A 288358-nucleotide genomic window follows, 5' to 3' on the forward strand; every position below is an offset into this window, starting at 1 on the left:
AGATCATCATTTGCTACATATGCAGCTAGAGAAATGAGTCCCACCATGTTTTTTTTTGTTGTTGTTGATTTAGTCCCAGGGAGCTCTGGGGGTACCCTAGATACCACTTCACACCAGTCAGAATGGCTGAGATCCAAAATTCAGGTGAAAGCAAATGCTGGCAGGGATGTGGAGAAAGAGGAATACTGCTATATTGCTGATGGGATTGTAAGCTGGTACAACCACACTGAAAATCAGTTTGGTGGAATCTCAGAAAACTGGATATAGTACTTCCAGAGGATCCAGAAATCCCAGTCCTAAGCATATACACAGAAGACGCTCCAACTTGTAATAACACAGATTGATTCCCAGCACATGGGTCACAACCATCGATTCAAAGAGAATCGAGCCCTCTTCTGGACTGCACAGGCAGCAGGCAGACACTTGAGTCACAGGCAACACGGAGGCAAAATAAACAAAAATGTGAACTGAGAAAGCCAAATGAAAAGAAATAAAACAAATTGAGATTAATGTGAACACAACTATTTAGAGCCTAGTAGCAATGATCACATTTACCTAGTATACAACAGAAAATACATTTAAGGAGCTGGTAGAAAAAGCTTGTGGCATGATGAAGTTCTTCCAGAATTTCCATCCCAGTGGTTGAATTTTGTGAAAATGCCTCTTGGGAGCAGAGTAGCAGGCATGTGAAGATAGCTGTTTCCCCGCCCCTCACTTGGGATTGGAGGAGTGGTGTGGCATGGCATAGGCTGAACTCTTGCCACTGAGCCTCTGCAACAGTGCAGGAAGGATAGTGATTGGAGGACGCCTTTTGGGAAGTTTTGAGAATTTCAGACTGGTCCAGGTTAGACACACCTAAGCATGTGGATCTCTGTGCTTTGAGGTGTCTGGGAGTCCCACAGGAGGTGGCAACATGATGGCAAACCTTGAAGGTAACCTATTCTCTCGTTTGAGAGTAGCTGTGTGACCCCTCTCCCTGCCTAGTGTTCCTACTGGTGAGAAAAGGATGTTGACTGGGAGAACTTGATATAACAAGGGCCTATCAAAATGTTGCCTGGTGTTGTGGACCTGTCCAGAGAGGGTGGTGTGGAGCTGTCCAGAGAGTGTCTCGGTCTCTGTCTCTCCTGTCTTCCTCATTCAAGGAGGGGTTTTTAGCCTTTCTGGTGCAGTGCTCCTCTACCCCATCCACCCCTCTGTTTTAGAAGGGAAACTTTAAACATCCTGGTGATTGATGGTTATTGGAATTGGCGACAGCAAAACGGCAGTAATTTCGAGTGAGGTCAAGGGGCTTGCTGAGTTCCCATCTCCAGGATCACATAGCTGGATCCTAGGGATAGCTTTCTAGGAATCTGGGAATTAAAATGCCAGAAGGACATAGCACTCGATTTTTTTTTAGTGGGCAGGGCTGGCTGGGAGGATGTGGTATGGGATTCATTCTAGCAATCTAGGGCTGCTCATATTAAACGCCAGAAAAAATAGAGCATGAATATTTGTTGGATGGGATTCCTTGATTGTTTGTATAAATCACCATTTTAATGTGAGACCCTGATTTAAAGTGTTTCTCGCAGAAAGGTAAAGCCCCTGGACGTTCCCCAAGCTGGACATCCAGAAAGAAGCTCTTTGTTCTCTATAGCCAGGCTGTTGCCTGGCTCCCTGTGCCAAGGACACAGAGTTAAAATTTCACAAAGAAGAGCTATAACTCACTCCCTACTCCTCATGCCTTGTAATTTTACCAAGAACACCCACCAGAGAAGAGATGTAGCCCAACTCCTCCACACTCTCCTCCCAACTCCTCCCAATTCCTAAGCTAGCTGTTAAAAGCCCCTTACTGTTACTGCTCTGGGTCAAACTCCCATACCCTGTGGAGTGAAAGTAGTTCGTCCTCAGATCGATGATAATAAACCTATTGCAGTTTGCATCAGTTGTGGTTTTCTCTCGAGTCATTGGGGTGCTGGCCAGCTCATGCCGGGACTTGAGCTGAGGTCTCCCCAGTTTCTGGGGTCTTTCATGTGTGGGCTCATCTGGGATTTGTGACCTACACCAATTTTCAGAGACCCAACTTGGAGGCAAGATCCTTCTCTTTCTATGTCTATGTCTTTGTCTGCAGCTGTGTTTGAATTCGGTATTCTTGGTCTACAGTCCTCTGAACTCTTAAGAGCAATGAACTCCCTGTCCAGCATGGAGAGCAGGGTTACTGAAAGACGTGTCAGAAGTAACCAGCTGCCACCCTTGGAGATGCCCCAGGAGGTCTGAGGGAGATCCAGGGATGTCTGGAGATCTCCCATCTGGGTGCCAAGTGAGAGTGTGCTCACTTGGCCGTCTGATTGGGTCCTGGTCTCGGTTATTGTAATTTTTTGTGTGTATATCTTGTTTGTTTCCCTGTATGTGACTCTGAAGAAGGGACATGCTAGTAGCACTCTTCTTGGCCCGACTCTCGAGCATTGGACTGAAATTAAGACTAGGGCTCACAATCTGTCTGTAGATATCAGAAAGAGACTTTAGAGAACTTTCTGCTCTATGGAATGGCCAGCTTTTGATGTTGGTTGGCCATCAGAGAGCACTCTTGTTTTGATTGTGATTTCTGCTGTTAAAGATGTTCTTTTGCAGAAGAGACCAGGGTCTCAACCAGATCAAGTGCCCTACATTCTCATCTGGGAAAATTTAGCACAGTACACCATCCCCCCATCCTGGTTGTAGCCTTGGGTTCAGAAGAACAAGCTGGGCTCCTGAGTCCTAGCTCTCCATGACTCAGAGAAAAAAACTAAGATAAAAATGGCACTAGCTGAACTGTAACGCTCGGCTCCTCCTAAGATCTATCCAGAGATAGAAGAACCTCCAAAATGGCATAACACTCCACCCCCATATCCCCAACCAGTCCTCTCCCAGATCCCTCAACAGTGTGCCACCAGAGATGCGACAGAAGGACTCAAAGCCGGTGAGCTCAGAGCCCAGAAGGACCAGACTCAACCACCGCACTGCTTTTACTTACTTATGGACCCCCTCCAGTGGAACCCAAACAACTGCAGCCCCTTCAGTACTGGCCTTTTTCCTCCTCAGATTTCTATAATTGGAAGTAATTCATGTCCCCTTCTCTGAAAACTCCTCCAGCCATACTAATCTAATGGAATCTCTCATGTTCTCTCATCAGCCCAATTGGGATGACTTTCAGCAGTTTTTATAGGTTCTTTTCACCACAGAGGAGAAGGATAGGATTCTGCTAGAGGCAAGAAAGAATGTGCTGGGGGGCCAATGGACTACCGATACAACTTCTTAATGAAATAGATGCATGCTTCCCTCTGACATGCCCTGACTGGGACTGTAACAGGCCTGAAGGTAGGGAGTGATTGACAATTTTCCACCGGGCTCTGGTAGCAGGACTGAGAGGAGCTGGAAGGCGCCCCAATAATTTGGCCAAGGTAATAGAGATCCTACAAGAGGGAAAGGAACCCCCAGCAGTGTTTTTAGAGTGCCTCTTAGAAGCATACAGGCATTACACTCCCTTTGACCCTACATCAGAGGGACAGCAGGTGGCAGTTCCCATGGCTTTCATTGGGAAGTCTGCTTCTGACATTAGGAGAAGGTTACAGTGTCTAGAGGGTCTGCAAGCATTATCTTTGCAAGGTCTGGTTAAGGAGGCAGAGAAAGTATACCATAAGAGAGAGACTGAATGAGTAAAAAGAGAAAGAGAGTAGAGAGAGGCTGAGGCAAGTGAAAGTAGATGATATAGAAGGCAGGAAAAAAATTTAACGAGGATTTTGGCTACATTCTCAGGTGATAAGGAAGTTTATAGAAAAAGTAGAGGAAGTAGGCATGCAGGGTACCTGGGCAACACAGGGCCAAGAAGAACTCAAAACTCCGGAGAAACTTCATGACCATCTCTAGATAAGGACCAATGTGCATACTGTAAAGAAAAGGGACACTGGACAAGAGACTGCCCCAAGAAAAAGACAGACACCAGACCGCCCAAGGTCCTTACCCTAGAGGATGATGACTAGGGGAGACACAGCTCAGACCCCCTCCCTGAGCCTAGGGTAACCCTAACTGTGGAGGGGACCCCCACAGATTTCGTTGTTGATACTGTAGCAGAGTTTTCAGTCCTGAAAGAGCCACTAGGGAAATTGAGGAACAAGAAAACCTTAGTAATCGGTGCTACTAGTCAGAATCCATATTCTTGGACCACTGATAGGAAAGTTGATCTAGGAAGAAGCCAAATAACTCATTCCTTCCTTGTCATTCCTGAATGCCCCACCCCAATGTTGGGGAGAAACTTACTATCAAAATTAAAAGACCAAATAAGCTTCTCTTTGGAAGGAACATCAATCTCTTGGCAAGCCCCTATCTATAATTTTGGATTTAAAATTAGAAGAAGGATATAGATTACATACATGTGCATCAAGCCCCATTGAGAATAGTACTAGAAGGAACTTGGTTAGGGTGATATCCTCAAGCCTGGGCAGAGACTGGGGGTATGGGAGAGACAAAGAGGGTACTCCCCATCGATGTGAATCTGAAAACTGGTGGGACTCCTATTAGGGTATATCAATACCCCATGAACAAAGAGACCTGAGAGGACATCAGACCTCACATTCAAAGGCTCTTAGAACTAGGTGTTTTGGTCTCTTGTCAGTCTCCCTGGAATACTCTGTTGCTACCAGTTAAAATGCGAGGCACTAATGATAGTCGGCTAGTACAAGACTTAAGAGAAATAAACCAAAGAATTCATGATATTCATCCTACTGTCCCTAACCCCTACAATCTACTCAGTTCTCTCCCCCATGAGAGACAATGGTATATGGTACTGGACTTGAAGTTTGCATTCTTCAGCCTAAAACTACATCCATGAGCCAGGTAATCTTTGCTTTCGAGTGAAGAGACCCAGATTCGGGCCAGGCTGGACAAATAACTTGGACACGTTTGCCTCAAGGATTCAAGAACTATTCTACTCTCTTTGATGAGTCCCTCCCCCGGGACTTGGTGCTGTTCAGGTCAGAAAAAACCCAGATTTCTCTCCTTCAGTATGTTGATGACCTGCTTCTTGCTGCCACCACTGAGTAAGAGGGTAGACTGGGAACTGAGAAATTACTGGCAGACTTGAGCAAGTTGGGATACAAGGCATCCGCTAAGAAAGCCCAGCTTTGCCAGACAGAGGTAACCTATTTGGATTATACTCTCAGGGGAGGGAAAAGGTGGCTGCCAAAAGCTCGGAAAAAGACTGTGACTCAAATCCCTACCCCAACAACCTCGAAGCAGGTGAGGGAATTTCTGGGCATGGCTGGGTTTTGTAGGCTCTGGATCCCAAACTTTGCCACCCAGGCAGACCAACTCTACCCCCTTACTAAAGAGGCTGGGACTTTTTCATGGGCCCCCATACACCAGGAGGCCTTTAAAGAGATTAAAAAGGCCTTGCTTATTGCACCTGCCCTAGCCCTGCTGGACCTGACCAAGCCTTTCACTCTCTATGTATACAAAAGAGCAGGAATAGTGAGAGGGCTTCTGACCCAAGCTCTGGGGCCATAGAAATGACCAGTGGCCTACTTGTCAAAAAATTAGACCCAGTGGCCAGTGGATGGCCATCTTGCTTAAAGCTATTGCTGCTGTGGCACTACTTCTCAAAAATGCTGGCAAACCTAATCTAGTTCAAAGAACTATAGTAGTAGCCCCCCATGGCTTAGAAGGCATCCTTAGACAACCGCCTGATTGCTGGATGACTAATGCTCCCATGACCCATTATCAGAGCCTCTTACTGACTGAGAGAGTACAGTTTTCATCCCCTGCTATCCTGAATCTAGCCATCTTGCTGCCAGAAGCCCATGACTCCCTACCAGTGTATGGACATCCTGGCAGAAGAAACTGGAACTAGGAAAGACTTCACTGACCATCCATGGCCAGGCTGCCCCAACTGGGACAGGGATGGTAGCAGCTTTTTAGTTAAAGGTAAGCGAAAAGTGGGGGCAGCAGTGGTCAATGGAAAACAAACCATCTGGGCCAGCAGCTTGCCTGAAGGGAAGACAGCCCGGAGAGTAGAGCTAATCCCACTCACCCAAGCCTTGCAGCTGGCCGAAGGGAAGAACATCAATATCTACACAGACAGCAGGTATCCTTTGCCACCACTCACATACATGGGGCGATCTATAGGCAAAGGGGGCTACTCATATCTACCGGGAAAGATATTAAAAATAAAGAAGAAATATTGACCCTATTAGAAGCCATATACTTCCAAAAAACTGTCCATCATACATTGCCCCAGTCACCAGAAAGGCCTTGATGCCATTGCAAAGGGAAATCAGATGTCTGACCTGGCTGCCAAACCAGTGGCCCAAGGAACTATGATCCTCATAACAGATAAAGAAAAATAATAATAATAAAGAACTTAAGGACCATTATGAACTCAAAGAAGCAGGCATTGACTACACTCCAGATGATCAGGAACTAATAGACAAAATACCTGAGATATGTAGGTATACTCCACAGGGAGTGGCTAAGACTGAAGATGGTCACTTGGCCCTGCCCACCGAAGAAGGCAACAATATCTACACCAGCTCAAACACTTGGGATCTGAGAAACTCAAAGAAATTGTTAAGAGCTCAAACTACTATGTTATAAGATTGCTTGACATTGCTCAGGAGATTGTTAATAAATGTCAATCCTGTGCCCTCACCAATGCTGGGCACCACAAGAACGACCCCGGAAGGCATCTAAGAGATGATCGGCCAGTGGCATACAGGGAAGTAAATTTTACTGAAGTTAATCCAGCCAACTACGGTAATAAATATATTAGTTTTTATAGACAGTTTTTCAGGGTGGGTCGAAGCCTTCCCCATTAAGAAGGACACCTCTAAAGTCATGGCAAAGAAGATATTAGAAGAAATTTTACCAAGATTTGAACTTCCTAAGGTACTTTCCTCTAACAATGGCCCCTCCTTTGTTGCCCAAGTAAGCCAAGGTTTAGCTAGACAATTGGGGATCTATTAGAAGTTACATTATGCTTATAGACCCCAGTGTTCAGGATAGGTAGAGCAGATGCTTAGAACATTAAAGAAACCTTAACTAAATTGGCTTTAGAAACTGGCAGAAAAGACTGGACAGCTATCCTTCCCTTTGCCTTGTTCTAAGCACTGAACACCCCAGGGAAATTTAAACTTACACCTTTTGAACTCCTCCATGGGAGACCGCCCCTCTTAACAGAAGCAGGGGGAATGTGTGACCCTGATGTTCCTTTTTCCCAACTCCTGCTACCTTGCTTGGAGGCCCTAGAACTGGTCAGAAAAGATACATGGGAATTACAGAAAAAAAGTACAAACCAGGAACCACCAAGGTGCTACATAAATTTCAAATAGGGGACCCTGTCCTGTTCTGGGACCACTGCTCTGGCAACCTTGAACCAACATGAAAAGGACCCTACCTGGTGCTTCTGACAAACCCCGCCAATCCTCCAGCACATGCCCAGGTCCCCCTCGCATCCAATCTATGGCCCACTGGCCTGGTCCTGCTTGCACTCACTGGGAGTGGCACAGGAAACTCCTCCCTCCCTTCTACCACTGGGGAGAGACTCTATAGTCTCATTCCAGGGGCTACTGAGGCTCTCAAAGTTACAAATACAAATAAATGTCAAATAAAGCTGCAACCTCATGTTGGCTTTCTTTGACAGCTGGGCCAGAGGTTTAATTTTCCTACATGTAGAATTAGAACTAGGCACTAGAAGGAGTGAAGAATGTGAGACCACGACTTAAAGCATTTCTCCCTGAAAGGTAAAGCCCCTGGACATTCCCCAAGCTTGTTTTCCCTGATCTCTAAAAATACAGCCAGAAAGAATCTCAATGTACTCTATAGCCAGGCTGTTGCCTGGCTCCCTGTGCCGAGGACACAGAGATAAAATTTCACAAAGAAGAGCTATAACTCACTCCCCACTCCTCATGTCTTGAAATTTTACCAAGGACAACCACCAGAGAAGAGCTGAAACCCAACTCTTCCCATCTACTCCCAACTCCTTCCAATTCCTCAGCTAGCTGTTATTAGCCCACTACTCTTACCGATTGGGCCGAACTCCCATGCCCTGTGCAGGGAAAAGAGTTTGTCCTCAGCTAGCTGATAATAAAGCTTCTTGCAGTTTGCATCAGGTGTGGTTTTCTCTCGAGTCATTGGGGTGCCAGCCAGCTCATCCCAGGACTTGAGCTGAGGTCTCCCCAGTTTTTGGAGTCTTAGAGTCCCATGCCTGGATACAGAATTGAATTGTTCCACAAGTGATAGCTTAATCCTGCTTCCTCTCCCTGCACAATCATTTCTGTCTTTCACTCCTTGAACATTCCCTGGCAATCCACTAAGCAGCACATTGATAGCATTAACAAGGGCCACAAAGAAAAGTGAAAGTGGTTGTGTGTGTGTGTGTGTGTGTGTGTGTGTGTGTGTGTGTGTCTGTGTGTGTCTCTGTGTGTGTGTGTGTGTGTCTGTGTGTGTCTGTGTGTGTGTGTGTGTCTGAGTGTCTGTGTATTCTGTGTGTGTATGTTTCTGTGAATGTGTGCGACTGTGTATTTGGGTGTGTTTGTGTCTGTGTGAGTCTGTCTGTGGGAGTATGAATGTGAATATGGCATAAAGTGTTTAACAAGTTACATAGGCTGCAGGAACAGGAGGGTCTGCACACTGGTGAGAAGGGAGTAAGTGACTGGAAGCACAGAATTAAGAACAGAGTTAGACCAGCAGATGGAAACAGGAAAACACAGGAGTGAAAGAAATGGGGAGAAGTTATAGGGCATGGTAACACATGACTTGAGTCTTAGCAGTGGTGAGGCAGAGGAAAGTACATGGTTGTAAATGTGAGACCAGACTGAGCTATCATACAAAGAGACCCTTTCCACTAAAACAAAAACAATGATTAAAAAAGAAAAGGTATAGAGGATTCAGATTATAGAATACAGAACCAGGACAGGCATGAGAAAACAAGGTCTGGCTAGAGTCTGACAAACAGCAGGAAATCTTCTCTGAAAAGCCATGTGCCTGAAGTAAAATTTTAAATTTTTTAGTTACCATAGTATCATTTTTAAACAATGTCTCACTACAGGTTATCATCCCTTGGGTCATGAAGAATAGGATGCCCCTAATTCAAGACTGGCACAATCTTTCTGGATCAGATGCTGCTCTGGGTATCAAATTCAGTGCTTTGTTCAATCTAGTCAAGCACTCAGAGAACAAATAATCCTCTGACTTTTTTCTTTTCTTCTCTGCCAGAATCTCTTGTGTGTGTGTGTGTGTACATGATGATGAAGATGTGGCTACATCTCTGTGTGCTTCTGTTAGTATGCGAACAGGTGCACATGTGTGTGTAGTTGTGCTGTTAGGTTGGTCTACCTCCATGTAGATGCTCACTGTTACCTCTGACTCTTGTTCATCAGGAATCCTCCTCATGTCTCCTGAGACCAATCTCTCATAGGGATCTGGGGCTTAGCAGTCAGGCCTGGGTAGGTGTCCACTACAACATCCCAGGGATTCTCTGAGCTCTGCCTTCACACATGAGGGATTACTGTTATAAATCATGGCGCTCCACATATTATTTCCATATGTATTACTGTTATTAATCATGGGGCTCCACATATTATTTCCATATATTGTTTCTTTTGGTATGGAGTCAGATGTCATGTGGCATGCTATGGTGCATATATGTGTGGATTAGAGCATAAGGCGCAGGAGTTGGTTCATTCTTTTCACCATGCCATTCCCTTGGATCCAACTTAGGTAGTCCAGAAAGACAGCAACTACAATGATTCACTGAGCCATTACACTGACCCTTGAGTATGTGGTTTCTGCAGGGAATCTAGAGATCTAATTCAGGTCCTAAGGCATCCATGGAAAGAATTTACCCGCTGCAATATGTCTCTTGTGTTTTAAAAGAAAAAAAAGGAAAGGAAAATAATTCCCATTCTGATTTCTAATTCAGCCAGCAAGATATTAAGCTCCGTACACAGAAAATCAAGGAACCAGTTGTTGTGGGGAAAAGCAGTCTTATTTTCAGGTTATATATTTCAAGTAATTAATGCATCGTTCATCGGTACATTTAGAGTTTGGGAGCAAAGAAAACATCCTATTACAATTTTCTGACCTTTCAGTTGAAATTGTGCTGCATTTGTTTATGTGTTTGTGAATTCATTACTTCATTTATTTACCTCTTGTTTTTTTATGTGAAACTTCACAGTGTAGGGGCAGCCTGTCCTGAAACAATACTGTTGTCAAAGACTGCCCTAATATCCAATATTCACTGAGCCTGGATTCCAATGCAATTTCTGCTTTTGCAGTTTTAGACAAGAAATTGTAGATATAATCTGTCAAGTAATGATCATTCATGGATGTGATAATTTCGTTTCTTTGGTTTGGTTTTATCCTGAGTGCGGTAAACCAATCACAAAAGAACTCAAATGATATGTTCTCACTGATAAGTGGATATTAGCCCAGAAACTTAGAATACACAAGATATAAGATACAATTCACGAAACACATGAAACTCAAGAAGAATGAAGACCAATGTGTGGACACTTTGCCCCTTCTTAAAATTGGGAACAAAACACCCATGGAAGGAATTACAGAGACAAAGTTTGGAGCTGAGAAAAAAGGATGTACTATATAGAGACTGCCATATCCAGGGATCCACCCCATAATCAGCATCCAAACGCTGACACCATTGCATACCCTAGCAAGATTTTATTGAAAGGACCCAGATGTAGCTATCACTTGTGAGACTATGCCGGGGCCTAGCAAACACAGAAGTGGATGCTCACAGTCAGCTAATGGATGGATCACAGGGCTCCCAATGGAGGAGCTAGAGAAAGAACACAAGGAGCTAAAGGAATCTGCAACCCTATAGGTGGAACAACATTATGAACTAACCAGTACCCCGGAGCTCTTGACTCTAGCTGCATATGTATCAAAAGATGGCCTAATCGGCCATCACTGGAAAGAGAGGCCCATTGGACACGCAAACTTTGTATGCCCCAGTACAGGGGAACACCAGGGCCAAAAAGGGGGAGTGGGTGGGTAGGGGAGTGGGGGGGTAATGGGGGACTTTTGGGATAGCATTGGAAATATAAATGAGGAAACTTCCTAATTAAAAATATTTTTAAAAAAGAAAGTTTTTCGTTAAAAGCCCACTGGCTGTAGATACACATTATGGTTTAGGATGACAATAATTTCCCCATTCTTTGGCTTTTAACAGTGCTGGCATTTTGCATAGACACAATCCTACCTGGAGTATTTTTCAAAATAGACAAACTGTTTTTAAAAATTTCAATAACAGGCTCATGTAATACACTGGAACATTAAATGGTTGCTGGCTAGGCTGAGTTCTGGGACATAGAGCATGCTTGCAAGAATGAGAATCTGATTTTGATGCCCAGGATAATGGACTGGAAACATAATAATATCCTCCAATATCTGTAGGTGAGCAAATGAAATGAGGCTAGGTCAAGGAGATAAGAGTTATTTGCATGGACTCTTCAGCTACAGCACAAGTTCATGACCAGACAGGAATATATCAGAAATGCAGATAAAACATGTATTTCAAATGTATAATTTCCTTCCAATTTAAATGGGAAGTACATTTAAGTTTAAAAATCCTTTAGGATTTGGTCTTAATTACCATTTCCAATTATAAAACCATAGTCTGCACTCTATACTCCTTTAGGAACCCCTGAGTCATATCCTGATAGAACCTAGTGGGGAAACCCCCACTCAATTCCCGATATTTGGGAAACCAAGCAGGAAGGTCACTTAGACATTGAGTCCTGCTGAGGCAAAATAGTGAGTTCTGGGCCAGCCTGGTTTTTAATGTGAGACAATATTTTACCCAGACACAAAACCTTTGACTTACAGTTTTTCTGCTTGAAGAGTATTCTGGGACCACTGGAGCCTAGCATAAATATCATCAGACAGACTGAAGAGACTCTGCCCAACAACCAAATGGAGCAGATGTAGAGTTCCACAGCCAAATAATAGGCTCTGTGAGTCCTGTAGAGGTGTGGGAGAAAGGATCAGAAGAACAAGTAGTCTCTGGGATATCACTGAATCAACTGATTGGGACTCATGGGAACTCACAGACATCAGAGAGCCTCAATTGGGGTGGGAAGTTCTTCTTTATAATATCTTATGGAGGGTGCCCCTTTCATTTAAAAAGAAAAAAGAACAAAAACATAAAAGAGGAGTGAGTTTCCCAGGAGGACTGTGAATGCTGTGCTTTTTAATGTAAACTTTACTCCTTTCACACTGGTAGGAACCAATGACAGGGAATTTTCACTGCAATTACAATTAGTCATTAAGAACTACTAATACCTATCTCAGAACTTTGTATAGATTTTCTTTTTTTCATAATGTATTTTTCAAGTTTTTATTAGATATTTTCTACATTTACATTTCAAATGCTATCCCAAAAGTTCCCTATACCCTCCCCCTGCCCTTCTCCCATATGCACCCATTCCCACTTCTTGACCTTGGCATTCACCTGTACGGGGGCATCTAAAGTTCACAAGACCAGGGGGACTCTCTTTCTAAAGATAGCTGAATAGGCCATCTTCTGCTACATATGCAGCTAGAGACACAAGCTCTGGGGATACTCGATAATTCATTTTGTTGTTCCACCTATAGTGTTGCAGACGCCTTTAGCTTCTTGGGTATTTTCTCTAGCTCCTCCATTGGGGGCCTTGTGTTCAAACCCATAGCTGACTGTGAGCCTCCACTTCTGTGTTTGCCAGGCATTGGCATAGCCTCATAAGAGACAGGTATATCAGGGTCCTGTCAACAAAATCTTGCTGGCATGTGCAATAGTATCTGTGTTTGGTGACTGATTATGGGATGGATCCTGGGGGGGGGGATAGTCTCTGGATGGTACATCCTTTCGTTTTAGCTCTAAACTTTGTCTCTTTAACTCTTTCCATAGGTATTTTGTTCTAAGGAAGAATGAAGTATCCACACATTGGCCTTCCTTCTTGATTTTCTTGTGTTTGAATTTCTTGCAAATTATATCTTGGGATTCTAAGTCTCTGGGCTAATATCCACTTATCAGTGAGTGCATATCAAGTGACGTCTTTTGTGACTGAGTTACTTCACTCAGGATGATATCCTCCTGATACAACCATTTGCACAAATGTGAATGTAGAGAATATAACCATGATGAACTTTGGTATAGTCATTATTCAGCCTCCACAGTTATCAGCATGCAAATCTCAATGCGTGCCAGTTAATTTCAAATCTTCGTCTTGATTTTCTATTACTAATTTTTTGGGGGGCTTAATTTTTGGCCTTAGGTATCTGACTTAGGGTTGTGCTGCATTCATGTGTTTTAGGGCCATCCCTATTTTGTGTTGATAGTTAACACAATAACATAAATACTGGGTACATTAAAAGACAGATTCATATATTTTGCAAATTGTATTTTGGGTATACTGGCTTCTGGGATAATATCCACTTATCAGTGAGTGCATATCATGTGTGATCTTTTGTGATTGGGTTACCTCACACAGGATGATATCCTCCAGATCCACCCATTTGTCTCAGAATTTCATAAATTCATTGTTTCTTATAGCTGAGTAGTACTCCATTGTGTAAGTACAGGGTCACATTTTCTGTATCCATTCCTCTGTTGAGGGACATCTGGGTTCTTTCCAGCTTCAGGCTGCTATAAATAATGTTGCTATGAACATTGTGGAACAGGTATCCTTATTACAAGTTGGAGCAACTTGTGAATATATGCCTAGGACTGGTATTTCTGGATCCTCCAGTAGTACTGTGTCCAATTTTCTGAGGATCCACCAAACTGATTTTCAGAGCAGTTGTATCAGTTTACAATCCCACCAGCAATGTAGAAATGTTCTTCTTTCTCCACATCCTGGCCAGCATCTTCTGTCATCTGAATTTTGGATCTCAGCCATTCTGACTGGTGTGAGGTGGCATATCAGGGTACCCCCAGAGCTCCCTGGGACTAAATCACCAATCAAAGAAAACACATGGTGGGACTCATGTCTCTAACTGCATATGTACCAGTGGATGACCTAGTTGGCCATCAATTAGAGGGTAAGCCCTAGGTCTTGTAAAGATTCTATGCCCCAGTATAGGGGAATGCCAGGACCAGGAAGCAGAAGTGGGTGGTTTGGGGAGCAGGGGGAGGAGGGTGGGGGTAGTTTATTTTCAGAGAGGAAACTAGGAAAGGGTATAGTATTTGAAATGTAAAAAAAGAAAATATCTAATTTAAAAAAAGACAAGATGTTCAGTTTGGCTCCTCATTAATTAATTAATTCTGGACTTTTGCCATGCTGGATAGTGAATGCAATTGACAGGCAAGTTCTCTGGTTTCACCTATAGCCCCAGGTTTATTCAACCTTCTTCACTTTTTCATTTGTTACAGAAAAATGTGTTGTTTCATTTTGAGTTGGACTCACTACATGGTCCAGATAGCCCTTGAACTTTTAATCCTCCTGCCTGAGTCTCCTGGGTAGTTAATATTGTAGGTTTGTTCCTTCAGGCTGAGAGGTTATGGCATTCAAGCTAGAAGACCTCCAAGACAGCCCGATGAGTGTCTAAAAGGTCATATGAGACCTAAGAAAACAAGATTTTATAGTAGACTTCTTATTCAAGAACAAATTAATCCATATAAGGGGTAGTGTCATGAGAATCTTTTCTTCCCAGGAATTTTTTTATTTATTCATTTTGCATCCAGATCATAGACCCCTTCTCCCAGTACCTCCTCATACGGCCCTCCCCTATCACACCTCCTCTTAGACTCTAAGAAGTGGGAGGCCCCCTTGGGTACCAATCCACCCTCATACATCAAGTTTCTGCAGAACTAGATATGTCTCACTGAGGCCTCTCCATAACCAAGCAATAGAGTCAGGATAAGGCCCCACTCCAATTGTTGGGGAGACTCAATAAGACCAAGCTGCACATCTGCTACATATATGCAGGGGGCCTCAGACCAGCCCATGTATGCTCTTTAGTTGGCCATTCAGTCTCTGGAGGCACCCAAGTGTCCAGATTAGTTGACTCTATTGTTTCTTCTTGTGGAGTCCCTATCCTGTTTGAGTCCCACAGTTCTTCTCTCAACTCTCCCACAAGATTTTCAGAGCTCTTGTTTAATGTTTGGCTTTGGGTCTTTGTATCTGTTTCAGTCAGCTGCTGGGTAGAGACTCTCAGAGGACAGTTATGCTATGCCCCTGCCTACATGCATAACATAGTGTCATTAAAAGTTTCAGGGATTGGTTCTTGTTCATGGGTTGAGTCTCAATTTGGGCTGGTCATTGGTCAGCTATTTCCTTTGTCTCTGATCCATCTTTGTCCCTACAACTTCTAAAGGCAGGACACACTTTGGAGATTTTGGTTTTGATATGTTGTAGTATCTCAGAGAATAAAGCAAGCACAAGGTCTTTTCAATGTGTCTGCTCTGCTTGTGTTATCAGTTTTGTCCTCAGACTTTTCTTTCTCATGACCTCAAGGTAATTACTGCAGCCTGATCCATTACATCTATATGTAGCCACAGCCAGTGAAGAAGAGACCATAGCATCTTGTGAATGCTATTCACAGATCAGAAAAATTGTTTTAGAAAAAAAAAACTTGGCATTTTCATAGTAAATGAAAGTTGAAGGCTATGGTCATATTTCCAACAACACAAAGATTAGGATGTACTCAGATAAATAAGGATTTACTTAGTAGGTAATATAGTGACTAAAACATGTCACAAAAGCAAAACTGGTGGAGCCAAAATTGGGCTTCATGTGATAAAATGAAGGGGTGTTGGTTACAGCACAGGCATTCATCCGTGTCCCCCACATACTGTAATAGTGAAGATAATGCCATTAACTTTTTCTGTAGACAGTCTCAATATCACAAGATAGCCTCTACTTACCAGGAACAGGGTTCTAGGCACAGCTAGTTTATGCAGTGTTTAGGATCAAACCAGGGCTTGATGTTGGCTAGGCATGAACTCTACCAACTAATCTACATGCTCCATCCCCAAAACATTCTTTTTTAACAACAGATTTCACTTTATTTTATTCACTTTGAGTTAGTAATCTACTTCAGTGTTTGGGACATGCCCTGATCTGTGGTTAATGTATTTATTGAGTTTCTGTTATAGAAAACGGATTTTGCCTTTGAAGTGGATAGCAATTACACATAGCTTCTTGGTTAACAGTGGAAGTCTCTGTCCATTTATCAGATTCAGTGCTGGGACTTGATCTAGCTTGAACCTGTGCAGGCCCTGTGCATATTGCCAGTCATTGTGAATTCTTATGTGCTTTAATTCCTGCTGTGTCAGAGAGAGCAGATTTCACTTTTTAAAAGTAAAGTTGGAAAAGCTCAGTGATTGACTTAGCATGCAAAAGGTTTTGTACCCACGAATGAATGAATGGCTTGGGCAAGTAGTTTGTAAAGAAAAAAAGCCATGAAACATTAAAGTAAGGGATAATGTTTCTGAAGCATCTTGTTTTGGAAAAACCACAGTTGCTTTGATTTCAAGATAGTACAGATACTGGCATGCCTAAAGGTTATGGTTTCAAAACCATTACATAATTTGGGTAACTTGCTTACATTCAGCTCTAGTTTTAGGTCAACATAATTAATAGTCTTGCCACTGAAAATAACTGAGAGTGGAGAAAAGGTTTGGTTTGTAGGACAGTGTCAACTGAAGAACAAAGTGATCATAATTTCAGATATATTGCATTTATTGGTGCTAACTTTACATGGTGGGGGGACAGCTTTGTGACACAATAAGACACATATAATATATCTTCAGTCATACAATGCAACCATACCAATAATATAATGAAGGGGTTCTAAGACTCATACCACGTTCAAAAATTTGGTGACAGCACAACATGTCTCACCTTAGGACATAGAAATTCACACTTGTGGATTAAAAGCTTGGAGGAGGTACTTGGCAAATTGGTAAAATCCTTTCACCATTCAACAGCTTTGCAAACTACAGGCACAATGGGAAAGGTAGCTGTGTGCCTGGTTCTCACCCTGTGGCTCAGTACTTGTCAGCATCAGTTATTCCTCTGAGGATTCTGAGAAAATTTAGGACAGATGTTACTCTCTACTTCACACCTACTAAATATGAAAGTCTGATGAATATGGGGTACAATTTGCGTGCTTAAGGAGAGAGAGCTCCTAGTGATTCTGAAATACACTATAGTCTGACTCTGGGACACTCTAGAGCAGTGCTCTTGGACTCTTACTTAGCTCTTGGTAAAGAATGTAAGGCCGGGTGTGGTGGTACACGCCTTTAATCTCAGCACTTGGGAGGCAAAGGCAGGCACATTTCTGAGTTCGAGGGCAGCCTGGTTTACAAAGAGAGTTCCAGGACAGCCAGAGCTATACAAAGAAACCCTGTCTCGAAAAACCAAAAAAAAAAAAAAATGTAGACAGCAGTATTGTATTTAGAATCAATGTGATCTCAGGCAGTATACTGGGTATGGACAACATCATTATATTATATAAATGGCTTTAATGTGTTTAACTAGAGCAGTCTTTGCTGGCATGATGCCACATGTCTGTAATCCCAGAACTCCAGAGGATAAGGAATGAGGATTGCCAAAAGATAAAGGCTAGTTTGGCCTACACAGTGTTTCCAAAACTAGGACTTCATAGTAAGACCTTTAATTAGGAATTGATTGATTGATTGATTGATTGATTGATTGATTGAACAATCTCAACTGTGTTTACAGCATTGTTAGAGTCCAAGGCCTTGAGCATGATAGATCAGTGCTGTACCACATGGCTATACCCCAAGCGCCTCAACTTTATCCATTGGTTCCCAAACTTACAATCCTTCTATCCTGCTTCCTGAGCAGCAGGTTTATAGCCATATACCAACATGCTCAAACTTTATTCTTGAACCTCATATATTCAAGTAATTCATTACTCCAAAGAAAGACACCACAAAAATGCAAGGAAGTACAAGGCAGGCATGTAGCTATCTCAGTCGCACAAAATGTACAATGCTAATATATACTGTATGAGAAAATATTGCAATACCTATATCTAAGGAGATATCTGTGAGAAAGACATACTTGCATATGTCCTTACCACAGCACTGGGGAGGCAGAGACAGTCAGATCTATGTGAATTGGAGGCCAGCCTGGTCCTCAAAGCAAGTTCTAATCCAGCCAAGGTTACACATAGAAAGACCTGTCTCAAAACGCCAAAAATAAAAAAATTGTATTTATGAATTATAAGAAAAATTCACAGATCAATTAAAAAAAATAAAACTAACCTAATTTAAAAAATAAAGATATAGTGGTATGTACTTTCAATACCTGGGCTTAAAGACTGAATCAAAAATGTTGAGAATTCAAGATAAGCCTGGACTGCCTCATGTGATCCCATCTCAAAAAATAACAATGGCTAAATAAAGCTAAATACAATGTCTCAGGGAATGTCCAACATCCAAAGTGACCGGCTTATGTGACTTATGTACTTGGATCAATAATGACATGTCAATATTGTCTCCTTAACCATAACAAATAGATAGCATTAAGACATGTCCTTAATGAAAGAGAATTTCTGTATTGTATGTTATATGCATGAGGACACTACCTGATATGTCTGTTTCACGTGCATTAACGTACCTATAATTGGAAGAGAGAATAACGGATGTTAATGAGGAAGTGAAGAAACTGAATGTAGGCATATATTCTTTGCAACCTACTTGGATTCAACCTATCCTCTAGCCCACCATCCAGCAGAGGTAGTGGAAAATTTATTAGTGCTTCTAAAACCCGGACTCCATAGTAAGACCTTTAATTAATTACTAATTCATTCATTCATTGATTAATTAAATAACTAATTAATTATAAAACAGTCTCACTCGAGCCCCGGGCTTCCTGGCCAGCGGAGTTGCCTGACACCCGCAAGGGCCCACACAGGATTCCCCACGGGACCCTAAGACCTCTGGTTAGTGGAACACAGCGCTGGCCCCAATCCAATCGCGCGGAACCTGAGACTGTGGTACATAGGGAAGCAGACTAACCGGGCCTGTCCCGGGACAAAAGCCCCTTCCGCTCCACTCGAGCCCTGGGCTTCCTTGCCAGCAGAATCGCCTGACACAGGCAAGGGCCCACACAGGATTCCCCACGGGATCCTAAGACCTCTAGTGAGTGGAACACAACTTCTGCCAGGAGTCCGGTTCGAACATCAGATATCTGGGTACCTTCCCTGCACGAAGAGAGCTTTCCTGCAGAGAATACTCTACCAACTGAAACCAAGGAGAGTGCTACCCTCCCAGGTCTGCTTATAGAGGCTAACAGAGTCACCTGAAATACAAGCTCTTAACAGAGACAACTATAACAGCTAGCTTCAGAGATTACCAGATGGCGAAAGGCAAACGTAAGAATCCTACTAACAGAAATCAAGACCACTCACCATCATCAGAATGCAGCACTCCCACCCCACCTAGTCCTGGGCACCCCAACACAACCGAAAATCTAGACCCAGATTTAAAAACATTTTTCATGATGATGATAGAGGACATCAAGAAGGACTTTCATAAGTCACTTAAAGAATTACAGGAGAGCACTGCTAAAGAGTTACAGGCCCTTAAAGAAAAGCAGGAAAACACAGCCAAACAGGTAGAAGTCCTTAAAGAAAAACAGGAAAACACATCCAAACAGGTAATGGAAATGAACAAAACCATACTAGAACTAAAAAGGGAAGTAGACACAGTAAAGAAAACCCAAAGCGAGGCAACGCTGGAGATAGAAACCCTAGGAAAGAGATCTGGAACCATAGATGCGAGCATCAGCAACAGAATACAAGAAATGGAAGAGAGAATCTCAGGTGCAGAAGATTCCATAGAGAACATCGACACAACAGTCAAAGAAAATACAAAATGCAAAAGGATCCTAACTCAAAACATCCAGGAAATCCAGGACACAATGAGAAGACCAAACCTACGGATAATAGGAATTGATGAGAATGAAGATTTTCAACTTAAAGGGCCAACTAATATCTTCAACAAAATAATTGAAGAAAACTTCCCAAACATAAAGAAAGAGATGCCCATGATCATACAAGAAGCCTACAGAACTCCAAATAGACTGGACCAGAAAAGAAATTCCTCCCGACACATAATAATCAGAACAACAAATGCACTAAATAAAGATAGAATATTAAAAGCAGTAAGGGAGAAAGGTCAAGTAACATATAAAGGAAGGCCTATCAGAATTACACCAGACTTTTCACCAGAGACTATGAAAGCCAGAAGAGCCTGGACAGATGTTATACAGACACTAAGAGAACACAAATGACAGCCCAGGCTACTATACCCGGCCAAACTCTCAATTACCATAGATGGAGAAACCAAAGTATTCCACGACAAAACCAAATTCACAAAATATCTTGCCACGAATCCAGCCCTTCAAAGGATAATAATAGAAAAGAAGCAATACAAGGACGGAAATCATGCCCTAGAACAAACAAGAAAGTAATCCCTCAACAAACCAAAAAGAAGACAGCCACAAGAACAGAATGCCAACTCTAACAACAAAAATAAAAGGAAGCAACAATTACTTTTCCTTAATATCTCTTAATATTAATGGACTCAATTCCCCAATAAAAAGACATAGACTAACAGACTGGCTACACAAACAGGACCCAACATTTTGCTGCTTACAGGAAACCCATCTCAGGGAAAAAGACAGACACTACCTCAGAGTGAAAGGCTGGAAAACAATTTTCCAAGCAAATGGTCTGAAGAAACAAGCTGGAGTAGCCATTCTAATACCGGATAAAATCGACTTCCAACCCAAAGTTATCAAAAAAGACAAGGAGGGACACTTCATACTCATCAAAGGAAAAATCCTCCAAGAGGAACTCTCAATTCTGATTATCTACGCTCCAAATTTAAGGGCAGCCACATTCATTAAAGACATTTTAGTAAAGCTCAAAGCACACATTGCACCTCACACAATAATAGTGGGAGACTTCAACACACCACTTTCATCAAGGGACAGATCAGGGAAACAGAAACTAAACAGGGACACAGTGAAACTAACAGAAGTTATGAAACAAATGGACCTAACAGATATCTACAGAACATTTTATCCTAAAACAAAAAGGATATACCTTCTTCTCAGCACCTCACGGGACCTTCTCCAAAATTGACCATATAATTGGTCACGAAACAGGCCTCAACAGATACAAAAATATTGAAATTGTCCCATGTATCCTATCAGACCATCATGGCCTAAGACTGATCTTCAATAACAACATAAATAATGGAAAGCCAATATTCACGTGGAAAGTGAACAACACTCTTCTCAATGATACCTTGGTCAAGGAAGGAATAAAGAAAGAAATTAAAGACTTTTTAGAGTTTAATGAAAATGAAGCCACAACGTACCCAAACCTTTGGGACACAATGAAAGCATTTCTAAGAGGGAAACGCATAGCTCTGAGTGCCTCCAAGAAGAAACGGGAGAGAGCACATACTAGCAGCTTGACAACACATCTAAAAGCTCTAGAAAAAAGGAAGCAAATTCACCCAAGAGTAGTAGAAGGCAGGAAATAATCAAACCCATGGGTGAAATCAACCAAGTGGAAACAAGAAGAACTATTCAAAGAATTAACCAAACGAGGAGTTGGTTCTTTGAGAAAATCAACAAGATAGATAAACCCTTAGCTAGACTTACTAAAGGGCACAGGGACAAAATCCTAATTAACAAAATCAGAAATGAAAAGGGAGACATTACAACAGATCCTGAAGAAATCCAAAACACCATCAGATCCTTCTACAAAAGGTTATACTCAACAAAACTGGAAAACCTGGACAAAATGGACAAATTTCTGGACAGATACCAGGTACCAAAGTTGAGTCAGGATCAAATTGACCATCTAAACAGTCCCATATCCCCTAAAGAAATAGAGGCAGTTATTAATAGTCTCCCAGCCAAAAAAAGCCCAGGACCAGGCGGGTTTAGTGCAGGGTTCTATCAGACCTTCAAAGAAGATCTAATTCCAGTTCTGCACAAACTATTTCACAAAATAGAAGTAGAAGGTACTCTACCCAACTCATTTTATGAAGCCACTATTACTCTGATACCTAAACCACAGAAAGACCCAACAAAGATAGAGAACTTCAGACCAATTTCTCTTATGAATATCGATGCAAAAATCCTCAATAAAATTCTTGCTAACCGAATCCAAGAACATATTAAAGCAATCATCCATCCTGACCAAGTAGGTTTTATTCCAGGAATGCAGGGATGGTTTAATATACGAAAATCCATCAATGTAATCCATTATATAAACAAACTCAAAGACAAAAACCACATGATCATCTCGTTAGATGCAGAAAAAGCATTTGACAAGATTCAACACCCATTCATGATAAAAGTTTTGGAAAGATCAGGAATTCAAGGCCCATACCTAAACATGATAAAAGCAATCTACAGCAAACCAGTAGCCAACATCAAAGTAAATGGAGAGAAGCTGGAAGCAATCCCACTAAAATCAGGGACTAGACAAGGCTGCCCACTTTCTCCCCACCTTTTCAACATAGTACTTGAAGTATTAGCCAGAGCAATTCGACACCAAATGGAGATCAAGGGGATACAAATGGGAAAAGAGGAAGTCAAAATATCACTTTTTGCAGATGATATGATATTATATATAAGTGACCCTAAAAATTCTACCAGAGAACTCCTAAACCTGATAAGCAGGTTCGGTGAAGTAGCTGGATATAAAATAAACTCAAACAAGTCAATGGCCTTTCTCTATACAATGTATAAACAGGCTGAGAAAGAAATTAGGGAAACAACACCCTTCTCAATAGTCACAAATAGTATAAAATATCTTGGCGTAACTCTAACTAAGGAGGTGAAAGATCTGTATGATAAAAACTTCAAATCTCTGAAAAAGAAATTAAAGAAGATCTCAGAAGATGGAAAGATCTCCCATGCTCATGGATTGGCAGGATCAACATTGTAAAAATGGCTATCTTGCCAAAAGCAATCTACAGATTCAATGCAATCCCCATCAAAACTCCAACTCAATTCTTCAACGAATTAGAAGGAGCAATTTGCAAATTCATCTGGAATAACAAAAAACCTAGGATAGTAAAAAGTCTTCTCAAGGATTAAAGAACCTCTGGTGGAATCACCATGCCTGACCTAAAGCTTTACTACAGAGCAATTGTGATAAAAACTGCATGGTACTGGTATAGAAACAGACAAGTAGACCAATGGAATAGAATTGAAGACCCAGAAATGAACCCACACACCTATGGTCACTTGATCTTCGACAAGGGAGCTAAAACCATCCAGTGGAAGAAAGACAGCATTTTCAACAATTGGTGCTGGCACAACTGGTTGTTATCATGTAGAAGAATGTGAATTGATCCATACTTATCTCCTTGTACTAAGGTCAAATCTAAGTGGATCAAAGAACTTCACATAAAACCAGAGACACTGAAACTTATAGAGGAGAAAGTGGGGAAAAGCCTTGAAGATATGGGCACAGGGGAAAAATTCCTGAACAGAACAGCAATGGCATGTGCTGTAAGATCGAGAATTGACAAATGGGACCTAATGAAACTCCAAAGTTTCTGCAAGGCAAAAGACACCGTCAATAAGACAAAGAGACCACCAACAGATTGGGAAAGGATCTTTACCTATCCTAAATCAGATAGGGGGCTAATATCCAACATATATAAAGAACTCAAGAAGGTGGACTTCAGAAAATCGAACAACCCCATTAACAAATGGGGCTCAGAACTGAACAAAGAATTCTCACCTAAGGAATACCGAATGGCAGAGAAGCACCTGAAAAAAATGTTCAACATCCTTAATCATCAGGGAAATGCAAATCAAAACAACCCTGAGATTCCACCTCACACCAGTCAGAATGGCTAAGATCAAAAATTCAGGTGACAGCAGATGCTGGCGTGGATGTGGAGAAAGAGGAACACTCCTCCATTGTTGGTGGGATTGCAGGCTTGTACAACCACTCTGGAAATCAGTCTGGCGGTTCCTCAGAAAATTGGACATAGTACTACCGGAGGATCCAGCAATACCTCTCCTGGGCATTTATCCAGAAGATGCCCCAACTGGTAAGAAGGACACATGCTCCACTATGTTCATAGCAGCCTTATTTATAATAGCCAAAAGCTGGAAAGAACCCAGATGCCCCTCAACAGAGGAATGGATACAGTAAATGTGGTACATCTACACAATGGAGTACTACTCAGCTATTAAAAAGAATGAATTTATGAAATTCCTAGCCAAATGGACGGACCTGGAGGGCATCATCCTGAGTGAGGTAACACATTCACAAAGGAACTCAAACAATATGTACTCACTGATAAGTGGATATTAGCCCCAAACCTAGGATTCCCAAGATATAAGGTACAATTTGCTAAACACATGAAACTCAAGAAGAATGAAGACTGAAGTGTGGACCTTATGCCCCTCCTTAGAATTGGGAACAAAACACCCATGGAAGGAGTTACAGAGACAAAGTTTGGAGCTGAGATGAAAGGATGGACCATGTAGAGACTGCCATATCCAGGGATCCACCCCATAATCAGCATCCAAACGCTGACACCATTGCATACCCTAGCAAGATTTTATTGAAAGGACCCAGATGTAGCTATCACTTGTGAGACTATGCCGGGGCCTAGCAAACACAGAAGTGGATGCTCACAGTCAGCTAATGGATGGATCACAGGGCTCCCAATGGAGGAGCTAGAGAAAGAACCCAAGGAGCTAAAGGAATCTGCAACCCTATAGGTGGAACAACATTATGAACTAACCAGTACCCCGGAGCTCTTGACTCTAGCTGCATATGTATCAAAAGATGGCCTAATCGGCCATCACTGGAAAGAGAGGCCCATTGGACACGCAAACTTTGTATGCCCCAGTACAGGGGAACACCAGGGCCAAAAAGGGGGAGTGGGTGGGTAGGGGAGTGGGGGTGGGTGGGTATGGAGGACTTTTGGTATAGCATTGGAAATGTAAATGAGCTAAATACCTAATAAAAATGGAAAAAAAATAAAACAGTCTCAACTGAATTTACAGCATTGCTAGAGATAGAGCCCAAAAAGTTATTAGTATATTGTGATGGTTTGTATATACTTGGACCAGGAAGTGGCACCACCTAAAGGTTTGGTCTTGTTGGAATAGGTGTGACCTGGTTGGAATGGGTGTGTCACTGTGGGTGTGGGTATAAGATCCTCAGCCTAGTTGCCTGGAAGTCAGTCTTCTACTAGCAGCCTTTGGATGAAGATTTAGAACTCTCAGCTCCTCCTGTGCCATGCCTGCCTGGATACTGCCATGCTCCCACCTTGATGATAATGGACTGAACCTCTGAACGTGTAAGCCAGCCCCAATTAAATGCTGTTTTTATAAGACTTGCCTTGGCCATGGTGTCTGTTCACCGCAGTAAAACCCTAACTAAGACATATATGTTCAGCAGTAGATCTTTATGGGTGCGGTTGCTCTCCCTGAGCAGCAGTTCACTCCCATAGAAAACACAAAATAAGACTTAGCAGCTGCAGACCAGTCCTCTAGGGAGGCAGACACCAGGCACAAACCAGCATCTGCAGGACTGGTCCTTCCGGCAAACAGATACTAGGCTGTACTTCAATCCTGAAGAAACCGTCAGGCTCATCAACACTCCTGAGGCAAGGCCATGGACGTGGCAACTGTCACAGGAACTTCACAAGCAGTTCTTGGGCAAGTTCTTTCAATGTAGGAGTTACCACAAGTTGACCTCAACAAGGCTATGTAAGGCAAATCAATACATGCATGTCTTTAGGGAAGAATAGTAGGGTGGAGCAAACAACAACAATGCTCAGTGCTCGTCTGTCAACTGTCTGCGGGGTCATATTTATACTCCTTTATCCTGGATTCTTTCATGGTTTTGCTATATCAAAACATCCTTTCACCTGTGTCTGCTTCAGGAAAACAGTCTTTAACATGTTTGCTTTAGCAAGACATCCTTTTACCTCTGTGCCCCAGCAAAATATCATTTGACATAACTAACATTCCAAAGAACTAGAAGTTTCCACTTCAACTGAACCATTCAAATTTTGCTGATAGAAATGATAAGGGTTCAGCTGCTTTGAAATTCAGTTTGGGGGCAGGGAGATAGTTCAATGAGTAGTGCTTCTTATGCAAGTATAAGGACCTGAGTTCAATCCCCATCACACATGTTAAGCACTGAGTATGGGAGCAAGTGAATTAAAATCACAGAGACTCAGAAATCTGTGAATAGGAGTTTATAAGAGCATACTCCTGATAGACAAATGTGTACTCTCCACTGATGAATTCATAAACTATAGGATGAGGTTTAGTTATGAAAAGGAATGGGATAGCTGTATACTCTATTACATGGACTGACCTTTGAAACATGCTAAATGAAAGTAGCCAATTTTAAAAGACCAGGTATAATAGGTGTCCAGTTGTACTCAATAGATATATCCACAGAGCCAGAAGGCTCATAGTGCTTGGGAGGCACTGAGCAGAAAGAGAAGAGGTAGAGTGTCTGGTAATTGAAGTAAAGTGGTTTTACTCAGGCCAGGTGAAGAAAATTGCTGCATAAAAATGAAACAGTGCTACCTAACAGTTTGCATGTACCATTGAATTAAAAGCAAATTTTAAAGTGAGTGTCTTAGTCAGGGTTTCTATTCCTGCACAAACATCATGACCAAAAAGCAAGTTGGGGAGGAAAGGGTTTATTCAGCTTACACTTCCATACTGCTGTTCATCACCAAAGGAAGTCAGGACTGGAACTCAAGCATGTCAGGAAGCAGGAGATGATGCAGAAGCCATGGAGGGATATTCTTACTGGCTTGCTTCCACTGGCTTGCTCAACCTGTTTTCTTATAGAACCCAAGACTACAAGCCCAGAGATGGTCCCACCCACAAGGGGCCTTTCCCCCTTGATCACTAATTGAGAAAGTGACATACAGTTGGATCTCATGGAGGCATTTCCTCAACTGAAGCTCCTTTCTCTGTGATAGCTCCAGCTGTGTCAAGTTGACACAAAACTAGCCAGTAGAGTGAGCATAGTGGCACAGACCTACAATCTCAACACTTGGGGGATTATAGCAATAGGATGAAAAAATGAAGGGCAACCATTGCTTCATAGGAAGCTTGAGGCCAGTCTGGTCTACACAAGACCCTATCTGAAAACAAAATAAAACAAAGCAGAACAAAAAGATGAATTTTATTGCATGTAGATTAGACATCAAAAAGATGAGAAAATGCATTACTAGGGAGCTGTCCTAGACGTTGGAGCTGTTTTATTTATCAGTTTGTGAAGCAATGCATAGATAGGATTTCATTTTTTAAAGTGAACCCCCACAAATTCTATGCATTGCTTAATTTTCTGTTGAGAACTGGCATGTGATGCTTCAGTTCTGATGAGTAAATATTTATCTCTTTTGTTCTTTCAGCCATGTATGTTGAGGAGGAAACAGATAAAAGAACATATTAATAAATAAACACCAACCAGTATATAATTTTATACAATAAAACAGAACCTGACTCTTCACTCGAACATTTAAAAATAATCCAGTCAACATTAGAACATGGACCCCACCCCTTGCTGAGGAATCATAGAGAGTTGATGGCTACTGGAGAGGAAGAGTTTTTTTTCTCTAAATATATAATCACTACTAGGTCAACCACAATCCACTGACTGGACGTGGGCAATACAAATTGGACTTAATCAAAAAGTAAAAATAAAGAGATTCTATGAAGTTAGGAGAGTAGGGTATGGGGGTGGGGCTTGGTCAAAGTTGGGGATTGGGCATGAATATGATCAAAATATATAAAAGATATAAAAGGCTTAGAGAATCACTAAAATGTTTTTTTAAAACATCATAAGCCATTTTTCTAGATTACTCAAGACTCTGTAACAACCTGTTTATCTTATTAGCTTACTTCTGTTCAGCAACTTGCCTGTCCAACCTCTATCTATTCTCTGAATCTTTTGCTGTTATAGGTTCTACCAACTATCTACCTCTCCACCAACTGAGTTCCAGGCAGAAGGACATGACTGTCAGTGCAACGATCTCCTACTGTAGGGATCTTACTTAGGATATTATCTCTCAGAAGAGACACTATGACCAATTTTTATAAAGGAAACATTTCATTCAAACTGGCTTACATTTCAGAGGTTTAGTACATTATCATCATAGCAGGAAGCATGGTAGCATGCAGGCAAATATGGTGCTCAGAAGGAGCTGAAAATTCTACATCTGGATCCACAGGTAGCAGAAAGAGACTGTCACACTGGGTCTGTCAAAAGCATCTGAGAAAGATTGAAGGCCCACCCAGCTGTGCCCCATTTTATCCAACAAGACTACACCTAGTCCAACAAAGCCACACCTTCTAATTGTGCCACTGCCTAAAGGCCTGTGGAGGCTATTTTCACTTGAACCACCATAATAGGCTAGTGAAAATTTGAATTCTAATTCTGTGTTTAAATAGCTTGAAAGATCCCACTTTCTTCTGAGAACACCTTCTAAGACTGCCACAATGACTTGTAGTTCCTGGAGGCATTATGAAAACTGTCTTGTCCTTAGAGACCAAAAAAACAAAAAAAAAAAAAAACAAAAACAAAAACAAAACTTAGTGAAATTGAAACTTAAGGGTTTTTTGGAAAGTTGTTTGGATGGTGTTTTGTTGGGGCAAACACATAAAGGAACAACTCATTAAAGTAGAAATGGGTGAAAGGTTAAGGAAGACTTGTGAAGGAACATTTTGCTGAAGCAGATACAGGAAAGAGGATGTTCTGCTAAAGTAAGCACGTGAAAGGACTCATGATGAAGGATTCCTGCTAACAACCTGTATGTATTGGTGTGCCTTACATTTCATAGGTGAGCTGCATTTGACAGGATTCCATAGAAACTAAAGTACCAAAAAACTTCTGGTGGTATGGTGCAGTTTCTTGCCACTTTCATGGACTCTGGCTCATTGGATGCACATACTGAGGCAAGAGCCACGCTAAGACAAGACATGTGCTGAAGCAAGACCTGTGCTGAGCCAAGGCATGTGAAGGACAACTGATGTTTGGAGGGTATAAAAAGGACTCCACAGAGTGACAGAGACAGAGCTTGGCTTGCTGGTATAGCTAGCTGTGCAATGCTTGTGGGTCTCGATTCTTCACTGATCTTGGCTTCCCTGAGAGAGGCACAGCCAAGAACTTCTCCTGGCATCCCTCTGTGTCCCTTCTGCTGACTTGAGCCAAGTCTGAGGCTGGGCTGTCTCTGCTTGGTCACATCACCACTGTGGCTAACCCAACTCTACCAGTCTGAATTGCTTTTGTATCCATGACATGTTTGTGATAGATCAAGCTGCAGCTGCCTCCTAACCTGCAAAATGAACTGCCTGATTTCCAGACAACATAAGTGGGAGTTGCTACAAAGACCCTTTCTAAACAGGTACACCTGCCTTGTATCCTTTCTTTTCCACTACCTCTGGTGGGTGGTGGGCTACAAGGGAAATTAAAGCATGTAGGAACCATCATTTAAAATAACGATTGAAAAACTTAAAGTTACAACTAAAAGATAGCTCAAAAGTTCCACCAACATTTTTGTTTCTGGTTAAGGCTGGCACATGGAGGCTGAGGCTGCAGCTTGCATGATGGTGGGGGTAGAGTGTTTGCCTGGTATATGCTAGACTCTGGGGTAGCAGCAGTAGTTGGTCTGTAACCCAGCAAACTTCTGTTCTTGTTATTTTATGGATGCTTATTATGAAATTTTATTGCTGGATCTGCTCAGCCTTAAACAGCTCGGCTCAGCTCTGGATCTAGCAAGTGGAGCCATAAACAACATAAACTCTGTTTCCTCCTTCTTTATATTTAATGGATTACAGGAGGCCTGATCTCTTTCCAGTGTTTTCTTTGTGATTTCATCCAGTGGCTGTCATGCAGACACAGAGTTCATTTCTTAGACTCTCTGTTTCTCATTCTCCCCGTTCCTTTTCTCTGTCTTCCCAAGATTTATTAATATCATGAACTTAGAACATTATAAAGTTTATAATTTTTCTTAAAAGAAACTTGGTTTTCTGAGATAATATCTTCACTATTTGAATTCACTGTTGGGATAAATTTTAGGCAAAGTAAGCAGCAACTTGTAACCATTCACCCTCTTTTACATTTTTCTTTCATTCCTTCTGGAAACTTCCTGTTAGTCACAGCAGTTCTGGGTTGTTTTTAGCTTAAGCTTTTCCAGCCAGTGTCCAGTTCTATTACTTAAAGTAAGTAAGATCATCTTTGATATCTGACCCTAAGTGAACCCAAAGGTTGTGTACAGTTACTGCTCTTTGTTCAAAGGGCTTTTTGTTTCCAGAAACTCACAGACTTCAACCAGTTTTAGCACAGGGTACATTTTTACAATGTGTTCTACCCTTTGATCATCCTCCTGTGTATGCTTGACAAACACAGAAGTAATATTGGTATGCCTGTGGACATTTCCCCCTTAAATTAATTGTAGGATTTCTCCCCGTTTAAAGGAATCTGATTCATTATTTGGTGAATTCTAGTGTGTTTGGCCCATTGGTGTAATAATAAATCAGAAATAGGAAGCTTGATTCCCCAGACAAAGAAAATATGATAGCTTGTTCATATGCCTGTGGAAAAACACCCAGCATATTTCTCAATAAGCTATATTATATTAAAAGTGAGGATAATATTTTCCATGGGCCCCAGTTATATATATTAAAACAAACCACCTCGCTCTTGGGTTCATTGCATATTACTCAGGAGGGAAGTCAGAGGTACTATGGGATGATGAGTTGACCTTACAAGGTCATTACCCCTTTTCTGAAACCGTGTACGCTTGCATTCTAGAATGGTGGCCATTTTTGGTTTTCCCCTTTTAAAAACTGAATCTTGATTCTGAGAAATTTTCCCTCCCTGCATTCATCTGGTTTATTTCTCCATTTTCATGTTTTTCATTTTGCTTTTGTTTGAGACAAAGTCTCATGTAGTGCAGGCTAGACTCAGTCTGATAGGTATCTAAGTGTGGCCTTGACTGCCTGTCTGATATTGCCACATCCACCTCCCAAGGTCTGTGATTACAGTTTTTGGCCATAATACCATATTTCAGTTTCTCCATCTTTGAGCAAACATGGAGTGTTGGTGTTCCTCAGGGTATAGCATATACACCTTAGCTTATTTCATCAATCCCTATATAATCAAGTGGAAATGACACTTCCATACATCACTATTCTGAACCCAACCCTTGACTGCTATGTATATCTCCTGATACCAATATCCAGGACAACAGAGTGGGTTCAAGATACGTAGCAGCATCCCTAAGTTCCTCATTATCCTTAGGTGATGTACATTCAGGCAAAGGTGCCATACTCTGGTCAGTGGATCAAACAAGGGAAGCAGAAACTCTCCTCAGTGTTGAAGATCTTTTACTGACATGAGTTTACCAGTAAATCTGTCTAATTCATCTGTCATACTTCCATCAAGTCCAGGTATTTATTTCTCTCCTCATCTATTGCTAGGACTCTGGAGCAAGGCAAGAAACAGCACTGCCTCTAGACGATCCTTGCTCAGTCCCATAATCCAGTTGGAACTGAAGGATATTTGTCATTTTTTGCTCATGAAAACTATGCAGTGTTTTCTTATTGCTTTATAAGAAAAAAAGCCTACGTTGGTTGAAACTGAAAACATGACAGGATCTAGAGTCATCCAGGAGACACACCTCTGGGCATATATGTGAGAAAACTTCTAGAAATGTTTAGGTGAACAGAGAAAAGCCACCCCAAATGTGAGAGGCAGGATTCCATGGACTGGAGCCTTCTGCTGAATAAAAAGGAGAATGTGATCTGGGTTCCTGCCTTCATCACTGTTCCCTTAGGAGTTATGGATTCAATGTGACCAGCCACATCATATTGTCAATGTCATAAAAACATCTATCCCAGTTCTGAACCATTCAAATGCTGCAACTACTTGAGGTGTAATTTGCTATTATTCTGAATTATAATGTAAATATCTGTGTTTTCAGGTGATCATAGGTGATCATAGGTGACCCCTGTGAAAGAGTCCTTATACACACTGCCAAAAGGATCGCAACCCAGAGGTTGAGAACCACTGTTCTATACTCTCACACTATAAATCAAAGTAACTCTTCCTTTTCTGAGATATTTTTATTGACTTCTTTATCACAAACGTAAGGAAAGTGACTCACTTCAAGCTAAAACTGTTGTCTGTACCCCTTGGACTTCTATAATTCTAGCTCCGTTCCAGAACCTCCTCTATCAAGAAGGACTTTTTACCATCTCAGGTTCTCTGAGCATGCTACCAAACATCCTTCCATACTGTCTACCTCCACTAATAGTTTAATACTCAACTGATATAATATATGCCTCTAAAATGCAGAAGACAGAGATCAGAGGATAAAAGGCTTACCTAGAATCTAGAATGTGTAAGGTCCTGGGTACCATCACCAGTGCACATCTGGTAGGGGTGAGACTCTATTATAGATATGAACGTAAACTATAAATGAGACTAACTAAACAAGGAAATTCTTTTGTCCATATAAGAGCAATTGTATGAAAAATAAGCCAAATATGTATTGAGGAATATATGCATATACATAAATATGTGTAACAACAATTAATGAATAATAGAGGCCATGGATTTGAAGAAGAGCAAGTAGGCTTATAGGGAAAAATATAAAGGGAGAAAAGGGAAGGAAAAGCTGATGTAATCTTATTATAATCTCAAAAATAAATAAACAAGTTTAAAATCCCTATAAAAGGATATCTTCTTCCTACTAGGAATGCATACGTTATCAATAAAATATTTAAAAATAGGTTTTCAAATGTGTTTTCAATCTCAATCAAGTGGAAATGACACTTTCACACATCGTTATTTTGAACCTAATGCTTTTGCCTGCCATGTTTATCTCCTAGGTATCAATTTCATATAGCAATATGTCTTCTATGCAGATAATGTAATAATAAAATTATGCAGGGGCTGGAAAGATGGAACACGGGTTAATAAAACTTGTTGTTCATGAAGAAGATCCAGATTCAATTACCAGTATCCATATGGTTCACAATCATCTGTAACTCCAGTTCCAGGGGAATCCCAATTCCCTCTTCTTCATGGACAACAGGTACATACATAGTACACAAGCATACATTTGAGAAAAATTCATACATATAAAACAAACCCTTTTAAAAAGAAAGAAAATGATTAGCAGTGGAGATTACCATGTAAGATGTGCCTATTGATGAACACCTGTAGTTTTAACACTTGTGAGGCGGAAAGTATGCAGCCAATGGCAGCCTTGGCTACATAGGGAGGTGGAAGCCAACCTGATACACTTGAGAACTTATCTGCAAAATCCAAGGGGGACTGGAGAGGAAAACAGAGAGATGAAGAGAGAGAGAGAGAGAGAGAGAGAGAGAGAGAGAGAGAGAGAGAGAGAGAGAGAGAGAAGGGTTTAAATTGAGTTGAATGTCTAGTGTCAAAATTATTTTTCTTTTTCTTATATTATTTACATTGTCACTGTGTTTTAAAAGGCTAATTGACTGTGACCTGTCTTGGAATGTGAGTGAGTGTGTGTGTGTGTGTGTGTGTGTGTGTGTGTGTGTTTCTTTTGCTTAACAATACAAAGAAAGAATGTTGCCTGTAGGGAACATTAAAACAATCCCTCAGCCAAGACCAAATTTATCCCTAGATTACTCAGAGTTTAAAATAAATAAATAAGAGGGAAATTGATCTAGGCATGTAACCAGATCCTGTCCGAGGCCTGTCTCCCACTAGAACAGGTGTGCCTTCAATGGCCTTTTATTGCTCATTTTATCTTCCTCTTGTTCTATTGTCCCCTAGAGTCAACCATTGTGACCACTTTTTGGTCTCTATAGCAGCCAGATTCTATTCTCTTTAGTTTTAAAATGATCTCATTTTCCTAATGTCTTCATATCCCTGCTATTGACCGCTTTGCAGTGTATACTCTAGTGGCTAGTAGACTCAGGAGTTCTATTGAGTCTAGTTCCATACACAGGACACTATATGCACTGTTTTTATAAGGCTCCAGAGTTCTTACTTTTTAAAAGCCTTGTTGTCTAATTATTTGGAATGAATGATCCATGACCTCAAAGGAGAGGGGCTGCTTAAGGTTTCTCTAAGCCTGATATACACTCTTCCTAGAGATTCAGCCTTTAGTAATTTAAAACCTATTTGGTGGACTGCAGATAGGGCACAGTTGAAAAATATTTGCCTGGCATGCTCAAGGTCCTGATTTCCATCCTCAGCACTTAAAAGCAAAGACACACCCTATGTTGAACAACTACTATGTTCAAAATATTATAGTATTTGTTGGGTTGGGGTGACACATGCCTTTAAGCCAAGCACTCAGGACACAGATGCAGGTGGATCTCTGTAAGTTTGAAGCCAGCCTAGTATACAGAATGAGTTTCAGGGCAGCCAGGGAAACACAGAAAACCTTGTCTTGAAAACTCAATATATATATCATGAAGACATGGAGATGATTAACATGCAGTGCCTGCCCTTTATATTTGACTCACTATGCAACAGAGGATAATTTTGATCTCTAATCATCCTATTCTACCTCACAACTGCTGAGAATACAAAAATACACCACCATATCCATGATGCAGGGCCAGGAAGGATACCAAGAGGGGAGCACTCTATCAACAGAGTACATCCCCAGCCTTTGTTCTGTCTCTTTTTGATTGACTTTTCATTTTTTTCAAGTTTTTCTTAAACTTGATCTATATCAAACCATATATGATAGTACTACTTTTATACTTCTACTTTTCCCACCTTACAAAATAGACATGTCAACTCATCTCAAAGTTTAATTGAGATTGCAGACCTCCTGGGCAGAAAACAAGGGATCATACGAAATCTGGTGCAGATATATTGAGAAAAATTTATTATGCTAATTATGCTGACTTTTGGTAAGTACAGATAGTTTCTATTGCATTGGATTTAATAAAATAATGATGGAACTAAATTTTCATTTGTTACCTCATATCATATAACTATAAGTTTTATGTTAGTTAATTATATAATCATTGCTCTATAATTTAGGAAATTCTCACTGATATTGTTTAAAATGAATTCCTTTCATTCCCTTCTAGTATTTTATATGAACTGTATTACTTCACACTAAAGTTTACTAAAAATGCAGAGTATGATTTCATTTGAACAATACATGACATGCAGATATATGAGTTCATTTTGTCAATAAAATTCCCTTTTCTTGTTTAAAAATATGTTCCCAAAAGATACTGTCTTTTTAGTAAGAATAAGGTTTTGTAACAGAATCATTGTAGTTGAAATAATTGTATTATGATGGCTACAATGAAAACAGTCAGGTGATAGCCTCAGGGCATAACAGTAATAGGAAATAAACATTTTCACAACATAAGTTTTTACATGCAATTATGGCAAAGACTAGGAGGCAATAAAAAGACTTTCAAAAGTGAGAATACAGAGTGGGGGAAATGGCCACACTGCAGGAGAGTAAAGTCAAAGTGGATGTTGAGTTGAAATTAAGCAAAAATGAGCTGAAGAGGCATGTGAAAGCTGAGAAGAAACTGGAAGAGAAAGGCCAAGTGGAAAGAGCTCAATGAGAAACAGCTAAACAAGACTACTGCTGCTGTCACCACCAACCCCACTGCTGACATTGGTGTGGGTGCTGAGGAGGAGACTCTGGACCCAAATCAATATTACAGGATCCAAAGTCCAGCAGCTGAAGTTCAGTACAGAGGACTCATACCCACCCAAGTACCATGTGGACATCTCATTCACTCGGTTCATTCAAGAATACAGTCACCTGCAGCCTGGGGATCACCTGACTAACAACATAAGTGGCAGGTCACATCCAAGAGAGTGTCTGGGGAAAATTCATCTTCTATGACCTTTGAGGAGAGGAGGTCAAGTTACAAGTCATGGCCAACTCCAGGAATTATAAATCAGAGGAAGAATGTGTGCATCTCAATAAAAACTGCATCAGGGAGATATAATTAGAGTTGAGGGTAATCCAGGGAAAACCAAGAAGGGCAAGTTGAGCACCATCCCCCAGGAGATCACACTTCTGTCCCTCTGCTTGCACATGTGCCTCAGCTTCATTTTGGCCTTCAAAGACAAGGAAATAAGGTCTCTTCAGAGATATTTGGGCTTGATACTGAAGGAGTTTGTGAGATAGAAATTTGTCATCTTTTCTAAAGATCATCACAGATATAAGAAGTCTCTTAGATGAGCTGGGATCCCTGAAATTTGGAACTCCCATGATGAACATCATCCCTGGGAGAGCTTCAGCCGAGCCTTTCATCACCTATCACAATGAGCAGGAAAATGAACTTATGTATGAGAATTGCTCCAGAACTCTACCATAAGATGCTGGCTGTTGGTGCCATTGACAGGGTTTATGAAATTGGGCACCAGTTCTGGAGTGAAGGGATTGATTTGACTCACATTCTGAATTCACCACCTGTGAGTTCTACATGGTCTATGCAGACAATAATGACCTTATGGAAATCACAGAGAAGATGCTGTCAGGGATAGTAGAAAGCATTACCAGCAGTTACAAGATCACCTGCCACCCAGACAGACCAGAAGTGAAAGCCTGTGAAACTTACTTCACTCCACCCTTCGGAAGAATCTGCATGGTAGAAGTGTTTGAGAAAGCCCTAGGTATGAAGCTGCCAGAAACCAGTCTTTTTGAAATGGAAGAAACTTGAAACATTCTTGATATTTCTGTTGCAAAAGCTGTTGAATGCCCCCCACCTAGGACCACAGCCAAGCTCCTTGATAAGCTTGTTGGAACATTCCTCGAAGTGACATGCATCAGTCCTACATTCTTCTGTGATCACCCACAGATTATGAGTCCTTAGGCCAAATGGCACCACTCCAAAGAGGATTTAACTGAGCATTTTGAGCTGTTTGTCCTGAGAAGGATGTATGTGATGCCTACACTAAGCTGAATGATCCCATATGGCAGCAATAACAGTTTGAAGAGCAATCCAAGACCCAGTCTGCTGGTGATGATGATTCCATGTTCATAGATGAAAACTTCTGTGCTGCCCTGGAATATGGGTTGCCCCCAACGGCTGGCTGGGGCATGGGTATGGATCAACTCAACCTGTTTCTCACAGATTCCATCAAAATCAAGGGAGTACTTCTGTTTCCTACCATGAAGCCTAAAGACAAGAAGAAAACTGCAACAGCCACTGATACCCCAGAAAGCACAGAGGCCAGCCCCTCTGTCTAGAAGATACATGCAACTATGGCATCTGAATCTCAGAAGATCTGGTCTGAGGGAGTGATTCCTGAGTGGAACCATCCATCTGGCCCCTGCAGTCCAACCACCACAAGAGAGAAGACCAAAGTGTGGATACTCTGATCCTTCTTAGAAGGGGGGTCAAAATACCCATGGAAGGTGTTACAGAGACAAAGTATGAACCAGAGACTGAAGAAATGACCATCCAGAGACTGCCCCACCTGGGGATCCATACTGTAAACAACCACAAAACCCAGACACTATTGCAGATGCCAAGAGCTTGCTGACAGGAGCCTGATATAGCTGTCTTCTGAGAGGCTCTGCCAGTGTCTGACTAATACAAAAGTGGATGCTCATAGTCATCCATTAGACTGAGCACAGGATCCCCAATGAAGGAGCTAGAGAAAATACCCAAGGAGACGAAGGGGTATTCAGCCCCCTAGGAGAAACAACAATATGAACTAACCAGCAACCCCAGAGCTCCCAGGGACTAAACCACCAATCAAAGAAAATACACGGAGGGACTTGAGTCTCTAGCTGCAAATGTAGAAGAGTGTGGCCTAGTCGGTCATCAATGGGAAGAGAGGCCCTTGGCCCTTGAAGGTTCTATTCCCCAGTAAAGGGAAATACCTGGGCCAGGAAGCAGGAGTGGGTGGGTTGGGGAGCAGGGGGAGGGGGGAGAGGATAGGGGATTTTCGGAGGGGGAACTAGGAAAGGGGATAACATTTGTAATGTAAATAAAGAAAATATCTAATTAAAAAATTGACTAGGCAGTGGGTGCCATCTTGGTTCCGGGAGTCCGCTGAACTTAGGAAATTATTCTGAACAGGTGAGAGGGTGCACCACAGAACCGGACAGCTTCTGGGACTGGCGGAGCCACAGAGCCGCTGAGGCAGCACCCTTTTCCGGCCGCAGACAGCCGGCCACCGTCCCGACCAGAGGACAGGTGTCCACCTGGCTCAGAAGGCCTCAGCCTCAGGAGCTGCGAGCGCCACCTTGGTTCTGGGACTCCGCCGAACTTAGGAAATTAGTCTGCACAGGTGAGAGTCTGCACCACAGAAGCTGACAGCTTCTGGGACCTGCCAAAGCAAAACAGCTTCTGGGAAAGGTCCTGTTTTGGGCCTTCTTCTTTGGCCAGGAGGAGGTCCAAACACAAGATATCTGTGCACCTTCCCTGTAAGAGAGCTTGCCAGCAGAGAGTGCTCTGAGCACGGAAACTCAGAGGAGAGAGTCTGTCTTCCAGGTCTGCTGATAGACAGTAACAATCACCAGAAGAACAATCTCTAAAGAGAGTCGACTATAACAACTAACTCCAGAGATTACCAGATGGCGAAAGGTAAAGGTAGGAATCTTACTAACAGGAACCAAGACCACTCACCATCATCAGAACCCAGCACTCCCACTTCGCCCAGTCCAGGGCACCCCAACACACCCGAAAAGCTAGACCCGGATTTAAAGGAAATCTCATGATGATGGTAGAGGACATCAAGAAGGACTTTATTAACTCACTTAAAGAAGTACAGGAGAACACTGCTAAAGAGTTACAAGTCCTTAAAGAAAAACAGGAAAACACAATCAAACAAGTAGAAGTCCTTACAGAAAAAGAGGAAAAAACATCCAAACAGGTGATGGAAATGAACAAAACCATACTAGACCTAAAAAGGGAAGTAGACACAATAAAGAAAACACAAAGTGAGGCAACACAGGAGATAGAAACCCTAGGAAAGAAATCTGGAACCATAGATTCGAGCATCAGCAACAGAATACAAGAGATGGAAGAGAGAATCTCAGGTGCAGAAGATTCCATAGAGAACATCGTCACAACAATCAAAGAAAATGGAAAATGCAAAAAGATCCTAACTCAAAATATCCAGGAAATCCAGGACACAATGAGAAGACCAAACCTACGGATAATAGGAGTGGATGAGAATGAAGATTTTCAACTCAAAGGACCAGCAAACATCTTCAACAAAATTATTGAAGAAAACTTCCCAAATCTAAAGAAAGAGATGCCCATGAACATACAAGAAGCCTACAGAACTCCAAATAGACTGGACCAGAAAAGAAATTCCTCTCGACACATAATAATCAGAACAATAAATGCACTAAATAAAGACAGAATACTAAAAGCCGTAAGGGAAAAAGGTCAAGTAACATATAAAGGCAAGCCTATCAGAATTACACCAGATTTTTCACCAGAGACTATGAAAGCCAGAAGAGCCTGGAGAGATGTTATACAGACACTAAGAGAACACAAATTCCAGCCCAGGCTACTAGACCCAGCCAAACTCTTAATTACCATAGATGGAGAAACCAAAGTATTCCACGACAAAACAAAATTCACCCATTATCTCTCCATGAATCCAGCCCTTCAAAGGATAATAACAGAAAAAAACCAATACAAGGACGGGAACAACACCCTAGAAAAAAACAAGAAGGTAATCCCTCAACAAACCTAAAAGAAGACATCCACAAGAACAGAATGCCAACTTTAACAACAAAAATAACAGGAAGCAACAACTACTTTTCCTTAATATCTCTTAATATCAATGGTCTCAGCTCCCCAATAAAAAGACATAGACTAACAAACTGGCTACACAAATAAGACCCAATTTTGCTGCTTACAGGAAAGTCATCTCAGAGAAAAAGATAGACACTACCTCAGAATGAAGGGCTGGAAAACAATTTTCCAAGCAAATGGTCTGAAGAAACAAGCTGGAGTAGCCATCCTAATATCTGATAAGATTGACTTCCAACCCAAAGTCATCAAAAAAGACAAGAAGGGGCACTTCATTGTCATCAAAGGTAAAACCCTCCAAGAGGAACTATCAATTCTGAATATCTATGCTCCAAATACAAGGGCAGCCACATTCATTAAAGAAACTTTAGTAAATCTCAAAGCACACATTGCACATCACACAATAATAGTGGGAGACTTCAACGCAGCAGTTTCACCAAGAACAGATCATGGAAACAGAAACTAAATAGGGACACAGTGAAACTAACAGAAATTATGATACAAATGGATCTGACAGATATCTACAGAACATTTTATCCTAAAACAAAAGGATATACCTTCTTCTCAGCACCTCATGGTACCTTCTCCAAAATTGACCACATAATAGGTCACAAAACAGGCCTCAACAGATACAAAAATATTGAAATTGTCCCATGCATCCTATCAGATCACCATGCACTAAGGCTGATCTTCAATAACAAAATAAATAATAGAAAGCCAACTTTCACGTGGAAACTGAACAACACTCTTTTCAATGATACCTTGGTCAAGGAAGGAATAAAGAAAGAAATTAAGGACTTCTTAGAGTTCAATGAAAATGAAGCCACCTCATACCCAAACTTATGGGACACAATGAAAGCATTTCTAGGAGGAAAACTTATAGCTCTGAGTGCCTCCAAAAAGAAACTAGAAAGAGCATACACTAGCAGCTTGACAACACACCTAAAAGCTCTGGAACAAAAGGAAGCAAATTCACCAAAGAGGAGTAGAGGGCAGGAAATATTCAAACTCATGGGCGAAATCAACCAAGTGGAAACAAGAAGAACTATTCAGAGAATCAACCAATCGAGGAGCTGGTTCTTTGAGAAAATCAACAAGATAGACACACCCTTAGCCAGACTCACTAGAGGGCACAGGGAAAGCATTCTAATTAACAAAATCAGAAATGAAAAGGGAGACATAACAACAGATCCTGAAGAAATCCAAAACACCATCAGATCCTTCTACAAAAGGCTATACTCAACAAAACTGGAAAACCTGGATGAAATGGAGAAGTTTCTAGACAGATACCAGGTACCAAAGTTGAATCAAGATGAGGTTGATGATCTAAACAGCCAGATATCCCCCAAAGAAATAGAAGCAGTCATTAATAGTCTCCCAACCAAAAAAAGCCCAGGACCAGATGGGTTTAGTGCAGAGTTCTATCAGACCTTCAAAGAAGATCTAATTCCAGTTCTTCACAAACAATTCCACAAAATATAAACAGAAGGTCCTCTACCCAACTCATTCTATGAAGCCTCAATTACTCTGATACCTAAACCACAAAAAGACCCCACAAAGATAGAGAACTTCAGACCAATATCCCTTATGAATATTGATGCAAAAATCCTCATAAAGTTCTTGCTAACCGAATCCAAGAACACATCAAAACAATCATCCATCCTGACCAAGTAGGTTTCATCCCAGGGATGCAGGGATGGTTCAATATACGGAAATCCATCAACATAATCCAGTATATAAACAAACTCAATGACAAAAACCACATGATAATCTCGTTAGATGCTGAGAAAGCATTTGACAAAATCCAACACCCATTCATGATAAAAGTCTTGGAAAGATCAGGAATTCAAGGCCCATACCTAAACATGATAAAAGCAATCTACAGCAAACCAGTAGCCAGCATCAAAGTAAATGGTGAGAAGCTTGAAGCAATCCCACTAAAATCAGGGACTAGACAAGGCTGTCCACTCTCTCCCTATCTATTCAACATTGTACTTGAAGTCCTAGCCAGAGCAATTAGACAACAAAAGGAGATCAAGGGGATAAAAATTGGAAAGGAAGAAGTGAAAATATCACTTTTTGCAGATGATATGATAGTATGTATACGTAACCCTAAAAATTCCACCAGAGAACTCCTAAGCCTGATAAACAGCTTCAATGAAGTAGCTGGATATAAAATTAACTCAAACAAGTCAATGGCCTTTCTCTACACAAAGGACAAACAGGCTGAGAAAGAAATTAGGGAAACAACAGCCTTCTCAATAGCCACAAATAATATAAAATACCTAGGGGTGACTCTAACTAAGGAAGAGAAAGATCTGTATGACAAGAACTTCATGTCTCTGAAGAAAGAAATTAAAGAAGATCTCAGAAGATGGAAAGATCTCCCATGCTCATGGATCGGCAGGATCAATATAGTAAAAATGGCTATCTTGCCAAAAGCAATCTACAGATTCAATGCAATTCCCATCAAAATTCCAACTCAATTCTTCAACGAATTAGAAAGGGCAATTGGCAGATTCATCTGGAATAACAAAAAACCTAGGATAGCAAAAACTATCCTCAAGGATAAAAGAACCTCTGGTGCAATCACCATGCCCGACCTAAAGATGTACTACAGAGCATTTGTGATAAAAACTGCATGGTTCTGGTATAGCGACAGACAAGTAGACAAATGGAACAGAATTGAAGTCCCAGAGATGAACCCACACAACTATGGTCACTTGATCTTTGACAAGAAAGCTAAAACCATCCAGTGGAAAAAAGACAGCATTTTCAACAAATGGTGCAGACACAAATGGCTGTTATCATGTAGAAGATTGGGAATTGATCCATTACTATCTTCTTGTACTAAGGTCAAATCTAAGTGGATTAAGGAACTCCACATAAAACCAGAGACACTGAAACTTATAGAGGAGAAATTGGGGAAAAGCCTCGAAGATATGGGTACAGGGGGAAAATTCCTGAATAGAACAGCAATGGCTTGTGCTGTAAGATCGAGAATTGACAAATGGGACCTAATGAAACTCCAAAGTTTCTGCAAGGCAAAAGACACCGTCAATAAGACAAAAAGACCACCAACAGATTGGGAAAGGATCTTTACCTATCCCAAATCGGACAGGGGACTAATATCCAATATATATAAAGAACTCAAGAAGGTAGATTCCATAAAATCAAATAACCCCATTAAAAAATGGGGCTCAGAACTGAACAAAGATTTCTCACCTGAGGAATACCGAATGGTAGAGAAGCAACTGAAAAAATGTTCAACATCCTTAATCATCAGGGAAATGCAAATCAAAACAACCCTGAGATTCCACCTCACACCAGTCAATATGGCTAAGATGAAAAATTCAGGTGACAGTAGATGCTGGCGAGGATGTGGAGAAAGAAGAACACTCCTCCATTGTTGGTGGGATTGCAAACTTGTACAACCACTCTGGAAATCAGTCTGGCGGTTCCTCAGAAAATTGGACATAGTACTACCGGAAGATCCAGCAATACCTCCTCTGGGCATATATCCAGAAGATGCCCCAACCGGTAAGAAGGACACATGCTCCACTATGTTCATAGCAGCCTTATTTATAATAGCCAAAAGCTGGAAAGAACCCAAATGCCCCTCAACAGAGGAATGGATACAGAAAATGTGGTACATTTACACAATGGAGTACTACTCAGCTATTAAAAAGAATGAATTTATGAAATTCCTAGCCAAATGGATGGACCTGGAGTTCATCATCCTGAGTGAGGTAACCTAATCACAAAGGAACTCTCACAATATGTACTCACTGATAAGTGGATATTAGCCCACAAACTTAGGATACCCAAGATATAAGATATAACTTGCTAAACACATTAAATTCAAGAGAACGAAGACCAAAGTGTGGACACTTTGCCCCTTCTTGGAATAGGAAACAAAACACCCATGGAAGGAGTTACAGAGACAAAATTTGGAAGTGTGAAAAAGGATGGACCATCTAGTGATTGCCATATCCAGAGATCCATCCCATGATCAGCTTCCAAACGCTGACACCATTGCATACACTAGCAAGATTTTGCTGAAAGGACCCAGATATAGCTGTCTCTTGTGAGACTATGCCAGGGCCTAGCAAACACAGAAGTGGATGCTCACAGTCAGCTATTGAATGGACCACAGGGCCCCCAATGGAGGAATTAGAGAAAGCACCCAAGGAACTAAAGGGAACTGCAACCCTATAGGTGGAACAAAAATATGAACTAAGCAGTACCCCGGAGCTCTTGTCTCTAGATGCATATGTATCAAAAGATGGCCTAGTCGGCCATCACTGCAAAGAGAGGCCCATTGGACTTGCAAACTTTATATGCCCCAGTACAGGGGAATGCCAGGGCCAAAAAGGGAGAGTGGGTGGTTAGGGGAGTGGGGGTGGGTGGGTATGGGGGACGTTTGGTTTAGCATTGGAAATGTAAATGAGCTAAATACCTAATAAAAAATGGAAAAAAAATTGACTAAATAAACCATATGTGATGGGAAACCTCAAAAAAATTTCTTTGTATTCCTTGTTACCAAATAAACCATTCCTCCCTTTTTAAAAAGTATTCCAAAGTTGTTCTTGTGCCTTTTAAATGGATAGCAGGAATTTTACCAGGGTGAAAATTTGTTCTACAAAGTATGTTTTTTAAATATAATGTTGGGGGGGGGGGCTAGCTTGAGAAATGGTTCTGCAGTTAAGAGCATTTGCTGATTTTTTTTTTAATTTTTTTTAGTTTTTATTGGATGTGGTGCATTAGGCTATGCACAGACAGGCTGGTCTCCAGTTGAACTGAGGTCTGAACCCTAAAAGCATGATAATTCATCTACATGACAAGGTAGGCATTCCCTCATGTTCCTGGAACTCCTGCCCCTGCCTAAGTTACTGCCCACCACAGCCCCCACAAGAGAAGCATGGCTAGAAGTCATGTAGTCAATGGCCCAAGCTTCTGACATTCAGGCTAAACTCCTCCCCAATTACCTAGCAAAAGTAAAGACAATAAAATGGGCTGTTCAGCCACTCCTTGCTCTCTTACTCACCTCTCTCTTACTTCTCACTCTCACCCCCTCACTCCTCTGTCCTCTGTCTTCTTCTCTCCTCTCCTCTCCTCTCCTCTCCTCTTCTCTCCTCTCCCCTTCCCCCCTCCCCTCCCCTCCCCTTCCCCCTCCCCTCCCTGTCCCCCCTCCCCTTCACCCCTCCTCTCCTCTCTCCCTCTTATTCCCTTTTCTCTAGCTCTCTCTCTCTCTCTCTCTCTCTCTCTCTCTCTCTCTCTCTCTCTGCATTTCTCTAACAAAACTCTAAAACCATAGAATGTCTCTGCTCATCAAGGCCCACTGCACTTGGAGGATGGGAGGATGGGATAGGCTTTCTCCTTTTTTTTTTTTTTTGAGGCAATATATTTATTAGAAAATTACTTCAGCTGTCTAAAGGACAATTCAGGTTTGGATAGAACCAGCAGCAAAAATCTTTTTTTTTTTTTTTTGAAATATGGATTTGGCAGAGTAGTAAAGTTTCTCTTTGGTGATTGACAATAAAGTCTATTTGCTTGCTTTCTGATTCGTAAATATTGAAAGTGGAAAGCATACTTCTATAGTCATCAAAGCGGCTATAAGTTTAGTTGATGTGAAATTTAGTTAAGAAAATATCTGAGCTCTGAATCATTCCAAAGAACATTTAAATGTATCTACTTTTTCTTCTCTTTAGAACTGGAAGAGGGTTATCCTTACTTTGTGTTCTCTATCTAATCCTCTTTTTTATTAGATAGTTTCTTCATTTACATTTCAAATGCTATCCCGAAATTCCCCTATACCCTCCCTCTGCCCTGTTCCCCTACCCACCCACTCCCACTTCTTGGCCCTGGCATTCCCCTGTACTGGGGCATATAAAGTTTGCAATACCAAGGGGCCTCTTCTCCCAATGATGGCTGACTAGGCCATCTTCTGGTTACATATGCAGCTAGAGATACGAGCTCTGGGGGTACTGGATAGTTCATATTGTTATTCCACCTATAGGGTTACAGACCCCTTCAGCTCCTTGGGTACTTTTTCCTCCCTTGGGGGCTCTGTGTTCCATTCCATAGATGACTGTGAGCATCTACTTCTGTTCTCCTAATGAGCCATTTCTAATCTTCTGATGGAAGGCCTTCCTGTGCTCTAGTCAAGATTCGCTGTGCTCACTCTCATGGGTGTGAGATCCTCTCTTCCCTCATCCCTCTCTCCCATAACCCCGAGGCTTTAGGAAAGTAGCCCAGGGGCTCCTAGGTTGAGCTGCCCCTTGACCACCTCCCGAAAATGGGTCAGAGGCTTGTATGCCCACCAGGGGCTGAGTGGAAATAGTCAGGCAGCCTTCCCACACCTGTCTGTACAGAGCATAGGTGGAACTCTGGCGGAGAGTGGACCTTCCCCCCTTCCTCCTCTTCCCCAGGGCCCCCTTTTTTAGTTCCCACAATTGGATATTTTTTTAACTTACATTTCAAATGTTATACCCTTTCCCTTTCAGACCCCCCCCCATCCCATCCTTCTTCCCCCTATCCTACCTCAATACCCTGGCATTCAGAGAAGACCCAGGTTCCATTGCATTTACACAAGTGGGAACAGCATTGCCATCTTGATCAAGCACCATCTACTAGAGATATGTTTGTAGGGGACTATTATTGTCAGCTCAAAAGTCCAGCAGGCCCCTTCCCTCCTTCATATGAGACATATTGTTTTCTACACAGGTCATATTTGAATGTATTGAAATCCTGTTGGGGTAAATGAACCCCTCTTCAAATTCAGCCCTTATGTTCTCTGATATACCTAGGGTTTCAGACAAATGTGGCTCCTCTGTCAGGTACTCACCACCAGCTCTCTCCATTTCATTGTGGACTTAACCATTAACCCAAAGACAAGCCACTGTTTGCCATGTGTTCACTTACCCACCCATCCACCCACCTACCCATCTATCCACCCACCCATCCACCCACCCACCCACCCATCCATCCATCCATCCATCCATCCATCCAAAAAATATGTACTAAATGCTTTGCATGTGTCTATGGCTGTACTGACCACTTCGCCTACATCAATCAACAAAATAAAGATCTTGGCTCCACAGAATATGTGTTCCAGCATGGAGGAAAGAACAAACATATTAAATCTGTAAATAATATCCTGTCATACATTATGTATTATAACTAAGTAGTGTATCAAATACTATTTTAAAAAAAGCAAGAGTGAAAAGAAAGGTAACACATTAACTTGGACTCACATTGGGCTAAAGATGTAGCTTATCTGGAATCCATAGAGGGGCTGAGAATCAATGTTGATAACATATGCAAAATATGTCCATCATAGCTCTCCAGATGTAGCTCCCCTATAGAGACAGCTCCTACCTACCTTAGCTAAACCTATCTCCTTGAACCTATAAATCCTGTCTTCTTGTTTATCTGTATATAATATTTCTGCCTCCTTGTTCAAATCTATATAATAAACATGTTTTGTTTTGTTTTAAAATAGAACTTATTTTATTAAAGTACTTAATTACAGAAAAGCAACTTGGAATAAAAAACCCACCCAAACCAAAAAAACAAACAAACAACCCAGGCTGTTTTAAAGATAAAAGGGGGTACTGAAGGGAATCAAAGTCCTTATAAGTGCTAGATAGTTGGGGTGAGAATAACAGGGGACTTCAAAACTGCTCAGACTACTGGTGAATAGGTAGAAACTCTAGAAACCTCCCAGATAATTGCACAGCCAATAGTGGGTAAGTGCCAATTCCTTTTAAGAGACTGTGTGAACCCTCACAATTAATTACAGCCAGGGCGGAGTATGGGAATAAGGGGCATCCTCTACATGTCCTCCTCTGTAAGAGAGTGAGGATCATCCTATATTTCTTCCTCTGACTCTCCAGAAGAGGAAGAATCAAGGTAATCCAGGTCAGGTATCAAGGCCTGCCAAAGGGTGTTAGGACTAGGACCCAAGACAGACCTTAATGCAGGTGAGGAGCCTCGATCTTGTGACTTATTTGGGAAAGAATGGGAAGTTGAAACACAGGAGAACTGTGAGGAGCAAGAACTGGCACCTTTATAATACTGCCCAGGGAAGGGATCTAGACTACAAGGAGGGAAAGAGGAAGAGGCTCGCATATGAACTGGGCGCCTTGGAGGAGGAGAGACTGGTTGCTCAGGAGGCTCTCCTTGGAACTGCAGGCCTATTGCAGGAGGACTGGCTCACTCGGATCAGGCTGGACCTGATCTGGAAACTGGACCTCGTGCTTCTGCCTCGGCCTCGGCCTCGGCTAGGGGTGGCACTGCTGCTGCCTCTCTGGGAACTGGACCTTGTGCTTCGGCCTCGGCTCGGGGTGATACGGCTGCTGCCTCTCTGAGAACTGGAGCTCGTGCTTCGGCCTCGGCTCGGGGTGGCATGGCTGCTGCCTCTCTGGGAACTGGACCTTGTGCTTCGGCCTCGGCTCAGGGTGGCATGGCTGCTGCCTCTCTGGGAACTGGACCTTGTGCTTCGGCCTCGGCTCGGGGTGGCATGGCTGCTGCCTCTCTGGGAAGTGGACCTTGTGCTACCACTGTGAGCAACAGGAACCCGTGCAGTGGGCCGAGGATGTAAATTCCAGCTGGCACGCTGGGTTTCAGGGCAAGCTTCAAGGAAGACCACCTCTGCTGCACTGCTTGGATGAGGGACGATTCGGGAGCGGAGAACCAGTCCTTCGGTGCTGCTGCTACCTCTGGGGTCTTCACTGTCATCGCCATCACTGTCATCTTCCTCGTCGTGCGCCCTGGCCTGTGGCCATTCTCGGCCAGGAGGGATGGACCGGTCCCTCCCAGCACGGCTGGACCCGGGGACATGGCTGCGAGGACCAGCGCCGGTGCAAAGGGCTTGGTGGAAAGAGACAAAGCCCAGAGAGGTGGTGGTGGCAGCGGTGGCGGTGGCGCTAATGAGGGTGCTCTCCAGGGCTTCTAGGTTCCCCACAGGACGTTCAAAATGGCGGCTGCTGCTCAGCCCAGAGCTCCCAGAGGACGATGGCTGGGGCTGAGACCGAGTAGGCGCTGCTCGGGCTCCTGGAAGCGGGGGCCCGCCTGCATGCTCTGCCCTTAGGTTTTGGCTGGGCTGCTTCCCCTTGCTACTGCTCTGGGTTTGAGGAGGCGGGGGCCCATTGCGTCCTTTGTTGCCTTTCCCGCCTTGGCCACCTTGGCCCCCTTTCTGGCCTTTCGGGGTCTGGCTGACTCCTCTCTGGCTTCTCGTCATGGGTCTACCATGTCCAAGTTCTATGTCTGGGCCCCTGCTACCCTCAGGGTCGAAAGGCACAGCCAAGTCCTCACCAGCCACAGACTTGACGCCTCCACCTGCCGCCGCCATTTCACCTTCAAGGCTCAGGATACGAGTGACGCCACCTGCCACTGATGGGCCTTTAAGTACTGTGGGGACCGGAAGCAGCGGAAGTGTGACCTGTGAACTCTACACTGTCTCTAGGTGCCTCCAGCTACTTCTCGGGGAACATGTGGCCACTGTGTACTGTGGGGACCGGAAGCACCGGGAAGCGTGACCTTTGGACTTGACAGTGTCTCTAGGTGCCTCCAGCTACTTGGGGGGGGGGGGCAAGGATATGCGGCCACTTTGTACTATGGGGACCGGAAGCACCGGAAGCATGACCTTTGAACTCCACAGTGTCTCTCTAGGTGCCTCCAGCTACTTCTCTGGGGGGTAAATGTGGCCATATAGGCTTCACAGCATCTGATGGATTTGGGAGAAATGGCTTCTCTGTGGCTTTGACAGGGAAATGGCTTCTGGAGACCATATAATAAACGTGTTGCGCTCGCAGGGAACTGTGGTTTCCCAGGTAGAGAGGCAGACTGTTCCATTGCAGCTTTCTGTTGCCGTTTTTTCTTGTCTTCATTCCCTCACTGCCCTGAGCCAGTCCGTCCCTGGAGTCAGCATAAAACATTTGTTTTTGACAATAGTTTTAAGTTCTCAGCTACCATCATTTCCCATAAAGCCCAATGTTCCATATGCAGTCTTCCCCACTCTCCAAATCTGAGACCAGACACTGACAGACCATCGTCACCCAAAACTTTGAATCAAAAATAGGGGTGCTTCTCATTATACATTCTATGGCTTTTGATAAAAGTGTTATGAGATGTAACCACCATTATAAATTCATCTAAAACAATTATACTGTTCTAAAATTCCTCTGAGCTCTACACCTCTCTCTTCCTGAACACTGACAACCATTGTTCTTTGATTCATAGTTGTTTTTTGTTTTGTTTTTTTGAAAAGAGGACATTTTATTTTATTGTGAAACCTATCACCTAAAGGACAAAATGCATTGAAAATCTTAGAGAACTTCAAGATCATCCAGTATGTAACTACATGGCATCCTGGTTCATATAGGTAAATCAATGTGGCAGATTTCTACCACATCTCTAGTTTCCCCTTCTCTGCTATTGTATTTCCTAAACATTAAGGTCTGACGTTTTAGGACATGGGCAACCTTATCTTACTTTCATCTTACAAAGCCAAGAGATTTCAAAACTGCCCTTACTTTTAGGACTATGTGTACAGGGTACACTAAAAATACATGCTTGTCTTTGTACTCAGAAAATTATTCTATAGAGACATAAGAAAGGCTGAATGTACTGCTTGGTGATAGTGTATTAAAGAAGGTGTAAAGGAAAGAGATTCTTTTTTAACTTAATTTTTATTGATTTGTAAGGAGAAAATATACATAATTTCAATTCATCTGAATTTGTTAACATTTAAAAAGATATTTTGAGTAAATAGACTTATATCACATTCTTTTTTCCCTTATGGACCCCAACTCCTCCCAGGGACTGCCCATTCAATACCTGCTATACCTTTCATTTTTTATCATATTCTTTAAAATTTATAAAGTATTAGGACAAGAAAAATGAGTATTATAAAATTTATTTCATATAAAACAATCAATTGAACAGTCTTTTGTACATGCTTGTCTACAATAATACTGAAAATACATATTTTCTCAATATAAATTTTAAATAATGTCAAATATATTAACTGTATGATATTTTAAAATAATACATCACAATTTTTAATGAACATACATAGATAAAGTTTTTTTTTGTTTGTTTTGTTTTGTTTTTAGTAGAGCTTAAAATCTTTGCTCTTATTGTGGTTCAAACCCAAAATAAGAACAATTTTTGGACATTGGAGTTCATTGTAATAGGCTGTACCTGAATGTCCCTCATATCACCAAAGGATTTTACCTCCATAGCAGCTAAGCTAAGAGCTGAGACTTCTGCTGTGCCGGGGAATGAATTGTAGGCATGATTTTGGGATAGATTTTCTGCTATGGTCAAGGCTATTTGACTTTAATGATTTTTGTTATTCTCAGACCACAGAGAATAGGTTACATTCATTTAAGAAATGGCATGTGTATTAAGATGGTCTATGTATGAAGTCATCCATTAACTGTTTCAATGAACAATGTTCTGCTTGGAGAGTGGCACACACGTTAGGTGAGGGTAAGATTCTGCTTCATTGGCTGTGATGATTTTGAAAAGCATTCATTTCAGAATAAGAGTAACTTATAAAGTCCTCTTCTTCAAAATTGATACAATAATTATAAATATCAAGCAAATCATGTCTCACTCTTTGCTTTTCTCTTACAAGCCCCCTTCCAAATTAATTGTCTGTTTCTTTTGGCTGTGTGAATAAGTTTGAAATAAGTAATCTCTTCTGAAAACCATAGTATAGTGGGAAAACCTCAAATAAACAATGCTACTAATAAAGAGGCTGAGATAGGAGAAGCATGATTTCAAGACCATTGTATTAGTCAGGGTTCTCTAGAGTCACAGAACTTATGGATAATTTCTAAATAGTAAAGGAATTTATTGATGACTTACAGTCGGCAGCCCAATTCCCAACAATGGTTCAGTCGCAGCTGTGAATGGAAGTCCAAGGATCTAGCAGTTACTCAGTCTCACGCAGCAAGCAGGCGAAGGAGCAAGAGCAAGAGCTAGACTCCCTTCTTCCAATGTCCTTATATTGTCTCCAGCAAAAGGTGTAGCCCAGATTAAAGGTGTGTTCCACCACACCTTTAATCCCAGATGAAAGGCATAGCCCAGATTAAAGGTGTGTTCCTTAACTCGGAGATTCAATCTTCTGGAATCCATAGCCACTATGGCTCAAGATCTTCAAACCAAGATCCAGATAAGGATCTCCAAGCCTCCAGATAAGGGTCACTGGTGAGCCTTCCAATTCCGGATTGTAGTTCATTCCAAATATTGTCAAGTTGACAACCAGGAATAGCCACTACAATCCACCCCTTGTCAACTTGACACAAATAATATCTCATGTTCACATGAAACAATAACAAGGTTGTAAATACGCCTAACATGATATAACTATCCCTCGTACAATCACAAACGCATTAGTAAATTTACAATGGGCATTCATATTACTTTATAATCCTCGTTTCTGCAACTGGTTACGTGGCCTTAATTGGTATTTATAACTACCTTCCTCTACTACCCATTCTGTATTTCCTTCACCTTCAGCCAGCACCTCAGCAGGTCTTGGCTCTTTTCCTGGAGGATTGACCCATACCTTCATTCCTGATGGGTCTGCGTCCTTTGTCATCCTGCTTGGATTAGGCTGTTGTAGTTTCCCATTGACTTTAATCACAGGACATGGTAGTACTAAGAGACGCCCTAAGGGATCTCCTGCACTCCAGACATAATCTTGCTTACCACCATTGTGAAGAGGTAATCCAATTTCCCCATGGTAATCTGGATCTATCACCCCTCCTAACACTGTTATTCCTTTTTTAGCCTGTTGGTTTAAGGGCATTAGAAACCCAAAATGACCAGGGGGAAGTCTGAGCTTCCAGTTCAATGAAATGTTTGTTGTAGCTCCTGGTAGGAGCACTCCCCTCTCTGGAGCCAAAACTTCTAAGCCAGCAGAACCTAGAGTTATGGGGACAGGAAGCAAAAATTTTCCTAGAGGGTCACTAGGAGTGATAGTAAGTGGAACTATTCCGTTTTCCACCCCTTGATTCCTGGACCCATGAATCCTGGCTATGGGTGAAACTGTACCATATATCGAGCGCTGATTCAAAGCATATACTGCCTTCTGAAGAACTCTGCCCCAGCCTTCCAAGCTGTTACCACCTAATTGGCGCTGTAACTGCATCTTCAAAAGGCCATTCCATCTTTCTATCAGCCCAGCTGCTTCAGGATGATGGGGAATGTGGTAAGACCAGTGAATTCCATGATCGTGAGCCCACTGTCGTACTTCTCTGGCTGTGAAATGAGTTCCTTGGTCAGAAGCAATACTGTGTGGAATACCATGACGATAGATGAGGCATTCTGTCAGTCCGTGAATGGTGGTTTTAGCAGAGGCATTACGTGCAGGAAAGGCAAATCCATAACCAGAATAAGTATCTACTCCAGTAAGAACAAAACGCTGTCCTTTCCACGAAGGAAGTGGTCCAATGTAGTCAACCTGCCACCAGGTTGCTGGCTGGTCACCTCGAGGAATGGTGCCATATCTGGGGCTCAGTGTTGGTTTCTGCTGTTGGCAGATCTGGCAATCAGCAGCAGCTGTAGCCAGGTCAGCCTTGGTGAGTGGAAGCCCATGTTGCTGAGCCCAAGCATAACCTCCATCTCGACCACCATGGCCACTTTGTTCATGTGCCCATTGAGCAATGACAGGGATGGCTGGGGAGAGAGGCTGATTGTCCACAGAACGGGTCATCTTATCCACTTGATTATTGAACTCCTCCTCAGCTGAAGTCACCTTTTGGTGAGCATTTACATGGGACACAAATATCTTCACATCCTTTGCCCATTTGGAGAGATCTATCCACATACTTCTTCCCCAGATGTCTTTCTCACCAATTTTCCAATTGTGATCTTTCCAAGTCCCTGACCATCCAGCCAATCCATTGGCTACAGCCCATGAGTCAGTGTATAATCGTACATCTGGCCATTTCTTCTTGCAAACAAACTGTAATACCATGTGTACTGCCCGAAGTTCTGCCCACTGTGAAGATTTCCCTTCACCTGTGTCTTTCAAGGTTGTCCCAGAAAGGGGTTGTAATGCTGCAGCTGTCCACTTCTGGGTGGTGCCTGCATAACGTGCAGAGCCATCAGTAAACCAGGCTCTAGTCTTCTCCTCTTCGGTCAGTTGATCATAGGGAACACCCCATGAGGCTATAGGTGCATGCTTGGCAGCAGATGGCATTGTAACAGGAGTAGAAACCATAGGCATTTGAGCAACTTCTTCATGTAACTTGCTTGTGCCTTCAGGACCTGCTCTGGCCCGATCACGTATATACCACTTCCATTTGATAATAGACTGCTGCTGTGCACGTCCCACTTTATGACTTGCAGGGTCTGATAGTACCCAGCTCATGATGGGTAGTTCAGGTCGCATAGTGACTTGGTGTCCTATTGTCAGACGTTCAGTTTCCACTAAGGCCCAATAGCAGGCCAAGAGCTGTTTTTCAAAGGGAGAATAGTTGTCTGCAGATGATGGTAGAGCTTTGCTCCAAAATCCCAAAGGCCTTTTCTGTGATTCACCTACAGGGGCCTGCCAGAGGCTCCAAACAGCATCTCTATCAGCCACAGACACCTCAAGTACCATCGGATCTGCTGGGTCATATGGTCCAAGTGGTAGAGCAGCCTGCACAGCAGCCTGGACCTGTTGAAGGGCCTTCTCCTGTTCCAGGCCCCACACAAAGCTAGCAGCTTTCCGAGTCACTTGGTAAATAGGCCTAAGTAACACACCCAAGTGAGGGATGTGTTGTCTCCAGAATCCAAATAGACCCACTAAACGTTGTGCTTCTTTCTTGGTTGTAGGAGGGGCCAGGTGCAATAACTTATCTTTCACCTTAGAAGGAATATCTCTGCATGCCCCACACCACTGGACTCCTAAGAATTTCACTGAGGTAGATGGTCCTTGAATTTTGGTTGGATTTATTTCCCATCCTCTGATACGCATATGTGTTACCAATGAGTCCAAAGTGGTTGCTACTTCCTGCTCACTTGGTCCAATCAGCATAATGTCATCAATATAGTGCACCAATGTGATATTTTGTGGAAGATCCAAACGATCAAGATCCCTTCTAACTAAATTATGACACAGGGCAGGAGAGTTAATATATCCTTGAGGCAAAACTGTGAAGGTATACTGTTGGCCTTGCCAACTGAAAGCAAATTGCTTCTGGTGGTCCTTATGGACAGGTACTGAGAAGAAGGCATTTGCCAGATCAATAGCCGCATACCAGGTGCCAGGAGATGTGTTAATTTGCTCAAGTAAGGAAACTACATCTGGTACAGCAGCTGCAATTGGAGTTACTACCTGATTTAGTTTTCGGTAATCAACTGTCATTCTCCATGATCCATCTGTTTTCTGCACTGGCCAGATAGGAGAGTTAAATGGAGATGTGGTGGGAACCACCACCCCTGCATCTTTCAAGTCCTTGATAGTGGCAGTAATTTCTGCAATTCCTCCAGGAATACGATACTGTTTTTGATTCACTATTTTCTTTGGCAGAGGCAACTCTAAAGGCTTCCATTTGGCCTTTCCAACCATAATAGCCCTCACTCTACAGTTCAGGGAACCAATATGAGAATTCTGCCAATTTCTGAGTATATCTATCCCAATTATACATTCTGGAACTGGGGAAATCACCACAGGATGTGTCCGGGGACCTACTGGACCTACTGTGAGTCGGACATCAGTCAAAACTCCATTAATCACCTGCCCTCCATAAGCCCCTACTTTAACTGGAGGGCCACAATGTTTCTTGGGATCCCCTGCGATCAGTGTCAACTCAGAACCAGTATCCAGCAGACCCCGAAAAGTCTGATTATTTCCTTTTCCCCAGTGTACAGTTACCCTTGTAAAAGGCCGTAGGTCCCTCTGGGGAAGAACTGGAGAAAGGGTAACAGCAAAACCTTTGAGTGTCTTATCAAGATCCTTCCTCAGAGGAACCTGGCCACCCCTTCATTCAAGGGGTTCCGGATCTGCAAACTGTCTCAAGTCTGGAAATTGATTCACTGGCCGAGATTGCTGTTTACCACGATCTAATGTAGCCTTTCTTTCATTTGTTTGAGAATTTTTCTGCTTATACAGATCAAACAAATATGCAGTAGGCTTCCTATGTATTTCATTCCTGGAAACACCATGATTGATTAGCCAGTACCAAAGGTCCAAGCGAGTCATGCCATTATGAATTTCACCTCTCCTGTGCTGACCATTACTGGGTATGTTATTATAAACATTCTTTTGTCTACGCTGTCCATTATAATAACTAGGATCACCTTGTCTCCGGCGATTCAATGCTGCCACCTGGCCCTTGTTACCTCGGGATCCAACTAAACCCAGTGAATTTAATTCATCTAATTGAGCAGAAGCATCTCCAATGCTAAGATCTGGCACAAGGAAAAGGGAAAGAACAAAACCCTTCAAATGTGCTGGTGCCCCTCTCACCAATTTGCGTCTTATAGAGCTGGTGAAAGGCATATCTTCTGGACCTTCCCATTGTGGACAATTATGCTTTACACAATATATCCACTCTAGCATTGCAATTTCCCTAAGTCTTAAAATCCCTTCATCAACACTAAGCCACGGAATATCAGGCATCTCCAAGTCATTTCCAGTAGGCCATCTTTTGATAAACACCTCAGCCAACCATTCAAACAAACTTTTGACACCTTTTTTAACTATGCGAGCTTCCGTATTAAACCTAGAATCTCTACTCAGAGGACCCATGTCAATAAACTCAGCCTGCTCTAGTTTTATGTTCCTTCCACCCTTATCCCACACCCTTAAAATCCATTCCCACACATATTCACCAGGTTTCTGCTTGAATGAATTAGCAAACTCATTAAGCTCCTTAGTAGTGTAGCGAATTTCCTCATGGACTATACTTTCTACCTCCCCTCTAGGAGCCTGTTTTGCTTTGAGTCTGGTTACAGGTCTAGAAGAAACTATTGGTGGGCCGTGAGCAGACTCTGCAAAATTAATTTCCTCATGTGGGGAAGGCATTATTTCAAGAGGTGGGGCTGAGGGTACTACTTCCTCAGGTGGGGCAAACCCTTGAGAATCTGAGGATTCAAAATTCTCAGCTTCAACATGGTCTTCCCACACATCCCCGTCCCATGTTGTAGGATCCCATTCTTTGCCAATTAGAGCCCTTACTTTAACTGTCGACACACTCTGAGGCTGAGACTTGAATTTTCTCTGTAGTTCAGCCAACCTTACAATGAGAGTTTCTGTTTGATTTTCTGCAACTTGAGCTCTATTGCTACAAGAGAGAAGATTCTCCTCAAGGACACACTTAGCAACTTTTAGATCGTTTACTTGTGTCTGGAGCCTTTCGATTTTATCACACAACTCCTTCCTTTCATTCATCATTTTTTCCACAGATACTAAGAGCAGCCAGCCAGTAAAATCATTTTTCGATTTTTTCCCCATCTTGTAGAAAGCTTTGTGCACTGAATCACCTAATTCATTAAGAAAATCAAGGGCATTAGCTTCTTTAAGTTCGGAATATAGTTTCAACCATGGGTCTTCAAAATTCTCTGAGCTCCCAGGAGGGAGAGAATCTGGAGAGGTTTCAATATTTGAAAGTGCTGGTGGATCAACAAGCCAATTCCAGTATTTTAAAAGATTCATCCTTGTACTTCTGTTACTCTAGAACCACTCCTGGTACCAACTTCTGTATTAGTCAGGGTTCTCTAGAGTCACAGAACTTATGGATAATTTCTAAATAGTAAAGGAATTTATTGATGACTTACAGTCGGCAGCCCAATTCCCAACAATGGTTCAGTCGCAGCTGTGAATGGAAGTCCAAGGATCTAGCAGTTACTCAGTCTCACGCAGCAAGCAGGCGAAGGAGCAAGAGCAAGAGCTAGACTCCCTTCTTCCAATGTCCTTATATTGTCTCCAGCAAAAGGTGTAGCCCAGATTAAAGGTGTGTTCCACCACACCTTTAATCCCAGATGAAAGGCATAGCCCAGATTAAAGGTGTGTTCCTTAACTCGGAGATTCAATCTTCTGGAATCCATAGCCACTATGGCTCAAGATCTTCAAACCAAGATCCAGATAAGGATCTCCAAGCCTCCAGATAAGGGTCACTGGTGAGCCTTCCAATTCCGGATTGTAGTTCATTCCAAATATTGTCAAGTTGACAACCAGGAATAGCCACTACAACCATTATGTAGCACACAGCAAGATACTGTCACTTACAAACAAGCAGAAATTGTATATGGATTGTACAGTATTGGACCTATTTCTCCATTTACCAAATTAGAGAAACCACTGGGTGATATCCAACTAATTTCTAATTCCACATATTTTTGAATTTCAATTGATTAGGATATGTTGGTAATATTAATTTTCATATTAAGAGATATTAAGGAAAAGTGATTGTTACTTCCTATTATTTTTGTTGTTAGAGGTGGCACTATGTCTGTGTGAGTTTGTTGAAAGATTATTTTCTTACTTATTCTAGGGTGTACATTCACTCCTTGTGTTGGTGTTTTCCATCTATTATCCTTTGTAGGGCTGGAGTTGTGGAAAGATATTGTGTAAATTTGGTTTTGTCATGGAATATCTTGTTTTCTTCTTCTATGAAATTTAAGAGTTTTTCTGGGTATAGTAGTCTGGGCTGGTACTTGTGGTCTCTTAGGGTCTATATGACATCTGCCCAGGATCTTCTGGCTTTCATAGTCTCTGGTGAGAAGTCTGGTGCTGGTGTAATTCTGATAGGTCTGCCTTTATATGTTACTTGACCTTTTTCCCTTACTGCTTTTAAAATTCTTTTGTTGTTTAGTGCATTTGGTGTTTTGATTATAATGTAACGGCAGGAATTTCTTTTCTGGTCCAGTCTATTTGGAATTCTGTAAACTTCTTGTATGTACATGGGCATCTCTTTCTTTAGGTTAGGGAAGTTTTCTTCTATAATTTTGTGGAAGATATTTACGGGCCCTTTAAGTTGGAATCTTTGCTGTCTTGTATACCTATTATACTTAGCTTTTGTCTTCTCGTTGTATCATGGATTTCCTGGATGTTTTGTGTTAGGAGCCTTTTGCTTTTTGCGTTTTCTTTGACTGTTGTGTCAATGGTTTCTGTGGTATCTTCTGCACCTGTGATTCTTTCTTCTATCTTTTGTATTCTGTTGATGATGCTTGTATCTATGACTCCTGATCTCTTTCCTAGGTTTTCTAACTCCAACATTGTCTCCCTTTGTGATTTCTTTATTGTTTCTCGTTCTGTTTTTACATCCTGGATTGTTTTGGTCATTTCCTTCACCTGTTTGATTGTATTTTACTGTAACTCTTTAAAGGATTTTTGTGATTCCTCTTTAAGGGATTCTAGCTGTTTACCTGTATTCTCTTGTATTTCTTTAAGGGAGTTATTTATGTCCTTCTTAAAGTCCTCTATCATCATCATGAGAAGTGATTTTAGATTTGAATCTTGCTTTTCCGGTGTATTGGGGTATCCAGGACTTGCTATGGTGGAAGAATTGGGTTCTGATTATGGCAAGTAATCTTGTTTTCTGTTGCTTATGGTTTTACTATTGCCTGCCACCATCTGGTTATCTCTAGTGCTACCTCCCCTGGCTATGTCTGAGTCGAGCCTATCCTTCCTGTGATCCTGGTTGTGTAAGAACTCCTCATAGTCAAGCTGTTTCTGGGATCCTGTGATCCTGAGATCCTGGGTGTGTCTAAGTTTCTGGGACTCAAGCTGCCTATTGGACCCTGAAATCCTGGTGGTGACCAAGGTCCTGGGATACTGGAATCCTTTGATCCTGGGTGTGTTAGAGCCCCTTCAAGTGGAGCTGCCTTTGGGTGTTAGGCTGGCTTTGGAGTTTGTACCCAAGGTCTGCTTAGGGCACCGGTCCAGACAGACCAGAAGGAACCTGTGCTGCTGGTCTGGTGGAGTTCCTGAATTCCTGAGTCCCACTGGTCCCAGTTATTCCCAGTGTTGGGGCTGATGTTGTGTTCTCCTCAGTTCTGATCCTATATTGATCCATAGTTTTATCTTTTCCAGTACACTCCATGACTGAAATCATGTTATGTAGCTTTCTCAGATAAGCTTTTGAAATTTGTCATAAGCATGTGATGTCCACTTACATTTTCTTCTTGTCGTCTGATGATGGGGGCTTTTGTTGGTTTTGCTGTTATTCACTTGTTTTTGCTTTTTTTTTTTGTATGGAAGGTTAAACCAAGGACATGAAACATGCTAAGCAAATATTCTACCACTAAATGACAACCCCAGCCATTAAATTTTCAGTTCTATTAGAACTATGGCAAATACTGCATTGTCTCTATATGCTGCTTTTTCATGCCTTGTATTGTTTTTCTTGGAGGCACACATCATTTCTTGGATAAAATATTGTGTCTATATACTGATTTTCTGTGCCTTGTAATTTTTTTTTGGAGATGAACATCGCTTACTGAATTAAAAGCAATACAAAAACAAACAACAGCAACAAAATAAAACAAAGCAAAACTTCTGAGACAAAACCTTCTCTGAAGCAGTGGCAATATGCTCGAGGAAGGAATGCTCTTTTTTAGGCTTTAGTTCTAGCTGTGCTTCCTAACTCACCTGAACCTCCTCTAGAAGTGGGTCCTGAGGATGGCTACAGGGACATGGTGTTGTATATGTCCCTTGTCTCAGGTCAACCAGGCTCTGATAAAGCTCCAGAAGATTGCACTGGTTGTGGAGTTAAATGAAGGGTCATGCTGTTTCTTTTGTTCTTCCTCCCTTAGAATTTCAAGGGAACTTCCTCCCACCCCCACCCTACCCTCAACCCCATAGTCACTACCAGAAACAGATGAAGCTCCTATAGGAAAAATTCACATAACTGTGCCCTCTCCAAAGGTAGGTCCCCACCAGGAGAATTTGTTTTGAGGCAACGAGGTTTTGCTTTGTTCCTTAGAAGGTATCCAATTCCTGGGCTCAAGGGTTCCACCTACTTAAGCTTCCCCAAGTTCTAGGATGCCCAGCTTGGGACAATGCCCAATTCATGTGAGAGTGTTCAACTCTGAGATTCCGACATCCTGATCCTTCCCTCAGTACCCGACACCCTGATTCCTCCCTCAGTACATCAATGAGAGTGGACAGGTTCTTCTAAACCCATACATTTTCCCACAGAGGTTCCTAGTTATTGGTTTCTGCTCTGGCAAGTGGAGATTCTCTATCCAGTCTGTACCTTTCGGAAGTAGCCATTTGCCTGGTGCATTCTACTCTTTGGGATCTAAAGATAATAGCAGGCATTTCATTTTAATCAGCTTTGTACTCATTAAGATAAAATGGCAACTCCCAAGTCACTTGTTTCTGGAAACCAGAGTCTCATTCAGAGCATTTATACCAGGATTAGGTTCTGGGTTGGTAAGCAAGCACGAACCACCTGAAGTTAGTTTTGTACTAACAGGCCCATAACACTAAAGCAGGACTCCCAGTCTCACGTTCAAAAGGGATCCATTTCCTCAAGTAAATTCCATCTCTTCTCCCTGATCATTTCTCACCACTTTCAGTTTTTTCAATTTTTCCAGTTTGTTTTTACTTTTTTTACTTTTTTTTTTTTTGACAGGGTCATACTATCTATCTGCAACTGACCTGGAATTTGCTATGTGACCTTGAACTCAGGTGTCCCCTTTCCTCTGCCACCTGAGTGCTGCTGGCATTGAAGACGAATGTTCCCATGTCTTTTTTTTCTCACTGTTATTTTCATCTTGTAAAACTGGCAATGTTTTCATTACATTCATACAGATGCAGGAAGGTGAATCCAGTGCCACATCTGCCTGCCTCCCTCCCTGCCTGCCTGCTACCACTCTCCAGTGGAATGGCCTTGGACTAACCCTCTAAACCTGTAAGCTAGCCCCAATTGAGTGATTTCTAAGTTTCACTAGTTATGTTGTCTTTTCACAGCAATACAACAGTAACTAAGAGAGGAAGGGGGAACAGGAAGAGTAGGAGCATAACTGATTTCTTTCCCCAATGGGGAGAATTCTACCTTGTGCTTTATTCTCTACAACTGTCCCTCCATGAATCAGAGAAGCCTAGATATTCCTAAATGGCACATTTTCCTTATTCATTTGATTTCTATTTCTCTAACCTCCATAGGCAACCAAATACCTGTCTCTGACTCTACTTCTATAGAATCTGATACAAGATAACAAATATGCTTCTCAGTATCAACTCACCTGGACCCCCAGCATCTCTCAGACACTGAGCCACCAACCAGGAAGCATACACAGGCTGGTCCAAGGCCCCTGACACACATAACAGAAGAGGACTGCCCCATCTGGACTCAGTGAGAGAAGATGCATCTGACCCTCAAGAGACTGGAGGCCCCAGGGAGTGGGGAGGTCTGGTAGAATAGTGGTGGGGGAGTGGGGACATCCTCTTGGAGACAGGGAGAAGTGGGGTGGGGGAGGAGGAATGGGAGGTGGGATAGTCAGAGGGTGGACCAGAAGGGGGATAATGACTGAACTGTAAAAAAATAAAAAGAATAATAATTTTTTAAAAAACAAAGATGCTTCTGTGTAGCAAGCAATTGTGACAGAATGTTATTCTTATCAGGCAGTATCTCAGAGAATACTGAAAGTGTCAAGATAAGATTGACGTTTGTATTTACCTCATAACTTGGGAGACTTTGTGTTTCCATTACTCTGTGGTTTACTCATATTTTTAGCTACTTAAATTCTCCAAAAGACATTGAAAGTGATAATTTATCAATAAAGTGTGTCTAAATATTTTACTTAGGAATAAAATTTTCACAGACTATGGGAGCTTTTGATTCCAACACTCTAAAGGCTGAGGCAGCAAGATTGTCATAATTTCAAATCCATCCAGGGCTGTAAAAGTAAAGCGGATATATCTTTAAAAACTGTCAAACAAGATAAAATAAAGATCTTGGTTCATCGCTTGACAGTTTATTATTTTAATATTCTTTTAAACAGTACGTCAAAAAACAAGCATTTGGGTGGGTCATGTTGGCCCATGCCTTTAGTCCCAGGCTGAGGCAGAGGCAGAGGCAAGTGAATTTCAGTGAGTTCAATGCCAATCTGGTCTACAAAGGGAGTTCCATGACAATGAGGTACACACACTGACACCATGTCTCAAAAAACAAGGAGCAAACAAACAAACAACAACAAAAAGAAAAGGAATTTCAGCCAATGAAACAGCACAGGAGATAAAGATGCTTGCCAATACCAAGCCTGACTTAGTGATTTTAATCCACTGGACCAACATATTGAAATCATACTGATGATTGCAAGTTGTCCTCTGACCTCTCAAAGCATACCACTCACCATGGAATGCACATGCCTTCCCCATAAATAAATAAATAAATAAATAAATAAATAAATGAATAATTCAGCATTTTAAGTTTATTTGTAACAAAATAAAATTTTCTAGAAACAAAAATGATCATATTGAATTTGGACATGGCAACTCAACAGGAGGAACTGAGTCCTAAGAAAAGACACTTGTTCTCACACTCAGAAGTCTCATAAACTACTAAAGCTAAAAGCTATAATATATATACCAAGGACCTGGTGCAGAGCTGTGCAAGCCCTTTTCTTACTACTTCCATCACTGTGAGTGCATAAGAGCTTAGACCCATTGTTTTACATAGCCTTGTTCTCATGTCCTCCAGTACTCTGGCCCACCCACATCTTCTCCCTCCTCTTCTAAGGGGTTTCCTAAGCAAAGAAGGGAGGGATTTGATAGAGAACTTTCATTTAAGGTTGAGAATTCCAGTGTCGCTCTCTGTATAACGTCTGGCTATGGGTCTTTTCATTTATTTCGTCTGCTGCAGGAGGACATGGTTGAAGTACTCCTGTAAGTTATCCTGTGACCTCCCTCAGCATACCACAAAAGATAAGGGACCTTGCAATAAATAAACAAATATGTAAATAAGTATATCTAAACTTTTATGGATGATAGTCACTCTAATAGCACCTTTTCTCTTTTTAGGGTTTTAAAGCAGGCATAGCAGTCTCAGACACTTGAAGTTTGTTTTTTTTTATGCCCCAGTTACAATATACAGTACAATGCAATGACTCTTGCCTCTCCAAAACAGTCTTCATTGTCTGTATAGCTTCATTGTATTATAAGAAATGTCTTATGTTACACATGTAGAGGAAGAGTGCCTTGGAACTGAAGCTGTGCTCTAATTCCATATCAGAGGATGACCTTGAACTTCTGGGCTTCCCAATTCTACCCAAGTGCTAGGATTACAGGCATGTACTACTACATCCAGTTTTATGCAGTTCTAGACTTCAAACCCAGGACTTTGTGGATGCTAGTGAGGCACCTACCAAATGAACAACGACCCCAATCCACTGTTCTATGAAATGCAATTTTGTGTTATATTGAAAATGCAAGAAAAAAAAACTCAGAGAACCTGATGGGGGAGCTGGCAGAAGGACTGGAGAAGCAGAGGAAGATTGCAACCAAATTAGAAGAACAACCGAGGCTGGCCTGACTACCCAGTTCTCCCAGATCCTAGACCACCAACCAAGAAGAGTACCAGGAAGTATCCATGGTTCCAGATACATATGTAGCAGAGAATGACCTTGCCAGAAATGGGAGGGGAAGCCCTTGGACCCAGAGAGGCTGGATGCCCCAGAATAGGGGGATGTTGGAGCTGAGGAGCGGGAAAGTGTGGGTAGATGAAGGGAGAACTCTAATACAGACAAAAGGTAGGTGGAGGGCAGATGTAGGATGGGGGGGGATTGGTGGAGGGGGTAACTGGGAAGCAGGATATCATTTGAGATGTAAACGAATGGAATGACTCATAAAAATAAATAAATAAATAAATAAATAAATAAATAAATAAATAAATAAATTTTAGCTCTAGCTAGACGTCTCAGCAATTAAGAAGACTCAGGTTTGGTTCCCAAAACTCAAGTTGTAGAGTTCACAACCACCTATAACTCCAGTGCCAAGGCATCTTAACACCCTCTTCTGGTACTTACAAACATACAGAAATACACACACACACATAAAAAAAAAACACATGGAATTATAAACATGATATAATTGTCTTAGGGTTTTATTTTTATGAAGAGATACCATGACCAAGGAAACTCTTATAAAAGACAAAATTTAATTGGGGCTTCAGGTTAAGAGGTTCAGTCATGATTATGGCAGGAAGCATGGCAGTCTACAGGCAGACATGGTGCTTGCTGTAGGAGCCAAGATTTCTATCTATACCTTAGTCTGAAGGCCAGGACAAACACTATTCTACAATGGGTGGAGCTTGAGCATAGAATAATTCAAATCCCATCCCCACAATGATACATTTCCTCCAACAAGGCCACAACTACTCCATCAAGGCCACACCTCCTAATAGTGTCACTCCTCAAGGGCCAAGAATTCAAACATATTCATCTATGGGCATCATACCTAGTCAAACCAACACAGTCCTTTCACTTACCAGCAGCCACATCACACAGCTCACACATGCCTAAAACACCAGTTCTGAGTGATTTGATGCCCTCTTCGGCATTCTGTAGGTACCTGCACACATCTGATACCAATAAACCCATGCAGGCATACACATGTATACATAACTTAAAATAATGTTTTTTAAAAAATACTGGCTCACGGGAGATGAAATACAATGAAGAGATAATAAACAATGGGACATGATTCTAAGTCCAGTGTAAATCATGAGAAGATGTGGAAAGAGAAAAAGACTGAAATGACAGGAAGAATGATAAAAACAAGATTCCAGAGTAGCTTATGTAAGCTTATGTAGGTCAAGGGTCCGGATAAAGAGCAGTTTCGAAGAATTTGCAACAAGGCAATCGGGTTAGGATGGCAGAGAATTTTGTGTATTATAATTAATTGCTTTAGAGTTCTAGGCTAATTCCTATTTACCAGCATTCTAACAGTTGTCCCACCTGGATTGTGGGTACAGGAGGCTGAGGGAAGAAGACAGGGCTAAGGGCAAGGCAAAGAAGTAAAAGATGTTTCTGTACGACCATGGCTACCTTCCCAGCACTTTTTTGAAAAAGCTAAAAGCTAAAAGACAAGCAATGGGCAGCTTCTGGAGGTTAGGCTCCTGGTTGACAGGAGCAGTTAGACATTGCTACCTTATGCATGGTTTTGAACTCAGATTTTTCAGTGTGGTTGTCCTTGGATCTCTCATTGATGCCTGTGGATGCAAGAAGATTTTACCATATTCCCTAGAACTAGAGATACAGATGAGTGTGAAGCACCATCCTCTGCAAGTGTAACAAGTGCTCTTAAACTGTGGAGCCATCTTTCCAGCCTGCCTTCTTTTTTTAAATGCAAAACTCTCACTAAATATTCGGTACTCCTCAGGTGAGAATTCTTTGTTCGATTCTGAGCCCCATTTTTTAATGGGGTTATTTGATTTTCTGAAGTACACCTTCTTGAGTTTTTTATATATGTTGGATATTAGTCCCCTATCTGATTTAGGATAGGAAAGTAAGGTGAATTTCAAAGACAAAGCTTCAGCCTATGAAGGACAGTAATGAGAAAAATAAGAAACATGGGCAATATTTAGTTACATAAGTAGTCCTGCCATTTTGGGCCAGGAGAATATGTTAAAGGAAAATGAACACATCTCTGTCAACTTCCTAGTTAACATCTCTTACACTCTGCTCTTTAAACCTGTGAAGATCTCAAGTTTTGTGGAGGGAATTGGAAGAGAATGGTTGAAATAAATATCCTATTCTAAGAACAAATCGTGTCCTGAAGTAACCAAAAATACACACTGAAATATATACACATTTCTGTTTTCTTCCTTGTTGCTAATAGTCAACAACAAACCATTTGAATCAATGGACACTTTTAACTGAACCTCACAAAAAAAGAAGAGAGAAGAGTGTTGAAAGGAAAGAAAAAGAAAGAAAAGAGAAAAGAAAAGAGGAAGAAACGCAGGCAGGATAATTCCTACTAGCAAGCCACAGAGGACACAGAGACTGTGCTTCCACCATGAAAGAAGAAGTATATAGTTACTTACCTACCTACATAAGTAAATCTCTCTCTATCTATTCAACTATCTAGGATTTCATGTAGCCCAAGCTGGTCTCAAACCTGCTCAGCCAAATGACTCAGCCAAACAGTTACATTATCAGAGTATTTGGTGAGTGTAGTTTGTACTCTAGAAGTCTTATTTAGTACTATATACTTCTCATATTTTCATGTTTTCTGACTCCAAATTATGTACAACAGGAAACAGATTTAGTAATTAAGATAGCAAACATTTAATTGAACACAATATTGTACACCAGTAACCCCAGAATTTGGACCATGTTGCAGGAGGATTGCTATCAGTCCAAAACTAGCCTTTTCTATTTAGTGAGAGTTTTGCATTTAAAAAAAGAAGGCAGGCTGGAAAGATGGCTCCACAGTTTAAGAGCACTTGTTACACTTGCAGAGGATGGTGCTTCACACTCATCTGTATCTCTAGTTCTAGGGAATATGGTAAAATCTTCTTGCATCCACAGGCATCAATGTATCTTGCATGAACTCCCCTTTGCTGTGTGAGAATACTGTAAAAAGGCTCTCACTGAATTTTGCCTTCATATTCTGGGTCTTCCTAGCCTTCCAGAGGAAGGGAGTGCTGAGGATGCTGCCCTGTTAGGATAAAATGAATTATAAATAAGGCTGCTATGAACATAGTGGAGCATGTGTCCTTCTTACCCGTTGGGGCATCTTCTGGATATATGCCCAGGAGAGGTATTGCTGGATCCTCCGGTAGTACTATGTCCAATTTTCTGAGGAACTGCCAGACTGATTTCCAGAGTGGTTGTACAAGCCTGCAATCCCACCAACAATGGAGGAGTGTTCCTCTTTCTCCACATCCACGCCAGCATCTGCTGTCACCTGAATTTTTGATCTTAGCCATTCTGACTGGTGTGAGGTGGAATCTCAGGGTTGTTTTGATTTGCATTTCCCTGATGATTAAGGATGTTGAACATTTTTTCAGGTGTTTCTCTGCCATTCGGTACTCCTCAGGTGAGAATTCTTTGTTCGATTCTGAGCCCCATTTTTTAATGGGGTTATTTGATTTTCTGAAGTACACCTTCTTGAGTTTTTTATATATGTTGGATATTAGTCCCCTATCTGATTTAGGATAGGTAAAGATCCTTTCCCAATCTGTTGGTGGTCTTTTTGTCTTACTGATGGTGTCTTTTGCCTTGCAGAAACTTTGGAGTTTCATTAGGTCCCATTTGTCAATTCTCGATCTTACAGCACAAGCCATTGCTGTTCTGTTCAGGAATTTTTCCCCTGTGCCCATATCTTCAAGGCTTTTCCCCACTTTCTCCTCTATAAGTTTCAGTGTCTCTGGTTTTATGTGAAGTTCTTTTATATGCCCCAGTACAGGGGAACGCCAGGGCCAAAAAGGAGGAGTGGGTGGGTAGGGTTGTGGGGGTGGGTGGGTATGGGGGACTTTTGGTATAGCATTGGAATTGTAAATGAGCTAAATACCTAATAAAAATGGAAAAAAAGGATAAAATGAATTTTGTACTTGTTTGTTATTAGACATAATTTACTATAACATTCAGGTATGCCTTGAAGGGCTCAAGTGTTAAGAGATAGTGATGGAAGATTCTAGTTGATTTAAAAAAATCTAAGCAAGCCCTCCTATAGAGTTTCCAGGCAAACTTTGTATCTTCTGAGAATCCTTTATTTTAATTTACCTACCTACCTACCTACCTACCTACCTACCTACCTACCTATATAAGTGCATATCTATCTATCTATCTATCTATCTATCTATCTATCTATCTACCAATAATCTATATAGGATTTCATGTAGCCCAAGCTGGGCTCAAACCTGCTCAGTAGCCAAGAGTGACTTTGATCATCGGATCCTCCTACCTGTTAAATCTGGAGTACTGGAATTATAGGACTGCATCATCATATCCATTTTATGAGGTGCTGGGGATGGAATCTAGGGCTTAGAGATTGCTAGGAAAACAGGTTTTGAACTCAATTACAACCCAGCCCTCCAAGAATGTTTCTTCATGTGCATGCCTTATTAAATACCTCAATGAGCACAGCTGATATTTTCAGAGTAAATACCAGTAAGAGCACTATGGGTTTTTGTTTTTTTTTTTTTTTTCATTATGATGCAATTATCAAAAAATCGGGCAAATGAGCAATTCAGTTGCTTTGGAAATGAATGTAGATTCATTGTATGTTTCAAATAAATTTATGTTAATCGGTTTCACACTGCAGTGATAAAATGCCTGAGAGAAACAATGTAGAAGCAGGAAACAGATATTTTAACCCAACATTTCAGAAGTATCATTCCATTCTTACTTAAACTCATCATTTGGGTCGGCGATGAGACCAAATATTTTAGTAAAGCTACCCACATCACCACATCACTGCAGCTGGGAAGCACAAGGGGAGAAGAAGGAATAGGGTCCTACTGTACTCTTCAAGGGAATGTCCATCACTGGGACATTCATTTACTTCCTCCAAAAAGGCCACACCTCAGATACTTGCTACCACTTCCCAATAGTGCCATTGGCTAAGGATCAAGGCTTCAACATGAAAGCTGGGGTCTGGACATTGAACACAGATCATAACAATAACCTTACAGAAATTATGTTATCATGTGCATTCAATGGTACCAAAAAACTAATGCTCAATTGATTAATGTAAAAAGATCAATATCAGAAAAAAAGTGGCAGATGAATTGAAAGATTAAATTTTGAAATCAGATTAACATAATGATACACATTTTGAATTCAAGAACTGGACAGCCTAAAGCAGGAACACTGCTGTAGGGTCAAGAACAGTCTGTGCTCTTTAGTGAGTACCAGACCACTCAGGGCTATATAGGAAGATCCTGCCTTAAATAAAATAACTGAACAAAAAACTAAAACCAGTTCTTTCTCCTTCAATTTTCTCTACCTATAGTAATAATTTATATTTTCTCATAAGGAGTATTTATATTTTTGACCTAGGGGGATATGATAATATATTTACATAAAATACAAAACATGGAGCTGAAGAAATGGTTTATCAGTTAAAAGCACTTGTTTCTCTTGCATTAGGACATTGGTTCAGTTTCCAGGATATCCATATAGAGCTTCACACCCTTCCATTAACTCATATATATATAAAACATGCATACATATAAAATGAATAAAATTTTAAAAATTCAATCAAAAAGTACATTAGCAAGATGTTATCAGTGAGAACTGGGGAAATAGCTCAATAAATAAAATGCTTGTTGGACCAGCATGAAAACAATAATCCATACCCAATACCCATGAAAAACCAAGAATGACTGTGCAGGGCTCCCATCACAGAGTTACTAAGGTAGAAAAAGGACGATCTCTAGAGGATGCTGGCTATCCAGATTAGACAAATTGACTACCTCCGTGGTCTATAGAGAGCTCTTGTCTCAAAAAGGAAAGTGAAGTCCATCAAGATAGCTCATCAGGTGAAGGTACCTGCCATCAAACCTGACAACCAGAGTTCCATCCTTAGGACCCATATGGTAGAAATGGAGAATTGACTCCCACATACTTGCCTTGGCCTAGGAGCATGTGCACTCTCAAGTGGGTGCACACACACAAATAAAAATAGAAAATAAAAATAATAAAATGCATAATACAAAAGGAATGAGGAGAGCCACTTGACATTGAACTCTGGCCTTCACACCTGTACACAAATGCACACACAGAGACATACCCACACACATACATAAGGACACTACTACATAGTCAGACACAAACATAAGTAGGTTAGGTCTTACAACATTACACCATTGCAACAGACTTTAGCTGCTGTCATCCAGAGGCCAGAAACTATGACTTGAATTTGAACAGTCTGTTTGGGGTTAGATTTTGTGTAGATAGTGGATGTTTTATTTGTTTTTCTTTGCTTCATGGTACGTAGGATTGAACCCTAGAGCCTCATCAATGCTAGCAAGTGTCTTACCACTGAGCCATTTCCCCAGTCAAATACAATAGCTGGATAAGTGAGGGTGTAGTGACACATAGCCATGTTTATTCACTTGCTCACGTATTGTTATCATTCCTCCTGTACAAACGCAGAGTGGATGTCACAGAAACTATATTCCTAAAAGTCTATATATGATTCTTAAGAAAAAGGTTGGCCATCCCTGCTAACCCATTAAAATTGTACCTTGCTTTCAGGCATGCCTTCATAAGCAAGCACTATCTTTCATTAGCACCTTTAAAAGGAAAAGCAAACAAAAGTCTTCAGAAAATGTAGACCTGTGTTTGGATTAGAAAATAGTAGAGAAGACTATGTTCTTTCTGAAGTATAACTTCAATATACAGCAGTTCTTGACCTAGGGTATATAGCATATGGTAACTATTTCAGGGGAAAGAGCTATATTTTTTTTTAAGATAGGAATCACTGGTGTTATTACTTATAGAAATGTTAAGATTCATGCCCTACATCGTGCAACAAATGGCAATGTGATTTTAGCAAGTTAACTAACCTCCTGCAATTGTTCTTACTTCCTTAGGTGCCCATAGTCAGAGTTAGAGATAGTGACCATTACACCTGGCTTTTGAATGCATACTGAGGCTCTAAAACAAGGGTCTTGTGCTTGTACGCAGGCACTTGATGAACTTAGCCATCTCCCAAGCCCTCCTTATTTTATATAGGCAGTGATGTATATGATAACAAGGTTGGTGTGAAAATAGTTTAAGCAAGCACGATGTTACAAGTAGAGAGATACAGAAGAGGAGCTGTAAATAATGGGGTTTGGCCTTGTCAAATGGAGACACTTGCTAAAAGTGGTGATTTGCCCAAGCTTAATGGCAATGAAATACAACCATGTGGTGCAAATACTTTCAGCTTTGCATACCTTTCTATCACCAGAATTGATATCTCACATTAAACACAAAACATTTTGCTAATTTAATGATGCAGTATCTTTTTTAAATTTTTATTTAGTTCTATTCTATATAAATAAACACACAGGCGACATTCTGATTTTAGACAATAGAAAAACTAAGTGCTAAATGATTCATAGCTGCACAGTTCCTCAGGCGATTCTGATATGAGAAACTACATTAAAACTCACAGAGATTAAAGAGAGAATCAAACCACACCTATTATGAACGAGCTTTCACGCTCATTTAATGAGATTGCTCACCTGCTACCTTACATGTATACAGGGCATTCTAGAACCAGAATTGTAGCCTAGTGATAAAGAGCTCTCCTAGCATGTACAAGGTTCTAGCTTAGATTCCTCAGAACCAAAACAAACAAACAAAAAAATCAATTCCACCCAGCAATCCCCATATCTGAAAGTCAAGTTAAAAGGATAATTTGAGCACTTAACTTTGAAACAAATCTGGGCACCATAGCAAATTGAAATCTTGTAATGAGGTACAAACCATTAAAATGTCAAATTAGTTTCAGAGGAACTGATCATGTAAATGGTAATAAGAAGTTCAGTAGAAGCCAGGTAGTGGCACAATGACTTTGATCCCAGATCTCAGGAGGCAGAAGCATGCAAATCTCTGAGATCAAGGCTAGACTGGTCTACAGAGGGAGTTCCACAAGAGCCAGGGCTACACAGAGAAACCCTATCTCAGAGAGAGAGAGACAGAGACAGAGACAGAGACAGAGACAGAGAGAGACAGGAAGACAGAGAGAGGGAGACAGAGACAGAGAGAGGTAGAGAGAGAGAGACAGAGACAGAGACAGAAGTTAGTAGAGGACAGGAGAAGAAAAGAGGAGAATGAAAAAGAAACATTAGAAGAGGCTGGAGAGCAGACTCAGTAAGTAAAAACACTGAGCTGCTTTTGAAAAGCAGGTACAGGTGGCAGGTATTGAGGGTCATCAGCACAAGTAGACCATAAGAACAGAGTTGAACATGCACTATTATATTTTGTATTAAAGACCACCCTCCCTGAAGCAAACAAAGATGTAGGGAAAGGCCTGTTCAGGGAGATGGTCAGGAAAAGAGGGGGAAACAAGGGCTGCCTTTATTGCTTGTCTGCCTTTTCATAGGACAGGAAGAAAAAAACCCTTCTAAATGGTGACTAGCTGTCATAAAAGTGTGACTTTTACTTTTCACTTAGTTTCCACAACTGCCTATGTGCCTTGTGTTTCTCAAAATGATTAACTCAGTTATGGGATAAAAGGCGAGTTTATGGATGGTATATTATGGCCTCCTACGGTGGTAATTTGGGATGGCTCTATAAAATTCTACCAAAGATACCAGGAGAATTTATAAAAATGGGAATGAGAAATATGTTTCTATACTACCTTTGAAATATACCTAACCAAAGGTAACTTGTGATTTAATTGAAAGCTCTAAGTACTTTTATATCATGGTTTAATCTAGCCTTAGAATTCCTTTGTGGGTAAGATACTACCATTTCCATATTACAGAAGGATAGATTGAAACTGAGGAACTGGTGCTGGTTGTTGCTTGTTTCTGGCACTACTGGGAACGAATTATAGCATCACGTGCACACACTGAGTGAAAAGATATATCACGGAGCTGTGCATGATCTCTACTCCAGCCGAGGAAGGGGGTGTTTTCTTTTGTGTTGTTTTGGCTTTTAACTTCACCCAAAACATACAATTAATAAAAGCTTGAAGATATATTCAAACACAGTTTGTATTTCTACAAATATATATGGGTATTTTACTGTCCATATTGCCTTTCCACAACTACAAATACAGAGAAGGTACGATTCTTACAATACTAGAATGCTCAGTATATTTTGTTGCTTAAACAGTTTCTATAGCTGTAGACAGTGGATTCAGTCTTGGTAAATAGGGAAAGGATAACCACAACCAAGGAACAAGAGTGGAAAGAGGTTGATTATTCAGACAGGTAAGTAATAGAGGAAATGTTTGTCGTATCTTTGGGAGTGCATCCTTTCTCAGTTCTTGGTGAACTCAGCTTTAGACAGGTAAGAAAACTCAGTTTCCTCCAAAGACAGTTGATTTCTAGATCTTGTCTTGCAGATTTGAAAAATGAAATTCCTGGGCCGTGGAGTGGCAGGGGAGGGTTAGGATGAAGCATTTTATTGTGGACAACTTAGAAGAAGGCATGGTTCCTATAGAGGAAGGATGTGTCTCCGGCAACAGGGGACCACTGAAATGATACTCTGGGGACTGCTATGCACACTCCAGTGAAGTCTGTTTGGCAGGCTGAAAGGACTGGAAGCACTCATGAGGCAAAGAGTTTCAAGCAAACTCAACCTCCTGGAACCTTGGCATTCTCATAGCCCGTATACTCATACCCTATCCCGGAGTTAGTCTGGTGTATGGATCCACGTGCTGTCTTTTAGTACTATTTTATCATAAGTGCCTTTAAGGATTGAGTTCTGACATAGCTAAGCCTTCGCCAGTGTTCCAACATCCCAGAAAATCCTTGAAGCAGACAAACTTGGAATTCAGTGAGAATATTATCTATTCATTAACATTCAAATTTACTTCAAGTAGAGATGGTGAAACTAATTAGGCATTACAAAAAACAGAGCTAGAATACCTCAGGGCTAGTCTGCAGGGTGATTTCTTAGGACAGTAGCCAGTCTTACCCAAACAAGGGAATGTACAATGGCCTAGCTAATAGGTAGGTTTACCATGTGAGAGTTAGGGAATCCCACTGAGACAGGAAACTTCACTACAGCCAGGTATAACAGGCAACATTGCATATTAGAAGCAAGTTGGTGAATTCTTCTGACAACTGGAGATTCTCCACAGATACTTAAGAGAAAATCCAATTTCACTCATACAAGAATTTATCAAGGCCTAGGAAATAGGATGTTTGTGGTATTGCATTATTCATGAGAAGGTCTGCTAGAGCAGAATTCCCTGGTGCTAGCTTTCACAAGGCTCAAAGGAGTAGCACAAATTGTAATTAGGGTGTGAAATCCTTACCTGTGATTAGCTGACCCTAAGCAGAGCTGTTTTATCTTTACTGAAATATGACATGGTTCCTGTAAATCTTTTTGAAGTCATTCCTTTGTTTTGTGTCAGGTAACTTCAATGTACTTTGCCTGCTGTGACATCCTACCTCTCTGTTTTCTATATTATATTCTACACAACCTCTCCTGTTGATTTTGTCTGTCATTCGCTGACTCCTTGTCACCCCGACTAGAGACCCATTCTATACAGACAGGGAACAAAAAGGGTCTGCGGCAGGGGACTAGTTTAAGAACTTAGGACAAAAGCTGGTGTGAGGTATAGGGAGGGAAACACAACTGTCAGTCCAGTAGGGCACCCAATATGAGGTGTCTGGCACATCCTCACACTCTCAAGTCATTTTTTCCTGCAGAGCTTCCAGGCAGGACTAAGAGATACTAAGAAACCGGGAAATATAAATCTCCTCTGATGTCCTTGGTCTCCAGAAGAAACATTCTCAGACCTTTGGAGCCTAGCATATTAGAATGCATGCTCAAAGATCATGATGTATCATATGTTAAAATACAAAACAAAAATGCTGTTAAAATGTCTCTAGATGGAGAATTTAGTACAATAATAAAAAATGTTCCCAGATTCAACTGAAGTAAAGGAGAAACAGAGTAAAAATTTCTCTAAAGGCTTCAGCTCAAGTAGTAGGTCAGCAAACAGATTTAAAAGCTAGGGTTATTTAAAGAGTTAAAACATTACTAGCCCTCTCACCACCCCCACACATAAGAATTTGCCCCAAAACATGCCTGCCTAGCATCTACCATTACTTCACATAACACCTTAGTACAGGACCCATTCATTATCTCCCAGCTTGGTAGGTTGCATGTTCAGGTTTGGTGGCTCTTGTCTGCTAGAGACCCATATGCCTGAAATTGTAGTTTTGCCCGGAGTGCCCTCTGGCTAGAAGGTTCTGGGGAAGTATCTACTTCCTACATCATTCTAGCTGTTGGAAGAATCTTGTTTCTTGCTGCTTGTCAGAGTCCATTCTCTTAAAACAAAAACCTGAACTACCTCGCTCTCCCTCTTGTAAGATACCAGTTCTGTCTTTAACATAACCCATATATATTTCTGCATAAATTGCAACCCTCTCATTATCCTTCCTGGCTTCTACTTCTATCTTTGTCCTATTGATTGCATTAGGCTAACCAAGGTATATATTGGTGTAATGTTTTTGTTTGGTTTTTGATTTGGGGGGAGAGGTTGGTGGGTTATTTATTTGTTTTGTGTTTTGTTTTATTTTGTTTTGTTTTGTTTTGTTTTGTTTTGTTTTGAGACAGGGTTTCACTATGTAGGCTTGACTGTCCTGGAATCCACTCTGTAGGCCCGACTGGCCATGAATTCAAAGATCTGCCTGTCTCTGCCTCCCATGTGCTGGGATTAAAGGTATGCACCACCAGTACGACTTGGTGGTATATTGTTGAAGGAAGGAAGGAAGGAAGGAAGGAAGGAAGGAAGGAAGGAAGGAAGGAAGGAAGGAAGGAAGGGAAATTTTTATAAGGAAACTAATATGAAAGTAATCAGTAGAGTGCTTGCCTAGAATTTTCTAGCTCTGACTTCCATGTTTAGCACTGCAAAAGGAAGGGAGGGAGGCAAGGATGGAGGGAGAGGAAAAGGAAGGGGAGAACGGAAAGTAATATTTATCTAATTGATAAATATTACTAACATTGAACTAACATTGAACTCCTATCCCCTCCTCAAACATTCTTTAGTCCACCCAAAGCCTAAAAGGAACAGTATTTATAACAAGACAGAAAGTGGTTACAGAAAGTACCTTGCTTATGCAGAACTACTCACTACAGCAACTCAAATTATTATACCAAAAGAGCAACACAGCCTTTGGTCATTTGTTGTTTTATGGCAAAGTGAAACTGTATATGATAAACCTTGTCCCTAAGATTTCTTTACCTACACAATAAAAACTTCCTTCTTAGACTAGTGATATAGTCCAGTTGTTATACTGTCTAACATGTATGAATCTCTTAGTTCATTACCCAGAAATTCATAATAGCATGTTTACTGGTCTATGTCTGCAACCCCAGCACTCAGGAGGTAGAGGCAAGAGTATCCCAAGTTCAAAGCCATCTTCATGTATACAATGAGATTAAAGCCAGCCTTGGATACATGAGACAATGTCTAAATTTTTTTTCTGTACTGATTACTGACATGAAGCCCTATTATAAGAATGCATAACCCAGAGCCACTAGCAGCCATACATGAGGCCTTTTGCAACAAATATCAAAGGAAGCCTAACTGACTTTTGTACTAATTCCTATATAACCAGGCTGCCCTCAAATTTAAGATCCTCTTGCCCTAAATCTTGTTTTGGGGAATTCTTGGTACGTGTAACCACATTGTTTTCCATTGTCTTTTATTGGGTGAGAGACCTCTAGGTCTCAATATAATAGGATGCCTCAATCTCCAGGCTTAGGGAATTATAGATATATGCTCCCTCTTTGACGTTTTGGTCCCATGTTAATTGGAATATTTATGGTGTTAAGAATGGGACTCAAAAAGGAATGGGACTCCGGTTTCAATATAGCTAGTGTTCTAACATTTCTTTGCACTCTCAAACCTACGGCTAACATTTTTGTAATTTTCTTCCTTTTTTCTTAACTTTGAGAATCATTTTATGAGTTAGAAAAATGACATAGAGACAGGGCAGATGAGTTGAAAAAATCAGCAGCTATAGGGAGGAGGGAGATAGAGAAGCAAAAGAGAGGAAGTCCTCCTGTCTTTTAACATAGGGTCCAAGAAAGCAAACATAGCTATCAGCTGTGTGGGGATTATGCAGAGAAAGAATAAGAATGGCCAGACTGTCAGAACAGGCTTAGGAGTTTAAGCACTATTTAAAAAGTAATATAAATGAGGAAAGGAAATGTTAACGCTTTTGACATTAGGACTCAGAAAAGTAGGTAGGTATAGTCATACATATCAGCAAGCAACTGCTTTGTTTCTTTGGTTTTGTTTGGTATGATTGTTTCTTTGTTTATTTTTTGTTTTGTTTTGTTTTTAGAGGGTCTCATACCCAAGAATAGCCTCAAACACTGTTTCTAAGGATATTCATGAGCTCCTGATCAATCTGCCTCTATCTACTAAGAACTAAGATTATAGGCACAGCTTAGAGGAATTTTACTAAGTGACAATTTTTATATTATGTAGTTAGACTACTCAGTTGTTTGGCTTTTAGTAGATTATGAGATGTGCAGTCTTCATCCTGATGTAATTTTTAAACATTTTCACTATTGGCCTCCAAATTGCCATGCTCCTTTTGAGACACTCCTTACACAGACCTTTTTTGCCCCATGTTCTCTGCATCCTAGTCCAAGACACTCACAAATCCATTTTCACCCTATGGACGTTTTGATTACTTTTGTTCCAAAATATACTACACTTAAAAGGGAGTAGAACTGGATTCCTATCTAACAGGTGAAAACTCACCTAAAGATGTAAAGTAAATTGATAATAATACCTAGGGTTAGGAGTATAATTCAGTGGTAAAGCACACAGTTAATGCATTAGAAGCCTGAGTTATCTCAACAGCAGGGAAAAGCCTGCAGACATACTCCATGACTCAGAACATAAGTTCTATAGGCAGCAGAGATGATAATTGACTGCACCTTCTCCTTTTAGACCTCTAGAAATGAGACTTTAAGACACAAAGTTGAAGGCCCCAAAGTTGCTTATCTGATAGGAGGCCACTATAGTGACTTACTAATTATTCTGCCATAATTGACAGTTGCTGGGGACCTGAAGTTGATGCTGAGTTTGTTGATGGTACATACACCACAATTAAGACTCTAACACGTCACCCAAAAATAGTGAGACTGAACTTTGATATTGGAGTGCAGACTAACCATGTACTTATGACACAATTGCAGAATTGCTTGCTCACTAGATATTAAAGAAGCCGTGTTTATTTTAGGTCAATTTGAAATCAATAAAGTTATCTTTTACATATAGGAAACATGAGAACCCCTTAATACACATGGAATCTTTTCCTGTTCTCTGCCTTTGTGAGAGACAGAAAAGTTAAGAAAATATGCCAACCTCTTTTATGTGTATTTATGATTATCTTTGTCTGCCTCTCTGTCTTTGTGCATCTGTCTCTGAGTCTGTCTCTGTTTCTTTCTCAGTCAGTTTGTTTGTCTCTCTATATATCGACCTACCTGTCTATCCATCCATCTATCTACACTATCATTCTCCCTCTCACACTGTGAGCATGTGTGTTTGATCTTGCCTTCCTGATCCCTGAAACTGCAGTTGCAGCCACATGTGAGCTACCTAATGTAAGCGCCTGGAAATAACCTCAGGTCCTAACTCCTGAGCCCCCTCTCCAGTCCTGAAAACTAAACTACCTTTTCCTGTCCAGTGTTGGCTACTAGATAATTGCACTGAACCACACTTGAGAGCATACGTACATTCATATAATGTTGGAGTTTTGACTGTTCTTGTTAATGAACTTTCTTAGGATTAAATGTCAGGATTCTGTTCACACTAAGCAATTTGAAGAAAAAGTGTTTAGTACTGTTTGCATTAAAAAAAAACAAAAACAAGGAGATGAGCAAGAAGAAAGCTGGTTTCAATGGGGTTGTTTTCAGAAATCAGCTATTTTCAGAAACACATGTTTTGTTTTGGTTTTTTTTTTTTTTCACTGTTAGAGAAACTATTTAATTTACCATGATCCTTAAGCTCTGGAACCCATACAAGTGATAAGGTTTTATGCACAAAAGCAATCTTTGTGAGTGACTTTAACTGTATGAGTATTACACTAGTAAGCTTTTTTTTCTTATCCATTTTACTGTAACATGAAAAACAACTTAATTTTTTCTTACTTTTGTCAGAATTTTACATGTAACTTCTTTTATTGTTGGATTTGCAAGCACATGAAGTCAATAAAGAGTTGTGAGCATTGTTATTTGTTTTTTTGTTTCAGTGCTAGGACTGGAGGAGCCTAGGCAGGGCTGTGGGGCAGTGAGATAACACTGCTGAAACCAAGCCTGACCAAATCTGAGAACTGGTTCCTACAAATTGTCCTCTAACATTCTTCATGTGTATAGACACACACACACATGTGTGCACACACCATAAACACTAAAGAAAATGTAATTTACCTTGCTTTTTTGGGGGGGATTTTTTAAATTTTGTTTTTGTTTTTGTTTCCAGAGCTGAGGACCGAACCCAGGGCATTGCTCTTGCTAGGCAAGCACTCTACCAATGAGCTAATAGCATTTGAAATGTAAATGAAGAAAATATATAATTAAAAAAATTTAAAAAAATAAATGAAATTTATAAAGAACCAGGGCCTTAAGCATGGCAGGTAATTCTTTACTATTGTGCTCTCTCTCCAGCTCAAATAACATTTAAATACAAATGCCATTCCTTTCCTGACTATAAATAATTGGAGAAAGTAATAATAATCTTACCATGGATGAATCATGAAAATATGATTTGGACCTCATCCCCCAGCTATACATTCCAAATAGTGACACTGTAATTTTATTTCTTTTGAAGGTGTGTATGATGGTTCATCTCAGTTATTGATGAGCTCTAGAGTAAATTAGGAGAGCATATGTGCTTCTCAAGGATGGTCTTGTGTATGTCCATTAAGGTAGGAAGAGCCACTCAGTATGGGTCACATCATTCCCTGGGCTGTGATTTTACTGTGTGAAAAGGATAAAGTGCATGAATACAAGCTTTCATGCCTGTCCTAAGTTCCCATTGCTCTGATTTCATCACCCTGACACTCTGTAACCTTAAAAGTGAACTACAATACCCCTTTCTTTCTTCCCTAAGTTGCTTTTATCTGAGTTCTTTGTTTGCTTTTGTTTGTTTGTTTTATTTTGTTTGTCTGTTTTTTCAAGACATAGTTTCTCTGTATAGCCCTGGATGTCCTTTAACTCACTCTGTAGACCAGGCTGACCTTGAACTCAGAAATCTGCCTGCCTCAGCCTCCCAAATCTTGAGATTAAAGGCATGAGCCAGCATGCTCAGCTTTATCTGGGCTTTTTTGAGCACAGTGACATGAATGTAAATAAAGGGCCAGTACTTTTAAGAATAACAAAGGAAGTCTTGTTCTCACATTGAGTAGTTTCTATGTGGAAAAGTAGATACAGTGTGGTGACATAAGACCAATTCAAGTCTATACATTGGCACTGTTTCCTTAACAAAATTGACAACAGTGGATTACAATTATTTATATTATTGGACTGAAAAAGGAAGCAATCATTCATTTTATTTGAAGTCTAAAGCACTGGCTATAAGTTAATTGCAAAGACCTAATCCTTACTACAAAGATAATGTACAGAAATGAGGTTGGCCTTAAATTTGTGCTTATTCTGCCTCAGCCTCCCAGATCCAAGGATTATAGATTGCCTGGCTCTGCCCTGCCCTGCCCTGCCCTGCCCTGCCCTGCCCTAATATCATTTATATGGCCAATTAATTTGAGATCAAATGCTTATTCTCCCTTTTAAAAATATTTTGAATTGTGAAAGATTTCTATGTATTTTCTAATTTTTTTTGCATTCATTGTGTTCTCTTTTATTTGTTCTTCTCTTGAGAAAGGGAGGAACATAGGGTTTTCGCCCTCTTTGTCTATTTCCTTCTCTCTCTCTCTCTCTCTCTCTCTCTCTCCCTCTCTCTCTCTCTTTCTTTCTCTCTTTTCTTGTTTTATTTTATTTTATTAGATAGTTACTTTATTTTTATTTCAAATGTTATCCCGAAATTTCCCTATACCCTCCCCTGCCCTGCTCCCCTACACACCCACTTCCACTTTGTGGCCCTGGTGTTTCCCCTGTACTGGGGCATATAAAGTTTGCAAGACCTAGAGGCCTCTCTTCCCAATGATGGCCGACTAGGCCATCTTCTGCTACATATGCAGCTAGAGACATGAGCTGTGGGGGTACTGGTTAGTTCATATTGTTCCACCTATAGGGTTTCAGACCCCTTCAGCTCCTTTGGTGCTTTCTCTAGCTCCTCCATTGGGGACCAAGTGTTCCATCCTATAGAAGACTGTGAGCATCCACTTCTGTATTTGCCAGGCACTGGCATAGCCTCATACAAGACAGCTATATCAGTTTCCTTTCAGCAAAATCTTGCTGGTATATTCAATACTGTCTGTGTTTGCTGACTGATTATGGGATGGATCCCCGGGTTGGAAAGTCTCTGGATAGTCCATCCTTTCGTGGGTGTCACGTATCCCATGCTGGCCTCCTTTTTGCTATGACACCAAGGATAACTTTGAAATTTTGGGCTTCCTACCTCCATCTTCCAAGAGCTGGGATTATAGGTGCTACAGTATTATGCATGCCAACTAAGCCTTCTACAAAATGAGCTGCATCTTCAGCCCAAAAATATTTCTTCTGGTACAAAATTAATACATCATCATTGGAGAAATTTGAATACCTGTGTATGTGTGATAGGAAAACACTCTACCAAGTGCATCAAATCTCCATCCTCTCTCATCTTGAGTATCATACCTGGAAACATCAAAATTTTAGAGCAGGATTCAGACAAGATGGTATCTTTGGGATTCAGATAAAGGGTCCTTTCTGGACAATTTCTGGCTTACAGATGGAAGAGTTATCACTCAACATTGTTGACCTGCAGCATGAGAACCAACAGCCATCCACAAAACACATCTCCAAAAGTTTTCCTTTACCATTCTGACTTCTAAAACAAAAATGTTTGCTCTGTTATGAAAGGGAGGGGAGTAACATATTTGGAATTTAAACCATAATTCAAAGATAATAAAACTAAGTGTTTCTCAAACCCAGAAGTAATGGGAACTTTTCATTAAATATATCATAGCTATTGCCCTATGTCTGTGTTCCAGCAATTTGGCAACCACCAGCCTGGTACTGACTCCATTTTCTCTAGTAAGGATATAGTTGGTGTCTGCAAACTGTATAGCCCTTCCTGTTTTCTGGCATAATGTTCTCTTATACTTTTGTTCCTAGAGTTCTTGAATCCACAATATAATGCATCTATTTCCCACAAATATAATTTGTTCCTGGGGCAAGAGAGCATCAAACATGACTGGCAGCACTGAGTAAGAAAATGGGTGCCACAGATTTACAATCTATTTCCAATGCACAGTACAGGGCACAGCTTGTAATCATCTGTGGCCTCACAGGATGGGGGAGCAGTGAGGAATGATAAGGACAATACCTCCCACTTGCTCTCTCTACTTTCATCTTTCTTTACAGGTCACAATGAATGTCTCCATTGCATGTATCCAGTTTCCCATTGCTGGAAATTTAAGCCGTTTCCAGAGAGATTTTGCTAAATTACGCTCATAGAGAAGTTGCATGTATTATATAATTGCAGCATATGCTTAGATCATTCTATATGGTAATTTTCTAGAAGACAGCTGGAGTAAATGGTACACGTTTAGAATGCTATATAGTGTAATAAATTGCAGCACTGAAAGACTGACCTAATTAACAAACAGCTCTACTTCCAAAAAGGATGTATTTTCTCCTATATTAATAAACTGAGAATGCAGAATTACTTAATAAACTGAGAATGCAGAATTACTTAATAAACTGAGAATGCAGAATTACTTGCAATGAGTGATTAAACCTCAGCCATATCACTCACAAGTCACTCCTTATTTGCCTTGTATTACAGAAGCAAGGGAAAATAAATCATAATGTTAGGCACTTCAAAGAGCCAAGCATTCTTCCATTTGTTAGAGTGTGAACAAAGAAACAGTGATGTGATTCACTATGCTTGTCTCACCTAGACCTAATGGTTCAAGGTTGATCCTAAGGGCAGTATTGACAGTGTCACCTGGGAACTTGCAAATTCCCGGGCATCACTTAATAACTCTCAAAGAAGAGACTCCATTTACAGGCCCCAGAAACCCACATTTAAAAAAAGGAACCTAATATCTCAGGTGATACACTGTAATGATTATGATTAGCAACTGAGATTTCTGACTGAGACGGTTGATGTTATAGTCTGTGTGGGGCACTGTGTCCTCCCTCTCTCTCAATGCTTTGAATTCCTATGAAAAAGAATGGTTTTATTTGGAATTATGTTTGTGCATGTGGATATGAGAATGTGGGTACAGAAAGCCACAGAGGCCATGGAGGAGTGTTGAGTTCCTTCGAGCTGGAGTTGCAGGAAGTTGTGAGCTGAGGTGTCAAGTGCTCTTCTGCTCATTTCTACATTCACAGTGGAGTTTGATTTTGCTTTGATAGGCATTTTTCCCTATGTGTGTCTGCTGGGCTTCAAACGTGTTATGAGATCACGAACTTGGGGCCATCCTCCTGCCTCTCCCTCCTGAGTTCTTACAGCAATATGATACCATGATTAGCAAGAAAATTTGGGGCTTTCGTCTGAACACCTAGAAAAAAAACAGTGGGATTAATAGTAAAGTACCTTGTCAGCATCTACTGAGATGATCATGTGATTTTTTTCTTTAAATTTGTTTATATAGTGGGTTACTTTGATAAATTTTAATATATTGAACCATCCTCCATCCTTATTTTAGATTTTCATGGTTGGAAATATAACGTGGGGTTCAGTACCCTCTAGGCTAAGGGCTATAGCATCAACAAATGAGTCACATCACCAGTCTTTCATTTTTTTATTCCTGTTGCCTAATAAACTGCTTAGCATATAGAAAAATTTCAATAACTGTTAAATGCAACTAAGACTCGTATGAAAACAGAGTTTGGAACACAGGTCCAAATATTATATGATAGAAACAAGAGAGACAGGCTGGAGCTCAATGGCAACGTGCTTCCTCAGCATGCTGTACAACTGGATTTCATGCCAGCACCTCAAAATGGGAGTACCAGGTACAGGTTGGAGATTCAAATTTGAGTTAAATTGCTTAGATGCCCACATGCATAAGCCTGAGTAAACTGAGTATGTTGGCACACCCCTGAAATCCCATCATTCACAAAGTTGAACCAATAGGGTCAGAAATCACAGGCTAACTAGAAAGGTCTAAGACAGCCTTGGATAAAGGGAAACATGTTTCAATCCAATACATGAATCAATGTGCACATAATGACAGGATGGCTGGGAGTGGTAATGTCCCCCTGATAACCCAGTACTCTGAAGCAGAGACAAGGAAAGTTCAGTTTCAAGGTAAGCCTCAGCTATATACAAAACTCTAATTCTAAATAAAGAAATAAGCAAACAACATATACACACACGCAGCGGAAAAGGGAAAATGAAAGAGGGGAATGGGCAAAGAAAAACTTCACCAAGGTGTTGGACTAAGGAGTTATAGGAAATTTATATTTTTCCATATTCACTTTTTCTATATTTTACACATTTTAAAAGAATCATATTTTACTTACTTTGTAAAAGAAGCAATCTTTTTTTTTTTTTTTTTTTTTTTTGGTTAAAATATGTTAAATCTGGCTTTCACCTCTGAGGCTGTGTGGGTTATTGTGAAAGCGTGCCCTCCTCCATGGCAGCCAGCAAATGGCAGCATTCAACTTCCAAAAAAATAGCCTGGCCGTAACTTAGAGGAATTGCCTTTTAAGATAATAATAATAGAGTCTGGGGGCGGTGCATGTTGCTGTTTGTTGTTGTTGTTGTTGTTGTTGTTGTTGTTGTTGTTGTTACTGATGTTGTAAGTTGGCATAGTGGTTGCTCCCCATCAGTGAGGTCCTACATTCAGTCCCAGCTCTGAAGAAAAACAGATGTACTTGGATAGTTCTTTATGAATCTCGATATTTTTTACATGGGCCCACTGTCCTCTTCTAAAGTCTACATTGCCTTTACTGAACGTCAGCTACATCGAATGGCATACCACGTGAATATTATGAGTCGTCCTGTGAAGAAACAGTGTCAACTGCAATACAACTGCTACTTGGAAACTTCATCTTCTTACTGATCTTAGCTGTCTACTCCATGTGGAGTGGAACATCCACAAACATTTTAAAGCTACACCTGTGTGTCCCAACAAAGGTGCTGATGACTGAACACATGGACTCACACGTCATACAAGGGTAAGCGCTGCCCATCTACCACCAAGCTTGAGATTTGGCAGCCATTTCTCGACATACACATTAAGCATTTGAAAATAGACACTACTGATATCGGATGATAGCAAGGACCAGAATAGCTTCCAGAGGATTTTGAGGATCTTCTGTTCTCAAGTAATCGATTACAGAAAAAGCAAGAATGGGTGATTAGGGGAAAAAAAAAACAAAAAACAAAACAAAACAAAACAAAAAACAAACAAAAACAAAAAACAAAACAAAACAAAAAAAATGCTCCCAAGGCGGAGTTGGGCAGGAGGAAAAGGATAAGATTGAAAACCACTCTGCCATAAAGGACCTGGGCTCTTCAGGCTTACAGCCACACATCATGGCTTATCTTAATGGGGCCCTGGGTGCAACTTGGATCCTTACACTTACTGGCAAGTACTTGGCCAACTGAGCCATTTCCCCAAATCTGTGTTGTCTTTTCTATACATCCTAAAGGTGCTAGAGACAAAAGAGAATTGTGAAATTTTTTCTCCCTAAATCTGGGCAAAACTATGAAGATACTGTTTCCTTTTCCAGTCTCAGTCTCAGTCTGTGGTAGGGATCAGGATTGGACCTGCCTGACTTCCCATTTTGAGTAATGCAGAGTAGCTTCAGTGACAAGTGACCCCATGCACATCAATAGGTTTCTCCATTGCTCACACTCTACAGCTCAGTTGGACACTGCTCACCTGAGCTGCACATATATTCTCCCTCTACAACCCACAATAAAGGAGTGGATGCTCTCTGGAACATCCCAACTCCACTACAGAGGCCCAGAACAGAGTAACAATCACTGGTGTGCACAATGTATCTAAGGCTTCAGCTGGTGAGTCACACCCTCAACACCTGCTTCTCAGGTCACCTCACAAACCAGGTTTTATTACTATGCCATAAAAGAAACAGGAGACACCAGATCTTGTGAAATGTTTAAAGAACTTTAAACTTTCTTAAGTAAAAATTGCATAAACACAACTATAAGATAATGAATAGAAAAATTAAATACAAACTATCACATGAAAAGTAGATTACTATATAACTGACAGTTTCAAACCTAAATACTAAATTCCCATGTATGCACAGTGGGAATATAAATCTAATAAGAAAAATATCTGAATTGCATCTTAGTATACACAATACCTTTTTGTGAAAAAACATTAAATTGAATAGAACTTTTCAAAAAATAAAAATTCAATACAGCAATAGATGGGGTTTGTATTCAATGAGACCTAAGATAGAAATGGACTTTTACCACTATAGCCACTACAAATCAACTTCCAAAACTAAGGTAGGTCTGCGATAGAATGAGTCTTTAAATAACCATGGTGCTTTTCTTACTATTACTTGAGTACAATCAGTAGTTTGGCTACAGTTCTATATCCTATACAGTTCCAGCAGAGTAAGATGGTGCAGAAAAACACCAGTTTGTGCAACACATTTTTTAAAAAATTATTTATTTTTTTAATGGGTATTTATTTCTTTTACATTTCCAATGCTATCCCAAAAGTCCCCCACACGTTCCCCGACCCACTCCCCCACCCTCCCACTCCCACTTCTTGGCCCTGGCATTCCCCTGTACTGAGGCATATAAAGTTTGCACTACCAATGGGCCTCTCTTTCCACTTATGGCCAACTAGGCAATCTTCTGATTCATATGCAGCTAGAGACAGGAGCTCCTGGGGCGGGGGGAGGGGGGTATTGGTTAGTTCATATTGTTGTTCCACCTATAGGATTGCAGATCACTTCAGCTACTTGGGTAATTTCTCTAGCTCCTCCATTGGGGGCCCTGTGATCCATCCAATAGCTGACTGTGAGCATCCAATTCTGTGTTTGCTAGGTCCCGACATAGTCTCACAAGAGACAGACATATCTGGGTCCTTTAAGCAAAATCTTGCTAGTGTATGCAATGGTGTCAGCGTTTGGAAGCTGATCATGGGATGGATCTCTGGATATGGCAGTCTCTAGATGGTCCATCCTTTCATCACAGCTCCAAAGGATGTCTCTGTAACTCCATCCATGGGAGTTTTGTTCCCAATTCTAAGAAGGAACAAAGTGTCTTGACTTTCATGTGTTTAGCAAATTGTATCTTATATCTTGTGTATCCTAAGTTTCTGGGCTAATATCCACTTATAGGTGAGTACATATTATGTGAATTCTTTTGTGATTGGGTTACCTCACTCAGGATGATGCCCTCCAAGTCTATCCATTTGCCTAGGAATTTCATAAATTTATTCTTTTTAACAGCTGAGTAGTACTCTTGTCACTGAGCCCCTACAACAGTGCAGGATGCACAGTGATTAGAGGGCACCTTTTTGGAATTATTGAGAGCCTCAGGCTGGTCTGGGGAAGACACACCTCAGCAAGGGGATCTCTGTGCTTTGAGGTGGCTGGGAGTTGCACAGGAGGTGGCAACATGATGGCAATCCTTGAAGGTAACCAGTACTCTCTATTTTGAGAGTAGAGGCACGACCCCTCTCCATGCTCAGGGTTCCCACTGGTCAGAAAAGGATGTTGACTGGGAGACCTCTACATAACCCAGGCGGCTCAAAATGGCACCTGGAGGTGTGGAGATGTCCAGAGAGGGCTCGGGCTCTGTCTCTCCTGTCTTCTTCATTCTAGGAGGAGCTTTTAGCCTTTCTGGTGCAGTGCTCCTCTACCCCATCAACCCTTCTATTCTGGAAGGGAAACTTTAAACATCCTGGTGATCGATGGTTATTGGAATTGTCCACAGTAAAATGGCCCTAATTTCGAGTGAGGTCAAGGGGCTTGCTGAGTTCCCACCTTCAGGATCACATAGCTGTAGCCTAAGGATAGCCTTCTAGGAATCTGGGAATTAGAATGCCGGAAGGATATACCACACAATTTTTTTAGTTGGTGGGGGTGGCTGGGAGGGTGTGGTGTGGGCTTCATTCGTGGATGTAGGGCTAGCATTCTAGGGCTCCTCATATAAAACACCAGAAAAATTGAGCATGAATATTGGTTGTATTGGATTACTTGATTGTTTGTGTGAATCACTATTGTCCTATGAGACCCTGTTTTAAAGTGTTTCTCCCGGAAAGGTAAAGCCCCTGGTCATTCCCCAAGCTTGTTTTCCCTGATCTCTAAAAATACAGCCAGAAAGAAGCTCTTTGTTCTCCATACCCAGGCTGTTGCCTGGCTCCCTGTGCCAAGGACATGGAGATAAACTTTCACAAAGAAGAGCTATAACTCACTCCCCACTCTCCTCCGCGTGCCTTGTGATTTTACCAAGGACACCCACCAGAGAAGAGTTATAGTCCAACTCCTCTCCACTCTCCTCCCAACTCCCTCCAATTCCTCAGCTAGCTGTTAAAAGCCCCCTACTGTTACTTCTCAGGGTCAAACTCCCCTGCCCTATGGGATAAAAGGAATTCATCCTCAGTTAGCTGATAATAAACCTCTTGCCGTTTGCATCAGGTGTGGTTTATCTCTCGAGTCATTGGGGTGCTGGCCAACTCATACCGGGACTTGAGCTGAGGTCTCTCCAGTTTCTGGGGTCTTAAATGTATGGATTCCTCCAGGATTTGTGACCTATACCATTCTATGAGACCATGCTTAGAGGTAATATCGTTCTCTGGCTAAGTCTATATCTTTGTCTGCCAGCTGTGTTTGAATTCAGTATTCTTGGTCTGCAGTCCTACGAACTCGTGAGAGCAATGAACTCCCTGTCTGGCATGGAGGGCAGAGTTACTGACAGACGTGTCAGAAGTAACCGGCTGCCACCCTGGGAGATGTCCCAGGAGGTCTGAGGGAGTTCCAGGGACGCCTGGAGATCTCCCATCTGGGTGCCAAGTGAGAGTGCGCTCACTAGGCCATGTGATTGGGTCCTAGTCTCGGTTATTGTAATTTTTGTGTGTGTATATCTTGTTTGTTTCCCCGTATGTGACTCGGAAGATGGGACAGACTAGTAGCACTCCTCTTGGCCTGACTCTCGAGCATTGGACTGAAATTAAGACTAGGGCTCACAATCTGTTTGTAGATGTCAGAAAGAGATTTTAGAGAACTTTCTCCTCTATGGAATGGCCAGCTTTTTATGTTGGTTGGCCAGCAGAGGGCACACTTGATTTGATTTTGATTTCTACTGTTAAAGATATTCTTTTGCAGAAGAGACCAGGGTCTCAAACAGATCAAGTGCCCTACATTCTCATCTGGGAAAATTTAACGCAGGAACCCCATCCCCCATCCTGCTTGAAGCTTTGCATTCAGAAGAACAAACCAAGATCCTGAGTCTTAGCTCTCAGCTACTCAGAGAAAAACAAAAGAAGATAAAAACAGCAGGAGCTGAACAACAACCCTCGGCTCCTCCTAAGATCTATCCAGAGATAGAAGAACCTCCAGAATGGCATAATACACCACCCCCATATCCCTAACCAGTCCCCTCCCAGATACCTCAACAGGGTGCTGCTAGAGATGCAACACAAGGACCTGAAGCCTGTAAGCTCAGAGCCCAGAGGTACCAGACTCAATCAGCGAGCTGCCTTTACATACATATGGACACCCTCCAGTGGACCCCAGACAACTCAGGCCCTTCAGTACTGGCCTTTTTCCTCCTCAGATTTCTATAATTGGAAGGCAAATCATGCCCTCTTCTCTGAAAACCCCTCTAGCCTTACTAATCTAATGTACTCTCTCATGTTCTTTCATCAGCCCAATTGGGATGACTGTCAGCAGCTTTTACAGGTTCTTTTCAGCACAGAGGAGAATTAGAGGATGCTGCTAGAGGCAAGAAAGAACGTGCTGGGGGCCAAAGGACTACCGACACAATTTCCTAAATGAAATAGATGCAGGCTTCCCTCTGACATGTCCTGACTGGGATCGTAACAGGCCTGAAGGTAGGGAGCGGTTGACAGTTTTCCACTGGGCTCTGGTAGCAGGACTAAGAGGAGCTGGAAGGCGCCCCACTAATTTGGCCAAGGTAAGAGAGATCCTACAAGAGGGAAAGGAACCCCCAGCAGTGTTTTTAGAGCCCCTCTCAGAAGCACAAAGGCATTACACTCCCTTTGACCCTACATCAGAGGGACAGCAGGTGGCGGTTGCCATGGCTTTCATTTGGCAGTCTGCTTCTGACATTAGGAGAAGGGTACAACATCTAGAGGGTCTGCAAACATTATCTTTGCAAGATCTGGTTAAGGAGGCAGATAAAGTGTACCATAAGAGTGAGACTGAAGAAGTAAAAAGAGAAAGAGTGTAGAAAGAGGCTGAGGCAAGAGAAAGTAGATGATATAGAAGGCAGGAAAGAAATTTAAGGAGGATTTTGGCTAAAAACTCGGGTGATAAGGAAGTTGATAGAAAAGGTGGAGGAAGTAGGGAAGCAGGGTACCTGGGCAATACAGGGCTGAGAAGACCTCAAAACTCTGGAGAAACTTCACGACCACCTCTAGATAAGGACCAATGTGCATACTGTAAAGAAAGGGGACACTGTGCAAGAGATTGCCCCAAGAAAAAAGACAGATAACAGACCTCCTAAGGTCCTTACCCTACAGGATGATCACTAGGGGATACGGGGCTCAGACCCCCTCCCTGAGCCTAGGGAAACCCTAACTGTGGAGGGGACCCCCACAGATTTCGTTGTTGATACTGGAGCAGAGTTTTTAGTCCTGACAGTGCAAATGGCGAAATTGAGAAACAATAAAACCGTAGTAACCCCATTGAGAAAAGTCCTAGAAGGGACACGGTTATAGAGATATCTTTAAGCCTGGGCAGAGACTGGGGCTTATGGGAGAGACAAAAAGAGTGCTGTTCCCCATCATTGTGAAGCTGAAAACTGGTGGGACTCCTATTGGTGTATGACAATACCCCATGAACAAAGAGGCCCGAGAGGGCATCTGACCTCACATTCAAAGGATCTTAGAACTAGGTGTTTTGGTCCCTTGTCAGTCTCCCTGGAATACTCTGTTGCTACTAGTTAAAAAGCCAGGCACTAATGATAATCAGCCAGTACAAAGTCTTAAGAGAAATATACACAAGAGTACAAGATATTCATCCTACTGTCCCTAACACCTACAATCTACTCACTTCTCTCCCCCATGACAGACAATGGTATACGGTAATGGACTTGAATTATGCATTCTTCTTCCTAAAACTGCATCCCATGAGTCAGGTAATCTTTGCTTTCAAGTGGAGAAACCCAGATTCAGGCCAGGCTATACAACTAACTTGGACACTTTTGCCTACACGATTCAAGAATTCTACTACTCTCTTTTATGAGGCCCTCCTCTGGGACATGGTGCCGTTCAGGTCAGAAAACCTCCAAATTTCTCTCCTTCAGTATGTTGATGACCTGCTTCTTGCTGCCACCACAGAGCAAGAGGGTAGACTGGGAACTGAGAAATTACTGGCAGAATTGAGCGAGTTGGGATACAAGGCATCCGCTAAGAAAGCCCAGCTTTGCCAGGCAGAAGTAACCTATTTGGGTTATACTCTCAGGGGAAGGAAATGGTGGCTGTCAGAAGCAGAAAAAGACTGTGACTCAAATCCCCATCCCAACAACCTCGAAGCAGGTGTGGGAATTTCTGGGCACGGCTGGGTTTTGTAGGCTCTGGATCCCAAGCTTTGTCAGCCTGGCAGGCCCAGTCTACCACCTTACTAAAGAGATGCTTCCCTGGGTATCAAATTCAGTGCTTTGGTGCAATCTAGTCAAGCACTCTATGAAAAAGTAACTTTCCCGTCTTCTGAACAAGTTAAAACCTTGAGTGGTTTTTATATATGTAGGCAGATTCTGGATACACAGCACAGGCTGGCCCTCTTTGTCTTACATTGCTGTGGTCTGCAGCTAGTACAAGATTTTAGTGTCAGTCACCACACCAGGTTTGTTGTTCACTATGCTTTTGGTTTGTCATTCCATAAAACTAATTGTAGTCTATTCCTGAGCTACAGAGAAAATCAGTTACTAGGTACCTTTGACTGGCCTCTTGGAGAAACACAGCAAACAGTTTGAGGTCTAAAATGATCCCAGAGCAAGAGGTTAAGGAATAATTACATGCTCACTGCAAATAACATAATTTTTCTTTTCTTCTCTGCCAGAATCTCTTATGTGTGTGTGTATGATGGTGAAGGTGTGGCTACATCTCTGTGTGCTTCTGTTAGTATGTGAAAAGTTGCACATGTTTTTGTAGTAGTGCTGTTAAGATTGTCTACTTGCATGTGGAGGCTGACTGTGTACCTCTGCGAGTTCTTCGTCAGGAATCCTCCTCATGTCTGCTGAGATCAGTCTCTCATAGTGACTAGGGGCTTATCAGTCAGGCCAAGGTAGTTGTCCACTACAACATCCTAGGGATTCTCTGAGCTCTGCCGTTACACACTAGGGATTACTGTTATAAATCATGGTGCTCCACATATTATTTCTATATATTGTTTCTTTTGGTATGGAGTCAGATGTCATGTGGCATGCTATGGTGCAAATATGCGTGGATTAGAGCATATGGTGCAGGAGTTTGTTCATTCTTTTCACAATGCCATTCCTAGGGGTCCAATATAGTTCGCCCAGAAAAAGAGCAACTACAGTGACTCACTGAGGCATTTCACTGGCCCTTGAGTGTGTGGTTCTTCAGGGAATTTGGGCATCTAATTCAGGTCCTAAGGAATCCATGGAAAGAGTTAAGCAACTGCTATATGTCTCCAGTTTGTATAACAGACAAAAAAAAGACAAGATCTTTTAACAGAAAAAAAAGAAAGACAGAAAAATTATTCCCATTCTGATTTCTAATCTTAATATCCATCAAGATATTAAGCTGTGTACACAGAAAATCAAGGAACCAGTTGTATGTGTGTGTGTGGGGGGGGAAGCATTCTTACTTTCAAATAACATATGCATTTATCTTCGGTACATTTAGAGTTTGGAAGCAAAGAAAACTTATCCTATTACCATTTTCTAACCTTTCAGTTGATATTGTGCTGCATTTGTTTATGTGTTTGTGTATTCATAACTTCATTTATTTACCTCTTGATTTTTTTTTCTGTGAAACTTCATAGTGTAGGGGCAACCTGTCTTGAAACAATATTGTGGTCAATGGTCTGTCCTAAAATCCAGTGTTCACTGAACTGGCATTCCAATGCAATCTTTCTGCTTCTGAAGTTTAAGACATGAAATTGTAGATATAATCTGTCAGGTAATGCTCATTCAGGGATGTGATAATTTCCTTTGTTTGGTTTGGTTTTTAAGAAAGTGTTTTCTTTAAAGCCTGCTGGGTGGAAACAAGCATTGTCACTGAGGGTGACAGTAAATTCCCCATTCTTCTGCTTTTAACAGTGCTGGGATTTTGCATATACACAGTCCTACCTGGAGTATTCTTCAAAATAGACAAACTTTTTTTTAAAAAACTTCAATACCAGGCTCATGTAATACACTGGAACATTAAATGATTGCTGGCTAGGCTGAGTTCTGGGACATAGAGAATGCTTGCAAGCATGAGAATCTGAGTTTGATGCCCAGAATAATGGACTGGTCACCTAATAATATCCTTGAATATGTGTAGGTAAGCAAATGTAATGAGGCTACGTCAAGAAGATAAGGGTTATTTATATACATGGACTCTTCAGCTACAGCACAAGATCAGGACCAGACAGGAATATATCAGAAATGTAGATAAACCATGTACTTCAAATGTATAATTTCCTTCCAATTTGAATGGGAAGTACATTTAAGTTTAAAAATCCTTAGGATTTGGTCTTAATTACCCTTTTCAATTATAAAACCATAGTCTGCATTCTATACTTATTTAGGAATCCTTGAGTCATATCCTGATAGAACCTAGTGGGGAAACCCTTACTCAATTCCCCATTCAGCATGCATCCAAAAAATCAGGAAGGACCATCTTGATGTAATTAGACAAGGTAGTTTAATTACAGAATTCTGGACCAACATGAATCCCCACAGAAGATAAAGGATGTTGTCCAGGAGGCTCAAAAGCTCGGGGTTTTCACGGGGTAAGGGTTTGGAATTCAGCATAGCGGCACACTATTGGCTTATTCAAACATGAGCAGAAAAATTACATGTACGTGCAGGGTATCAGAGATCTGTGACTTATTGACTCAGTTTAGATAGACCTGTTATGTCCTCACATTCCTCTTTATATTTAAGGTTAAGCTGTTCCCAGGACTGGTTTAACTAAGGGGCATATCCGGGTTGGTTTTACTTTTTTTCTCACCACGAGGCAGCCTCTAGGCTCACAAACTACTAGCAATTTCTGAGTTCTTTGCATGACTTACAGGTCTTAAAATTTCATCTTTCTTTCAATCCTATTTTTTTCTCACCTCTGACACCATATAGTTAAGAACATTACTTCAAACAACATGAATTGATTCCCAGCACATTGCTCACAACCATGAATTCCAGGAGAACTGAGCCCTCTTCTGGATTGCACAGGCATCAGGCACACACTTGAGTCACAGGAAACAGGGAGGTATAATAATCAAAAAGAAGAACTGAGAAATCAAAATGAAAAGAAATAAAACAAATTGAGATTAGTGTGAACAGAATTATTTAGAGCCCGTTAGTAATGATCAGGATTTCCCTAGTATACAACAGAGAATACATTTAAGGAGCTGGGTGAAAAGCATGTGGCATGATGAAGTTCTTCCAGGTTTTCCATCCCAGCGGTTGAACTTTGTGAAAATGCCCCTCGGGAGCAGAGTAGCAGGCATGTGAAGATAGCTGCTTTCCCCGCCCTGCACTTGGGATTGGAGGCATGGTGTGGCCTGGCATAGGCAGAAGTCTGGCCACTGAGCCTCTGCAACAGTGCAGAAAGCACAGTTTGGAGGACGCCTTTAGGGAAGTGTTGAGAGCCTCTGACTGGTCCGGGGAATACACACCTCAGCAAGTGGATCTCTGGGCTTTGAGGTGGCTGGGACTCCCACAGGATGTGTCAACCTGATGGCGAACCATGAAGGTAACCAGTTCTCTCTAGTTTGAGAGTAGCAGCGCGACCCCTCTCCCTGCTCAGGGTTCCCACTGGTCAGAAAAGGATGTTGACTGGGAGACCTCTGCATAAACCAGGCAGCTCAAAATGACATCTGGAGTTGTGGAGGTTTCCAGAGAGGGTTCGGGCACTGTCTCTCCTGTCTTCCTCATTCGAGGAGGGGCTTTTAGCTGTTCTGGCACAGTGCCCCTCTACCCCATCAAAGCATCTATTCTAGAAGGGAAACTTTAATATCCTAGCTATTGATGGTTATTGGATTGGACAACAGTAAAACTGCCCTTATTTTTGAGTAAGCACAAGGGGCCTGTTGAGTTCCCACCTCCAGGATCACATATCTAAAGCCCAGTGTTAGTCTTCTAGGAATCTGGGAATTAGAATGCCAGAAGGGTATAGCACAGAATTTTTTAGGGGGCGTGGCTGTGAGCATGTGTGATGGGCTTCATTCGTGGATGTAAGGCTAGCTTTCCAGGGATCCTCAAATTAAATAGAGCATGAACATTTGTTGGATGGGTTTCCTTGATTGTTTATATAAATCACTATTGTCCCATGGCTGGATATAGATTTCAATTATTACACATGCCATAGCTTAATCCTGCTGCCCCTTCCTGCCCAGTCCTTTCATACTTTCACTCCCTGAACATTCCCTGGCTATCCACTAAGCAGCACTTTGTTAGCATTAACAAGGGCTCCAAAGTATCAGTGAAAGTGTGTGTGTGTGTGTGTGTGTGTTTGTGTGTTTGTGTCTGAGGGTCTGTGCATTCTGTGTGTGTGTGTGTGTGTGTGTGTGTGCGCGCACGCGCGCACGCGCGACATTGTATCTGGGTGTGTTTGTCTCTGTGTGAGTCTTTCTGTTTGAGTATGAATGTGAATATGGCATAAAATATTTAACAAGTTACATAGGCTGCAGGTACAGAAGTGTCTGCACAATAGTAAGAAGAGAGCAAGTGACTGGAAGCACAGAATTAAGAATACAGTTAGACCCAGAGCTGGAAACAGAAAGACACAGAAGGAGGGAAAGAAATGGGAAGAAGATGCAAGGCATGGTAGCCCATGACTTGAGTCTTAGCAGTGGTGAGGCAGAGGCAAGGGCATATTTGTGGATGTGAGCCCAGACTGATCTGTCAAAGAGACAAACACTTTCTCCTAAAAGAAAAATATATATTAAAAAAGAAATGGTATAGAGGATTCATATTAGGGAAAACAGAACCAGGACAGGCATGAGAAATAAAGTCTGTCCAGGGTCTGCCAAACAGCAGGTAATCTTGTCTCCAAAGCCACGTGCGTAAAGTAAAATTTTAATTTTTTTTACTTACCATGGTATCGTATTTTAACAAGGTCTCACTGCAGGATATCTTCCATTGGGTCATGAAGCATGGGATAACCTGAATTCAAGGCTGGTACAGTCTGTTTGCATCAGATGCTGCCCTGGGTTTCAAATTCAGTGCTTTGGTGCAATCTAGTCAAGCACTCTATGAAAAAGTAATCCTCCGGACTTCTGAACAAGTTAAGACCTTGGGTAGTTTTTATGTATGTCAGCAGATTCTAGATACACAACACAGGATGGCCCTATTTGTCTTAAATTGATGTGTTCTGCTGCTAGTGCAAGATTTTAGTGTCAGTCACCACACCAGGTTTGTTGTTCAATTTGCTTTTGGTTTGTCCTTCCATAAAGTGGATTGTATTCTATTCCAGAGATAAAGAGAAAATCAGTTATCAGTTGCTAAGTACCTTTGCCTGGCCTCATGGAGAAACAGGAGCAAACAGTTTGAGGTCTAAAATGATCCCAGATCAAGAGGTTAAGGAATAATTACATGTTCACTGTGCAAATAACTTAATTTTTCTTTTCTTCTCTGCCAGAATCACTTGTGTGTGTGTCTGATGGTAAAGGTGTGGCTACATTTCTGTGTGCTTCTGTTACTATGTGAACAGTTGCACATGTTTTGTAGTAGTTCTGTTAGAATTGTCTACTTCCATGTGGAGGCTGACTGGTACCTCTGGCAGTTCTTCCTCAGGAATCATCCTCATGTCTGCTGAGATCAGTCTCTCATAGGGACTTGGGGCTTAGCAGTCAGGCCAAGGTAGTTGTCCACTACAACATCCTAGGGATTCTCTGAGCTCTGCCTTCACACACGAGGGATTACTGTTATAAATTATGGTGGTCTACATATTTTTCTATATATTGATTCTTTTGGTATTGGGTCAGTTGTTATATGGCATGCTATGGTGCATATAAGTGTGGATTAGAGCATAAGGTACAGGAGTTGATTCATTATTTTCACCATGCCATTCCCAGGGATCCAACTTAGGTTGTTCAGAAAGACAGCAACTACATTGACTCACTGAGCCTTTTCACTGGCCCTTGAGTGTGTCGTTTCTGCAGGGAATCTGGGCATCTAATTCAGATCCTAAGTCATCTAAGGAAAGAGTTTAACAGCTGTTATATGTCTCCAGTACTTTTGACAGAGAAAAAAAAAAAGCCAGGAAAATTATTCCCATTTTTATTTCTAATCCAGCCAACAAGACATCAAGCTGGATACACAGAAAATCAAGGGGCCAGCTGATGGGGGAAAAGCATTCTTACTTTCAGGTTACACATTTCACGTAATTTATGCATCTTTCATTGGTACATTGAGAGTTTGGGAGCAAAGAACACTTACCCTATTACCATTTTCTGACCTTTCAGTTGAAATTGTGCTGCATTTGTTTATGTGTTTGTGTGTTCATTGCTTCATTTATTTACCTCTTAATTTTTTATATGAAGCTAGAGAGTGAAGGGGCAACCTGTCCTGAAACAATACTTTGGTCAAAAGCTGTCCTAAAATCCAGTATTCACTGAGCCTGAATTCCAATGCAATCCTTCTGCTTCTGCAGTTTTAGACATGAAATTGTAGATAAAACCTGCCAGGTAATGCTCATTCAGGGATGTGATAATTTCATTTGTTTGGATTGGTTTTTAGGAACGTGTTTCCTTTAAAGCCTGCTGGCTGGAGACACCAATTGGGGCTCAGGATGACAGGAAATGCCCCATTATTCTGCTTTTAACAGTGCTGGGATTTTGCATATACACAGTTTTACCTGAAGTATTCTTCAAAATAGACAAACTATTTTTTCAAAACTTCAATACCAGGCTCATGTAATCCACTGGAACATTAAATGACTGCTGGCTAGGTTGAGTTCTGGGAAATAGTATATGCTTGTAAACATGAGAATCTGAGTTTGATGCCCAGGAAAATGGACTGGAAACCTAATAATATCCTCAAATATGTGTAGGTAATCAAATGTAATAAGGCTAGGTCAAGAAGATAAGAGTTATTTACATGGACTCTTCAGCTACAGCACAATTTCAGGACCAGACAGGAATATATTAGAAATGTAGCTAAAACATGTACTTCAAATGTATAATTTCCTTCCCATTTGAATGGGAAGTACATATAAGTTTAAAAATCCTTTAGGATTTGTTCTTAATTACCCTTTCCAATTATAAAACCATAGTCTTCATTCTATACTCCTTTAGGAACCCCTGAGTCATATCCTGATAGAACCTATTGGGAATACCCCCACTCAATTCCCTAATCGGTGTGCACCCAAAAAAAATCACGAAGGACCATATTGCTGAAATTAGACTAGGTAGTTTAATTACAGAGCTCTGGACCCACATGCATCCCACACAGGAGATAAAGGATGTCGACCAGGATGCTCAAAAGGTAGCGTTTTTCATGGGGTAAGGGCCTTAGGGGTCTGGAATTCAGCATAGCAACACAGTATTGGCTTATTCAAACATCAGCAGAAGAATTACATGTACGTGCAGGGTGTCAGAGTTTTGTGAGTAGTTGACTCAGTTTAGATAGCCCTGTTATGTCCTCACATTCCTCTTTATCTTTAAGGTTAAGCTGTTCCCAGGATTGTTTTAACTATGGGGCATACCTGGGTTTGGTTTTTTTTTTCCTCAGCCCCAGGCAGCCTCTAGGCTCACAAACTACTAGCAATTTCTGAGTGCTTTGTATTATGTGACTTACAGGTCTTGGAATTTCATCTTTCTTTCAATCCTATTTTTTTCTCACCTCTGACACCATAAAGTTAAGAACATTGGGTGGGCTGTTTCCTCAAACAACATGCATTGATTCCCAGCACATGTCTCACAACAATCGATTCCAGGAGAATTGAGCCCTCTTCTGGTCTGCACTTCCATCAGGCACACACTTGAGTCACAGGTAACACGGAGGCAAAATAACTAAAAAGATGAACTGAGAAAACAAAATGAAATTAAATAAAACAAATTGAGATTAGTGTGAACAGAATTATTTAGAGCCCGTTAGTAATGATCAGGATTTCCCTAGTATACAACAGAGAATATACATTTAAGGAGCCAGTAGAAAAGCTTGTGGCATGATGAAGTTCTTCCAGGTTTTCCATCCCAGCGGTTGAACTTTGTGAAAATGCCCCGCGGGAGCAGAGTAGCAGGCATGTGAAGATAGCTGCTTTCCCCGCCCCTCACTTGGTATTGGAGTCATGGTGTGGCCTGGCATAGGCTGAACTCTGGCCACTGAGCCTCTGCAACAGTTCACGAAGGACAGTGATTGGCAGACGCATTTAGGAAAGTGTTGAGAGCCTCAGGCTGGTCTGGGGAAGACACATCTCAGCATGTGGATCTCTGTGCTTTGAGGTGGCTGGGACACCCACAGAAGGTGGCAACCTGATGGTGAACCATGAAGGTAACCAGTTCTCTCTAGTTTGAAAGTAGCAGTGGGACCCCTCTTCCTGCTCAGGGTTCCCACTGGTCAGAAAAGGATGTTGAATGGGAGACCTCTGCATAACCCAGGCGGCTCAAAGTCGTGCCTGGAGGTGTGGAGATTTCCAGAGAGGGCTAGGGCTCTGTTTCTCCTGTCTTCCTCATTGGACGAGGGGCTTTTAGTTGTTCTGGCACAGTGCTTCTCTACCCCATCAACCTCTCTATTCTAGAAGGGAAACTTTAAACATCCTGGCTATTGATGGTTATTGGATGGGGCGACAGTAAAACGGCACTTATTTTTGAGTGAGGACAGAGGGCTTGCAGAGTTCCCACCTCCACCATCACATACCTAGAGCCTAGGGATCGCCTTCTAGGAATCTGGGAATTAGAATGCCAGAAGGGTATAACAGAGGATCTTTTTAAGGAGGGTGTGGCTGGGAGGGTGTGGGATGGGCATCATTCATGGATGTAAGGCTAGCTTTCCAGGGATCCTCAAATTAAAACGCCAGAAAATGTAGAGCATAAACATTTGTTGGATGGGTTTCCTTGATTGTTTGTATGAATCACTATTGTCCCATGCCTGGATATAGACTTCAATTATCCCACAAGCCACAGCTTAATCCTGCTGCTGCTTCCTGCCCAGGCCTTTCCTTCTTTCACTCCCTGAACATTCCCTGGCTATCCACTAAGCAGCAATTTGTTAGCACTAACAAGAGCTTCAGTAACAGAGAAAATGGGTGTGTGTGTGTGTGTCTTGTGTGTCTTGTGTGTCTGTGTATTCTCCCTCTCTCTCTCTCTCTCTCTCTCTCTCTCTGTGTGTGTGTGTGTGTGTGTGTGTGTGTGTGTGTGTGTGTGTATGCCTTTGAGTGTGTGCAACTGTGTATCTGGGTGTGTTCATGTTTGGGTGAATCTGTCTGTGAGAGTATGAATGAGAACAGGGCATAAAATATTTAACAAGTTAAAAAGGCTGCAGAAACAGGGGTGTTTGCACAGTGATGAGAAGAGAGTAAATTACTGGAAGCACAGAATTAAGACTACAGTTAGCCCCAGTGCTGGAAACAGGAAGACACAGAAGGAGTGAAAGAAATGGCAAGAAGTTGCAGGGCATGGTTGCACATGACTAGAGTCTTGGCAGTGGTGAGGCAGAGGCAAGTGCATTTTTGTGCATGTGAGCCCAGACTGAGCTTTCATATAGAAAAACCCTTTCTCCTAAAATGAAAACAAAGATTAAAAAAGAAATGATACAGAGGATTCATATTAGAGAAAACAGAACCAGGACAGGCATGACAAAAGAAGGTCTGACTAGGGTCTGAGAAACAGCAGGTAATCTGGTCTCCAAAGTCATGTGTCTAAAGTAAAATTTAAAATTTTTTACTTACCATGGTATTGTTTTTTAACAAGGTCTCACTGCAGGATATCTTCCATTGGGTCCTGAAGCATGGGATAATCTGAATTCAAGGCTGGTACAGTCTGTCTGGATTGGGTGCTGCCCTGGGTATCAAATTCAGTGCTTTGGTGCAATCTAGTCAAGCACTCTATGAAAAGTAAGCCTCCCGTCTTCTGAACAAGTTAAGACCTTGAGTGGTTTTTATATATGTCGGCAGATTCTGGATACACAGCACAGGCTGGCCCTCTTTGTCTTACATTGCTGTGGTCTGCAGCTAGTGCAAGATTTTAGTGTCAGCCGTCACACCTGGTTTGTTGTTCACTATGCTTTTGGTTTGTCCTCCCATAAAACGGATTGTAGTCTATTCCTGAGCCACAGAGAAAATCAGTTACTACATACATTTGACTGGCCTCTTGGAGAAACAGGAGCAAACATTTTGAATCTAAAATGATCCCTGAGCAAGATGTTGAGGAATAATTACATGCTCACTGTGCATATAACCTAATTTTTCTTTTCTTCTCTGCCAGTATCTCTTGTGTGTGTGTGTGTGTATGATGGTGAAGGTATGACAACATCTCTGTGTGCTTCTGTTAGTATGTGAACAGGTGCACATGTGTGTGTATTGTAGTGCTGTTATGTTTGTCTACTTCCATGTGGACGCTTACTGTTAACACTGACACTTGTTCATCAGGAATCCTCTTCATGTTTGCTGCGATCAGTCTCTAATAGGGACCTGGGGCTTAGCAGTCAGGCCAGGGTAGGTGTCCACTACAATATCCCAGGGATTCTCTGAGCTCTGCCTTCCCACATGAGGGAATACTGTTATAAATCATCATGCTCCACATATTATTTCCATATATTGTTTCTTTTGTGATTGATTCAGATGTCATGTGGCATGCTATGGTGCATATATGTGTGGATTAGCCCATAAGGTGAAGGAATTGCTTCATTATTTTCAAAATGCCATTCCCAGGGATCCAACATAGGTTGCCTAGTAAGGGAACAACTACAGTGACTCACTGAGCCATTTCACTGGTCCTTGAGTTGGTGGTTTCTGCAGGGAATCTGGGCATCTAATTCAGGTCCTAAGGCATCTAAGGAAAGAGTTTAACAGCTGTTATATGTCTCCAGTTCTTTTGACAGAGAAAACAAAGCCAGGAAAATTATTCCCATTTTGATTTCTAATCCAGCCAACAACACATCAAGCTGGGTACACAGAAAATCAAGGGGCCAGCTGATGGGGGAAAAGCATTCTTACTTTCAGGTTACACATTTCACGTAATTTATGCATCTTTCATTGGTACATTGTGAGTTTGGGAGCAAAGAACACTTACCCTATTACCATTTTCTGACCTTTCAGTTGAAATTGTGCTGCATTTGTTTCTGTGTTTGTGTGTTCATTGCTTCGTTTATTTACCTCTTAATTTTTTTATATGAAGCTACAGAGTGAAGGGGCAACCTGTCTTGAAACAATACTTTGGTCAAAAGCCTGTCCTAAAATCCAGTATTCACTGAGCCTGAATTCCAATGCAATCCTTCTGCTTCTGCAGTTTTAGACATAAAATTGTAGATATAACCTGCCAGGTAATGCTCATTCAGGGATGTGATAATTTCATTTGTTTGGATTGGTTTTTAGGAACGTGTTTCCTTTAAAGCCTGCTGGCTGGAGACACCCATTGTGGCTGAGGATGACAGGAAATGCCCTATTATTCTGCTTTTAACAGTGCTGGGATTTTGCATATACACAGTCCTACCTGGAGTATTCTTCAAAAGAGAAAAACTGTTTTTAAAAACTTCAATACCAGGCTCATGTAATCCACTGGAACATGAAATGACTACTGCCTAGGCTGAGTTCTGGGACATAGTGTATTCTTCTAAGCATGAGAATCTGAGTTTGATGCCCAGGAAAATGGACTGGAAACCTAATAATATCCTCAAATATGTGTAGGTAATCAAATGTAATAAGGCTAGGTCAAGAAGATAAGAGTTATTTACATGGACTCTTCAGCTACAGCACAATTTCAGGACCAGACAGGAATATATCAGAAATGTAGCTAAAACATGTACTTCAAATGTATAATTTCCTTCCCATTTTAATGGGAAGTACATTTAAGTTTAAAAATCCTTTAAGATATGGTCTTAATTACCCTTTCCAATTATAAAACCATAGTCTCCATTCTATACTCCTTTAGGAACCCCTGAGTCATATCCTGATAGAACCTAGTGGGGATACCCCCTCTCAATTCCCGATTCGGTGTGCACCCCAGAAAAAACACGAAGGACCATCTTGCTGTAATTAGACTAGGTAGTTTAATTACAGAGCTCTGGACCCACGTGCATCCCACACAGGAGATAAAGAATGTCGACCAGGATACTCAAAAGCTAGGGTTTTTCATGGGGTAAGGGGCTTAGGGGTCTGGAATTCAGCTTATCGACACACTATTGGCTTATTCAAACATTTATATAATGAAAAGAAATAAAACACATTGAGATTAGTGTGAACAGAATTATTTAGAGCCCGTTAATAATGATCAGGATTTCCCTAGTATACAACAGAGAATAGATTTAAGTAGCTGGTAGGAAAGCTTGTGGCATGATGAAGTTCTTCGAAGTTATCCAGGCCAGCTGTGGAACTCTGTGAAAATGCCCCTCAGGAGCAGAGTAGCAGGCATGTGAAGATAGCTGCTTTCCCCGCCCCTCACTTGGGATTGGAGGCGTGGTGTGGCCTGGCATAGGCTGAAATCTGGCCACTGAGTCTCTGCAACAGTGCAGGAAGGATAGTGATTGGAGGACACCTTTAGGGAAGTGTTGAGAGCCTCAGGCTGGTCGGTGAAAGACACACCTCAGCAAGTGGATCTCTGTGCTTTGACGTGGCTGGGACTCCCACAGGAGGTGGCAAAGTGATGGCGAACCATGAAGGTAACCAGTTCTCTCTAGTTTGAGAGTAGCAGTGCGACCCCTCTCCCTGCTCAGGGTTCCCACTGGTCAGAAAAGGATGTTGAATGGGAGACCTCTGCTTAATCCTGGTGGCTCTAAATGGAGCCTAGAGATGTGGAGAATTCCCGAGAGGGCTCAGGCTCTGTCTCTCCTGACTTCCTCATTCGAGGAGGGGCTTTTAGACGTTTTGGCGCAGTGCCCCTCTACCCCATCAACCCCTCTATTCTAGAAGGGAAACTTTAATCATCCTGGCGATTGATGGTTATTGGATGGGGCTACAGTAAAACGGCCCTTAATTTTGAGTGAGGACAGGGGGCTTGCAGAGTTCCCACCTCCAGAATCACATACCTAGAGCCTAGGGATCGCCTTCTAGGAATCTGGGAATTAGAATGCCAGAAGTGCATAGCACATGATTTTTTTAGGAGGGCGTGGCTGGGAGAGTGAGGGATGGGCTTCATTCATGGACGTAAGGCTAGCTTTCCAGGGATCCTCAAATTAAAACGCCAGAAAAAGTAGTGTATGAACAATTGTTGGATGGGTGTCCTTGATTGTTTGTATAAATCACTATTGTCCCATGCCTGGATATAGACGTCAATTATCCCAGAAGCCACAGCTTAATACTGCAGCCCCTCCCTGCCCAGTCCTTTCCTTCTTTTACTCCCTGAACATTCTCACTAAGCAGCACTTTGTTATCATTAACAAGGGCTTCAAAGTAACCGTGAAAATGTGTGTGTGTGTGTTTTTGTGTGTGTGTGTGTGTGTGTGTGTGTGTGTGTGTGTCTGTGTCTGTCTGTCTGTCTGTGTCAGTGCCTGTGTGTCTGAAGGTCTTTGTATTCTGTGTGTGTGTGTGTGGGTTGTCTCTGGTTGTGTTTCTGTCTGTGTGAGTCTGTCTATGAGAGTATGTATGTGAATATGGCATAAAATGTTTAACAAGTTACATAGTGTGCAGGTTACAGGAATGTCTGCACACTGTTGAGAAGGGAGTAAGTGACTGGAAGCACAGAATTAAGAATACAGTCACATCCAGAGCTAGAAACAGGAAGACACAGAAGGAGTAAAAGAAGTGGGGAGAAGTTGCAGGGCATGGTAGCCCATGACTTCAGTCTTAGCAGTGGTGAGGCAGAGGCAAGTGCATATTTCTGGATGTGAGCCCAGACTGATCTGTCATACAGACAGACCCTTTCTCCTAAAACAAAACAAGATTAAAAAAGAAATTATATAGCAGATTCAGATTAGAGAAATCAGAACCAGAACATTCATGAGAAAAGGTCTGAGTAGGGTCTGACAAACAGCAGGTAATCTTGTCTCCAAAGCCATGTGCCTAATGTAAAATTTAAATTTTTTACTTTCCATGGTATTGTTTTTTAACAAGGTCTAAATGCAGGATATCTTCCATTGGGTCTTGAAGCATGGGATAACTTGAATTCAAGGCTGGTACAGTCTGTCTGCATCAGATGCTGCCCTGGGTATCAAATTCAGTGCTTTGGTGCAATCTAGTCAAGCACTCTATGAAAAGTAACTTTCCCGTCTTCTGAACAAGTTAAGACCTTGAGTGGTTTTTATATATGTCGGCAGATTCTGGATACACAGCACAGGCTGGCCTTCTTTGTCTTACATTGCTGTGGTCTGCTGCCACTGCAAGATTTTAGTGTCAGCCTCCACACCAGGTTTGTTGTTCACTATGCTTTTGGTTTGTCCTTCCATAAAATGGATTGTATGCTAATCCTGAGGTTCAGAGTGAATTAATTCCTAAGTACATTTGACTGGCCTCATGGAGGAGCAGGAGCAAACACTTTGAGGTCTAAAGTGATCCCAGAGCAAGAAGTTAAGGAAAAATTACATGCTCACTGTGCAAATAACCTATTTTTTCTTATCTTCTCTGCCAGAATCTCTTTTGTGTGTATGATGGTGAAGGTGTGGCTACATCTCTGGGTACTTTTTTAGTATGTGAACAGCTACAGATGTTCGTAGGTGTGCTTTTAGGTGTGTCTACTTCCATGTGCAGTCTAACTGGTACCCCTGACACTTGTTCATCAGGAATCTTCCTCATGTCTTCTGAGATCAGTCTCTCATAGGGACTTGGGGATTTGCAGGCAGGCCAGGGTAGGTGTCCACTACAACATCCCAGGGATTCTCTGAGCTCTGCTTTCACACACAAGGAATTACTGTTATAAATCATGGTGGTCTACATATTATTAACATATATTGTTTCTTTTGTGATTGATTCAGATGTCATGTGGCATGCTATGGTGCTTATATGTGTGGATTAGTGCATAAGCTGCAGGAGTTGCTTCATTATTTTCACAATGCCATTCCCAGGGATCCAACATAGGTTGCCCAGAAAGGGAGCAACTACAGTGACTCACTGAGCCATTTCACTGGTTCTTGAGTGTGTGGTTTCTGCAGGGAATCTGGGCATCTAATTCAGGTTCTAAGGCCTCCATTGAAAGAGTTTACCTGCTGCTATATGTCTCCAGTTCTTTTAACAGAAAAAAAAAAGGACAGGAAAATAATTCCCATTCTGATTTCTAATTCATCCAGCAAGAGAACAACCTGGGTACACAGAAAATCAAGGGACCAGTTGTTGGGGCAGGGGGAAGCATTCTTACTTTCAGGTTACACATTTCAAGAAATTTATGCATCAGTACATTTAGAGTTTGGGAGCAAAGAAAACTCATCCTATTACCATTTTCTGACATTTCACTTGAAAATTCGCGGCCTTTTATGTGTTTATGTGTTTGTGTATCCATTACTTCATATGTTTACCTCTTGGGTTTTTTTGTTTGTTTGTTTGTTTTTGAACGTGAAACTTCACGGTGTAGGGGCAAACTGTCCTGAAACAATACAGTGGTCAAAAGCCTGTCCTAAAATCCAGTATTCACTGAGCCTAGATTCCAATGCTATCCTTCTGCTTCTGCAGTTTAAGACATGAAATGGTAGATATAATCTGCCAGGTAATGCTCATTCAGGGATGTGATAATTTCATTTGTTTGGTTTGGTTTTTACAAAAGTTTTTCCTTTAAAGCCTGCTGGCTGGAGACACCCATTGTGGCTGAGGGTGACAGCAAACTCCCCATTCTTCTGCTTCTAACAGTGCTGGGATTTTGCATATACACTGTCCTACCTGGAGTATTCGTCAACAGAGGCAAACTGTTTTTAAAAACTTCAATACCAGGCTCTTGAATTACACTGGAACATTAAATGACTGCTGGCTAGGCTGAGTTCTGGGACATAGTGAATGCTTGCAAGCATGAGAATCTGAGTTTGATGCCCAGAATAATGGACTGGACACCTAATAATATCCTTGAATATGTGTAGGTAAGCAAGTGTAATGAGGCTAGGTCAAGAAGATAAGGGTTATTTATTTACATGGACTCTTCAGCTACAGCACAAGATCAGGACCAGACAGGAATATATCAGATATGTAGATAAACCATGTACTTCAAATGTATAATTTTCTTCCAATTTGAATGAGAAGAATATTTAAGTTTAAATATTCTTTCAGATTTGGTCTTAATTACACTTTCCAATTATAAAACCATAGTCTGGTTTCCATACTCCATTAGGAACCCCTGAGTCATATCCTATTTTTATCCCCTCTGACACCATAAAGTTAAGAACATTGGGTGGGCTATTTCTTCGAACAACACGGATTGATTCCCAGCACATGGCACACAACCATCATTTCCATGAGAATCGAGCCCTCTTCTGGATTGCACAGGCATCAGGCACACACTTGAGTCACAGGCAACACAGAGGCAAAATAACCAAAAAGATGAACTGAGAAATCAAAATGAAAAGAAATAAAACAAATTGGGGTTAGTGTGAACAGAATTATTTAGAGCCTGTTAGAAATGATCAGTATTTCCATACTATACAACAGAGAATACATTTAAGGAGATGGTAGAAAAGCATGTGGCATGATGAAATTCTTCCAGGTTTTCCAGCCCAGCGGTTGAACTTTGTGAAAATGCCCCTCCGTAGCAGAGTAGCAGGCATGTGAAGATAGCTGCTTTCCCTGCCCCTCACTTGGGATTGGAGGCGTGGTGTGGCCTGGCATAGGCTGAACTCTGGCCACTGAGCCTCTGCAACAGTGCAGAAAGCATAGTGATTGGAGGACGCCTTTAGGAAAGTGTTGAGAGCCTCAGACTCATCCAGGGAAGACACACCTCTGTGCTTTGAGGTGGCTGGGACTCCCACAGGAGGTGGCAACCTTATGGCGAACCGTGAGGTAACCAGTTCTCTCTAGTTTGAGAATAGCAGAGCGACCCCTCTCCCTGCTCAGGATTTCCACTGGTCAGAAAAGGATGTTGACTGGGAGACCTCTGCATAATCCTGCTGTTCAAAATCATGCCTAGAGGTGTGGAGATTTCCAGAGAGGGCTCAGGCTCTGTCTCTCCTGGCTTCCTAATTCGAGGAGCGAATTTTAGCCTTTCTAGTGCAGTGCCCCTCTATCCCATCAACCCCTCTATTCTAGAAGAGAAACTTTAAACATCCTGGCGTTTAGTGGTTATTGGATTCTGTGACAGTAAAATGGCACTTAGTTTTGAGTGAGGACAGGGGGCTTACAGAGTTCCCACCTCCAGCATCAAATAGCTGGACCCTAGGATTAGCCTTCTAGGAATCTGGGAATTACAATGCCAGAAGGGTATACCTTCCATTTTTTTTTTAGTGGTGGGTGGGGTTGCCTGGGAGAGTGTGTGGTGGGCTTCATTTCTAAATTTAGGGATAGCTTTCCAGGGCTGTTCATATTACAACGGTAGAAAAAATAGAGCATGAATATTTGTTCAATGGGTTTCTTTGATTGCTTGTATAAATCAGTATTGTCCCAAAACTAGATATATACTGCAATAATTCCACAAGCCACAGCTTAATCCTGCTGCCCTTCCCTGCCCAGGCCTTTCCTTCTTTCACTCCCTGAACATTCCTTGGCTATGCACTAAGCAGCACTTTGTTAGCATTAACAAGGGCTTCAAAGTAACAGAGTAAATGGGTGTGTGTGTATGTGTGAGTGTGTGAGTGTGTGTGTGTGTTTGTGTGTGTGTGTGTGTGTATCTGTGTGCCTTGTGTGTCTGTGTCTGTGTATTCTGTGTGTGTGTGGTTGTGTGTCTTTGTGTGTTTGAAATTGTGTATCCTGGTATGTTTCTGTTTGGGTGAATCTGTCTGTGAGAGTATGAATGTGAGCATGGCATAAAATATTTACAAGTTACATATGCTGCAGGAACAAGAGTGTCTGCACACTGGTGAGAAGGGAGTAAGTGACTGGAAGCACAGAATTAAGAATACAGTCAGATCCAGAGCTGGAAACAGGAAGACACAGAAGGAGTGAAAGAAATGGGGAGAAGATGCAGGGCATGGTAGCACATGACTTGAGTCTTAGCAGTGGTGAGGCAGAACAAGTGCATATTTGTGGATGTGAGCCCAGACTGAGCTGTCAGACAGACAGACCCTTTCTCCTAAAAGAAAAACAAAGATTAAAAATGAAATGGTATAGAGGATTCGTATTAGAGAAAACAGAACCAGTACAGGCATGAGAAAAGAAGGTCTGACTAGCGTCTGACAAACAGCAGGTAATCTTGTCTCCAAAGCCATGTGCCTAAAGTAAAATTTAAATTTTTTACTTACCATGGTATTGTTTTTTAACAAGGTCTCACTGCAGGATATCTTCCATTGGGTCCTGAAGCATGGGATAATCTGAATTTAAGGCTGGTACAGTCTGTCTGGATCGGGTGCTGCCCTGGGTATCAAATTTAGTGCTTTGGTGCAATCTAGTCAAGCACTCTATGAAAAGTAACTTTCCCGTCTTCTGAACAAGTTAAGACCTTGAGTGGTTTTTATATATGTCGGCAGATTCTGGATACACAGCACAGGCTGGCCCTCTTTGTCTTACATTGCTGTGGTCTGCTGCTAGTACAAGATTTTAGTGTCAGCCACCACACCTGGTTTGTTGTTCACTTTGCTTTTGGTTTGTCCTTCCATAAAATGGAATGTATGCTATTCCTGACCTACAGAGTGAATCAATTCCTAAGTACCTTTGACTGGCCTCATGGAGGAGCAGGACCAAACAGTTTGAGATATAAAATGATCCCAGAGCAAGAGGTTAAGAAAAAAATTACATGCTCACTGTTCATCTAAGCAAATTTTTCTTATCTTCTCTGACAGAATGTCTTGTGTGTGTATGATGGTGAAGCTGTGGCTACAACTATGTGTGCTTTTGTTAGTATGTGAACAGCTGCACATGTTTGTGTAGGTGTGTTGTTACGTGTGTTTACCTCCATGTAGAGGCTCACTGTTACCTCTGACTCATGCTCATTAGGAATGCTCCTCATGTCTGCTGAGATCACTCTCTCATAGTGACCTGGGGCTTAGTAGTCAGGCCAGGGTAGGTGTCCACTACTACATCTCAGGGATTCTCTGAGCTCTGCATTCCCACATGAGGGAATACTATTACAAATCATGATGCTCCACATATTATTTCCATATATTGTTTCCTTTGGTATTGATTCAGATGTCATGTGGCATGATATGGTGCATATAAGTGTGGATTAGAGCATAAGGTGCAGCAGTTAGTTCATTATTTTCACAATGCCATTCCCTGGGATCCAACATAAGTTGCCCAGAAAGAGAGCAACTACAGTGACTCACTGAGCCATTTCACTGGTCCTTGAGTTTGTGGTATCTGCAGGGAATCTGGGCATCTAATTCAGGTCCTAAGGCATCCATGGAAAGAGTGTACCAGCTGCTATATGTCTGCTCTCTTTTAACAGAAAAAAAAAGACAGGAAAATAATTCCCATTCTGAAATCTAATCCAGCCAGCAAGACATCAAGCTGGATACGCAGAAAATCAAGGGACCAGTTATTGCAGGGTGTGGGGGGATCATTTTAATTTCAGGTTAAACATTTCAAGTAATTTATGTATCTTTCATTGGTACATTTAGAGATTGGGAGCAAAGAAAACTCATCCTATTACCATTTTATGACCTTTCAGTTGAAATTACACAGCATTTGTTTATGTGTTTCTGTATCCATTACTTCATTTATTTACCTTTTGTTTTTTGCTGTTTGTTTGACGTTTTTTGTTTTTGGTAAATTGAAACTTCACGGTGTAGGGGCAACCTGTCCTGAAACAATACAGTTGTCAAAGCTCTGTCCTAAAATCCAGTATTCACTGAGCCTGGATTCCAATGCAATCCTTCTGCTTCTGCAGTTTAAGACATGAAATGGTAGATATAATCTGCCAGGTAATGCTCATTCAGGGATGTGATAATTTCATTTGTTTGGTTTGGTTTTTAAGAAAGTGTTTCCTTTAAAGCCTGCTGGCTGGCGACACCCATTGTTGCTGAAGATGACAGTAAACTCCCCATTCTTTGGCTTTTAACAGTGATGGGATTTTTCATATACACAGTCCTACCTGGAGTACTCTTCAAAAGAGAAAAACTGTTTTTAAAAACTTCAATACCAGGCTCATATAATACACTGGAACATTAAATGATTGCTGGCTAGGCTGAGTTCTGGGACTTAGTGCATGCTTGCAAGCATGAGAATCTGAGTTTGATGCCCGGGACAGTGGACTGGAAACCTAATAATATCCTTGAATATGTGTAGGTAAGAAAATGTAATGAGGCTAGGTCAAGAAGATAAGAGTTATTTACATGGACTCTTCAGCTACAGCAGAAGTTCAGGACCAGACTGGAATATATCAGAAATGTAGATAAAACATGTACTTCAAATTTATAATTTCCTCCTCATTTGAATGGGAAGAATATTTAAGTTTAAAAATTCTTTCAGATTTGGTCTTAATTACCCTTTCCAATTATAAAACCATAGTCTGAATTCTATACTCCTTTATGAACCCCTGGGTCATATCCTATTTTTTTTCACCTCTGACACCATATAGTTAAGAACATTGGGTGGGCTGTTTCCTCAAACAACATGGATTGATTCCCAGCACATGGCTCACAACCATCGATTCCAGGAGAATCGAGTGCTCTTCTGGACTGCACAGGCATCAGGCACACACTTGAGTCACAGGCAACACAGAGATAAAATAACCAAAAAGATGAACTGAGAATTCAAAATGAACATAAATAAAACAAATTGGGGTTAGTGTGAACAGAATTATTTAGAGCCCAGTAGTAATGATCAGGATTTCCCTACTATACAACAGAGAATACATTTAAGGAGGTGGTAGAAAAGCGTGTGGCATGATGAAGTTCTTCGAAGTTATCCAGGCCAGCATTGGAACTGTGTGAAAATTCCCCCCTCCTGGGAGCAGAGTAGCAGGAATTTGAAGATAGATGATTTCTCCGCCCCTCACTTGGGATTGGAGGCGTGGTGTGGCCTGGCATAGGCTGAAATCTGACCAATGAGCCTCTGCAACAGTGCAGGAAGCACAGTGATTGGAGGACGCCTTTAGGGAAGTGTTGAGAGCCTCTGGCTGGTCCGGGGAAGACACACCTCAGCAAGTGGATCTCTGTGCGTTGAGGTTGCTGGGACTCCCACAGGAGGTGGCAAACTGATGGCGAACCGTGAAGCTAACCAGTTCTCTCTAATTTGAGAGTAGCAGTGTGTCCCCTCTCCCTGCTCAGGATTCCCACTGGTCCAAAAAGAATGTTGACTGGGAGATCTCCAAATAACCCAGGCCACTAAAAGTGGTGCCTGGTGGTGTGGAGCTTTCCAGAGTGGGCTCTGGCTCTGTCTCTCCTCTTTTCCTCATTTGAAGAGGGGCTTTTAGCCTTTCTGGCACAGTGCCCCTATACCCCCATTAACCTCTCTATTCTAGAAGGGAAACTTTAAACTTACTGGCGATTAATGTTTTATTTGGATGGCGTGTCTGTAAAATGACCATAATTTTTGAGTGAGGAGAGGGGGCTTGCAGAGTTCCCAGGTTGAGGATCAAATAGCTGGAGCCTAGGGTTAGCCTTCTAGGAAACTGGGACTTAGAATGCCAGAAAGGTATAGCACACAATTTTTTTAAGTTTGGGAGGGGTGTCTGGGACGCTGTGTGGTGGGTTTCATTCGTGGATTTAGGGATAGCTTTCCAGGGATGTTCAAATTAAAACGGTAGAAAAATAGAGCATGAACATTTTTGGATGGGTGTCCTTGATTGTTTGTATAAATCACTATTGTCCCATGCCTGGATATAGACTTCAATTATCCCACAAGCCACAGCTTAATACTGCTGCCCCTCCCTGCCCAGTCCTTTCCTTCTTTCACTCCCTGAACATTCCCTGGCTATCCACTAAGCAGCAATTTGTTAGCACTAACAAGGGCTTCAAAGTAACATAGAAAATGGGTGCGTGCATGTGAGTGTGTGTCTTGTGTGTCTGTGTATTCTCTCCCTCTCTCTCTCACTCTCTCTCTCTCTCTCTCTCTCTCTCTCTCTCTCTCTCTCTCCCTCTCTCTCTCTCTCTCTCTCTCTCTCTGTATGCCTTTGAGTGTATGCAACTGTGTATCTGGGTGTGTTCGTGTTTGGGTGAATCTGTCTGTGAGAGTATGAATGAGAACAGGGCATAAAATATTTAACAAATTAAATAGGCTGCAGAAACAGGGGTGTTTGCACACTGGTGAGAAGAGAGTAAATTACTGAAAGCACAGAATTAAGAATACAGTAAGATCCAGAGCTGGAAACAGGAAAACACAGAAGAAGTGAAAGAAATGGCAAGAAGTTGCAGGGCATGGTAGCCCATGACTAGAGTCTTAGCAGTGGTGAGGCAGAGGCAAGTGCATATCTGTGCATGTGATCCCAGACTGAGCTTTCATACAGAAAGACCCTTTCTCCTAAAACAAAAACAAAGATTAAAAAACAAATGATACGGAGGATTCAGATTAGAGAAAAAAGAACCAGGACAGGCATGGGAAAAGAAGGTCTGACTAGGATCTGACAAACAGCAGGTAGTCTTGTCTCCAAAGCCATGTGCCTAAAATCATATTATAATTTTTTTTGCTATTTTTTTAATTAGGTATTTTCCTCGTTTACATTTTCAATGCTATCCCAAAGGTCCCCCATACCCACCCCCCCCAATCCCCTACCCACTCACTGCCCCTTTTTGGCCCTGTCGTTCCCCTGTACTGGGGCATATAAAGTTTGCAAGTCCAATGGGCCTCTCTTTGCAGTGATGACCGACTAGGCCATCTTTTGATACATATGCAGCTAAAGACAAGAGCTCCCGGGTACTGGTTAGTTCATATTGTTGTTCCACCTATAGGGTTGCAGTTCCCTTTTGCTCCTTGGGTAATTTCTCTAGCTCCTCCATTAGGGGCCGTGTGACCCATCCAATGGCTGACTGTGATCATCCACTTCTCTGTTTGCTAGGCCCCAGCATAGTCTCACAAGAGAGAGCTATATCTGGGTACTTTCAGCAAAATCTTACTAGTGTATGCAATGGTGTCAGCATTTGGAAGCTGATTATGGGATGGATCCCTGCATATGGCAATCACTAGATGGTCCATCCTTTCATCACAGCTCCAAATGTTGTCTCTGTAACTCCTTCTATGGGTGTTTTGTTCCCATTTCTAAGAAAGGGTAAAGTGTCCACACTTTGGTCTTCGTTCTTCTTGAATTTCATGCGTGTGGCAATTTTTATCTTATATCTTGGGTATCCTAAGTTTCTGGGCTAATATCCACTTATCAGTGAGTACATATTGTGCGAGTTCCTTTGTGATTGAGTTACTTCACTCAGGATGATACACTCCAGGTCCATCCATTTGGCTAGGAATTTCATAAATTCCTTTTTTTAATAGCTGAGTAGTATTCCATTGTGTAAATGTACCACATTTTCTGTATTCATTCCTCTGTTGAGGGGCATCTGGTTTCTTTCCAGCTTCTGGCTATTATAAATAAGGCTGCTATGAACATAGTGGAGCATGTGTTCTTCTTACCGGTTGGGACATCTTCTGGATATATGCCCAGGAGAGGTATTGCGGGATCCTCCGGTAGTACTATGTCCAATTTTCTGAGGAACTACCAGACTGATTTCCAAAGTGGTTGTACAAGCTTGCAATCCCACCAACAATGGAGGAGTGTTCCCCTTTCTCCACATCCTCGCCAGCATCTGCTGTCACCTGGGTTTTGATCTTAGCCATTCTGACTGGAGTGAAGTGGAATCTCAGTGTTGTTTTGATTTGCATTTCCCTGATGATGAAGGATGTTGAACATTTTTTCAGGTGCTTCTCTGCCATTCGGTATTCCTCAGGTGAGAATTCTTTGTTCAGCTCTGAGCCCCATTTTTAATTGGGGTTATTTGATTTTCTGGAGTCCAGCTTCTTGAGTTCTTTATATATATTGGATATTAGTCCCCTATCCGATTTGGGATAGGTAAAGATCCTTTCCCAATCTGTTGGTGGCCTTTTTGTCTTATTGACGGTGTCTTTTGCTTTGCAGAAGCTTTGCAGTTTTATGAGGTCCCATTTATCGATTCTTGATCTTACAGCACAAGCCATTGCTGTTCTATTCAGGAATTTTTCTCCTGTACCCATATCTTCGAGGCTTTTCCCTACTTTCTCCTCTATAAGTTTCAGTGTCTCTGGTTTTATGTGGAGTTCCTTAATCCACTTAGATTTGACCTTAGTATAAGGAGATAGAAATGGATCAATTCGCATTCTTCTACATGATAACCGCCAGTTGTGCCAGCACCATTTGTTGAAAATGCTGTCTTTTTTCCACTGGATGGTTATAGCTCCCTTGTCACAAATCAAATGACCATAGGTGTGTGGGTTCATCTCTGGGTCTTCAATTCTGTTTCATTGGTCTACTTGGCTTTTTTACTTACCATGGTATCGCTTTTTAACAAGGTCTCACTGCAGGTTATCTTCTATTGGGTCATGAAGCATGGGATAACCTGAATTCAAGGCTGGTACAGTCTGTTTGCATCAGATGCTGCTCTGGGTTTCAAATTCAGTGCTTTGGTGAAATCTAGTCAAGCACTCTATGAAAAAGTAACCCTCCAGACTTCTGAACAAGTTAAGACCTTGGGTAGTTTTTATGTATGTCGGCAGATTCTGGATACACAGCACAGGCTGGCCCTCTTTGTCTTACATTGATGTGGTCTGCAGCTAGTGCAAGATTTTAGTGTCAGCCACCACACCAGGTTTGTTGTTCAATTTGCTTTTGGTTTGTCCTTCCATAAAGTGGATTGTATTCTATTCCAGAGCTAAAGAGAAAATCAGTTACTAAGTACCTTTGACTGGCCTCATGGAGAAACAGGAGCAAACAGTTTGAGGTCTAAAATGAAACCAGAGCAAGAGGTTAAGGAATAATTACAAGTTCACTGTGCAAATAACATAATTTTTCTTTTCTTCTCTGCCAGAATCTCTTGTGTGTGTGTATGATGGTGAAGGTGTGGCTACATCTCTGTGTGCTTCTGTTACTATGTGAACAGTTGCACATGTTTTTATAGTAGTGCTGTTAGGTTTGTCTACTTCCTTGTGGAGGCTAACTGGTACCTCTGGCAGTTCTTCATCAGTATTCCTCCTCATGTCTGCTGAGATCAGTCTCTCATAGGGACTTGGGGCTTAGCAGTCAGGCCAAGGTAGTTGTCCACTACAACATCCTAGGGATTCTCTGAGCTCTGCCTTCACACACGAGGGATTACTGTTATAAATTATGGTGGTCTACATATTTTTCTATATATTGATTCTTTTGTTATTGAGTCAGTTGTTATATGGCATGCTATGGTGCATATAAGTGTGGATTAGAGCATAAGGTACAGGAGTTGATTCATTATTTTCACCATGCCATTCCCAGGGATCCAACTGAGGTTGTTCAGAAAGACAGAAACTACAGTGACTCACTGAGCCTTTTCACTGGTCCTTGAGTGTGTGGTTTCTGCAGGGAATCTTGGCATCTAATTCAGGTCTTAAGGCATCCATGGAAAGAGTTTACCTGCTGTTACAGGTCTCCAGTTCTATTGACAGAGAAAAAAAATCCAGGAAAATTATTCCCATTTTGATTTCTAATCAAGCCAGCAAGACATCAAACTGGTTACACAGAAAAACAAGGGAACAGTTATTGGGGGTAAAGCATTCTTAAGTCAAGTTATACATTTCACATAATTTATGCATCTTTCATCGGTACAAATAGAGTTTCGGAGTAAAGAAAACTTACCATATTACCATTTTCTGACCTTTCAGTTGAAATTGTGCTGCATTTGTTTATGTGTTTGTGTGTTCATTGCTTCGTTTATTTACCTCTTAATTTTTTATATGTAGCTACAGAGTGAAGGGGCAACCTGTCTTGAAACAATACTTTGGTCAAAAGCCTGTCCTAAAACCCAGTATTCACTGAACCTGAATTCCAATGCAATCCTTCTGCTTCTGCAGTTTTAGACATGAAATTGTAGATATAACCTGCCAGGTAATGCTCATTCAGGGATGTGATAATTTCATTTGTTTGGTTTGGTTTTTAGGAAAGTATTTCCTTTAAAGCCTTGGGGCTGGAGATACCCATTGGGGCTCAGGATGACAGGAAATGCCCCATTATTCTGCTTTTAACAGTGCTGGGATTTTCATATACACAGTCCTACCTGGAGTATTCTTCAAAATAGACAAATGTTTTTTAAAAACTTCAATACCAGGCTTATGTAATCCACTGGAACATTAAATGACAGCTGTCTAGGCTGAGTTCTGGGACATAGTGTATGCTTGTAAGCATGAGAATCTGAGTTTGGTGCCCAGGAAAATGGACTGGAAACCTAATAATATCCTCAAATATGTGTAGGTAATCAAATGTAATAAGGCTAGGTCAAGAAGATAAGAGTTATTTACATGGACTCTTAGCTACAGCACAATTTCAGGACCAGAGAGGAATATATCAGAAATGTAGATAAAACATGTACTTTAAATGTATAATTTCCTTCCAATTTAAATGGGAAGTACATTTAAGTTTAAAAATCCTTTAGGTTTTGGTCTTAATTACGCTTTCCAATTATAAAACCATAGTCTGCATTCTATACTCCTTTAGGAACCCCTGAGTCATATCCTGATAGAACCTAGTGGGAAAACCCCCACTCAATTCCCGATTCGGTGTGCACCCAAAAAAAATCACGAAGGACCATCTTGCTGTAATTAGACTAGGTAGTTTAATTACAGAGCTCTGGACCCACATGCATCCCACACAGGAGATAAAGGATGACGGCCAGGATGCTCAAAAGCTAGGGTTTTTCATGGGGTAAGGAGCTGAGGGGTCTGGAATTCAGCATAGCGACACATTATTGGCTTATTAAAACATCAGCAGAAGAATTACACGTACGTGTAGGGTGTCAGAGTTCGGTGAGTAGTTCACTCAGTTTAGATAGCCCTGTGATGTCCTCACATTCCTCTTTATCTTTAAGGTTAAGCTGTTCCCAGGATTGTTTTAACTATGAGGCACACCCGGGTTTGTTTTTCGTTTCCTCAGCCCCAGGAAGCCTCTAGGCTCACAAACAACTATCAATTTCTGAGTGCTTTGTATTATGTGACTTACAGGTCTTGGAAGTTCATCTTTCTTTCAATCCTATTTTTTCTCACCTCTGACACCATAAAGTTAAGAACATTGGGTGGGCTGTTTCCTCAAACAACATGCATTGATTCCCAGCACATGTCTCACAACCATCGATTCCAGGAGAATTGAGCCCTCTTCCTGACTGCACAGGCATCAGGCACACACTTGAGTCACAGGCAACAGGGAGGCAAAATAATCAAAAAGATGAACTGAGAAATCAAAATGAAATGAAATAAAACACATTGAGATTAGTGTGAACAGAATAATTTAGAGCCCGTTAAAAATGATCAGGATTTCGCTAGTATACAACAAAGAATAGATTTAAGTAGGTGGTTGAAAAGCTTGTGTCATGATGAACTTCTTCGAAGTTATCCAGACCAGCTGTGGAACTCTGTGAAAATGCCCCTCAGGAGCAGAGTAGCAGGCATGTGAGGATAGCTGCTTTCCCTGCCCCTCACTTGGGATTGGAGGCGTGGTATGGCCAGGCATAGGCTGAAATCTGGCCACTGAGTCTCTGCAACAGTGCAGGAAGGATAGTGATTGGAGGACACCTTTAGGGAAGTGTTGAGAGCCTCAGGCTGGTCGGTGAAAGACACACCTCAGCAAGTGGATCTCTGTGCTTTGACGTGGCTGGGACTCCCACAGGAGGTGGCAACCTGATGGCGAACCATGAAGGTAACCAGTTCTCTCTAGTTTGAGAGTAGCAGCGACCCCTCTCCCTGCTCAGGGTTCCCACTGGTCAGAAAAGGTTGTTGACTGGGAGACCTCTGCATAATCCCGGTGGCTCAAAATGGTGCCTGGAGGTGTGGAGAATTCCCTAGAGGTCTCAGGCTCTGTCTCTCCTGACTTCCTCATTCGAGGAGGGGCTTTTAGACGTTTTGGCGCAGTGCCCCTCTACCCCATCAAACCCTCTATTCTGGAAGGGAAACTATAAACATCCTGGCGATTGATGGTTATTGGATAGGGCGACATTAAAAGGCCCTTATTTTTGAGTGAGGACAGGGAGCTTGCAGAGTTCCCACCTCCAGGATCACATACCTAGAGCCTAGGGATCGCCTTCTAGGAATCTGGGAATTAGAATGCCAGAAGGGTATAGCGCATGATTTTTTAGGGGGCGTGGCTGGGAGGGTGTGGGATGGGCTTCATTCATGGATGTAAGGCTATCTTTCCAGGGATCCTCAAATTAAAACGCCAGAAAAAGTAGAGAATGAACATTTGTTGGATGGGTTTCCTTGATTGTTTGTATAAATCACTATTGTCCCATGCCTGGATATAGACTTCAGTTATTCCACAAGCCACAGCTTAATCCTGCTGCTGCTTCCTGCCCAGTCCTTTCCTTCTTTCACTCCCTGAACATTCCCTGGCTATCCACTGAGCAGCAATTTGTTGGCATTAACAAGGGCTTCAAGCAATAGGGAAAGTGTGTGTGTGTGTGTGTGTGTGAGAGAGAGAGAGAGAGAGAGAGAGAGAGAGAGAGAGAAAGAGAGAGAGAGAGAGAGAGAGAGAGACAGAGAGACAGAGAGAGAGAGAGTGTGTGCCTGTGTCTGTGTGTCTGTGTGTGTGTCTGAGGGTCTGTGTATTCTGTGTGTGTGTGTGTGTGTGTCTGTGAGTGTGTGCGACTGTCTCTGGGTGTGTTTGTGTCTGTGTGAGTCTGTCTGTGAGAGTATGAATGTGAATATGGCATAAAATATATAACAAGTTACATAGGGTGCAGGTTACAAGAGTGTCTGCACATTGGTGAGAAGGGAGTAACTGACTAGAAGCACAGAATTAAAAAAACAATTAGACCCAGAGCTGGAAACAGGAAGACACAGAAGGAGTGAAAGAAATGAGAGGTTGCAGGGCATGGTAGCACATGACTTGATTCTTAGCAGTGGTGAGGCAGAGGCAAGGGCATATTTGTGGATGTGAGCCCAGACTGAGCTTTCATACAGAAAGACCCTTTCTCCTAAAACAAAACCAAAGATTAAAAAAAAATGATATAGAGGATTCAGATTAGAGAAATCAGAACAAGGGCAGGCATGGGAAAGAAGGTCTGAAAAACTAGGTTCTGAAAAACAGCAGGTAGTCTTGTCTCCAAAGCCATGTGCCTTAAGCAAAATTTTAATTCTTTTTACTTACCATGGTATATATATATTTTTAACATGGTTATCTTCCATTGAGTCATAAAGCAAGCGATAAACTGAATTCAAGACTGGTACAGTCTGTCTGGATCAGATGGTGCCCTGGGTATCAAATTCAGTGTTTGGTGCAATCTAGTCAAGCACTCTATGTTAAAGCAACCCTCCGGACTTCTGAACAAGTTAAGATCTTGGGTGATTTTTATGTATATAGGTAGATTCTAGATATACAGCACAGGCTGGCCCTCTCAGTCATACATTGCTGTGGTCTTCCGTTAGAGCAAGATTTTAGTGTCAGCCACCACAACAGATTTGTTGTTCAATTTGCTTTTGTTTGTCTTTCCATAAAGTGGATTGTATTATATTCCAGAGCTACAGAGAAAATCAGTTACTAAGTACCATTGACTGGCCTCATGGAGAAACAGGAGCAAACATTTTGAGGTATAAAATGAAACCAGAGCAAAGGTTAAGGAATAATTACATGTTCACTGCGCAAATAACCTAATTTTTCTTTTCTTCTCTGCCAGAATCACTTGTGTGTGTGTGTATGATGGTGAAGGTATGACTACATCTCTGTGTGCTTCTGTTAGTATGTGAACAGGTGCACATGTGTGTATAGGAGTGCTGTTAGGTTTGTCTACTTCCATTTGGATGCTCACTGTTACTACTGACACTTGTTCATCAGGATTCTTCCTCATGTCTGCTGAGATCAGTCTCTAATAGGGACCAAGGTCTTAGCAGTCAGGCTGGGTATTTGTCCACTACAACATCCCAGGAATTCTCTGAGCTCTGCCTTCCCACATGAGGGAATACTGTTATAAATCATGATGCTTCACATATTACTTCCATATATTGTTTTTTTTGTGATTGATTCAGACGTCATGTCGCATGCTATGGTACATATATGTGTGAATAAGTGCATAAGGTGAAGGAATTGCTTCATTATTTTCAAACTGCCATTCCCAGGTATCCAACATAGGTTGCCCAGTAAGGGAGCAACTACAGTGACTCACTGAGCCATTTCACTGGTCCTTGAGTGTGTGGTTTCTGCAGGGAATCTGGGCATCTAATTCAGGTCCTAAGGCATCTAAGGAAAGAGTTTAACAGCTGTTATATGTCTCCAGTTCTTTTGACAGAGAAAACAAAGCCAGGAAAATTATTCCCATTTTGATTTCTAATCCAGCCAACAAGACACCATGCTAGGTACACAGAAAATCAAGGGACCAGTTGTTGGGGGGAAAAGCATTCTTACTTTCAGGTTACACATTTCACGTAATTTATGCATCTTTCATTGGTACATTGAGAGTTTGGGAGCAAAGAACACTTACCCTATTACCGTTTTCTGACCTTTCAGTTGAAATTGTGCTGCATTTGTTTATGTGTTTGTGTGTTCATTGCTTCGTTTATTTACCTCTTAATTTTTTATATGAAGCTACAGAGTGAAGTGGCAACCTGTCTTGAAAAAAATACTTTGGTCTAAAGCCTGTCCTAAAATCCAGTATTCACTGAGCCTGAATTCCAATGCAATCCTTCTGCTTCTGCAGTTTTAGACATGAAATTGTAGATATAATCTGCCAGGTAATGCTCATTCACGGATGTGATAATTTCATTTGTTTGGTTTGGTTTTTAAGGAAGTGTTTCCTTTAAAGCCTGCTGGCTGGAGACACCAATTGGGGCTCAGGATGACAGGAAATGCCCCATTATTCTGCTTTTAATAGTGTTGGGATTTTGCATATACACAGTCCTACCTGGAGCATTCTTCAAAACAGACAAACTGTTTTTTAAAAACTTCAATACCAGGCTCATGTAATCCACTGGAACATTAAATGACTGCTGGCTAGGCTGAGTTCTGGGACATAGTGTATGCTTGTAAGCATGAGAATCTGAGTTTGATGCCCAGGAAAATGGACTGGAAACCTAATAATATCCTCAAATATGTGTAGGTAATCAAATGTAATAAGGCTAGGTCAAGAAGATAAGAGTTATTTACATGGACTCTTCAGCTACAGCACAATTTCAGGACCAGACAGGAATATATCAGTAATGTAGATAACCCACATGTACTTCAAATGTATAATTTCCTTCCAATTTGAATGGGAAGTACATTTAAGTTTAAAAATCCTTCAAGATTTGGTCTTAATTACCCTTTCCAATTATAAAACCATATTGTGCATTCTATACTCCTTTAGGAACCCCTGAGTCATACCATGATAGAACCTAGTGGGGATACCCCCACTCAATTCCCGATTCGGTGTGCACCCAAAAAAAAAATTACGATGGACCATCTTGCTGTAATTAGACTAGGTAGTTTAATTACAGAGCTCTGGACCCACATGCATCCCACACAGGAGATAAAGGATGTCGACCAGGATACTCAAAAGCTAGGGTTTTTCATGGGGTAAGGGGCTTAGGGGTCTGGAATTCAGCATATTGACACACTTATTCAAACATAAGCAGAAGATTTACATGTAAGTGCAGGGTGTCAGAGATCTGAGACTTATTGACTCAGTTTAGATAGACCTGTTATGTCTGCACATTCCTCTTTATCTTTAAGGTTAAGCTGTTCCCAGGATTGTTTTAACTATGAGGCACACCCGGGTTTGTTTTTCGTTTCCTCAGCCCCAGGAAGCCTCTAGGCTCACAAACAAACATCAATTTCTGAGTGCTTTGTATTATGTGACTTACAGGTCTTGGAAGTTCATCTTTCTTTCAATCCTATTTTTTCTCCCCTCTGACACCATAAAGTTAAGAACATTGGGTGGGCTGTTTCCTCAAACAACATGCATTGATTCCCAGCACATGTCTCACAACCATCGATTCCAGGAGAATTGAGCCCTCTTCTGAACTGCACAGGCATCAGGCACACACTTGAGTCACAGGCAACAGGGAGGCAAAATAATCAAAAAGATGAACTGAGAAATCAAAATGAAATGAAATAAAACACATTGAGATTAGTGTGAACAGAATAATTTAGAGCCCGTTAATAATGATCAGGGTTTCGCTAGTATACAACAAAGAATAGATTTAAGTAGGTGGTTGAAAAGCTTGTGTCATGATGAAGTTCTTCGAAGTTATCCAGACCAGCTGTGGAACTCTGTGAAAATGCCCCTCAGGAGCAGAGTAGCAGGCATGTGAGGATAGCTGCTTTCCCCGCCCCTCACTTGGGATTGGAGGCGTGGTATGGCCAGGCATAGGCTGATATCTGGCCACTGAGGCTCTGCAACAGTGCAGAAAGCACAGTGATTGGAGGATGCCTTTAGGGAAGTGTTGAGAGCCTCAGGCTCATCCAGGGAAGACACACCTCAGCAAGTTGATCTCTGTGCTTTGAGGTGGCTGGGACTCCCACAGGAGGTGGCAACCTGATGGCGAACCATGAAGGTAACCAGTTCTCTCTAGTTTGAGAGTAGCAGCGACCCCTCTCCCTGCTCAGGGTTCCCACTGGTCAGAAAAGGTTGTTGACTGGGAGACCTCTGCATAATCCCGGCGGCTCAAAATGGCTCCTGGAGGTGTGGAGAATTCACTAGAGGTCTCAGGCTCTGTCTCTCCGGACTTCCTCAATCGAGGAGGGGCTTTTAGACGTTTTGGCGCAGTGCCCCTCTACCCCATCAAACCCTCTATTCTGGAAGGGAAACTATAAACATCCTGGCAATTGATGGTTATTGGATAGAACTACATTAAAAGGCCCTTATTTTTGAGTGAGGACAGGGAGCTTGCAGAGTTCCCACCTCCAGGATCACATACCTAGAGCCTAGGGATCGCCTTCTAGGAATCTGGGAATTAGAATGCCAGAAGGGTATAGCGCATGATTTTTTTAGGGGGCGTGGCTGGGAGGGTGTGGGATGGGCTTCATTCCTGGATGTAAGGCTATCTTTCCAGGGATCCTCAAATTAAAACGCCAGAAAAAGTAGAGAATGAACATTTGTTGGATGGGTTTCCTTGATTGTTTGTATAAATCACTATTGTCCCATGCCTGGATATAGACTTCAGTTATTCCACAAGCCACAGCTTAATCCTGCCGCTGCTTCCTGCCCAGTCCTTTCCTTCTTTCACTCCCTGAACATTCCCTGGCTATCCACTGAGCAGCAATTTGTTGGCATTAACACGGGCTTCAAAGCAATAGGGAAAGTGTGTGTGTGTGTGTGTGTGTGTGTGTGTGTTTGTGTGTGTGTGTGTGTGTGTGTGTGTGTGTGTGAGAAAGAGAGAGAGAGAGAGAGAGAGAGAGAGAGAGAGAGAGAGAGAGAGAGAGTGTGCCTGTGTCTGTGTGTCTGTGTGTGCGTCTGAGGGTCTGTGTATTCTGTGTGTGAGTGTGTCTGTGAGTGTGTGCGACTGTCTCTGGGTGTGTTTGTGTCTTTGTGAGTCTGTCTGTGAGAGTATGAATGTGAATATGGCATAAAATATATAACAAGTTACATAGGGTGCAGGTTACAAGAGTGTCTGCACATTGGTGAGAAGGGAGTAACTGACTAGAAGCACAGAATTAAAAAAACAATTAGACCCAGAGCTGGAAACAGGAAGACACAGAAGGAGTGAAAGAAATGAGAGGTTGCAGGGCATGGTAGCACATGACTTGATTCTTAGCAGTGGTGAGGCAGAGGCAAGGGCATATTTGTGGATGTGAGCCCAGACTGAGCTTTCATACAGAAAGACCCTTTCTCCTAAAACAAAACCAAAGATTAAAAAAAAATGATATAGAGAATTCAGATTAGAGAAATCAGAACAAGGGCAGGCATGGGAAAGAAGGTCTGAAAAACTAGGTTCTGAAAAACTGCAGGTAGTCTTGTCTCCAAAGCCATGTGCCTTAAGCAAAATTTTAATTCTTTTTACTTACCATGGTATATATATATTTTTTTAACATGGTTATCTTCCATTGAGTCATAAAGCAAGCGATAAACTGAATTCAAGACTGGTACAGTCTGTCTGGATCAGATGGTGCCCTGGGTATCAATTTCAGTGTTTGGTGCAATCTAGTCAAGCACTCTATGTTAAAGCAACCCTCCGGACTTCTAAACAAATTAAGATCTTGGGTGATTTTTATGTATATAGGTAGATTCTAGATATACAGCACAGGCTCGCCCTCTCAGTCATACATTGCTGTGGTCTTCTGTTAGAGCAAGATTTTAGTGTCAGCCACCACAACAGGTTTGTTGTTCAATTTGCTTTTGTTTGCCTTTCCATAAAGTGGATTGTATTATATTCCAGAGCTACAGAGAAAATCAGTTACTAAGTACCATTGACTGGCCTCATGGAGAAACAGGAGCAAACATTTTGAGTTATAAAATGAAACCAGAGCAAAGGTTAAGGAATAATTACATGTTCACTGTGCAAATAACCTAATTTTTCTTTTCTTCTCTGCCAGAATCTCTTGTGTGTGTGTGTATGATGGTGAAGGTATGACTACATCTCTGTGTGCTTCTGTTAGTATGTGAACAGGTGCACATGTGTGTATAGGAGTGCTGTTAGGTTTGTCTACTTCCATTTGGATGCTCACTGTTACTACTGACACTTGTTCATCAGGATTCTTCCTCATGTCTGCTGAGATCAGTCTCTAATAGGGACCAAGGTCTTAGCAGTCAGGCCGGGTATTTGTCCACTACAACACCCCAGGAATTCTCTGAGCTCTGCCTTCCCACATGAGGGAATACTGTTATAAATCATGATGCTTCACCTATTACTTCCATATATTGTTTTTTTTTTGTAATTGATTCAGACGTCATGTGGCATGCTATGGTGCATATATGTGTGGATAAGTGCATAAGGTGAAGGAGTTGCTTCATTATTTTCAAACTGCCATTCCCAGGGATCCAACATAGGTTGCCCAGTAAGGGAGCAACTACAGTGACTCACTGAGCCATTTCACTGGTCCTTGAGTGTGTGGTTTCTGCAGGGAATCTGGGCATCTAATTCAGGTCCTAAGGCATCTAAGGAAAGAGTTTAACAGCTGTTATATGTCTCCAGTTCTTTTGACAGAGAAAACAAAGCCAGGAAAATTATTCCCATTTTGATTTCTAATCCAGCCAACAAGACATCAAGCTGGGTACACAGAAAATCAAGGGGCCAGCTGATGGGGGAAAAGCATTCTTACTTTCAGGTTACACATTTCACATAATTTATGCATCTTTCATTGGTACATTGAGAGTTTGGGAGCAAAGAACACTTACCCTATTACCGTTTTCTGACCTTTCAGTTGAAATTGTGCTGCATTTGTTTATGTGTTTGTGTGTTCATTGCTTCATTTATTTACCTCTTAATTTTTTTATATGAAGCTACAGAGTGAAGGGGCAACCTGTCTTGAAACAATACTTTGGTCAAAAGCCTGTCCTAAAATCCAGTATTCACTGAGCCTGAATTCCAATGCAATCCTTCTGCTTCTGCAGTTTTAGACATGAAATTGTAGATATAACCTGCCAGGTAATGCTCATTCAGGGATGTGATAATTTCATTTGTTTGGATTGGTTTTTAGGAACGTGTTTCCTTTAAAGCCTGCTGGCTGGAGACACCCATTGTGGCTCAGGATGACAGGAAATGCCCCATTATTCTGCTTTTAACAGTGCTGGGATTTTGCATATACACAGTCCTACCTGGAGTATTCTTCAAATGAGAAAAAATGTTTTTAAAAACATCAATACCAGGCTCATGTAATCCACTGGAACATGAAATGACTACTGCCTAGGCTGAGTTCGGGGACATAGTGTATGCTTGTAAGCATGAGAATCTGAGTTTGATGCCCAGGAAAATGGACTGGAAACCTAATAATATCCTCAAATATGTGTAGGTAATCAAATGTAATAAGGCTAGGTCAAGAAGATAAGAGTTATTTACATGGACTCTTCAGCTACAGCACAATTTCAGGACCAGACAGGAATATATCAGTAATGTAGATAACCCACATGTACTTCAAATGTATAATTTCCTTCCAATTTGAATGGGAAGTACATTTAAGTTTAAAAATCCTTCAAGATTTGGTCTTAATTACCCTTTCCAATTATAAAACCATATTGTGCATTCTATACTCCTTTAGGAACCCCTGAGTCATACCCTGATAGAACCTAGTGGGGATACCCCCACTCAATTCCCGATTCGGTGTGCACCCCAAAAAAAAAAATCACGATAGACCATCTTGCTGTAATTAGACTAGGTAGTTTAATTACAGAGCTCTGTACCCACATGCATCCCACACAGGAGATAAAGGATGTCGACCAGGATACTCAAAAGCTAGGGTTTTTCATGGGGTAAGGGGCTTAGGGGTCTGGAATTCAGCATATGGACACACTTATTCAAACATCAGCAGAAGATTTACATGTAAGTGCAGGGTGTCAGAGATCTGAGACTTAGTGACTCAGTTTAGATAGACCTGTTATGTCCGCACATTCCACTTTATCTTTAAGGTTAAGCTGTTCCCAGGATTGTTTTAACTATGGGGCATACCTGGGTTTGGTTTTCTTTTTCCTCAGCCCCAGGCAGCCTCTAGGTTGGAAATAATGAGCAATTCCTGAGTTCGTTCTATGACTTACAGGTCTTGAAATTTCATCTTTCTTTCAGTCATATTTTTTTCTCACCTCTGACACTATTTAAGTTTAACAATTCTTTCGGATTTGGTCTTAAGTACCCTTTCCAATTATAAAACCATAATCTGCATTCTATGCTCCTTTAGGGACCCCTGAGTTGTATCCTATTTTTTTCTCACCTCTGACACCATATAGTTAAGAACATTTCCTCAAACAACAGGGATTGATTCCCAGCACATTGCTCACAGCCATCGATTCCAGGAGAATCCAGCCCTCTTCTGGACTGATAAGACATCTGGCACACACTTGAGTCACAGGCAACTCAGAGGAAAATAACCAAAAAGATGTACTGAAAAATCAAAATGAAAAGAAATAAAACACATTGAGATTAGTGTGAACAGAATTATTCAGAACCCGTTAATAATGATCAGGATTTCCCTAGTATACAACAGAGAATAGATTTAAGTAGCTGGTAGGAAAGCTTGTGGCATGATGAAGTTCTTCGAAGTTATCCAGGCCAGCTGTGGAACTCTGTGAAAATGCCCCTCGGGAGCAGAGTAGCAGGCATGTGAAGATAGCTGCTTTCCCCGCCCCTCACTTGGGATTGGAGGCGTGGTGTGGCCTGGCATAGGCTGAAATCTGGCCACTGAGCCTCTGCAACAGTGCAGGAAGGATAGTGATTGGAGGACGCCTTTAGGGAAGTGTTGAGAGCCTCAGGCTGGTCCGTGAAAGACACACCACAGCAAGTGGATCTCTGTGCTTTGAGGTGGCTGGGACTCCCACAGGAGGTGGCAAAGTGATGGCGAACCGTGAAGGTAACAAGTTCTCTCTAGTTTGAGAGTAGCAGCGCGACCCCTCTCCCTGCTCAGGGTTCCCACTGGTCAGAAAAGGATGTTGACTGGGAGACCTCTGCATAATCCCGGCGGCTCAAAATGGCGCCTGGAGGTGTGGAGAATTCCTGAGAGGGCTCGGGCTCTGTCTCTCCTGACTTCCTCATTCGAGGAGGGGCTTTTAGACGTTTTGGCGCAGTGCCCCTCTACCCCATCAACCCCTCTATTCTAGAAGGGAAACTTTAAACATCCTGGCGATTGATGGTTATTGGATGGGGCGACAGTAAAACGGCCCCTATTTTTGAGTGTGGACAGGGTGCTTGCAGAGTTCCCACCTCCAGGATCACATACCTAGAGCCTAGGGATCGCCTTCTAGGAATCTGGGAATTAGAATGCCAGAAGGGTATAACAGAGGATATTTTTTAGGGGGATGTGGCTGGTAGGGTGTGGGATGGGCTTCGCTTGTGGATGTAAGGCTAGCTTTCCAGGGATCCTCAAATTAAAACGCCAGAAAAAGTAGAGCATGACCATTTGTTGGATGGGTGTCCTTGATTGTTTGTATAAATCACTATTGTCCCATGCCTGGATATAGACTTCAATTATCCCACAAGCCACAGATTAATACTGCAGCCCCTCCCTGCCCAGTCCTTTCCTTCTTTTACTCCCTGAACATTCTCACTAAGCAGCACTTTGTTATCATTAACAAGGGCTTCAAAGTAACCGTGAAAATGTGTGTGTGTGTGTGTTTGTGTGTGTGTGTCTGTGTGTCTGTGTTTGTCTGTCTGTCTGTGTGTCTGTCTGTGTCAGTGCCTGTGTGTCTGAGGGTCTTTGTATTCTGTGTGTGTCTGTTGGGGGGACTGTCTCTGGGTGTGTTTCTGTCTGTGTGAGTCTGTCTATGAGAGTATGTATGTGAATATGGCATAAAATGTTTAACAAGTTACATAGGCTGCAGGTTACAGGAATGTCTGCACACTGTTGAGAAGGGAGTAAGTGACTGGAAGCACAGAATTAAGAATACAATCAGATCCAGAGCTGGAAACAGGAAGACACAGAAGGAGTAAAAGAAGTGGGGAGAAGTTGCAGGGCATGGTAGCCCATGACTTCAGTCTTAGCAGTGGTGAGGCAGAGGCAAGTGCATATTTCTGGATGTGAGCCCAGACTGATCTGTCATACAGACAGACCCTTTCTCCTAAAACAAAACAGGATTAAAAAAGAAATTATATAGCAGATTCAGATTAGAGAACTCAGAACAAGAACATTCATGAGAAAAGGTCTGACTAGGGTCTGACAAACAGCAGGTAATCTTGTCTCCAAAGCCATGTGCCTAAAGTAAAATTTAAATTTTTTCTTACCATGGTATTGTTTTTTAACAAGGTCTAAATGCAGGATATCTTCCATTGGGTCTTGAAGCATGGGATAACTTGTATTCAAGGCTGGTACAGTCTGTCTGAATCAGATGCTGCCCTGGGTATCAAATTCAGTGCTTTGGTGCAATCTAGTCAAGCACTCTATGAAAAAGTAACTTTCCTGTCTTCTGAACAAGTTAAGACCTTGAGTGGTTTTTACGTATGTCGGCAGATTCTGGATACACAGCACAGGCTGGCCTTCTTTGTCTTACATTGCTGGGGTTTGCTGCCAGTGCAAGATTTTAGTGTCAGCCACCACACCTGGTTTGTTGTTCACTCTGCTTTTGGTTTGTCCTTCCAAAAAACCGATTGTATTCATTTCCTGAGCTACAGATAAAATAAGTTACGAAGTACCATTGACTGGCTTCATGGAGAAACAGCAGCAAGCGGTTAGAGGTCTAAAATGATCCCAGAGCAAGAGGTTAAGGAATAATTGCATGCTCACTGCACATCTAACATAATATTTCCTTTCTTCTCTGCCAGAATCTCTTGTGTGTGTATGTAGGTAAAAGTGTTGTTACTTATTTGTGTGCTTTTGTTGGTATGTGAACAGGTGCACATATTTGTGTATTTGTGCTGTTAGGTGTGTCTACTTCCATGTGGAGGTTGTTACCTCTGACTCTTGTTCATGAGGAATACTAGTCCTGTCTTCTGACCAGACTCTCATAGGTATCTGGGGCTTAGGAGTCAGGCCAGGGTAGTTGTCCACTACAACATCCTAGGGATTTTCTGAGCTCTGCCTTTACACACTAGGGATTACTGTTTTAAATCATGGTGCTCCACATTTTATTTCTGTATATTGTTTCTTTTGGTATGGATTCAGGTGTCATGTGGCATGCTATGGTGCAAATATGTGTGGATTAGAGCATATGGTACAGGAGTTTGTTCATTCTTTTCACAATGCCATTCCTAGGGATTCAACATAGTTCGCCCAGAAAAAGAGCAACTACAGTGACTCACTGAGGCATTTCACTGGCCCTTGAGTGTGTGCTTCTTCAGGGAATCTGGGCATGTAATTTAGGTCCTAAGGAATCCATGGAAAGAGTTTACGAACTGCTATATATCTCTAGTTTGTTTAACAGACAAAAAAAAAAAAAAAAAAAAAAAAAAAAAAAAAAAAAAAAAAAAACAAGGACAAGATCCTTTAACAGAAAAAAAAAAGAAAGACAGAAAAATTATTCCCATTCTGATTTCTAATCCAGCCATCAAGATATTAAGCTGCGTACACAGAAAATCAAGGAACCAGTTGTCGGTGGGTGGGAGGGGGAAACATTCTTACTTTCAAATAACATATGCATTTATCATCGGTGCATTTAGAGTTTGGAAGCAAAGAAAACTTATCCTATTATGATTTTCTGACCTTTCAGTTGATATTATGCTGCATTTGTTCATGTGTTTGTGTATTCATAACTTCGTTTATTTACATCTTGATTTTTTTCTGTGAAACTTCATAGTGTAGGGGCAACCTGTCTTGAAACAATATTGTGGTCAATGGTCTGTCCTAAAATCCAGTGTTCACTGAACTGGCATTCCAATGCAATCTTTCTGCTTCTGCAGTTTAAGACATGAAATTGTAGATATAATCTGTCAGGTAATGCTTATTCAGAGATGTGATAATTTCATTTGTTTGGTTTGGTTTTTAAGAAAGTGTTTCCTTTAAAGCCTGCTGGCTGGAAACAACCATTATCACTGAGGGTGACAGTAAATTCCCCATTCTTCTGCTTTTAACAGTGCTGGGATATTGCATATACACAGTCCTACCTGGAGTATTCTTCAAAATAGACAAACTGTTTTTTTAAAACCTTCACTACCAGGCTCATGTAATACACTGGAACATTAAATGACTGCTGGCTAAGCTGAGTCCTGGAACATAGTGCATGCTTGCAAGCATGAGAATCTGAGTTTGATGTCAAGAATAATGGACTAGAAACATAATAATATCTTAGAATATGTGTAGGTAATCAAATGTAATGAGGCTAGGTCAGGAAGAGTTATTTACATGGACACTTCAGCTACAGCACAATTTCAGGACCAGAGAGGAATATATCAGAAATGTAGATAAAACATGTACTACAAATGTATAATTTCCTTCCAATTTGAATGGGAAGTACATTTAAGTTTAAAAATCCTTCAAGATTTGGTCTTAATTACCCTTTCCAATTAAAAAATCATAGTCTGCATTCTATACTCCTTTAGGAACCCTTGAGTCATATCCTGATAGAACCTAGTGGGGAAACCCTCACTCAATTCCCCATTCAGCCTGCATCCAAAAAATCACAAAGGACCATCTTGATGTAATTAGACAAGGTAGTTTAATTACAGAGTTCTGGACCAACATGAATCCCCACACAGGAGATAAAGGATGTTGTCCACGAGGCTCAAAAGCTCAGGATTTTCATGGGGTAAGGGGCTTAGGGGTGTGGAATTCAGAATAGCTGCACACTAGTGGCTTATTCAAACATCAGCAGAAAAATTACATGTACGTGTAGGGTGTCAGAATTCTGTGTCATTTTGACTCAGTTTAGATAGACCTGTATGTCCTCACGTTCCTCTTTATATTTAAGGTTAAGCTGTTCCAAGGAATGTTTTAACTAAGGGGCATATCCGGGTTTGTTTTTCTTTTTTTCTCACCCCCAGGCAGCATCTAGGCTCACAAACTACTAGCAATTTCTGAGTTCTTTGCATGACTTACAGGTCTTAAATTTTCATCTTTCTTTCTATCATATTTTTTCCTCACCTCTGACACCATATAGTTAAGAATATTGGGTGGGCTGTTTCTTCAAAAAACACGGATTGATTCCCAGCACATTGCTCACAACCATGAATTCCAGGAGAACTGAGCCCTCTTCTGGATTGCACAGGCATCAGGCACACACTTGAGTAACAGGCAACACGGAGGCAAAATAACCAAAAAAATGAACTGAGAAATCAAAATGAAAAGAAATAAAACAAGTTGAGATCAGTGTGAACAGAACTATTTAGAGCCCGTTAGTAATGATCTGGATTTCCCTAGTATACAACAGAGAATACATTTAAGGAGCTGGTAGAAAAGCTTGTGGCATGATGAAGTTCTTCCAGGTTTTCCATCCCAGCGGTTGAACTTTGTGAAAATGCCCCTCGGGAGCAGAGTAGCAGGGATGAGAAGATAGCTGCTTTCCCCGCCTCTTACTTGAGTTTGGAGGCATGGTGTGGCCTGGCATAGGCTGAACTCTGGCCCCTGAGCCTCTGTAACTGTGCAGGAAGGACAGTGATTGGAGGACACATTTATGGAAGTGTTGAGAGCCTGGGGTTGATCTGGGGAAGACACAACTCAGCATGTGGATCTCTGTGATTTGAGGTGGCTGGGACTCCCACAGGATGTGTCAACCTGATGGCAAACCGTGAAGGTAACCAGTTCTCTCTAGTTTGAGAGTAGCAGTGTGACCCCTCTTCCTGCTCAGGATTTTCACTGGTCAGAAAAGGATGTTGACTGGGAGACCTCTGCATGACCCCGATGCCACAAAATGGCATCTGGAGGTGTGGAGATTTCCAGAGAGTGCTAGGGCACTGTCTCTCCTGTCTTCCTCATTCGAGGAGGGGCTTTTAGCCGTTCTGGCATAGTGCCCCTCTACCCCATCAAAGTATCTATTCTAGAAGGGAAACTTTAATATCCTAGCTATTGATGGTTATTGGATGGGGCAACAGTAAAATGGCCCTTATTTTTGAGTAAGCACAAGGGCCTTGGTGAGTTCCCACCTAAAGTATCACATAACTAAATCCTAGTGTTAGTCTTCTAGGAAACTGGGAATTAGAATGCCAGAAGGGTATAGCACACGATTTTTTAGGGGGCGTGGCTGTGAGCATGTGTGATGGGCTTGATTCATGGATGTAAGGCTAGCTTTCCAGGGATCCTCAAATTAAATGGAGCATGAACATTTGTTGGATGGGTTTCCTTGATTGTTTGTATAAATCACTATGGTCCCATGCCTGCATATAGACTTCAGTTATCCCACAAGCCACAGCTTAATCCTGCTGCTGCTTCCTGCCCAGTCCTTTCCTTCTTTCACTCCCTGAACATTCCCTGGCTATCCATTAAGCAGCAATTTGTTGGCTTTAACAAGGGCTTCAAAGCAACAGTGAAAGTGTGTGTGTGTATGTGTGTGTGTGTGTGTGTGTGTGTGTGTGTGTGTGTGCATGCCTGTGTCTGTGTGTCTGAGGGTCTGTGTGTTCTGTGTGTGTGTGTGTCTGTGAGTGTGTGCGACTGTCTCTAGGTGTGTTTGTGTCTATGTGAGTCTGTCTGTGAGAGTATGAATGTGAATATGGCATAAAATATTTAACAAGTTACATAGGGTGCAGGTTACAGGAGTGTCTGCACATTGGTGAGAAGGGAGTAACTGACTAGAAGCACAGAATTAAAAAAAACCAGTTAGACCCAGAGCTGGAAACAGGAAGACACAGAAGGAGTGAAAGAAAAGAGAGGTTGCAGGGCATGGTAGCACATGACTTGATTCTTAGCAGTGGTGAGGCAGAGGCAAGGGCATATTTGTGGATGTGAGCCCAGACTGAGCTTTCATACAGAAAGACACTTTCTCCTAAAACAAAACCAAAGATTAAAAAAAATGATATAGAGGATTCAGATTAGAGAAAACAGAACCAGGGCAGGCATGGGAAAGAAGGTCTGAAAAACTAGGGTCTGAAAAACAGCAGGTAGTCTTGTCTTCAAAGCCATGTGCCTAAAGTAAAATTTTAAATTTTTTTACTTAACATGTTATCGTTTCTTTTAACAAGGTTATCATCCACTGTGTCATGAAGCATGGGATAATCTGGATTCAAGGCTGGTACAGTCTGTCTGGATCAGGTGCTGCCCTGGGTATCAAATTCAGTGCTTTGGTGCAATCTAGTCAAGCACTCTATGAAAAAGTTACTTTCCCGTCTTCTGAACAAGTTAAGACCTTGAGTGGTTTTTATATATGTCGGCAGATTCTGGATACACAGCACAGGCTGGCCCTCTTTGTCTTACATTGCTGTTGTCTGCAGCTAGTGCAAGATTTTAGTGTCAGCCCCCACACCTGGTTTGTTGTTCACTATGCTTTTGGTTTGTCCTCCCATAAAACGGATTGTAGTCTATTCCTGAGCCACAGAGAAAATCAGTTACTACGTACATTTGACTGGCCTCTTGGTGAAACAGGAGCAAACATTTTGAGGTCTAAAATGATCCCTGAGCAAGAGGTTGAGGAATAATTACATGCTCACTGTGCACATAACCTAATTTTTCTATTCTTCTCTGCCAGTATCTCTTGTGTGTGTGTGTGTGTATGATGGTGAAGGTATGACTACATTTCTGTGTGCTTCTGTTAGTATGTGAACAGGTGCACATGTGTGTGTAGTAGTGCTGTTAGGTTTGTCTACTTCCATGTGGACGCTTACTGTTACCACTGACACTTGTTCATCAGGAATCCTCCTCATGGTTGCTGAGATCAATCTCTAATAGGGACCTGGGGCTTAGCAGTCAGGCCAGGGTAGGTGTCTACTACAATATCCCAGGGATTCTCTGAGCTCTGCCTTCCCACATGAGGGAAAACTGTTACAAATCATGATGCTCCGCATATTATTTCCATATATTGTGTCTTTTGTGATTGATTCAGATGTCATGTGGCATGCTATGGTGCATATATGTGTGGATTAACCCATAAGGTGAAGGAGTTGCTTCATTATTTTCAAAATGCCATTCCCAGGGATCCAACATAGGTTGCCCAGTAAGGGAGCAACTACAGTGACTCACTGAGCCATTTCACTGGTCCTTGAGTTGGTGGTTTCTGCAGGGAATCTGGGCATCTAATTCAGGTCCTAAGGCATCTAAGGAAAGAGTTTAACAGCTGTTATATGTCTCCAGTTCTTTTGACAGAGAAAACAAAGCCAGGAAAATTATTCCCATTTTGATTTCTAATCCAGCCAACAAGACATCAAGCTGGGTACACAGAAAATCAAGGGGCCAGCTGTTGGGGGGAAAAGCATTCTTACTTTCAGTTTACACATTTCACGTAATTTATGCATCTTTCATTGGTACATTGAGAGTTTGTGAGCAAAGAACACTTACCCTATTACCGTTTTCTGACCTTTCAGTTGAAATTGTGCTGCATTTGTTTATGTGTTTGTGTGTTCATTGCTTCGTTTATTTACCTCTTAATTTTTTTATATGAAGCTACAGAGTGAAGGGGCAACCTGTCTTGAAACAATACTTTGGTCAAAAGCCTGTCCTAAAATCCAGTATTCACTGAGCCTGAATTCCAATGCAATCCTTCTGCTTCTGCAGTTTTAGACATGAAATTGTAGATAAAACCTGCCAGGTAATGCTCATTCAGGGATGTGATAATTTCATTTGTTTGGATTGGTTTTTAGGAACGTGTTTCCTTTAAAGCCTGCTGGCTGGAGACACCCATTGTGGCTGAGGATGACAGGAAATGCCCCGTTATTCTGCTTTTATCAGTGCTGGGATTTTGCATATACACAGTCCTACCTGGAGTATTCTTCCAAAGAGACAAACTGTTTTTAAAAAACTTCAATACCAGGCTCATGTAATCCACTGGAACATGAAATGACTACTGTCTAGGCTGAGTTCTGGGACATAGTGTATGCTTGTAAGCATGAGAATCTGAGTTTGATGCCCAGGAAAATGGACTGGAAGCCTAATAATATCCTCAAATATGTGTAGGTAATCAAATGTAATGAGGCTAGGTCAAGAAGATAAGAGTTATTTACATGGACTCTTCAGCTACAGCACAATTTCAGGACCAGACAGCAATATATCAGTAATGTAGATAAAACATGTACTTCAAATGTATAATTTCCTTCCAATTTGAATGGGAAGTACATTTAAGTTTAAAAATCCTTCAAGATTTGGTCTTAATTACCCTTTCCAATTATAAAACCATATTCTGCATTCTGTACTCCTTTAGGAACCCCTGAGTCATATCCTGATAGAACCTAGTGGGGATACCCCCACTCAATTCCCGATTCGGTGTGCACACCCCAAAAATCACGGAGGACCATCTTGCTGTAATTAGACAAGGTAGTTTAATTACAGAGCTCTGGACCCATGTGCATCCCATGGGGAACCTGATGGGGAACCGTGAACTAGTTCTCTCTAGTTTGAGAGTAGCAGTGTGACCCCTCTCCCTGCTTAGGGTTCCCACTGGTCAGAAAAGGATGTTGACTGGGAGACCTCTGCATAACCCCGGTGCCTCAAAATGGCATTTGGAGGTGTGGAGATTTCCAGAGAGTGCTAGGGCACTGTGTTCCTGTCTTCCTCATTCGAGGAGGGGCTTTTAGCCGTTCTGGCATAGTGCCCCTCTACCCCATCAAAGTATCTATTCTAGAAGGGAAACTTTAATATCCTAGCTATTGATGGTTATTGGATGGGGCAACAGTAAAATGGCCCTTATTTTTGAGTAAGCACAAGGGCCTTGTTGAGTTCCCACCTACAGTATCACATAACTAAAGCCTAGTGTTAGTCTTCTAGGAAACTGGATATTAGAATGCCAGAAGGGTATAGCACACGATTTTTTAGGGGGCGTGGATGTGAGCATGTGTGATGGGCTTCATTCATGGATGTAAGGCTAGCTTTCCAGGGATCCTCAAATTAAATGGAGCATGAACATTTGTTGGATGGGTTTCCTTGATTGTTTGTATAAATCACTATTGTCCCATGCCTGGATATAGGCTTCAATTATCCCACAAACCAGAGCTTAATCCTGCAGCCCCTCCCTGCCCAGTCCTTTCCTTCTTTCACTCCCTGAACATTCCCTGGCTATCCATTAAGCAGCAATTTGTTGGCATTAACAAGGGCTTCAAAGCAACAGTGAAAGTGTGTGTGTGTGTGTGTGTGTGCATGCCTGTGTCTGTGTGTCTGAGGGTCTGTGTATTCTGTGTGTGTGTGTGTGTCTGTGAGTGTGTGCGACTGACTCTGGGTGTGTTTGTGTCTATGTGAGTCTGTCTGTGAGAGTATGAATGTGAATATGGCATAAAATATTTAACAAGTTACATAGGGTGCAGGTTACAGGAGTGTCTGCACATTGGTGAGAAGGGAGTAACTGACTAGAAGCACAGAATTAAAAAAAACCAGTTAGACCCAGAGCTGGAAACAGGAAGACACAGAAGGAGTGAAAGAAAAGAGAGGTTGCAGGGCATGGTAGCACATGACTTGATTCTTAGCAGTGGTGAGGCAGAGGCAAGGGCATATTTGTGGATGTGAGCCCAGACTGAGCTTTCATACAGAAAGACACTTTCTCCTAAAACAAAACCAAAGATTAAAAAAAAATGATATAGAGGATTCAGATTAGAGAAAACAGAACCAGGGCAGGCATGGGAAAGAAGGTCTGAAAAACTAGGGTCTGAAAAACAGCAGGTAGTCTTGTCTCCAAAGCCATGTGCTTAAAGTAAAATTTTAATTTTTTTTATTTAACATGTTATATATTTTTAACATGGTTATCTTCCATTGAGTCATGAAGCAAGCGATAAACTGGATTCAAGACTGGTACAGTCTGTCTGGATCGGATCTTGCCCTGGGTATCAAATTCAGTGTTTGGTGCAATCTAGTCAAGCACTCTCTGATAAAGTAATCCTCAGGACTTCTGAACAATTTAAGACCTTGGGTGATTTTTTTGTATATAGGTAGATTTTGGATACACAACACTGGCTGGCCCTCTCTGTCTTACATTGCTGTGGTCTTCCGCTAGAGCAAGATTTTAGTGTCAGCCACCACACAGGTTTGTTGTTCACTTTGCTTTAAGTTTGTCTTTCCATAAAGTGGATTGTATTATATTCTAGAGCTACAGAGAAAATCAGTTACTAAGTACCTTTGACAGGCCTCTTGGAGAAACAGGAGCAAACATTTTGAGGTCTAAAATGATCCCTGAGCAAGAGGTTGAGGAATAATTACATGCTCACTGTGCAAATAATCTATTTTTTTTCTTCTCTGCCAGAATCTCTTGTGTGTGTGTATGATGGTGAAGGTGTGGCTACATCTCTGTGTGCTTCTGTTAGTATGTGAACACGTACACATTTTTATGTACTGTATGTAACAGTAGTGCTGTTAGGTGTGTCTAATTCCATGTGGAGGCTAACTGGTACCTCTGACACTTGTTCATCAGGAATCCTCCTCATGTCTGCTGAGATCAGTCTCTCTGAGGGACCTGGGGCTTAGCAGTCAGGCCAAGGTAGTTGTCCACTATAACATCCTAGGGATTCTCTGAGCTCTGCCTTTACACAGGAGGGATTACTGTTTTAAATCATGGTGCTCTACATATTATTTCCATATATTGTTTCTTTTGGTATGGAGTCAGATATCATGTGGCATGCTATGGTGCATATATGTGTGGATTAGAGCATAAGGTGCAGGAGTTGGTTCATTATTTTCACCATGCCATTCCCAGGGATCCAGCTTAGGTTGTTCAAAAGACAGCAACTACAGTGACTCACTGAGCCATTTCACTGGCCCTTGAGTGTGTGGTTTCTGCAGGGAATCTGGGCATCTAATTCATGTCTTAAGGCCTCCATGGAAAGAGTTTAACACCTGTTATATGTCTCCAGTTGTTTTAACAGAGAAAAAAAAGCAGGAAAATAATTCCCATTTTGATTTCTAATCCAGCCAGCAAGTCATCAAGCTGGGTACACAGAAAATCAAGGGACCAGCTGTTGGGGGGAAAAGCATTCTTACTTTCAGGTTATACATTTCAAGGAATTTTGCATAGGCTGATCACTGGCCACTGAGCCTCTGCCAGAGTGCAGGAAGCACAGTGATTGGAGGACGCCTTTAGGAAACTGTTGATAGCCTCTGGTTGGTCAGGGGAAGACAAACCTCAGCATGTGGATCTCTGGGCTTTGAGGTGGCTGGGACTCCCACAGGAGGTGGCAACCTGATGGAGAACCATGAAGGTAACCAGTTCTCTCTACTTTGAGAGTAGCAGCGCGACCCCTCTCCTTGCTCAGGGTTCCCACTGGTCAGAAAAGGATGTTGACTGGGAGACCTCTGCATAACAGGGGCTGCTCAAAATGGCGCCTGCAGGTGTGGAGATTTCCCAAGAGGGCTCAGGCTCTGTCTCTCCTGACTTCCTCATTCGAGGAGGGGCTTTTAGACTTTCTGGCATAGTGCCCCTCTAACCCATCAAACCCTCTATTCTGGAAGGGAAACTATAAACATCCCGGCGATAGATGGTTTTTGGATAGGGTGACAGTAAATTGGCCCTTATTTTCGAGTGAGGACAGGGGGCTTGCAGAGTTCCCACCTCTAGGATCACATACCTAGAGCCTAGGGATCGCCTTCTAGGAATCTGGGAATTAGAATGCCAGAAGGGCATAGCACATGATTTTTTTTAGGAGGGCAAGTCTGGGAGAGTGTGGGATGGGCTTCATTCATGGATGTACGGCTAGCTTTCAAGGGATCCTCAAATTAAAATGCCAGAAAAAGTAGAGCATGACCATTTGTTGGATGGGTGTCCTTGATTGTTTGTATAAATCACTATTGTCCCATGCCTGGATATAGACTTCAATTATCCCACAAGCCACAGCTTAATACTGCAGCCCCTCCCTGCCCAGTCCTTTCCTTCTTTTACTCCCTGAACATTCTCACTAAGAGGCACTTTGTTATCATTAACAAGGGCTTCAAAGTAACAGAAAAATGTGTGTGTGTGTGTGTGTGTGTGTGTGTGTGTGTGTGTGTGTGTATGGGGTGTGTGTGTCTGTGTGAGTTTCTGTGTCTGTTTGCCTGAGTCTGTGTGTGTCTGTGAGTGTGTGCAACTGTGTTTCTGGGTGTTTTTGTGACTGTGAGAATCTGTCTGTTAGAGTATATTTTTGAATATGGCATAAACTGTTTAACAAGCAACCTTGGCTGCAGGAACAAGTGGATCAGCACACTGTTGAGAAAGGAGTAACTGACTGGAAGCACAGAATAGAGAATATACTTATACCCAGAGTTGGAAACAGGAAGACACAGAAAGAGTGAAAGAAATGGGGAGAGGTTGCAGGGCCTGATAACACATGACTTAAGTCTCATCACATGTGAGGTAGAGACAATTAAATATTTATGTATTTGAGCCCAGACTGAGGTGTCACTCAGCTAGATCCTGTCTCTGAAAACAAACAAACAAACAAAAAACCCAAAGTTTAAAAATATATGGTATAGAGGATTCAGATTACAGAAAACAGCACCAGACCAGAGATAGGAAAAGAAAGTCTGATAAGGGGTGACCAAAAGCAGATAATCTTGTCTCCAAAGCCATGTGCCTAAAAGTAAAAATTTAAATATCTATATTTGAAGTGAGAGAAAGAGGGAGCATTAATTTCGTTGGTTTCCTTGATTGTTCTTAGAAATCATTATTAGAAGTTGTTTGAGGAGGAAGCGAATAAAGGGTCACTTTCTGGCCTGCAATATTAGTGTATTAATTTCCTTAACTAATGGCAGAGCTTTCAGTCTGATGTTCTTTGTGGTGTACCAAGCCAATATGAGAGTCTAAAGTTGGGCCTTGGGGATGGTATGGGTAGATGAAGAGGTAGTAACTGAGTTGGGTGGTTTTTTGATTTTTCTGTTTTTTTTGTTTTTTGGGTTTTTTTTTTTTTGTTGTTGTTGTTTAGAAAGGATCTTTCCTTTCAGACTGCCTATTGAGCACCCTTCAACCCCAGTTTCCCCTTTTATTATGGTACTGGGTTCTGGGGCCAAGAGATCTAAAACATGACTAACTACAGGTCCCTGGTATCCAAGTCCATACTCTGCTTTCCAGAACACACATGCAAGTACATGGCCATATAGATAAGCACATACAAATAATTACAAAATAAATATATAAAAGGTCCAAGATGTCATTTTTATACTTGTCATTAATATTAATATCCCAAACTATATTATAAATCTTACTTAAGGTAAAAGGTGTTAAATATACCAGAATTGGATTTAAAAGCATACACATGCCTAAAATTGTGGCTCTCTGTTCGCCATGTCCATCTTTTAGACAGTAAGACAAAAAAAAAAAAAAAAAAAAAAAAAGGCCTGGTTCAGAGTTCTGTGATATTCTCTTGCATTTCCAAGACAGCCTAACAGATGTCCTCAACTATAGTCACACAAAGATGTATGGAGTGTACACTATTAATTTAACACTTGGCACTCTAATATGTGAGCAATGCTGTCTTCTTAAATTTCCAATTATCTAGTTAAGAAAGACACTAAGGAAATCTGTACAATCCCCATTTTAAAGGCTTCTGGAAGTAAGTATAGCTTGAATCTCAGAGAGTGAGAGGAACCTGTTACTTAACTTGTCTCCACCCATCACAGGTGATGACACCCAGGGTCTCCCATGCACTGGAGCGAGACTCATGAATTTTCCCCCATCTCCTCTGTCACATTCTTTAGAGTGTCCACTGTATGAAGTACTTTCTCAGTTGTGATTCAGTGTGTAGAAAACTTGTCTTGTTTTAATATTTTGTAATTATTGAGTAATGCTCTCACAAAATTAATGCTTTCAGATAAAAATATTAATACAATTTACAAGCCAACGAGGGTCCAAAGTCTAAAATTTCTTTGCTTGAGTTTTTAATAAATGTTGTATGGGATCATTCCTGTATAAAAATGGAGAGCACACACCTGGAGATGTAGTTAACCTTGTACTTTACATGCCTAACACAGATAAACCCCTGCATTCAATATAATGGCACATGCTTATAATCCCCTTCCAGTAATGGAACTTAGTGGGTGTAGGTCTGAATGTTGTATTCACAAGACCCTCAGTTTCCTACTCCAGGTCCACAGACAGATTGTTTTCAGGCTCTTCATAAAAGACTGGAAGTGGAGGCTCACCCTGTAGACAGAAGACTGGGGCAGGTGAAACAGGTTTATATAATTTTGAGTAAAGTCTGAGCTGCAAAGTGATACCTGGTCTCAATGATGTACAAAACATACATTTTAAAAAACAGGGTTCTTTGGTTTTGCTTTTCTTTTCTTTTTAAATGACCATAGTATGGCTTGTGAAACAACATTTTGCCAATCCTAATCTGTTCTCCTTTTGATGGTGTGGCTATGGTGATTTGGGGACAGCAGTTGTAGGATCCATGGCTCTAGGTACATATGTAGCAGAGGGTGGGCTTATCTGATATCAATGGGAAGGGAGGCCATTGGTCCTGTGGAGGTTTGATGCCCCAGTGTAGGGGGAAGCTAGATCTGTGAGGTGGGAGTGGGTGAGTAGGTGGAGGAGCACTCTCATCAAGTCAAAGGAGAGTGGGGAGAGGGGGGAGGTGGAGTTTGTGGAGGGGTAACAGGGAAGGGGGATGCATGAAAGGGACAATAAAAATAAAATGAAATGAATAAAATAAAATAAAAACAGGAGAACTGTCAAAGGCCTTTATTTGTAAACTGTGTTTGTTCCGAAGTAGGGTGCAGCTTAGTTGGCAGAGTGTTTGACCAGCATGCACAAAGTACTGAGTTTGATCCTCAGCACAACCAACCACCATGAAAAGCAGCTTGCATCCAAGACAGCTTGGATGTTGGGAAGTGCTTGCTGATGTTAACTTGATATGGCTGTCTCCAGAAAGACTGTGCCAGAGCCTGACAGATACAGAGGTAGATGCTCACAGCCAGCCATTGGACTGAGTTTGGGGTTCCCTGATGGAGGAATTGGAGAAGTGATTCAAGGAGCTGAGGGGTTTTCAGCCCCATAGAGGGAATAACAGTGTGAACAGACCAGACTCCCCCCCCCACCCCGGAAGCTCCCAGGAAGTAGACCACCAAGCAAAGAATACACATTGAGGAACCCATGTTGCTGGTCACATATGAGGCAGAGGAGGATGAGAGGTCTTTGGGCCTGAGGCTGTTCATTGCCCTTGTGTAAGGAAATGCCAGATCAGGAAGAAGGGAGTGGTCAGGTGGGTGGGTGAGCACCCTCATAGATGCAGGGAGAGTGGAGATGGGATAGAGCATTTCAGAAGGGGAGACAGACCCAGAAAGGGGAAAATATTTGAAATGTAAATAAAGAAAATATCCAATAAAAAATGGGATACAGCTCTAAACAAGGAGTTTAAAACTGAGGAATCTCAAATGGCTCTGAGAAACACCTAAAGAAAATCTCAACGTTCTTAGATATCAGGGAAATGCAAATCAAAAAGACCATGATATTCTACCTCACACCAGTCAGAATTGCTAAGATCAAAAACTCAGCTGACCTGCATGTGCAGCAGAGGATGGGCTAGTAGGATGTCCATCAATGGGAGGATAGGCCCTTTGTCCTTTGAAGGCTCTATGCCCCAGTTTGGGGGAATGACAGGACCAGAAATTGGGAGTGGGTGGGTTGCTGAGTAGGGGGAAGGTGTTTTTTGGAGGGGAAACCAGGAGAAGAGAAAACTTTTGAAATGTAAATGAAGAAAATATCCAATAATAAAAACGCTAAGCTAACAGCAGATGTGGGTGAGGATGTGGAGATAGAAGAACACTCCTTCATTGCTGGTGGGATTGCAAGCTAGTACCACCCATATGGAAATCAGTCTTGCAGGACCTCAGAAAATTGGACATAGTAATGAAGATCCAGCTATACCACTCCTGGCCATATACACAGAAGGTGCTGCCACATGTCATAAGGACACATGCTCCACTATGTTCATTGCAGCTATATTTATAGTAGCCAGAAGCTGGAAACTGCCCAGATTTCCCTCAACAAAGAAATGAATACAGAAGATCTGTACCCCATTTTTAATAAGGTTATTTGGTTCTCTAGAGTCTAACTTCTTGAATTCATTGTATATTTTGGTTATTAGCACTCTATAGAATGTAGGGTTGGTGAAGATCTTTGGCCAATCTGTTGGTTCCCGTTTTGTCCTTTTAACAGTGTCCTTTGCCTTTCAGAAGCTTTTCAATTTTATAAAGTCACATTTTCAATTGTTGATCTTAGAGCCTGAGCCATCAGTGTTCTGTTCCGGAAATTTTCCCCTGTGCAGATGTGTTAGAGGCTCTTTCCTAACTTTTCTTCTATCAGTGTATCTGGTTTCATGTGAAGGTCCTTGATCTACTTGGACTTGATCTCTGATCCTGTATCTTCTCCTATTTTTAGTTAGACAGGATCTGTCTGTATAGTACAGGCTGCCCCTTGTTTTCCTTTTCTTGTTTCTGCCCTCTAGTGTCAGAATTTGTTACTGTAAGCCACCAAACCAGGAAGTTGGTGCTTTGTGTTACCTTTATCTCCTATGAAATGAGTTGTGTGCTGTTCCTGGGTCACAAATAATATACAGTAATTTTCACAGGCCACATGGATACATTTGAGAAAAAAGTTTTCTGTTAAAAAAAACTATTTCAATTTCATACCAATTTCATTTACTGTAGTAATCAAATACAAACTGCATAATGTGAGAAATTTTCTTTTGCTCTTTTCCTAACAAATTGGTGTATGTGTGTGTGTAGACAAGTGCATTTGCAGGTGTATATATACATGTGTGTAAGCATGTTTGTGTGTACACGGTAGCTGTTACATGTGTAGGAATTCTTGTACAAGATTGAAAATACCCTAGAGGTCAAATTTGAGTCTTATTCCCCAGGAGCCATCTTCCTGTGTGTTTTGTTTTTTGTTTTTGTTGTTGTTGTTGTTGTTGTTTTGAAAGAAGTCTCTCCCTGAGACTTGGAATTTATTGATTAGGCTAGATTGACTGTCCAGTAAGTCCCAGGGCTTCTCCTGTCTTTTTTCCTTCTAAAAGTTCATAATTTATATACCCTTTGGTTCAAACATTTTCAAGTTTTCTGTTAATTTGCTTTGTGTGTGTTCAGGGCTTGTGTGTCATGTTACAGTGTACCTGTGGTAGTCAGAGTTTGACTTAGAGTAGCTGCTCCTCTCCTTTCAACACGGAGGTCACAAGGGTCAGGCATGGCAAGAACTGTATTTACACACTAAACCATCTCACAGGTCCTCACAAAAGGGAAGGTTGTGAGGTTCCAGTTCAGGTCCTAAAACTTGCATAGCAAGTGTTTACCAACTGTGACATATGGATCCTGCCATCAAACAGATGCTATAAGAAACAAAACAGAAGTATTTCTGTCCCCTTCTATTTTATTGTCTAGCTAGCAGGATCTAAAAAATAAATAAACCATTTTATAAAAATTAAAGGGATGTCACTGTTAAAATACTTGATATATTTTCAAGAATCAATTTTAAATATTTCTTTTTAGTCATCAGACATTTCTAATATGGGAACGTAGATACCATTTTTAATAATCATTTTCCTTTCATTTCAATTGAAATATTGCTGAATTTATTTATTTTTCTTTCACATTTTTGAGATAATTTGATGTGTAGAAGCCCATGTGCCTTACCCTTCTAAGTGCTGAGATTGTGCTTATCACTGGTAATGCCAGGATCATCCATCAGTTTAGATTGTACATTTGTTTCCTTCAGATTAATATTTTCCATATATTTGAACAGTTTTCGATATTATAATTACACTATTTCTCCCTTCCCTTCCTACCAAACCTACCATATTACTCCTCTTTGCTGTTTCCAAGTATATTGTACTCTTTATTCATTAAATAGTTGTCACTAAACTCCTTCTTTCCCTACCCCATCACAGGTATGTATATGTGTTAATGTGTATTCCTAAAATATAAATGAAACATGAAAAGTCTATTTAATATATCTTCTATGTTTATGTTTTTAGGGCTGACCATTTGCTTTGTGGTAAACAGTTGGTGTGCTCTTCCCTGGGGAGGAGACTTTGTCTTCCTCTCAGTGTTCTTCAGTTGCCTAAAGTTCTTTAGGTAGTGTTAAGTTCTCTTGAGTGTTCAATGTCCACATTAGCATGTCCATTGGCGACACTCTTGTTCAGGTCTCCTATAAGTCAGGTTGGTGAGACTATGAATTTCACTTCTGGCATTCCAGGGAGATACATTATGAGAGCAAACTCATTATTCCTCTGGCTCTAAAAACCATTCATCCTTCTCTTGCCTGAAGTTGCATAATATTCAAGTAGGCACTTTGTTTTATTGGTGTATTAATGCATTAGACTGGGATCAAGAAATACTTGGATTACTTCTAGTTTTCTGTAATTGTTTCAATCTGGTACAAAGAGAAGTTTTTGTCCTCTCTTTGCAACAGACTCTATTTCTCTGGGGGTATATAAAAAAACGTTGAAAAAGAAATTATTTGTCTGGTTATGTAATGTAGTATTTGTACATTCTTCTTCACAATCCATGGCTTCATTAGACCTGGGTACTTGGCTACTTTAAAGTACCAACCGTGATTTCCCACCTGTTGAATGAGTCTTTAAGTCCAGTTAAAGAGCAGTCGATTACTGCAATGTTTGGTGCTAAAACTATACTGCCAGTGCTATTATGCAATGCTGATTGGTCTGGAATTTAGGTATCATAAGGGGATAGGAGTATTGGTTGCTTCCATCCATTGGAAACCTGTATGTCCTTATAGTACCATGAGTGCAAGTTCTCAGGGAGGAGGCTTTCAGGTCAGTTCCAACTCAGAGGTCTCTGGGCCAGCATCTGATGTGCATGTTCACTTCTCCAATATGGACTTTCCTTACACTCCCAATCGCAATCAAGGGCAATAGAAACAGCTTGAAATATTTTGGGAGTTTCATGAACAACCCTGACAAACACCTCAAAAAAGGGGTTCTCTCAGTGGGAGTTAGTGAATTTGCTTGCTTGTCTTTGGCTCTTACAAGTAGCATTTTCAACAGAGATGAAAGTTTGTCATTTAAATTATATATATATATATATATATATATATGTATATGTATATATATATATACACACACACACATATATATGTATGTCTGTATATATATATATATATGTATATATGTATGTCTGTGTATAGATATGTATATATGTATGTCTGTGTATAGATATATATATATATATATATATATCAGAGAATTATATTGTCATAAGTGTTTCTTTACATAGTTTCAAGTTATTCCTCGTGCTTCTTCTAAACATCTCTAATGTTATTGTACCCCTTCTATATTTACCTCACTCATTTTCAGTAATTAGAGATCTGTTTTGAATTTCCCTGATCAGATCATTTCTATGATACTAACAGCCTCCTCTCTTTAGCTTCTCCATGCTCCTACTATTGGAGGGATGACTTTTGCCTTCCTAAGTCTCTGTAGTTACTCTAGGATATATATTCATATCTGCATATTTATAGTTAGGAACCTCAGAAGAGACAGAAAGTGAGAATATGAAACATTAATCTTTCTGAGTCTGAGTTACTTTACTCACAATGATCTCTTTTACCTTCATCTATTTGCCTGCAAAGTTTCCATGATATCATTTTTCTTTACAACTGAATAATATTGCATAATGTACATATACCACATTTTTATTATCTGTATGTTTATTGATGGTATATAGAAAAGCTGCTGAATTGCCCTAATTGATTCAGTAACATGTAGAATTGCTGATTATTGCTAAATATGTTTGATGTTTCTCAAAGGTTTCTGTGTTGTAGGGATGCCTTTCACAGGATCATTGTCAATTGACCAAATAAAATATCAGCTCTTATTCAAATTTAAGATTAGTGTGGAAACTGATAAATACTTTGAAATATCTTGTTGACTCTCATGGAGATGGAGAAATTGTAGTACTAGAACAACCAGTACCTCAAGTCAAACAAGCTCCTGGCATGTTGAGGAGAGCTGGGAAATTTCTCCTGGCAACTGTTAGCTGCTTAGATGGGGATAGTCTGTATTCTTTAACGTTGTGATGCTAGCATGTTACCCACACTCAAGTGGATAGCTGCATATCCAAGAGTATATAGGCAACATAGATTGGACTTAATGAGTTTTAAAAATAGGTGGATTCACTGTTGAATGGGTAAGGAAGAAGAGTTAGATCTGGGATGAGGAGGGTGATTATGATCAAAATAGATTGTATGAAATTCTCCAAGAATTAATTTTTAAGAAACCTTTAACTTTTTTTTCAAGAGTATTTTTTCTTTCAGAGGATCAGAGTTCAATTCCTACATATAAGCTGGTTGCTTCATGCCTGCCTGCAACTCTAACTCTAGCTCCAGCTCCAGGAGAAGAGACTTAACATTTCTTTCTAACACACCTGCTAATGTGTGTGTGTGTGTGTGTGTGTGTGTGTGTGTGTGTGTGTTTGTGTGTGTGTGTGTGTGTGGTGTAAAGAGAAACAATAAAACCTCTTAATCTTGCTATCGTTGTGCAAGTTTGTTACAAATTATTCTTTCTTTTACTATAGTGTTAGGATTTTTAAAGGATTAACAGTTCTATATATTCCATAATATGATGAAATATGATGTCAATTTCTGGCTAAGAAGACGTTATTGCCATTTGACTTCTCATTTCTTTAATTTTTCTGTAATATCTTGTACAGACGAAATTAGACAGCTGAGATATCTAGAAGCTGCTAATTCTGAAGAAGAATACAATGAGGAGAATGACATACAGTCAGAAAGCTCCAGAGGGCAAGCATTTTTCCCTGGACATCCGCGAGGGAGAGGTAAAGTACACTGAACAGCACAGGTGGTAAAAACGAGCAGGCAGATTTTTGAACTTGCACTGTTCTAATGTTATATTATGTTACATGCTTCATATTTTTCAGACATGGACTTGTACAAGGTTGGTAAGAGTTTAATTCCAGTTCAGATGAAAAAAAAATATGTTTCATTTATAAGAGCTGCTTTTCTAATGGAGAGCAGGGGTAGAAATTAACAATGGAGGTAATTGTTTTAAATTTGCCAGGTTGATCCACTACTGGGAGGCAATACAGGAGTGTTAAGTGCATGATCAATAGCCTAATCACCATAACAAAGACATTTTGTTAGAAAACAATGTCACTGAGTGAATGGAATAAGGTTGAATGGGAAGAATGTCTTCTTTAAACCTAACAGTATTGTTTGGAGTAGGGAACATATTGTAACAGAATTTTTATGTTGTCGTAGTCTTTATATTATTTCTAGATAGGTTTCCAGTTTGGTACCATATACAACCAAATGTTGAATTCCACATAAACTGAAGACTGCCACTTTGAAATGCTGAGTATAGATAGAATGGACAATCACTCTTGTATAGCATTCAGTGAGACAAGCAGACAACGTTAGAGTGTTGAAATACTAAGTCATTTTTCAAAACAAGGCCTATCTTTTAAAAACTGTTTCTAAAAGATACTGAATTCACTGCTGAAAATATGGAAAATAATTTTTCTCAAAATAATACACAGGACACAGACGTGACAGTAGGGGAAGAAATGGCCATTTTTTCAGACAAAGATTTTCAGCAAATCATCCTCTACTTCATCTGGTAAGTGAACACTAAGGGTTAACAGAAATCAAGAGTCTGAGATGTAACATAGTTCTTTTAGAGATGAGTGTGTTTGTTTCTTTGAAGACAAGGTCTTACAAGTTCCATAGTACAAGGTAGTATATCACTTACTATGTAGCCTAGGTTGGTAAAGAATTTCTGATGTTCGTCCTGTCTCAGTCTTCCAGTGATGAAACTAAAAGAAGGTGTTATATGTTAGGTATCATAATTACTTTTCTTTGTAAAAAAACACTATGATCAAGGCAGTGTACAAAAGGAAGAGGGTCAGAAACCTTGATCATCATGGGGTGGGCAGTGTATGGCAGCAGGAGGAAGGCCCCTTCAACTATTTCAGGAAACATTTTATTTTTTATTTTAATCATTGGGAATTTTGAATTTATAAGGTACAAAAATAGATAGTTTGTGATTGTCATTAATTGTAAATATTATTCTCATTTTGTCCTCATATAAATTTTTATCTTAAGCTATAGTGTAAAAATAGTTTACTACCCTCAAAAACTAATGGTATGAACCAGAAATCTGGAGTAGAGAGATACCCTAGTATTTAAAAGTGCTTGCTAGTGTTCCAGATGACCCAAGTTCAGCTCTCAACACCCACATCAGTGGTCCTATAACTTAAATGCAGTTTCAAGGGCTTTAACCCCTCCTCTGGTTTCTGTAAGCACCACACACATGGGGCATAATCTCACATAAAACACACACATAAACACACACACACACACACACACACACACACACAAACCTATACACATTAAAAAATCACGTGAAGATAGAAATTAAGTGAAATGGGATATGAAACACATTCTGGAACTTTCCAGAGGAAAAATTTATACTTCCCTGTACTTCTAAACTGGCATAGGTAACTGGGTCATGGGACAAGAATTTTGATATGTATCAGTAGTTCAGCTTAACAGTAAGAACTAGTTATTCTTAAGCTGTTATATAAGCATCTGGTGTTAAACAGTGGTTGAACAGGAAAATTGTCTGCAGGGTAAGAGCACTTGCAAAGGAGAATGGGGACATGGAACCCACACAAAAAGCAGAACTTGGTCTTGGTCAAGGGTACACCTGTAATCCCAGTGTTGTTGGAATGGATATAGGATCTGACTAGCTGTGACTTAGCTCCAAGTACTGTAAGAGGCCCTATCTCAAGGTAGTAATTTGGAAAGTAAGAGCAGGACACCTGATGACACCTTCACTCAAGCTCCTTGAAGCTCAAAATTATGTGTACTCACTCTCTCTCTCTCTCTCTCTCTCTCTCTCTCTCTCTCTGTCACACACACACACTCACACACACACACACACAAACACACACAGTGGTAATTCAGGGAAAATTATTTTGTGAAGGAATAGGTTACATTTTTTAGCATAGTCTCCATTCTGTATTGCAGAGATGAAATACTTCCTTCTGTTTTGAAGAATTGAATTTGACCAAGAGAGGTCTAGATCTTGCAGGATGATATTTGTGATACTACTTCTGGTTTGGTTTTATTTGGTTTAGGTTTAGGTTTTTCTTTGTTTGTTTTGTTTGTTTATTTTCATGGAATGCACCCAGTAGTTTGCACATGCTAAGCAAGTATTCAACCAATGAGAAACATCCTAGATTCCTTAAAGGGTTTTTGATTTTTGTCTTTGTTTGTTTGAAATGATATTTCATGAAAGCCAGATTGCCTATATAGGGATGACATTAACTCAAGATTCTCTCCTTTCTATCTTCTGGAATTATAGACACTTCGCCTAGTTTTATGGAATGTATAGGCTTAAGTCAAGGGAGATATGTATGATAGACAAGGACTCTACCAATTTAACTAGATCCCCTGTCCAAAGTTTGGGGTACAAGTGATAAATATAGAAAGAAAGAAAAAATATGTTCCCTTTTGCTGTCGTCCAAGATACTCCCAACTGAAAATATTTTAAAGTATATTGAAATTGAAATCATCTATCCATTGCAAATAGTTTTGAACCATTCAAGAATTTCATACCAGAAATCACTGAGAAAAGTAAAGAAAACCAAAGTGGGGATAGTGGACCATTCATGCAAACCAATTTCCGATAGCATTGAGACAAGTACTGGGAATATAGGCAAGAGATATTACACCCTGACTATATAAAAATATTTTGAGAGATTCTTGTCACAAAAGCCTAGCCAATTAAGTTGGATCTCTGGGATGCTTGTAGAAGTGGATGGAGAAAGTAGGTTCATGCAAGGTTGCCTTCTGACTTCTGCATGCACACCACAGCATACACACCCACACATATCATGGACAAAATACACAATAGTTTTCACTATTAAAAGAAAATTAGTATTTCTTTCCTTAAGTTTACAAATCATGTAGTACCTAATTTCATGTAAATGATTTCTTATGAGAACCACAGCCCTGCTCATGCTGAGTATGTACTGGACAACTGAGCTACAATCCCAATACAGAAAATATTCCTTACACAAATGATTATTTTACAATAGTATGCAAGTTTGCATTTAAATAGTCCTTGTTGTAGCACCTTCTTCCTAATGTCAGTTACTTTGACCATTCAGAAGTGTTGTAGCAGGACATGGAAATACCAAATATAGGGGTCTTTTGCTTTCTAAGCAAAATATACTAGTGTAAAGTTACCTTTTTTAGTACTGTCTGTATAATGTTGCTCACTTACTCTTAAGGATTATCATAGACACTGTCAAAGTTTTTACTGTCTCCTTTTGAGTGACTCACTATTATACCTCTTTGGTTAAAGAGATAAAAAGAATGAAAATAAAGCTAAGCTATTACCAGATCCATTTATTTGAATTGTACCAAGCCAACTCTTTGCTACCTTTATAGCATTTGTATTCCACTCACTTAGTTATTCTCCCTAGAATTAAATATTTGTTTACATTCAAATATAAATTTTTAATGACCACTGGGTAGAGAAATACTCAGTAGAATAATTTGGAATATTTTTCTTTGATCTTAAAGAGTTGTATTACAGAACATTCTTAAATGTAGATGTAACTCAGTTGGTAGGGTACTTAGCTAGCATGCATAAAACCCTGAGTTCAAACCTCATTGCCATATAGTACCATTTGTAGTGGCAAGTGTCTTTAATCCTAGTGTTGAAGAGGTTGATGGAGGAGTTTAGAAGTTCAAGATCACAGTTGTATATGTACTAAGTTACTGGCTATCATGAAATTCTGCAAGTTCCCCCAAAAATATCTCTTTACTCTCAAGTACGATGTCAAATGGTTTAGTTGGTAAAATACACAAGACAGCTAATTTTCATTATTTTTATGATACATACAAGTAATTTTCCTTGTGAAAGTGACATGGTATATAGGATAGCTCCGTAAACTATTAAATAAAAGTATTGTCATTCATTCTAGGATAAAATCACTGATAGAAATAGTCTTGAGAAGCTGATGTGGTGGCACAAGCCTATAAATCCAAACTTCGGGAAAATCACGTGTTTCAGGCTAACCTAAACAATATAATTAGGACCTCTCAAAAAGCAAAGTAGGGGAGGAATAGAGGAAGGAAGAAAGGAAGGGGGGGCTTTAAAAATACACTTATGGCTTAATCTAATCATAGACTGTCTCATTTATATTATATAACTGGGATCTTTTGCAGACAAGACAAGTCAACCTAGAAAGTCTAACAAGGAGGAATGGAAACCAATCAGAAGAGAGACAGCTACAACAAGAAAGAATCCAATTGTTCTTCAGGAGTTTACATGGCCTCTCCCAATCTCATGACCACCACATTGGCAGATCTCATGGCCACTATTCCAGAAGATCACGTAATCGATTCAGGAGAGCTCCTGTTCACTCAGAGAGATCTCATGTCTACTCAGGTAGAACTAATAACTATACAGATAGACCACACCATGACCTCTCAGATAGACCACACAATCAACTCTCAGTGAGACCACATCCTGACCTCTCAGGTAGACCACTTCATGACTACTCAGGTAGACCACATCAAAACCATGCAGTTAGGCTTCAACATGGCCACTCAGATAGATATCATCTTACCCATACAGAGAGAGTTCTTCCTAACAACTCAGGGATAGATCATCCTGGCCACACAGAGAGAGATAATCAAGTCCAAAGAGGGAGAGCTCATGATAACCAATCAGGGTTAGCTCATCACAACCATGATGGCAGATCTCATCATGACCACTCAGGGAGAGCTTATCACGGCCATGCAAGGAGAGCTCATAACAACCAGTCATGGAGATCTGATAACAACCAGTCATGGAGAGATCTTAACCAGTCATGGAGAGGTCAGAACAACCAGTCACAGAGAGGTCATGACAACCAGTCACAGAGAGGTCATGACAACCAGTCACGTAGAGGTCATGACAACCAGTCACAGAGAGGTCATGACAACCAGTCACAGAGAGGTCATAATGATCAGTCATGGAGAGCTCATAACATCCGGTCACGGAGAGATCGTTATCACACCTCATTGAGATCTAGTAGCATCCAGTCATGGATGCTTCATGAAAGAGAAAGATACCATGGTCCAAGAGGAAGAAATGGACCAAGGGATGCATCACCACCAGGATCTGAGCCAGAAATTGACAGGTAGAAACAAAATCAGTACTTTATCAATGTTAGTACAATGTTTGGAATGATATAGAAAAGTATAAGAATTTCTGTGTCTTAATAACTAAATTAGTATTTTCCCAATTCAGACACTGCTGCACACAGTAGGAGAAACTTGTCTGGTAACAAACTATAGAAATGATCCCTGAAAGGATAGTCTTTCAGACACTGGTACAATTCAGGAGTGTATGGGAACAATTTTGTGGCTCATGATATCAACTCACATGCATATGCGATGGCCTAAGATTGTTTCCCAGTTTCTGGCCTTTCTTACTAGGCCTATGCACGACTCAGAGTAGCTACTCCTTTTGCATCTTTCAAGCTAGTAAGCAAGAAAATATACCAACAAATTGTGCGAAATTGATATGATAGGATATAACTAATGGTAATCAACCTGTTTCTTTCCTTTATTTCCTTCCTTAGGAGCCTTAAAGGCTTCATCAGACAAATTATCTCTCCTTCTTTGTGTGTTTTCATGTATGTGTGTGTATGTATCTGTGTGAGAGAGAGTGCATGTTTGTATGTGTGTGAGGTTGTATGTTGTTGTGCAAATTGTGATAGAGCCTGTACACATTAGTCAAGTGATTTATGTCTAAGCCCAACAAGTATATCTTACAGCAGTTTCTCCAAATCCACTCTCCAAAGTGTATGCTGTCTTTAGCTGTAGAAACTTACCTTCAAATTATGTGAAGCAAACAGGGCAACAGCAGTAGCCAATATTATTTTGGGAGTCTCTTCTATTGCTGTGTCTAACACTTGAAGAGCAGGTTTCCTGTACCTAGCACAGGGTTTATGTTATGTAGTCTATAATCCTTGTGCTGAGAGCTGGCACTTAGAATTGTAAAACTTCATTTAAACTACATACATACATATGTTTAAATATGCACATATATGACATAAGTATTTTATTAATATTTTTAATTTCTTACTGGATATTTTCTTTATTTACATTATAAATGTCCCCATACTCAGTCACCCCCAGAACCCCCATCCTATCCACCCTCCCCTGCTTCTATGATAGTATTCTCCCACCCATCCACCCACTCCCACTTACCTGCCCTCCAATTACCCTACACTGGGGCATCGAGACTTCACAGGACCAAAGGACTACCACTGATGTCCAACAAGGCCATCCTTGGCTACATATGCAGCTAGAGCCATGCTTCCCACCATGTGTACTCTTTGTTTGGTGGTTTAGTCCCCGGGAACTCTGGAGGATCTGGTTGGTTCATATTGTTGTTCCTCCTATGGGGCTGCAACCCCATTCAACTCCTTCAGTACTTTATCTATCTCCTCCATTGGGGAACCTATGCTCAGTTCCATGGTTGGCTGTGAGCATTCCCCTCTGTATTTGTCAGGCATTGGCAGAGCCTCTCAGGAGACAGCTATATCTGGATCCTGTCAGCAAGCAATTCTTGGCATCCTGAAATAGTGTCTAGATTTGGTAACTGTATTTGGGATGGATCCCCAGGTGGGGCAGTCACTGGATAGCCTTTCCATCAGCTCCACACTTTGTGTATGTAACTCCTCCCATGGGTATTTTGTTCCACCTTCTAAGGAGCGAAGTATCCACACTTTTGTCTTCCTGCTTCTTGAGGTTCATGTAGTCTGTGAATTACATCTTGGGTAATAAGAACATGAATTATATCTTGGGTATTATCAGTAAGTGTATACCATATATGTTCTTTTAGTGGTTGTGTTATTAACTCACTCAGGATTATTTTTTTTCTAGTTGCAAACATTTGCCTAAGAATTTCATGAAGTCATTGTTTTTAATACCCTGAGTAGTATTGTGTAAATGTGCCACAATTTCTGTATTCATTCCTCTGTTGAAGGACATGTGGGTTCTTTTCAGCTTCTGGCTATTATAAATATGGCTTCTCAGAATATGGTGGAGCAAGTGTCCTTGTTATATGTTAGAACACCTTTTCGGTATATTCCCAGGAGTGGTATAGCTGGATCCTCAGGTAGTAACTACTATGTCCCATTTTTCTAAGGAACTGCCAGACTGGTTTCCACCGTGGTTGTATCAGCTTGCAATCCCACCAAAAATGGAGGAGAGTTCCTCTTTCTCCACATCCTTTTAATGACTGCTTCTGTTTCTTAAGGGGTTATGGGGTTGTGTAGATGGGTTAGATTTGTCACATTGTATCTGCTTAGAATATTTTCCATTTCATCCAGATTTTCCAATTTAGTTGTATATAGGCTTTTGTAGTAGGATCTGATTATTTTTTCGATTTTTACAGTTTCTGTTGTTATGTCTCTTTTTCTTTCTTTCTTTCTCTCTCTCTTTCTTTCCTTCCTTCCTTCCTTCCTTCCTTCCTTCCTTCCTTCCTTCTTTCTTTCTTTCTTTCTTTCTTCCTTTCTTTCTTTCTTTTTCACATGGTAATTTCACAGTTACCTCTAGAATAAGGACTGAAAACCTAATATACCATGACCCTAAGAAAGTACTATTAATTTTTACTAACATGGTTATCAATCTATTTAAATAATGGTATCATGGAATACCAGCATTAAAATATCTTCAAAACATTTTGATAAGAGGATAGTGTCTGATACAAACAGCAAAATATTTTCATGGTTTGTTTACATAGAAGTCTAAATAGGGACTATCTACAATGACACAATGAATGAATTAGGGGCTGAGACAACTTCCTTATTGATTTTTCTCTCACCTCCTTAATGTTGCACATTTTTAAAGCTGACTGAGTAGTATACTTTCAATTGTGAGTTTCTAGTATTTACATACTTCTTCAAACTTTCAAAATATAAGGAATATTATGGCTATTGGCATGCACTGTGTAGAGTCATACTTTCACTTATGGAATTTATTTTTTTCCAGCTCATCAGTATACATAATATTTTATTTTATTTATTTTTTATTATTGGGTATTTATTTCATTTACATTCCCAATGCTATCCCAAAAGTCCCCCACACCCTCCCACACCCACACACTCCCGCCTCTTGGCCCTGGCACTCCCCTGTACTGAGGCATATAAAGTCTGCAGGACCAATGGGCCTCTCTTTCCACGGATGGCCAACCAGGCCATCTTCTGATACATATGCAGCTAGAGACACGAGCTCTGAGGGGTTCTGGTTAGTTCATATGTTGTTCCACCTATAGTGTTGCAGATCCCCCAGCTTCCTGGGTACTTCCTCCAGCTCCTCCTTTGGGGGCCCTGTGATCCATCCAGTAGGTGACTGTGAGCATCCACTTCTGTGTTTTTATAGGCCCCAGAATATTCTCACAAGAGACAGCTATATCAGGGTCCTTTCAGCAAAATCTTGCTATTGTATGCAATGGTGTCAGCGTTTGGAGGCTGATTATGGGATGGATCCCCGGGTATGGCAGCCTCTAGATGGTGCATCCTTTCGTCTCAGCTCCAAAATCTTTCTCTGTAGCTACTTCTATGGGTGCCTTGCTCCCAATTCCAAGAAGGGGCAAAGTATCCACACCTTGGTCTTCGTTCTCCCCAAGCTTCATGTGTTTTGCAAATTGTATCTTATATCTTGGGTATTCTAAGTTTCTGGGCTAATATCCACTTATCAGTGAGTATATATCATGTGAGTTCTTTTGCGATTGAGTTACCTCACTCACAATGATGCCCTCCAGGTCCATCCATTTCCCTAGGAATTTCATAAATTCGTTCTTTTTAATAGCTGAGTAGTACTCCATTGTGTTAATGTACCACATTTTCTGTATACATTCATCTGTTGAGGGGCATCTAGGTTCTTTCCAGCTTCTGTCTATTATAAGTAAGGCTGCTATCAACATAGTGGACCATGTGTCCTTCTTACCGGTTGGAACATCTTCTGCATATATGCCGAGGAGAGGTATTGTGGGAGAGCTATAAGTTTTCCTCTTAGAAATGCTTTCATTGTGTTCCATAAGTTTGGGTATGTTGTGACTTCATTTTCATTATACTCCAAAAAGTCCATAATTACTTTCTTTATTCCTTCCTTGACCAAGGTATCATTGAGAAGAGTGTTGTTCAGTTTCCACGTGAAAGTTGGCTTTCTATTACTTATTTTTTTATTGAAGATCAGCCTTAGTCCATGGTGATCTGATAGGATGCATGGGGCAATTTCAATGTTTTTGTACATGTTGAGACTTGTTTTGTGACCAATTGTGTGTTCAATTTTGGAGAAGGTCACATGAGGTGATGAGAAGAAGGTATATCCTTTTGTTTTACGATGAAATGTTCGGTAGATATTTGTCAGATCCATTTGTTTCATAACTTCTGTTAGTTTCACTGTGTCCCTGTTCAGTTTCTGTTTTCATGATCTGTCCATTGGTGAAAGTGGTGTGTTGAAATCTCCCACTATTACTGTGTGAGGTGCAATGTGTGCTTTGAGCTTTACTAAAGTTTCTTTAATAAATGTGGCTGCCCTTTTATTTGGAGCATAGATATGCAGAATTGATAGTTCCTCTTGGAGGATTTTTCCTTTGATGACAATGAAGTGCCCCTCCTTGTCTTTTTTGATGACTTTCTGTTGGAAGTCGATTTTATTAGATATTAGAATGACTACTCCAGCTTGTTTCTTCATACCTTTTGCTTGGAAAAATTTTTTCCAGCCTTTTGTTCTGAGGTAGTGTCTATCTTTTTCCCTGAGATGACTTTCCTCTAAGCACCAAAATGTTGGGTTTTGTTTGTGTAGCCAGTTTGTTAATCTATGTCTTTTTATTGGGGAGTTGAGTCCATTGATATTAAGAGATATTAAGGAAAAGTAATTGTTGCTTCCTATTATTTTTGTTGTTAAAGTTAGCATTCTGTTCTTGTGGCTGTCTTCTTTTAGGTTTGTTGACCTTCTTGCTTTTTCTAGGGCATGGTTTCCTTCCTTGTATTGTTTTTTTTTTCTGTTATTATCCAATGAAGGGATGGATTTGTGGAAAGGTAATGTGTGAATTTTGTTTTGTCGTGGAATACTTTGGTTTCTCCATCTATGGTAATTGAGAATTTGGATGGGCATAGTAGCCTGGGCTGGAATTTGTGTTCTCTTAGTGTCTGTATAACATCTGTCCAGGCTCTTCTGGCTTTCATAGTCTCTGGTGAAAAATCTGGTTTAATTTTGATAGGCCCATCTTTATATTTTACTTGACCTTTTCCCTTACTGCTTTTAGTATTCTATCTTTATTTAGTGCATTTGTTGTTCTGATTATTATGTGTCGGGAGGACACATAATCTGCCCCTGCACGTGTGCAGATTATGTTTACCACTTAGAACACAGCTGTCAGCGCCATCTTATAATGGCAAATGTGAGGGCGGCTCCCAACATTGTTTCTGTTTTCATTTTTAGATCCTGGATGGCCTTGTTCAATTCCTTCTCCTGTTTGGTTGTGTTTTCCTGTAATTCTGTATGGGATTTTTGTCTTTCCTCTTTAAGGGCTTCTACCTGATTACCTGTGTTCTCCTGTGTTTCTTTAAGGCTGTTAATTTATATCCTTCTTAAAGTCCTCTTTCATCATCATGAGAAGTGAGTTTTAGATCTGAATCTTGCTTTTCTGGTATGATAGTGTTTCCAGGACTTGCTGTGTTGGGAGAGTTGGGTTCTGATGATGTCAAGTAACCTTGGTTTCTATTGCTTATGATCTTATGCTTGCCTCTGGTTATCTCTAGTGCTACCTGCCCTTGTTTTCTCTGGGACATGAGCCTGTCCCTTCTGTGTTCCTGGTTGTGTCAGAACTCCTCAGATTCTTGCTGTCTCTAGTATCCTGGTATCCTTGTATCCTGAGACCCTGAGACCCTGAGACCCTGAGATCCTGAGATCCTGAGATCCTGAGATCCTGAGATCCTGAGATCCTGGGGATGTCATAGATCCTAGGAATCAAGGTGCTTCAGGGATCCTGAAATCCTGGCGTGACCAAGCTCCTGAGTTCCTTTGATTGTGCGTGTGTCAGAGCTCCTGGGAGTCAAGCTGCCTTTGGGATCCTGAAATCCTGGTGTGACCTAGCTCCTGAATTCCTATGATCCTATGTGTGTTAAAACACCTGGGAATTGACCTTCTTTTGGATGTTGTGTGACTCAGTATGGAGTTAGTGTCCATGTTCTGCTCAGAGCACAGGTTCAGACACAACATATGTATGTTAAGTAAACAAAATTGATGTTTTGGTTAACCATTCTTGGTGTTATTTAGGGTTCCTTACTTCTTGATCTGTGTTTCCTTCCTCCTTTTCAGTTAAATCTCAACCCTGTTTTCTTATTATCCCTTCATAGCACCCTTGTCCTATTTCACTGCTCTCTAGAGTTCCTACTCCCACTATGTTCCCTTGTACTTTCATGGTTTCTGAGGTTATACAATCACATCTACAGATTCAGATAATCCACAAACTAATATTTCTTAGTGTATTCATCCATTTGCTTGCACAATTCATAAATGTAGCATACAGCTATAACTGATTACATATTAATACTCTAAAGATAAATAATTTGTAATGCAGAAGTTTTAAACAGGGGTCTAGAGAGGCAACTTAGGAGTTAGAGCACTTGATGTACTAGCATGGAGACTAGAGTTCAAGTCCCATCATCCACACAATGAATCAGTGATGCTACACAAACCTCTAGCCCAATTGCTGAAATGGGGAAGACAGGATAGTCACTGGGCCTTCCTAGCTTCCAAACTAGCCAAGAAAATGCAAGGTATACTGTCAAGGAGAAACCCACCTACAAGTTGGAAAGTGATAATGGAGGAAACATGCTGCCCTCTTCTTGGCTCTGCATGTATCTAGAGGAATATGCATCAGCACAGATATGATGTATACATGAAATTAAATAAATCATTTGCATATGTGAAATCTGTTAGTAATAGGCGTTTTTAATTTTTTTTTCTAATTTTTCACCCTTTATGACATATACCAGATCGTCTGCAATAAGAGAAAGGACTGACTATTTATGGGTACAGGAACATCGAAGAAATGAGACAGTTGAACTGAATGTAGGGGTAAGTACAATACTTTCTATTTTCTACCTCGAAATTCTGTGAGGTTCCATGTATTATTTTCTTTCAACTAGGCTCTTCTTTTGGATCTTCTTTCCTTCTTCAAAATTTTAGTATTTATTTGTATTCATGATTGTGACTTGGGGATGTCACCTTCTGGGCTACAGTTTTCTGACATGTTAAGCAGTCTTAGACTGATTTATCTCTAAGGGCACACTGCCTTGGATGTTCTTGCATGTGTGTACAATATTAGAAATTGAATGTTACACTTGTAAGATCAGTAAGAATAAAAGTGAAATACAGGAGCAAGGGACTCTATAATAGCACAGGCTTTATTTGGGAAAGGATGTGTAGTGAGGAGATTTCTAGTTCAAGACATTAGAGAGCCAGAAGCCCTCTTAGACACAAGAGTAGTTAGAGGGTGGGAAAGGGAGAAGGGGACAGAAAATTTTCCCTTTTGATGGGATCTTGGCCATTGCAAGACTAGCCAGTCAATGTTAAGTTACAGAATGCCAGAGGATCATTATGACTTGACTAGCCATTACTGGGGAGTAGAAAGAATAAGAGAGACAGGAATATAGAAAAGCAACTTACTTTAGTTATAGGGGTGAAATTTGGGTATTGTTGGGGTTAACCAAGATACAGAAGCTTTACAAAATGGCCAAGCCCATAGTTAAGAATATTAACAACCAAGGAAAGAAGGGAATATTGTTTAAATGCTAAGACTTGCTATTGAGAATTTTTTAAAAATCACCTCATACTGAGTAAGGATGTATTTTCAATCGTTTATCTCAATGTTTTCTATTTAGCTAGAAGACGGCTACAGCAGTGCTGAAGAGAGTGATGAAAGTTTGGACAGGTAACTTTACACAGACTTTGTATAGTGCTTAGAGGAAAAAATATTTTAAAAGGGCCTTGAATATTAAATCAGCACATGGCCTTTGTGGGTAGATACTACCATTTCCATATTACAGAAGGATACATTGAAACTGAGGAACTAGTGCTGGTTGTTGCTTGTTTCTGGCACTACTGGGAACGAATTGTAGCATCACGTGCACACACTGAGTGAAAAGATATATCACGGAACTGTGCATAAACTCTACTCCAGCCGAGGAAGGGGGTGTTTTCTTTTGTGTTGTTTTGGCTTTTAACTTCACCCAAATCATACAATCAATAAAAGCTTGAAGATATATTCAAACACAGTTTGTGTTTCTACAAATATATATGGGTATTTTACTGTCCATATTGCCTTTCCACACCTACAATTACAGAGAAGGTATGATTCTTACAATACTAGAATGCTCAGTACATTTTGTTGCTTAAACAGTTTCTATAGCTGTAGACAGTGGATTCAGTCTTGGTGAGTAGGAAAAGGATAATCACAACCAGGGAGCAAGAGTGGAAAGGGGTTGATTATTCAGACAGGTAAGTTATAGAGGAAATGTTTGTCGTGTCTTTGGGAGTGCAGCCTTTCTCAGTTCTTGGTGAACTCAGCTTTAGACAGGTAAGAAAACTCAGTATCCTCCAAAGACAGGTGATTTCTAGATCTTGTCTTGCAGATTTGAAAAATGAAATTCCTGGGCCTTGGGGTGGCAGGGGAGGGTTAGGATGAAGCATTTTATTGTGGCCAGCTTAGAAGAATGCATGGTTCCTATAGAGGAAGGGTGTGCATCCAGCGACACAGGACCATTGAAATGGTAGTCTGGGGACTAGTTTAAGAACTTAGGACAAAAGATGGTGTGAGGTATAAGTAGGGAAATACAACTGTAAGTCCAGTAGGGCACCCAATATGAGGTGTCTGGCACATCCTCACAGTCTCAAGTCACTTCTTCCTGCAGAGCTTCTAGGCAGGACTAAGAGATACTAAGAAACCAGGAAATATAAATCTCTTCTGATGTTCTTGGTCTCCAGAAAAAACATTCTCAGACCTGCGGTTTTAAGAGCCTAGTATATTAGAAAACATGCTCAATCAAAGATCATGATGTATCATATGTTAAAACACAAAATGAAAATGCTGTCAAAATGTCGCTAGGTGGAGAATTTAGTACAATATAAAAAAAATGTTCCCAGGGTCAACTGAAGTAAATGAGTCACAGACTAAAAATTTCTCTAAAGGCTTAAGCTCAACCAGTAGCTCAACAACCAGATTTGAAAGCTCGAGTTATTTAAAGAGATAAAACATTAGTAGCCCTCTCACCACCCCCACACATGAGGAGTATGCCGCAAAACATGCCTGCCTGGCATCTACCATTACCTCACTTAACACGTTAGTACAGGACCTATCCATCATCTCCCAGCTTGGTAGGTTGCATGTCCAGGTTTGTTGGCTGCTGTCTGCTAGAGACACACATGCCTGAAATTGTAGTTTTGCCCTGAGTTCCCTCTTGCTAGAAGGTTATGGGGAAGTATCTACTTCCTAGATCATTCTAGCTCTTGGCAGAATCTTGCTGCTTGTCAGAGTCCGTTCATTTAAAACCAAAACCTGAACTACCTCTCTCTCCCTCCTGTAAGAGACCAGTTCTGTCTTCAAAAAAACTAAGGCATATTTCTGCTGAAATTGCAACCTTCTTACTGTCCTTCCTGGCTTCCACTTCTATCTTTGTCCTATAGATTGCATTAGGCTAACCCAGGAATACATTGTTGTATTGTTTTCCTTTGGCTTTTGATTTGGGGGAAGGGTTCGGTGGGTTTTTTCTTTGGTTTGTTGTTTTGTTTTCTTTTATTTAGTTTTGAGGCAGGGTTTCTCTATGTAGGCTTGACTGTCCTAGAATTCACTCTGTAGGCCAGCCTGGCTATGAATTCAAAGATATGCCTGTCTCTACCTCCCATGTGCTTGGGTTAAAGGCATGTACTACCACTACAGCTTGGTGGTATATTGAGGAAGGAAGGAAGGAAGGAAGGAAGGAAGGAAGGAGGGAGGGAGGGAGGGAGGGAGGGAAATTTTTATAAGGAAACTAATATGAAAGTAGTCAGTAGAGTGCCTGTGTAGAATTTTTTAGTGCTGAGTTCCATGACTAGCACTGCAAAAGGAAGGGAGGGAGGCAAGGATGGAGGGAGAGGTAAAGGAAGGGGAGGAAGGAATGTAATATTTATCTAATTTATAAATATTACTAACATTGAACTAACATCAAACTTTCATCCCCTCCTCAAACACTGTTTAGTCCACTCAAGGCCTAAAAGTAACAGTATTTATAACAATACAGAAAGTAAGTTGGTTATGAAGAACTACTGACTATAACAACTAAAATAACTATCCCAAAAGCAGCACAGCCTTTGGACATTTTTTGTTTTATGGCAAAGTGAGACTGTATATGATAAAACTTTTCCCCGGGATTAATTTACCTCCCCAGTAAAATCTTCCTTCTTAGACTGGGAAATAGTCCAGTTTTTTAATGTCTAACATGTATGTTTCAATTGGTTCGTTACCCAGAAATGCATAATAGCAGGTTTACTGGTCTATGTCTGCAACCACAAGACTCAGGAGGTAGAGGCAATAGTATCCAAAGTTCAAAGCCATCTTCATGTATATAGTGATATTAATTCCAGCCTTGGATACATGAGAAAATGTCTCAATTTTTTTCTGTACTGATTACTGACATGAAGCCCTATTATAACAAAGCATAAACCAGACCCACTAGCAGCCATACCTGAGGCCTTTTGCAACAAATATCAAAGGAAGCCGGACTGGCTTTTGTACTAATTCCTGTATAACCAGGCTACCTTTAAAGTCAAGATCCTCCTGCCCCAAATCTTGGTTTGAGGGATTCTTGGTATGTGCTACCACATTTTTTTCCATTGTCTTTTTATTGGGTGAGAGACCTCAAGGTCGTGATATTATAGGATGGCTTCAACCTTCTATCTAATCAGGCTGCCATTAAATGCAAATCCTTCTGCATCAATCTCCAGGTTTAGGGGATTCTAGATATGTGATCCTACTTTCAATTTTTGGTCCCATGTTCATTGGAGTATTTATGATGCTAAGAATGGGACTCCGGTTTCACTCAAGCTAGCAAGTGCTCTACCACTTCTCTGCACTCTCAACACTCCAGCTAACATTTTTGTAATTTTCTTCCTTTTTGCTTAACTTTGAGAATCATTTTATGAGTTAGAAAAATGACATAGAGACAGGGCAGATGAGTTGCAAAAATCAGCAGCTGCCAGGAGGAGGGAGATGGAGAAGCAAAAGAAAGGAAGTCCTCCTGACTTTTAACATAGGGTCCAAGAAAGCCTACATACTCATCAGCTGTGTGGGGAAGTATGCGGAGAAAGAATAAGAGTGGCCAGACTGTCTGAACAGGCTTAGGAGTTTAAGCACTATTTAAAAAGTAATATAAATGAGGAAAGGAAACGTTAACAGTTTTGAAGTTAGGACTCAGAAAAGTAGTTAGGTATAGTTGTACATAACAGCAAGCAACTGCTTTGTTGTTTGGTTTGTTTGTTTGTTTGTTTGGTTGGTTGGTTGGTTGGTTGGTTGGTGTTTTGTTGTTGTTGTTGTTGTTGTTGTTATTTTTGTTCTTTTTTTTTTGAGAGGGTTTCATAGACAAGGCTGTCCTCAAACACTGTTTCCAAGGATATTCATGAGCTCCTGATCAATCTGACTGTACTGGCTAGTTTTGTGTTAAGTTGACACAGCTGGAGTTATCACAGAGAAAGGAGCTTCAGTTGAGGAAATGCCTCCATGAGATCCAACTGTAAGGCATTTTCTCAATTAGTGATCAAGGGGGAAAGGCCCATTGTGGGTGGGACAATTTATGGGCTGGTAGTCTTGGGTTCTATAAGAGAGCAGCCTGAGCAAGCCAGAGGAGGAAAGCCAGTAAAGAATATTTCTCCATGGCCTCTGCATCAGCTCCTGCTTCCTGACCTGCTTGAGATCCAGTCATGACTTCCTTGGTGATGAACAGCAGTATGGAAGTGTAAGCCAAATAAACCTTTTTCACCTCAGCTTGCTTCTTGTTCATGATGTTTATGCAGGAATAGAAACTCTGACTAAGACACTGCCTCTACCTACCAAGAAGTAAAATTATAAGGCACAGCTTTGATGAATTTTACTAAGCTACAATTTTTATATTATGTAGTTAGACTACACAATTCTGTGGCTTTTAGTAGATTATGAGGTGTGCAGTCTTCATCCTGATGTAATTTTTGAACATTTTCACTGTTTGCCTCCAAATTGCCATGCTCCTACTGAGACACTCTTCATGCAGACCTTTCTTGCCCCATGTTCTCTGCATCCTAGTCCAAGACACTCACAAATCCATTTTCATCCTATGGAAGTTTAGATTACTTTTGTTCCAAAATATACTACACTTAAAAAGGAGTAGAACTGGATTCCTATCTAACAGGTGAAAACTCACCTAAAGATGTAAAGTAAATTGATTATAATACCTAGCGTTAGGAGTATAATTCAGTGGTAAAGCACACAATGCATTAGAGGCCTGAGTTTTCTCAACAGCAGGGAAAAGCCTGCAGACATACTCCATGACTCAGAATATGGGTTCTACAGGGAGCATAGATATTAATTGACTGCACCTTCTCCTTTTAGACCTCTTTGTGTCTGAGACCTTCAGACACAAAGTTGAAGGCCCCAAAGTTGCTTATCTGATAGGAGGCCACTATAGCGACTTACTAATTATTGTGCCTTAATTGACAGTTGCTGGAGACCTGAAGTTGATGCTGAATTTGTTGATGGTACATACACCACAATTAAGACTCTAACATGTCACCCAAAAAGAGTGAGACTAAACTTCGATGTTGTAGTGCAGACTGACCGGGTACTTATGATGAAATGGCAGAATTGCTTACTCATTAGATATTAAAGAAGCCATGTTCATTTTAGGTCAACTTGAAATCAATAATGTTATCTTTTACATATAGGAAACATGAGACCCCCTTAATACCCATGGAATCTTTTCCCATTCTCTGCCTTTGTGAGGGACAAAAATGTTAGGAAAATAAGCCAACCTCTTTTACCTGTGTTTATAATTATCTTTGTCTGCCTCTCTGTCTTTGTGCATCTGTCTCTGAGTCTGTCTCTGTTTCTTTCTCAGTCAGTCAGTATGTCTGTCTATATATCCAGCTACCTGTCTATCGATCTATTTACACTATCATCCTCCCTCTCACACTGTGAGCATGGATGTGTGCATGTGCATGTCCACATGTCTTCCTGATCCCTGGAACTGCAGCTGCAGCCACATGTGAGCTACCTAATGTAAGCGCCTGGAAATAACCTCAGGTAACTACCTGCTGAGCCCCCTCTCCAGACTGATTTTCAAACAAACCTCTGTTGAAACACAAATTTAGCCCATAATCCTTTATACTTAAATGCTCAGCCACATACAGGCTTAGAGTGATTCTCACAAAAGAAAGCAAGCATGTTTAGTAGACTATGTACTAGAGCAAAGAAGCAAATTAATACATGGCAAAAGACTTTTAAAAGGGATTGAAATTAAAAGAACTTTCTAACATTCTTCATTGAGCAATGAGCTGATGTAAGAAAAGTATACTAATCCATCAGGATTCTGATTATATTAGGGGAAGACGTACGTAACACATAAGTAAGGCAGACTAGTTCAGAGAATCATGAGACCAAGGACATCTTAAACTCTTATATAAATGCTCTTTCTTATAAAAACAGAAAAAAATAAAGTGTGTGTACGTGTGTGTGTGTGTGTGTGTGTTTCATAAGTGGAAAACAGAAAACATACAAACTACCTCAATCTCACAACAATGCTAACCCTTTCTAACTTGGGTTTTAAGATGAAAAGGGAATGTCTGAATGATGAGGAAAAACCTTGGCTTTGTGGTCATGTATATAAGATGAAGCTGGAATTAAGTCTGACTAAAGGCAGCCTTTGAGGTACACTCCTCAGCTGTACAGTAAGACCAATAGGAAGACATTGGTATCTAGGATTGCTCTCACATAATAGATTGTAAATCCTGAATATAGGGCAGTCATTTTACTTTGAGCATGTAGAATTAAGCCTGCCATTTGTTCTACAGTGAAAGATACCACTGCTTGGTCTTTGTAGTAATATGTTCTTCCATTAAAGGTCTAGGATTTTGCTGTTTATTGTGGGTGAAGTACATAGTGACCTCAGGGGTAGACCAAGGACCAGGCAAACCACCGGTGATTCTGGAGTCTCAAGGAGAGCTGGTGTACATTCTCCAAACTTAAACAGACATCAGCCCCGCTCAGAGTCTTCTCAAACCATCTCAGTATGCTCCTTTTGTCTTTTTCTGGTACCTTGAACTCCCTTTTTAGCCCAATCAGATTTCAAACTTCCATTACCTGCATTTATAGGTGAATACCAACAGGCCTGCCTGCCTCCTTGCCTACTCAATTGCTTCCTTTGTTCATTTTTCTTTTTTCTTTTCTTTTCTTTTTTAGAATTTTGAGTCACAGGTAGCCCAGGCTGACCTCTATCTAATTCAGTATTGTAGCAAGGATGACTGAATACCTGGCCCTCCTGCCTCCAACTCCAAGAACTGGATTTCATTGTGGGCTAACTGTGCTCTCTAGTCTATTTTTAATAATCAAATTTCAGGAGTTTTTGCTAAATTGTTAAGCTTCCCAACTTAAAGAATTTTTCTCTGTTTCACAGACTAACCTGTCGCTCCATGCTAGATACACTATACTAAGGAATCTTCGAGAAACCAGGATGAACAATAGTAGAATGAGAAGACCTGAAGACTAAACTGCCTTTTCCTTCGGGCGTTGGCAGCTAGCTAATTGCACTGAACCACACTTGAGAGCATACGTACATTCATATAATGTTCGAGTTTGGACTGTTCTTGTTAATGTACTTTCTTAGGATTAAATGTCAGGATTCTGTTCATACTAAGCTATTTGAAGAAAAAGTGTTTAGCACTGTTTGCATAAAAGAACAAGGAGATGAGCAAGATGAATCCTGGTTTCAATGGGGTTGTTTTAAGAAATCAGCTATTTTCAGAATACATGGGATTTTTTTCAATGTTAGAGAAACTGTGTAATTTACCATAATCCTTAAGCTCTGGAACCCATACAAGTGATAAGAAGGTTTTATGCACAAAAGCAATCAATGTGAGTGACTTCAACTGTATGAGTATTACACTAGTAAGCTTTTTTTTCTTATCCATTTTAGTGTAACATGAAAGGCAACTTAATTTTTTCTTACTTTTGTCAGAATTCTACATGTAACTTCTTTTATTGTTGGATTTGCAAACACATGAAATTCAATAAAGAGTTGTGAACATTGTTATTTCTTTTTTTGTGTTTGTTTGTTTGTTTGTTTGTTTGTTTGTTTCAGTTCTAGGACTGGAGCCCAGGCAGGCCTTAGGGTCAGTGAGATAACACTGCTGACACCAAGCCTGCCCAAATCTTAGAACTCTTTCCTACAAATTTTCCTCTAACACCCTTCATGTACACACACACACACACACACACACACACACACACATGTGCACACAACATAAACCCTAAAGAAAATGTAATTTACCTATTTTGGGGTGTCTTTTTGTTATTTTGTCTTTTTTTCCCCAGAGCTGAGGACTGAACCCAGGGCCTTGCTCTTGCTAGAAAAGCACTCTACCAATGAGCTAATAGCATTTGAAATGTAAATGAAGAAAATATATAATTAAAAAAATTTAAAAAAATAAATGAAATTTATAAAGAACCAGGGCCATAAGCATGGCAGGTAATTCTTTACTATTGTGCTCTCTCTCCAGCTCAAATAACATTTAAATACAAATGTCATTTTTTTCCTGACTATGAATATTTGGAGTAAGTAATAATAATCTTGCCATGGATGAATCATCAAAATAAGTTTTGGACCTCAGCTCCCAGCTATACATTCCAAATAGTGACACTGTAATTTTATTTCATTTAAAGGTGTGTATGATGGTACATCTCAGTTATTGATGAGCTCTAGAGTAAATTAGGAGAGCATATGTGCTTCTCGAGGATGGTCTTGTGTATGTCCATTAAGGTAGGAAGAGCCACTCAATATGGGTGACATCATTCCCTGGGCTGTGATTTTACTGTGTGAAAAGGATAAAGTGCATGAATACAAGCTTTCATGCCTGTCCCAAGTTCCCATTGCTCTGATTTCATCACCCTGACACTCTGTAACCTTAAAAGTGAACTACAATACCCCTTTCTTTCTTCCCTAAGTTGCTTTTATCCGGTTGTTTGTTTGTTTGTTTTTGTTTGTTTGTTTGTTTGTTTTGAGACAGAGTTTCTCTGAATGGCTGTGGCTGTCCTGAAACTCACTCTATAGACCAGGCTGGTCTCGAACTCAGAAATCCACCTGCCTCTGCCTCCCAAGTGCTGGGATTAAGGGCATGCAGCACCAAGTGCAGCTTTTTCTATTTTTTTTTTCTTTTTCTTTTTCTTTTTTTTTTAGCACAGTGACATGAATATAAATAAGGAGCCAGTACTTTTAAGAATAACAAAGGAAGTCTTGTCCTCACATTGAGTGGCTTCTCTGAGGATAATTAGATACAGTGTAGTGACATGAGAACAATTCAAGTCTATACTTTCGCACTGTTTCCTTAACAAAATTAACAATGGCTTAAAATTATTTATATTATTGGACTGAAAAATGTAGCGATCATTGAGGCAGTCCTCAAGTTTTTGGTTATCCTGCCTCAGCCTCCAAGATCCACGGAATGTAGATGTGCTTGGCTCTGGCTTGCCCTGCCCTGCCCTGCCCTGCCCTGCCCTGCCCTGCCCTGCCCTGCCCTGCCCTGCCCTAATATCATTTATATGGCCAATTACTTTGAAAGCAAATGTGTATTCTCCCTTTAAAAAATATTATGAATTGTGAAAGATTTGTATGTATTTTCTAATTTTTTTTTTGCTGTCATTGTGTTCCCTTTTATTTGTTCAGCTCTTGAAAAAGGGAGTAACATAGGGTTATTGCCTTTCTTTCTTTCTTTCTTTCTTTCTTTCTTTCTTTCTTTCTTTCTTTCTTTCTTTCTTTCTGCCTTTCCTTCTTTCCTTCCTTCTTCTTTCTTTCTTTCTTTCTTTCTTTCTTTCTTTCTTTCTTTCTTTCTTTCTGTTTTGTTTATTTTATTAAATATTTTCTTTATTTACATTTCAAATGCTATCCAGACAGTTCCCTACACCCTCCCCCACCCTGCTACCCTACCCACCAACTCCCACATCTTGCCCCTGGTGTTCCCCTGTACTGGGGTATATAAAGTTTCCAAGACCTAGGGGCCTCTCTTCCCAATGATGGCCAACTAGGCCATCTGCTACATATGCAGCTAGAGACACGAGCTCTGGGGTACTGTTAAGTTCATACTGTTCTTACACCTATAGGTTTGCAGACCCCTTCAGTTCAATGTGTACCTTCTCTACCTCCTCCATTGGGGGCCTTGTGTTCCATCCTATAGATGACTGTGAGCATCCACTTCTGTATATTTGCCAGGCAATTGCATAGCCTCATAGGAGACAGCTATATCAGGGATCCTTCAGCAAAATCTTGCTGGCATATGTAATAGTGTCTGGGTCTGGTGGCTGATTATGAGATGGATACCCGGGTGGGGCACTCTCTGGATAGTCCATCCTTTCGTGGGGCTCATGTATTCCAGGCTGGCCTCCTGCTTGCTATGACACCAAGGATAACTTTGAACTTTTGGGCTTCCTGCCTCCATCTTCCAAGTGCTGAGGTTATAGGTGCTACAGTCTTTGTGTATGCCAAATAAGCCCTCTACCAAATGAGCTGCATCTTCAGCCCAAAAATATTTCTTCTGGTACAAAATTAATACATCATCATTGGAGAAATTTGAAAAGGCATAAAATGCAAAAATATACATACCCACATATAGCCATTGCATTGTTGAACCTCATGATAGAAAAAGTACAAATTTGTTCCTATTAAAAAATCTTAAAATAATTCTGCACAGTGCTACAACAACTGTAGTGAGACGTTCCACTCATAGTGTGACTTATTGGCAAACTTCACTTACCAATACATTCCTAAGAGTTGAAAAATGTTCTCACTCTCTAAGATTAATTGAAACTTCTATGCTAAGTGAAAGTGGCAAAGAAACCAGCTGCCTTTACTGTTTATGTCGATATTAATATTAATTAGAAAATTAATAATAAATTAATAAATCAAAAACTCGCTAGACCACAATAAGAAAGCTACCAAAAGGCAATATATAAATCATAGCAATCCAATATTGATATTGCACCTTGTTCTAATTTGGTATATGATGTTGTGCTTAAAATATGACTGTAGAGCTGATACTAAAACATGATTGAGTGTGCAGGAGAATCTTTCATGACAAGGAATTATCTGGGAAAAAATGTTGATAGTGCCTTCATATTCAAGAGGAACAAGAAAAAGAAATAAAATGCAGAGTATGGCATCTATCTTACATTTATAGTGGCCCTTTTTTAAATAATGGAAACTATTCTTCATGTGCCTGCTAAATTATGAATAATAGAAATAAGGTACTTTTCTGTATTAATACTGATAATTGAATAATGCATGTAGTCCTTCGGACATTCTCCTGCAAAATACAAAGATTTCAAACTGAAGGGTTTTTTTTCAATTATAAAATTGTTAAAATTGTATTATTTGTGTGTGTGATTACATATTCTCAAGAGTATAAATGCCACTGGGACTCACATGTGGAAATCAAAAGACAGCTTGGCTGACCCAGTTAATCTACCACCATAGTTGGTATCTGAAGACTGAGTTTTTTTAAAGGTTATTTACTTTATGTATATGAGTACACTATTGTTGTCTTCAGACACAACAGAAGAGTGCATTGGATTCCATTACAGATGGTTGTGAGCCACCATGTGTTTGCTGGGAATTGAACTCTGGGAATTGAGCACAGGACCTCTGGAAGACTGATTTCAAGTCTTCAGGTTTGCATGGCAAGTTCTTTTAAGTCCGAGCCATCTCACTGGCACCGTCTCACTGTTCAAAAATACTGTCATAGTTTTGTATGTTGTAGATGATGAGTGTGAGTGAGGGTGCATGGGCATGCCTGGCTCAGGTTCTCTCCTTTCTCTGTAGGCTCTTGGGGATCAAATACAGCTTCTCAGAACGTCAGTTTGTACTGCCAATTACTTTTACCCACCGAGCCTTCTGATGCTCTTGCATCTACCTCCCACTCAAGTTGTGATTACAGGTCTACAAGATCACACCCAGTTTTGCAACTCTGGGGATCCAACCAGGGTTTATGTGTGATAGGAAAACAATCTACCAAGTGCCTCAAATCTCCATCCTCTCTCACCTTGAGTATCATATCTGGGAAACATCAAAATTTTAGACCAGGATTCAGACAAGATAGTATCTTTGGGATGCGGGCAAAGAGTCCTTTCTGGGCAATTTCTGGCTTACAGATGGAGGAGCTATGGCTCAAGCTTGTTGACCTGCATCATGACATCCAACAGCCATCCACAAAACACATCTTCAAAAGCTGTCCTTTACCATTCTGACTTATAAAACAAAAATGTTTGCTCTGTTATGAAAGGGAGGGGAGTAACATATTTGGAATTTAAACCATAATTCAAAGATAATAAAACTAAGTGTTTAAGCAAACCCAGAAGTAATGGGAACTTTTCCTTAACGATGTCATAGCTATTGCCCTATGTCTGTGTTCCAGCAGTTTGGCAGACACCAGCCTGGTACTGACTCCATTTTCTCTAGTAAGGTTATAGTTGGTATCTGCAATCTGTACAGCTCTTCCAGTTTTGTGGCATAATGTTCTCTTATATTTTGGTCCCTAGAGTACTTGGATCCACATTACAATGCATCTATTTCCCACAAATAAAATCTGTTCCTGGGGCAAGAGAGCATCAAACATGAGTGGCATCACTGAGCAAGAAAATGGGTGCCACAAATTTACAATCTGTTCCCAATGACACGCCCATGTACAGTGCACAACTTGTGAGCCGTGTGGCCTCACAGGATGTGGGAGCAGTGAGGAAGGATGAGAAGAACAATACCTCTTACTTGCTGTCTCTACTTTCATCCTTCTTTTCTGGTCACAATCAATTTCTCCATTGTATGTATGCACTTTCCCATTGCTGGGCTGCTAAGCAGTTTCCAGAGAGATTTTACTAAATTATGTTCATAGAGAAGTTCCATGTAGTATATATTTACAACATATGCTTAGCTCATTCTATATGGTAATTTTCTAGAAGAGAGCTAGACCAAATGGTACACGTGTAGAATGCTATATAGTATAATAAATTGCAGCACTGGAAGACTGAACTGTTTAACAGACAGCTCTACTTCTAAAAAGTGTATATTTTCTCATATGTAAATAGACTGAGAATGCAGAATTGCTTGCCATGAGTGATTAAACCTCAGCCACATCACTCACAAGTCACTCCTTATTTGCCTTGAATAACAGAAGTAAGGGAATATAAATTATAGTGTTAAGCACTTCAAAGAGCCAAGCTTTCTTCCATTTGTTAGAATGTGAACAAAGAAACAGTGACTTGCTTCACTATGCTTCTCTCACCTGGACCTAATGTTTCAAGGTTGATCCTCAGAGCAGTATTGACAGCATCAACTGGGAACTTGCAAAATCCCAGGCATCACTTAATAACTCTCAAAGAAGAGACTCCAATTACAGGACCCAGAAACCCACATTTAAAAAAAAACACCCTAATCTCTCAGGTGATACACTGTAATGATTATGATTAGCAACTGAGATTTCTGACTGAGACGGTTGATGTTATAGTCTGTGTGGGGCACTGTGTCCTCCCTCTCTCTCAATGTTTTTAATTCCTATGAAAAAGAATGGTTTTATTTGGAATTATGTTTGTGCATGTGGATATGAGAATGTGGGTACAGAAAGCCACAGAGGCCATGGAGGAGTGTTGAGTTCCTTCGAGCTGGAGTTGCAGGAAGTTGTGAGCTGAGGTGTCAAGTGCTCTTCTGTTCATTTCTACATTCACAGTGGAGTTTGCTTTTGGTTTGATAGGCATTTTTCCCTATGTGTGTCTGTTGGGACTCAAACGTGCTATGAGATCAGAAACTTGGGGCAATCCACCTTCCTCTACCTCATGAGTGCTTACAGCTATGTGATACCATGATCAGCAAGAAAAGTTAGGGGTTTGGTCCTAAAACCTAGAAAAAATGCTGGGCTTAAGAATGAAGTACCTTGTAAGCATCTACTGAGATGATCATCGGATTTTTTAAGTTTGTTTATATAGTGGGTTACTTTGATAAATTTTCCTCTGTTGAACCATCCCTGCATCCTTATTTTTGATTTTTATGGTTGGAAATCTAATAAGGGGTCCAGTGCCCTCTAGGCAAAGGGCTCTAACATCACCAAATGTGTCACATCTCCAGCCTTCCATTGTTTTATACCTGTTGCATAATAAAATGCTTAGCATATAGAAAGTTTTCAATAACTGTTTGTTAAATGCAACTAATGCTCACATAAAAACAGATTTTGGAATACAAATCCAAATATTGTATGATAGAAACAAGAGAGAGAGGCTGGAGCTCAATGGCAAGGTGCTTGCTCAGCATGCTGTGCCACTGAATTTCATGCACAGCACCTCAAAATGGGAGTAACAGGTAAAGTTTGGAGATTCAAATTTGAGTTAAATTGCTTGGATGCCCACATGGGTGAGCCTGGGTAAACTGGATATGGTGGCACACCCCTGAAATCCCAGCATTCTCAAAGTAGAACCTGTAGGGTCAGAAGTTCAAGGCTAACTAGAAAGGTCTAAGGCAGCCTTGGATAAAGGAAAATATGTTTCAATCCAATACATGAATCAATATACACATTACAGACTGGGTGGCTGGTAGTGGTGATGTCCCCCTGTTAACCCAGTACTCTGAAGCAGAGACAGGGAAAGGTCAGTTTCAAGGTAAGCCTCGGCTATATACAAAGCTCTAATTCAAAATAAACAAATAAGCTAACAATACATACATACACACACACACACACACACACACACTCACACACACACACACACACACACACACACACACACACACACAGGGGAAAAGGGAACACGAAAGAGGGGAATGGGCAAACACAAAAATCACCAAAGTGTTGGGCTAAGGTGATAGGAAATTTATACTTTTCCATATTCACTTTTTCTATATTTTACACATTTTAAAAGAATCATATTTTACTTACATTGTAAAAGGAGCAATCATTTTTATGGGTAAAATTATGTTGAATCTGGCTTTCACCTCTGAGGCTGTGTGGGTTTTTGGTTTTGTTGTGTCTGAAAGGGTGCCCTCCTCCATGACAGCCAGCAGAAGGCAGCATTCAACGTCCAAAAAAAAAAAAAAATTAGCCTGGCCCTAACTTAGATGAACTGCTTTTTAAGATAATTATAATAGAGTCTGGGAGCGGTGCATGTTGCTTGATTTTTGTTGTTACTAATATTGTAAGATGGCAGAGTGCTTGCTACCCATCAGTGAGGTCTTTGATTCGGTCCCAGCTCTGAAGAAAAACACATGTACTTGAAAACTTGTTTTTGAACCTCAATATTGTTTATCTGGGCCCACTTTGCTCTTCCAAAGACTACATTGCCTTTACTGAAGGCAAGCTACATCAAATGACATACCAGGTGAATATTATAAGTCGTCCTGTGAAGGAGCAGTGTCATCTGCAATACAACTGTATTTGGAAATGTCATCTTCTTACTGAGCTTAGCTGTCTGCTCCCTGTGGAGTGGAAACTCTACAAACATTTTAAAGCTACACCTGTGTGTCCCACCAAAGGTGCTGGTGACTGAACACATGACTCACACATCATACATGGGTAAGTTCTCCCATCTACCACCAAGCTTCAGGTTTGTCAGCCATCTTTCCACACACACATTAAGCATTTGAAATTAGACACTACTGATATTAGATGATAGCAACGTTCAGAAGAACGTCCAGAGGATTTTGAGGATCTTCTGTCCTCAAGTAATCGATTACAGACTTCAAATTACAGAAAAAGCTAGAATGGCTGATCAAGAAAAAACAAAAAAACAAAACAAAACAAACAAACAAACAAACAAAAAAACCGTATTTCCAAGGCAGGAGTTGGGGTGGAGGAAAAAGATAAGATGGAAAACCACTCTGCCATAAAGGACCTGGGTACTTCTGGCTCACAGCCTCAGATCATGGCTTATCTTAATGGGGCCCTGGGTGCAACTTGGATCCTTACACTTACTGGCAAGTATTTGGCCAACTGAGCCATTTCCCCAAATCTTGTTGTCTTTTCTATACATCCTAAAGGTGCTAGAGACAAAAGAAAATTGAGATAATTTTTACTCCCTAAATTTGAGCCAAACTATGAATATACTTTTTTTTTCCAGTGTCAGTCTCAGTCTGTGGTAGGCGTCAAGAGTGGACCTGCCTGACTTCCCATTTAGAGTAATAGAGAGTAGCTTCAATGACAAGTGGTCCCATGTACATCAATAAGTTTCTCCACTGCTCACACTCTACAGCTCAGTTGGACACTGCTCAACTGAGCTGCACATATATTCTCCCTCTACAACCCATGATAAAGGAAGTGGATGCTCTCTGGAACATTCCAACTCCACTGCAGAGACCCAGAACAGAGTAACAATCACTAGTCTGTACAATTCCTGAGTGCATATCAAGTGACCTCTTTTGTGAAGCTAGACTCCAGAAAATCAAATAACCCCATTTAAAAATGAGGTACAGAGCTAAACAAAGAATTCTCAACTGAGGAATACCGAAGGACTGAGAGCACCTGAAAAAATGTTCAACATAATTAAGCATCAGGGAAATGCAAATCAAAAGAAACAAGATTTGATTGAGCTCTTCACTAAAGTCTTATAGAATTCTCTACTAAAACCATCTGGCCCTGGGCTTTTATTGGTTGGGAGGTTTTTAATGACTGCTTCTATTTCCTTGGGGAATTATGGAACTGTTTAGATGGTTTAACTAACCCTTTTTATTATAGAATATTTTCTTTATTTACATTTCAAATGTTATCCCCTTTGAGTGCCCCCCCTTTCCGGAAACCCCCTATCCCATCCTCCCTGTCCCTACTTCTATGAGGGTGTTCCTACACCCACTCCTAACTCCCTGACCTAAAATTCCCCTACAATGGAGGATATATTCACAGGACCAAGGTCCTCTCCTCCTACTGGTGCCTGAGAAGGCCATCCTCTGCTACATATGCAGCTGGAGCCATGGGTCCCTTCATGTGTTTCTGTGTTTGGTAGCTTAGTCGGGTTACCTAATCTTGATTTAACTTTGGTACATGGTATCTGTCTAGAAAACCAGCCATTTCATTCAGATTTTCCAGTTTTGTCAAGTACATGCTTTTGAATGAATTTTTAATTTCCTCATTTTCTGTTGTTATGCCTCCCATTTCATTTCTGATTTTGTTAATTTGGATACTGCTTCAGTGCCTTTTAGTGAGTTTGATTAAGGATTTATCTATCATGTTGATTTTATAAAAAAAATTAATTACAAACAAAAAACAAATCACCCAGCTCTTGATTTTCCTGAGTATTTGTTTTGTTCTCTTTGTGTCTAATTGATTTTTTCAACCCTGAGTTTGACTATTTTTTGCCATCTAAACCTATTGCATGTTTTTGCTTCTTTTTATTCTAGAGCTTTCAGGAAAAGTCTCTCTTTTTAATTTTTTTTTATTTTTTGATTTTTATTTATTCATTTTTATTAGATATTTTCTCTTTTTAATATTTTTATTAGGTATTTTCCTCATTTACATTTCCAATGCAGTCCCAAAAGTCCCCCATACCCTCCCCGCCCCCCCCCCACTACCCTTCCAAACCACTCCTACATTTTGGCCCTGGCCTTCCCCTGTACTGGGGCATATAAAGTTTGTAAGTCCAATAAGCCTCTCTTTCCGGTGATGGCTAACTAGGCCATCTTTTGATACATATGCAGCTAGAGTCAAGAGTTCCAGGGTACTGGTTAGTTCATAATGTTGTTCCACCTAGAGGGTTGCAGATCCCTTTAGCTCCTTGGGTACTTTCTCTAGCTCCACCATTGTGGGCCCTGTGATCCATCCAATAGCTGACTGTGAGCATCCACTTTTGTGTTTGCTAGGCCGCGGCATAGTCTCACAAGAGACAGCTATATCTGGGTCCTTTCGGCAAAATCTTGCTACTGTATGCAGTGGTGTCAGCGTTTGGAGGCTGATTATGTGGTGGATACCCAGATGTGGCAGTGTCTAGATGGTCTTTCCTTTCATCACAGCTCCAAACTTTGTCTCTGTAACTCCTATCATGGGTGTTTTGTTCCCAATTCTAAGAAGGGGCAAAGTGAGAGTTTGAGAGCAAAGAAAACTTATCCTATTACAATGTAATGACCTTTCAGTTGAAATTGTGCTGCATTTGTTCATGTGTTTGTGTATTCATTACTTTGTTTATTCACCTCTTGATTTTTTATGTGAAACTTCATAGTGTAGGGCCAACCTGTCCTGAAACAATACTGTAGTCAAAAGGCTGTCCTAAAATCCAGTATTTACTGAGCCTGGCCTCCAATGCAATCCTTCTGCTTCTGCAGTTTAAGACATGAAATTGTAGATAAAATCTGCAGGTGATGATCATTCAGGGATGTGATATTTTCATTTGTTTGGTTTGGCTTTTAAGAAAGTGTTTCCTTTAAAGCCTGCTGGCTGGAGACACCCATTGTGGTTGAGGATGACAGTAAATCCCCCCTACTTCTGCTTTTAACAGTGCTGGGATTTTGCATATACACAGTCCTACCTGGAGTACTCTTCAAAATAGACAAGCTGATTTTTAAAAACTACAATACCATGCTCATGTAATACACTGGAACATTAAATGACTGCTGGCTAGGCTGAGTTCTAGGACATAGTGCATGCTTGCAAGCATGAGAATCTGAGTTTGATGCCCGGGATAATGTACTGGAAACCTAATAATATCCTCGAATATGTGTAGGTAAGAAAATGTAATGAGGGTAGGTCAAGATGATAAGAGTTATTTACATGGCCTCTTAAGCTACAGCATAAGTTCATGACCAGATAGAAATACTTCAAAAATGTAGATAAAACATGTACTTCAAATGTATAATTTCCTTCCAATTTGAATGGGAAGTACATAAGTTTAAAAATTCTTTCGGATTTGGGCTTAGTTGCCCTTTCCAATTATAAAACCATAGTCTGCATTCTATCCTTCTCTAGGAACCCCTGAGTCATATTCTGATAGAACCTTGTGGGGAAACCCCCACTCAATTCCCGATTAGGCGTGCACCCAAAGAATCATGAATAGACTGACCTGATGTAATTACACGAGGTAGTTTAATTACGGAGCTCTGGACCAACATGCATCACACACAGGAGATAATGGATGTCGGCCATGAGGTTTGAAAGCTAGGGGTGGTTATGGGTTAAGGGGCTTAGGGGTGTGGAATTCAGCATAGGACACACTATTGCCTTATTCAAACATCAGCAAAAAATTACATGTATGGTTTGTTTTTCTTTTTCTTTTTCTCAGCCCCAGGCTCACAAACAACCAGCAATTTCTGAGTACTTTATATGACTTACAGGTCTTGAAATTTCATCTTTCTTTCATTCCCCTCTTCTTCTACTAAGTAATTCTAATCTTAGAATTTCAGAAGTCTATTTCTCTATGTGGAGAATAGAAATCATATTCTTTTTCTATCTTAACTATAGGTTGGTACTGATGCTGGAGGACCATAAGTTGTAACAAAAATAGAATATGAAGGAATAGTAAAGAGAACTTGGCAGGGGCCCTTCTAGCGAGGCTTGAGGGTCTGTGCATGATGTAGATATACATAGATCAGATCTCTGGCTAGAACTGGTGAGATGTCTTTGGGGAACCCGGCTCATTTGCTGTAGCCAGTTGTGACCAGACTACTTTCTGCACCACCTTTTAAGTTATCATACAGATAATTATTATAACAACATAGGTTTAAACACATCATTTAAGACAGTGATGGGCATGGAAGTCCCATAAAGGATCTCAAAAAGAGTAAGGCTGAATCAAGATGGAGTATTTCGAGTTCCAAATAGGGCAAGGGGAAGGAGCACCACGTCTGTGCCAGTCTCCATGATTAATTTTGTCAAGAACTCTTTTAGAGTTCTATTCATTCTTTCTATCTGTCCTGAGCTCTGAGGTCTGTACACACAATGTAATTTTCATTTGACCTCTAAATACTTGGCCACATCCTGACTTACCTGGGCAACAAAGACAGGGCCATTATCTGACACTATTGCTTTTGGCACTTCGAACCTTGGAAAATTTTTCTTTAATAATCTTGATGACTATCTGAACAGTCTCATTTTTACAGGGAAAAGCTTCTATCCATCTTGAGAATGTTCACAAAAACCAGAAGGTATTCATACACATATTTTTCTCAGTAAAGTCTACCTCTCAGTAGATGTCGGGTCTGTCTTCCCATGGTAGGACTAGTTTTCTTTCTCCAGTTTCTACTATTCTATACAGGGTTTCTTTTACCAGTCTTAATTTGTCTATAACTTGATAGTCTTCAGACTGCCAGGATCACTGCTCTTTGGCATACCTGTTTGGTGGTTTGATCTGCCATCTGATTTCTTTTAGCCACAGCAACTTACGCCTTTCTCTGCAGATGTCAACAGCCCTCTTTGTCTGTATATTGCTCTGTACAGTGGCAAAAGCATACCTGCTGTCAGTGTAGACTCCTCCTCTTTTACCATTTATAGAGCTTGTATCAAAGCCACAAGTTCAGCTTTCTGTCTACTACTGAGCTGTTGTCCCCACCTTCTGCTTACCTTCAACCTCGAGGCTACTGCCATCCATGTACCAGCTCAAACTCTCAGGCCAAGGCTGATCTGATCCTTCAGATCATTTCGAGTATCAGTTTCTTTTGCCAGAATGTCATCACAGTGATGAGTAGGTGAAGTCTCAGCCAGTAGGGTAGTGAAGGTCACTCGTTCAGTCAACAAAAAGCACTGATAATGTGTCCGTCATTCAGGAGAACGGTTGGATAATGTTTTCAAGAAGTCAGCCATCAGTCAGGGGGGCTGAACCACACTTTCTAGGGCATGTGCCAAGTTTTGTCTCAGAGTCAATTTATCTGCATCTTTGACCAGAAGCCACTATGTGCAGACAAGCAGGTCATTCTACAGCCACCGGGTCTAATTTCTTACAAGTATGCCACAGGTCTTTTCCAGTGTCCCAATCTCTGAGTAAGAACCTCTTTAGCAATACCTTTGTTCTCAGTCACATCTAGGAGTCCCAAAGCTGGGAACAACTTTAAGTCAGTCTTAATGGCATCCAAGGCCTGTTGTTCCTTATTTCTCTATATGAAGGGCTGTTTATCTCTTTAATTCAGCAAAACCTGAAATCCACAATCTGCAAAAGCCTGCAGTGCCCAGGAACTTTTCTAACTTGTTTTGCACTGGTCGGTGGGGGAATATGAAACACAGTCTGTATTCTAGCTGCTTCCACAGGTAGGCCACCGGCCTCTTCTAAGGACTCAGCTTCTGTGTTAGCACCCCTTTTGCTATCTCTTTACTTTTAGCCACGAACAGGTGAAGGGTTTGGACATGAGGGGGGCTCCTCTTCTTTTTGTTGGGGCAGTCTCTCACCCAGTGCCATTTTCTTTACAGTAAACACATTGATCTTTAGCCAAAAGCTTTCTTTTGTTGCCAGGTACTATCTAAGTTTTCTATTTTCCCTGACTTTTGTGGCCAGAATTTCATTTCTCTTTTCTCTTTTTAATTCTCTGGCTTCCTGTTTCTTACAGATCATTTCTAAGTGCTAGCATTATTAGAATGTGCCACTTTGCTAGGTTCTAATCTTTGTCATTTACCTCTCTTTGCTCCTGTTTCCTAACTGTAACGGAGATCTCATATAATGTTTTCTCTCTCTCTCTCTCTCTCTCTCTCTCTATATATATATATATATATATATATATATATATATATCTTTTGTTCCTCCTCTTTGTCTTTGTTTCCTTTGGATGTTATCTAATTATCACATCTTTATCCTGTCACTTATCTTCTTTCATAGTTCTCTTCTACCCTGGTTAATCTTTCTGTCTCACAGCACATCTCTGATTCTGTCTCTGGTCTCTGTCTTTGTCAGCCTCATGTTTCCTTAACTCTTCTTCTTGTCTGACTCTTATTTACTGGTTCTTCCTCTGAATATTTATTCCTTTAGAGTATCTCTCTCATCTCAGACTTTTCTAATCTCCTTCATCTCTATTTTTACTTTTCTTCACTGTTAAGCTCTCTATTTACCACTGTCATCCATCTCTCCTGAGTATGCTGAAGCTTTGCTCTTAGCTCACTTCTTTGCAGACCTCTATCCTTCCTTCGTTTCTCTTCCTCTGCACTTTCTTACCGACTTACCCTGTCCTTCTCTTAACTTCTGTAACTTCCTATTAGCTTGGTCAGATTGTTGGGTCACTTTTTAGTCCTATAGAGATGAGACCCCCATCAGAGCCTGGCAGTTAGATTCGCAGGTGCTCCTTACCTTGAACAGAAACCCCAAGTGGGCAGATTCCTCCCTCACTGGAGCTTGGAACAGACTCACTGCCAGCAGCTCAGGGCGGGGATTCCCTAGAAGAGAAAACATGTAGGGCAGGGAAGGGAGCACAGCTCTCACAGCTGGCTGTACCGGGCCACCAATATCTCAAAGTGAAAGCACTTTTTCTTTTAACAAGAGACTGGATACAGGGGACAGGGGAATGAGAAGCAGCCAGGGAACCCGTGGCGCACTTGGCCGGCCACTCCCACAGCCTCCTCTATCTCCCCTTCAGCAGCCACAATATCCAGGGCCACTGACTTCTCAGGGACCACCCCTCTTTTTCTCCGAGTTTCCTGATCTTATTTCTCCCTAGGCTCCAGGTCCATGGGCAGGACCACAGTGACCTGCTGGCTGCTCCCTGGAGTTGGAGTGGGAGGCAGGGCAGCTGAGGATCTGAAAGGAAGTGGTCAGCATAGGTATCTGACAGGATTCTTAGGCTTATTTCAGAGGGCATAACTCAAAAACAGTCGTCAGTTGTTAGTCCAAGTCTGAACACAAAGAGACACACAAGACACACACAGAAACCGTTTTCAAGCAACCACCATAGAATCACAGTACCACAGAAATGACAAACACAAGCAAGACCAATACAGGGCGTCTCACACTCGGTTTCCAGAGATAGCCTGACACTATCTGTTCCAGGCATATACTGAACCCTAGCTGCTGCTGGGTTGAGAAGGACTGTTTCAGATCCAACTTCCCAGCTTGACACCAGAGCATCAACCAGCGTTTTGGCATGTCTCACTGTCACTGCAACCAACCCAAATGGGCCTCTCTCCATGGGAAGGCCCCCAGAACCTGAGACTGGCCTAAAAGAAAACCAAGATAATTAGTCAACCCCTTGGGACCAAAACCAGACTTGAAACCAGACAAAACAAAAGCAAAACAGAATCAGAAGGTGGTATAATGGAGGACACACAAGTGAACAAATCAGACAGACATACAAACACAAACATACAAACAGACCGGCAGGAAGGGATTCCACTTTACCTCCTATGTACAGTGTCCATGTCCCATGACAAAAACCACAAACAAAAACAAAACAGCAACAAAGAAAAAACACCAATATATCTAAGCACACTTGTCCATGCCTGGACTTGTACAACCAGCCAAACCTGACTTCCTGACGGGGGTCAGATTCCACATCGACTCCATTTCTGGCAGAAAAAGCACCTTATTTTTCATACTCTGCCAGATGACAGTCAGACCTTTCTAACTGTCCCTCACCCTGGGCACTTCCTCCAGGGTCACCCTTGGAATGTCTTCCAAGGATGCAGCCTAAGGAGCCTTAGAATGTCTTCCTCCTGCAGCCACTAGGCCCTCACAGTCCACAGTGGCAGCTGCCAGAATACAGAACACCAGAACTGAAAAACCAAGACACAAGGTGGGACTCAAACCCACAATCTCAACTGAAAAACCAAGACACAAATTCAGTGGTGCCACACTTAGACACTTAGACAACAGACAACATACAAGACGCACACAAACAAACGTACCTCCAAGGGGTCTTTCAGGGTTCCTTGGTGTCAAGCAGATCTCGGTGGGACCTTCAAATGATAGAACATAGTGGGGAATCCCCTACTCAATACCCTATATGGTGTGCACCCAAAAAAATCACGAAGGGCCATCTTGATGTAATTAGACAAGGTAGTTTAATTATGGAGCTCCAAACTCACATGCATCCCACACAGGAGATAAGGATGTCAGCCACGAGGCTCGAAAGCTAGGAGTTTTTATGGGGTAAGGGGCTTAGGGGTGTGGAATTGAGCATAGTGACACACTATTGTCTTATTCAAACATCAGCAGAAAAATTACATGTATGTGCAGGGTGTCAGAGTTCTGTGAGTTGTTGACTCAGTTTAGATAGATCTGTATGTCCTCACATTCCTCTTTATCTTTAAGGTTAAGCTATTCCCAGTAATGTTTTAACTACAGGGCATACCTGGGTTTGTTTTTCCTTTTTCTCAGCCCCAGGCAGCCTCTAGGCTCACAAACAACCAACAATTTCTGAGTACTTTTTATGACTTACAGGTCTTGAAATTTCATCTTTCTTTCAATCCTATTTTTTTCTCACCTCTGACACCATATAGTTAAGAACATTGGGTGGACTGTTTCCTCAAACAACATGGATTGATTCCCATCACATGGCCGTCTTCTGGACTGCACAGGCATCAGGTACACACTTGTGTCACAGGCAAAATGGAGGCAAAATAACCAAAAAGATGAACTGAGAAATCAAAATGAAAAGAAATAAAACAAATTGAAATTAGTGTGAACAGAATTATTTAGAGCCCGTTAGTAATGATCAGGATTTCCCTAGTATACAACAGAGAATACATTTAAGGAGCTAGTAGAAAAGCTTGTGGCATGATAAAGTTCTTCCAGGTTTTCCAGCCCAGCGGTTGAACTTTGTGAAAATGCCCCCTGGGAGCAGAGTAATCTTGTCTCTAAAGCCATGTGCCTAAAAGTAAAATTTTAAATATTTATATTTCAAGTGACAGAAGAAGTGAGCATTAATTTCCTTGGTTTCCTTGATTGTTCTTAGGAAACATTATTAGAAGTTGTTTGAGGAGGAAGAGAATAAAGGGTCACTTTCTGGTCTGCCATATTAGCGTATTAATTTCCTTAACTAATGGCAGAACTTTCAGTCTTATATTCTTTGCGGTGTACCAAGCCAATATGAGAGTCTAAAGTTGGGATTTTTGGAGGGTATGGATAGATGAAGAGGTAGTAACTGTTTTTTTTTGTTTGTTTGTTTGTTTTGTTTTGTTTGTTTTTTTTTGTTTTTTTTTGTTTTTTTTCGTTTAGAAAATATCTTTCCTTTCAGACTGCCTATTGAGCACGCTTCAACCCCAGTTCCCCCCCCCCTTTTTTTTCTGCTACTGGGTTCTGGGGCCAAGAGATCCAAAACATGGCTATCTAACTACAGGTCCCTGGTATCAAAATCCATACAATGCTTTCCAGAACACACATGCAAGTACATGGCCACATAGATATGCACATACAAATACTTACAAAATAAATATATAAAAGGTCCAAGATGTCATTCTTATACTTGCCAATATTAGTAATATCCCAAAGTACATTATAAATGTTACTTAAGGTAAAAGGTGTTAAATATACCAGAATTGGATTTAAAAGCAAACAAATGCCTAAAATTGTGGCTCTCTGTTTACCAAGTGTATCTTTTGGACAGTAAAACAAAAAAGTCCTGTTTCAGAGTTCTGTGGTATTCTCTTGCATTAACAAGACAGCATAACAGATGTCCTCAACTATAGTCACAAAAATATTTATGGAGTGTACACTATTAATTTAACACTTGGCACTCTAATATGTGAGCAATGAGCAATGCTCTCTTCTTAAATTTCCAATTATCTAGTTAAGAAAGCCACTAAGGAAATCTGTACAATCCCCATTTTTAAGGCTTCTGGAAATAAGTATAGCATGAATCTCAGAGAGTGAGAGAAACCTGTCACTTAACTTGTCTCCACCCATCATAGGTGATGAAACCCAGGGTCTCCCATGTACTGGAGCAGAGACTCATGAATTTTCCCCCATCTCCTCTGTCACATTCTTTAGAGTGTCCACTGTATGAAGTACTTTCTCAGTTGTGATTCAGTGTGTAGAAAACTTGTCTTGTATTAATATTTTGTAATTATTGAATAATGCTCTCACAAAATTAATGCTTTCAGATAAAAATATTAATACAATTTACAAGCCAACGAGGGTCCAAAGTCTAAAATTTCTTTGCTTGAGTTTTTAATAAATGTTGTATGGGATCATTCCTGTATAAAAATGGAGAGCACACACCTGGAAATGTAGTTATCCTTGTACTTTACATGCCTAACACAGATAAATACCTGCATTCAATATAATGGTACATGCTTATAATCCCCCTCCAGTAATGGAGCATAGTGGATGTAGATCTGAATGTTGTATTCACAAGACCCTCAGTTTCCTACTCCAGGTCCACAGACAGATTGTTTTCAGGCTCTTCATAAAAGACTGGACGTGGAGGCTCACCCTGTACCCAGAAGACTGGGGCAGGTGAAACAGGTTTATGTAATTTTAAGTAAAATCTGAACCGCAAAGTGATACCTGGTCTCAACGATGTGCAAAACATACATTTTAAAAAACAGGGTTCTTTGGTTTTGCTTTTGATTTTCTTTTTAAATGACCGTAGTATGGCTTGTGAAACAACATCTTGCCAATCCAATTCTGTTCTCCTTTTGATGGTGTGGCTATGGTGATTTGGGGACAGCAGTTGTAGGATCCATGACACTAGGTACATATGTAGCATAGGGTGGGCTTATCTGATATCAATGGGAAGGGAGGCCATTGGTCCTGTGGAGGCTTGATGCCCCAGTGTAGTGGGAAGCTAGATCTGTGAGGTGGGAGTGGGTGAGTATGTGGAGGAGCACCCTCATCAAGTCAAAGGAGAGTGGGGAGAATGAGGAGGTGGAGTTTGTGGAGGGGTAACAGGGAAGGGGATATGATTTGAAACGTAAATGCATAAAAGGAATAATACAAATAAAATAAAAAAAATAAAAACAGGAGAACAGTCAAAGGCCTGCATTTGTAAACTGTGTTTGTTCAGAAGTAGGGTACAGCTTAGTTGGCAGAGTGCTTGATGAGCATGCACAAAGTACTGAGTTTTATCCTCAGCACGGCCAATCACCTAGAAAAGCAGCTTGCATCCAAGGCAGCTTGGATGCTGGGAAGTGTTTGCTGATGTTAACTTGAAATGGCTATCTCCAGAAAGGCTGTGCCAGAGCCTGACTGATACAGAGGTAGGGTAGATGCTCACAGCCAGCCATTGGACTGAGTTTGGGGTTCCATGATGGAGGAGTTGGAGAAGACATTGAAGGAGCTGAGGGGGTTTTGCAGCCCCATGGATGGAGTAACAGTGTCAACAGGCCAGACTCCACCACCCCCACCCCCATAGCTCCCGGGAAGTAGACCACCAAGCAAAGAATACACATGGAGGAACCCATGTTGCTGGTCACATATGAGGTAGAGAAGGATGAGAAGTCTTTGGGCCTGAGGGTGTTCATTGCTCTGGTGTAAGGAAATGCCAGAGCAGGAAGAAGGGAGTGCTCAGGTGGGTAGATGAGCACCCTCATAGAGGGAGGGAGAGTGGGAATGGGATAGGGCATTTTAAGCTATTATATAGGCATCTGGTATTAAACAGTGTTTGAACAGGAAAATTGCCTACAGGGTAAGAGCACATGCAAAAGAAGAATGAGGACCTGGAACCCATACAAAAAGCAGAGCTTGGTCTTGGTCAAGGGTACATCTGTAATCCCAGTGTTCTTAGAATGGAGATAGGATCTGACTAGCTGTGACTTAGCTCGAAGTACTGTAAGATGCCCTATCTCAAGGGAGGAATTTGGAAAGTAAGAGCAGGACACCTGATGACACCTTCACTCAACCTCCTTGAAGCTCATAAGTGTGTGCTCTCACCCTTTCTCTCTCTCTCTCTCTCTCTCTCTCTTTCTCTCTCTCTCTCTTTCTCTCTCTCTCTCTTTCTCTCTCTCTCTCTCACACACACACACACACACACACACACACACACACACACATAGAGGCAATTCTGGGAACATTATTTGGTGAAGGAATATGTTACAATTTTAAGCACAGTCTCCATTCTGTGGTGCAGAGATGAAATACTTCCTTCTGACTGGAACAAGTGAGTTTGACAGAAACTGGTCTAGAACTTGCAGGATGAGATTTTTGATACTAATTTTGGTTTGGTTTGATTTGGTTTAGGTTTAGGTTTTCCTTTGTTTGTTTGTTTTATTTGTTTATTTTCATGGATTGGACCCAGGACTTTACACTCACTAAGCAAGTGTTCTACCACTGAGAACCATCCTAGGCTCCTTAAAGGGTTTTTTGATTTTTATCTTTGTTGGTTTGAAATGATATTTCATGGAAGCCAGACTGCCTATGTAGTGATGACATTAACTCCAGATTCTCTCCTTTCCATCTTCTGGAATTACAGACACTGTACCATTACTCCTAGTTTTATGGAGTGCATAGGCTCCAGCCAAGGGAGATATGTATGATAGACAAGGACTCTACCAATTTAACTACATCCCCAGGCCGAAGTTTAGGGTATAGTTGATAAATTTAGAAAGAAAAAAATTTGTTCACTTTTGCTGTTGTCCAAGATACTCCCAACTGAAAATATTGTAAAATATATTGAAATTGAAATCATCTATGCATTGCAAATAGTTTTGAACCATTCAAGAATTGCATCACTGAGAAAAGTAAAGAAAACCAAAGTGGTGATAGTGAACCTTGCATGCAACCAAATTTCTGGTAGCAATGAGACAAGTGCTAGGTTTATAGGCAAGAGCTATTACACCCTGACTATATAAAAATGTTTTGAGAGGTTCTTGCCACATATGCCTAACTAATTAAGTTGGATCTCTGGGATCCTTGTAGAAGTTGGTGGAGAAAGTAGGTTCATGCAACGTTGGCTTCTGACTTCTGCATGCACACCACAGAATACACACCCACACATATCATGGATAAAATACACAATAGTTTTCACTATTATAAGAAAATTAGAATTTAGTTCCTTAAGTTTATGAATCTTGTAGTACCTGATTTGATGTAAATAATTTCTTATGAGAACCATTGCCCTTTTCATGCTGAGTATGTACTGGACAACTGTGCTACAATCCCAGCCCAGAAAATATTCCTTACATAAATATGATTAGTTTATAATTATATTCAAGTTTTGCATTTATAATATTCTCTGTGCTAGCACTTTCTTCCTAATATCAGTTACTTTGACCATTTAGAAGTGTTTTAGCAGGGCATGGTAATGCCAAATATAGGGGTATTTTGCTTGCTAAGCAACATATACTAGTTTAAAGCTAGATTTTTTAGTACTGTCCGTATAATGTTAGTCACTTACTCTTATGGATTATCATAGACACTTGTCAAAGTGTTTACTGTCTCCTTTTGAGTGATTCACTAATCTGCCTCTCTGGTTTAAGAGCTGAAAAGAATGAAAATAAAGCTAAGTTATTACCAGATCCATTTATTTCAATTGTACCAAGCCAACTTTTTGCTACCTTTATAGCATTTCTTTTCCACTCACTTAGTTTTTCTCCCTAGAATTAAGTATTTGTTTACATTCAAATATAAATTTTTAATGACCAGTGGTGAGAGAATAATTTGGAATATTTTATTTGATCTTAAGGAGTTGTATTACAGAATATTCTTAAATGTAGATGTAGCTCATTTGGTAGGGTAATTAGCTAGCGTGCATGAAACCCTGAGTTCAATTCTCATTACAATATAGTACCATTTGTAGTGGCAAGTGTCTTTAATCCTAGTGTTGAAGAGGATGAAGGGGGAGTTTAAAAGTTCAAGATCACAATTGAATATGTAGTAAGTTACTGGTTGTCATAAAATTCTACAAGCTCCACCCAAAATATCTCTTTTTTCTTAATTAGGATGCCAAATGGTTTAGTTGGTAAAATGCACAAGACACCTAATTTTCATTATTTTTATGTTACATTCATATAATTATCCTTGTGAAAGTGACATGGTGTTTAGTTTAGTTCCATAAACTAGTACATAAAAAGTATTGTCATTCATTCTATGAGAAAATCACTGACAGAAATAGTCTTAAGAAGCTGATGTGGTGGTACAAGCCTATAATTCCAAACTTCATGAGAATCACATGTTTCAGTCTAACCTAAACATTTTAATGAGAACTTCTCAAAAAAGCAAAGGAGGGGAGGAAGAGAGGAAGTAAGAAAAGAAGGAGGGGTTTAAAATATACACTTATGGCTTAAATAAATCATCGACTGTCTTATTTATATTATATAACTGGGATCCTTTGCAGACAAGACAAGTCAACAGAGACAGATGAACAAGGAGCAATGGAAATCAATCAGAAGAGAGACAGCTAAAATTAGAAAGAAACCAATTTTTCTTCAGGTGATTACATGGCCTCTCCCAATCTCATGACCACCACATTGGCAGATATCATGGCCACTATTCCAGAAGATCACATAGCTGATTCAGGAGAGCTCCTATCCACTCAGATAGATCTCATGTCTATTCAGGTAGAACTAGTAGCTATACAGATAGACCACACCATGACCTCTCAGAAAGTCCACATCATAACCATTCAGATATAGTACACTATGACCTCTCAGATAGACCATATCATGTCCTATTAGTTAGACTACACCATTAACATCCCAGATAGACTGTATCATGACCTCTCAGATAGACTGCATCATGAACTCTCAGTTAGACCACATCCTGACCTCTCAGGAATGCCACACCAGGACCTCCCAGTTAAACCACTTCATGACCTATCAGGTAGACAACCACATGATAATTCAAGTAGACCATATCATGAGTAAGCAGTTAGACCATATCATGACCTCTCAGGTATACCACACCATTACCTCTCAGAGAGACCACACCATGAACTCTCAGATAGACCATATCCTGACCTATCAGGTAGACCATACCATGACCTCTCAGACCACACCATGAACTTTCAGGTAGACCACTTCATGACCTCTCAGGTATACCACACCATGACTGCTCAGATATACTACACCATGACCACTCAGATATACCATACCATGACCTACCAGTTAGACCACATCTTGACCACTCAGACCACTTCATGACCTCTCAGGTAGACCACATCATGACTACTTAGGTACACCATGTCAATACCACTCAGGTAGACAAACTCATGATAATTCAAGTAGACCATACCATGAGTAATCAGGTAGACCATATCATGACCACTCAGATAGACTGCACCATGAACTCTCAGACCACTTCATAACTACTCATGTAGACCACATTATAACCATACAGTTAGGCTTCAACATGGCCACTCACATAGATTTCATCTTAAGCATACAGTGAGAGTTCTTCCCAGCCACTCAAGGATAGCTCATCCTGGCAATACAGAGAGAGATAATCAAGTCCAAAGAGGGAGAGCTCATGATAACCATACATAGTTAGCTCATCTTATTATGACAGCACATTTCATCATGACCACTCAGGGAGAGCTTATCATGGTCATGCAGGGAAAGCTCAAAACAACTAGTCATGGAGAGCTCATAACAACCAGTCATGGAGAGATCATAACATCCAGTCACAGAGAGGCAGTGACAACCAGACATGGAGAGGTCATAATAATCATTCATGGAGTGCTTGTAACATCTGGTCACAGAGAGATCATTATGACCGTTCATTGAGATCTAGTACCATCCAGTCATGGATGTTTCATGAAGCAGAAAGATACCATGGTTGAAGAGGAAGAAATGGACCAAGGGCTGCATCACCACCAGGAACTAAGACAGAAATTGACAGGTAGAAACAAAATCAGTACTTTATCTATGTTAGTACAATGTTTGGAATGATATAGAAATGTATAAGCATTTCTGTGTCTTTTTAAAAAGATTTATTTATTTATTATAAGTAAGTACACTATAGCTGTCTTCAGATACACCAGAAGAGGGCATCAGATCTCACTACAGATGGCTATGAGCCACCATGTGGTTGCTGAGATTTGAACTCAGGACCTTTGGAAGATCAGTCAGTGCTCCTAACCGCTGAGGATCTCTCTAGCCCCCATATCTGTGTCTAAATAACTAAATTTGTATTTTCTCAATTCAGACACTATTCCACACCGTCAGAGAAACTTGTCTACTAACAAACTATAGAAATATCCTTGAAAGGATAGTCTTTCAGACACTGTTCCAATTCAGGTATGTATTGGAATAATTTTCTGGCTCATAATATCAACTCACATGCATATGCAATTGCCTAAGATTGTTTACTAGTTTCTGGCATTTCCTACTAGGCCTATGCACTACTCAGAGTAGCTACTCCCTTTGCATCTTCCAAGCTGGTAAGCAAGATAATATACCAACAGATTATGCTAAATTGATATGATAGAGTATGACTCATGGTAATCAACCTGTTTCTTTACTTTATCTCCTTGCTTAGGAGTCATTACGACTTTATCAGGCAAATTATCTCCCCCTCTGTGTGTGTTTGTATGTATGTGAGTGTATATATCTGTATGAAAGAGTGTGTATGTTTGTTTGTGTGTGAGTTTGTATGTTGTTGTTGTGCTAATTGTGATAGAGTCTGTACACATTAGGCAAGTGATTTATGTCTAAGACACAACCTCAGCCCAACAAGTATATCTTACAGCAGTTTCTCCAAATCCACTCTCCAAAGTGTATGCTCTCTTTAGCTGTATGTTCTTGCCTTCAAATTATGTGAGGCAAACAGGGCAACAGCCATAAGCTATGTTATTTTGGGTGTCTCTTCTATTCCTGTGTCTAACACTTGAAGAGGAGGTTTCCCATACCTAGCCCAGGGCGTATGTTAGGTAGTCTATGATCCTTGTTGCAAGAACTGGCACTTAGAATTGTAAAACTTCATTCAAACTACATACGTAAATCTCTTTAAATATGCACTTACAGATTCAACACAATCCCCATCAAAATTCAAACTCAATTATTCATTGACTTAGAAAGGGCAATTTGCAAATTCATCTGGAAAAATAAAAAAACCTAGGATATGAAAAACTATTCTGAACAATAAAAGCACCTGTGGTGGAATTACCATGCATGACATTAAGCTGTACTACAGAGCAATTGTGATTAAAAACTGCATGATACTGGTACAGTGACAGACAGGTAGATAAATGGAATAAAATTGAAGAACCAGAAATGAATCCACACAGCTTTGGTCACTTGATCTTTGACAATGGACCTAAAACCATCCAGTGGGAAAAAGACAGCATTCTCAACCAATGGTGGTGGCACAATTGGTGGTTATCATGAAGAAGAATGTGAATTGATCAATTCTTATCTCCTTGTACAAAGCTCAAGTCTAAGTGGATCAATTAGCTCCACATAAGATCAGAGACACTGAAATTTTTTTTTTTTAAAGATTTATTTGTTATTATATGTAAGTACACTGTAGCTGTCTTCAGACACACCAGAAGAGGGAGTCAGATCTTGTTACGGATGGTTGTGAGCCACCATGTGGTTGCTGGGATTTGAACTCTGGACCTTCGGAAGAGCAGTCGGGTGCTCTTACCCGCTGAGCCATCTCGCCAGCCCTTTTTTTTTTTTTTTTTAAAGATTTATTTGTTATTATATGTAAGTACACTGTAGCGACACTGAAATTAATAGAGGAGAAATTAGGGAAAAACCTCGAATATATGGGCACAGGGAAAAATTCCTAAAAAGAACAGTAATGGCTTGAGCGATAAGATCAAGAATTGACAAATGGTACCTCATAAAATTGCAAAGCTTCTGTAAGGCAAAAGATACTGCCAATAAGACAAAAAGGCCACCAACAGATTGGGAAAGGATATTTACCAACCCTAAATCTGATAGGGGAATAATATCCAATATATACAAAGAGCTCAAGAAGCTGGACTCCAGAAATTCAAATAACCCCATTAAAAATGGGGTTCAGAGCTGAACAAAGAATTCTCAACTGGGGAAGACTTAATGGCTGAGAGGCACCTGAAAAAATGTTCAACATCCTTAATCATCAGGGAAATGCAAATCAAAACAACACTGAGATTCCACCTTACACCAGTGAGAATGGCTAGGATCAAAAATTCAGGTGACAGCAGATGCTGGCAAGGATGTGGAGAAAGAGGAACACTCCTCCATGGATGGTGGGATTGAAACCTTGTACAACCACTCTGGAAGTCATTGTGGAGGTTCCTCAGAAAATTGGATATCATACTCCTGGATGATCCATCAATACCTCTCCTGAGCATATACCCAGAAGAAGTTCCAACTGGTAATAAGAACATATGCTCCAATATGTTCATAGCAACCTTATTTATAATAGCCAGAAGCTGAAAAGAACCCAGATGTCCCTCAACAGAAGAATGGATACAGAAAATATGGTACATTTACACAATGGAGTACTACTCAGCTATTAAAAATGGATTTATGAAATTCTTGGACAAATGGATGTATGTGGAGGATATCATCCTTAGTGAGGTAACCCTATCACAAAAGAAGTCATTAGATATGAACTCACTGATAAGTGAATATAAGCCCAGTAACATAGAACACCCAAGATACAATTTGCAAAATACAAGAAAATCAAGAAGAGGGAAGACCAATGGGTGAATACTTCATTACTCCTTAGAATAGGGAACAAAATACCCATGAAAGGAGTTACAGAGACAAAGAATGGAGCTAAGATGAAAGGATGGACTATCCCTAGACTTCCCCACGCAGGGATCCATCCCATAATCAGCCACCAAACTCAGACACTATTTCATATGCCTGAAAGAATTTGCTGAAGGGACCATGTTATAGCTATCTCGTATGAGGCTATGCCAGTGCCTGGCAAATAGAGAAATGGATGTTCACAGTCATCTATAGGATGGAACACAGGGCTCCCAATGGAGGAGGTAGAGAAGGTACACATTGAACTGAAGGGGTCTGCAAACCTATAGGTGTAAGAACAGTATGAATTTAACAGTACCCCAGAGCTCGTGTCTCTAGCTGCATATGTAGCAGATGGCCTAATTGGCCATCACTGGGAATAAAGGCCCCTTGGTATTGCAAACTTTATATGCCCTAGTACAGGGGAATGTGAGGGCCAAGGCACAGGAGTGGTTCAGTAGGGGAGCAGGGTGGAAGGAGGGTTTTTGGAATTTTCGGAATACCATATGAAATGTATATAAAGAAAATATCGAAAACATACACTCATGGCTTAATCAAATCATAGACTATCTCATTTATATTATATAACTGGGACCCTTTGCAGACATGACAAGTCAGCAGAGACAATCGAACAAGGAGGAATGGAAACCAATCAGAAGAAAGAGAGGAGGCCTCAGCCTCAGCAGCAGCGGTCGCCATCTTGGTTCCGGGACTCAGCAGAACTTAGGAAATTAGTCTGAACAGGTGAGAGGGTGCGCCAGAGAACCGGACAGCTTCTGGGACAGGCGGAAGCAGAGAGCCGCTGAGGCAGCACCCTTGGTGGGCCGCAGAGAGCCGGCCACCGTCCGGACCAGAGGACAGGTGTCCACCTGGCTTGGGAGGCGGCCTCAGCCTCAGCAGCAGCGGTCGCTATCTTGATTCCAGGACTCCCTGGAACTTAGGAATTTAGTCTGCACAGGTGAGAGTCTGCACCACAGAAGCTGACAGTTTCTGGATACTGCCAAAGCAACACAGCTTCTGAGAAAGGCCCTGTTTTGGGCCTTCTTCTTCGGCCAGAGGAGGTCCAAAAACAAGATATCTGCGCACCTTCCCTGTAAGAGAGCTTGCCAGCAGAGAGTGCTCTGAGCACTGAAACTCAGAGAATCTGTCTCCCAGGTCTGCTGATAGACAGTAACAGAATCACCAGAAGAACAATCTCTAAACAGAGTCAAATATAACTATTAACTCCAGAGATTACCAGATGGCGAAAGGTAAACGTAGAAATCTTACGAACAGGAACCAAGACCACTCACCATCATCAGAACCCAGCACTCCCACTTCGTCCAGTCCAGGACACCCCAACACACCTGAAAACCTAGACCTAGATTTAAAAGCATATCTCATGATGATGGTAGAGGACATCAAGAAGGACTTTAATAAATCACTTAAAGAAATACAGGAGAACACTGCTAAAGAGTTACAAGTCCTTAGAGAAAAACAGGAAAACACAATCAAACAGGTAGAAGTCCTTACAGAAAAAGAGGAAAAAACACACAAACAGGTGATGGAAATGAACAAAACCATACTAGACCTAAAAAGGGAAGTAGACACAATAAAGAAAACTCAAAGTGAGGCAACACTGGAGATAGAAACCCTAGGAAAGAAATCTGGAACCATAGATTTGAGCATCAGCAACAGAATACAAGAGATGGAAGAGAGAATCTCAGGTGCAGAAGATTCCATAGAGTACATCGGCACAACAATCAAAGAAAATGGAAAATGCAAAAAGATCCTAACTCAAAATATCCAGGAAATCCAGGACACAATGAGAAGACCAAACCTACGGATAATAGGAGTGGATGAGAATGAAGATTTTCAACTCAAAGGACCAGCAAACATCTTCAACAAAATTATTGAAGAAAACTTCCCAAATCTAAAGAAAGAGATGCCTATGAACATACAAGAAGCCTACAGAACTCCAAATAGACTGGACCAGAAAAGAAATTCCTCCCGACACATAATAATCAGAACAACAAATGCACTAAATAAAGATAGAATACTAAAAGCCGTAAGGGAAAAAGGTCAAGTAACATATAAAGGCAAGCCTATCAGAATTACACCAGATTTTTCACCAGAGACTATGAAAGCCAGAAGAGCCTGGACAGATGTTATACAGACACTAAGAGAACACAAATTCCAGCCCAGGCTACTATACCCATTCAAACTCTCAATTACCATAGATGGAGAAAACAAAGTATTCCATGACAAAACCAAATTCACACATTATCTCTCCACGAATCCAGCCCTTTAAAAGATAATAACAGAAAAAATCCAATACAAGAATGGGAACAACGCCCTAGAAAAAACAGGAAGGTAATCCCTCAACAAACCTAAAAGAAGATAGCCACAAGAACAGAATGCCAACTTTAACAACAAAAATAACAGGAAGCAACAATTACTTTTCCTTAATATCTCTTAACATCAATGGTCTCAACTCCCCCATAAAAAGACATAGACTAACAAACTGGCTACACAAACAAGACCCAACATTTTGCTGCTTACAGGAAACACATCTCAGAGAAAAAGATAGACACTACCTCAGAATGAAAGGCTGGAAAACAATTTTCCAAGCAAATGGTATGAAGAAACAAGCTGGAGTAGCCATCCTAATATCTGATAAGATTGACTTCGAATCCAAAGTCATCAAAAAAGACAAGGAGGGGCACTTCGTTCTCATCAAAGGTAAAATCCTCCAAGAGGAACTCTCAATTCTGAATATCTATGCTCCAAATACAAGGGCATCCACATTCATTAAAGAAACTTTAGTAAAGCTCAAAGCACACATTGCACCTCACACAATAATAGTGGGAGACTTCAACACACCACTTTCACCAATGGACAGATCATGGAAACAGAAACTAAACAGGGACACACTGAAACTAACAGAAGTGATGAAACAAATGGATCTGGCAGATATCTACAGAACATTTTATCCTAAAACAAAAGGATATATCTTCTTCTCAGCACGTCATGGTACCTTCTCCAAAATTGACCACATAATAGGTCACAAAACAGGCCTCAACAGATTCAAAAATATTGAAATTGTCCCATGTATCCTATCAGATCACTATGCACTAAGGCTGATCTTCAATAATAAAAAAATAATAGAAAGCCAACACTCACATGGAAACTGAACAACACTCTTCTCAATGATACCTTGGTCAAGGAAGGAATAAAGAAAGAAATTAAAGACTTTTTAGAGTTTAATGAAAATGAAGCCACGACGTACCCAAACCTTTGGGACACAATGAAAGCATTTCTAAGAGGGAAACTCATAGCTCTGAGTGCCTCCAAGAAGAAACGGGAGAGAGCACATACTAGCAGCTTGAAAACACATCTAAAAGCTCTAGAAAAAAAGGAAGCAAATTCACCCAAGAGGAGTAGATGGCAGGAAATAATCAAACTCAGGGGTGAAATCAACCAAGTGGAAACAAGAAGAACTATTCAAAGAATTAACCAAACGAGGAGTTGGTTCTTTGAGAAAAATCAACAAGATAGATAAACCATTAGCTAGACTCACTAGAGGGCACAGGGACAAAATCCTAATTAACAAAATCAGAACTGAAAATGGAGACATAACAACAGATCCTGAAGAAATCCAAAACACCATCAGATCCTTCTACAAAAGGCTATACTCAAAAAACTGGGAAACCGGGACGAAATGGACAAATTTCTGGACAGAAACCAGGTACCAAAGTTGAATCAGGATCAAGTTGATCTTCTAAACAGTCCCATATCCCCTAAAGAAATAAAAGCAGTTATAAATAGTCTCCCAACCAAAAAAAGCCCAGGACCAGACGGGTTTAGTGCAGAGTTCTATCAGACCTTCAAAGAAGATCTAATTCCAGTTCTGCACAAACTATTTCACAAGATAGAAGTAGAAGGTACTCTACCCAACTCATTTTATGAAGCCACTATTACTCTGATACCTAAACCACAGAAAGGCCCAACAAAGATAGAGAACTTCAGACCAATTTCTCTTATGAATATCGATGCAAAAATCCTCAATAAAATTCTCGCTAACCGAATCCAAGAACACATTAAAGCAATCATCCATCCTGACCAAGTAGGTTTTATTCCAGGGATGCAGGGATGGTTTAATATACGAAAATCCATCAATGTAATCCATTATATAAACAAACTCAAAGACAAAAACCACATGATCATCTCGCTAGATGCAGAAAAAGCATTTGACAAGATCCAACACCCATTCACGATAAAAGTTCTGGAAAGATCAGGAATTCAAGGCCCAAACCTAAACATGATAAAAGCAATCTACAGCAAACCAGTAGCCAACATCAAAGTAAATGGAGAGAAGCTGGAAGCAATCCCACTAAAATCAGGGAGTAGACAAGGCTGCCCACTTTCTCCCTACCTTTTCAACATAATACTTGAAGTATTAGCCAGAGCAATTCGACAACAAAAGGAGATCAAGGGGATACAAATGGGAAAAGAGGAATTCAAAATATCACTTTTTGCAGATGATATGATAGTATATATAAGTGACCCCAAAAATTCCACCAGAGAACTCCTAAACCTGATAAACAGCTTCGGTGAAGTAGCTGGATATAAAATAACCTCAAACAAGTCAATGGCCTTTCTCTATACAAAGAATAAACAGGCTGAGAAAGAAATTAGGGAAACAACACCCTTCTCAATAGTCACAAATAATATAAAATATCTCGGCGTGACTCTAACTAAGGAAGTGAAAGATCTGTATGATAAAAACTTCAAGTCTCTGAAGAAAGAAATTAAAGAAGATCTCAGAAGATGGAAGGATCTCCCATGCTCATGGATTGGCAGGATCAACATTGTAAAAATGGCTATCTTGCCAAAAGCAATCTACAGATTCAATGCAATCCCCATCAAAATTCCAACTCAATTCTTCAACGAATTAGAAGGAGCAATTTGCAAATTCATCTGGAATAACAAAAAACCTAGGATAGCAAAAAGTCTTCTCAAGGATAAAAGAACCTCTGGTGGAATCACCATGCCTGACCTAAAGCTTTACTACAGAGCAATTGTGATAAAAACTGCATGGTACTGGTATAGAAACAGACAAGTAGACCAATGGAATAGAATTGAAGACCCAGAAATGAATCCACACACCTATGGTCACTTGATCTTTGACAAGGGAGCTAAAACCATCCAGTGGAAGAAAGACAGCATTTTCAACAATTGGTGCTGGCACAACTGGTTGTTATCATGTAGAAGAATGCGAATCGATCCATACTTTTCTCCTTGTACTAAGGTCAAATCTAAGTGGATCAAGGAACTTCACTTAAAACCAGAGACACTGAAACTTATAGAGGAGAAAGTGGGGAAAAGCCTTGAAGATATGGGCACAGGGGAAAAATTCCTGAACAGAACAGCAATGGCTTGTGCTGTAAGATCGAGAATTGACAAATGGGACCTAATGAAACTCCAAAGTTTCTGCAAGGCAAAAGACACCGTCAATAAGACAAAAAGACCACCAACAGATTGGGAAAGGATCTTTATCTATCCTAAATCAGATAGGGGACTAATATCCAACATATATAAAGAACTCAAGAAGGTGGACTTCAGAAAATCAAATAACCCCATTAAAAAATGGGGCTCAGAACTGAACAAAGAATTCTCACCTGAGGAATACCGAATGGCAGAGAAACACCTGAAAAAATGTTCAACATCCTTAATCATCAGGGAAATGCAAATCAAAACAACCCTGAGATTCCACCTCACACCAGTCAGAATGGCTAAGATCAAAAATTCAGGTGACAGCAGATGCTGGCGTGGATGTGGAGAAAGAGGAACACTCCTCCATTGTTGGTGGGATTGCAGGCTTGGAAAAATTTTCCTAGAGGGTCACTAGGAGTGATAGTAAGTGGAACTATTCCTTTTTCCACCCCTTGATTCCTGGACCCATGAATCCTGGCTATGGGTGAAACTGTACCATATATCGAGCGCTGATTCAAAGCATATACTGCCTTCTGAAGAACTCTACCCCAGCCTTCCAAGCTGTTACCCCCTAAATGGCGCTGTAACTGGGTCTTCAAAAGGCCATTCCATCTTTCTATCAGACCAGCTGCTTCAGGATGATGGAGAGTGTGGTAAGACCAGTGAATTCCATGATCGTGGGCCCACTGTCGTACTTCTCTGGCTGTGAAATGAGTTCCTTGGTCAGAAGCAATACTGTGTGGAATACCATGACGATAGATAAGGCATTCTGTCAGTCCGTTAATGGTGGTTTTAGCAGAGGCATTACGTGCAGGAAAAGCAAATCCATAACCAGAATAAGTATCTACTCCAGTAAGAACAAAACGCTGTCCTTTCCACGAAGGAAGTGGTCCAATGTAGTCAACCTGCCACCAGGTTGCTGGCTGGTCACCTCGAGGAATGGTGCCATATCTGGGGCTCAGTGTTGGTTTCTGCTGTTGGCAGATCTGGCAATCAGCAGCAGCTGTAGCCAGGTCAGCTTTGGTGAGTGGAAGCCCGTGTTGCTGAGCCCAAGCATAACCTCCATCTCGACCACCATGGCCACTTTGTTCATGTGCCCACTGAGCAATGACAGGGATGGCTGGGGAGAGAGGCTGACTGTCCACAGAACGGGTCATCTTATCCACTTGCTTATTGAACTCCTCCTCGGCTGAAGTCACCTTTTGGTGAGCATTTACATGGGACACAAATATCTTCACATCCTTTGCCCATTTGGAGAGATCTATCCACATACTTCTTCCCCAGATGTCTTTCTCACCAATTTTCCAATTGTGATCTTTCCAAGTCCCTGACCATCCAGCCAATCCATTGACTACAGCCCATGAGTCAGTGAATAATCGTACATCTGGCCATTTCTTCTTGCAAACAAACTGTAATACCATGTGTACTGCCCGAAGTTCTGCCCACTGTGAAGATTTCCCTTCACCTGTGTCTTTCAGGGTTGTCCCAGAAAGGGGTTGTAATGCTGCAGCTGTCCACTTCTGGGTACAAGCCTGCACTCTGGAAATCAGTCTGGCGGTTCCTCAGAAAATTGGACATAGTACTACCGGAGGATCCAGCAATACCTCTCCTGGGCATATATCCAGAAGATGCCCCAACTGGTAAGAAGGACACATGCTCCACTATGTTCATAGCAGCCTTATTTATAATAGCCAGAAGCTGGAAAGAACCCAGATGCCCCTCAACAGAGGAATGGATACAGAAAATGTGGTACATCTACACAATGGAGTACTACTCAGCTATTAAAAAGAATGAATTTATGAAATTCCTAGCCAAATGGATGGACCTGGAGGGCATCATCCTGAGTGAGGTAACACATTCACAAAGGAACTCACACAATATGTACTCACTGATAAGTGGATATATAGCCCAAAACCTAGGATACCCAAGATATAAGATACAATTTCCTAAACACATGAAACTCAAGAAAAATGAAGACTGAAGTGTGGACACTATGCCCCTCCTTAGAAGTGGGAACAAAACACCCTTGGAAGGAGTTACAGAGACAAAGTTTGGAGCTGAGATGAAAGGATGGACCATGTAAAGACTGCTATATCCAGGGATCCACCCCATAATCAGCATCCAAACGTTGACACCATTGCATACACTAGCAAGATTTTGCTGAAGGGACCCAGATGTAGCTGTCTCTTGTGAGACTATGCCGAGGCCTAGCAAACACAGAAGTGGATGCTCACAGTCACCTAATGGATGGATCACAGGGCTCCCAATGGAGGAGCTAGAGAAAGTACCCAAGGAGCTAAAGGGATCTGCAACCCTATAGGTGGAACAACATTATGAACTAACCAGTACCCCGGAGCTCTTGACTCTAGCTGCATATATATCAAAAGATGGCCTAGTCGGCCATCACTGGAAAGAGAGGCCCATTGGACACGCAAAATTTATATGCCCCAGTACAGGGGAACGCCAGGGCCAACAACGGGGAGTGGGTGGGTAGGGGATTGGGGGTGGGTGGGTATGGGGGGCTTTTGGTATAGCATTGGAAATGTAAATGAGCTAAATACCTAATAAAAAATTAAAAAAAAGAAAAATACACTCATGGCTTAATCAAATCATAGACTATCTCATTTATATTATATAACTGGGACCCTTTGCAGACATGACAAGTCAGCAGAGACAATCGAACAAGGAGGAATGGAAACCAATCAGAAGAAAGAGATAGCTACAACTAGAAAGAAACCAATTTTTCTCCAGGAGATGACATGGCCTCTCCCAATCTCATGACACCACATTGGCAGATCTTATGGTGACTATTCCAGAATATCATATAGTTGATAAAGGGGAGCTCCTATTTTCACTTAGATAGATCTCGTGTCTACTAGGTAGAACTAATAATTATACAGTGACCAACACCATGAACTCTCATGTAGACCACATCATAACCATTCAGATATACTACACTATGACCTCTCAAATAGACCACATCATGACCTCTCATATAGACCACACCATGATCTCTCAGATAGTCTATATCATGACGTCTCAGATAGACCACATCATGACCTTTCAGATAGACCAAATCTTGACCTCTCAGTAAGACCACACCATGACCTCTCAGGTAAACCACACCATGATTAGTCAGACTACTTCCTGATCGCTCAGGTAGACCACTTCCTGACCTCTCAGGTAGACCATACCATGACTAGTCAGCTAGATCATTTCCTGACCTCTCAGGTAGACCATACCATGACTAGTCAGGTAGACCACATCAAAACCATGCAGTTAGGCTTCAACATGGCCACTCAGATAGATATTGTCTTACCCATACAGAGAGAGTTCTTCCTAGCCACTCAGGGATAGCTCATCCTGGCCACACAGAGAGAGATAATCAAGGCCAAAGAGGGAGAGCTCATGATAACCATACAGGGTTAGCTCATCACAACCATGACGGCAAATCTCATCATGAACACTCAGGGAGACCTTACCATGGCCATGCAATGAGAGCTCATAACAACCAGTCATGGAGAGATCTTAACCAGTCATGGAGAGGTCAGAACAACCAGTCACAGAGAGGTCATGACAACCAGTCACAGAGAGGTCATGACAACCAGTCATGTAGAGGTCATAATAATCAGTCATGGAGAGCTCATAACACCCGGTCACGGAGAGATCGTTATGACACCTCATTGAGATCTAGTAGCATCCAGTCATGGATGCTTCATGAAGGAGAAAGATACCATGGTCCAAGAGGAAGAAATGGAACCAGGAACTGAGCCAGAAATTGACAGGTAGAAACAAAATCAGTACTTTATCAATGTTAGTACAATGTTTGGAATGATATAGAAAAGTATAAGAATTTCTGTGTCTTAATAACTAAATTTGTATATTCCCAATTCAGACACTGCTGCACACAGTAGGAAAAACTTGTCTAGTAACAAACTATAGAAATGATCCCTAAAGGATAGTCTTTCAGACACTGTTCCAATTCAGGAGTGTATGGGAACAATTTTGTGGCTCATGATATCAACTCACATGCATATGCGATGGCTTAAGATTGTTTCCCAGTTTCTGGCCTTTCCTACTAGGCCTATGCACGACTCAGCGTAGCTACTCCTTTTGCATCTTCCAAGCTAGTAAGCAAGAAAATATACCAACAAATTGTGTGAAATTGATATGATAGGATATAACTAATGGTAGTCAACCTGTTTCTTTCCTTTATCTCCTTCCTTAGGAGCCTTAAAGGCTTCATCAGACAAATTATCTCCCCTTCTTTGTGTGTTTTCATGTATGTGAGTGTATGTATCTGTGTGAGAGAGAGTGCATGTTTGTATGTGTGTGAGGTTGTATGTTGTTGTGCAAATTGAGATAGAGCCTGTACACATTAGTCAAGTGATTTATGTCTAAGCCCAACAAGTATATCTTACAGCAGTTTCTCCAAATCCACTCTCCAAAGTGTATTCTGTCTTTAGCTGTAGAAACTTGCCTTCAAATTATGTGAGGCAAACAGGGCAACAGCAGTAGCCAATATTATTTTGGGAGTCTCTTCTATTCCTGTGTCTAACACTTGTAGAGCAGGTTTCCTGTACCTAGCACAGGATTTATGTTAGGTAGTCTATGATCCTTGTGCCGAGAGCTGGCACTTAGAATTGTAAAACTTCATTCAAACTACATACATTCATATGTTTAAATATGCACATACATAACATAAGTATTTTATTAATATTTTTAATTTCTTACTGGATATTTTCTTTATTTACATTTTAAATGTCTCCATTCCCAGTCACCCCCCAAAACCCCTATCCCATCCAACCCTCCCCTGCTTCAATGATAGTATTCCCCCACCCATCCACCCACTCCCACTTACCTGCCCTCCAATTACCCTACACTGGGGCATCGAGACTTCACAGGACCAAGGGCCTACCATTCATGTCCAACAAGACCATCTTCTGCTACATTTGCAGCTAGAGCCATGTGTCCCCCCATGTGTACTCTTTGCTTAATCATTTAGTCCCTGGGAGCTCTGGAGTATCTGGTTGGTTCATATTGTTGTTCCTCCTATGGGGCTGCAACCCCATTCAACTCCTTCAGTACTTTATCTAGCTCCTCCATTTGGGAACCAATGCTCAGTCCCACGGTTGGCTGTGAGCATCCCCCTCTGTATTTGTCAGGCACTGGTAGAGCCTCTCAGGAGACAGCTACATCAGGCTCCTGTCAGCAAGCACTTCTTGGCATCCTGAAATAGTGTCTGGATTTGGTAACTGTATTTGGGATGGATCCCCAGTTGGGGCAATCTCTGGATAGCCTTTCCATCAGCTCCACACTTTGTGTATGTAAGTCCTCTTATGGGTATTTTGTTCCACCTTCTAAGGACCGAAGTATCCACACTTTTGTCTTCCTTCTTCTTGAGGTTCATGTAGTCTGTGAATTATATCTTGGGTAATACGAACATGAATTATATCTTGGGTATTATCAGTAAGCATATACCATATGTGTTCTTTTAGTGGCTGGGTTATTAATTCACTCAGAATGATTTTTTTCTAGTTCCAAACATTTGACTAAGAATTTCATGAAGTCATTGCTTTTAATACCTGAGTAGTATTGTGTAAATGTGCCACAATTTCTGTATTCATTCCTCTGTTGAAGGACATGTGTGTTCTTTTCAGCTTCTGGCTATTATAAATATGGCTTCTAAGAATATGGTGCAGCAAGTGTCCTTGTTATATGTTAGAACACCTTTTCGGTATATTCCCAGGAGCGGTATAGCTGGATCCTCAGGTAGTAACTATTATGTCCAACTTTTCTAAGGAACTGCCAGACTGGTTTCCAGTGTGGTTGTATCACCTTGCAATCCCACCAAAAATGGAGGAGAGTTCTTCTTTCTCCACATCCTTTTAATGATTGCTTATGTTTCTTAAGAGTTATGGGGCTGTGTAGATGGGTTAGCTTTGTCATATTGTATCTGCTTAGAATATTGTCCATTTTATCCAGATTTTCCAATTTAATTGTATATAGGCTTTTGTAGTAGGATCTGATTATTTTTTTGTTACGTCTCAATTTTCTTTCTTTCTTTCTTTCTTTCTTTCTTTCTTTCTTTCTTTCTTTCTTTCTTTCTTTCTTTCTCTCTTTCTTTCTCACATGGTAATTTCACAGTCACCCTTGGAATAATGACTCAAAACCCAATATACCATGACTATAAGAAAGTACTATCAATTGTTACTAATGTGGATATCAATGTTTTTAAATAATGGGATCATGGAATACCAGCATTAAAACATCTTCAAAACATTTTGATAAGAGGATAGTGTCTGATACAAACAGCAAAATATTTTCATGGTTTGTTTACATAGAAGTCTAAATAGGGACCATGTAAAATGTTAGAATGAATGAATTTAGGGACTGAGACAACTTCCTTCTTGATTTTCCTCTTACCTCCATAATGTTGCACATTTTTAAAGCTGACTGAGTAGTTTACCTTCAATTGTGGGTTTCTAGTATTTACATAATTCATCAAAGTTTCAAAATGTAAAGAATATTGTGGCTATTGGCCTGCACTGTGTAGATTCATACTTTCAATTATGGAATTTATTTTTTTCCAGCTCATCATTATACATTTTCTTTTCTTTTCTTTATTTTTTATTATTGGGTATTTATTACATTTACATTTCGAATGCTATCCCCAAAGTCCCCCACACCCTCCCATTCTTCTACATTGTGCCAGCACCATTTGTTGAAAATGCTTTTTCCACTGGATGGTTTTAGCTCCCTTGTCAAGGATCAAGTGACCAGAGGTGCGTGGGTTCATCTCTGTCTCTTCAATTCTGTTCCATTGGTCTACTTGTCTGTCACTATACCAGTACCATGCAGTTTTTTTTTAATCACAATTGCTCTGTAGTACATCTTGAGGTCAGGCATGGTGATTCCACCAAGAGGTTTTTTTTATCCTTGAGAAGAGTTTTTGCTATCCTAGGTTTTTTATTATTCCAGATGAATTCAGAGATTGCCCTTTCCAATTCGTTGAAGAATTGAGTAGGAATTTTGATGGGGATTGCATTGAATCTGTAGATTGCTTTTGGCAAGATAGCCATATTTACTATATTGATCCTGCCAATCCATGAGCATGGGAGATCTTTCCATCTTCTGAAATCTTCTTTAATTTCTTTCTTTAGAGACTAGAAGTCCTTATCATACAGATCTTTCACTTCCTTAGTTAGAGTCATGCCAAGGTATTCTATATTATTTGTGACTATTGAGAAGGGTTTTGCTTCCCTAACTTCTTTCTCAGCCTGTTTATCCTTTGTATAGAGAAATACCATTGACTTGTTTGAGTTAATTTTATATACAGTTACTTCATTGAACCTGTTTATCGGGTTTAGGAGTCCTCTGGTGGAATTTTTAGGGTCACTTATATATACTATCATATCATCTGCAAAAAGTGATATTTTGACTTCTTCCTTTCCAATTTGTATCCCCTTGATCTTCTTTTGTTGTCGAATTGCTCTGGCTAGGATTTCAAGTACAATGTTGAATACGTAGGGAGAAAGTGGGCAGCTTTTTCTAATCCCTGATTTTAGTTGGATTGCTTACAGCTTCTCACCATTTACTTTGACGTTGGCTACTGGTTTGCTGTAGATTGTTTTTATCAAGTTTAGGTATGGGCCTTGAATTTCTGATCTTTCCAAGATTTTTATCATGAATGGGTGTTGGATTTTGTCAAATGCTTTCTCAGCATCTAACGAGATGATCATATGGTTTTTGTCTTTGAGTTTGTTGATGGATTTCCATATATTAAACCATCCCTGCATCCCTGGAATGAAACATACTTGGTCAGGATGGATGATTGTTTTGATGTGTTCTTGGATTTGGTTAGCGAGAATTTTATTGAATATTTTTGCATTGACATTCATAAGGGAAATTGGTCTGAAGTTCTCTATCTTTGTTAGGTATTTCTGTGGTTTATGTATCAGAGTAATTGTGGTTTCACAGAATGAATTCGGTAGAGTTCCTTCTGCTTCTATTTTGTGGAATAGCTTTTGAAGAACTGGAATTAGGTCTTCTTTGAAGCTCTGATAGAACTCTGCACTAAACCCAACTGGTCCTATTTTTTGTTTTTGTTTTTGTTTTTGTTTTTTTGTTTGTTTGTTTGGTTGGTTTTTATTTTATTTATTTATTTTTTTAGGAGACTATTAATGACTGCTTCTATTTATTTAGGGGATATAGGACTGTTTAGATCGTTAACCTGATCCTGATATAACTTTGGTACCTGGTATCTCTCTTGAAATTTGTCCATGTCATCCAAGTTCTCCAGTTTTGTTGAATATAGCATTTTATAGAAGGATCTGATGGTGTTTTGGATTTCTTCAGGGTCTGTTGGTATATCTCCCATTTCATTTCTAATTTTGTTAATTAGGATGCAGTCCCTGTGCCCTTTAGTGAGTCTGGCTAAGGGTTTATCTATCTTGTTGGTTCTCTCAAAGAACCAGCTCCTCGTTTGGTTGACTTTTTGAATAGTTCTTCTTATTTCCACTTGGTTGAATTCACCCCTGAGTTTGATTATTTCCTGCTGTCTATTCCTCTTGGGTGAATTTGCTTCCTTTTGTTCTAGAGCTTTTGATGTGTTGTCAAGCTGCTCCTGTGTGTTCTCTCTAGTTTCTTTTTGGAGGCACTCAGAGCTATGAGTTTTCCTCTTAGAAATGATTTCATTGTGTCCCATAAGTTTGAGTATGTTGTGGTTTCATTTTCATTAAACTCTAAAAGGTTCTTTCTTCCTTTAATCCTTCCTTGACCGAGGTATCATTGAGAAGAGTGTTGTTCAGTTTCCACGTGAATGTTGGCTTTCTATTATTGATGATGTTATTGAAGATCAGCCTTAGTGCATGGTGATCTGATAGCGTGCATGGCACAGTTTCAATATTTTTGTATCTGTTGAGGCCTGTTTTGTGACCAAGTATATGGTCAATTTTGGAGAATGTACCATGAGGTGCTGAGAAGAAGGTATATCCTTTTGTTTTAGGATAAATGTTCTATGGATATCTGTATGGGGGCATATAAAGTTTGCAATACCAAGGGCTTCCCTTCCAAGTGATGGCCAACTAGGCCATCTTCTGCTACATATGCAGCTAGAGACACGAGCTCTGGGGGTACTTTTTAGTTCATATTTTTGTTCCACCTATAGGGTTGCAGACCCCTTCAGCTCCTTGGGTACTTTCTCTATCACCTTCATTGGGGGCCCTGTGTTCCATGCAATAGATGACTGTGAGCATCTACTTCTATATTTGCCAGGCACTGCCACAGCCTCATAAGAGACAGCTATAACAGGGTTCCTTCAGGAAAATCTATCTGACATATGCAATAGTAACTGGGTTTGGTGGCTGATTATGGGGTGGATCCCCTGATGGGGTAGTCTCTGGATAGTCCATCCTTTAGTCTTAACTCTAAACTTTGTCTCTAACTCCTGTCAAAGTTATTTTGTTCTCTATTCTAAGGAGGAATGAAGTATCCACACATTGGTCTTCACTCTTCTTGATTTTCTTGTGTTTTGCAAATATATTTTGCAAATAGGTGTTCTATGTTTTCGGCCTAATATCCACTTATCAGTGAGTACATATCTAATGACTTTTTTTATGATTAGGTTACCTCACTAAGGATGATATCCTCCAGATACATCCATTTCTCCAAGAATTTCATAAATTCATTGTTTTTAATAGCTGAGTAGTACTCCATTGTGTAAATCTACCACATTTTCTGTATCCATTCTTCTGTTGAGGGACATCTGAGTTCTTTCCAGCTTCTGGTTATTGTAAATAAAGCTGCCCGTGATATAGCTGTCTCTTGTGAGGCTATGCCAGTGCTTGGCAAACACAGAAGTGGATGCTCACAGTCAGCTATTGGATGGAACACAGGGCCCCCAATGGAGGATCTAGAGAAAGCACCTAAGGAGCTAAACAGGACTGCAACCCTGTAGGTGGAACAACAATATGAACTAACCAGTACCCCCAGAGCTCGTGTCTCTAGCTGCATATGTAGCAGATGATGGCCTAGTCAGCCATCATTGGAAAGAAAGGCCCATTGGTCTTGCAAACTTTATATGCCTCAATACAAGGGAACACCAGAGCCAAGAAGTGGGAGTGGGTGGGTGGGGAGTGGGAGGGGAGGAGATGGGGGACTTTTGGGATAGCATTTGAAATGTAAATTAAGAAAATACCTAATAAAAATATAATAAAAAATAATTAAGTCTGCTATGAACATAGTGGAGCATGTGTTCTTATTACCAGTTGGAACTTAGTCTGGGCATATGCCCAGGAGATGTATTACTGGATCTTCTGGGAATATTATGTCCAATTTTCTGAGGAAACTCCATACTGACTTCCAGGGTGGTTGTACAAGGTTGCAATCCCACCAGCAGTGGAGGAGTGTTCCTCTTTTTCCACATACTCACCAGCATCTGCTGACACATGAGTTTTTGATCATAGCCATTCTGATTGGTGTGAGGTGGAATCTCAGGGTTGTTTTGATTTGCATTTCCCTGATGATTAAGGATGCTGAACATTTTTTAAGGTACTTCTCAGCCCTTCAGTATTCCTCAGTTGAGAATTCTTTGTTTAGCTCTGAACCCCATTTTCAAATGTGGTTATTTGAATTTCTGGAGTCTAGCTTCTTGAGCTCTTTGTATATGTTGGATATTAGTCCCCTATCAGATTTAGGATTGGTAATAATCTTTTCCCAATCCGTTGGTGGCCTTTTTGTCTTATTGACAGTGTCTTTTGCCTTACAAAAGCTTTGCAATTTTATGAGGTCCTATTTGTCAATTCTTGAACTTACAGTGCAAGACATTGCTATTCTGTTTAGGAATTTTCCCCCTGCCCGTATCTTTGAGGCTTTTCCCTACTTTCTCTTCAAATAATTTCAGTGTCTATGGTCTTATGTGGAGGTCTTTGATCCACTTAGACTTGAGCTTTGTACAAGGAGATAAGAATGGATCAATTCACATTCTTCTACGTGATAACCACCAATTGTGCCAGCACCATTTCTTGAAAATGCTGTCTTTTTTTCCACTGGATGGTTTTAGCTCACTTGTCAAAGATCAAGTGACCACAGGTGTGTGGATTCATTTCTGAGTCTTCAATTCTATCCCATTGATCTGCCTGTCTGTTACTGTACCAGTACAGTGCAGTTTTTATCACAATTTCTCTGTAGTACAGCTTAATGTCAGGCATGGTGATTCCACCAGAGGTTCTTTAATTGTTGAGAATAGTTTCTGCTATCCTAGGTTTTTTATTTTTCCAGGTGAATTTGCAAATTGCCCTTTCTATCTCCGTGAAGAATTGAGTTGGTATTTTGATGGTGATTGCATTGAATCTGTAGATTGCTTTCGGCAGGATAGCCATTTTTACTATATTAATCCTGCCAATCCATGAGCATGGGAGATCTTTCCATCTTCTGAGATCTCCTTCAATTTCTTTCTTCAGAGACTAGAAGAGTCTTTCTTATCATACAGATCTTTTACTTCCTTAGCTAGAGTCACAACAAGGTATTTTATGTTATTTGTGACTATTGTGAAGGATGTTGTTTCCCTAATTTCTTTCTAAGGTCAAGTGAACTCTCAAATTTCTAATAAACAGATCTCTCCAATTTCTTTGCAAGGGCACTTATTGTTATGAACTTTCCTCTTAGTTTTCCTTATGGCTCATAAGTTTATGTATGCTGTGCCTTCATTGAATTCTAGAAAGACTTTAAATTCTTTGTTTGTTCCCTTTTCAAATTATCATTGAGTAGAGTTTCTTATCAAGTTATAATTGAGTAGAATTATCATTGAGTTCAGTTTCCATGAGGGTTATAGGCTTTCTGTTGTTTCTGTTGTTGATGAAGTCCAGCTTTAATCCATGGTGGTCTGATAAGTTGAATAGGGTTATTTCAATCTTCTTGTATCTGTTCTGGCTTGTTTTGTATCTGATTATATGGTCAGTTTTGGAGAAGGTTCAGTGAGGTGCTGAGAAGGTATATTCTTTTGTTTTTGAGTGGAAGGTTCTGTAGTTATTTGTTAAATCCACTTGGTTCATAACATCTGTTAGCTTCACTGTGTCTCTGTTTAGTTTCTATTTCAATGACCTGTTCATTGGTAAGAATGGGATATTGAAGTCCCCAACTATTACTGTGTGAGGTTCAATATGTTTTTCTGAGCTTTAGTAAAATTTCTTTATGAATGTATGTGTCCTTGCATTAGGGCATAGATGATCAGAATTGATACTTCCTTGTATGATATATTCTGCATCTGAGATTCTCTCTTCCATTTCTTGTATTCTGTTGGTGATACTTAGATCTGCAGCTCCTGATTTTTTCCTAGGCTTTCCATTTCCGGGGTTGCCTCCATTTGAGTTTTCTGTATTGTGTCTATATCTATCTTTAGTTCTTGGACCTTTTGTTCATTTCACACACATGCCAGATGATATTTTCCTGTATTTCTTTGAGATTTGTTTCCTCTTTAATGGCTTCTACCTGTTTGACTGTTTTCCTGTATCTCTTTCAGTGGTTTTTTTATATCCCTTTTAAAGGCAACTATCATCTAAAATGGATACTTCTGGGTTCTTTGGAAAGTCAGTTATGTCAAAGGATATTTTCCTGGGGCATGCATTTGAAAAGGTGTTTTGCTGAAGCATACATGTGAATGAATGCCTCACAGAAGCAGACACAGGTGAAAGAATGTTTTGCTAAAGCAAACACATCAAAGGATGCATGATGCTAAGGAGTATAAATATAACTCAACAAACAGTGGATGATGCTGGATTGTATTGATTTAACTTGTCATTCCTCTGTGGTTATTATTTGTTGTCAATTCATAGAAAGAAACTCACCAAAAAACTTTTGGTGCTGTTCTGTCAGCTTCTTGTGGCTTCTAAGAACTCAGACTGATTGGCAGAATGAAGTGGATGTTTCTGGATCTGTCATCTGATAAAGACTCATGTGGAATTTTGCTGAGGCATGTGAAATTTGGAGGGAATATAAAAAACACTCAATGGCCATGGATAGCTGGCATACATAGCTAACTTTGCAGTAGTTCCTTGGTCTTTCATCTTCATCTAATGCAGGTGAAGGTATGGAAAGGAAGGCAGATGCTCCAACAGGTCAGGGCAGAGCCTATGTCTGCAAGACTCTGTGGGGTCCCAGCAGGTGGGGGTATCCAGGCAGGGTTCTTACATGTATCTCAGTGTCCCTAGTTAGAGCAGGTCTCCTGGGATACAAATGAGGCTGTGGGGTGGCAGTTATCTTAATAGTCTTAATGTATGAAAATGCTTCTTTACTTAACTTTTAACTTTATGTAATAACGCACATGACTTTTAGTTTAATGGCCAAATTTATGCTAGATAAATGGCGCTGAGTAGAAATAAAAAGAGGTCAATAAGGTTTAAACATAACAAATGCAAATTAAAACGTGTGGTGTAAGATATTTGTTGTTGGGTTGTGCTAGGGAATTCATGCTTTGTGACTTCACTGTAGAATTCCCTCCATGGAGATGAGCTGCATGAAAAAACAGCAGGTTTCTGTTTCAGCTCTAGTTTGGTTGTCCTTGTTTAAATGTTTGTGTCTTGGATTAAGGTTTCAGAGAGTTCAGTGCCTAGTCACTGGGCCCTATGTACATAGCTCAGACAATGACATGGAGTTGTGCCATAGAAGAATGTCTTTAGTTCTTGGTAGTGTAGAAGCAAAGAGAATACCTGCCCACCTTGGCAGTCTCATCCCTCCCCTCTTTTTCCATCTGTATACCAAGCCCATGGGAAGGTGCTGTTCCCACTCAGGGTAGGTCTTCCCCATTTAGTTAATCCTCCCTGGAAAATATTCTGATTGGTAATGTGCCTTATCTCCTAAGTTTTTCTCAATCCAGTCAAAATGAACCGACACACTTGATAGATAGGTGTACAATTATTTGAACTCCTGTGACTATCCATACGAATCCATTGAACACTTGGAGTGGTACATTGTTTTGGCATACCACTGCTATATATCCTGTCTTTACATTCTGTTTTCCATCATCCCCTGCTTACACCCATGCTCCGCAGAATGTGGCTTTCAGCAAACTGCAACTTATTAGAGAAAGAATCTTGGCCTTCATTCTGGAATATGGAAAGAGCATAGTCTGAAAATTAAAGATCAGGTCATGTCTGAAACATTTATTACTTTCATGACTTAAATAAAGAAAACAATAAAAATGGGACCTCATTTAGCCAAAGTTGACTTTGAATTTTAAACATCCTGATTCCAGCTTCCAAATGCCAATTTTGCAGGAATGGGCCTCCATGCCCTGCTGGTCTTGTGGTTTTTGACAGGTGATATAAACATTTTGATGTCTCTTCCTTCACTTGTAAAATGTTGATTAAAATTCTGGACTTGTAAGTATGGGTCGATGATTAAGTAAATCCATAGTTTCAGGAAGTTTGACGGAAAGGCAATATCCATAATTCAGTTGGGAGCAATCCATGGGGATGAAGAGAGTATAGAAGTGGAATACATGGAATGTTAAGTCTAAGAATAGAAATAACTGGTTGTCAATGTAGGAGGATGCATGTTATGTGTCTTCTAAAACAAAGGCAGACCAGGTCATGGAACTCCCACTGAATGCTCTTGGGATGCTTGTTCATGAAGGAAACAAGAAGTCTATGTACAGACTACTATACCAAAGGCTTCCATTCAGATATTCCATTTCCATCAACACGTGGAACTGAAGATGAAGCTCTTTGGACCTCTAAGCCAACCCACCTATCAGTAGACTACTACAGAATGGTGTGAGCTGATGCTGTAGGAAACAGACCTACCCAGTTATTAGTTCACCAGATCACAGGCTGTGTTCAGAGCTTGTTTTTATTTCAATAAGGTTGGGAGGATAACTTTTCTTATGTAATGCAGTCACAGATGGTTTTGAATACAGTCCACTCTTGAACACATTGAGATTTAATGCCCATTATTTGAAAGAAGAGGCTGGACAAGGTAGTCCCTTTAAAAGGTGCTCAGACATCCTCCTTTGGGTCCTCCTTGTTATTTATAGTTTCTTTGGGTCTGTGGATTGTAGTGTGGGTATCCTGTGATTTATGGCTAATATCCACTTATCAGTGAGTGCATACCTTGCATGTCCTTTTGGGTCTGGGTTACTTTACTCAGGGTGATGTTTTCCAGTTCATCCATTTGCCTGCAAAATTCATGATGTCCTTGTTTTTAATAGCTGAGTAGTATTCCATTGTGCAGATGTACCAGATTTCTCTATCTAATCATCAGCTGAGGTACATCTTGTTAGCCTCCAGTTTCTGGCTAGTATGAATAAAGCTACTATGAACGTAAGGAAACATGTGTTCCGGTGGCATGGTAGAACATATTTTGGGTATATGCCCAAGAGTGTTGTTGGTGGGTCTTCAGGAAGAACTATTCCCAGATTTTGGGGAAACTGCCAGATTGATTTCCAAAGTGGTTGTACAAGCTTGCAATCCCACCGGCAATGGAGGAGTGCACCTCTTCTCCATATCCTGGCCAGCATGTGCTATCACTTACAGTTTTGATCTTATCCATTCTGATTGGTATAAAGTAGAATCTCAGGATCATTTTTATTTATATTTCCCTTAAGGACTTTTGACAGTTCTTTAGGTGCTTCTCAGACATTCATATTCCTCTGTTGAGAATTCTGTTTAGTTCTGTACCCCATTTTAATTGGGTTATTTGGGTTGTTGGTGTTTATCTTCTTGATATATTAGGTTATTTGGGTTGGTGAAGATCTTTTCCCATTCTGTAGGATGTTGTTTTGTCCTATTGATAGTGTTCTTTGTCTTACAGAAGGTTTTCAGTTTCATGAGGTCCCATTACTTATTGTTGATCTTAGTCCCTGAATTATGGGTATGCTGGTCAGGTCTTTGCTTCCTGTACCCATGTGTTCAAGGCTTTGTATGTGTGTGTGTGTGTGTGAGTGTGTGTATGCATGTGTGGACAGGGAATGTCTAGGGACTGACAGAGATCTGTGATGGAAGAGGGTTCAGGGAGTCTATGAGGGTGGCAGTAGCTGAGATTCCTAGCAGAGAGGGATATGTAGTCTGAAGTTGCCACCTCTTGTAGCCTGGCAGGAACTCCAGGGGAAGGATAAAGACAACAACCGACCCACTAAAACATCAATTCATATTGTGTCCTGCCTTTAGGAGTTGTAGGGACAAAGATCGATCAGAGACCAAGGAAATGGCTGACCAGTGACCAGCCCAACTTGAGACACATCCTCTGAGCAAGAACCAATCCCTGACACTATTAATGATACTCTGTTATGCTTATATGCAGGAGCATAGCATAACTGTCCTCTGAGAGGCTCCACCCAGCCGCTGACTGAAACAGATACAATGACCCAAAGACAAACATTAAACAAGAGCTCTGAAAATCTTGTGGGAGAGTTGAGACAAGGACTGTGGACTCAAACATGATAGGGACTCCATAAGAAAAATCAATAGAATCTAATAATCAGGACACTTGGGTGTCTCCAGAGTCTGAACAGACAACCAAAGAGCATACATGGGCTGGTCTGAGGCCCCCTGCACATATGTAGCAGATGTGCAGCTTGGTCTTTATGTAGTACCTCCAACAACTGGAGTGGAGCCTCATTCTGACGTTACTTTGTGGTTATGGAGAAGCCTCAGTGAGAAATACCTAGTCCTGCAAAAACTTGATGTACCAGGGTGGATTGATACCCAAGGGGGCCTCCCACTTCTTAGAGTCGAAGAAGAGGTGTGATAGGGGAGGAACTGTGTGAGGGGGTACTGGGAAAAGGGATCTATGATCTGCATGTAAAGTGAATAAATAAAAAAATTACTGGGAAGAAAAGATGCTCAGGACTCTACCACTTATATGGATTAATTTGTTTTTGAATGAGATGTCTACTATAAAATCTTGTCTTGTTAGGTCTCATATGACCTTTTAGACTCTCATCAGGCTATCTTGGAAGTCTTCTAGTTAGAAGGCCATAACCTCTCAGCCTGAAGATACAAACCTACAGTACTAACTACTCAGGAGGCTGAGGTAGGAGGATTACAAGTACAAGGACTATCTGGACCATGTAGTGAGTCCAACTCAAAATGAAACAACTTGTTTTTTCTGTAACAAATGAAAAGATAAAGAAGGATGAATGAACCTGGGGCTATAGGTCAAGCCAGAAAACTTGCCTGTCAATTGTATGGCCCTAGCTTCACTATGAAGCATAGCAAATGTCCAGAATTAATTAATTAATGAGAAGTGAAACTGAACATCTTGTCTTTTTTTTTAATTAGATGTTTTCTGAATTTACATTTCAAATGCTATACCCTTTCCTAGTTTTCTCTCTGAAAATCCCCTATCCCCTCCCTCCTCCCTCTGCTCCCTAACACACCCACTCTAGCTTCCTGGTCCTGACATTCCCCTATACTGGGCCATAGAATCTTTGCAAGACCTAGGACCTATCCTCCCATTGATGGCCAACTAGATCATCATTTGCTACATATGCAGCTAGAGAAATGAGTCCCACCATGTTTTTTTGTTGTTGTTGTTGTTGTTGTTGTTGTTGATTTAGTCCCAGGGAGCTCTGGGGGTACCCTAGATACCACTTCACACCAGTCAGAATGGCTGAGATCCAAAATTCAGGTGAAAGCAAATGCTGGCAGGGATGTGGAGAAAGAGGAATACTGCTATATTGCTGATGGGATTGTAAGCTGGTACAACCACACTGAAAATCAGTTTGGTGGAATCTCAGAAAATTGGATATAGTACTTCCAGAGGATCCAGAAATCCCAGTCCTAGGCATATACACAGAAGACGCTCCAACTTGTAATAACACAGATTGATTCCCAGCACATGGGTCACAACCATCGATTCAAAGAGAATCGAGCCCTCTTCTGGACTTCACAGGCAGCAGGCAGACACTTGAGTCACAGGCAACACGGAGGCAAAATAAACAAAAATGTGAACTGAGAAAGCCAAATGAAAAGAAATAAAACAAATTGAGATTAAAGTGAACACAACTATTTAGAGCCTAGTAGCAATGATCACATTTACCTAGTATACAACAGAAAATACATTTAAGGAGTTGGTAGAAAAAGCTTGTGGCATGATGAAGTTCTTCCAGAATTTCCATCCCAGTGGTTGAATTTTGTGAAAATGCCTCTTGGGAGCAGAGTAGCAGGCATGTGAAGATAGCTGTTTCCCCGCCCCTCACTTGGGATTGGAGGAGTGGTGTGGCATGGCATAGGCTGAACTCTTGCCACTGAGCCTCTGCAACAGTGCAGGAAGGATAGTGATTGGAGGACGCCTTTTGGGAAGTTTTGAGAATCTCAGACTGGTCCAGGGTAGACACACCTAAGCATGTGGATCTCTGTGCTTTGAGGTGTCTGGGAGTCCCACAGGAGGTGGCAAAATGATGGCAAACCTTGAAGGTAACCTATTCTCTCGTTTGAGAGTAGCTGTGTGACCCCTCTCCCTGCCTAGTGTTCCTACTGGAGAGAAAAGGATGTTGACTGGGAGAACTTGATATAACAAGGGCCTTTCAAAATGTTGCCTGGTGTTGTGGACCTGTCCAGAGAGGGTGGTGTGGAGCTGTCCAGAGAGGGTCTCGGTCTCTGTCTCTCCTGTCTTCCTCATTCAAGGAGGGGTTTTTAGCCTTTCTGGTGCAGTGCTCCTCTACCCCATCCACCCCTCTGTTTTAGAAGGGAAACTTTAAACATCCTGGTGATTGATGGTTATTGGAATTGGCGACAGCAAAACGGCAGTAATTTCGAGTGAGGTCAAGGGGCTTGCTGAGTTCCCATCTCCAGGATCACATAGCTGGATCCTAGGGATAGCTTTCTAGGAATCTGGGAATTAGAATGCCAGAAGGACATAGCACTCGATTTTTTTTAGTGGGCAGGGCTGGCTGGGAGGATGTGGTATGGGATTCATTCTAGCAATCTAGGGCTGCTCATATTAAACGCCAGAAAAAATAGAGCATGAATATTTGTTGGATGGGATTCCTTGATTGTTTGTATAAATCACCATTTTAATGTGAGACCCTGATTTAAAGTGTTTCTCGCAGAAAGGTAAAGCCCCTGGACGTTCCCCAAGCTGGACATCCAGAAAGAAGCTCTTTGTTCTCTATAGCCAGGCTGTTGCCTGGCTCCCTGTGCCAAGGACACAGAGTTAAAATTTCACAAAGAAGAGCTATAACTCACTCCCTACTCCTCATGCCTTGTACTTTTACCAAGAACACCCACCAGAGAAGAGATGTAGCCCAACTCCTCCCCACTCTCCTCCCAACTCCTCCCAATTCCTAAGCTAGCTGTTAAAAGCCCCTTACTGTTACTGCTCTGGGTCAAACTCCCATACCCCGTGGAGTGAAAGTAGTTCGTCCTCAGATCGATGATAATAAACCTATTGCAGTTTGCATCAGTTGTGGTTTTCTCTCGAGTCATTGGGGTGCTGGCCAGCTCATGCCGGGACTCGAGCTGAGGTCTCCCCAGTTTCTGGGGTCTTCCATGTGTGGGCTCATCTGGGATTTGTGACCTACACCAATTTTCAGAGACCCAACTTGGAGGCAAGATCCTTCTCTTTCTATGTCTATGTCTTTGTCTGCAGCTGTGTTTGAATTCGGTATACTTAGTCTGCAGTCCTCTGAACTCTTAAGAGCAATGAACTCCCTGTCCGGCATGGAGAGCAGGGTTACTGACAGACGTGTCAGAAGTAACCAGCTGCCACCCTTGGAGATGCCCCAGGAGGTCTGAGGGAGATCCAGGGATGTCTGGAGATCTCCCATCTGGGTGCCAAGTGAGAGTAGGCTCACTTGGCCGTCTGATTGGGCCCTGGTCTCGGTTATTGTAATTTTTTGTGTGTATATCTTGTTTGTTTCCCTGTATGTGATTCTGAAGAAGGGACATGCTAGTAGCACTCTTCTTGGCCTGACTCTCGAGCATTGGACTGAAATTAAGACTAGGGCTCACAATCTGTCTGTAGATATCAGAAAGAGACTTTAGAGAACTTTCTGCTCTATGGAATGGCCAGCTTTTGATGTTGGTTGGCCATCAGAGAGCACTCTTGTTTTGATTGTGATTTCTGCTATTAAAGATGTTCTTTTGCAGAAGAGACCAGGGTCTCAACCAGATCAAGTGCCCTACAGTCTCATCTGGGAAAATTTAGCACAGTACACCATCCCCCCATCCTGGTTGTAGCCTTGGTTTCAGAAGAACAAGCTGGGCTCCTGAGTCCTAGCTCTCCATGACTCAGAGAAAAAAACTAAGAGAAAAATGGCACTAGCTGAACTGTAACGCTCGGCTTCTCCTAAGATCTATCCAGAGATAGAAGAACCTCCAAAATGGCATAACACCCCACCCCCATATCCCCAACCAGTCCTCTCCCAGATCCCTCAACAGTGTGCCACCAGAGATGCGACAGAAGGACTCAAAGCCGGTGAGCTCAGAGGCCAGAAGGACCAGACTCAACCACCGCACTGCTTTTACTTACTTATGGACCCCCTCCAGTGGAACCCAAACAACTGCAGCCCCTTCAGTACTGGCCTTTTTCCTCCTCAGATTTCTATAATTGGAAGTAATTCATGTCCCCTTCTCTGAAAACTCCTCCAGCCATACTAATCTAATGGAATCTCTCATGTTCTCTCATCAGCCCAATTGGGATGACTGTCAGCAGTTTTTATAGGTTCTTTTCACCACAGAGGAGAAGGATAGGATTCTGCTAGAGGCAAGAAAGAATGTGCTGGGGGGCCAATGGACTACCGATACAACTTCTTAATGAAATAGATGCATGCTTCCCTCTGACATGCCCTGACTGGGACTGTAACAGGCCTGAAGGTAGGGAGTGATTGACAATTTTCCACCGGGCTCTGGTAGCAGGACTGAGAGGAGCTGGAAGGCGCCCCACTAATTTGGCCAAGGTAATAGAGATCCTACAAGAGGGAAAGGAACCCCCAGCAGTGTTTTTAGAGTGCCTCTTAGAAGCATACAGGCGTTACACTCCCTTTGACCCTACATCAGAGGGACAGCAGGTGGCAGTTGCCATGGCTTTCATTGGGAAGTCTGCTTCTGACATTAGGAGAAGGTTACAGTGTCTAGCGGTCTGCAAGCATTATCTTTGCAAGGTCTGGTTAAGGAGGCAGAGAAAGTATACCATAAGAGAGAGACTGAATGAGTAAAAAGAGAAAGAGAGTAGAGAGAGGCTGAGGCAAGTGAAAGTAGATGATATAGAAGGCAGGAAAAAATTTAACGAGGATTTTGGCTACATTATCAGGTGATAAGGAAGTTTATAGAAAAAGTAGAGGAAGTAGGCAGGCAGGGTACCTGGGCAACACAGGGCCAAGAAGAACTCAAAACTCCGGAGAAACTTCATGACCATCTCTAGATAAGGACCAATGTGCATACTGTAAAGAAAAGGGACACTGGACAAAAGACTGCCCCAAGAAAAAGACAGACACCAGACCGCCCAAGGTCCTTACCCTAGAGGATGATGACTAGGGGAGACACAGCTCAGACCCCCTCCCTGAGCCTAGGGTAACCCTAACTGTGGAGGGGACCCCCACAGATTTCGTTGTTGATACTGTAGCAGAGTTTTCAGTCCTGAAAGAGCCACTAGGGAAATTGAGGAACAAGAAAACCTTAGTAATCGGGGCTACTAGTCAGAATCCATACTCTTGGACCACTGATAGGAAAGTTGATCTAGGAAGAAGCCAAATAACTCATTCCTTCCTTGTCATTCCTGAATGCCCCACCCCAGTGTTGGGGAGAAACTTACTATCAAAATTAAAAGACCAAATAAGCTTCTCTTTGGAAGGAACATCAATCTCTTGGCAAGCCCCTATCTATAATTTTGGATTTAAAATTAGAAGAAGGATATAGATTACATACATGAGCATCAAGCCCCATTGAGAATAGTACTAGAAGGAACTTGGTTAGAGTGATATCCTCAAGCCTGGGCAGAGACTGGGGGTATGGGAGAGACAAAGAGGGTACTCCCCATCGATGTGAATCTGAAAACTGGTGGGACTCCTATTGGGGTATATCAATACCCCATGAACAAAGAGACCTGAGAGGACATCAGACCTCACATTCAAAGGCTCTTAGAACTAGGTGTTTTGGTCTCTTGTCAGTCTCCCTGGAATACTTTGTTGCTACCAGTTAAAATGTGAGGCACTAATGATAGTCGGCTAGTACAAGACTTAAGAGAAATAAACCAAAGAATACATGATATTCATCCTACTGTCCCTAACCCCTACAATCTACTCAGTTCTCTCCCCCATGAGAGACAATGGTATATGGTACTGGACTTGAAGTTTGCATTCTTCAGCCTAAAACTACATCCATGAGCCAGGTAATCTTTGCTTTCGAGTGGAGAGACCCAGATTCGGGCCAGGCTGGACAAATAACTTGGATACCTTTGCCTCAAGGATTCAAGAACTCTTCTACTCTCTTTGATGAGTCCCTCCCCCGGGACTTGGTGCTGTTCGGGTCAGAAAAAACCCAAATTTCTCTCCTTCAGTATGTTGATGACCTGCTTCTTGCTGCCACCACTGAGTAAGAGGGTAGACTGGGAACTGAGAAATTACTGGCAGAATTGAGCAAGTTGGGATACAAGGCATCCGCTAAGAAAGCCCAGCTTTGCCAGACAGAGGTAACCTATTTGGATTATACTCTCAGGGGAGGGAAAAGGTGGCTGCCAAAATCTCGGAAAAAGACTGTGACTCAAATCCCTACCCCAACAACCTCGAAGCAGGTGAGGGAATTTCTGGGCATGGCTGGGTTTTGTAGGCTCTGGATCCCAAACTTTGCCACCCAGGCAGGCCAACTCTACCCCCTTACTAAAGAGGCTGGGACTTTTTCATGGGCCCCCATACACCAGGAGGCCTTTAAAGAGATTAAAAAGGCCTTGCTTATTGCACCTGCCCTAGCCCTGCTGGACCTGACCAAGCCTTTCACTCTCTATGTATACAAAAGAGCAGGAATAGTGAGAGGGCTTCTGACCCAAGCTCTGGGGCCATAGAAATGACCAGTGGCCTACTTGTCAAAAAATTAGACCCAGTGGCCAGTGGATGGCCATCTTGCTTAAAGCTATTGCTGCTGTGGCACTACTTCTCAAAAATGCTGACAAACCTAATCTAGTTCAAAGAACTATAGTAGTAGCCCCCCATGGCTTAGAAGGCATCCTTAGACAACCGCCTGATTGCTGGATGACTAATGCTCCCATGACCCATTATCAGAGCCTCTTACTGACTGAGAGAGTACAGTTTTCACCCCCTGCTATCCTGAATCCAGCCATCTTGCTGCCAGAAGCCCATGACTCCCTACCAGTGTATGGACATCCTGGCAGAAGAAACTGGAACTAGGAAAGACTTCACTGACCAGCCATGGCCAGGCTGCCCCAACTGGGACAGGGATGGTAGCAGCTTTTTAGTTAAAGGTAAGCGAAAAGTGGGGGCAGCAGTGGTCAATGGAAAACAAACCATCTGGGCCAGCAGCTTGCCTGAAGGGAAGACAGCCCAGAGAGTAGAGCTAATCCCACTCACCCAAGCCTTGCAGCTGGCCGAAGGGAAGAACATCAATATCTACACAGACAGCAGGTATGCTTTTGCCACCACTCACATACATGGGGCGATCTATAGGCAAAGGGGGCTACTCATATCTACCGGGAAAGATATTAAAAATAAAGAAGAAATATTGAGCCTATTATAAGCCATATACTTCCAAAAAACTGTCCATCATACATTGCCCCAGTCACCAGAAAGGCCTTGATGCCATTGCAAAGGGAAATCAGATGTCTGACCTGGCTGCCAAACCAGTGGCCCAAGGAACTATGATCCTCATAACAGATAAAGAAAAATAATAATAATAAAGAACTTAAGGACCATTATGAACTCAAAGAAGCAGGCATTGACTACACTCCAGACGATCAGGAACTAATAGACAAAATACCTGAGATATCTGGGTATACTCCACAGGGAGTGGCTAAGACTGAAGATTGTCACTTGGCCCTGCCCACCGAAGAAGGCAACAATATCTACACCAGCTCACACACTTGGGATCTGAGAAACTCAAAGAAATTGTTAAGAGCTCAAACTACTATGTTATAAGATTGCTTGACATTGCTCAAGAGATTGTTAATAAATGTCAATCCTGTGCCCTCACCAATGCTGGGCACCACAAGAACGACCCCGGAAGGCAGCTAAGAGATGATCGGCCAGTGGCATACAGGGAAGTAAATTTTACTGAAGTTAATCCAGCCAACTACGGTAATAAATATATTAGTTTTTATAGACAGTTTTTCAGGGTGGGTCGAAGCCTTCCCCATTAAGAAGGACACCTCTAAAGTCATGGCAAAGAAGATATTAGAAGAAATTTTACCAAGATTTGAACTTCCTAAGGTACTTTCCTCTAACAATGGCCCCTCCTTTGTTGCCCAAGTAAGCCAAGGTTTAGCCAGACAATTGGGGATCTATTAGAAGTTACATTATGCTTATAGACCCCAGTGTTCAGGATAGGTAGAGCAGATGCTTAGAACATTAAAGAAACCTTAACTAAATTGGCTTTAGAAACTGGCAGAAAAGACTGGACAGCTATCCTTCCCTTTGCCTTGTTCTGAGTACTGAACGCCCCAGGGAAATTTAAACTTACACCTTTTGAACTCCTCCATGGGAGACCGCCCCTCTTAACAGAAGCAGGGGGAATGTGTGACCCTGATGTTCCTTTTTCCCAACTCCTGCTACCTTGCTTGGAGGCCCTAGAACTGGTCAGAAAAGATACATGGGAATTACAGAAAAAAAGTACAAACCAGGAACCACCAAGGTGCTACATAAATTTCAAATAGGGGACCCTGTCCTGTTCTGGGACCACTGCTCTGGCAACCTTGAACCAACATGAAAAGGACCCTACCTGGTGCTTCTGACAAGCCCCGCCAATCCTCCAGCACATGCCCAGGTCCCCCTCGCATCCAATCAATGGCCCACTGGCCTGGTCCTGCTTGCACTCACTGGGAGTGGCACAGGAAACTCCTCCCTCCCTTCTACCACTGGGGAGAGACTCTATAGTCTCATTCCAGGGGCTACTGAGGCTCTCAAAGTTACAAATACAAATAAATGTCAAATAAAGCTGCAACCTCATGTTGGCTTTCTTTGACAGCTGGGCCAGAGGTTTAATTTTCCTACATGTAGAATTAGAACTTTGCACTAGAAGGAGTGGAGAATGTGAAACCACGACTTAAAGCATTTCTCCCTGAAAGGTAAAGCCCCTGGACATTCCCCAAGCTTGTTTTCCCTGATCTCTAAAAATACAGCCAGAAAGAAGCTCATTGTACTCTATAGCCAGGCTGTTGCCTGGCTCCCTGTGCCTAGGGCACAGAGATAAAATTTCACAAAGAAGAGCTATAACTCACTCCCCACTCCTCATGTCTTGAAATTTTACCAAGGACAACCACCAGAGAAGAGCTGAAACCCAACTCCTCCCATCTACTCCCAACTCCTTCCAATTCCTCAGCTAGCTGTTATTAGCCTACTACTCTTACCAATTGAGCCGAACTCCCATTCCCTGTGCAGGGAAAAGAGTTTGTCCTCAGCTAGCTGATAATAAAGCTTCTTGCAGTTTGCATCAGGTGTGGTTTTCTCTCGAGTCATTGGGGTTCCATCCAGCTCATCCCAGGACTTGAGCTGAGGTCTCCCCAGTTTTTGGAGTCTTAGAGTCCCATGCCTGGATACAGAATTGAATTGTTCCACAAGCGATAGCTTAATCCTGCTTCCTCTCCCAGCACAATCATTTCTGGCTTTCACTCCTTGAACATTCCCTGGCAATCCACTAAGCAGCACATTGATAGCATTAACAAGGGCCACAAAGAAAAGCAAAAGTGGTTGTGTGTGTGTTTGTGTGTGTGTGTGTGTGTGTGTGTGTGTGTGTATGTGTGTGTCTGAGTGTCTGTGTATTCGGTGTGTGTATGTTTCTGTGAATGTGTGCGACTGTGTATTTGGTTGTGTTTGTGTCTGTGTGAGTCTGTCTGTGGGAGTATGAATGTGAATATGGCATAAAATGTTTAACAAGTTACATAGGCTGCAGGAACAGGAGGGTCTGCACACTGATGAGAAGGGAGTAAGTGACTGGAAGCACAGAATTAAGAATAGAGTTAGACCAGCAGCTGGAAACAGGAAAACACAGGAGTGAAAGAAATGGGGAGAAGTTGTAGGGCATGGTAACATATGACTTGAGTCTTAGCAGTGGTGAGGCAGAGAAAAGTACATGGTTGTAAATGTGAGACCAGACTGAGCTATCATACAAAGAGACCCTTTCCACTAAAACAAAAACAATGATTAAAAAAGAAAAGGTATAGAGGATTCAGATTATAGAATACAGAACCAGGACAGGCATGAGAAAACAAGGTCTGGCTAGAGTCTGACAAACAGCAGGAAATCTTCTCTGAAAAGCCATGTGCCTGAAGTAAAATTTTAAATTTTTTAGTTACCATAGTATCATTTTTAAACAATGTCTCACTACAGGTTATCATCCCTTGGGTCATGAAGAATAGGATGCCCCTAATTCAAAACTGGCACAATCTTTCTGGATCAGATGCTGCCCTGGGTATCAAATTCAGTGCTTTGTTCAATCTAGTCAAGCACTCAGAGAACAAATAATCCTCTGGACTTTTTTCTTTTCTTCTCTGCCAGAATCTCTTGTGTGTGTGTGTGTGTACATGATGATGAAGATGTGGCTACATCTCTGTGTGCTTCTGTTAGTATGCGAACAGGTGCACATGTGTGTTTAGTTGTGCTGTTAGGTTGGTCTACCTCCATGTAGAGGCTCACTGTTACCTCTGACTCTTGTTCATCAGGAATCCTCCTCATGTCTCCTGAGACCAATCTCTCATAGGGATCTGGGGCTTAGCAGTCAGGCCTGGGTAGGTGTCCACTACAACATCCCAGGGATTCTCTGAGCTCTGCCTTCACACATGAGGGATTACTGTTATAAATCATGGCGCTCCACATATTATTTCCATATGTATTACTGTTATTAATCATGGTGCTCCACATATTATTTCCATATATTGTTTCTTTTGGTATGGAGTCAGTTGTCATGTGGCATGCTATGGTGCATATATGTGTGGATTAGAGCATAAGGCGCAGGAGTTGGTTCATTCTTTTCACCATGCCATTCCCTTGGATCCAACTTAGGTAGTCCAGAAAGACAGCAACTACAATGATTCACTGAGCCATTACACTGGCTCTTGAGTATGTGGTTTCTGCAGGGAATCTGGAGATCTAATTCAGGTCCTAAGGCATCCATGGAAAGAATATACCCGCTGCAATATGTCTCTTGTGTTTTAAAAGAAAAAAAAGGAAAGGAAAATAATTTCCATTCTGATTTCTAATTCAGCCAGCAAGATATTAAGCTCCGTACACAGAAAATCAAGGAACCAGTTGTTGTGGGGAAAAGCAGTCTTATTTTCAGGTTATATATTTCAAGTAATTAATGCATCGTTCATCGGTACATTTAGAGTTTGGGAGCAAAGAAAACATCCTATTACAATTTTCTGACCTTTCAGTTGAAATTGTGCTGCATTTGTTTATGTGTTTGTGAATTCATTACTTCATTTATTTACCTCTTGTTTTTTTATGTGAAACTTCACAGTGTAGGGGCAGCCTGTCCTGAAACAATACTGTTGTCAAAGACTGCCCTAATATCCAATATTCACTGAGCCTGAATTCCAATGCAATTTCTGCTTTTGCAGTTTTAGACAAGAAATTGTAGATATAATCTGTCAGGTAATGCTCATTCATGGATGTGATAATTTCGTTTCTTTGGTTTGGTTTTATCCTGAGTGCGGTAACCCAATCACAAAAGAACTCAAATGATATGTTCTCACTGATAAGTGGATATTAGCCCAGAAACTTAGAATACACAAGATATAAGATACAATTCACGAAACACATGAAACTCAAGAAGAATGAAGACCAATGTGTGGACACTTTGCCCCTTCTTAAAATTGGGAACAAAACACCCATGGAAGGAATTACAGAGACAAAGTTTGGAGCTGAGAAAAAAGGATGTACTATATAGAGACTGCCATATCCAGGGATTAATCCCATAATCAGCCTCCAACCTCTGACACCATTGCATACACTAGCAAGATTTTGCTTAAAGGACCCTGATATAGCTGTCTCTTGTGAGACTATGCTAGTGTCTAGCAAACACAGAAGTGGATGCTCACAGTCAGCTATTGGATGGATCATAGGGCCCCCAATGGAGGAGCTAGAGAAAGTACCCAAGGAACCAAAGGGAACTGCAACCCTATAGGTAGAACAACAATATGAACTAACCAGTACTCCGGAGCTCTTGTCTCTAGCTGCATATGTATCAAAAGATAGCCTACTTGGACATCACTGGAAAGAGAGGCCCATTAGTCATGCAAATTTTATATGCCCCTCTACAGTGGAAAACCAGGGCCAAAAAGGGGGAGTGGGTGGGTAGGGGAGTGGGGGGGGGTAATGGGGGACTTTTGGGATAGCATTGGAAATATAAATGAGGAAACTAACTAATTAAAAATATTTTTAAAAAAGAAAGTTTTTCGTTAAAAGCCCACTGGCTGTAGATACACATTATGGTTTAGGATGACAATAATTTCCCCATTCTTTGTCTTTTAACAGTGCTGGCATTTTGCATAGACACAATCCTACCTGGAGTATTTTTCAAAATAGACAAACTGTTTTTAAAAAACTTCAATACCAGGCTCATGTAATACACTGGAACATTAAATGGTTGCTGGCTAGGCTGAGTTATGGGACATAAAGCATGCTTGCAAGAATGAGAATCTGATTTTGATGCCCAGGATAATGGACTGGAAACATAATAATATCCTCCAATATGTGTAGGTGAGCAAATGAAATGAGGCTAGGTCAAGGAGATAAGAGTTATTTGCATGGACTCTTCAGCTACAGCACAAGTTCATGACCAGACAGGAATATATCAGAAATGTAGATAAAACATGTATTTCAAATGTATAATTTCCTTCCAATTTAAATGGGAAGTACATTTAAGTTTAAAAATCCTTTAGGATTTGGTCTTAATTACCATTTCCAATTATAAAACCATAGTCTGCACTCTATACTCCTTTAGGAACCCCTGAGTCATATCCTGATAGAACCTAGTGGGGAAAACCCCACTCAATTCCCGATATTTGGGAAACCAAGCAGGAAGGTCACTTAGACATTGAGTCCTGCTGAGGCAAAATAGTGAGTTCTGGGCCAGCCTGGTTTTTAATGTGAGACAATATTTTACCCAGTCACAAAACCTTTGACTTACAGTTTTTCTGCTTGAAGAATATTCTGGGACCACTGGAGTCTAGCATAACCATCATCAGACAGACTGAAGAGACTCTGCCCAACAACCAAATGGAGCAGATGTAGAGTTCCACAGCCAAATAATAGGCTCTGGGAGTCCTGTAGAGGTGTGGGAGAAAGGATCAGAAGAACAAGTAGTCTCTGGGATATCACTGAATCAACTGATTGGGACTCATGAGAACTCACAGAAATCAGAGAGCCTCAATTGGGGTGGGAAGTTCTTCTTTATAATATCTTATGGAGAGTGCCCCTTTCATTTAAAAAGAAAAAAGAACAAAAACATAAAAGAGGAGTGAGTTTCCCAGGAGGACTGTGAATGCTGTGCTTTTTAATGTAAACTTTACTCCTTTCACACTGGTAGGAACCAATGACAGGGAATTTTCACTGCAATTACAATTAGTCATTAAGAACTACTAATACCTATCTCAGAACTTTGTATAGATTTTCTTTTTTTCATAATGTATTTTTCAAGTTTTTATTAGATATTTTCTACATTTACATTTCAAATGCTATCCCAAAAGTTCCCTATACCCTCCCCCTGCCCTTCTCCCATATGCACCCATTCCCACTTCTTGACCTTGGCATTCACCTGTACGGGGGCATCTAAAGTTCACAAGACCAGGGGGACTCTCTTTCTAAAGATAGCTGAATAGGCCATCTTCTGCTACATATGCAGCTAGAGACACAAGCTCTGGGGATACTCGATAATTCATTTTGTTGTTCCACCTATAGTGTTGCAGACGCCTTTAGCTTCTTGGGTATTTTCTTTAGCTCCTCCATTGGGGGCCTTGTGTTCAAACCCATAGCTGACTGTGAGCCTCCACTTCTGTGTTTGCCAGGCATTGGCATAGCCTCATAAGAGACAGGTATATCAGGGTCCTGTCAACAAAATCTTGCTGGCATATGCAATAGTATCTGTGTTTGGTGACTGATTATGGTATGGATCCGGGGGGGGGGGATAGTCTCTGGATGGTACATCCTTTCGTTTTAGCTCTAAACTTTATCTCTTTAACTCTTTCCATAGGTATTTTGTTCTAAGGAAGAATGAAGTATCCACACATTGGCCTTCCTTCTTGATTTTCTTGTGTTTGAATTTCTTGCAAATTGTATCTTGGGATTCTAAGTCTCTGGGCTAATATCCACTTATCAGTGAGTGCATATCAAGTGACGTCTTTTGTGACTGAGTTACTTCACTCAGGATGATATCCTCCTGATACAACCATTTGCACAAATGTGAATGTAGAGAATATAACCATGATGAACTTTGGTATAGTCATTATTCAGCCTCCACAGTTATCAGCATGCAAATCTCAATGCGTGCCAGTTAATTTCAAATCTTCGTCTTTATTTTCTATTACTAATTTTTTGGGGGGCTTAATTTTTGGCCTTAGGTATCTGACTTAGGGTTGTGCTGCATTCCTGTGTTTTAGGGCCATCCCTATTTTGTGTTGATAGTTAACACAATAACATAAATACTGGGTACATTAAAAGACAGGTTCATATATTTTGCAAATTGTATTTTGGGTATTCTGGCTTCTGGGATAATATCCACTTATCAGTGAGTGCATATCATGTGTGATCTTTTGTGATTGGGTTACCTCACACAGGATGATATCCTCCAGATCTCAGAATTTCATAAATTCATTGTTTCTTATAGCTGAGTAGTACTCCATTGTGTAAGTACAGGGTCACATTTTCTGTATCCATTCCTCTGTTGAGGGACATCTGGGTTCTTTCCAGCTTCAGGCTGCTATAAATAAGGTTGCTATGAACATTGTGGAACAGGTATCCTTATTACAAGTTGGAGCAACTTGTGAATATATGCCTAGGACTGGTATTTCTGGATCCTCCAGTAGTACTGTGTCCAATTTTCTGAGGATCCACCAAACTGATTTTCAGAGCAGTTGTATCAGTTTACAATCCCACCAGCAATGTAGGAATGTTCTTCTTTCTCCACATCCTGGCCAGCATCTTCTGTCATCTGAATTTTGGATCTCAGCCATTCTGACTGGTGTGAGGTGGCATATCAGGGTACCCCCAGAGCTCCCTGGGACTAAATCACCAATCAAAGAAAACACATGGTGGGACTCATGTCTCTAACTGCATATGTACCAGTGGATGACCTAGTTGGCCATCAATGAGAGGGTAAGCCCTAGGTCTTGTAAATATTCTATGCCCCAGTATAGGGGAATGCCAGGGCCAGGAAGCAGAAGTGGGTGGTTTGGGGAGCAGGGGGAGGAGGGTGGGGGTAGTTTATTTTCAGAGAGGAAACTAGGAAAGGGTATAGTATTTGAAATGTAAAAAAAGAAAATATCTAATTTAAAAAAAGACAAGATGTTCAGTTTGGCTCCTCATTAATTAATTAATTCTGGACTTTTGCCATGCTGGATAGTGAATGCAATTGACAGGCAAGTTCTCTGGTTTCACCTATAGCCCCAGGTTTATTCAACCTTCTTCACTTTTTCATTTGTTACAGAAAAATGTGTTGTTTCATTTTGAGTTGGACTCACTACATGGTCCAGATAGCCCTTGAACATTTAATCCTCCTGCCTGAGTCTCCTGGGTAGTTAATATTGTAGGTTTGTTCCTTCAGGCTGAGAGGTTATGTCATTCAAGCTAGAAGACCTCCAAGACAGCCCGATGAGTGTCTAAAAGGTCATATGAGACCTAAGAAAACAAGATTTTATAGTAGACTTCTTATTCAAGAACAAATTAATCCATATAAGGGGTAGTGTCATGAGAATCTTTTCTTCCCAGGAATTTTTTTATTTATTCATTTTGCATCCAGATCATAGACCCCTTCTCCCAGTACCTCCTCATACGGCCCTCCCCTATCACACCTCCTCTTAGACTCTAAGAAGTGGGAGGCCCCCTTGGGTACCAATCCACCCTCATACATCAAGTTTCTGCAGAACTAGATATGTCTCACTGAGGCCTCTCCATAACCAAGCAATAGAGTCAGGATAAGGCCCCACTCCAATTGTTGGGGAGACTCAATAAGACCAAGCTGCACATCTGCTACATATATGCAGGGGGCCTCAGACCAGCCCATGTATGCTCTTTAGTTGGCCATTCAGTCTCTGGAGGCACCCAAGCGTCCAGATTAGTTGACTCTATTGTTTCTTCTTGTGGAGTCCCTATCCTGTTTGAGTCCCACAGTTCTTCTCTCAACTCTCCCACAAGATTTTCAGAGCTCTTGTTTAATGTTTGGCTTTGGGTCTTTGTATCTGTTTCAGTCAGCTGCTGGGTGGAGACTCTCAGAGGACAGTTATGCTATGCCCCTGCCTACATGCATAACATAGTGTCATTAAAAGTTTCAGGGATTGGTTCTTGTTCATGGGTTGAGTCTCAATTTGGGCTGGTCATTGGTCAGCTATTTCCTTTGTCTCTGATCCATCTTTGTCCCTACAACTCCTAAAGGCAGGACACACTTTGGAGTTTTTGGTTTTGATATGTTGTAGTATCTCAGAGAATAAAGCAAGCACAAGGTCTTTTCAATGTGTCTGCTCTGCTTGTGTTATCAGTTTTGTCCTCAGTCTTTTCTTTCTCATGACCTCAAGGTAATTACTGCAGCCTGATCCATTACATCTATATGTAGCCACAGCCAGTGAAGAAGAGACCATAGCATCTTGTGAATGCTATTCACAGATCAGAAAAATTGTTTTAGAAAAAAAAAACTTGGCATTTTCATAGTAAATGAAAGTTGAAGGCTATGGTCATATTTCCAACAACACAAAGATTAGGATGTACTCAGATAAATAAGGATTTACTTAGTAGGTAATATAGTGACTAAAACATGTCACAAAAGCAAAACTGGTGGAGCCAAAATTGGGCTTCATGTGATAAAATGAAGGGGTGTTGGTTACAGCACAGGCATTCATCCGTGTCCCCCACATACTGTAATAGTGAAGATAATGCCATTAACTTTTTCTGTAGACAGTCTCAATATCACAAGATAGCCTCTACTTACCAAGAACAGGGTTCTAGGCACAGCTAGTTTATGCAGTGTTTAGGATCAAACCAGGGCTTGATGTTGGCTAGGCATGAACTCTACCAACTAATCTACATGCTCCCTCCCCAAAACATTCTTCTTTAACAACAGATTTCACTTTATTTTATTCACTTTGAGTTAGTAATCTACTTCAGTGTTTGGGACATGCCCTGATCTGTGGTTAATGTATTTATTGAGTTTCTGTTATAGAAAACGGATTTTGCCTTTGAAGTGGATAGCAATTACACATAGCTTCTTGGTTAACAGTGGAAGTCTCTGTCCATTTATCAGATTCAGTGCTGGGACTTGATCTAGCTTGAACCTGTGCAGGCCCTGTGCATATTGCCAGTCATTGTGAATTCTTATGTGCTTAATTCCTGCTGTGCCAGAGAGAGCAGATTTCACTTTTTAAACGGAAAAGTTAAGTTGGAAATGCTCAGTGATTGACTTAGCATGCAAAAGGTTTTGTACCCACGAATGAATGAATGGCTTGGGCAAGTAGTTTGTAAAGAAAAAAAGCCATGAAACATTAAAGTAAGGGATAATGTTTCTGAAGCATCTTGTTTTGGAAAAACCACAGTTGCTTTGATTTCAAGATAGTACAGATACTGGCATGCCTAAAGGTTATGGTTTCAAAACCATTACATAATTTGGGTAACTTGCTTACATTCAGCTCTAGTTTTAGGTCAACATAATTAATAGTCTTGCCACTGAAAATAACTGAGAGTGGAGAAAAGGTTTGGTTTGTAGGACAGTGTCAACTGAAGAACAAAGTGATCATAATTTCAGATATATTGCATTTATTGGTGCTAACTTTACATGGTGGGGGGACAGCTTTGTGACACAATAAGACACATATAATATATCTTCAGTCATACAATGCAACCATACCAATAATATAATGAAGGGGTTCTAAGACTCATACCACGTTCAAAAATTTGGTGACAGCACAACATGTCTCACCTTAGGACATAGAAATTCACACTTGTGGATTAAAAGCTTGGAGGAGGTACTTGGCAAATTGGTAAAATCCTTTCACCATTCAACAGCTTTGCAAACTACAGGCACAATGGGAAAGGTAGCTGTGTGCCTGGTTCTCACCCTGTGGCTCAGTACTTGTCAGCATCAGTTATTCCTCTGAGGATTCTGAGAAAATTTAGGACAGATGTTACTCTCTACTTCACACCTACTAAATATGAAAGTCTGATGAATATGGGGTACAATTTGCGTGCTTAAGGAGAGAGAGCTCCTAGTGATTCTGAAATACACTATAGTCTGACTCTGGGACACTCTAGAGCAGTGCTCCTGGACTCTTACTTAGCTCTTGGTAAAGAATGTAAGGCCGGGTGTGGTGGTACACGCCTTTAATCTCAGCACTTGGGAGGCAAAGGCAGGCAGATTTCTGAGTTCGAGGGCAGCCTGGTCTACAAAGAGAGTTCCAGGACAGCCAGAGCTATACAAAGAAACCCTGTCTCGAAAAACCAAAAAAAAAAAAAAAAATAAATGTAGACAGCAGTATTGTATTTAGAATCAATGTGATCTCAGGCAGTATACTGGGTATGGACAACATCGTTATATTATATAAATGGCTTTAATGTGTTTAACTAGAGCAGTCTTTGCTGGCATGATGTCACATGTCTGTAATCCCAGAACTCCAGAGGATAAGGAATGAGGATTGCCAAAAGATAAAGGCTAGTTTGGCCTACACAGTGTTTCCAAAACTAGGACTTCATAGTAAGACCTTTAATTAGGAATTGATTGATTGATTGATTGATTGATTGATTGAACAATCTCAACTGTGTTTACAGCATTGTTAGAGTCCAAGGCCTTGAGCATGATAGATCAGTGCTGTACCACATGGCTATACCCCAAGCGCCTCAACTTTATCCATTGGTTCCCAAACTTACAATCCTTCTATCCTGCTTCCTGAGCAGCAGGTTTATAGCCATATACCAACATGCTCAAACTTTATTCTTGAACCTCATATATTCAAGTAATTCATTACTCCAAAGAAAGACACCACAAAAATGCAAGGAAGTACAAGGCAGGCATGTAGCTATCTCAGTCGCACAAAATGTACAATGCTAATATATACTGTATGAGAAAATATTGCAATACCTATATCTAAGGAGATATCTGTGAGAAAGACATACTTGCATATGTCCTTACCACAGCACTGGGGAGGCAGAGACAGTCAGATCTATGTGAATTGGAGGCCAGCCTGGTCCTCAAAGCAAGTTCTAATCCAGCCAAGGTTACACATAGAAAGACCTGTCTCAAAACGCCAAAAATAAAAAAATTGTATTTATGAATTATAAGAAAAATTCACAGATCAATTAAAAAAAATAAAACTAACCTAATTTAAAAAATAAAGATATAGTGGTATGTACTTTCAATACCTGGGCTTAAAGACTGAATCAAAAATGTTGAGAATTCAAGATAAGCCTGGACTGCCTCATGTGATCCCATCTCAAAAAATAACAATGGCTAAATAAAGCTAAATACAATGTCTCAGGGAATGTCCAACATCCAAAGTGACCGGCTTATGTGACTTATGTACTTGGATCAATAATGACATGTCAATATTGTCTCCTTAACCATAACAAATAGATAGCATTAAGACATGTCCTTAATGAAAGAGAATTTCTGTATTGTATGTTATATGCATGAGGACACTACCTGATATGTCTGTTTCACGTGCACTAACGTACCTATAATTGGAAGAGAGAATAACGGATGTTAATGAGGAAGTGAAGAAACTGAATGTAGGCATATATTCTTTGCAACCTACTTGGATTCAACCTATCCTCTAGCCCACCATCCAGCAGAGGTAGTGGAAAATTTATTAGTGCTTCTAAAACCCGGACTCCATAGTAAGACCTTTAATTAATTACTAATTCATTCATTCATTGATTAATTAAATAACTAATTAATTATAAAACAGTCTCACTCGAGCCCCGGGCTTCCTGGCCAGCGGAGTTGCCTGACACCCGCAAGGGCCCACACAGGATTCCCCACAGGACCCTAAGACCTCTGGTGAGTGGAACACAGCGCTGGCCCCAATCCAATCGCGCGGAACCTGAGACTGCGGTACATAGGGAAGCAGACTAACCGGGCCTGTCCCGGGACAAAAGCCCCTTCTGCTCCACTCGAGCCCTGGGCTTCCTTGCCAGCAGAGTCGCCTGACACCCGCAAGGGCCCACACGGGATTCCCCACGGGATCCTAAGACCTCTAGTGAGTGGAACACAACTTCTGCCAGGAGTCCGGTTCGAACATCAGATATCTGGGTACCTTCCCTGCAAGAAGAGAGCTTTCCTGCAGAGAATACTCTACCCACTGAAACCAAGGAGAGTGCTACCCTCCCAGGTCTGCTTATAGAGGCTAACAGAGTCACCTGAAATACAAGCTCTTAACAGAGACAACTATAACAGCTAGCTTCAGAGATTACCAGATAGCGAAAGGCAAACGTAAGAATCCTACTAACAGAAATCAAGACCACTCACCATCATCAGAATGACGCACTCCCACCCCACCTAGTCCTGGGCACCCCAACACAACCGAAAATCTAAACCCAGATTTAAAAACATTTTTCATGATGATGATAGAGGACATCAAGAAGGACTTTCATAAGTCACTTAAAGAATTACAGGAGAGCACTGCTAAAGAGTTACAGGCCCTTAAAGAAAAGCAGGAAAACACAGCCAAACAGGTAGAAGTCCTTAAAGAAAAACAGGAAAACACATCTAAACAGGTAATGGAAATGAACAAAACCATACTAGAACTAAAAAGGGAAGTAGACACAGTAAAGAAAACCCAAAGCGAGGCAACGCTGGAGATAGAAACCCTAGGAAAGAGATCTGGAACCATAGATGCGAGCATCAGCAACAGAATACAAGAAATGGAAGAGAGAATCTCAGGTGCAGAAGATTCCATAGAGAACATCGACACAACAGTCAAAGAAAATACAAAATGCAAAAGGATCCTAACTCAAAACATCCAGGAAATCCAGGACACAATGAGAAGACCAAACCTACGGATAATAGGAATTGATGAGAATGAAGATTTTCAACTTAAAGGACCAACTAATATCTTCAACAAAATAATTGAAGAAAACTTCCCAAACATAAAGAAAGAGATGCCCATGATCATACAAGAAGCCTACAGAACTCCAAATAGACTGGACCAGAAAAGAAATTCCTCCCGACACATAATAATCAGAACAACAAATGCACTAAATAAAGATAGAATATTAAAAGCAGTAAGGGAGAAAGGTCAAGTAACATATAAAGGAAGGCCTATCAGAATTACACCAGACTTTTCACCAGAGACTATGAAAGCCAGAAGAGCCTGGACAGATGTTATACAGACACTATGAGAACACAAATGACAGCCCAGGCTACTATACCCGGCCAAACTCTCAATTACCATAGATGGAGAAACCAAAGTATTCCACGACAAAACCAAATTCACACAATATCTTGCCACGAATCCAGCCCTTCAAAGGATAATAACAGAAAAGAAGCAATACAAGGACGGAAATCACGCCCTAGAACAAACAAGAAAGTAATCATTCAACAAACCAAAAAGAAGACAGCCACAAGAACAGAATGCCAACTCTAACAACAAAAATAAAAGGAAGCAACAATTACTTTTCCTTAATATCTCTTAATATTAATGGACTCAATTCCCCAATAAAAAGACATAGACTAACAGACTGGCTACACAAACATGACCCAACATTCTGCTGCTTACAGGAAACCCATCTCAGGGAAAAAGACAGACACTACCTCAGAGTGAAAGGCTGGAAAACAATTTTCCAAGCAAATGGTCTGAAGAAACAAGCTGGAGTAGCCATTCTAATATCGGATAAAATCGACTTCCAACCCAAAGTTACCAAAAAAGATAAGGAGGAACACTTCATACTCATCAAAGGTAAAATCCTCCAAGAGGAACTCTCAATTCTGATTATCTATGCTCCAAATGTAAGGGCAGCCACATTCATTAAAGACATTTTAGTAAAGCTCAAAGCACACATTGCACCTCACACAATAATAGTGGGAGACTTCAACACACCACTTTCATCAAGGGACAGATCGGGGAAACAGAAACTAAACAGGGACACAGTGAAACTAACAGAAGTTATGAAATAAATGGACCTAACAGATATCTACAGAACATTTTATCCTAAAACAAAAGGATATATCTTCTTCTCAGCACCTCACGGGACCTTCCCCAAAATTGACCATATAATTGGTCACAAAACAGGCCTCAACAGATACAAAAATATTGAAATTGTCCCATGTATCCTATCAGACCACCATGGCCTAAGACTGATCTTCAATAACAACATAAATAATGGAAAGCCAACATTCACGTGAAAACTGAACAACACTCTTCTCAATGATACCTTGGTCAAGGAAGGAATAAAGAAAGAAATTAAAGACTTTTTAGAGTTTAATGAAAATGAAGCCACAACGTACCCAAACCTTTGGGACACAATGAAAGCATTTCTAAGAGGGAAACTCATAGCTCTGAGTGCCTCCAAGAAGAAACGGGAGAGAGCACATACTAGCAGCTTGACAACACATCTAAAAGCTCTAGAAAAAAAGGAAGCAAATTCACCCAAGAGTAGTAGAAGGCAGGAAATAAACAAACTCATGGGTGAAATCAACCAAGTGGAAACAAGAAGAACTATTCAAAGAATTAACCAAACGAGGAGTTGGTTCTTTGAGAAAATCAACAAGATAGATAAACCCTTAGCTAGACTTACTAAAGGGCACAGGGACAAAATCCTAATTAACAAAATCAGAAATGAAAAGGGAGACATTACAACAGATCCTGAAGAAATCCAAAACACCATCAGTTCCTTCTACAAAAGGTTATACTCAACAAAACTGGAAAACCTGGACAAAATGGACAAATTTCTGGACAGATATCAGGTACCAAAGTTGAGTCAGGATCAAATTGACCATCTAAACAGTCCCATATCACCTAAAGAAATAGAGGCAGTTATTAATAGTCTCCCAGCCAAAAAAAGCCCAGGACCAGGCGGGTTTAGTGCAAAGTTCTATCAGACCTTCAAAGAAGATCTAATTCCAGTTCTGCACAAACTATTTCACAAAATAGAAGTAGAAGGTACTCTACCCAACTCATCTTATGAAGCCACTATTACTTTGATACCTAAACCACAGAAAAATTCAACAAAGATAGAGAACTTCAGACCAATTTCTCTTATGAATATCGATGCAAAAATCCTCAATAAAATTCTTGCTAACCGAATCCAAGAAAATATTAAAGCAATCATCCATCCTGACCAAGTAGGTTTTATTCCAGGAATGCAGGGATGGTTTAATATACGAAAATCCATCAATGTAATCCATTATATAAACAAACTCAAAGACAAAAACCACATGATCATCTCGTTAGATGCAGAAAAAGCATTTGACAAGATTCAACACCCATTCATGATAAAAGTTTTGGAAAGATCAGGAATTCAAGGCCCATACCTAAACATGATAAAAGCAATCTACAGCAAACCAGTAGCCAACATCAAAGTAAATGGAGAGAAGCTGGAAGCAATCCCACTAAAATCAGGGACTAGACAAGGCTGCCCACTTTCTCCCCACCTTTTCAACATAGTACTTGAAGTATTAGCCAGAGCAATTCGACACCAAAGGAGATCAAGGGGATACAAATGGGAAAAGAGGAAGTCAAAATATCACTTTTTGCAGATGATATATTATATATAAGTGACCCTAAAAATTCTACCAGAGAACTCCTAAACCTGATAAGCAGGTTGGGTGAAGTAGCTGGATATAAAATAAACTCAAACAAGTCAATGGCCTTTCTCTATACAATGTATAAACAGGCTGAGAAAGAAATTAGGGAAACAACACCCTTCTCAATAGTCACAAATAGTATAAAATATCTTGGCGTAACTCTAACTAAGGAGGTGAAAGATCTGTATGATAAAAACTTCAAATCTCTGAAGAAAGAAATTAAAGAAGATCTCAGAAGATGGAAAGATCTCCCATGCTCATGGATTGGCAGGATCAACATTGTAAAAATGGCTATCTTGCCAAAAGCAATCTACAGATTCAATGCAATCCCCATCAAAACTCCAACTCAATTCTTCAACGAATTAGAAGGAGCAATTTGCAAATTCATCTGGAATAACAAAAAACCTAGGATAGCAAAAACTCTTCTCAAGGATAAAAGAACCTCTGGTGGAATCACCATGCCTGACCTAAAGCTTTACTACAGAGCAATTGTGATAAAAACTGCATGGTACTGGTATAGAAACAGACAAGTAGACCAATGGAATAGAATTGAAGACCCAGAAATGAACCCACACACCTATGGTCACTTGATCTTCGACAAGGGAGCTAAAACCATCCAGTGGAAGAAAGACAGCATTTTCAACAATTGGTGCTGGCACAACTGGTTGTTATCATGTAGAAGAATGCGAATTGATCCATACTTATCTCCTTGTACTAAGGTCAAATCTAAGTGGATCAAAGAACTTCACATAAAACCAGAGACACTGAAACTTATAGAGGAGAAAGTGGGGAAAAGCCTTGAAGATATGGGCACAGGGGAAAAATTCCTGAACAGAACAGCAATGGCCTGTGCTGTAAGATCGAGAATTGACAAATGGGACCTAATGAAACATCAAAGTTTCTGCAAGGCAAAAGACACCGTCAGTAAGACAAAAAGACCACCAACAGATTGGGAAAGGATCTTTACCTATCCTAAATCAGATAGGGGGCTAATATCCAACATATATAAAGAACTCAAGAAGGTGGACTTCAGAAAATCGAACAACCCCATTAAAAAATGGGGCTCAGAACTGAACAAAGAATTCTCACCTGAGGAATACCGAATGGCAGAGAAGCACCTGAAAAAATGTTCAACATCCTTAATCATCAGGGAAATGCAAATCAAAACAACCCTGAGATTCCACCTCACACCAGTCAGAATGGCTAAGATCAAAAATTCAGGTGACAGCAGATGCTGGCGTGGATGTGGAGAAAGAGGAACACTCCTCCATTGTTGGTGGGATTGCAGGCTTGTACAACCATTCTGGAAATCAGTCTGGCGGTTCCTCAGAAAATTGGACATAGTACTACCGGAGGATCCAGCAATACCTCTCCTGGACATTTATCCAGAAGATGCCCCAACTGGTAAGAAGGACACATGCTCCACTATGTTCATAGCAGCCTTATTTATAATAGCCAAAAGCTGGAAAGAACCCAGATGTCCCTCAACAGAGGAATGGATACAGTAAATGTGGTACATCTACACAATGGAGTACTACTCAGCTATTAAAAAGAATGAATTTATGAAATTCCTAGCCAAATGGATGGACCTGGAGGGCATCATCCTGAGTGAGGTAACACATTCACAAAGGAACTCACACAATATGTAGTCACTGATAAGTGGATATTAGCCCCAAACCTAGGATTCCCAAGATATAAGGTACAATTTGCTAAACACATGAAACTCAAGAAGAATGAAGACTGAAGTGTGGACACTATGCCCCTCCTTAGAATTGGGAAGAAAACACCCATGGAAGGAGTTACAGCGACAAAGTTTCGAGCTGAGATGAAAGGATGGACCATGTAGAGACTGCCATATCCAGGGATCCACCCCATAATCAGCATCCAAACGCTGACACCATTGCATACCCTAGCAAGATTTTATTGAAAGGACCCAGATGTATCTATCTCTTGTGAGACTATGCCGGGGCCTAGCAAACACAGAAGTGGATGCTCACAGTCAGCTAATGGATGGATCACAGGGCTCCCAATGGAGGAGCTAGAGAAAGAACCCAAGGAGCTAAAGGAATCTGCAACCCTATAGGTGGAACAACATTATGAACTAACCAGTACCCCGGAGCTCTTGACTCTAGCTGCATATGTATCAAAAGATGGCCTAATCGGCCATCACTGGAAAGAGAGGCCCATTGGACACGCAAACTTTGTATGCCCTAGTACAGGGGAACACCAGGGCCAAAAAGGGGGAGTGGGTGGGTAGGGGAGTGGGGGTGGGTGGGTATGGGGGACTTTTGGTATAGCATTGGAAATGTAAATGAGCTAAATACCTAATAAAAAATGGAAAAAAAAAAATAAAACAGTCTCAACTGAATTTAGAGCATTGCTAGAGATAGAGCCCAAAAAGTTATTAGTATATTGTGATGGTTTGTATATCCTTGGACCAGGAAGTGGCACCACCTAAAGGTTTGGTCTTGTTGGAATAGGTGTGACCTGGTTGGAATGGGTGTGTCACTGTGGGTGTGGGTATAAGATCCTCAGCCTAGTTGCCTGGAAGTCAGTCTTCTAGTAGCAGCCTTTGGATGAAGACATAGAACTCTCAGCTCCTCCTGTGCCATGCCTGCCTGGATACTGCCATGCTCCCACCTTGATGATAATGGACTGAACCTCTGAACGTGTAAGCCAGCCCCAATTAAATGCTGTTTTTATAAGACTTGCCTTGGTCATGGTGTCTGTTCACTGCAGTAAAACCCTAACTAAGACATATATGTTCAACAGTAGATCTTTATGGGTGCGGTTGCTCTCCCTGAGCAGCAGTTCACTCCCATAGAAAACACAAAATAAGACTTAGCAGCTGCAGACCAGTCCTCTAGGGAGGCAGACACCAGGCACAAACCAGCATCTGCAGGACTGGTCCTTCCGGCAAACAGATACTAGGCTGTACTTCAATCCTGAAGAAACCGTCAGGCTCATCAACACCCCTGAAGCAAGGCCATGGACGTGGCAACTGTCACAGGAACTTCACAAGCAGTTCTTGGGCAAGTTCTTTCAATGTAGGAGTTACCACAAGTTGACCTCAACAAGGCTATGTAAGGCAAATCAATACATGCATGTCTTTAGGGAAGAATAGTAGGGTGGAGCAAACAACAACAATGCTCAGTGCTCGTCTGTCACTGTCTGCGGGGTCATATTTATACTCCTTTATCCTGGATTCTTTCATGGTTTTGCTATATCAAAACATCCTTTCACCTGTGTCTGCTTCAGGAAAACAGTCTTTAACATGTTTGCTTTAGCAAGACATCCTTTTACCTCTGTGCCCCAGCAAAATATCATTTGACATAACTAACATTCCAAAGAACTAGAAGTTTCCACTTCAACTGAACCATTCAAATTTTGCTGATAGAAATGATAAGGGTTCAGCTGCTTTGAAATTCAGTTTGGGGGCAGGGAGATAGTTCAATGAGTAGTGCTTCTTATGCAAGTATAAGGACCTGAGTTCAATCCCCATCACACATGTTAAGCACTGAGTATGGGAGCAAGTGAATTAAAATCACAGAGACTCAGAAATCTGTGAATAGGAGTTTATAAGAGCATACTCCTGATAGACAAATGTGTACTCTCCACTGATGAATTCATAAACTATAGGATGAGGTTTAGTTATGAAAAGGAATGGGATAGCTGTATACTCTATTACATGGACTGACCTTTGAAACATGCTAAATGAAAGTAGCCAATTTTAAAAGACCAGGTATAATAGGTGTCCAGTTGTACTCAATAGATATATCCACAGAGCCAGAAGGCTCATAGTGCTTGGGAGGCACTGAGCAGAAAGAGAAGAGGTAGAGTGTCTGGTAATTGAAGTAAAGTGGTTTTACTCAGGCCAGGTGAAGAAAATTGCTGCATAAAAATGAAACAGTGCTACCTAACAGTTTGCATGTACCATTGAATTAAAAGCAAATTTTAAAGTGAGTGTCTTAGTCAGGGTTTCTATTCCTGCACAAACATCATGACCAAAAAGCAAGTTGGGGAGGAAAGGGTTTATTCAGCTTACACTTCCATACTGCTGTTCATCACCAAAGGAAGTCAGGACTGGAACTCAAGCATGTCAGGAAGCAGGAGATGATGCAGAAGCCATGGAGGGATATTCTTACTGGCTTGCTTCCACTGGCTTGCTCAACCTGTTTTCTTATAGAACCCAAGACTACAAGCCCAGAGATGGTCCCACCCACAAGGGGCCTTTCCCCCTTGATCACTAATTGAGAAAGTGACATACAGTTGGATCTCATGGAGGCATTTCCTCAACTGAAGCTCCTTTCTCTGTGATAGCTCCAGCTGTGTCAAGTTGACACAAAACTAGCCAGTAGAGTGAGCATAGTGGCACAGACCTACAATCTCAACACTTGGGGGATTATAGCAATAGGATGAAAAAATGAAGGGCAACCATTGCTTCATAGGAAGCTTGAGGCCAGTCTGGTCTACACGAGACCCTATCTGAAAACAAAATAAAACAAAGCAGAACAAAAAGATGAATTTTATTGCATGTAGATTAGACATCAAAAAGATGAGAAAATGCATTACTAGGGAGCTGTCCTAGACGTTGGAGCTGTTTTATTTATCAGTTTGTGAAGCAATGCATAGATAGGATTTCATTTTTTAAAGTGAACCCCCACAAATTCTATGCATTGCTTAATTTTCTGTTGAGAACTGGCATGTGATGCTTCAGTTCTGATGAGTAAATATTTATCTCTTTTGTTCTTTCAGCCATGTATGTTGAGGAGGAAACAGATAAAAGAACATATTAATAAATAAACACCAACCAGTATATAATTTTATACAATAAAACAGAACCTGACTCTTCACTCGAACATTTTAAAATAATCCAGTCAACATTAGAACATGGACCCCACCCCTTGCTGAGGAATCATAGAGAGTTGATGGCTACTGGAGAGGAAGAGTTTTTTTTCTCTAAATATATAATCACTACTAGGTCAACCACAATCCACTGACTGGACGTGGGCAATACAAATTGGACTTAATCAAAAAGTAAAAATAAAGAGATTCTATGAAGTTAGGAGAGTAGGGTATGGGGGTGGGGCTTGGTCAAAGTTGGGGATTGGGCATGAATATGATCAAAATATATAAAAGATATAAAAGGCTCAGAGAATCACTAAAATGTTTTTTTTAAAACATCATAAGCCATTTTTCTAGATTACTCAAGACTCTGTAACAACCTGTTTATCTTATTAGCTTACTTCTGTTCAGCAACTTGCCTGTCCAACCTCTATCTATTCTCTGAATCTTTTGCTGTTATAGGTTCTACCAACTATCTACCTCTCCACCAACTGAGTTCCAGGCAGAAGGACATGACTGTCAGTGCAACGATCTACTACTGTAGGGATCTTACTTAGGATATTATCTCTCAGAAGAGACACTATGACCAATTCTTATAAAGGAAATATTTCATTCAAACTGGCTTACATTTCAGAGGTTTAGTACATTATCATCATAGCAGGAAGCATGGTAGCATGCAGGCAAATATGGTGCTCAGAAGGAGCTGAAAATTCTACATCTGGATCCACAGGTAGCAGAAAGAGACTGTCACACTGGGTCTGTCAAAAGCATCTGAGAAAGATTGAAGGCCCACCCAGCTGTGCCCCATTTTATCCAACAAGACTACACCTAGTCCAACAAAGCCACACCTTCTAATTGTGCCACTGCCTAAAGGCCTGTGGAGGCTATTTTCACTTGAACCACCATAATAGGCTAGTGAAAATTTGAATTCTAATTCTGTGTTTAAATAGCTTGAAAGATCCCACTTTCTTCTGAGAACACCTTCTAAGACTGCCACAATGACTTGTAGTTCCTGGAGGCATTATGAAAACTGTCTTGTCCTTAGAGACAAAAAAAAAAAAAAAAAAACTTAGTGAAATTGAAACTTAAGGGTTTTTTGGAAAGTTGTTTGGATGGTGTTTTGTTGGGGCAAACACATAAAGGAACATCTCATTAAAGTAGAAATGGGTGAAAGGTTAAGGAAGACTTGTGAAGGAACATTTTGCTGAAGCAGATACAGGAAAGAGGATGTTCTGCTAAAGTAAGCACGTGAAAGGACTCATGATGAAGGATTCCTGCTAACAACCTGTAAGTATTGGTGTGCCTTACATTTCATAGGTGAGCTGCATTTGACAGGACTCCATAGAAACTAAAGTACCAAAAAACTTCTGGTGGTATTGTGCAGTTTCTTGCCACTTCCATGGACTCTGGCTCATTGGATGCACATACTGAGGCAAGAGCCACGCTAAGACAAGACATGTGCTGAAGCAAGACCCGTGCTGAGGCAAGGCATGTGAAGGACAACTGATGTTTGGAGGGTATAAAAAGGACTCCACAGAGTAACAGAGACAGAGCTTGGCTTGCTGGTATAGCTAGCTGTGCAATGCTTGTGGGTCTCGATTCTTCACTGATCTTGGCTTCCCTGAGAGAGGCACAGCCAAGAACTTCTCCTGGCATCCCTCTGTGTCCCTTCTGCTGACTTGAGCCAAGTCTGAGGCTGGGCTGTCTCTGCTTGGTCACATCACCACTGTGGCTAACCCAACTCTACCAGTCTGAACTGCTTTTGTATCCATGAAATGTTTGTGATAGATCAAGCTGCAGCTGCCTCCTAACCTGCAAAATGAACTGCCTGATTTCCAGACAACATAAGTGGGAGTTGCTACAAAGACCCTTTCCAAACAGTTACACCTGCCTTATATCCTTTCTTTTCCACTACCTCTGGTGGGTGGTGGGCTACAAGGGAGATTAAAGCATGTAGGAACCATCATTTAAAATAACGATTGAAAAAACTTAAAGTTACAACTAAAAGATAGCTCAAAAGTTCCACCAACATTTTTGTTTCTGGTTAAGGCTGGCACATGGAGGCTGAGGCTGCAGCTTGCATGATGGTGGGGGTAGAGTGTTTGCCTGGTATATGCTAGACTCTGGGGTAGCAGCAGTAGTTGGTCTGTAACCCAGCAAACTTCTGTTCTTGTTATTTTATGGATGCTTATTATGAAATTTTATTGCTGGATCTGCTCAGTCTTAAACAGCTCGGCTCAGCTCTGGATCTAGCAAGTGGAGCCATAAACAACATTAACTCTGTTTCCTCCTTCTTTATGTTTAATGGATTACAGGAGGCCTGATCTCTTTCCAGTGTTCTCTTTGTGATTTCATCCAGTGGCTGTCATGCAGACACAGAGTTCATTTCTTAGACTCTCTGTTTCTCATTCTCCCCGTTCCTTTTCTCTGTCTTCCCAAGATTTATTAATATCATGAACTTAGAACATTATAAAGTTTATAATTTTTCTTAAAAGAAACTTGGTTTTCTGAGATAATATCTTCACTATTTGAATTCACTGTTGGGATAAATTTTAGGCAAAGTAAGCAGCAACTTGTGACCATTCACCCTCTTTTACATTTTTCTTTCATTCCTTCTGGAAACTTCCTGTTAGTCACAGCAGTTCTGAGTTGTTTTTAGCTTAAGCTTTTCCAGCCAGTGTCCAGTTCTATTACTTAAAGTAAATAAGATCATCTTTGATATCTGACCCTAAGTGAACCCAAAGGTTGTGTACAGTTACTGCTCTTTGTTCAAAGGGCTTAGTGTTTCCAGAAACTCACAGACTTCAACCAGTTTTAGCACAGGGTACATTTTTACAATGTGTTCTACCCTTTGATCATCCTCCTGTGTATGCTTGACAAACACAGAAGTAATATTGGTATCCCTGTGGACATTTCCCCCTTAAATTAATTGTAGGATTTCTCCCCGTTTAAAGGAATCTGATTCATTATTTGGTGAATTCTAGTGTGTTTGGCCCATTGGTGTAATAATAAATCAGAAATAGGAAGCTTGATTCCCCAGACAAAGAAAATATGATAGCTTGTTCATATGCCTGTGGAAAAACACCCAGCATATTTCTCAATAAGCTATATTATATTAAAAGTGAGGATAATATTTTCCATGGGCCCCAGTTATATATATTAAAACAAACCACCTCGCTCTTGGGTTCATTGCATATTACTCAGGAGGGAAGTCAGAGGTACTATGGGATGATGAGTTGACCTTACAAGGTCATTACCCCTTTTCTGAAACCGTGTACACTTGCATTCTAGAATGGTGGCCATTTTTGGTTTTCCCCTTTTAAAAACTGAATCTTGATTCTGAGAAATTTTCCCTCCCTGCATTCATCTGGTTTATTTCTCCATTTTCATGTTTTTCATTTTGCTTTTGTTTGAGACAAAGTCTCATGTAGTGCAGGCTAGACTCAGTCTGATAGGTATCTAAGTGTGGCCTTGACTGCCTGTCTGATATTGCCACATCCACCTCCCAAGGTCTGTGATTACAGTTTTTGGCCATAATACCATATTTCAGTTTCTCCATCTTTGAGCAAACTTGGAGTGTTGGTGTTCCTCAGGGTATAGCATATACACCTTAGCTTATTTCATCAATCCCTATATAATCAAGTGGAAATGACACTTCCATACATCACTATTCTGAACCCAACCCTTGACTGCTATGTATATCTCCTGATACCAATATCCAGGACAACAGAGTGGGTTCAAGATATGTAGCAGCATCCCTAAGTTCCTCATTATCCTTAGGTGATGTACATTCAGGCAAAGGTGCCATACTCTGGTCAGTGGATCAAACAAGGGAAGCAGAAACTCTCCTCAGTGTTGAAGATCTTTTACTGACATGAGTTTACCAGTAAATCTGTCTAATTCATCTGTCATACTTCCATCAAGTCCAGGTATTTATTTCTCTCCTCATCTATTGCTAGGACTCTGGAGCAAGGCAAGAAGCAGCACTGCCTCTAGACGATCCTTGCTCAGTCCCATAATCCAGTTGGAACTGAAGGATATTTGTCATTTTTTGCTCATGAAAACTATGCAGTGTTTTCTTATTGCTTTATAAGAAAAAAAGCCTACGTTGGTTGAAACTGAAAACATGACAGGATCTAGAGTCATCCAGGAGACACACCTCTGGGCATATATGTGAGAAAACTTCTAGAAATGTTTAGGTGAACAGAGAATAGCCACCCCAAATGTGAGAGGCAGGATTCCATGGACTGGAGCCTTCTGCTGAATAAAAAGGAGAATGTGATCTGGGTTCCTGCCTTCATCACTGTTCCCTTAGGAGTTATGGATTCAATGTGACCAGCCACATCATATTGTCAATGTCATAAAAACATCTATCCCAGTTCTGAACCATTCAAATGCTGCAACTACTTGAGGTGTAATTTGCTATTATTCTGAATTATAATGTAAATATCTGTGTTTTCAGGTGATCATAGGTGATCATAGGTGACCCCTGTGAAAGAGTCCTTATACACACTGCCAAAAGGATCGCAACCCAGAGGTTGAGAACCACTGTTCTATACTCTCACACTATAAACCAAAGTAACTCTTCCTTTTCTGAGATATTTTTATTGACTTCTTTATCACAAACGTAAGGAAAGTGACTCACTTCAAGCTAAAACTGTTGTCTGTACCCCTTGGACTTCTATAATTCTAGCTCCTTTCCAGAACCTCCTCTATCAAGAAGGACTCTTTACCATCTCAGGTTCTCTGAGCATGCTACCAAACATCCTTCCATACTGTCTACCTCCACTAATAGTTTAATACTCAACTGATATAGTATATGCCTCTAAAATGCAGAAGACAGAGATCAGAGGATAAAAGGCTTACCTAGAATCTAGAATGTGTAAGGTCCTGGGTACCATCACCAGTGCACATCTGGTAGGGGTGAGACTCTATTATAGATATGAACGTAAACTATAAATGAGACTAACTAAACAAGGAAATTCTTTGGTCCATATAAGAGCAATTGTATGAAAAAGAAGCCAAATATGTATTGAGGAATATATGCATATACATAAATGTGTGTAACAACAATTAATGAATAATAGAGGCCATGGATTTGAAGAAGAGCAAGTAGGCTTATAGGGAAAAATATAAAGGGAGAAAAGGGAAGGAAAAGCTGATGTAATCTTATTATAATCTCAAAAATAAATAAATAAGTTTAAAATCCCTATAAAAGGAGATCTTCTTCCTACTAGGAATGCATACGTTATCAATAAAATATTTAAAAATAGGTTTTCAAATGTGTTTTCAATCTCAATCAAGTGGAAATGACACTTTCACACATCGTTATTTTGAACCTAATGCTTTTGCCTGCCATGTTTATCTCCTAGGTATCAATTTCATATAGCAATATGTCTTCTATGCAGATAATGTAATAATAAAATTATGCAGGGGCTGGAAAGATGGAACACGGGTTAATAAAACTTGTTGTTCATGAACAAGATCCAGATTCAATTACCAGTATCCATATGGTTCACAATCATCTGTAACTCCAGTTCCAGGGGAATCCCCATTCCCTCTTCTTCATGGACAACATGTACATACATAGTACACAAGCATACATTTGAGAAAAATTCATACATATAAAACAAACCCTTTTAAAAAGAAAGAAAATGATTAGCAGTGGAGATTACCATGTAAGATGTGCCTATTGATGAACACCTGTAGTTTTAACACTTGTGAGGCGGAAAGTATGCAGCCAATGGCAGCCTTGTCTACATAGGGAGGTGGAAGCCAACCTGATACACTTGAGAACTTATCTGCAAAATCCAAGGGGGACTGGAGAGGAAAACAGAGAGATGAAGAGAGAGAGAGAGAGAGAAAGAGAGAGAGAGAGAGAGAGAGAGAGAGAGAAAGAGAGAGAGAGAGAGAGAAGGGTTTAAATTGAGTTGAATGTCTAGTGTCAAAATTATTTTTCTTTTTCTTATATTATTTACATTGTCACTGTGTTTTAAAAGGCTAATTGACTGTGACCTGTCTTGGAATGTGAGTGAGTGTGTGTGTGTGTGTGTGTGAGTGTGTGTGTGTGTGTGTGTGTTTCTTTTGCTTAACAATACAAAGAAAGAATGTTGCCTGTAGGGAACATTAAAACAATCCCTCAGCCAAGACCAAATTTATCCCTAGATTACTCAGAGTTTAAAATAAATAAATAAGAGGGAAATTGATCTAGGCATGTAACCAGATCCTGTCCGAGGCCTGTCTCCCACTAGAACAGGTGTGCCTTCAATGGCCTTTTATTGCTCATTTTATCTTCCTCTTGTTCTATTGTCCCCTAGAGTCAACCATTGTGACCACTTTTTGGTCTCTATAGCAGCCAGATTCTATTCTCTTTAGTTTTAAAATGATCTCATTTTCCTAATGTCTTCATATCCCTGCTATTGACCGCTTTGCAGTGTATACTCTAGTGGCTAGTAGACTCAGGAGTTCTATTGAGTCTAGTTCCATACACAGGACACTATATGCACTGTTTTTATAAGGCTCCAGAGTCCTTACTTTTTAAAAGCCTTGTTGTCTACTTACTTGGAATGAATGATCCATGACCTCAAAGGAGAGGGGCTGCTTAAGGTTTCTCTAAGCCTGATATACACTCTTCCTAGAGATTCAGCCTTTAGTAATTTAAAACCTATTTGGTGGACTGCAGATAGGGCACAGTTGAAAAATATTTGCCTGGCATGCTCAAGGTCCTGATTTCCATCCTCAGCACTTAAAAGCAAAAACACACCCTATGTTGAACAACTACTATGTTCAAAATATTATAGTATTTGTTGGGTTGGGGTGACACATGCCTTTAAGCCAAGCACTCAGGACACAGATGCAGGTGGATCTCTGTAAGTTTGAAGCCAGCCTAGTATACAGAATGAGTTTCAGGGCAGCCAGGGAAACACAGAAAACCTTGTCTTGAAAACTTAATATATATATATATATATATATATCATGAAGACATGGAGATGATTAACATGCAGTGCCTGCCCTTTACATTTGACTCACTATGCAACAGAGGATATCTTTGAACTCTAATCATCCTATTCTACCTCACAACTGCTGAGAATACAAAAATATACCACCACATCCATGATGCAGGGCCAGGAAGGATACCAAGAGGGGAGCACTCTATCAACAGAGTACATCCCCAGCCTTTGTTCTGTCTCTTTTTGATTGACTTTTCTTTTTTTTCAAGTTTTTCTTAAACTTGATCTATATCAAACCATATCTGATAGTACTACTTTTATACTTCTGCTTTTCCCACCTTACAAAATAGACATGTCAACTCATCTCAAAGTTTAATTGAGATTGCAGACCTCCTGGGCAGAAAACAAGGGATCATACGAAATCTGGTGCAGATATATTGAGAAAAATTTATTATGCTAATTATGCTGACTTTTGGTAAGTACAGATAGTTTCTATTGCATTGGATTTAATAAAATAATGATGGGAATAAATTTTCATTTGTTACCTCATATCATATAACTATAAGTTTTATGTTAGTTAATTATGTAATCATTGCTCTATAATTTAGGAAATTCTCACTGATATTGTTTAAAATGAATTCCTTTCATTCCCTTCTAGTATTTTATATGAACTGTATTACTTCACACTAAAGTTTACTAAAAATGCAGAGAATGATTTCATTTGAACAATACATGACATTAAGATATATGATTTCATTTTGTCAATAAAATTCCCTTTTCTCATTTAAAAATATGTTCCCAAAAGATACTGTCTTTTTAGTAAGAATAAGGTTTTGTAACAGAATCATTGTAGTTGAAATAATTGTATTATGATGGCTACAATGAAAACAGTCAGGTGATAGTCTCAGGGCATAACAGTAATAGGAAATAAACATTTTCACAACATAAGTTTTTACATGCTTTTATGGCAAAGACTAGGAGGCAATAAAAAGACTTTCAAAAGTGAGAATACAGAGTGGGGAAATGGCCACGCTGCAGGAGAGTGAAGTCAAAGTGGATGTTGAGTTGAAATTAAGCAAAAATGAGCTGAAGAGGCATCTGAAAGCTGAGAAGAAACTGGAAGAGAAAGGCCAAGTAGAAAGAGCTCAATGAGAAACAGCTAAACAAGACTACTGCTGCTGCTACCACCAACCCCACTGCTGACATTGGTGTGGATGCCGAGGAGGAGACCCTGGACCCAAATCAATATTACAGGATCCAAAGTCCAGCAGCTGAAGGTCAGTGTGGAGGACTCATACCCACTCAAGTACCATGTGGACATCTCATTCACTCAGTTCATTCAAGAATACAGCCACCTGCAGCCTGGGGATCACCTGACTAACATCATAAGTGGCAGGTCACATCCAAGAGAGTGTCTAGGGGAAAATTGATCTTCTATGACCTTCAAGGAGAGGAGGTCAAGTTACAAGTCATGGCCAACTCCAGGAATTATAAATCAGAGGAAGAATGTGTGCACCTCAATAAAAACTGCATCAGGGAGATATAATTAGAGTTGAGGGTAATCCAGGGAAAACCAAGAAGGGCAAGCTGAGCACCATCCCCCAGGAGATCACACTTCTGTCCCTCTGCTTGCACATGTGCCTCAGCTTCATTTTGGCCTTCAAAGACAAGGAAATAAGGTCTCTTCAGAGATATTTGGGCTTGATACTGAAGGAGTTTGTGAGACAGAAATTTGTCATCTTCTCTAAAGATCATCACAGATATAAGAAGTTTCTTAGATGAGCTGGGATCCCTGAAATTTGGAACTCCCATGATGAACATAATCCCTGGGAGAGCTTCAGCCGAGCCTTTCATCACCTATCACAATGAGCAGGAAAATGAACTTATGTATGAGAATTGCTTATCAGGTTTAGGAGTTCTCTGGTGGAATTTTTAGGGTCACTTATATATACTATCATATCATGTGCAAAAAGTGATATTTTGACTTCCTCCTTTCCAATTTGTATCCCCTTGATCTCCTTTTGTTGTCAAATTGCTCTGGCTAATACTTCAAGTACTATGTTGAAAAGGTAGGGAGAAAGTGGGCAGCCTTGTCTACTCCCTGATTTTAGTGGGATTGCTTCCAGCTTCTCTCCATTTACTTTGATGTTGGCTACTGGTTTGCTGTAGATTGCTTTTATCATGTTTAGGTATGGGCCTTGAATTCCTGATCTTTCCAGAACTTTTATCATGAATGGGTGTTGGATCTTGTCAAATGCTTTTTCTGCATCTAGCGAGATGATCATGTGGTTTTTGTCTTTGAGTTTGTTTATATAGTAGATTGCATTGATGGATTTTCGTATATTAAACCATCCCTGCATTCCTGGAATAAAACCTACTTGGTCAGGATGGATGATTGCTTTAATGTGTTCTTGGATTCGGTTAGCAAGAATTTTATTGAGGATTTTTGCATCAATATTCATAAGAGAAATTGGTCTGAAGTTCTCTATCTTTGTTGGATCTTTCTGTGGTTTAGGTATCAGAGTAATAGTGGCTTCATAAAATGAGTTGGGTAGAGTAATTTCTACTTCTATCTTGTGAAAAAGTTTGTGCAGAACTGGAATTAGATCTTCTTTGAAGGTCTGATAGAACTCTGCACTAAACCCGTCTGGTCCTGGGCTTTTTTTGGCTGGGAGACTATTTATAACTGCTTCTATTTCTTTAGGGGATATGGGACTGTTTAGAAGGTCAACTTGATCCTGATTCAACTTTGGTACCTGGTATCTGTCCAGAAATTTGTCCATTTCGTCCAGGTTTTCCAGTTTTGTTGAGTATAGCCTTTTGTAGAAGGATCTGATGGTGTTTTGGATTTCTTCAGGATCTGTTGTTATGTCTCCCTTTTCAGTTCTGATTTTGTTAATTAGGATTTTGTCTCTGTGCCCTCTAGTGAGTCTAGCTAAGGGTTTATCTATCTTGTTGATTTTCTCAAAGACCAGAGACTGAAGAAATGACCATCCAGAGACTGCCCCACCTGGGGATCCATACTGTAAACAACCACAAAACCCAGACACTATTGCAGATGCCAAGAGCTTGCTGACAGGAGCCTGATATAGCTGTCTCCTGAGAGGCTCTGCCAGTGTCTGACTAATACAAAAGTGGATGCTCATAGTCATCCATTAGACTGAGCACAGGATCCCCAATGAAGGAACTAGAGAAAATACCCAAGGAGATGAAGGGGTATTCAGCCCCCTAGGAGAAACAACAATATGAACTAACCAGCAACCCCAGAGCTCCCAGGGACTAAACCACCAATCAAAGAAAATACACGGAGGGACTTGAGTCTCTAGCTGCATATGTAGAAGAGTGTGGCCTAGTTGGTCATCAATGGGAAGAGAGGCCCTTGGCCCTTGAAGGTTCTATTCCCCAGTAAAGGGAAATACCTGGGCCAGGAAGCAGGAGTGGGTGGGTTGGGGAGCAGGGGGAGGGGGTAGAGGATAGGGGATTTTCAGAGGGGGAACTAGGAAAGGGGATAACATTTGTAATGTAAATAAAGAAAATGTCTAATTAAAAAATTGACTAGGCAGTGGGTGCCATCTTGGTTCCGGGAGTCCGCTGAACTTAGGAAATTATTCTGAACAGGTGAGAGGGTGCACCACAGAACCGGACAGCTTCTGGGACTGGCGGAGCCACAGAGCCGCTGAGGCAGCACCCTTTTCCGGCCGCAGACAGCCGGCCACCGTCCCGACCAGAGGACAGGTGTCCACCTGGCTCAGAAGGCCTCAGCCTCAGGAGCTGCAAGCGCCACCTTGGTTCTGGGACTCCGCCGAACTTAGGAAATTAGTCTGCACAGGTGAGAGTCTGCACCACAGAAGCTGACAGCTTCTGGGACCTGCCAAAGCAAAACAGCTTCTGGGAAAGGTCCTGTTTTGGGCCTTCTTCTTCGGCCAGGAGGAGGTCCAAACACAAGATATCTGTGCACCTTCCCTGTAAGAGAGCTTGCCAGCAGAGAGTGCTCTGAGCACTGAAACTCAGAGGAGAGAGTCTGTCTTCCAGGTCTGCTGATAGACAGTAACAGAATCACCAGAAGAACAATCTCTAAAGAGAGTCGACTATAACAACTAACTCCAGAGATTACCAGATGGCGAAAGGTAAAGGTAGGAATCTTACTAACAGGAACCAAGACCACTCACCATCATCAGAACCCAGCACTCCCACTTCGCCCAGTCCAGGGCACCCCAACACACCCGGAAAGCTAGACCCGGATTTAAAGGAAATCTCATGATGATGGTAGAGGACATCAAGAAGGACTTTATTAACTCACTTAAAGAGGTACAGGAGAACACTGCTAAAGAGTTACAAGTCCTTAAAGAAAAACAGGAAAACACAATCAAACAAGTAGAAGTCCTTACAGAAAAAGAGGAAAAAACATCCAAACAGGTGATGGAAATGAACAAAACCATACTAGACCTAAAAAGGGAAGTAGACACAATAAAGAAAACACAAAGTGAGGCAACACTGGAGATAGAAACCCTAGGAAAGAAATCTGGAACCATAGATTCGAGCGTCAGCAACAGAATACAAGAGATGGAAGAGAGAATCTCAGGTGCAGAAGATTCCATAGAGAACATCGGCACAACAATCAAAGAAAATGGAAAATGCAAAAAGATCCTAACTCAAAATATCCAGGAAATCCAGGACACAATGAGAAGACCAAACCTACGGATAATAGGAGTGGATGAGAATGAAGATTTTCAACTCAAAGGACCAGCAAACATCTTCAACAGAATTATTGAAGAAAACTTCCCAAATCTAAAGAAAGAGATGCCCATGAACATACAAGAAGCCTACAGAACTCCAAATAGACTGGACCAGAAAAGAAATTCCTCTCGACACATAATAATCAGAACAACAAATGCACTAAATAAAGACAGAATACTAAAAGCCATAAGGGAAAAAGGTCAAGTAACATATAAAGGCAAGCCTATCAGAATTACACCAGATTTTTCACCAGAGACTATGAAAGCCAGAAGAGCCTGGACAGATGTTATACAAACACTAAGAGAACACAAATTCCAGCCCAGGCTACTATACCCAGCCAAACTCTCAATTACCATAGATGGAGAAACCAAAGTATTCCACGACAAAACAAAATTCACCCATTATCTCTCCATGAATCAAGCCCTTCAAAGGATAATAACAGAAAAAAACCAATACAAGGACGGGAACAACACCCTAGAAAAAAACAAGAAGGTAATCCCTCAACAAACCTAAAAGAAGACATACACAAGAACAGAATGCCAACTTTAACAACAAAAATAACAGGAAGCAACAACTACTTTTCCTTAATATCTCTTAATATCAATGGTCTCAGCTCCCCAATAAAAAGACATAGACTAACAAACTGGCTACACAAATAAGACCCAATTTTGCTGCTTACATGAAACTCATCTCAGAGAAAAAGATAGACACTACCTCAGAATGAAGGAATGGAAAACAATTTTCCAAGCAAATGGTATGAAGAAACAAGCTGGAGTAGCCATCCTAATATCTGATAATATTGACTTCCAACCCAAAGTCATCAAAAAAGACAAGAAGGGGCACTTCATTGTCATCAAAGGTAAAACCCTCCAAGAGGAACTATCAATTCTGAATATCTATGCTCCAAATACAAGGGCAGCCACATTCATTAAAGAAACTTTAGTAAATCTCAAAGCACACATTGCACATCACACAATAATAGTGGGAGACTTCAACGCAGCAGTTTCACCAAGAACAGATCATGGAAACAGAAACTAAATAGGGACACAGTGAAACTAACAGAAGTTATGATACAAATGGATCTGACAGATATCTACAGAACATTTTATACTAAAACAAAAGGATATACCTTCTTCTCAGCATCTCATGGTACCTTCTCCAAAATTGACCAAATAATAGGTCACAAAACAGGCCTCAACAGATACAAAAATATTGAAATTGTCCCATGCATCCTATCAGATCACCATGCACTAAGGCTGATCTTCAATAACAAAATAAATAATAGAAAGCCAACTTTCACGTGGAAACTGAACTACACTCTTCTCAATGATACCTTGGTCAAGGAAGGAATAAAGAAAGAAATTAAGGACTTCTTAGAGTTCAATGAAAATGAAGCCACCTCATACCCAAACTTATGGTACACAATGAAAGCATTTCTAGGAGGAAAACTTATAGCTCTGAGTGCCTCCAAAAAGAAACTAGAAAGAGCATACACTAGCAGCTTGACAACACACCTAAAAGCTCTGGAACAAAAGGAAGCAAATTCACCAAAGAGGAGTAGAGGGCAGGAAATATTCAAACTCAGGGGCGAAATCAACCAAGTGGAAACAAGAAGAACTATTCAGAGAATCAACCAATCAAGGAGCTGGTTCTTTGAGAAAATCAACAAGATAGACACACCCTTAGCCAGACTCACTAGAGGGCACAGGGAAAGCATTCTAATTAACAAAATCAGAAATGAAAAGGGAGACATAACAACAGATCCTGAAGAAATCCAAAACACCATCAGATCCTTCTACAAAAGGCTATACTCAACAAAACTGGAAAACCTGGATGAAATGGAGAAGTTTCTAGACAGATACCAGGTACCAAAGTTGAATCAAGATCAGGTTGATGATCTAAACAGCCAGATATCCCCCAAAGAAATAGAAGCAGTCATTAATAGTCTCCCAACCAAAAAAATCCCAGGACCAGATGGTTTTAGTGCAGAGTTCTATCAGACCTTCAAAGAAGATCTAATTCCAGTTCTTCACAAACAATTCCACAAAATATAAACAGAAGGTCCTCTACCCAACTCATTCTATGAAGCCACAATTACTCTGATACCTAAACCACAAAAAGACCCCACAAAGATAGAGAACTTCAGACCAATATCCCTTATGAATATTGATGCAAAAATCCTCAATAAAGTTCTTGCTAACCGAATCCAAGAACACATCAAAACAATCATCCATCCTGACCAAGTAGGTTTAATCCCAGGGATGCAGGGATGGTTCAATATACGGAAATCCATCAACATAATCCAGTATATAAACAAACTCAATGACAAAAACCACATGATAATCTCGTTAGATGCTGAGAAAGCATTTGACAAAATCCAACACCCATTCATGATAAAAGTCTTGGAAAGATCAGGAATTCAAGGCCCATACCTAAACATGATAAAAGCAATCTACAGCAAAGAAGTAGCCAGCATCAAAGTAAATGGTGAGAAGCTTGAAGCAATCCCACTAAAATCAGGGACTAGACAAGGCTGTCCACTCTCTCCCTATCTATTCAAAATTGTACTTGAAGTCCTAGCCAGAGCAATTAGACAACAAAAGGAGATCAAGGGGATAAAAATTGGAAAGGAAGAAGTTAAAATATCACTTTTTGCAGATGATATGATAGTATATATACGTGACCCTAAAAATTCCACCAGAGAACTCCTAAGCCTGATAAACAGCTTCAATGAAGTAGCTGGATATAAAATTAACTCAAACAAGTCAATGGCCTTTCTCTACACAAAGGACAAACAGGCTGAGAAAGAAATTAGGGAAACAACAGCCATCTCAATAGCCACAAATAATATAAAATACCTAGGGGTGACTTTAACTAAGGAAGTGAAAGATCTGTATGACAAGAACTTCATGTCTCTGAAGAAAGAAATTAAAGAAGATCTCAGAAGATGGAAAGATCTCCCATGCTCATGGATCGGCAGGATCAATATAGTAAAAATGGCTATCTTGCCAAAAGCAATCTACAGATTCAATGCAATTCCCATCAAAATTCCAACTCAATTCTTCAACGAATTAGAAAGGGCAATTGGCAGATTCATCTGGAATAACAAAAAACCTAGGATAGCAAAAACTATCCTCAAGGATAAAAGAACCTCTGGTGCAATCACCATGCCCGACCTAAAGATGTACTACAGAGCATTTGTGATAAAAACTGCATGGTTCTGGTATAGCGACAGACAAGTAGACAAATGGAACAGAATTGAAGTCCCAGAGATGAACCCACACACCTATGGTCACTTGATCTTTGACAAGAAAGCTAAAACCATCCAGTGGAAAAAAGACAGCATTTTCAACAAATGGTGCAGGCACAAATGGCTGTTATCATGTAGAAGATTGGGAATTGATCCATTACAATCTTCTTGTACTAAGGTCAAATCTAAGTGGATTAAGGAACTCCACATAAAACCAGAGACACTGAAACTTATAGAGGAGAAATTGGGGAAAAGCCTCGAAGATATGGGTACAGGGGGAAAATTTCTGAATAGAACAGCAATGGCTTGTGCTGTAAGATCGAGAATCGATAGATGGGACCTCATAAAATTGCAAAGCTTCTACAAGGCAAAAGACACTGTCAATAAGACAAAACGACCACCAACAGATTGGGAAAGGATCTTTACCTATCCCAAATCGGACAGGGGACTAATATCCAATATATATAAAGAACTCAAGAAGGTAGATTCCACAAAATCAAATAACCCCATTAAAAAATGGGGCTCAGAACTGAACAAAGATTTATCACCCGAGGAATACCGAATGGTAGAGAAGCAACTGAAAAAATGTTCAACATCCTTAATCATCAGGGAAATGCAAATCAAAACAACCCTGAGATTCCACCTCACACCAGTCAAAATGGCTAAGATGAAAAATTCAGGTGACAGTAGATGCTGGCGAGGATGTGGAGAAAGAAGAACACTCCTCCATTGTTGGTGGGATTGCAAACTTGTACAACCACTCTGGAAATCAGTCTGGCGGTTCCTCAGAAAATTGGACATAGTACTACCGGAAGATCCAGCAATACCTCTTCTGGGCATATATCCAGAAGATGCCCCAACCGGTAAGAAGGACACATGCTCCACTATGTTCATAGCAGCCTTATTTATAATAGCCAGAAGCTGGAAAGAACCCAGATGCCCCTCAACAGAGGAATGGATACAGAAAATGTGGTACATTTACACAATGGAGTACTACTCAGCTATTAAAAAGAATGAATTTATGAAATTCCTAGCCAAATGGATGGACCTGGAGTTCATCATCCTGAGTGAGGTAACCCAATCACAAAGGAACTCTCACAATATGTACTCACTGATAAGTGGATATTAGCCCACAAACTTAGGATACCCAAGATATAAGATATAATTTGCTAACCACATTAAATTCAAGAGAACGAAGACCAAAGTGTGGACACTTTGCCCCTTCTTGGAATAGAAAACAAAACACCCATGGAAGGAGTTACAGAGACAAAATTTGGAAGTGTGAAAAAGGATGGACCATCTAGTGATTGCCATATCCAGAGATCCATCCCATGATCAGCTTCTAAACGCTGACACCATTGCATACACTAGCAAGATTTTGCTGAAAGGACCCAGATATAGCTGTCTCTTGTGAGACTATGCCAGGGCCTAGCAAACACAGAAGTGGATGCTCACAGTCAGCTATTGAATGGACCACAGGGCCCCCAATGGAGGAATTAGAGAAAGCACCCAAGGAACTAAAGGGAACTGCAACCCTATAGGTGGAACAAAAATATGAACTAAGCAGTACCCCGGAGCTCTTGTCTCTAGCTGCATATGTATCAAAAGATGGCCTAGTCGGCCATCACTGCAAAGAGAGGCCCATTGGACTTGCAAACTTTATATGCCCCAGTACAGGGGAATGCCAGGGCCAATAAGGGGGAGTGGGTGGTTAGGGGAGTGGGGGTGGGTGGGTATGGGGGACGTTTGGTTTAGCATTGGAAATGTAAATGAGCTAAATACCTAATAAAAAATGGAAAAAAATTGACTAAATAAACCATATGTGATGGGAAACCTCAAAAAAATTTCTTTGTATTCCTTGTTAACAAATAAACCATTCCTCCCTTTTTAAAAAGTATTCCAAAGTTGTTCTTGTGCCTTTTAAATGGATAGCAGGAATTTTACCAGGGTGAAAATTTGTTCTACAAAGTATGTTTTTTAAATATAATGTTGGGGGGGGGGGGCTAGCTTGAGAAATGGTTCTGCAGTTAAGAGCATTTGCTGATTTTTTTTTTAATTTTTTAGTTTTTATTGGATGTGGTGCATTAGGCTATGCACAGACAGGCTGGTCTCCAGTTGAACTGAGGTCTGAACCCTAAAAGCATGATAATTCATCTACATGACAAGGTAGGCATTCCCTCATGTTCCTGGAACTCCTGCCCCTGCCTAAGTTACTGCCCACCACAGCCCCCACAAGAGAAGCATGGCTAGAAGTCATGTAGTCAATGGCCCAAGCTTCTGACATTCAGGCTAAACTCCTCCCCAGTTACCTAGCAAAAGTAAAGACAATAAAATGGGCTGTTCAGCCACTCCTTGCTCTCTTACTCACCTCTCTCTTACTTCTCACTCTCACCCCCTCACTCCTCTGTCCTCTGTCTTCTTCTCTCCTCTCCTCTCCTCTCCTCTCCTCTCCTCTCCTCTCCTCTCCTCTCCTCTCCACTAGTCTCCTCTCCACTCCTCTCCTCTCCTCTTCTCTCCTCTCCCCTTCCTCCCTCCCCTCCCCTCCCCTTTCCCCTCCCCTCCCTGTCCCCCCTCCCCTTCACCCCTCCTCTCCTCTCTCCCTCTTATTCCCTTTTCTCTAGCTCTCTCTCTCTCTCTCTCTCTCTCTCTCTCTCTCTCTCTCTCTCTCTCCCTGCATTTCTCTAACAAAACTCTAAAACCATAGAATGTCTCTGCTCATCAAGGCCCACTGCACTTGGAGGATGGGAGGATGGGATAGGCTTTCTCCTTTTTTTTTTTTTTTTGAGGCAATATATTTATTAGAAAATTACTTCAGCTGTCTAAAGGACAATTCAGGTTTGGATAGAACCAGCAGCAAAAATCTTTTTTTTTTTTTTTTTGAAATATGGATTTGGCAGAGTAGTAAAGTTTCTCTTTGGTGATTGACAATAAAGTCTATTTGCTTGCTTTCTGATTCGTAATACTGAAAGTGGAAAGCATACTTCTATAGTCATCAAAGCGGCTATAAGTTTAGTTGATGTGAAATTTAGGTAAGAAAATATCTGAGCTTTGAATCATTCCAAAGAACATTTAAATGTATCTACTTTTTCTTCTCTTTAGAACTGGAAGAGGGTTATCCTTACTTTGTGTTCTCTATCTAATCCTCTTTTTTATTAGATAGTTTCTTCATTTACATTTCAAATGCTATCCCAAAATTGCCCTATACCCTCCCTCTGCCCTGTTCCCCTACCCACCCACTCCCACTTCTTGGCCCTGGCATTCTCCTGTACTGGGGCATATAAAGTTTGCAATACCAAGGGGCCCCTTCTCCCAATGATGGCTGACTAGGCCATCTTCTGGTTACATATGCAGCTAGAGATACGAGCTCTGGGGGTACTGGATAGTTCATATTGTTATTCCACCTATAGGGTTACAGACCCCTTCAGCTCCTTGGGTACTTTCTCTAGTTCCTCCCTTGCGGGCTCTGTGTTCCATTCCATAGATGACTGTGAGCATCTACTTCTGTTCTCCTAATGAGCCATTTCTAATCTTCTGATGGAAGGCCTTCCTGTGCTCTAGTCAAGATTCGCTGTGCTCACTCTCATGGGTGTGAGATCCTCTCTTCCCTCATCCCTCTCTCCCATAACCCTGAGGCTTTAGGAAAGTAGCCCAGGGGCTCCTAGGTTGAGCTGCCCCTTGACCACCTCCCAAAAATGGGTCAGAGGCTTGTATGCCCACCAGGGGCTGAGTGGAAATAGTCAGGCAGCCTTCCCACACCTGTCTGTACAGAGCATAGGTGGAACTCTGGCGGAGAGTGGACCTTCCCCCCTTCCTCCTCTTCCCCAGGGAACCCTTTTTTAGTTCCCACAATTGGATATTTTTTAACTTACATTTCAAATGTTATCCCCTTTCCCGCTTTCCCCTTCAGACCCCCCCCATCCCATCCTCCTCCCCCCTATCCTACCTCAATACCCTGGCATTCAGAGAAGACCCAGGTTCCATTGCATTTACACAAGTGGGAACAGCATTGCCATCTTTTTCAAGCACCATCTACTAGAGATATGTTTGTAGGGGACTATTATTGTCAGCTCAAAAATCCAGCAGGCCCCTTCCCTCCTTCATATGAGACATATTTTTTTCTACACAGGTCAGATTTGAATGTATTGAAATCCTGTTGGGGTAAATGAACCCCTCTTCAAATTCAGCCCTTATGTTCTCTGATAGACCTAGGGTTTCAGACAAATGTGGCTCCTCTGTCAGGTACTCACCACCAGCTCTCTCCATTTCATTGTGGACTTAACCATTAACCCAAAGACAAGCCACTGTTTGCCATGTGTTCACTTACCCACCCATCCACCCACCTACCCATCTATCCACCCACCCATCCACCCACCCACCCACCCATCCATCCATCCATCCATCCAAAAAATATGTACTAAATGCTTTGCATGTGTCTATGGCTGTACTGACCACTTCGCCTACATCAATCAACAAAATAAAATCTTGGCTCTACAGAATATGTGTTCCAGCATGGAGGAAAGAACAAACATATTAAATCTGTAAATAATATCCTGTCATACATTATGTATTATAACTAAGTAGTGTATCAAATACTGTTTTAAAAAAAGCAAGAGTGAAAAGAAAGGTAACACATTAACTTGGACTCACATTGGGCTGAAGATGTAGCTTATCTGGAATGCATAAAGGGGCTGAGAATGAATGTTGATAACGTATGCAAAATATGTCCATCATAGCTCTCCAGATGTAGCTCCCCTATAGAGACAGCTCCTACCTACCTTAGCTAAACCTATCTCCTTGAACCTATAAATCCTGTCTTCTTGTTTATCTGTATATAATATTTCTGCCTCCTTGTTCAAATCTATATAATAAATATGTTTTGTTTTGTTTTAAAATAGAACTTATTTTATTAAAGTACTTAATTACAGAAAAGCAACTTGGAATAAAAGAGCCACCCAAACCAAAAAACAAACAAACAACCCAGGCTGTTTTAAAGATAAAACGGGGTACTGAAGGGAATCAAAGTCCTTATAAGTGCTAGATAGTTGGGGTGAGAATAACAGGGGACTTCAAAACTGCTCAGACTACTGGTGAATAGGTAGAAACTCTAGAAACCTCCCAGATAATTGCACAGCCAATAATGGGTAAGTGCCAATTCCTTTTAAGAGACTGTGTGAACCCTCACAATGAATTACAGCCAGGGCGGAGTATGGGAATAAGGGGCATCCTCTACATGTCCTCCTCTGTAAGAGAGTGAGGATCATCCTATATTTCTTCCACTGACTCTCCAGAAGAGGAAGAATCAAGGTAATCCAGGTCAGGTATCAAGGCCTGCCAAAGGGTGTTAGGACTAGGACCCAAGACAGAGCTTAATGCAGGTGAGGAGCCTCGATCTTGTGACTTATTTGGGAAAGAATGGGAACTTGAAACACAGGAGAACTGTGAGGAGCAAGAACTGGCACCTTTATAATACTGCCCAGGGAAGGGATCTAGACTACAAGGAGGGAAAGAGGAAGAGGCTCGCATATGAACTGGGCGCCTTGGAGGAGGAGAGACTGGTTGCTCAGGAGGCTCTCCTTGGAACTGCAGGCCTATTGCAGGAGGACTGGCTCACTCGGATCAGGCTGGACCTGATCTGGAAACTGGACCTCGTGCTTCTGCCTCGGCCTCGGCCTCGGCTAGGGGTGGCACTGCTGCTGCCTCTCTGGGATCTGGACCTTGTGCTTTGGCCTCGGCTCGGGGTGATACGGCTGCTGCCTCTTTGAGAACTGGAGCTCGTGCTTCGGCCTCGGCTCAGGGTGGCATGGCTGCTACCTCTCTGGGAACTGGACCTTGTGCTTCGGCCTCGGCTCGGGGTGGCATGGCTGCTGCCTCTCTGGGAACTGGACCTTGTGCTACTGCTGTGAGCAACAGGAACCCGTGCAGTGGGCCGAGGATGTAAATTCCAGCTGGCACGCTGGGTTTCAGGGCAAGCTTCAAGGAAGACCACCTCTGCTGCACTGCTTGGATGAGGGACGATTCGGGAGCGGAGAACCAGTCCTTCGGTGCTACTGCTACCTCTGGGGTCTTCACTGTCATCGCCATCACTGTCATCTTCCTCGTCGTGCGCCCTGGCCTGTGGCCATTCTCGGCCAGCAGGGATGGACGGGTCCCTCCCAGCATGGCTGGACCCGGGGACATGGCTGCGAGGACCAGCGCCGGTGCAAAGGGCTTGGTGGAAAGAGACAAAGCCCAGAGAGGTGGTGGTGGCAGCGGTGGCGGTGGCGCTAATGAGGGTGCTCTCCGGGGCTTCTAGGTTCCCCACAGGACGTTCAAAATGGCGGCTGCTGCTCAGCCCAGAGCTCCCAGAGGACGATGGCTGGGGCTGAGACCGAGTAGGCGCTGCTTGGGCTCCTGGAAGCGGGGGCCCGCCTGCATGCTCTGCCCTTAGGTTTTGGCTGGGCTGCTTCCCCTTGCTACTGCTCTGGGTTTGAGGAGGCGGGGGCCCGCTGTGGCCTTTGTTGCCTTTCCCGCCTTGGCCACCTTGGCCCCCTTTCCGGCCTTTCGGGGTCTGGCTGACTCCTCTCTGGCTTCTCGTCATGGGTCTACCATGTCCAAGTTCTATGTCTGGGCCCCTGCTACCCTCAGGGTCGAAAGGCACAGCCAAGTCCTCACCAGCCACAGACTTGACGCCTCCACCTGCCGCCGCCATTTCACCTTCAAGGCTCAGGATACGAGTGATGCCACCTGCCACTGATGGGCCTTTAAGTACTGTGGGGACCGGAAGCAGCGGAAGTGTGACCTGTGAACTCTACACTGTCTCTAGGTGCCTCCAGCTACTTCTAGGGGAACATGTGGCCACTGTGTACTGTGGGGACCGGAAGCACCGGGAAGCGTGACCTTTGGACTTGACAGTGTCTCTAGGTGCCTCCAGCTACTTGGGGGGGGGGGGGGCAAGGATATGCGGCCACTTTGTACTATGGGGACCGGAAGCACCGGAAGCATGACCTTTGAACTCCACAGTGTCTCTCTAGGTGCCTCCAGCTACTTCTCTGGGGGGTAAATGTGGCCATATAGGCTTCACAGCATCTGATGGATTTGGGAGAAATGGCTTCTCTGTGGCTTTGACAGGGAAATGGCTTCTGGAGACCATATAATAAACGTGTTGCGCTCGCAGGGAACTGTGGTTTCCCAGGTAGAGAGGCAGACTGTTCCATTGCAGCTTTCTGTTGCCGTTTTTTCTTGTCTTCATTCCCTCACTGCCCTGAGCCAGTCCGTCCCTGGAGTCAGCATAAAACATTTGTTTTTGACAATAGTTTTAAGTTCTCAGCTACCATCATTTCCCATAAAGCCCAATGTTCCATATGCAGTCTTCCCCACTCTCCAAATCTGAGACCAGACACTGACAGACCATCGTCACCCAAAACTTTGAATCAAAAATAGGGGTGCTTCTCATTATACATTCTATGGCTTTTGATAAAAGTGTTATGAGATGTAACCACCATTATAAATTCATCTAAAACAATTATACTGTTCTAAAATTCCTATCACCTAAACCTATCACCTAAAGGACAAAATGCATTGAAAATCTTAGAAAACTTCAAGATCATCCAGTATGTCAACTACATGGCATCCTGGTTCATATAGGTAAATCAATGTGGCAGATTTCTACCACATCTCTAAGTTTCCCCTTCTCTGCTATTGTATTTCCTAAACACTAAGGTCTGACGTTTTAGGACATGGGCAACCTTATCTTACTTTTATCTTACAAAGCCAAGAGATTTCAAAACTGCCCTTACTTTTAGGACTATGTGTACAGGGTACACTAAAAATACATGCTTGTCTTTGTACTTAGAAAATTATTCTATAGAGACATAAGAAAGGCTGAATGTACTGCTTGGTGATAGTGTATTAAAGAAGGTGTAAAGGAAAGAGATTATTTTTTAATTTAACTTTTATTGATTTGTAATGAGAAAATATACATAATTTCAATTCATCTGAATTTGTTAACATTTAAAAACATATTTTGAGTAAATAGACTTATATCACATTCTTTTTTCCCTTTTGGACCCCAACTCCTCCCAGGGACTGCCCATTCAATACCTGCTATACCTTTCATTTTTTATCATATTCTTTAAAATTTATAAAGTATTAGGACAAGAAAAATGAGTATTATAAAATTTATTTCATATAAAACAATCAATTGAACAGTCTTTTGTACATGCTTGTCTACAAAAATACTGAAAATACATATTTTCTCAATATAAATTTTAAATAATGTCAAATATATTAACTGTATGATATTTTAAAATAATACATCACAATTTTTAATGAACATACATAAAGTTTTTTTTTGTTTGTTTTGTTTTGTTTTTAGTAGAGCTTAAAATCTTTGCTCTTATTGTGGTTCAAACCCAAAATAAGAACAATTTTTGGACATTGGAGTTCATTGTAATAGGCTATACCTGAATGTCCCTCATATCACCAAAGGATTTTACCTCCATAGCAGCTAAGCTAAGAGCTAAGACTTCTGCTGTGCCGAGGAATGAATTGTAGGCATGATTTTGGGATAGATTTTCTGCTATGGTCAAGGCTATTTGACTTGAATGATTTTTGTTATTCTCAGCCCACAGAGAATATGTTACATTCATTTAAGAAATGGCAAGTGTATTAAGATGGTCTATGTATGAAGTCATCCATTAACTGTTTCAATGAACAATGTTCTGCTTGGAGAGTGGCACACACGTTAGGTGAGGGTAAGATTCTGGTTCATTGGCTGTGATGATTTTGAAAAGCATTCATTTCAGAATAAGAGTAACTTATAAAGTCCTCTTCTTCAAAATTGATACAATAATTATAAATATCAAGCAAATCATGTCTCACTCTTTGCTTTTCTCTTACAAGCCCCCTTCCAAATTAATTGTCTGTTTCTTTTGGCTGTGTGAATAAGTTTGAAATAAGTAATCTCTTCTGAAAACCATAGTATAGTGGGAAAACCTCAAATAAACAATGCTACTAATAAAGAGGCTGAGATAGGAGAAGCATGATTTCAAGACCATTATGTAGCACACAGCAAGATACTGTCACTTACAAACAAGCAGAAAGTGTATATGGATTGTACAGTATTGGACCTATTTCTCCATTTACCAAATTAGAGAAACCACTGGGTGATATCCAACTAATTTCTAATTCCACATATTTTTGAATTTCAATTGATTAGGATATGTTGGTAATATTAATTTTCATATTAAGAGATATTAAGGAAAAGTGATTGTTACTTCCTATTATTTTTGTTGTTAGAGGTGGCACTATGTCTGTGTGAGTTTGTTGAAAGATTACTTTCTTACTTATCCTAGGGTGTACATTCACTCCTTGTGTTGGTGTTTTCCATCTATTATCCTTTGTAGGGCTGGAGTTGTGGAAAGATATTGTGTAAATTTGGTTTTGTCATGGAATATCTTGTTTTCTCCTTCTATGATATTTAAGAGTTTTCTGGGTCTTGTGGTCTCTTAGGGTCTATATGACATCTGCCCAGGATCTTCTGGCTTTCATAGTCTCTGGTGAGAAGTCTGGTGTAATTCTGATAGGTCTGCCTTTATATGTTACTTGACCTTTTTCCCTTACTGCTTTTAAAATTCTTTTGTTGTTTAGTGCATTTGGTGTTTTGATTATAATGTAACGGCAGGAATTTCTTTTCTGGCCCAGTCTATTTGGAATTCTGTAAACTTCTTGTATGTGCATGGGCATCTCTTTCTTTAGGTTAGGGAAGTTTTCTTCTATAATTTTGTGGAAGATATTTACCGGCCCCTTAAGTTGGAATCTTTGCTGTCTTGTATACCTATTATACTTAGCTTTCGATCTCTCCTTGTATCATGGATTTCCTGGATGTTTTGCGTTAGGAGCCTTTTGCTTTTTGCGTTTTCTTTGACTGTTGTGTCAATGGTTTCTGTGGTATCTTCTGCACCTGTGATTCTTTCTTCTATCTTTTGTATTCTGTTGATGATGCTTGTATCTATGACTCCTGATCTCTTTCCTAGGTTTTCTAACTCCAAGATTGTCTCCCTTTGTGATTTCTTTATTGTTTCTTGTTCTGTTTTTACATCCTGGATTGTTTTGGTCATTTCTTTCACCTGTTTGATTGTATTTTACTGTAACTCTTTAAAGGATTTTTGTGATTCCTCTTCAAGGGATTCTAGCTGTTTACCTGTATTCTCTTGTATTTCTTTAAGGGAGTTATTTATGTCCTTCTTAAAGTCCTCTATCATCATCATGAGAAGTGATTTTAGATTTGAATCTTGCTTTTCCGGTGTATTGGGGTATCCAGGACTTGCTATGGTGGAAGAATTGGGTTCTGATTATGGCAAGTAATCTTGTTTTCTGTTGCTTATGGTTTTACTATTGCCTGCCACCATCTGGTTATCTCTAGTGCTACCTTCCCTGGCTATGTCTGAGTCGAGCCTATCCTTCCTGTGATCCTGGTTGTGTAAGAACTCCTCATAGTCAAGCTGTTTCTGGGATCCTGTGATCCTGAGATCCTGGGTGTGTCTAAGTTTCTGGGACTCAAGCTGCCTATTGGACCCTGAAATCCTGGTGGTGACCAAGGTCCTGGGATACTGGAATCCTTTGATCCTGGGTGTGTTAGAGCCCCTTCAAGTTGAGCTGCCTTTGGGTGTTAGGCTGGCTTTGGAGTTTGTACCCAAGGTCTGCTTAGGGCACCGGTCCAGACAGACCAGAAGGAACCTGTGCTGCTGGTCTGGTGGAGTTCCTGAATTCCTGAGTCCCACTTGTCCCAGTTATTCCCATTATTGGCGCTGATGTTATGTTCTCCTCAGTTCTGATCCTATATTGATCTATATTTTTATCATTTCCAGTACACTCCATGACTGAAATCATGTTATGTAGCTTTCTCAGATCAGCTTTTGAAATTTGTCATAAGCATGTGATGTCCACTTACATTTTCTTCTTGTCGTCTGATGATGGGGGCTTTTGTTGGTTTTGCTGTTATTCAATTGTTTTTGCTTTGTTTTTTTTTTTTTTGTTTGTTTGTTCGTTTTTTTTTTTGTTGTTGTTGTTGTATGGAAGATTAAACCAAGGACATGAAACATGCTAAGCAAATATTCTACCACTAAATGACAACCCCAGCCATTAATTTTTCAGTTCTATTAGAACTATGGCAAATACTGCATTGTCTCTATATGCTGCTTTTTCATGCCTTGTATTGTTTTTCTTGGAGGCACACATCATTTCCTGGATAAAATATTGTGTCTATATACTGCTTTTCTGTGCCTTGTAATTTTTTTGGGGGGGGGGAGATGAACATCGCTTACTGAATTAAAAACAATACAAAAACAAACAACAGCAACAAAACAAAAGAAAGCAAAACTTCTGAGACAAAACCTTTTCTGAAGCAGTGGCAATATGCTCAAGGAAGGAATGCTATTTTTTAGGCTTTAGCTCTAGCTGTGCTTCCTAACTCACCTAAACCTCCTCTAGAAGTGGATGCTGAGGATGGCTACAGGGACATGGCGTTGTATATGTCCCTTGTCTCAGGTCAACCAGGCTCTGATAAAGCTCCTGAAGATTGCACTGGTTGTGGAGTTAAATGAAGGGTCATGCTGTTTCTTTTGTTCTTCCTCCCTTAGAATTTCAAGGGAACTTCCTCCCACCCCCACCCTACCCTCAACTCCATAGTCACTACCAGAAACAGATGAAGCTCCTATAGGAAAAATTTACATAACTGTGCCCTCTCCGAAGTTAGGTCCCCACCAGGAGAATTTGTTTTGAGGCAAAGAGGTTTTGCTTTGTTCCTTAGCCAGGTATCCAATTCCTGGGCTCAAGGGTTCCACCTACTTAAGCTTCCCCAAGTTCTAGGATGCCCAGCTTGGGACAATGCCCAATTCATGTGAGAGTGTTCAACTCTGAGATTCCGACATCCTGATCCTTCCCTCAGTACCCGACACCCTGATTCCTCCCTCAGTACATCAATGAGAGTGGACAGGTTCTTCTAAACCCATACATTTTCCCACAGAGGTTCCTAGTTATTGGTTTCTGCTCTGGCAAGTGGAGATTCTCTATACAGTCTGTACCTTTCGGAAGTAGCCATTTGCCTGGTGCGTTCTACTCTTTGGGATCTAAAGATAATAGCAGGCATTTCATTTTAATCAGCTTTGTACTCATTAAGATAAAATGGCAACTCCCAAGTCACTTATTTCTGGAAACCAGAGTCTCATTCAGAGCATTTATACCAGGATTAGGTTCTGGGTTGGTAAGCAAGCACGAACCACCTGAAGTTAGTTTTGTACTAACAGGCCCATAACACTGAAGCAGGACTCCCAGTCTCACGTTCAAAAGGGATCCATTTCCTCAAGTAAATTCCATCTCTTCTCCCTGATCATTTCTCACCACTTTCAGTTTTTTCAATTTTTCCAGTTTGTTTTTACTATTTTTTCTTTTTTTTTTTTTTGACAGGGTCATACTATCTATCTGCAACTGACCTGGAATTTGCTATGTGACCTTGAACTCAGGTGTCCCCTTCCCTCTGCCACCTGAGTGCTGCTGGCATTAAAGACGAATGTTCCCATGCCTTTTTTTCTCACTGTTATTTTCATCTTGTAAAACTGGCAATGTTTTCATTACATTCATACAGATGCAGGAAGGTGAATCAGAGCCATCTCATATAACAGATATATTTAGATTTAAATGTAGATTTCACATCAACAAATTTTTGTCTCCGACAATATATAGGATATATTTGTACTAAAATTATTCACCATTTACATGTACTTCAAATTTAATGAGCACTTATATTTTATCAGACAAGCCTATGTGGTATCCAATTCAGTTCATGGGGATTGGTTGGATACCCACTGTGAGTGGGCAGCCTGCGCAAAGCAGTGCTCCTTAAATGGGAATACTAGGGCTAGCAGCAGCAGCAGCAGAACCTGAAACTTGGGGCCAATATAGATTCTCATATATCACAGCAGAAGAGCCAAAGTAATACTAAACTAACATTTCCCCTCTCCCTCCCTCCCTCCCTCCCTCCCTCCCTCCCTCCCCCCCTCCCTCCCTCTCTACATCTCTCCCTCCCTCTTTCTCTAGACATTGAGAGCCAAAGGAATCCTAAACTAACATTCCCCCTCTTCCCTCCCTCCCGCCCCCCTCTCCCTCCCTCCCTCCCTTCCTCCTTCTCTAGACTCTGAAATCTGTTTAAGCAGACTTTCTAGGTGACACTGAAAAGGTCTGATAAAGACAGCTCCATTAGTATTGCATGCACATCTCAGCAGAGTGTCCATCTTACAGCTGCTAGGCAGTTGGCTCCTAAAGCATTCCAGCTGCCCCCCTTTTGGCTGAAGAACTGTCCTCAGCTGTCAAAACCACATCTACCAGGAAGGTCACTTCCAATGTGGAGTGGCCCATAACAAGGACTCAAATCTCCCCTCTCCTCCCTTTCCTTCTCCCTCTCCATCTCCCCCACTCCTCCCCCCTCCATTAGGTTTTGTTTTGTTTGTTGTTGCTGTTATTGTTGTTCATTGAAATTGTGTCGCATATACTATAGACTGACTACATAGATGAAAATAACCTTGATCTCCTGACAAACCAGCCTCACAATTGCCTAGATAATAACAATGTAACAAGTTCTATTCTAGTCAATGCTACAAAGTAAGACCCTGCTCCACCTTTAGGAGGAGAATGTGATGGTTTGAGTGAAAATGACCCCCATAGAAGTATATACTTGATCCGGGCATTGGTGGTGCATGCCATTAATCCCAGCACTTGGGAGGCAGAGGCAGGTAGATTTCTGAGTTCGAGGCCAACCTGGTCTACAGAGTGAGTTCCAGGACAGCCAGGGCTACACAGAGAAACCCTGTCTCAAAACACAAACAAAAAACAAAAACAAACAAACAAATAAAGTATAGACTTGAATGTTTCCTCCCCAGTTGGTGTTCTGTTTAAAAAGAAGTAGAAGCACGGCCTTGGAGAGGGTGTGCTGGCGGTGGTCTTTGAGATTTCAGAACCTACAGCAGACCCAGCACCCCCTTTCTTCTCTCTCCTTATTTTATGCTGTCAAGATGTAAGCTCTCAGCTACTGCTCCAGTGCCACATCTGCCTGCCTCCCTCCCTGCCTGCCTGCTACCACTCTCCAGTGGAATGGCCTTGGACTAACTCTCTAAACCTGTAAGCTAGCCCCAATTGAGTGATTTCTAAGTTTCACTGGTTATATTGTCTTTTCACAGCAATACAACAGTAACTAAGAGAGGAAGGGGGAACAGGAAGAGTAAGAGCATAACTGATTTCTTTCCCAGTGGGGAGAATTCTACCTTGTGCTTTATTCTCTACAACTGTCCCTCCATGAATCAGAGAAGTCTAGATGTTCCTAAATGGCACATTTTCCTTATTCTTTTGATTTCTATTTCTCTCACCTCCATAGGCAACCAAATACCTGTCTCTGACTCTACTTCTATAGAATGTGATACAAGATAACAAATATGCTTCTCAGTATCAACTAACCTGGACCCCCAGCATCTCTCAGACACTGAGCCACCAACCAGGAAGCATACACAGGCTGGTCCAAGGCCCCTGACACACATACAGAAGAGGACTGCCCCATCTGGACTCAGTGAGAGAATCTGCATCTGACCCTCAAGAGACTGGAGGCCCCAGGGAGTGGGGAGGTCTGGTAGAATAGTGGTGGGGGAGTGGGGACATCCTCTTGGAGACAGGGAGAAGTGGGGAGGGGAAGGAGGAATGGGAGGCAGGATAGTCAGAGGGTGGACCAGAAGGGGGATAATGACTGAACTGTAAAAAAATAAAAAGAATAATAATTTTTTTAAAAAACAATGATGCTTCTGTGTAGCAAGCAATTGTGACAGAATGATATTCTTATCAGGCAGTATCTCAGAGAATACTGAAAGTGTCAAGATAAGATTGACGTTTGTATTTACCTCATAACTTGGGAGACTTTGTGTTTCCATTACTCTGTGGTTTACTCATATTTTTGGCTACTTAAATTCTCCAAAAGGCATTGAAAGTGATAATTTAGCAATAAAGTGTGTCTAAATATTTCACTTAGGAATAAAATTTTCACAGACTATGGGAGCTTTTGATTCCAACACTCTAAAGGCTGAGGCAGCAAGATTGTCATAATTTCAAATCCATCCAGGGCTGTAAAAGTAAAGCGGATATATCTTTAAAAACTGTCAAACAAGATAAAATAAAGATCTTGGTTCATCACTTGACAGTTTATTATTTTAATATTCTTTTAAACAGTACGTCAAAAAACAAGCATTTGGGTGGGTCATGTTGGCCCATGCCTTTAGTCCCAGGCTGAGGCAGAGGCAAGTGAATTTCAGTGAGTTCAATGCCAATCTGGTCTACAAAGGGAGTTCCATGACAATGAGGTACACACACTGACACCATGTCTCAAAAAACAAGGAGCAAACAAACAAACAACAACAAAAAGAAAAGGAATTTCAGCCAATGAAACAGCACAGGAGATAAAGATGCTTGCCAATACCAAGCCTGACTTATTGATTTTAATCCACTGGACCAACATATTGAAATCATACTGATGATTGCAAGTTGTCCTCTGACCTCTCAAAGCATACCACTCACCATGGAATGCACATGCCTTCCCCATAAATAAATAAATAAATAAATAAATAAATAAATAAATAAATAAATAAATAAATAAATAAAAAATTCAGCATTTTAAGTTTATTTGTAACAAAATAAAATTTTCTAGAAACAAAAATGATCATATTGAATTTGGACATGGCAACTCAACAGGAGGAACTGAGTCCTAAGAAAAGACACTTGTTCTCACACTCTGAATTCTCATAAACTACTAAAGCTAAAAGCTATAATAAATATGCCAAGGACCTGGTGCAGAGCTGTGCAAGCCCTTTTCTTACTACTTCCATCACTGTGAGTGCGTAAGAGCTTAGACCCATTGTTTTACATGGCCTTGTTCTCATGTCCTCCAGTACTCTCGCTCACCCACATCTTCTCCCTCCTCTTCTAAGGGGTTTCCTGAGCAAAGAAGGGAGGGATTTGATAGAGAACTTTCATTTAAGGTTGAGAATTCCAGTGTCGCTCTCTGTATAACGTCTGGCTATGGGTCTTTTCATTTATTCCCGTCTGCTGCAGGAGGACATGGTTGAAGTACTCCTGTAAGTTATCCTGTGACCTCCCTCAGCATACCACAGAAGATAAGGGCCCTTGCAATAAATAAACAAATATGTAAATAAGTATACCTAAACTTTTATGGATGATAGTCACTCTAATAGAACCTTTTCTCTTTTTAGGGTTTTAAAGCAGGCATAGCAGTCTCAGACACTTGAAGTTTGTTTCTTTTATGCCCCAGTTACAATATACAGTACAATGCAATGACTCTTGCCTCTCCAAAACAGTCTTCGTTGTCTGTATAGCTTCATTGTATTATAAGAAATGTCATATATTACACATGTAGAGGAAGAGTGCCTTGTAACTGAAGCTGTGCTCTAATTCCATATCAGAGGATGACCTTGAACTTCTGGTCTTCCCAATTCTATCCAAGTGCTAGGATTACAGGCATGTACTACTACATCCAGTTTTATGCAGTTCTAGACTTCAAACCCAGGACTTTGTGGATGCTAGTGAGGCACCTACCAAATGAACAACGACCCCAATCCACTGTTCTATGAAATGCAATTTTGTGTTATATTGAAAATGCAAGAAAAAAAACTCAGAGAACCTGATGGGGGAGCTGGCAGAAGGACTGGAGAAGCAGAGGAAGATTGCAACCAAATTAGAAGAACAACCGAGGCTGGTTTGACTATCCAGTTCTCCCAGATTCTAGACCACCAACCAAGAAGGGTACCAGGAAGAATCCATGGTTCCAGATACATATGTAGCAGAGAATGACCTTGCCAGAAATGGGAGGGGAAGCCCTTGGACCCAGGGAGGCTGGATGCCCCAGAATAGGGGGATGTTGGAGCTGAGGAGCGGGAAAGTGTGGGTAGATGAAGGGAGAACTCTAATACAGACAAAAGGTAGGTGGAGGGCAGATGTAGGATGGGGGGATTGGTGGAGGGGGTAACTAGGAAGCAGGATATCATTTGAGATGTAAACAAATAGAATGACTCATAAAAACAAACAAACAAACAAACAAATAAATAAATAAATAAATAAATAAATAAATAAATAAATAAATTTTAGCTCTAGCTAGAAGTCTCAGCAATTAAGAAGACTCCGGTTTGGTTCCCAAAACTCAAGTGGTAGAGTTCACAACCACCTATAACTCCAGTGCCAAGGCATCTTGACACCCTCTTCTGGTACTTACACACATACAGAAACACACACACACACACACACACACACACATAAATAAAAACACATGGAATTATAAACATGATATAATTGTCTTAGGGTTTTATTTTTATGAAGAGATACCATGACCAAGGAAACTCTTATAAAAGACAAAATTTAATTGGGGCTTCAGGTTAAGAGGTTCAGTCATGATTATGGCAGGAAGCATGGTAGTATACAGGCAGACATGGTGCTTGCTGTAGGAGCCAAGATTTCTATCTATACCTTAGTCTGAAGGCCAGGACAGACACTATTCTACAATGGGTGGAGCTTGAGCATAGAATAATTCAAATCCCATCCCCACAATCATACATTTCCTCCAACAAGGCCACAACTACTCCATCAAGGCCACACCTCCTAATAGTGTCACTCCTCAAGGGCCAAGAATTCAAACATATTCATCTATGGGCATCATACCTAGTCAAACCAAAACAGTCCTTTCACTTACCAGCAGCCACATCACACAGCTCACACATGCCTAAAACACCAGTTCTGAGTGATTTGATGCCCTCTTCGGCATTCTGTAGGTACCTGCACACATCTGATACCAATAAACCCATGCAGGCATACACATGTATACATAACTTAAAATAATGTTTTTTTAAAAATACTGGCTCACGGGAGATGAAATACAACGAAGAGATAATAAACAATGGGAGATGATTCTAAGTCCAGTGTAAATCATGAGAAGATGTGGAAAGAGAAAAAGACTGAAATGACAGGAAGAATGATAAAAACAAGATTCCAGACTAGCTTATGTAAGCTTATGTAGGTCAAGGGTCCGGATAAAGAGCAGTTTCGAAGAATTTGCAACAAGGCAATCGGTTAGGATGGCAGAGAATTTTGTGTATTATAATTAATTGCTTTAGAGTTCTAGGCTAATTCCTATTTACCAGCATTCTAACAGTTGTCCCACCTGGATTGTGGGTACAGGAGGCTGAGGGAAGAAGACAGGGCTAAGGGCAAGGCAAAGAAGTAGAAGATGTTTCTGTACGACCATGGCTACCTTCCCAGCACTTTTTTGAAAAAGCTAAAAGCTAAAAGACAAGCAATGGGCAGCTTCTGGAGGTTAGGCTCCTGGTTGACAGGATCAGTTAGACATTGCTACCTTATGCATGGTTTTTAACTCAGATTTTTCAGTGTGGTTATCCTTGGATCTCTCATAGTAGAAAGCAAGGTGAATTTCAAAGACAAAGCTTCAGCCTATGAAGGACAGTAATGAGAAAAATAAGAAACATGGGCAATATTTAGTTACATAAGTAGTCCTGCCATTTTGGGCCAGGAGAATATGTTAAAGGAAAATGAACACATCTCTGTCAACTTCCTAGTTAACATCTCTTACACTCTGCTCTTTAAACCTGTGAAGATCTCAAGTTTTGTGGAGGGAATTGGAAGAGAATGGTTGAAATAAATATCCTATTCTAAGAACAAATCGTGTCCTGAAGTAACCAAAAGTACACACTGAAATATATACACATTTCTGTTTTCTTCCTTGTTGCTAATAGTCAACAACAAACCATTTGGAATCAATGGACACTTTTAACTGAACCTCACAAAAAAAGAAGAGAGAAGAGTGTTGAAAGGAAAGAAAAAGAAAGAAAAGAGAAAAGAAAAGAGGAAGAAACACAGGCAGGATAATTCCTACTAGCAAGCCACAGAGGACACAGAGACTGTGCTTCCACCATGAAAGAAGAAGTATATAGTTACTTACCTACCTACATAAGTAAATCTCTCTCTATCTATTCAACTATCTAGGATTTCATGTAGCCCAAGCTGGTCTCAAACCTGCTCAGCCAAATGACTCAGCCAAACAGTTACATTATCAGAGTATTTGGTGAGTGTAGTTTGTACTCTAGAAGTCTTATTTAGTACTATATACTTCTCATATTTTCATGTTTTCTGACTCCAAATTATGTACAACAGGAAACAGATTTAGTAATTAAGATAGCAAACATTTAATTGAACACAATATTGTACACCAGTAACCCCAGAATTTGGACCATGTTGCAGGAGGATTGCTATCAGTCCAAAACTAGCCTTTTCTATTTAGTGAGAGTTTTGCATTTAAAAAAAGAAGGCAGGCTGGAAAGATGGCTCCACAGTTTAAGAGCACTTGTTACACTTGCAGAGGATGGTGCTTCACACTCATCTGTATCTCTAGTTCTAGGGAATATGGTAAAATCTTCTTGCATCCACAGGCATCAATGTATCTTGCATGAACTCCCCTTTGCTGTGTGAGAATACTGTAAAAAGGCTCTCACTGAATTTTGCCTTCATATTCTGGGTCTTCCTAGCCTTCCAGAGGGAGGGAGTGCTGAGGATGCTGCCCTGTTAGGATAAAATGAATTATAAATAAGGCTGCTATGAACATAGTGGAGCATGTGTTCTTCTTACCCGTTGGGGCATCTTCTGGATATATGCCCAGGAGAGGTATTGCTGGATCCTCCGGTAGTACTATGTCCAATTTTCTGAGGAACCACCAGACTGATTTCCAGAGTGGTTGTACAAGTTTGCAATCCCACCAACAATGGAGGAGTGTTCCTCTTTCTCCACATCCACGCCAGCATCTGCTGTCACCTGAATTTTTGATCTTAGACATTCTGACAGGTGTGAGGTGGAATCTCAGGGTTGTTTTGATTTGCATTTCCCTGATGATTAAGGATGTTGAACATTTTTTCAGGTGTTTCTCTGCCATTCGGTATTCCTCAGGTGAGAATTCTTTGTTCAGTTCTGAGCCCCATTTTTTAATGGGGTTATTTGATTTTCTGAAGTCCACCTTCTTGAGTTCTTTATATATGTTGGATATTAGTCCCCTATCTGATTTAGGATAGGTAAAGATCCTTTCCCAATCTGTTGGTCGTCTTTTTGTCTTATTGACGGTGTCTTTTGCCTTGCAGAAACTTTGGAGTTTCATTAGGTCCCATTTGTCGATTCTTGATCTTAAAGTACAAGCCATTGCTGTTCTGTTCAGGAATTTTTCCCCTGTGCCCATATCTTCAAGGCTTTTCCCCACTTTCTCCTCTATAAGTTTCAGTGTCTCTGGTTTTATGTGAAGTTCTTTTATATGCCCCAGTACAGGGGAACGCCAGGGCCAAAAAGGGGGAGTGGGTGGGTATGGGGGACTTTTGGTATAGCATTGGAAATGTAAATGAGCTAAATACCTAATAAAAAACGGAAAAAAAGGATAAAATGAATTTTGTACTTGTTTTTTATTAGAAATAATTTACTATACCATTCAGGTATGCCTTGAAGGGCTCAAGTGTTAAGAGATAGTGATGGAAGATTCTAGTTGATTTAAAAAAATCTAAGCAAGCCCTCCTATAGAGTTTCCAGGCAAACTGTGTATCTTCTGAGAATCCTTTATTTTAATCTACCTACCTACCTACCTACCTACCTTCCTACCTACCTACCTACCTACCTACCTATATAAGTGCATATCTATCTATCTATCTATCTATCTATCTATCTATCTATCTATCTACCAATAATCTATCTAGGATTTCATGTAGCCCAAGCTGGGCTCAAACCTGCTCAGTAGCCAAGAGTGACTTTGATCATCGGATCCTCCTACCTGTTAAATCTGGAGTACTGGAATTATAGGACTGCATCCTCATACCCATTTTATGAGGTGCTGGGGATGGAATCCAGGGCTTAGAGATTGCTAGGAAAACAGGTTTTGAACTCAATTACAACCCAGCCCTCCAAGAATGTTTCTTCATGTGCATGCCTTATTAAATACCCCAATGTGCACAGCTGATATTTTCAGAGTAAATACCACTAAGAGCACTATGGGTTTTTGTTTTTGTTTTTTTTTTTTCATTATGATGCAATTATCAAAAGAATCAGGCAAATGAGCAATTCAGTTGCTTTGGAAATGAATGTAGATTCATTGTATGTTTTAAATAAATTTATGTTAATCGGTTTCCCATTGCAGTGATAAAATGCCTGAGAGAAACAATGCAGAATCAGGAAACAGATATTTTAACCCAACATTTCAGAAGTATAATTCCATTCTTACTTAAACTCATCATTTGGGTCGGCGATGAGACCAAATATTTTAGTAAAGCTACCCACATCACCACATCACTGCAGCTGGGAAGCACAAGGGGAGAAGACGGAATAGGGGCCTACTGTACTCTTCAAGGGAATGTCCATCACTGGGACATTCGTTTACTTCCTCCAAAAAGGCCACACCTCAGATACTTGCTACCACTTCCCAATAGTGCCATTGGCTAAGGATCAAGGCTTCAACATAAAAGCTGGGGTCTGGACATTGAAGACAGATCATAACAATAACCTTACAGAAATTATGTTATCATGTGCATTCAATGGTACCAAAAAACTAATGCTCAATTGATTAATGTAAAAAGATCAAGATCAGACATGAACTGGCAGATGAATTGAAAAATTAAACTTTGAAATCAGCTTAACATAATGATACACATTTTGAATTCAAGAACTGGACAGCCTAAGGGAGGAACACTGCTGTATGGTCAAGAACAGTCTGTGCTCTGTAGTGAGTACCAGACCACCCAGGGCTATATAGGAAGATCCTGCCTCAAATAAAATAACTGAACAAAAAACTAAAACCAGTTCTTTCTCCTTCAATTTTCTCTACCTATAGTAATAATTTATATTTTCTCATAAGGAGTATTTATATTTTTGACCTAGGGGGATATGATAATATATTTACATAAAATACAAAACATGGAGCTGAAGAAAGATTTCACCAATTAAAAGCACTTGTTTCTTTTGCAGTAGGACATTGGTTCAGTTTCCAGGATATCCATATAGAGCTTCACACCCTTCCATTAACTCATATATATATATATATCATGCATACATATAAAATAAAAAAATTTTTAAAAATTCAATCAAAAAGTATATTAGCAAGATGTAATCAATGAGAACTGGGGAAATAGCTCAATAAATAAAATGCTTGTTGGACCAGCATGAAAACAATAATCCATACCCAATACCCATGAAAAACCAAGAATGACTGTGCAGGGCTCCCATCACAGAGTTACTAAGGTAGAAAAAGGACGATCTCTAGAGGATGCTGGCTATCCAGATTAGACAAATTGACTACCTCCGTGGTCTATAGAGAGCTCTTGTCTCAAAAAGGAAAGTGAAGTCCATCAAGATAGCTCATCAGGTGAAGGTACCTGCCATCAAACCTGACAACCAGAGTTCCATCCTTAGGACCCATATGGTAGAAATAGAGAATTGACTCCCACATACTTGCCTTGGCATAGGAGCATGTGCACTCTCAAGTGGGTGCACACACACAAATAAAAATAGAAACTAAAAATAATAAAATGCATAATACAAAAGGAATGAGGAGAGCCATTTGACATTGAACTCTGGCCTTCACACCTGTACACAAATGCACACACAGAGACAAACCCACACACATACATAAGGACACTACTACATAGTCAGACACAAACATAAGTAGGTTAGGTCTTACAACATTCCACCATTGCAACAGACTTTAGCTGCTGTCATCCAGAGGCCAGAAACTATGACTTGAATTTGAACAGTCTGTTTGGGGTTAGATTTTGTGTAGATAGTAGATGTTTTATTTGTTTTTCTTTGCTTCATGGTACGTAGGATTGAACCCTAGCGCCTCATCAATGCTAGCAAGTGTCTTACCACTGAGCGATTTCCCCAGTCAAATACAATAGCTGGATAAGTGAGGGTGTAGTGACACATAGCCATGTTTATTCACTTGCTCACGTATTGTTATCATTCCTCCTGTACAAACGCAGAGTGGATGTCACAGAAACTATATTCCTAAAAGTCTATATATGATTCTTAAGAAAAAGGTTGGCCATCCCTGCTAACCCATTAAAATTGTACCTTGCTTTCAGGCATGCCTTCATAAGCAAGCACTATCTTTCATTAGCACCTTTAAAAGGAAAAGCAAACAAACAAAAGTCTTCAGAAAATGTAGACCTGTGTTTGGATTAGAAAACAGTAGAGAAGACTATGTTCTTTCTGAAGTATAACTTCAATATACAGCAGTTCATGACCTAGGGTATATAGCATAAGGTAACTATTTCAGGGGAAAGAGCTATATTTTTTTTAAAGATAGGAATCACTGGTGTTGTTACTTATAAAAATGTTAAGATTTATGCCCTACATCGTGCAACAAATGGCAATGTGATTTTAGCAAGTTAACTAACCTCCTGCAATTGTTCTTACTTCCTTAGGTGCCCATAGTCAGAGTTAGAGATAGTGACCATTACACCTGGCTTTTGTATGCATACCGAGGCTCTAAAACAAGGGTCTTGTGCTTGTATGCAGGCACTTGACGAACTTAGCCATCTCCCAAGCCCTCCTTATTTTAAATAGGCAGTGATGTATATGATAACAAGGTTGGTGTGAAAATAGTTTAAGCAAGCAAGATGTTACAAGTAGAGAGATACAAAAGAGGAGCTGTAAATAATGGGGTTTGGCCTTGTCAAATGGCGACACTTGCGAAAAGTGGTGATTTGCCCAAGCTTAATGACAATAAAATACAACCTTGTGGTTCAAACACTTTCAGCTTTGCATACCTTTCTATCACCAGAATTGATATCTCACATTAAACACAAAACATTTTGCTACTTTAATGATCCAGTACCTTTTTTAAAATTTTATTTAGTTCTATTCTATATAAATAAACACACAAGCGACATTCTGATTTTAGACAATAGAAAAACTAAGTGCTAAATGATTCATAGCTGCACAGTTCCTCAGGCGATTCTGATATGAGAAATTACATTAAAACTCACAGAGATTAAAGAGAGAATCAAACCACACCTATTATGAACGAGCTTTCAGGCTCATTTAATGAGATTGCTCACCTGCTACCTTACATGTATACAGGGCATTCTAGAACCAGAATTGTAGCCTAGTGATAAAGAGCTCTCCTAGCATGTACAAGGTTCTAGCTTAGATTCCTCAAAACCAAAACAAACAAACAAACAAAAAAAATCAATTCCACCCAGCAATCCCCATATCTGAAAGTCAAGTTAAAAGGATAATTTGAGCACTTAACTTTGAAACAAATCTGGGCACCATAGCAAATTGAAATCTTGTAATAAGGTGCAAACCATTAAAATGTCAAATTAGTTTCAGAGGAACTGATCACGTAAATGGTAGTAAGAAGTTCAGTAGAAGCCAGGTAGTGGCACAATGACTTTGATCCCAGATCTCAGGAGGCAGAAGCATGCAAATCTCTGAGATCAAGGCCAGACTGGTCTACAGAGGGAGTTCCACAAGAGCCAGGGCTACACAGAGAAACCCTATCTCAGAGAGAGAGAGAGAGAGAGAGAGAGAGAGAGAGAGAGAGAGAGAGAGAGAGAGAGGGAGAGAGAGAGAGAGAGAGACAGAGACAGAGACAGAGACAGAGAGAGACAGGAAGACAGAGAGAGGGAGACAGAGACAGAGAGAGGTAGAGAGAGACAGAGACAGAGACAGAGACAGAAGTTAGTAGAGGACAGGAGAAGAAAAGAGGAGAATGAAAAAGAAACATTAGAAGAGGCTGGAGAGCAGACTCAGTAAGTAAAAACACTGAGCTGCTTTTAAAAAGCAGGTACAGGTGGCAGGTATTGAGGGTCATCAGCACAAGTAGACCATAAGAACAGAGTTGAACATGCACTATTATATTTTGTATTAAAGACCACCCTCCCTGAAGCAAACAAAGATGTAGGGAAAGGCCTGTTCAGGGAGATGGTCAGGAAAAGAGGGGGAAACAAGGGCTGCCTTTATTGCTTGTCTGCCTTTTCATAGGACAGGAAGAAAAAAACCCTTCTAAATGGTGACTAGCTGTCAAAAAAGTGTGACTTTTACTTTTCATTTAGTTTCCACAACTGCCTATGTGCCTTGTGTTTCTCAAAATGATTAACTCAGTTATGTGATAAAAGGCGAGTTTATGGATGGGATATTTTGGCCTCCTACGGTGGTATTTTGGGATGGCTCTATAAAATTCTACCAAAGATACCAGGAGAATTTATAAAAATGGGAATGAGAAATATGTTTCTATACTACCTTTGAAATATACCTAACCAAAGGTAACTTGTGATTTAATTGAAAGCTCTAAGTACTTTTATATCATGGTTTAATCTAGCCTTAGAATTCCTTTGTGGGTAAGATACTACCATTTCCATATTACAGGATAGATTGAAACTGAGGAA

The 288358-nt window shown here is 40.9% G+C and overlaps 1 protein-coding gene and 5 pseudogenes across 2 annotated transcripts; 4 read left to right on the forward strand and 2 right to left on the reverse strand.

Annotated features, from left to right (window-relative positions):
• On the forward strand, nucleotides 35462–37357 carry Kars-ps1 (lysyl-tRNA synthetase, pseudogene 1; annotated as a pseudogene).
• Nucleotides 47610–49258, reverse strand: Gm6488 (predicted gene 6488; annotated as a pseudogene).
• Luzp4 (leucine zipper protein 4) lies at nucleotides 104611–171056 on the forward strand. 2 transcript variants are annotated; one of them, XM_006528903.2, is made up of 7 exons: nucleotides 104611–104646; nucleotides 150354–150479; nucleotides 151200–151279; nucleotides 154903–155861; nucleotides 162741–162822; nucleotides 163629–163678; nucleotides 170421–170718. In XM_006528903.2, exons 1-7 carry the CDS (start codon nucleotides 104631–104633, stop codon nucleotides 170455–170457), a joined length of 1350 nt encoding a protein of 449 aa, XP_006528966.1. In that variant the 5' UTR covers nucleotides 104611–104630; the 3' UTR covers nucleotides 170458–170718. The 2 variants fall into 2 exon arrangements, with proteins under 2 accessions (XP_006528966.1, NP_001107855.1); NM_001114383.1 differs by lacking the exon at nucleotides 104611–104646 and adding an exon at nucleotides 129493–129584 and having other exon boundaries at nucleotides 170421–171056.
• Nucleotides 171057–194586: 23530 nt separating this feature from the next.
• On the forward strand, nucleotides 194587–206753 carry Gm15094 (annotated as a pseudogene).
• On the forward strand, nucleotides 255881–256767 carry Gm15096 (predicted gene 15096; annotated as a pseudogene).
• Nucleotides 268086–269677, reverse strand: Gm6492 (predicted gene 6492; annotated as a pseudogene).

This window comes from Mus musculus, chromosome X (genome assembly GCF_000001635.26).
Source record: "Mus musculus strain C57BL/6J chromosome X, GRCm38.p6 C57BL/6J".
NCBI lineage: Eukaryota > Metazoa > Chordata > Mammalia > Rodentia > Muridae > Mus > Mus musculus.

What these genes read in the sequence shown, in the direction of transcription:
- Luzp4 (XM_006528903.2), top strand. An exon ending in TCTGAGCCAGAAATTGACAG is followed by an intron (nt 155,862 to 162,740) that starts GTAGAAACAAAA and finishes GACATATACCAG; the next exon opens with ATCGTCTGCAATAAGAGAAA. An exon ending in CAGTTGAACTGAATGTAGGG is followed by an intron (nt 162,823 to 163,628) that starts GTAAGTACAATA and finishes TTTTCTATTTAG; the next exon opens with CTAGAAGACGGCTACAGCAG.